General features: G+C 45.0%; 1 protein-coding gene across 1 annotated transcript; it reads left to right on the forward strand.

Moving 5' to 3' along the window:
* Window positions 1–26,758: 26,758 nt before the first annotated feature.
* On the forward strand, window positions 26,759–172,070 carry LIN54 (lin-54 DREAM MuvB core complex component). The gene is made up of 14 exons (XM_082243338.1): window positions 26,759–26,845; window positions 35,738–36,341; window positions 49,417–49,531; window positions 87,966–88,114; window positions 98,854–99,000; window positions 107,898–108,111; window positions 120,035–120,108; window positions 129,954–130,151; window positions 131,615–131,706; window positions 135,625–135,696; window positions 149,378–149,480; window positions 152,056–152,193; window positions 152,697–152,899; window positions 171,375–172,070. The coding sequence occupies exons 2-14, from the start codon at window positions 35,748–35,750 to the stop codon at window positions 171,574–171,576; spliced, it is 2,301 nt and encodes a 766-aa protein (XP_082099464.1). The 5' UTR covers window positions 26,759–26,845; window positions 35,738–35,747; the 3' UTR covers window positions 171,577–172,070.
* Window positions 172,071–204,173: the final 32,103 nt, after the last annotated feature.

Consider the following 204,173-nt stretch of genomic DNA (forward strand, 5'->3'; position numbering starts at 1 on the left):
GACACTGGTGGTGCTGCGTTGATGGGGACTGATGAGGCTGCATGGATGGAAACTGATGAGGCTGCACTGGTGGACACTGATGAGGCTGAAAAAGTGAAAAAATGTGGCGCTCAACAGCTTGATAAAACACAAAATAAATTATTCCAATGTGCAAACGTTCGTGCAAAAAAACAGTTTCTAGTGTCCAAAAAAAAAAAGGGTTAAGCAAACAGCCAATGATGGAAACACAGACTTGATAGGAGTGAATCTCAAAAAAGCCTCCACCTCCACACGATTACCCAGTGAAATGTATAGGTACCGCTTACCAGAACCACTGGACCCCTTAGTTATAGGGGGTCAAACACGCTTATTGATCCACATCAGATCCGACCTTGCACATCCCCCTCTCAAAATACAAAGCAAAAAAAGGGCGCACCAGCCTAGCGCATTATCCTCAGCAAGTTTATTTGGATAAAATTGTTTAAAATCAAATACTCACAAACAAACAAGAAGTTTCAGGCACATCAATTCCATACGCCTGCCTCCTACCAGAGGATCAACGTCTTTACTGGAAGCAGAGGGCTGACGCGTTTCGAGGCTGTGCCTCTTCCTCAGAGCCATCCCCCTCTCACACAGGCGACAGTGTGTAGCCAAATCGATGGAGCATTAAAGAACCAATTCATAGATGGAGAGAAATGACAAACGGGCTCTCATGGTGCAGTATTACTCATCAAAGGATCATTTTCAGTTTGCTGGGGATAGGAGACCCCGCTCCACGCCTGCGTTCCTTAGACCCGGAAGTTTACGGTCTCACGTTCCCAATCTAAGGGTCTAAGGAACGCAGGCGTGGAGCGGCGGCTCCTATCTCGCCTGTGTGAGAGGGGGATGTGCAAGGTCGGATCTGATGTGGATCAATAAGCATGTTTGACCCCCTATAACTAAGGGGTCCAGTGGTTCTGGTAAGCGGTACCTATACATTTCACTGGGTGATCGTGTGGAGGTGGAGGCTTTTTTGAGATTCACTCCTATCAAGTCTGTGTTTCCATCATTGGCTGTTTGCTTAGCCCTTTTTTTTTTGGACACTAGAAACAGTTTTTTTGCATGAACGTTTGCACATTGGAATAATTTACTTTGTGTTTTATCAAACTGTTGAGCGCCACATTTTTTCACTTTTTCATTTGTCACGTTATTCACGTTGATTTTGCAGCTCGCAGAGTGGAAGCAATTTCACCCTAAACACATTTATAGATATGAGTAGTGTTTATTTATTTATACATCACATTCATTTTGCGCAGTTTTTGTTGGGTTCACCAATAATCTTCTTTCACTGATGAGGCTGAGCTGATGGACACTGATCAGGTTGCATTGATGGGCACTGGTGAGGCTGCATTGATGGGCACTGGTGAGGCTGCATTGATGGGAACTGATAAGGCTGCACTGGTGAGGCTGCATTTATGGGCACTGGAGAGGCTGCATTGATGGACACTGGTGAGGCTGCATTGATGGGCACTGGTGAGGCTGAATTGATGGGCACTGGTCAGGTTGCATTGATGGGCACTGATCAGGCTGCATTGATGGGCACTGGTCAGGTTGCATTGATGGGCACTGGTCAGGTTACATTGATGGGCAATGATCAGGATGCCTTGATGGGCACAGGTGAGGCTGCATTAATGGGCACTGATGAGGCTGGACTGATGGGCACTGGTGAGGCTGCATTAATGGGCACTGATGAGGCTGGACTGATGGGCACTGGTGAGGCTGCATTAATGGGCACTGATGAGGCTGGACTGATGGGCACTGGTGAGGCTGCATTGATGCATTATTTTTGTTAAACCTCCTTTGTTGCTATTAACATTAAATTATGTTACCACATTGTATCATATTTGTCTTGCTTTATAACATCAATATCCGTTATAAACCAGGTGGGCATAGATGGTGAGCTCGGTGGTTCAATGGGCCACTTGACTGGACTTGCCCCCCAGGCCCAAGGCTGCCAGTCCTCCCCTGTCCGTGACTATGGATTTAAGACCATCCACCACCCATAATACCATTGGATAGGAACTACCCTTTCAAATGTGTGGCTGAAACACCATCTGGGCTGATCGGTGCCACAACGGTTGGGGGAGTCTGACCCTGTTTTTTGGCTACATACCTCTGACCCCTGTTGGGGTACCTACATCTGGTGAGTGCGGTCCAATTGGGGGAGCACTATTGCACCTATCTGCACGGAGTTATTTTCAGTACTACGAACATTTTTTGCACTTTGCACTACTGGGACTATTGGATTACATAATTTATTTTTGGATGATGATATTGATTTATGATTGGTTCCATGATTTTTATCACTGTTTTTATATATTCATTATTATGATATATTGATTAACACCTTATTTATTTATTTATTGTATGATATTTTTGTATAGGAACATTTGAGCACTATTGAAACTTTTTTTTACACGTTAGGTCATTATATACAGTTTGTTTATATATATATATTTCAAGCATTTCTTAGTTTTATTTTGATGATTATGGCTTACAGCTAGTAAAAACCCAAAATTCGGTATCTCAGAAAATATTAATATTACATAAGACCAATAAAAAAAAAAGTTTTTTTAATAAAGAAATATTGGCTTACTTGTATGTATGTCCAAGTACAGTATAGTATGCACTTAATACTTGGTCGGGGCTCCTTTTGTATGAATTACTTCATCGATGAGGCGTGGAATGGAGGCGATCAGCCAGTGGCACTACAAAGTGGGTTATGGAAGCCCAGGTTGCTTTGAGAGTGGCTTTCAGCTCATCTGCATTGTTGGGTTTGGTGTCTCTCATCTTCCTCTTGACAATACCCCACAGATTCTCTATGGGAATTAGGTCAGGCGAGTTTGTTGGCCAAACATGCACAGAGATACCATGATCATTAAACCAAGTATTGGTACTTTTGGCAGTGTGGGCAGGTGCCAAGTCTGGCTGGAAAATGAAATCAGTATCTCCATAAAGCTGGTCAGCAGAGGAAAGTATGAAGTGCTCTAGAATTTCCTGGTAGAGGACTGCGCTGACTTTGGATCTGATAAAACACAGTGGACCAACACCAGCAGATGACACCAAATCATCACTGACTGTGTAAACTTGACACTAAACCTCATGCAACTTGGATTCTGTGCCTCTCCACTCTTCCGGCAGACTCTGGGACCTTGATTTCCTTTTTTTCCCATAAAATTTTTTATTGAGAATAAAAGTGCAAAACACAAGAACAATAAACATTGACATAGCAAAGGAATTTACCACGTTGTTTTGTCTGTAGTAACACTCTTCTGGTAACAGTAGATATACATGGATAACGTAGTATTACTTAAACAAAGGATTATACTAATAAACAGGGGAGGGTAAAGAATATCAGATTACCTACATAATTGCTCGCTAAAACACATGTCTATAGCTGGTATGGGAGTAGGTTAGGTGTAAGCACAGTGAATCATTGTAATGTCCCCTTGGCAGAAATGGAATCTAGGTTCGGGCTTCCTGTGTGAGATGAGATATGTTAACCTTATAGGGCTGAAATAGGGATAACATGAATCCTCTATATGTGGTAGCCTGAGTATGAGATAAGAAAAGACATAACCGATGGGAGTCTCCCCTCTCATCCCTGGTTAAGGGGGAATGGACCCACACTGACAAAGGCGGGGAAGTGTGTCTGAGCATATGGTAATGCTCTTATGGCCAGGCCGTGAGTATGGACCTTCTAACTTGGGTTTTGGGAATTATCTGGAGCCAACAGTGCAGAGTATGGCCTTGAAGTTTGCAAATGAATCCAGCATGCCCATGTGTTGTAGATTTTGTTGGAGTGTCTCGGGCTATGTGGATGAGTTCCTCCATCTCTGCAATTTTATTTATCTTTTTAAACCATTCCTCCATTGAGGGGACATGACTGGACCCCCAGTGTAGAGGGATACATAGTTTGACCGCATTGATCATATGTATGGGGAGAGTCTTACAGTATGTGTCAGAGTGGTGAAGTAAAAATTGTGCTTGGGTATATTCCAGGGAGTACGAGGACACTTGCGTTGTAATCTGAAGTACCTGGGACCAAAATGGTTGTATATGTGGACAAGACCACCATAAGTGTAGCATAGACCCTGACTCTTGAGAACATCGCCAACATTTATCAGATGTTGTAGGGTTGAATTTGTGAAGTAGCACTTTTTATATATATGTGTGTATATATATATATATACTGTATATATATTGTGACAGGAAGTCAGGTAAATCTGTGGGTGTTGTCACAGACGGGAGATACATATCTGCTTTGTTTAGACAATTCACCAATTACTATCGGGTGTCGGCTGCGAGAGGTAGCCAGAAAGGTGTTAGGACGTTGAAAAGGCTTCAGCTATTCAGGATGAGGCAATTAAGGCCTCTATAAGTTATCCAGAGGATGACTACTGATTGCTGCCTCCTGAAGCTGTGTGCGTGAAGGAGAGCAGTGAGCTGAAAGACTTCTGAAGGTGAGGTGGTGTTGACTTTTTCTGTGTGAAAAGAAAACAAATGGACTATTGGTTTTCTGCTGTATGACCAGCAGTGTCTGCCCAGCAGTAGGTTAGGTCAGACACCATAGGTAGGTTCCTGTGTTGTGAAGGTAGACGCCCACAGTGGCCAGGGTTTATTTTATGTTATTTTGATTTATGCTGTTTGGATGCTTGCACTTGTTTGAAGAAAATTGGAAGAATAAACCATAGACTGTTGTTTTCAACCACTCCTCGGCTATCTCTCTGTGTAACGGACCCCCCAAGGGGTCATCCACACCCGCTACAGAGCTAACCCCTCACAATATATATATATATATACATATATATATATATATATATATATATATATATATATATATATATTATGATATATTAATTAACGCCTTATTTATTTAATTAATTAATGATTTTTGCATAGGGACATTTGAGCACTACTGACACTTTCACGTTAGGTCATTATATACAGTTTATGTAGTTTTACAAATTTGTTTCTTTTGCATATATGACACTTTACCCTCCCCTTCGTTTCACATTGCTTTACCCCTTTGGGGGTATTTGAGGTAGACAGCAGCCTTTATTTTCCTTGAATGTCCTGGCGCGGAATTTATGTAAACTAATTTTTATAGTGGTTATTGCCAATAGAAGGAGATGTATGGGATTACTTTTTTCTCCCCATTTATACTTAGCTGGGTGGATGCAGTATTGGTCCAAAGCTGCATCTGTTCCCCAGAGCCTCTACACTGAGAACCTAGAAATCGAACACTGCCGATCACTAATTTCTGACAGCTTCCCAAGTAGAGAGCTGCTGACTGTCAGTCGCAGCTCTCTGCTCTGCCCCCTCCTCGATCATTGGAGAACTGAGCTGTGGAGGGGTGTGGAGCGGCCAGCTCAGCCTCCCAGCGGCTTGCTGAGAGTCTGAGTCGGTTGTCGGTCCAGGCATCTGGCGGATCTCGACTCCGTGGCGGTGACGCGGTGCCTGGACCGACATCTGTGATGTCAGCAGAGAGCGGACTTCAGACCGCTCTCTGCTGAAAACGGATCACAGGAGTGCAGAACAAACTGCCCTCCTGTGATCCATAGAGCTTTGGCTGTACATCTCCTTTAACCTCTTGCCGACCACCTGCCGCAGATATACTGCGGCAAGGTGGCTCGGCTGTGCAAATCGCTTTACCTTTATGTCGCTCCTCGAAAGCGATCAAGGAGGCATGCACGTGAGGCGATTCGTGAGAGAGGAAGCTGATCTGCGGGGCTAGGGCCATGATTGCCGCCGGGCACCCGGGATCACTCCCTGGGGAGACAGAAACATGGCAGACCGTTGTTCTGTCAGCAATCAACACAGGGCTCCTTAGTTCCTCCTATTTAGGAACACAGGTCCCTGTGTTGATTCCATAAGCCCATGCCCTTCACAGTTCGAAAACACCCCCTAGGCATACATTTAACCCCTAGTGTTAACCCTTTCTCTCCCAGTGTCATTAGTACATTAACGGTGCATATTTTTTAGCACTGATTACTGTAGTAATTTCACTGGTCCTCCAAAACTGTCAGAAATGTCAGTTAGATGTTCGATCTATCCAGCGCAATGTCACAGCCATGCTAAAAATTCCTGATCGCCCCCATTACTAGTAAAAAAAAAAAAAATCTTTCCCCTAGTTTGTAGACGTGATAACTTTTGCGCAAACCAATCAATATACACTTATTGGGATTTTCTTTTAGCAAACATATATGACAGAATACAAATTGGCCTAAAATGATGAAAAAAATTGATTTTTAATTTTTTTTTATTGGAAATGTTTTATAGCAGAAAGAAAAAAATATAGTTTTTTTATTTTCAAAATTATCACTCATTTTTTTTGTTTATAGCGCAATCAAAGAGGTAATCAAATACCACCAAAAGAAAGCTCAATTTGTGGGAAAAAAAGGCCATTCATTTTATTTGGGTACATTGTCGCATGACCACGCAATTGTAAGTTAAAGTAACGCAGTGCCGAATCGCAAAAAACGGCCTGGTCATAAAGGGGGTAAAACCTTCCGGTCCTTAAGTGGTTAACCATAGTATGAAAAGTCATACCAGGCAAAATTTTTTAGCGATTCTAAGGCTTTTTTTTTTTTGGTAAATGTACCATATTACTGAGATGCACAAGGTCAGCATCCCTAGTCTAATCTTCATTTTAGCAAACGTGACAGGTTCTGTTTATTTCAAAATGCAGGAGCAATGACTTTACATGTTTAAAGAGACAACCCATAGTAAGAGCATTGCTATTTTGTCAAATATTTATATTAATATTTCCAGTTTAGAATATTTTGCCATCTGCTGCACATGTGTAAACAATTTGGGGAGAAAAAAATGTCCCCTCCCCCCATTTTTTTTTGGAGTTGATAGAAGTGTTTGTTATGTTAAAATGCTATTTTTTTTTACTCTTTGCTGTACACATTTGTCTATAAGGTATTTTATAGAATGGGATTGGTGCAGCGCTAACACAATTGAATCCACAGTCCATACAAATGTTCAAATGGATCAAATACAAAAGTGCAGTAAACAAAAGTTCATCAGAGAGTGCTCCAATAAAGAAGGGAAACTGTCCACCACTTCAAACTTGGAAAAAGCCCCGAGTGCAGGAACCGCCACCAAGATAATAAATGGCCTCTTACCAAATTGCAATGACCCCCATTACAAGGATCAAAGACAGCCTGTGTGATCAAATCAGTGCCCAGATCGACATGTATCGATTCCCAGTGTTCCCTCAGCAGCTCCGACCGGAACAAGTGAACATAAGGAAAAGAGGGACAACTCCAATAGTGAAGTACGTTCACAGGTTTATTCAGTAAAAGCAGAGTGGCAACTCACGTTTGCATGAAGAAATCACAGCATGTCTCGGAGCTATACTCTCAGAACCTTTGTTTCCAACCAATAAAATGGCCGCCGTGTCTCCTTGCTGGCCTCAGCACGACGAACCGCAGGCTCCTCCTCCGACCGGTTTCATCAACACGTGACTTCGTCAGGGGGTGTGGCCTATGGCAGAACGTCTTTCCTTATATGCTGGGTGAGACAGGGCGGAACTTGCTGCGTCCAATCCGGAGCCAGCAGGAAGAGGTCATCCCAAACCATCAATAGGAAGGAGACCAACGACCCGGAACAGGATGTGTGACCTTTGAATGTCAACATCCGGAGCTAAACCCGGAATTGGAGACCGCAAACAGCGATAAACCGATCAAATATTAACATGATTGCACAAGAGATATATGTGCCTTATATTTCAAAGGACTTCTAGTGCATATTTGATCTTAAGAAAGAAACCTTATTTAAAAGAGCTTCAAAACGGGGGAAACCTATAGGTAACCAGGGGAACAGTGCTCTACTCTAGCCGTGCTAGACTTTGCAGGGAAACACCGCCATCTAGCGGCCAGAAACAAAAATTCCAGAGAGTGCTCCATTACATAACTTACATTGACATGAAGGGAAAATTATAAATGTAACTAAAAATGTGAACTAAATATGATACACAATATGACAGTTTAATAGCATCACAAAAAATATAGAATAAAAACATTTAAAACTATCCCACAAATAAAAACAAAATAAAATTGTTGAGTATTTCTTGGGTCAGAGCACTTTGTTAGGTCTTCAGAGTCAATTCATCTTATCCCTGTTGGATTATGCTATGGCCCATAATTTCTTCTGGTTCAATGGCACTTATTACAGACAAAATAAGGGGGTGGCCATGGGCGCGAAGTTTGCGCCAAGTATGGCCAATCTGTTCATGGCCAAATGGGAGGAGGATGTCATCGGTGACGTTCCGAGACCAGAGATAGTTCTCTGGCGGAGATACATCGATGACATCCTCCTCCTATGGGATGGTGACTCTGAGTCCCTTGAATCATTCATCTCTGCACTGAATGACAATGACAGAGGAATTAGATTGGTGCACGAATGCAGTAGATCTGAAATTCATTTTCTAGATCTTAAAATTAAAGTGGTTGGTAGTTCCCTTGAAACCTCTACTTTCTTCAAGGAGACTGACAGGAACGGATTTATTGACACATCTAGTTGCCACCATGTGTCGTGGCTTAGATCCGTTCCTGTCAGTCAGTTCCTCAGACTCAAGAGGAACTGTTCCAATAGAGCGGACTTCCTGCGGGAGGCTAGCTCCTTGAAGTCCAAGTTTTTGGAGAAGGGGTATAAAGAACAGGATCTTGGACGCAGCGAGTTCCGCCCTGTCTCACCCAGCATATAAGGAAAGACGTTCTGCCATAGGCCACACCCCCTGACGAAGTCACGTGTTGATGAAACCGGTCGGAGGAGGAGCCTGCGGTTCGTCGTGCTGAGGCCAGCAAGGAGACACGGCGGCCATTTTATTGGTTGGAAACAAAGGTTCTGAGAGTATAGCTCCGAGACATGCTGTGATTTCTTCATGCAAACGTGAGTTGCCACTCTGCTTTTACTGAATAAACCTGTGAACGTACTTCACTATTGGAGTTGTCCCTCTTTTCCTTATGTTCACTTGTTCCGGTCGGAGCTGCTGAGGGAACACTGGGAATCGATACATGTCGATCTGGGCACTGATTTGATCACACAGGCTGTCTTTGATCCTTGTAATGGGGGTCATTGCAATTTGGTAAGAGGCCATTTATTATCTTGGTGGCGGTTCCTGCACTCGGGGCTTTTTCCAAGTTTGAAGTGGTGGACAGTTTCCCTTCTTTATTGGAGCACTCTCTGATGAACTTTTGTTTACTGCACTTTTGTATTTGATCCATTTGAACATTTGTATGGACTGTGGATTCAATTGTGTTAGCGCTGCACCAATCCCATTCTATATTGCTATTTAGATCTGGTATTTCTGATTCTAGATCAGGTGCTGGCTGCTTTCATTTGGTCTGTTGACTTTTTATTCATGTATGTTTTTATCTTTACATTTTAGCGCAGCAATATCCCCATTTTTATAAGGTATTTGCCTCTAGACAGTGGAGGAAATCTGACCAATGGGTACACAGGCTTTGATACAGCCCCAGTGATAGGCACAGACTGATTGTCTCAGTGCATTGTCTAGTGTGGTATAAAAGCCAGGCGCACACGTGCTGCGGGGTCTTTGGCTGGTGAGCAGAGTCCCGGAGGGAGGGTGGCAGCTGCCTCTTCCTCTGTAGCAGTGGCACGCTGTCACAGGTAGTCGGCCTGGGGACCAGAAGGAAGGAGCTGAACCCAGAGGTCCATGAGAGCTGACTGAAGGGGTAGAGACACTGGAGACCCTCGAAAAACAGTATCGTGAGTACAGGGGATCATATCTAGGGGCCTGACCTGAGGGGGGCCACCCCGGTGTAGGATAGTCAGAGGACGGGTGTCAGCAGGTCGAGTGAAAGGGGGTACTAGGTGTGTATCCCGAAGATAATTCATCCTGACAATTCATCTACATAAAGGCTTAATCCTAAATTCATCTAAGTGGCAAGGTGAATCAGCAGACTGGCTGCATCTTCAGACAGGAGTCCTCATCTACTGTGACTAGTTCAAGTTGAAGTAGCCCACTCTTCCCTTCTCCCATCCCTAATCTAAATAAAACCACAAAAACAACTACATCCCCTAGACTGTTCATTGACTGAGCCAGAGAGTAAGGAGTTAAATTGTGCCTGCTGCAGTTGCTAACGGTAACCCAGGGGGATCCCAAGGTGAACAATACAGCAGTCCTCAAGGGGGCAGTGCTACACATATATACAGTGCCTTGCCAAAGTATTCGGACCCCTTGAACTTTGCGATCTTTTGCCACATTTTAGGCTTCAAACATAAAGATATAAAACTGTAATTTTTTGTGAAGAAACAACAAGTGGGACACAATCATGAAGTGGAACGAAATTTATTGGATATTTCAAACTTTTTTAACAAATAAAAAACTGAAAAATTGGGCGTGCAAAATTATTCAGCCCCCTTAAGTTAATACTTTGTAGCGCCACCTTTTGCTGCGATTACAGCTGTAAGTCGCTTGGGGTATGTCTCTATCAGTTTTGCACATCGAGAGACTGAAAGCTTGATTACACACAGGTGGATTCTATTTATCATCATTAGTCATTTAGGTCAACATTGGATCATTCAGAGATCCTTACTGAATTTCTGGAGAGAGTTTGCTGCACTGAAAGTAAAGGGGCTGAATAATTTTGCACGCCCAATTTTTCAGTTTTTTATTTGTTAACAAAGTTTGAAATATCCAATAAATTTTGTTCCACTTCATGATTGTATATTGAAAAACTATCAGCGCAAAAACCTTTTGAAGAATTCACATAAAGTGCAATAAATCAATGTGCATAAAAAATCAATATGCATATAAAATACCGGCAGCATACACCAATCGTGTCCACACAATCAAAGAAATATAAATGAAAAACGTGATGCGCCAGATGTGCACAAAATTAATAAATGTCTGTGTAAACAATAAAAATTGTTCATATATACAGTCCAAATAATGCTGTGCTCAAAGTGCAATACAATTAGTGCTGTGCTCAAGTGTCCATATAGCACAAAAAGGGGCCTTGATCCCGTGAGAAATAAATCAAACACCAGTGTGTTAGATCCCTCCACCAGGAAGATTGGCCTCTCACCTCAGCTTAAGACCCAAACGGGCCAGCATTAACCTGTATACAAATTCCAAGGGATGACTCTCCAGCCTCTCACCTCCGGAGGTCGCCGGGACATGCAGTGGGAATATAAGGAAAGAATCTAGTGCTCTCACCTTGCTGCAGGGTTCTGCTCGATCTTTGACTCCATTTCACAATCACATGTGGTGTTTGGCTTCTCTGTTCACCTATCAAGATGGCCCATTTGGGTCTTAGGCCCCTTTCACACATACAGTCCGTTCAGTTCATCAGTTCAGTCACGTCAAATGTATCAGTTTTTCATCCGTTTTTCATCCGTTTTTCATCCGTTTTTCGTCAGTTGTCATCAGTTTTTCATCCGTTTTTCGTCAGTTGTTATCCGTTTTTTATCCGTTTTTCATCAGTTGTTATCCGTTTTTCATCCGTTTTTCATCCGTTGTCGTCCGTTTTTCATCCGTTGTCATCAGTTGACATCAGTTTTTCATCCGTTGTCATCCGTTGTCATCAGTTGACATCCGTTTTTCATCCGTTGTCATCCGTTTTTCGTCCGATCCGTTTTTTTGACGGATGAAAAATAGGGCATTCATCCGTTCAAAAAAACGGACATTGACGGAAGTGGATGAAAACGGATGTTAACTGATGATCATCAGTTGTCATCCGTTTTTACATAGAGAGGCATTGATGTCCGTTTTTCATCCGTCAACGGATGGATGAAAAACGGACAAACGGACAGCATGTGTGAAAGAGGCCTAAAGCTGAGGTGAGAGGCCAATCTTCCTGGTGGAGGGATCTGACACACTGGTGTTTGATTTATTTCTCACGGGATCAAGGCCCCTTTTTGTGCTATATGGACACTTGAGCACAGCACTAATTGTATTGCACTTTGAGCACAGCATTATTTGGACTGTATATATGAACAATTTTTATTGTTTACACGGACATTTATTAATTTTGTGCACATCTGGCGCATCACGTTTTTCACTTCATGATTGTGTCCCACTTGTTGATTCTTCACAAAAAATTACAGATTTATATCTTTATGTTTGAAGCCTGAAATGTGGCAAAAGGTCGAAAAGTTCAAGGGGGCCGAATACTTTCGCAATGCACTGTATATATATATATATATATATATATATATATATATATATATATATATATATATATATATATAACGTAACCCTTACACTCATATAACCCTACAATGTGTGTGTCTGAGAGAAGCGCACAGGATTATTGCTTAGAATGATGCCTTATCGGTGAATGCAGGAGGTGTATGACAAACAGAAAAAGTTTTGAGGACCTCAAATTCAGGACAGGAACATCAGCCCAGTCGTTAGGGAGCATTATACCATAAACCTGTGAATCTATCATAAGGTCATACAAGAAGAATATTTAGAGCCTTGCAAGGAATACATTTTCTCATGATTCATTCACCTAGATGGTGATTACCTGCAATAGGAGTACGCCCAGGGGCAGTGGATGTCATTGGAGCTAATGTAGATCTCTGTTGTGGGGATCTGCACCCTCTGGTAAGCTGCTGCACTTTTGGGTGACTGGTAGAGGCTCTCTTATGCGGTGTCACTTACCGGTGATTTGGTATCATCTATCCATCCATATATTGGATTGATTATTCAGGGGATTCTTCTTGGTGATTGTTTCCTATCTATGCTTTTTGCCGAACCCTATATTTGCATGTGATTGTGTTCTTATTCACTTTATTAATGATTTTTGAACTTTGTCATGAAGTTTGTATTTAATTAGCACTGCACACTATGTATAGTTATATATATATATAAATATGAGTGTGTACAAACTGTAAAACTGCAGGCAAGGGCACTGAAGAAAGCACTGGGGGCAAACTAAGGTCAATTTATTTTATTTAGTAATTTATCAGTGTGTTTGACTTTTTGAATTTGCCCCCGGTTCCAAACCCCTGTGACGCGATGCTTGCAGGGAACGGAAGCCCAGCATCAAGCGGAAGATCCGGCCGCCGTACAATGCTGGAATACATTGCGGGATCCCGGGGACAAGGTAAGTAACCTCTTCCAGGATCCAGCGATTTCTCCCTGGCGGTACCCCGAGTGTGGCTCAGGGTTACTGCTAATAGCACTGAAATTCCACCCCGAGCCACACTCGGGAATACTGCCAGGGAGATTAAATGTGGAGATCAGCTTTAAAAGAACAAGGCACGGCCAGTCAGAAGGGACACTTCCTGCTCTGTAAAACACAGAATTTTACCATGCAAGTAGTGTGAACAAACCATGAAAAGAAGCATTGATTTGTTATAAGGCCTTGTTCACATGGGGCATTTTAATCTGTGCAGGGCTGTGTTTACTGGCATGGGGATGCACAGGTGTTGCATGCATCATCGTGCCTGAAGTCTCATAGCTGTCAATTCCAAAGCCCCAAATGCAACCAGGATGTGTTCGGGTCCATGCACCCTCAAAACATGGCCCTGCACAAGGCACAGATTAACCACATTTGTGGTATTTGTCATATGACATCCTCCTGAAATGTGCCTTGCGCACCCCACATCTGTGTCCACCGCACACAGCCGATGACTGATCGGTGTACTGGCCTGCTGCTGGTACCATGTGGTCGCTGTGACCAATCCCAGAAGATCACATGACAATTGTAAACAATGAATGGCTTTTTTATTCATGCCATTGTGTAGCTAGCTGTGATTGGTTACAATAATCACGTCACAGCCTATCTGTACCATGTGATTAGCTGTGTCTAATCATATCTAATCACAACAATACACACTAATAAAAGTGATTTGATATTCACTGGTATAAACGATCATAATGCGCAAAAAAAAAAACCTGATCACTTACTATGGTAACACTGTATTGCTCTGGTCAGTGTGTTAAAAAAAATGTAAAATAAAAAAAAATTACTTAAAAAGGAAAATAAACCATAATTTTTTTTTTTTTTTTTTTCAGTCACCAGTCAGTGTCCCTGATCACCGCCACACCATTCATTTTATGACAACTTATATGATAAAGTTGGTGACAGTATGTAATAAAATAAAAAAAAATTTGAAAACAAAAACACATTTTTTTTATTTCTTCATTTTCCAAAAAAAGTGAAAAAAATCACAAATTGTAAAAAAAAAATGCACCATCCTTCTTACTAAATACTTTCCAAAGAGGGGTCATTTGTATTCTCCTGGCATTTTAAGGCCTCATGAAATGAGATAGGCTGCCAGTACATCAGGATTGATACATTTTCAGTTATATACAGTGTTGGTCATCTTACTTTAAAAAAGTAATTAGTTACAGTTACAAATTACTTTTCCCAAAAAGTAATTGAGTTACTGACTCAGTTACCACATTGAAAAAGTAATTAGTTACTCAGCAAAGTAACTGTGACTTTTTTTTACTATTCTATAATGCAATTACGTTCTATGAGATCTTTAATAGTGGTGGCGGTGTGGCACACTGTGGGGGTCTGAGTCCTGAGTCCTCCTGACTGTGAGTAACTGTATTTTGTTTTGTTTTTTGGTACCTGCTGTCTGGAGTGGCTGGCTGTTGGTGGTGTGGCACACTGGTGGTGGTGGCGGTGTGGCACACTGGTGGTGGTGGAGGGTGTGGCACACTGGTGGTGGCAGTGTGAAACACTGGTGGTGGCGGTGTGGAACACTGGTGGTGGCGGTGTGGCACACTGGTGGTGGCGGTGAGAAACACTGGTGGTGGCGGTGTGGCACACTGGTGGTGGCGGTGTGGCACACTGGTGGTGGCGGTGTGGAACACTGGTGGTGGCGGTGTGGCACACTGGTGGTGGCGGTGTGAAACACTGGTGGTGGCGGTGTGAAACACTGGTGGTGGCGGTGTGGCACACTGGTGGTGGCGGTGTGAAACACTGGTGGTGGCGGTGTGGCACACTGGTGGTGGCGGTGTGGAACACTGGTGGTGGCGGTGTGGCACACTGGTGGTGGCGGTGTGGCACACTGGTGGTGGCGGTGTGAAACACTGGTGGTGGCAGTGTGGAACACTGGTGGTGGTGGTGTGGAACACTGGTGGTGGCGGTGTGGCACACTGGTGGTGGCGGTGTGGGACACTGGTGGTGTGGCACGCTGCTGGTGGTGTGGTGGCTGGTGGGGGTCTGAGACCTGACTCCTGACTGTCTGTGACTGACTGTGAGTTTTTTTTTTTTTTGGTACCTGCTGTGCTGGACTTGCTGGTGGTGTGGCCTGGGCTGGCACACTGTTGTCCGAGTCCCTCTGGCTCCTCAGGCCTGCCTGTCTGTGCCTCAGCCTCTCTCCTCTTCTTCTGGGCTGTGCGTTGGTGGAGTCAGTGGTGGACTTCTTGCTGATTGTTGAGCAACACAGGTGGTGGCACTGGTGGAGTCCTGGGCTATGTTTTATTTTATATTATATAACAGCCAGGCTGGCAGTGGCACTGATTCTTCTGACTGCAGTGCCTGCCGCCTGGTCGGCTCGCCGATCCGCTGCCCTGCCCTCTATGGCGCGCTTCCTGTTGACCTGTTGCTGTGTCCCCCACGAGAGGATCGTTCGTGACTCACTCCTCCGTTCTGAGTCTCCTCCTCTTCTCTCCAGTACCGCGGACAGCGGTCATAGAGGAGAGGGGGAATACAATGACATCTACTGCCATCTAGTGGCGGTAGATGTAATTGCAGTAACGCAGCCGAAAGTAACGGCAGCGGCATTACAGGGATAGGACGAGTAATCTGATAGATTACTCGTTACCCTGAAAAGTAACTGCGTTAAGTAACGCCGTTTACTTAAACGCAGTTACTTCCAACACTGGTTATATACCATAGTTTGTGGATTCTATAACTTTTCTTCAGATTAAATAATATACACTGATTGGGTTATTTTCACCAAAGAAATGTAGCAGAACACAGTTTGACCAGAATTAACGAATAACAGTTATCTATTTTCTAAATTTTATAACTGAAATAAAGAAAAAATTTTTTTTCCCCCCAAATTATTGGTCTTTTTTCATTTTTTTTAAGCAAAAAACAAAACAACCCAGGGGTGATTACCCACTTGCCTACTGAGCACTTTCACTCCCTTCCTGATCAGGCCAACTTTCATTATTCAGCGCTGTAACACTTTAAATGACAATTGCGCTGTCATGCAACACTGTACCAAAGTGAATTGTTTTTCATTTTTTCCACACAAATAGAGCTTTCTTTTTGTGGTATTTATTCACTACTGGGTTTTTTATGTTTTGCTAAACAAATGAAAAAAGACCAAAAAATACAAACATGATTCCAAAAAAGTTGGGACACTGTACAAAATGTGAATAAAAACATAATGCAATGATGTGGAAGTTTCAAATTTCAATATTGTATTCAGAATACAACATACTGTAGATGACATATCAAATGTTTAAACTGAGAAAATGTATAATTTTAAGGGAAAAATAAGTTGATTTTAACCACTTTACCACCGGAGGATTTTCCTGCTAAAAGACCAGGGGTTATTTTGCGATTTTTTACTGCGTGACTTTAACGGACAATCGCGCGGTCGTGCGACGCTGTACCTAAACGAATTTCACGTCCTTTTTTTCCCACAAACAGAGCTTTCTTTTGGTGGTATTTGATCACCTGTGCGATTTTTTGATCACGCGCTATAAACAAAAAAAGAGCGTAATTTTTGCAAAAACAACAATATTTTTCACTTTTTTCTATATGAAATTCCCCCCAAAAAAAATGTAAAAATCAAAATTTTTTAAAATTTTCGGCCAAGTTTTACGCTACCTATGTTTGGTAAAAAAAATCGCAAAAAGCGTATTTTGATTGGTTTGCGCAAAAGTTATCGCGTTTACTAACAAAGGGAAAGATTTTTGTCATTTTTGGTGTTTTTTTTTTTAACGAGTAATGGCGGCGATCTGCGATTTTTTTTGCGGTACTGCGACATTGCGGCGGACAGATCGGACCCTTGACTGACATTTTTGACACTTTTGGGGGTACCAGTGACATTACTGCAGTAATCAGTGCTATATATATGCACTGTTACTGCAAAAATGACACTGGCAGGGAAGGGGTTAACAGTATTGGACAGGGAGGGGTTAAGTGTGTCCTAGGGGCGTGATTCTAACTGTGCAGGGACAGGTCTACTAGTGTAAAAACAAAGATCAACAGTTCTACATAGTAGAACTGTTTGATCTTCACTTTTACACAGGGAGAACTGACAGGTGGCTTGTTTACACAAGCCGCTCTGTCTTTCTCCCGCTGTACCGGCGATCGTAGTGTGACCGGCGGACATCGGGTCCGCCAGTCACACTCCCGCACTCCTCCGTGAACGAGCCGAGGCGGGCGCGCGCCTCAGCGGGCGCGCGCCCGCCCGCTATTGGCTCTGGAAGGAGTGACAGGTGAGCGACGTAGACCTACGTCACTCTGCCTGGCCGGGGCCGACTGCCGCAGTAAATATACTGTGCGCAGTCGGCAAGCGGTTAAATTTCATGGCATCAACACATCTCAAAAAAGTTGGGACAAGGCCATGTTTACCACTGTGTGGCATCCCCTTTTCTTTTTATAACATTCTGCAAACGTCTGGGGACTGAGGAGACAAGTTGCTCAAGTTTAGGAATAGGAATGTTGTCCCATTCTTGTCTAATACAGGCTTCTAGTTGCTCAACTGTCTTAGGTTTCTTTGTCGCATCTTCCTCTTTATAATGTGCCAAATGTTTTCTATGGGTGAAAGATCTGGACTGCAGGTTGGCCATTTCAGTACCCGAATCCTTCTTCTATGCAGCCATGATGTTGTAATTGATGCAGTATGTGGTCTGGCATTGTCATGTTGGAAAATGCAAGGTCTTCCTTGAAAGAGACGACGTCTGGATGGGAGCATATGTTGTTCTAGAACTTGGATATAACTTTCAGCATTGATGGTGCCTTTCCAGATGTGTAAGCTGCCCATGCCACATGCAACTATCATCAGAGATGCCGGCTTCTGAACTGAGCGCTTATAACAACTTGGGTTTTCCTTGTCCTCTTTAGTCTGGATGACACTTCAAATTTTGATTCCTCTGACCACAGAACAGTTTTCCACTTTGCCTCAGTCCATTTTAAATGAGCCTTGGCCCAGAGAAAACGCCAACGCTTCTGGATTATGTTTAGATATGGCTTCTTTTTTGGCCTATAGAGTTTTAGCCGGCAACGGCTCTTTTTATACCCAATCATGTTGCCAATTGACCTAATAAATTGCAAATTGGTCCTCCAGCTGTTCCATATATGCACATTTAACTTTTCCGGCCTCTTATTGCTACCTGTCCCAACTTGTTTGGAATGTGTAGCTCTCATGAAATCCAAAATGAGCCAATATTTGGCATGACATTTCAAAATGTCTCACTTTCAACATTTGATATGTTATCTATATTATATTGTGAATAAAATATAAGTTTATGAGATTTGTAAATTAATCTATTCCTTTTTTTCTCACAATTTGTAGTGTCCCAACTTTTTTGGAATTGGGTTTGTAAAAAAAAAAAACAGTTCATAGTCGGTTTTAAAATTTAGCAAAATAGATTTTTCTCCTTCACTGATGTGTGCTTTTGAGGCTGCACTGATAGGTGACATTGATGAGGAGGCACTGATTGGCAGCACTGTTGGGACTGCACTGAAAATCAGTGCCAAAGTCTTTTAACTGCAGGTGTTCTGTCAGATTAGCAAACCTGCTAGCGGTGGAACACATGTGCAGTAAGTATTTTTGGTAAATCCACTGACAGAACATCATTTCCGTTAGCTGATCTGACAGGTTTGCTAATCTGACAGAACACCTGCATCTGTTATCTTCCGTGATCAGCTTTCATTGGACACAGCTAATCATGTGGTAAAGGGCCGTTGTGATTGGCCCTTTACCCCGATATATGATCAGCTGAGTCCGCAGGACTTAGCGATCACAGAGCGCGTGATCATGGGGAGACATCCATGTACACCCTCCCGGAAAATTAAACCCGTGCTATATTATATTATTATTATACAGGATTTATATAGCGCCAACAGTTTAGGCAGCTCTTTACAACACGAGGGTAGACAGTACAAATATAATACACTTTATTACAGGAGGAATCTGAGGGCCCTGCTCGTTAGAGCTTACAGTCTAAGAGGGAGGGTCAAGAGATACAAAAAGTAATAACTGTAAGAGATGTGCTGATGGAGAAAATATATGTACAGTTGTTAGGTGGGGGCCACATAGGCTTCTCTGAAGAGATAAGTTTTCAGGGATCATCTGAAAGTAGACAAAGTAGGAGATAGTTGGACAGCTTGGGGTAGAGCATTCCAGAAGATGGGAGAGGCTTGGAAGAAGTCCTGGAGGCAAGCATGGGATAATGTAACAAGGGAGCTAGAGAGCAGGAGGAGCGAAGAGCATGATTTCGTTGGTATTTTGAGAACAGGTTAGAGATGTAGCTGGGGGCAAGGTTGTGGATGGCTTTGTAAGTTACTGTTAGTATCTTGAATTTAATTTGTTAGTTGAGTGGCGGGATTGGCAGAGAGGGGTAGCAGACACTGAGCAGTTGGTAAGGTGGATGAGCCTGGCAGCAGTTCATGATGGACTGAAAGTGGGATAGCCTATTTAGAGGTAAGCCAATGAGAAGAGAGTTGCAGTAGCCGAGGAAGAGATGACCAGGGAGTGGATTAGAAGCTTTCAGCTATAGAGCGGACAAGAAGGGTTTAAATACCAACAAAAGAAAGCTCTATTTGTGTGGCTAAAAAAAAAAATTTCATATGGGTACAGTATTGCTTGACCGTGCAATTAACATTAAAAGTGTGACAGGAAGGGGGTGAAAGTGCGCGATATTGAAGTGGTTAAAATTTCCTGTGTAAATGAGGCCTAAACCTGTAATATCAGGGACCTGTAGCAATCTCAGTCTCCAACAACTCCAATAGCATGTGTGCAGTCTATATTGTCTCCAACAATTCCTATATAGTGAGGGAAAAAAAGTATTTGATCCCCTGCTGATTTTGTACACTTGCTCACTGACAAAGAAATGATCAGACTATAATTTTAGGTAGGTTTATTTGAACAGTGAGAGACAGAATAACAAAAATATCCCAAAAAACGCATTTCAAAAGTTATACATTCATTTGCATTTTAATGAGTGAAATAAGCATTTGACCCCTTTGAAAAACATGACTTAATACTTAGTGGCAAAACTCTTGTTGGCAATCACAGAGATCAGACGTTTCTTGTAGTTGGCCACCAGGTTTGCACACATCTCAGGAGGGATTTTTTTCTCACTCTTTGCAGATCCTCTCCAAGTTAAGGTTTTGAGGCCAACCTTTGGTAACTCGGACCTTCAGCTCCCTCCAAATATTTTCTATGGAATTAAGGTCTGGAGACTGTCTAGGCCACTCCAGGACCTTAATGCTCTTCTTCTTGAGCCACTCCTTTGTTGCCTTGGCCATGTGTTTTCATTTGTCATGCTGAAAAACCCATTTTCAATACCCTGGCTGAGGGAAGGAGATTCTCACCCAGGATTTGATGGTACATGGCCCCATCCATTGTCCCTTTGATGCGGTGAAGTTGTCCTGTTCCCTTAGCAGAAAAACACCCTCAAATTATAATGTTTCCACCTCCATGTTTGATGGTTGGGATGGTGTTCTTTGGGTCCTAGGCAGCATTCCTCCTCCTCCTCCAAACACGGCGAGATGAGTTGATGCCAAAGAGCTTGTATTTGGTCTCATCTGACCACAACACTTTCACCTAGTTCTCCTCTGAATCATTCAGCTTATTAGCATTTCATGTGGGCCTTGTACATGTGCTCTCTTGAGCAGAGGGACCTTGGGGGCGCTGCAGGATTTCAGTCCTTTTGCGGCATAGTGTGTTACCAATTGTTTTCTTGGTAACTATCATCCCAGCTGCCTTGGGATCATTGGCAAGGTTATCCTGAGTAGTTCTGGGCTGTTTCCTCACCGGTCTCATGATCTTTGACATCCCATGAGGTGAGCTCTTGTATGGAGCCCCAGAGGGAGATTGACAGTTTTTTGTTTCTTCAATTTCAATAATCGCAACAACTGTTGTCACCCTCTCACCAAGCTGCTTGGCGATGGTCTTGTATCCCATTCTAGCCTTGTGTAGATCTACAATCTTGTCCCTGACATCCTGGGACAGTTCTATGGTCTTGGCCATGGTGGAGAGTTTGAATCTGACTGATTACTTCTGTGGACAGGTGTCTTTTATAAAGGTAACAAGCCGATATCAGGAGCACACCCTTAAAAAGAGTGCTCCTAATCTCAGCTCATTACCTGTATAGAAGACACATTGGAGCCAGAATCTTGCTAATTGATAGGGGATCAAATACTTATTTCATCCATTAAAATGCATTTATATTTTATTTTAAATGTTTTTTTTTTTATATTATTCAGTCTCTCACTGTTAAAATAAACCTACCATTAAAAATATAGACTGGTCATTTCTTTATCAGTGGGCAAACGTACAAAATCAACAGGGGATCAAATACTTTTTTTTCTTCACTGTAGCATGTGTGCAGCCTATCTCTGGTCTCCAACAACTCTATAGCATGTGTGCAGTCTTTCTCTGGTCTCCAACAACCCTATAGCATGTGTGCAGTCCATCTCTGGTCTCCAACAATCCCGTCTCCAACTCCTATAGCATGTGTGCAGTCTATCTCTTGTCTGCAACAACTCTATAGCATGTGTGCAGACTATCTCTGGTCTGCAACAGCTCTATAGCATGTGTGCAGTCTATCCCTGGTTTCCAACAACTCTATAGCATGTGTGCAGTCTATCCCTTGTCTCCAACTACTCTTATAGTTGTATGTGAAAGATAGCATTAAATCTAACCTAATACAAGTTGGTGAGGCCAACATAGAGTCAGTTTGGGTTACGTTGCAGTTTGCTAATCATGCAGTAACTCGTGTAGGTGTGATATATAGACCACCTGGTCAAGTTAAAGAACTAGATGATCTACTAGTTGAAGAAATAGCTAAAATGACAATGAAAGGAGAAGTTATCATTATGGGAGATTTCAATCTTCCAGATATAAACTGGAAAACCAAAATAGCAAGTTCTACCAGGAGTACAGAGATTCTAAATTCCCTACTGGGGTTGTCTCTGCAACAAGTGGTTGAGGAGCCAACCCGGAGGGAGGCCATTTTGGATTTGGTATTCACAAATGGGGATTCGGTATATGATGTCATTGTAGGCGAAACCTTGGGATCTAGTGATCACCAGTCAGTGTGGTTTAATATAAGTCACACCACACAAAAACAAAAGTTTTAGATTTTAGAAAAACAGACTTTTCAAAAATGAAATTAGTCATAAATGAGTCCTTATCAGATTGGAACGGACTACATGGAGTCCAGGAGAAATGGGACTACTTAAAAGGTGCATTATTGAAGGCAACAGAAAATTGCATTAGACTTGTCAGTAAAAGCAAAAAAAGGAAGAGACCACTGTGGAACTCAGCAGAAGTGGCCCAAATCATTAAAAATAAAAAGCTAGCATTTTGTAATTATAAAAAACCCAGAGCAATGAAGATAAGGAAATCTACAAGATTAGGCAGAAAGAGGCCAAGCAAGTTATAAGAACTTCTAAAGCGCAGGCAGAAGAAAAACTAGCTCAGTCTATGAAAAAGGGGGATAAGACATTCTACAGATATATAAATGAAAAAAGGAAATTAAAACAAGGAATAACTAAATTAAAAACAAAGGACAGAAGGTATGTAGAAGAGAATAAAGGGCTAGCCGACTGCCTTAATGAATACTTCTGTTCAGTTTTTACAGAAGAAAAAGAAGGAGAAGGACCTCCACTTGAAAGGATGACTAATGAATCGTTTGATGCATGTGTCTTTACAGAGGAAGATGTTCTAAGATTGCTGTCTAAAGTGAAGACAAATAAGTCACAGGGTCCTGATGAGATACACCCAAAATTATTAAAAGAGCTTAGTGGTGAGCTGGCAAAACCATTAACAGATTTATTTAACCAATCATTAGTAACAGGAGTCATCCTGGAAGATTGGAAATTGGCAAATGTCGTGCCCATTCACAAGAAAGGTAGTAGGGAGGAATCGAGCAACTATAGACCAGTGAGTCTGACATCAATAGTAGGCAAATTAATGGAAACCCTATTAAAGGATAGGATTGTGGAACATCTTAAATCCCATGGATTGCAAGATGAAAAACAACATGGGTTTACTTCAGGGAGATCATGTCAAACAAATCTTATAGATTTTTTTTGACTGGGTGACTAAAATAATAGACGGTGGAGGTGCAGTAGACATTGCATATCTAGATTTTAGTAAGGCTTTTGACACTGTCCCACATAGAAGACTTATCAATAAACTGCAGTCATTGAGCATGGACTCCCATATTGTTGAGGGGATTAGGCAGTGGCTGAGTGACAGACAACAGAGGGTTGTAGTCAATGGAGAACATTCAGAACAAGGTCATGTTACCAGTGGGGTACCTCAGGGATCTGTACTGGGACCAATTTTGTTTAATATCTTCATAAGTGATATTGCAAAAGGCCTCGATGGTAAGGTTTGTCTTTTTGCTGATGACACAAAGATATGTAACAGGGTTGATGTTCCTGGAGGGAAACGCCAAATGGAAAAGGATTTAGGAAAACTAGAAGAATGGTCAGAACTCTGGCAACTGAAATTTAATGTGGATAAGTGCAAGATAATGCACCTGAGGTGTAAAAACCCAAGGGCAGAATATAGAATATTTGACAGTCCTGACCTCAGTATCTGAGGAAAGGGATTTAGGAGTAATTATTTCAGAAGACTTAAAGGTGGGAAGACAATGTAATAGAGCAGCACGAAATGCCAGCAGAATGCTTGGATGTATAGGGAGAGGTATAAGCAGTAGAAAGAGAGAAGTGCTTATGCCGCTGTACAGAACACTGGTGAGACCTCACTTAGTATTGTGCGCAGTACTGGAGGCCATATCTCCAGAAGGATATAGATACTCTAGAGAGAGTTCAGAGAAGAGCTACTAAACTAGTACATGGATTGCAGGAAAAAACTTACCAGGAAAGGTTAAAGGACCTTAACATGTATAGCTTGGAAGAAAGAAGAGACAGAGGGGATATGATAGAAACTTTTAAATACATAAAGGGAATCAACTCGGTAAAGGAGGAGAGCATATTTAAAAGAAGAAAAACTACCACAAGAGGACACAGTTTTAAATTAGAGGGGCAAAGGTTTAAAAGTAATATGAGGAAGTGTTACTTTACTGAGAGAGTAGTGGATGCATGGAATAACCTTCCTGCAGAAGTGGTAGCTGCAAATACAGTGAAGGAGTTGAAGCATGCATGGGATAGGCATAAGGCTATCCTTCATATAAGATAGGGCCAGGGACTATTCATAGGATTCAGATATATTGGGCAGACTAGATGGGCCAAATGGTTCTTATCTGCCGACACATTCTATGTTTCTATGTTATAGCATGTGTGTAATCTATCCCTGGTCTCCAGCAACTCTTCTAGCATGTGCGCAGACTATCTCTGGTCTGCAACAATTCCATAGCATGTGCGCAGACTATCTCTGGTCTCCAACATCTCTATAGCATGTGTGCAGTCTATCCCAGGTTTCCAACAACTCTATAGTATGTGTGCAGTCTATCCCTGGTTTCCAACACCTCTATAGCATGTGTGCAATCTATCACTGGTTTCCAACAACTCTATAGCATGTGTGCAATCTATCACTGGTTTCCAACAACTCTATAGTATGTGTGCAGTCTATCCCTGGTTTCCAACACCTCTATAGCATGTGTGCAGTCTATCCCTGGTTTCCAACAACTCTATATAGCATGTGTGCAGTCTATCCCTGGTTTCCAACAACTCTATATAGCATGTGTGCAGTCTATCCCTGGTTTCCAACAACTCTATATAGCATGTGTGCAGTCTATCCCTGGTTTCCAACAACTCTATATAGCATGTGTGCAGTCTATCCCTGGTTTCCAACAACTCTATATAGCATGTGTGCAGTCTATCCCTGGTTTCCAACAACTCTATAGCATGTGTGCAGTCTATCTCTGGTTTCCAACAACTCTATAGCATGTGTGCAGTCTATCCCTGGTTTCCAACACCTCTATAGCATGTGTGCAGTCTATCACTGGTTTCCAACAACTCTATAGCATGTGTGCAGTCTATCCCTGGTTTCCAACACCTCTATAGCATGTGTGCAGTCTATCCCTGGTTTCCAACACCTCTATAGCATGTGTGCAGTCTATCCCTGGTTTCCAACACCTCTATAGCATGTGTGCAGTCTATCCCTGGTTTCCAACACCTCTATAGCATGTGTGCAGTCTATCCCTGGTTTCCAACAACTCTATAGCATGTGTGCAGTCTATCCCTGGTTTCCAACAACTCTATAGCATGTGTGCAATCTATCTCTGGTTTCCAACAACTCTATAGCATGTGTGCAGTCTATCCCTGGTTTCCAACAACTCTATAGCATGTGTGCAATCTATCACTGGTTTCCAACAACTCTATAGCATGTGTGCAGTCTATCCCTGGTTTCCAACAACTCTATAGCATGTGTGCAATCTATCACTGGTTTCCAACAACTCTATAGCATGTGTGCAGTCTATCACTGGTTTCCAACACCTCTATAGCATGTGTGCAGTCTATCCCTGGTTTCCAACACCTCTATAGCATGTGTGCAGTCTATCCCTGGTTTCCAACACCTCTATAGCATGTGTGCAGTCTATCCCTGGTTTCCAACAACTCTATAGCATGTGTGCAGTCTATCCCTGGTTTCCAACAACTCTATAGCATGTGTGCAATCTATCTCTGGTTTCCAACAACTCTATAGCATGTGTGCAGTCTATCCCTGGTTTCCAACAACTCTATAGCATGTGTGCAATCTATCACTGGTTTCCAACAACTCTATAGCATGTGTGCAGTCTATCCCTGGTTTCCAACAACTCTATAGCATGTGTGCAATCTATCACTGGTTTCCAACAACTCTATAGCATGTGTGCAGTCTATCACTGGTTTCCAACAACTCTATAGCATGTGTGCAGTCTATCTCTGGTTTCCAACAACTCTATAGCATGTGTGCAGTCTATCCCTGGTTTCCAACAACTCTATAGCATGTGTGCAATCTATCACTGGTTTCCAACAACTCTATAGCATGTGTGCAGTCTATCTCTGGTTTCCAACAACTCTATAGCATGTGTGCAGTCTATCCCTGGTTTCCAACAACTCTATAGCATGTGTGCAATCTATCACTGGTTTCCAACAACTCTATAGCATGTGTGCAGTCTATCCCTGGTTTCCAACAACTCTATATAGCATGTGTGCAGTCTATCCCTGGTTTCCAACAACTCTATAGCATGTGTGCAGTCTATCCCTGGTTTCCAACAACTCTATATAGCATGTGTGCAGTCTATCCCTGGTTTCCAACAACTCTATAGCATGTGTGCAGTCTATCTAGTAACAGTGTTCACGAAGGGAGTCGCACTATCATGACCGTATACGTCTAACAAGTGTATACGAAGCGAACTTCTAAAACCTATTCCTGGAGAGTTGTGGCCTCCCACAAAGGTTACTGCCGCCCTATACACGTCTGAACATCTCGCACCCCACGCTAATATCCCTCTCCACACATATTCTCTGTTCCCCAGACTGCATGCATTCCCTCAGTCAGTAACCCAAAGCCTGCCTGACGTAACAGCCGCCCTCCCAATTACGGAAACCCCGAAAGCCTCGCGAGAAGAGACTTTTTTCCTCCAGGAAGTAGAAGGGGAAGGAGGCGGAGCCTGTTGTCCCGTGATCTGAGCAGAGCCCGGGAAGTCTTCAGTCAGCTCGCAGCTGCTCCACAGCAGGTTTGTCCTGCGGGGGGGCAATTAGTGAGCGGCAGAGTCGGAGTAAAGGGGTAGTAGTGTCGGGGAGTATGTTTATGATAAGAGGGCACAGGTTTGGGGGTAGGTTGGTGATAAGTGGGCAGAGTGTGGGGGCTTGAATGGAATGAGCCGGTAGGGTGTAAGTGTATGCATGGAATAAAAGGGCACATTATTGGCACAGTTTTTGGCAGTGCATTATGTGAGGAAAACTAAGTAGCCATGAATTGTAATGAGGGGGGCATTATGTACACAGCCTGTGGATGCAAAGTAACAGGGGACATGTAAGTCATTAGATGGCACAGGGGGGTTATTTACTAAATCTGGAGAGGGCAAAATCAGGTGCTGCTCTGCACAGAAACCAATCAGCTTATAGGTTTCTTTTTGTCAAAGCTTATTGGAACAAGTTGAAGTTAGAAGCTGATTGGCTCCCATGCACAACTGCGCCAGATTCTGAGTGTTTGTTTTAGTAAATCTCTGCTATAGTGTCTGGGGGAGCAAGCATGTAATGTTGGGGCCATCGCTTTCACTTTTAAACTTGAATTAACCCACCAATTTTTCTGTTTGTGTCTGGTGTACTGATCTGTATATAAAAAAAGGTTTAGTAAACGGAAAAAGTGTTCACTTTAAGTGAACTAGTGCCTTGCCTATGTAAAACAGGCTCACGTAAAGGGGATCTGGTATGAAAACACTAAGCAGGCTGCCAGTGCTAACCTCTGGTTTTGAGAATGCTAGTTCCCTGGCTGATGCTTTGATTTCAATACATACCGACCTGAACAAAGTATACAGATAAGTTCTGACAATCGGTGACTGTCTTGATCCTCAGTCTGCTGTCCATTGAAGTGCACCCCAAGGGTCACAGCAGTGAAAGCATTGATTTTGTTTGAGAGGCCCATATTAGCTGTCATGTTCACATAAGCGTACGCTCGTGTATACTCATGATCTGTTCATCCCTGTGCAGGTGGTCCCATTCATGTCATTTGGGATGTAGCAACTGCACTAACACAGCTGCTGCTCCCAATTTGACATCTGTGCAGATGCACAGCTCCGACTGCGCACTGAATTAACCCTGGTTCACACCAGTGCAGCTTCAACGTTAACTATCAGTGTGATTTCATGTGCGGCTTGCTGACATCTGTGCAGCTTAATTCAGCAGATGTTAATGTGAGTCGTAAAAATTTTGACGGTTCTTTTGCCACAAATGGGGTGCAACTTGTCATGTGACTTTGAACTGTCAAGTTGCATGACAAGCCACACCGGTATGAACCAGGGCTTGGGGGCCATGCACAGATGTCAAATTGGGTGTGGCAGCTGTGTCCATGCAGCCACTGCATCCCAGTTGACATGCATGGGACTGCCTGCTCGGGGATACATAGAACACCTCTGCTTCTCCACGAAAGTAAACATGACTCTTAGAGCTGGTTCACACTACCACTACCAGAAAGTCGCCCCGTGACTTAAAGAGACTTGTTTAGAGACTTGGAAGAGACTTGTGCACTACTTTGAAAAGACAGGCGACTTTGTCTGTGGGGAATGCCTGGGTAATCTCTTTCTTCTTCCTGGAAAGTCTGATAACAAGTCGTGTCAATTAAGATAAGGAGGCAACTCCCATTGAAGTATATGGGACAGTCGGATCACAGGTCGCTTCAAAGTAGTACAGGACCCTTTTCTGAAGTCAGAGCGACTTCAGTAGTGCCAATTAAGACGGCACTGATTGATTAACATTGCTTTTGTTATGTCAAGCTACCTGGGGCAACACAAGTTGCCTCACAAGTCGCGCTAGTGTGAATGGGCTCTTAGAGCCGGTTCACACTGAGGCGACACGACTCCTTACTACTTCGGGGGCGACTTGTGCATTACCATGCACCACGACTTCGGAGCGACTTGCAGGGACTTCACATGGAAGTCTATGCAAGTCGCCCCGAAGTAGTACAGGACCCTTTTTCTAAGTCGGAGGAACTTGTGTCGCTCCTATGAGAACGGGTCCTGTATCGGTCAATGGACCGTGAGGGAGCGCAACTTGTCAGGCTGACAAGTCGCGCTAGTGTGAACCGACTCTTACACGGGTGCATGGTGTAATACACCCATGTGAATAAGGCTCCATGTACACGGGACGCCTGGAAATGGCCGTTTAGGAGCAGTTGGGCGTTTTTTTCAGAAGCCCCTGAACCCATCTACATTTTATCTTATCTATCCATGTACACCAGGTCGTTTACAGTCATTTGCAGGCAGTTGTGTTTAGGGACTGTTTTTAGAACGCAATTATTTGCATTCGAACGTGTGTTTCCCAGCGTTTCAAACGCACAAACGCGTCCGAACGTGATGACCCGCGTTTAGCGTTCGCGTTTTTCCATTTTAAAGGGGAATCCTTTTTTTGACCTCTAGGAACGGTTCTAAACGCGGGTACAAACGCGACCGAACGGACGTTTCAAACGTCCTAAAAATTCCAGCATTCAAAGGGACTTTTAACAACGTCCCGTGTACATGGAGCCTAAGACCTAACAGTTTAATGTAATAGGTACCTAATCTCTGACTGTCTTTTTCAGCATGGTTTTAGTCATCAACCTCTCCTGTAAAACAATTCCTGACCATTTACTAACACCACTTGATCTCCGGAAGGTTTTAGTCCCCTTCATGACCAGGCCATTTTTTGCGATACAGCACTGCGTTATTTTAACTGACAAATGCGACGCTGTACCCCAAAAAAGTGTATGTCCTTTTTTTTCCCCCACAAATAGAGCTTTCTTTCAGTGGTATTTGATCACCTCTGCGGTTTTTATTTTTTGCGCTATAAACAAAAATACTGTCAATTAAAAAAAACACGTTTTATAGTAGAAAGTAAAAAATATATCTCATAAAAAAAATGTAAAGAGGCCAATATGTATTCTGCTACATATTTTTGGTAAAAAAAAAGTCCCAATGATTGATTGGGTTGCGCAAATGTCTACAAATTATAGAATATTTTAATTTATTTTTTTTACTAGTAATGGCGGCTATCAGCGACTTATAGCGGAACTGCGATGAATTGGACACATAAATGACATTTTTTGGGGACCATTGACAATAATACAGGGATCAGTGCTAAAAATATACACTGTCACTGTAGTAATGACACTGGCTGGGAATGGATTAACATCAGGGGAGATCAAAGGGTTAACTGTGCCTACTCATTGTGGGGGAGGTGTTTTGACAAGGGGAAGGCAAAGACCTGTGTTCCTGCTTAGCAGAAACTCAGGATCAAGGCCTTTCCTTCTGACAGAATGACAATCTGCCTTGTTTACATAGGCAGATTGGCAACACAAGAGAACCCTATTTTTCTTCCGTTTTAAAAACAGAACGGATGAAAAACGGATGTCAGCTGATGTCAGCTGATGTCATCCGCTAACGTCCGCTAGCCCATAGACATACATTATGTCCATTTTATGTCCATTTTTCATCCGCAAACGGATGGATGAAAAACGGACATACGGAACGGACCATGCAAAAGTGACATCCGTGTCTGTTTAAAAAAAAAAAAAAAAGTGACTGAACGGAAAAAAAAAAAACCCAGAGCTGACCGTGTGAAAGGACCCTTTCTGTCTGTGTCCTGTGCAATTGGCGGGTGCCAGCGGACATTGAGTCCACGGTACCCATTGCTGTGTGGGGTGGCTCTTGCACCCTAGACCTGGAGGTGTCAGATCACATACTAGGAACATGATCTGGCGCAGAACGGTTGCACTGCCGCAATATATGTGCGGTGGGCAGTTGTTAGGTGTATAATAATGCTGTAAAATCCAAACCAAAAATGTTATGTAATATATTTCTTCTTATCAATCATTAGATGTAGTGGCTGCATTGGTTGGCTTTTTTATTTCCTTCTGTTTTCACCTGGTGACCTGGTTAGTAACCTTCTCCTGTATTAGAGTGTCTCTGCTCTGGATGAAGGAGCACAGGGAGTACCTTTTAGACAGCAGCATTGTCAGTTTGGAGGTAGTGTAAAATGTATTAGGAGATTTAGATACACCAACAAATTAAAGCCAAACTCCAGCTTACACTTTATAATAGGGATGCACCGAAATGAAAATTTTGGACCGAAAATGCAGGATGCCCTTGGCCGAAAACCGAAAATGACTTTTTCCCCCAAATAATTTTAAAATAGATAGAACAGGGGCATACACCAAAAACAGGCAGTGACGTACACCTGTCGCAGCCACCCTGTCACAGTATATGTACTGTGATGGGTTGGCAAGAGGTTAATTTAATTACTAATGCTATTTGTATTATGCAGCATGAGGGGGTTAATGTATTGCCACTGCTGGTCACTCATCTCAGGGCTCGACAAACCCCGGGCGCCAGGTCGCATTGGCGACTAGAATTAGCGACCTGGCGCCTGGGGTGCACTCCAAGAGGTGTCCGGTCCTTTTGCGCCCCCCCCAACCACTCACCGAGTGCACGGACTTCCGCGCCGTCTGAAAATTGAGGCCGCGGCTTTTCGGCCTTCTTCAGTGAGAGAACGGGGAACTGGCGCCCTCTTGTGGTGGCTGGGAGTTTTACAAGCAGTAAACTAATGGCTGTTTCTCCTGCCTGTCCATCTCCTTCCCTAATGCCCCATACACACGTGCAGATTATCTGCAGACTTTTGTCTGCAGACTTACCTTTTCTATGTAGTGCAAGGGCCTGCCGGATTGCATACAAATTGAAAGTATTTAGGTTTGACCTCATATTATATGGTTTTGGTAAGTCTGCAGACAAAAGTCTGCAGATAATCTGCACGTGTGTATGGGGCATAAGTGGAGATGAGAGGGAAGTTTTTGCAGGCTTCATCTCCCTGTCCACTTACCTTTGCTTAAATGATAAGTGGACAGGGAGTGTGGTGGTTATTATTATTATTTTCTTTTTTTAAATTATTAAAAAAATAATAATTTTTCTTTTTCTTTTTTTTTTTAATTATTAAAAAAAACAATATTTTTTCAATTTAAAAAAAAAATATTTTTCTATTTTTTTTTTCAATTATTATAAAAAAAAAAATTATATTATATAATATAATTTTTTTTTTTCCCTCATCGCCATGCCACAGCCACAGCTGAAGGCCCCTTTCACACGGGCTGTCTGATCAGGTCCGCCTGTCAGTTTCTCAGGCAGACCTGATCGGACCTTTCATTCTCCTCTATGGAGCAGTAATCTGCCGCCATCTGATCCTGTCCGCCAAAAACAGACGGATGGTGGTTCTATTTTCTATCCATCCCGTGGATCGGATCAGATGGCATCGGATGGAAACAGACAGACAGTCTGTTTCCATCCGATTGCGCTATAAAGGAGAGTGGGGTTCTAGTCGTCTTTGTGTAAATTTAGTATGTTATTTTTTGAAAATAAAGCTTGGTTGTTTGTTTTAAAAAAAAAAAAAAAAAAAACTGGCTCCTAACTTTTTTAGCCGGCTCCTGGATTTCAGGAAAATTTGTCAAGCCCTGACTCATCTATTAGTGACCGACCAGTGGCAGTTAATTAATCCCTTTGTGCTGCATTAGTGCAACCAGTATCAGTGTTAAATAACACTGGTTGCACTGATACTGGTTGCACTAATGCAGCACAAAGGGGTTAATTAACTGCCACTTGTCGGTCACTAATGCACCAGTGACCAGCAGTGGCAATACATTAACCCCCTCATGCTCCATAATACTAATACCATTGGTAAGCTGCCTCAGCTAAGCCCCCCCCCACTGCCTCAGCGTCCCCCTCTGCCTCAGCGTTCCTCCCCATCCCAACGATTCAATCTCCATACTTCTCACTCTGCTGAGTGCTCCTCGGGTGTACTTCATTCAAAAGAAGCGCCTCCCGGTGATGTCACTACTACTACGATCTGTGCATGAATGAAGTGACACACCGGGCGGGCGAGAGGCCGCTAATATGGTAGCTGTAACTATGTGAGCTTCACTTCACTTCCCTGTCAGCGGGACAATGAGCATGAATGAACGGACACACCGGACGGGAGGGCGGGGGGAGCGGCCGCTAATAGCTATAACTATGTGAGCTTCACTTCCCTGTCAGAGGAGATACCCGCATGACAGGGAAGTGAAGCTCACATAGTTATAGCTATTAGCGGCCGCTCCCCTGCCCTCCCGCCCGGTGTGTCACTTCATTCATACACAGATCATAGTAGTAGGGACATCATTGAGAGGCGGGCGGCCGGCCAGAGGTGGGACTTTTTAAACCTTTCGCCCTTCTACTTTCTCACGGCGGCCATTAATTTTGGCATGTTTAACCCATTATCGGCCGAAATGGGATAGGCCCATTTTCAGCCGATAATTTCGGTGGCCGAAATTGCGGTGCATCCCTACTTTATATATCAGTTACAGCAAACAGTTTTTTTTCCCCCCTTTTGGTATAAAGGTTTTAAATAAATAAAAGTTGTTCTTTGTATGCACCCCTGTCAGTAGTAAATGGTTTGTCTCATCCCTGTAAATGCTACATCTACAAGAGCTTGTTCTTTTGAAAAACAATAGACTTACTGACTAGATCACCAGGTGAAAATAAAGAAAACCTAAAAAAGAATGGGTAAACTGCAATATATTTGCTTTTGGGATTAATACATCTTTTAGTCCATGACCGTTTTCTGTGGCGTTAGATATAAAACATTATATGAGACCCTTTAGAAACACCAGGAGCTACATTTTAGGCGGTGTTCTGGCTATATAATAAAACTGATTTCATATACAGCCCAGCATCAAGAATTTTCAGAAAGAGGCCAACGATGAAAGCTTTGAGTTCACATTTACGAGATGCGGGAACCAGCATAATTCCTGCGCAAGTTTCTACATCGCATGTCTCTCGCAGGCAGTTCATACTGCCCTATGCGAACCAATGCAGATGTCAATACAATACACCCCCAGATTGGTTCGCAGATCGCAGTGCGAACTGTAAAATGGTGCAGGAATTAGATCGCATAGGTGTGAACACCCATGCGATTCGATTCCAGTACGGACCAAAAAAAGGGTGGTGCACCATTTTGGCCAGAATGTGATGCCAATTCACATCGCACAGACATTGCATGTGATCTCCACAGCAATGCGGTGCGAATCGCATGCGATGTCTGACATGGCAATAGTGTGAACCCAGCCTCATTTTTCTCTCAATACGCAGTCACTTTACCTGCTGATATCCCCAAGCTCTGCATGCTTGCCTTTCCTTCAATGCCTACTTGCTCAGTTTGCCCAGTAAGTAAGGTTATATACCTGATCCTTCCTGGTATGGGAGAACATGGAAACCGCTTCTATTCCAGTAATAGCATTTACAATCCTCATCTCTGTGCAAGCTCTGTGTTGTGTTTGCAGGCTCTCTTTGTGTTCTGCTCAGCATTCAGGTGTAAAGCCCCGTACACACGTACCGATCGTCGGCATACAAATGTTCGTCTTTTCTCCCCGGGATGTCGGTGTCTGTTGAAAAGTGCAAAGACAGCACAAGGACAGCACAAGAATTTTGTCTGCAGACTTCAGAAGTGATGTCATGTAATGGTTAACTTTCCCTGTGTTTTTAATTTTCTGAGCATGCCCAGTCTTGCAAATCTGCGGTCTGTCGGCCGAATTCTGTACTGACAGGCGAACAATCGTCCGTTCTGGTGTCCGCAGACAAAAATTTTCATGTTTGCACGAAAGACTTTTGTCCGCGGATTGTGCGCAGACATCTGTCGGAGGCACCATACTAACACGCGTACAATCGGCAGATCTTTCGTCCGCCGACGTTTGTATGCCGACGATCGGTACGTGTGTACGGGCCTTCAGGTAGCCGGTTTGGCAAAAGAAAAAAATCTACTAGGATCAGGGTAGCATAAAGATCTACCAGAATAAATAGAATATAATTGAGTTGCTTAGGCTGGGTAAATGATACAGAATTTTGTATTGTTTTTTTTTTTTTTTTTTAAGATTTTAAAGAGGTGTTTAACCGAAAATATAAAAATAATATATTACCTATTCTTAAACATAGCGGCTTAATTAATTTTCTTTTCTAAGCTTTACTTTCCCCAGGTGATCTAGCCATTAACACACTTCCTGTCTAAGGGTGTCTCCACTCTGGATTTAGAAGCAACAGACATGCTTTTTGGACAGCGGCATTGGCAACAGATTTTTTTCCTTTTAGGATACTGATTTTACATAATTGAATAAAAGCTCACCATTGTAAGCACCCTTGTCCATGGTAAATGGTTTATTTCAACCCTCTAGCTGCCACATTTGCTGAACAGCTTGATCAGTTAAAAGGAAATAAAAAAAATAATACACTACTTTGATCACCAAGTGAAAAAAAAAAAAAAAGCAAAAAAAACGAATTTGTAATGAATTCAGAACAAGACTGAGTATGTATCTCAAGCCTAAGACCCCGTTCACACTGGGGCGACTTGTCAGGCGACCTGGTCGCCTGACAAGTCGCCGTGGGTCGCCTGCCATAGAGTAGCACAGGACCCGTTCTAATAGGAGTGACACAAGTTGCTCCGACTTAGAAAAAGGGTCCTGTATTACTTTGGGGCAACCTGCATTGACTTCAATGATATGAAGTCCGTGCATGCCGCTCCGAGGTCGCGGTGCGAGCTGTGCACCGCGACTTCACAGGTCGCCCCGGGAAGTCGGGTCGCCTGTATGTGAACCGGCTCTAAACCTTTTTTTGTTTTGTTTTGTTTTTGGGGGGGGGGGGGATAGAAAGGGGTAGGGTTAGGTTTCTTCTTTTTTTATTTTGCTGAAGCTGACCATTGTAACTATCCATAATTGCAATAATATGTATTTCACACACAAGATATTGCTGCCCTTTTCTTTTCTTTTTTTTTTTCCATCTATAGTGATAAAGGTATGGTGGGGGTGGAGTTTTGTTTGGCCTAAAGCTTTGGGCACTAAAAATCCTTCTTTCTCATCTTAGAAAGTGAGACATGGATGACGACATCGAAGCCATTACAATTTCCTCTCCCATTGCAGAAGAGGTGCCTATGGAAACCGAACTGGAGGAAATAGTAGAAGTAAATAGCATTGGAGAATGTGTTAGTACGTCTTTTCCTAAGGAAACCGTTCCAACCACTAGTAATCATGCCAGCCATCTGGCCGTAGTAAGCGTTGCTTCAAAACCCAGCCCAGGACCTTCAGCTACAGCTATGAAAACTGTTCTACAAAGTGGCATACATAAACTGGGTACACAGTTGTCTGGACAAATGCTTCTTAATAAGGCTTCTGACGTCACCTCTGGTAATAGATTTGTGAAACAGGAAAAGCTGATCGTAACAACTATAGGGAAGTCAAGCCATCCCATTGTACTGATTCCTCAAAATCAGATGTCGGGTGCCCAGAAAGTCACTCCTCTCCAGCATGTAGATGGCAAGGGGGCACCACAGCAGATCAAGTTGGTTACTATTGGAAGCCGTTCTGATGTCAAGCCTGTACTGGGCATGTCCTCAATAACGTCTGCTCAACTTGTTAGTTCCACTGCCAAGTCTTCTATTCTCCAGACACAACAAGTACAGAATGTACAGGTAAAGTTTATATTAATAATATAAAGTATTTCTTCCTCGTTTATTGGTTATTCTTGTTTATTGAGGAGCAGAGAAAGTCAGATCTTGTTGATTTATACTGCTGCCTACAGGAGTAAAGAAATTCTGGGAAAAGGCTAACAGTTTCTAGTTAGATTTTTCTTAGAAGTTATTTCTCCTCATTCTGGAGACCTTGTTATGTCGATCTTGAGCTGGCCTCTATATGGTAGCTTTCTGGATTGGCCTTTCTTCAGGCTAGCTTTGGAGTATCGTACCTGGACTATGTTGTACTGGATGTTACAGTGCCAGTCTGGAAGTGACCTGTGGGCTCTGGATTCCACTATAGGCACTTTCTAGACTGTTCTGATAACAAGTTAGCCATGAAACCACAAAAAGAAAGAAAGGGCGCACAACTCTTGTGCATTATCCTAAAACCATAATTTTATATATGAAAAGTGGAAAGCATTATACTCCCAAAATCACAATTATTAGCCTATTGGATCTTTACCTCCTGCTGCCCTATATGTTGATGCACTATGGACTGAATAACACACTACCGTGCCCTATATCTTTGATGCTGGACCATGTGATGAGCTATTACTCAATTGTGATTTTGCAAGTATAATACTTTTAATAAATAAAATTCTGGTTTTAGGATAATGCACTAGGTTGGTGCGCCTTTTCTTTCTTCTTTTTATGGTTTCAGAATATTAGACTCCCCAGTGTTTAGGGCAGCAAAACATGGCTTATACTTATAGAACCAAGAGGGTGATGTAACTAGGGATGCACCGAAATGAAAATACTGGGCCGAAACCGAAAATTCAGGATGCCCTTGGCCGAAAACCGAAACCGAAAATGACTTTTTTCCCCAAATGATTTTAAATAAGTTATCTGACACTGACTGACTGACACTCACTGACTGACTGACATTTACTGACTGACACTGACTGAATGACACTGACTCACTAACTCGCACGCTGCAATTAGAAGGGGATGAGCACTAGGCTGTGAATCCATTCTACTACTGACACTTATGCAGGACAAAAGGGGAGAAACTGTTTTTTTTTTCTTTTACAGCACATATCAACATTACCTTCCTCCGCAGCGAACACCACGTGAAGGCACTGAAGGGAGGAGGTGGGTGGAGCATGCAGCAGTCGGCGCGGAGGAGAATGAGATCCTCCTACACTCTGCATTCTGGTCCCTCTCCCCCGGGACCTCGCTGGTTTAGCAAGCTGTAAATCACAATGAAGGCATAGGCATCGGATCGCAGCGGACAGGGAAGTTAATAGCTCACTTTTTGCACGGATCAGCGGCTATACATTTTCGGCATATTTAACCCCCTATCGGCCGAAATGAGAGAGTTGCATTTTCGGCCGAAAATATCGGTGGCTGAAATTTCGGTGCATCCCTAGATGTAACGCACTCACTCTGTGCGGGCTCACTCCCAAGTGCAGGAGAATTTGTGTTTTGTGACTACCCATAGCAAGTTAGCCATGTACTGCTTTCCAGGTCCATAACTACCAACATTACCTCAATGCTTGCCCTGTCTCTGAAGTCTCACTCTGTGAGAAAGCTGGTCAGTCTAAGTAGGAAGAGCTACCTCAGTCTCTGCATCAGTGGACACCTTTTTAAATTTCTTCTACTACCAGTTTTACTATGAAATGGGTTTATGCTTAGGGATTAAACGATGACACTATCTGCTGGGTATGCTCCGTGCTCTCTCTCTGACAGTTTATGCAGCGCTTTGTACTCTATACATTCACATCAGTCCATGCCCTCAAGGAACTTAGTGTCCAAGCTTCCTATCTCACATGCATACAAACACATACTTAGGCCACTTGACACTGCCGTTAATCAACCTACTAGCATGTCTTTGGAGTGTGGGAGGAAACCGAAGTACCTAGAGGAAACCCAAGTACCCAGAGGAAACCCATGCAAAGTACGGGCAGATAGTGCCCTAGGATCCCAGTACTGCAAGGCAGAAGGGCTGACCACAAAGCTTTTGTTGCCTGAATTTGTATCAGAGACCTTGCCTCACCGTAAAGAGGTCGCAGTAGTCTACATCTAGACACACAGGATATGGCCCCTCTACAGTGGCTGATCCCAACCCAAACTCTTCTAATAGTTCCAGTGACATTCTCCTGCATCTTTACTTGCAGAGTCTATCTTTAAACTCCCTGTGGCCCTAGAAGAGGCGAGAGACTAAGCACCATCAGTTTTTCTCCTGCTATTACCTCTGAAGTACAAGAGACTGTTTTGGCCCTTGTTTATGCTGCACGTACTACTCTGCATCTGGAGGATCAGCCTGCTGTCTCCAACCTTGAGTCTTTCCACTTTACTTGCTGTTTGAGGTTTACTTCTACATGGACTGGAAGCACTGTGAAGGGTCCAAGGCCCCACTGAAGCGGGTGTTTAAATTGCTTCCCTTTGATTTGGAACACTACTGTAGGTTGGCCAATGACCCACCTTAACAGGGAAGCCATTGGACCAGTAGAAGGCGTGCTTACATTAAAGAATTTTACAGACCAGCAGTTGGAATCCCTTCTTAACATTCACATTTTATTGGTGGATGCTAAACAGTGGCAGGATAGATGAAATCCCTCAAAAAAAGATCTCTTCACTGCTGCAGTGGACCCCTTTTTCTGGAGCTTTATGCTTTAGTTGTAATGTCTTGCTATATGCAACTAAACTTGCATCCCATATGGGTCTGTTGTCTATACAGATGTCCAGTGCACTTTGGTTAGGGTGCTGGGATGCAGATGCTGTAGGCTCACCTGTCCTGCTTGGCCCTCAAGTGGATGTTAATCGTGTACCTGTTAAACATTTGCCATGCTATGCTATTGGTTTGCTACTGCTAATCTCAAATCCTTTTTTTTTTTTTTTTATATCAAAGAACTTTATTGAGTGTTGTGCATAAACAATACAAAGTCCAGAGCATACGTACGATCATAACCCATATTCATCAGGGTTACAAACCCATTCATTTTAGAACATCAGCGAATCTAAGAGTTCAGAAGCCCAGGCTTGACAATGGAGACACTAATTTTCATCACCCCAAGCCTAGATCAGAAAGGATTCAATGGAACCCTACCCCCTCCCAACTAATATGCGGTCTCAAATCCTTTAATGCTGGTTGTCTAGTTGTCTGGCTTCAGAATTTAGGAAGTCTTTAAGAAAAACGTTTAAATTAAAAGTAACCAACAACTAGCATTTTCAGAAGGGTAGAGCAGCAGTGATGATCTACATTCAGCTCACATTACAGTTTCAATTATTTGGTCCTGCATAGTTATTGGAAGGTTTTTTTATTTTTGCAAACTGAATAACATATACGTGTGTGTGTGTATATATATATATATATATATATATATATATATATATATATATATATATATATATATATAGTCCTCACAGATAATTATTGAGGGACTCCATAATGTCTGCTTTGAGCAGAGAAAATCACCTTTCCTCTTTCGTTCATTGACGGACATAGCTCATGATCTTCATAACCATTGGGTTATATTGCCCCCTACAGGAGTAGGACACTAAGCAGAAAAAGAATCTGGCTATGCCTATGAGCAGTCCCAGGGGGTATACTCCCTCTCTCTGCAATAGGTACTCAGTTTTTTTCTGCCTAGTCAGGAGTAAGGACCTAGTTCATTGCTGGGATCTCTGGTCCTGGCAATTTTTTTCTTTTTAGATAGAACTTTATTCTCCTGGTTTTTCCTGTGAGATCTACAATCAACTGCTGGACTGGGCGACAGTTTGGATAATCCAGTTCCAGTGGTCACCCCAGTCTGACCAGCGCAGACCTCAGCTCTGTGCTATGTCGGTCGCGACATAACCCCACTGAACAGGGGCTGGCCTGCGAGTTAACGTCTCGCGAATTAGCATACGACTGGGTCTCGGCCCGAGTCACAGCGTTCCTTCTGGCTGACAGCCCGCCTATTTCGATGGCGAGGGATTCTGTTTGGAACGGTGCCCACCTGGTTCCTGCTATGGTGAGTAGCTGTCCCCCCTCTCCCCTAGAATGGTTTGGGGTGGAAGTTGGCCCCTCCTTGGGACAGTCGAACCCCCGGGTTCCCCTCCTTCCCATCAGGCACCATTCTTTCATCTGTCCCCCATCCTACCCCCCCCACACCCCCCTTCACATATGCTGGGGCTGTGTGGGTGGTCTGGTCCATCTCCTATGCTGGCGATGGGGACCTGGGGGGGGGGGGGATGCGCAGCCGGTGACCGGATGTTCAACTGTACAGGGGGAAGATTGTACCTTGGGGGCTCCTACCAGGGCCCCCCCCCCGCCCCCGGTCCTGCCTGGGCCGGTCCTTATAGCCCTAGAGGTCCCTAGAGGCCTTGTGGTGCCACGCGGGTCGCCATTGTGTTGTAGCCTGTGTGTTTCTATGCAATGCGGCCATGTTTGTGTTGTCCCTCTGCGATTTTGCAGTGGTTTGCCATTGAAAATAGTGGCGGCCATGACAGTGGAGCCCTGTGGGCGCCCATTTCAGCGGGGTTAGCCCCACCTCATCCCCTGGTGCTTACTCCTGGATCTTTTCACTTCCTGATCACCGCACTTGGAGTGCAGATTATCCTGGTGGCTGCAGGTGCCTGTTTCTTCTGAGTTGTGAGTCTGGTGGGGTTCTCTCCCTCTCTGCTGAGGATCGCTTGGTGCTTGTGCCTGGCGACCGAGTGGTGCTGCCAGATCCCCCTCTCTGAGGCTGCGGGGCCCTCTGGGTCCCAACCATCCATCGATGCAATGCCGGCGGTCCTGGAGTCCTTTGTGTCCCGGGCGGAGGTGGCTTTCGGGTGATGGGCTAGCAAAAAGCACCCCCTGCCTTCCCCTGCCTCATCAGATCCTGAATCTGATTCGGCCGCTGCGGATATGGGTCACCCTGCTAGGTCTGCAACCACGCATCCGGAATCCTCTGATAGTGAGGATGATTTCTTCACATCTACAACTGCGCACAAAAAGACGCTGGTGAAAGCACTGATTGTATCTGTGCGTGAGACCTTGAAGATGGAGGAGACGTAGGTTCCCTTTGGCACTCGCAAGCCATCCAGAGCGGGAAAGGTGTTTCCTTTCCCCGCCTATTTTCACTAAATTGTCGCTAAAGAGTGGGGACGACCAAAGCGTCCCCTTGGGGTCCCTAATCGATTTTCTAGGCATCACTCCTATGAGGAGCCCCTTACTAAGTGGACTATTACACCAGTGGCGGACCCTCCGGTTTCCAGATTGAACAAGGCAACCATGATTCCGGTTGGCCGCAATATGTACACTTTGGCTGGTTCGGCACTAAGCCCGGCATTTACCATTGCCCTGGTGTCGCAAACTCTGACCGAGTGGGCTAAGCTTTTATGCCGTGACTTGGAGGGAGAATAGCTCCCCCCTGCTTTTGCTGAGCTGGTAGACTAGCTGGTCCAGGGGCTGCAGTTTCTCTGTGATGCCTCTTTGGGTGCGACTCCCCTAGTGGCTCGACTTTCTGTTTCGTCAGTGGTCCTTCGGCGTGTCTTTTGGCTCAAATGCTGGTCTGCGGACCAGACTTCTAAAAAGGCCTTGACTGATCTTCCCTTTCAAGGAGATTGCCTGTTTGGAGGTACCTGGGTTGACATCATTAAGGGTCTCACAGGAGGGGGGAAGAGTACCTTTGTTCCGCATGCTACTAAAGGCAAGGAACCTCGTCATAGATGTGGGCCCTCCTTGACTCATAAGAAGTTTTTTTGTCCCTCAGGGTCCACTGACAAGGGTTCGAAGCCTTTCAGGGCCTCCTGGAGGATCCAAATGAACCTGGTCTGGCAATCTGAGAGCGGGCTTCTCCAGATCCGCAGACAAGGCTCCTTCAGCATGAAGGTGCGCCCTCACCAGTATCAGGGGTAGGGGGACATCTTTGCTGCATCCCCGACCTTTGGACTTTCCTGGTACAAGACAAATGGGTCCACAAAGTCATTTGGTCCAGCTACAAGATCGAGTTTTGCTCTTGTCCCCCGACAAGGTTCTTTTCAAGTGGTGATTGCCCCGGTTCCGACTTCTGAACATTTTCAGGGTTTTTACTCAAACCTGTTTACAGTTCCCAGGAAGGAAAGCAGGGTGCGTCTAATCCTGGAACTCAAGTCGCTGAACTGCTTGTGCGGGTACAGAAGTTCAGAATGGAGTCCATTCGCACAGTGGTGGCATCCCTGCGTCAGGGGGATTTTCTTGCATCTATCGACATCAAGGATGCTTACCTTCGCATTCCAATATGTGTCGGTCACCAGCACTTCCTCCACTTAGCCGTGGGAGAGGAGCATTGTCAGTTCGTGGCGTTACCCTTTGGTCTCGCCTCTGCTCTTCGGGTCTTCACAAAAGTGTTAGCCCTGATGCTAGCTTTGTTATGCCAACTGGGGATTGCGGTACTGGGCTACTTGGATGACCACTTTTTGCGAGCGGAGTCTCCTACTGCTCTGGTGGACAACCTGGGTCTGACTCTGGACTCGGCCTTGGCCAGAGTGCTCCTTCCTCTGGACAAACTCCAGAAATTTCAGGCTGCAATTCGTCTCCTGCTGTCCAGCAGATGGTCATCCCTCCGGATTTGCATGTGGGTGCTGAGCCCGATGGTGTCTACCTTCGAGGTGGTTCTGTTTGCAGAGTTCCATACAAGGTCTCTGCAAAGGGAGATTCTGGCCAAATGAGACACGACTCTGCAGTCTCTGGAAGATTGGATCCAGCTTAACCAGGGAACAAAGGAGTCCCTAATATGGCGGCTTTGTTATCCAGCGCTTTGTCTGGGAAAATCCTTCCTCCCCTTGTATTGGACAGTGATCACTACGGATGCCAGCCTGTCCGGCTAAGGAGGCATCCTTGGCAAACATTCTGCTCAGGGGATCTGGACACTGGAAGAGTCCAGACTACCGATCAATGTATTGGAACTCTGAGCGATCAGACTTTGTCTGGACCATTGGACGGATCGTCTTCGGGGATGTCCAGTGAGCATTCAATCGGACAATGCCACGCCCGTTGCTTATGTCAATTACCAGGGGGGGCACATGAAGTGCCCTTGCGGCTCTGGAGGTAGCTGGCATTCTAAGGAAGGCAGAACGGATCGTTCCAGCCCTCCCCGCCGTACACAGTGGAAAACTGGCAGGCGTAATCGCTCAGTTGGCAGGCATGGGACCAAGGGGAGTGGTCCCTTCATCCGGAGGGGTTTCATTAGTTGTGTCTCCGGTGGGGCATCCCCGAGTTGGATCTGTTGGCGTCTCGGCTCATCAGAAAGGTGCAGAGGTTTGTGGCTCGATCACAGGATCCTCAGGCAGATGCCACAAACGCGCTGGTGGCCCCCCATGGGGTCAGTATCGTCTGATTTAAACCTCTCAAGTAGAGCTGCACAATTAATCGTTAAAAAATCGCGATCTCGATTCACCCCCCCTGACGATCTTAAAACTGCAAAAACTGCATGTCCTCAATTCTTACTGAGCCGTTTTCTGCTCTCACAGCTGTAAAAGGAATGAACTTCCGGCTGTAAGGGAGAGCAGTTTAAACTCTTAAAGTATTTTTTGCTAGAAAATTACTTAGTACCCCCAAACATTATATATATTTTTTTTAGCAGAGACTCTAGAGAATAAAATGGCGATCATTGCAATCTTTTATGTCACACGGTATTTGTGCAGAAGTCTTTCAAACGCAGTTTTTTGGGGAAAAAAATACAAGTTAGCCCAATTGTTTTTTTATATAATGTAAAAGATGATGTTGCGCCGAGAATCGTGAAAGAATCGTGATCTTTATTCTAAGCAAAAAAATCGTGATTCTCATTTTAGCCAGAATCGTGCAGCTCTACTCTCAAGCTTCTGCCAAGACATCTACACAGGATCGAGGCAGAATGGTTTCCGGTCATCTTAATGGCTCCGGCTGGCCTCGCCGGGCTTGGTATGCTGATCTGGTGCAGGTGGTCGCCAACGTTCTTTGGAGGTTTCCTCTCAGGGAGGATCTGCTGTCCCAAGGACTAATCCTCCATCCTACTTTACAGTCGCTGGCTTTGACGACTTGGCTGGTGACCGCCAGATGCTGAAGGATAAGCAGTTTATCTAAGTCTGTCTCCCTACACTGTTAAAAGCTAGGAAATCTACTTTAGGAAGATCTACCATCGTACATGGAAGACGTACATTGCGTGGTGTGAGTCTCTTTTGAAGTTCATCCACACTCCTTCTCAGTGGTTTGGATCTTTACCTTCCTTTAACAAGGGTTTGAACAGAAATTGTCCTTTAGTACCATCAAGGGCCAGGTGTCGGCTTTGGCGGTCTACTTCCAGCGACCCTTGGCCACGCACTCCCTGGTGCGTACCATTCTTCAGGGTGTCCTACATTTGGCTCCTCCAGTGCGGACTCCGTTGCTGCCTTGGGACCTCAATTTGGTGCCTTCATTCCTTCAGAAGCCTCCCTTTGAGAACGTTCAGGAGATTCCCTTGCTTACGTTGTCTCAGAAGGTTGTTTTTTGGTGGCTATTACCTCTGCACGCAGGGTGTTGCAACTGGCGGCGTTCTACTGTCTTTCACCTTACCTGGTGATTCACAGAGTTAAGGTGGGTTTTTCGCCCCTGTCCGTCGTTCCTCCCAAAGGTTGTCTCTGATTTTCATTTGAATTAAGACATTGTGTTGCCTTCCCTGTGTCCCAGGCCCAAACATCCAAAGGAAATTGTCTTGCATGCCTTGGATGTGGTCCGGCTAATTAGGGAGTACTTGGCAGCTATTTGTGCTCATGAATGGGCCCCGAAAGGGTTGTCTGCTTCCTCTGCGACCATTTCCAGATGGATCAGACAGATGGTTATTCAGGCCTATTTCATCAGGGGTCAGGTTTCTCCTTTCCCAGTCAAAGCTCACTTTACTCAGGCGCTTAGTGCCTCCTGGACCTTCTGTCATCAGGTGTCAGTGACGCAGGTTTGCAAGGCGGTCACCTGGTCGTCGGTGCACACTTTCGCAAACTTTTATAAATTGGATGTGTTGGCATCTGTGGATGCTTTCTTTGGCCGCAAGGTGCTGCAGGCTGCGGTTAAGAGGATCTGATCCTCTTTGAGGGTGTATTGTTTTTTTCAGGTGGGCTACTGTTGTTTTGGTTGAGCTCCTGTTGCCTGTTTGGCTACTGTTTAGCCTTGAGAATTTTTTTGCTATTCCCACCCCTCATGTTTAACACTGCTTTGGGATGTCCCAATGGGTATGAAGATCAGGAGCTGTGTCTGTCAATGAACGAAAGAGAAAAAGGGTTTTTTGACTTACCATAAAATCTATTTCTCTAATGTTCATTGACGGAGACAGCACCCACCCCTCTGTGGAGTTGTAATTCTTCTGACACTGCTTGTAACTAAATTTAGTACCTATAGCAGAGAGAGGGAGTATACCCCCTGGGACTGCCCATAGGCGTAGCCAGATTCTTTTTCTGCCTGGTGTTTTACTCCTGTACGGAGCAGCATAACCCAATGGTTATAAAGATCAGGAGCTGTGTCCGTCAATGAACATCAGAGAAATGGATTTTACGGTAAGTCAAAAATCCCATTTTCCTGGGCTCTGTAATAGCAGGATTGGGGTCTGAATTCCAGAGGCTTTGAAGAGCTTTGGTAGAGAAAATGCCTCTACCCCTCATGTCCAGGTTTTACCAGAGACCAGCAGGCTGTGTGTGCATGCAGATGTGCAAACCCTTTATAGTCCAATGCAGCAGGGAGTTGCAAAGGTTTAGAGATCTGATTGAGAGGCTCAGCAGTGTGGTGGTATAAGCTGTAGGATCTGACAAAAGGCCCAGGCTTGAGGCCTGAGTAGCAGCAATGCAAGAGCAAACCTGGAAGCTGATGTTTTTTACGTTCGTGTTTGAAGTGATGGTGGAAACCCCTGCAAAGATAACCTTTCATTTGTGGAAAATGTTATTTTTCCTTCTAAATAAAAGTGGGCCAGCAAGCCCTAAGGCTAGGTTCACCCTAGTGCAGGCCATGTGGCCCGCGTTTGTTTTGGGCACAGCAGCCTATTAATTTGAATGGGCTACTGTGCCGTGTGAACCGCACAAAAAAGGGGGGAAAAAACCTTTTTAAAAATGCGTTGCAGAGAAACTGCATTTTTTTTGATCATGCGGTTTCTCTGCAGTTCCCCTATTTGCGATCACACTGCGGGCTGAGATGCATGTGGATGCTCTTCAGAATGAAAGACTTCCCTGCGCATCTCGCAGGAGCAGTGCGATTCACCAGTGGGTCGTTGTGGGTGCGGGAATTAATGCGATTCCCACAACCGAAACGCACAGTGTGGGCTAGTGCAAACCTAGCCTTAATGGTATTTCCTGACCTGGAATGAACTCACTGGAAACACGCTACACTTAAGTAAAACCCTCACTACATACTTGAAAAGCTTTCTCTATTTTTTATGAGGGGGGGGGGGGGGTACAGTGCTTCAGGGAAAATTTTAATGTAAATTAAATAGATAAGTGTATTATAATCATTGTGTATATAAAATCAATATTGAATAAATCAATATACACTGTGATAGTGCTGAATAAATCTAGTGTAGTGTCTTCTCTAAAAAATAATAGTATAGATCTCCAATAAATCTTAAAACTCCTCATTTCCCGAAAATGGATCTATAAATATAAAGTGCAAAGGTGCATATACATTTAATACATAAAGGTGCTTATAGTGTTATCTGTATTTAAACATATTCATAAAAATGGTGACAGTAAAGTGTTCAGTGCACAAAACATCAACAAGTAAATAGTTCTGTGTATTGCACAATATTAACTCACATAAAAACTGAAGTTTCTTAGCCTTTTCCCCGTATACAATCAGCTGTGGGACTTACTTCCGCATTCTATACGTCACTTCCAGTGTTCTGCCCTACGCGTTATGTCACGTCCGCTCACGTGAATTCTTCAGGGGAGGTAATAAGATTGTGACACCTGGAAAAGGAAGAGCACCGTCTTTGTATCTCCTATCTGCTTTGGGACACTCGAGCACCTTCTAAAGATTGGAGCACTTTATTTCTATATTGTGCAATACACAGAACTATTTACTTGTTGATGTTTTGTGCACTGAACACTTCAATGTCATCTTTTTTATGAATATGTTTAAACACTTGGTATTAATACAGATAACACTATAAGCACCTTTATGTATTAAATGTATATGCACCTTTGCACTTTATATTTATAGATTCATTTTCGGGAAATGAGGGGTTTTAAGATTTATTGATTTATTGGAGATCTATACTATTATTTTTTAGAGAAGACATTACACTAGATTTATTCAGCACTATCACAGTGTATATTTATTCATTCAATATTGATTTTATATACACAATGATTATAATACTTATCTTTTTAATTTACATTAAAATTTTCCCTGAAGCGCGGTACTTCCCCCCCCCCCCCCCCCCCACTCATATCTATCTTACAACTGTATGGTTTACAGTAACTGGTACACGCAGCATTAAGGGTATCCTGACTTACAATCCTCAAGACAGCACGAGACTCACACCCATATACATACCAATTTCTGTATTTTGTTTTTTCTACTGAAACCCATATGTACAAGTGCTAACAGTCATCGGTTTGCATCATTGTCCCCTACGTGCCCCAAATCTTGCCAGTAACGCCTTCGCTTCATGTAAGATAATCAGCAAGTTAATTCCTTTTGCCTTTTAGGTAATATCTTAAAAATTGAGGGTGGTAATACAAAATGTTGTGCTTTTTGTTTTTGATGTTTGTATATTGTAGGGTTGAGACATGAATTAAGAGTCATCACCCAAAAATCTAAGTTCTGCCCTAAAATCCTAGTAATTTAAACGTATTTATCTGGTGGTGGAATGTTAAAAAAATGTTTAAAAATCTGCATTCACCTTTTAGACCAGCTTGCCCACCATTAGTGACTGCTTTGCCTAAAGTGACACAACTTAAATTTTAATAATATATTTTATTTAAGTATGTATTCTAACTAAAAAAAAAACCTTCTATGAGAGCTGCACGATTCTGGATAAAATCACAATTTTTTTGCTTAGAATAAAGATCACGATTCTCACAATTCTTGGGGTAACATCATGTTTTACATTATACAAAAAAATTGGGCTAGCTTTACTGTTTAATTTTTTTAAAGTTTTATTAAAGCTTATTTTGTCCCTAAGAAAAACTTCTGCGCAAATACAGTGTGACATAAAAGATAGCAACGATCGCCATTTTATTCTCTAGGGTCTCTGATAAAAAAAAAAAAATAATATATATATATATATATATATATATATATATAAAAATGTGTGTGTATATATATATATATATATAATGTTTGAGGGGTTCTAAGTAATTTTCTAGTAAAAAAAAATACTGATTTTAACTTGTAAGCAACAAGTGTCTCGGGAATCGAGATTTTTTTTTTTTTTAGCGATTAATCGTGCAGCTCTACCTTCTATTGTTCTCGGCTCCCTCCAAATTTCCAAACATTTTTTTTCCGTTACTCTGTTAGAAGGTGGCTGTGTTCTTTATCTATGGTTTCACCATAAGTAAGAGCAAAGATGGACTGTTGACTATGGGATTTGTAGTGTTTGTAAAGAGCAGTGCACATTATTGAAGGTTATGTGCATTGCTTCTTTCAAACAGAGGAAAGTGCGGGGAAACGAAGAGGAGCTCATGGAGGACGTTACAAGGAAGCAGGAAAGTACAGTAAGAAACATAAAAAATAGATTACAGGGCCATTAAGTAGTGGATGTATATGTATAATTTTTGAAAAATAAGAATATTGTTTAGTGTCCCTTTTAGGTAAAGTACATATCATCATTCCATTCATTAAAGGAGGAGAGGGTGGGCTTACTTGCATGTCATTGGGAAGCAGTGTCTGAACCTATAAGAGCCAGCATCATCCTGATGGCGTCACAGGAGAAAATGGCAGCATGGGACTTGAGACATGGCTGCAGGGAAATAGATTTCAGCAGGGCAATTCTGCATCTGCTGAGTGGGTGAGTATCTGAACCATGCAGAACCTAGCATCAGGTAAGCCGTGAATGTAAAAAAATAAATAAATGGGGGAATGGTGAAGTTCCTCTTTAATGTACAATATGACATAGGCTCATATCATAGTCAACTTATTGTTTTTCAGATTGCTAAGAAAGTTCCTGCTTCGTCTTCTGGTGCTGTTATTACAAAACTGATCATTGCAAAACCGTTAAACAGCAAGCCTGGGCAGACTACCCAAGTATCATCTGTGTTTGCAGGTAAAGACCAGTAGCTTTCCCTGCACCTGTTTATGTTGCATTATTTTGTTTTAAAGGAAATCTAGAAGTATATTCTTTTTGGGAGCACACATTTTTAGCTATTATTATTGCATAATTGCAGTAGAGTATAGTTAGAACCTGTTGTTGTTTTTTTTTTTTTTTTACGGGGTGTGTTAGGAGGAAATCTCTTCCAAGTGAGGAAAATCTTCTCTTAGACAGCTGTCACCAGAACTGATGGTGCCTATTGGAAGATTCTCTATACAGTGGGGAAAATAATTATTTGATCCCCTGCAGATTTTGTGGGTTTGCCTACTTACAACCAAAAATCAAGAAAAAAACACATGATACAAATGTTATAAATTGAGTTGCAGTTCAGTAAGTAAAACAGGTGTTTGATCCTCAAACAAAACATGACTTAGTACTTGGTGGAGAAACCCTTGTTGGGAAGCACCAGAGGTAAGACGTTTCTTGTAGTTGGTTACCAGGTTTGCACACATCTCAGGAGGGATTTTGGTCCATTCTTCTTTACAGATCTTCTCTAATTCCCTAAGGATTCTTGGCTGTTGCTTGGCAACTCGAAGTTTCAGCTCCCTTCATAAATATTCTAAAGAAATAAAGTCTGGAGACTGGCTAGGCCACTTCATGACATTAATGTGCTTCTTCTTGAGCCACTCTTTTGTTGCCTTGGTAGAGGGAAGAAGGTTCTCATCCAAGATTTTACCATCCATGGCCCTGTTCGTTGGCCCCTTAACGTGGCAAAGTCAGCCTGTACCTTTACCAGAGAAACAGCCCCAAAGCATAATGTTTCCACCTCCATGCTTGACTGTAGGAAGGGTGTTCTTAGGGTCATAGTCAGCATTTTTATTCCTCCAAACACGGCGAGTTGAGTTAATGCCAAAGAGCTCAATTTTGGTCTCATTTGTCATTTGACCACAGCACTCTCCCAATCCTCTGAATCATTTAGATGTTCACTGGCAAACTTCAGAGACCAAAATTGAGCTTTTTGGCATGCTTTAGGGCTGTTTCTCTGCTAAAGGTACAGGCCGACTTTGCCACGTTGAGGGGCCAATGGACGGGGCCATGTATTGTAAAATATTGGATGAACCTTCTTCCCTCAGCCAGAACACTGAAGATGGGTGGTGGAATGGTCTTCCAGCATGACAATGACTCGAAACATACCACCAAGGCAACAAAGGAGAGGATCAAGCAGAAGCACATGGCCTTAAGACAAGTCAGTCTCCAGGCCTTAATCCTATAGAAAAGGAGTGGCTCAAGAAGGGAAAAAAAATATATATATTTCTCTTTTGTTCATTGACGGACACAGCTCTTTATCTTCTTGACCATTGGGTTATGCTGCCCCTACAGGAGTAGGACACTAGGCAGGAATAAGCTTGACTACACCTATGGGGCAATCCCAGTGGGTATACTCCCAACTCTCAGCCATAGGCATTGTTTTTTTCTGACTAGTCAGGAGTAAGAACTTAGTTCCTTGCTGGGATCTCTGGTCCTGGAAATGTTTTCCTTTTACCTTTTTAAATTGAATTTTTTTACTATCTTTGTGTGGCACTGCCCCCTTGGGAGCTGCTGAGTGTGGATTCCCCTGGGTTACCCATAGCAACAGTCCGTAAAACGTATAACTTCAAGACATGGCTCAGACAATGAACAGTCCAGGGGATTTGTTTTTTTGTGTTTTATTTTAGAACTTAGATGGGAGAAGGGATGAGTGGGATACTCCAACTTGAACTATGCACAATTTCTGAGGACACTAACAGTAATGAGTGCGGCAAGGCCGCTGCTTCAACTTGCCACTGAAGTGAAGTAGTAAATAGGTTCCTGACTGAATTTCTCTTCAGGGTCCTGACTTGGCACCCCCTTTCTCACTTCCCGTACATGCTAGCCCCTTGTCCACTGACTCTCCACTGGAGTGGTCCCCTTCCTTGGCAGACCCCTGGCAAGCTTCCTGGTACTCACGGACACTGTTTTTCCCTGGGTTGCTCTGCCTTCAGCTCCACTTGTCAGTATCCTGGACCTCCCGGCTCAGCATCACACACTTGGTCCACTAGGCTGACTGCCTGTGACCACCTTCCATGCTGACAAGAGGAGAAACAAACCATCACCCTCCTCCTGGGACCTGGATTCCCACCCAAAGACACCCTGCCTCATGTGCTCTTGGCTTTTATATTCTATCCCATGATGCACCTCTCCGTGTGCCAACCCACACCCACTGAGACGGTAACAAAAGCCTGTGTATCATTGGCCTCCCTTTAGGATACAGTGGGGACACTCCCTCAGACCAGATGAATAAACACTGAGCACAATGAGCAGGCCTAACTGCTGATCAGGCTACCCTGATAAGCAGATGGAGCAAACCTATAATTTACCTAGCACCTACCTAGGAGGGTGCTACATTTGTTATTTTGTTTTTGTGAGAATCTACTGTCAACTGCCGGACTGGGTGATGGACTGGATAATCTAGATCCAGAGGGTCTCCCTAGTCTGGCCAGCAAGGCCTCAGCTCCATGTTAGTTTGGCCGCGACATAGCCCCACTAGACAGGGGCTGGCCTGCGAGTTAAACGTCCCATGAGGGCGCATACGATGCAGCGTTCCTCCTTGCCAACAGCTTCCCCTATTCCGATGGAGCGGTGGTCTGTCAGGAGCGGTGCCCACTCTATTCCTGGTATGGTATGTAGCTGTCCCCCCTCTAACCCTGGAGGTTTTTGGGGTGGACGTGGGCCCCTCCCTGGGATGGTCGGACCCCCGGGTTCCCCTTCTTCCCACGCAGCATCCCTCCCTTCTCTGTGGTCCTCTGCGGACTTGTTACCCCCCATTTGCCCACACCCCCCTCCCTCCTATGGGGTGGCTATACCTTTTAGGTCGGTCTGGGGCGTCGAGCTAGCGATTGGGGGGGGGGGGATCGACCTTTGGGAGGGAGCTCTACCTGGTGGGGGCTCCTGCCAGGGCCCTCCTTCCTGCTGAGATTGTGTTCAGTGCTTTTGGGGTCCCCCCTGGCCCCCCGGGATCCGCCATTTTCTTGTAGCCTTTTGTGCTGTAGATCGTCAGCCATGTTCGTGCAGCCTCGGTGCCCATATTCTTGTGGTGTGTATAGTGAATATGATCGGCGCTATTTCAAAGTGGTCAATTTGTAAAAAATATTCAAAATAATAATCTGTGAATCGCTGTGAACAAAATGTATATCTCCAAACTTAAGTTTCCCAAAATCGATAAACAAAATTGTACTGTGTATGGTGAATATGATCAACGCTATTTCAAGGTGATCAAATTGTGAAAACTTATCCAAATGATAATCTGTGAATCACTATGATAAAGATGTATATCTCCAAACATAAATATCCTAAAATAGATGAACAAAATCAATTATGCAGTCAACCGTGAGAAAAATAAATTGAATAAATATCCAAAAAAAAAAACGTTTAAAAAAAATATATATGTACCAAGTCCCAAATCGATGAACAATTCAATCAATGGTGTGGAAAAATATTACTGAAATGAAACTGTGTGATCAAAACAAAAAAGTCCCAAAATACACAGTCCTAAAACGTAGATCCTATTACTGTGAATGAATCTTCAACCAATGTTTAAATCAACCAATCGTGAAGTGTAACATAAAACGTCTGGATACCGATCCAATCTCAGACACAAAGGGTGTGTAGTGGCCGCTTACCTCTAACACACACTATATGCACATGTGTGTAATCTCCAAGTGAAGATTCTTTGCTCCCCTGCAGGCTTCTGACCACAATCCTCTCCAGCGGGACTGTTGTTGCTGTTGACCGCAAACACGCTGATCTCCCGATACGATTTGAATCCTCCGGTGTGTAATACGATCACTCAGAGCAGTTCAGCCTCATGGGGATATAAAATAAAACGCTCATGGTGCAGTATCATCGATACCAATTTAATAGAAAAAAAGGATGCACTTACATATGAATAAAATAAAGCAGACAAACAGAACGCTGAAAGCGATACAACTTCCGGTTACGCCTGTGAACACGGAAGTGACGTCACCCGGCTCCTCCCGACGCGTTGCATCACTACGCACGTGACTTTTTCAAGGGATGTGAGCGTGGGTGACTCGCTGCCGGTATTTATAGCATAGCTGTGGTCATGGAAACGTTCAGCTGGATTTCATTCACCATTTCGCTGCCGATATTTAACACTTTTATATAGAGTATGCATCCACCCTACAAATGGATACACCTCTGAAGTACCATTAAACATCTATGAATATCGTCCGATTTAATTGGCTGAATGAATGAGGTTGCTACAGAATGTCATACCTCACATATTAAAAAAATATATATATATATATCACCAATATGAGATCAGCAGGGGAATCGTGATGAACAAAACATTACATAATTTTATAATAACAATATAAAATCCATGATGGTGTACATAATAAAATAAATAAAATTGAATAGATCACTGGGGTGGCTCCCCGTATGCATCTGCACCTGCCCAGCCGCTTCTTGACACCCGGGGGGCCCTCCGCCTACCTCTGCAGCATTGAGGCCTACCTGCCGGCTGAAGCCGCGGTCTTTCCTGCCGGAGGCCGCGATCCGCGAGTCGGAGCCCCGGCGCATCCACGATCCATCCTGCCTAGGGCTATCCCCTCCGGGTCTCCTGCAGCCCCATCCGCAGCCCGTGGACCATAGGCAGGGAAGGCAGGCCGAATTGCCGATCGGCGGGACCCGCGGCCTAACCGCGAACCGGATCCCCGGACTTGCGCAGGCCGCATCTGTGGGGGGGTGTCCCATCAGGCCCTCGGCCATCCTGAATTCCTCTTTTGTGACCTCCGCAGCACCCCCCCACCGCCACCACTGTGCAGGGAGGACATTTGCCAGCACTCCCAGACAGGGCCCACAGCAGCCGGCTGCCATCTTTACTAGGCCCCAACGCCTTCCATTTCTTCGGGGCTCTCTCTGTGGACTCACTGCACCTAGTACAGCCTCTACCCCCAAACCAGTCAGCATAGACTTCCTCCTCCCCGCTGCCGCACTTAATTCCCAGTCCATTGCTAATGGGCCCTATACTGGATGAACTATCACCTGCCCAGCAACGCTGACTAGTTCCGCTATCACTATCCTTTGAGGGGGCGCATGTGAGGGACTCAGTGAGATTGCCATGTCTGCCTGAGCTCCGCTCTGACGCGTGACACCCCGCCGCCTGCATCGGTGACCAGCCGCCTCGCACCTAACTTGAAAACCCCTCTCAGCCTACCTCAAACACCCTCCACCCCACCATGGTGTCAGGGGGCGCCAAATCTAAGCTCAAAAGCCGTAACATCCGCGATGTCCTGGTGAGGGCCTCCACCAAAATGGCATCACCGTTAGCCTCCAGCTCGGGCTCCGGCACCTCCAGGACTCCCAGGTTTGCCCTACCCCACCCTGACGAAGGTGAGTCTGATACGGACTTTCCGCTTACACAGGGGGTCGGTACCTATGGTCCCCCACAGTCTGAACTCCTCCAACACTTTGAGCACATTCTCCAGAAGGCACTGAAGCACACCTCAGAACAGATCACAGATAAGCTCACTAGGGAGATCAGGGAGCTAGGCCAACGTACCTCGGATCTGGAAATTAAAGCCGACGAACTTGAAGTATGCATCTCTAATCACTCTGAAGACTTGGAAGCCCTACGAGAAGAAAATCAGGCCCTGCAGGCCCAATTGGAGGATCAGGAAAATAGGGCCAGACGCTCTAACATCAGGATCCGGGGGATACCTGAAACCGTGGTGGATCTGCAGTCCACCATCACGGCACTCTTTCAGGAGCTCTCACCCTCTATCCCCATTGAACGCCTGGAAATGGATCGTGTTCACCGAGCCCTGGCCCCACGCAAACCCGAGGGTCCACCCAGGGACATTATAGCAAAACTACACTTCTATAGAACCAAGGAGCAGCTCATGCAGGCCGCCAGACGCAAGGGCGTCCTTCAATTTCAAGGCTATGACTACCAACTTTTCACGGATCTCTGCAAAGACACGATCTCTAAACGCAGAGAATTTAAACCCCTGCTGCAGACCCTCCAGCAGAATCACATCGTATATTCTTGGGGTTTTCCGTTTTCGGTACGAGTTACCCATCAAGATCGCAAGCATACCTGCAAAACTACTGCTGAGCTACGGTGTCTTCTTCAGGAGCTGCACCTGCTTCCACCTTCACCACCATCCACTCCTGCACCCCCTCCGCAGCGCAGACGCTCTGCATCGCGCTCTCCGCAGAAACCTGCCACCTCCACTTCAACTATCCCTAAGAGGAGCCGACTTCTTTCCCCGATACCAACTTCTGCTGACTCTATGGACTGAAAGTCCCACACTGTGCTACCTCTTGGATCCCCTACTCTACCTGCCATGTTCGAGTTTTGCGGGCACTAGCCCCACCTGAGGCTCCTCCTCCTGCTTGCCGAACTTACTTGACTTGTTTTGAGTTAGGCCCTTTTTTACTGCTACCTGCTTGCTATTGAAAGTATCCCCTGGTCACCACCACACATCTTGTCTACTAGCAATATTTAATGGCGGTTGTGTCACCTGTCGGTTGCCACTGCTGCCTCCTTTTCACCTCCGGAACCCTCCCTTTTGGAGACTTCCAGAGGTGGCTCGTCTCCCTCAGTGCGGTCAGTTAATCTCTGCACTGACGGAAAGATTTTGTGTTTTTTTTTTTTTTTTTTGTTTTTGTCTTCCCTCCCCCTGACCTCACTCCTCTCCCTGTCTACTCCAAAGTCTTGTTTGTCCCCTTCCCTTCCCTCCCGGTGCTTCTCCGCGATCCTCTTTCCTCTGTCTTTTCCTTCCCCTCCCTTTGCTCGCCGGGGGGTTCCGACTCCCTTATCCACGTTTTCTGAGTGTGGCTATTCTCTCCCTACTGACCCATGGCCGCCCTGAACATTTTGACCCTTAATGTACAGGGTCTTAATTCCCCACAGAAGCGCCGCAAGGCCTTCCGTTCGCTAGCCTCGCTGGATGTGCATGTTGCCTGTTTGCAGGAAACTCACTTTTCTGCCTCACATACCCCTAACTACCTAACTGCTTCTTTTCCTCAGTTTTTTACAGCCTCTGCCACTGTCAAGAAGAGGGGGGTATTGATAGCGTTTCATCGGACTGCTCCATTCACGCTTCATACATCTATTGCGGACCCTGAGGGTAGGTACCTTATACTAGTTGGCACTTTACTGGACACAGACGTGACCCTGGCATCTTACTATGCACCCAACTCCAAACCAAACTCCTTTCTTTCTCATTTTCTTCAAATTGTTGACCATCATAAGAAAGGTACGACTATTCTTTGTGGGGACTCTAACCAGGTCCTCTATCCTTTTTTGGACCGATCTCCTCTGGCACCCTCTCACTCCCCGCATCGACTCACCTTTCAGCATCTACTCCAAACTCATTCCTTAGTCGATACTTGGCGTGAACACAACCCATCCAGGAGACAATACACTTTTTATTCTAATCCTCACAAAACCTCCTCGCGTATAGACCATATCCTCACTTCCGTGGCGACTTCTCCCTCTCTCTTGGCATCTTCTATTTTACCAATTCCCTGGTCTGACCACCAGGCAGTCGTTTCTTCTTTCGATTCCCTCATCCCTAAACAACATACTTTCTCCTGGTCTTTGAACAATACCCTTCTTACTCACCCTGCCCATCGACTTGAAGTAGCAGCTGCACTAAAAGACTATATCACTCACAATGACACCACTGACGTTACTCCACTCACGATTTGGGAAGCCCACAAATCTGTACTCAGAGGCACCCTCATCAGCTTAGCTTCCCGACGTAAGAAGGAACGCCGCCGAACCTATCAAGTCCTAGACTCCGCTTTTACCCAGGCCCATGACTGCTTCCAAGCTCACCCCACCCCTGAAAATAAGAAAATTCTTGACAAGGCCACTCTGGAACTAGACCTCTTCCTGACTGATTCAGCCGAAAAACAGATCCGACGCTCCCAACATAAGTTTTATACTAAAGCGAATAAACCTGACACCTTCCTTGCCCTTTCTCTTCGCAATGCCACTGTCACCCGAAAACCGATCCGATTGAAAACTTCCCCCACAACCCACACTAGCAACCCCGTCAAAATTCTTGAAACCTTTCGCCAACAACTCACCAAACTATACTCCCAGTCTCAGCCCCCAACTGACTCCCAAGTCTCCGAGTTTTTCTCTGACATTACCCTGCCCACTCTATCTGATTCTCAACGCGAAGCCCTGGAACAGCCTATCACAGATCTGGAAATTAGTAATGCGATCAAAGGCCTTAGGCTTAACAAACGGCCTGGCCCTGATGGTTTCACCGCATCCTACTACAAACATTTTTCTGACCTCCTAACCCCCATGCTCTCTAAGGCTTACAACTCTATACTTAAAGGCCACTCCTTTGGCCTGGATTCCCTCAAAGCAGCCATCTCCATGATACCTAAACCACAAGCTGATGACTCCTCCTGGTCCAATTACCGCCCAATCTCTCTTCTTAACATTGACATAAAAGTGATGACCAAGATACTGTCTACACGCCTTAACCCGATCATAGGATCGCTGATCCATAAAGACCAAACAGGCTTCATCCCTTGCCGGCAAGCTGGAGACAATGTGCGTAGGGCCATACATCTTACCTATCTTGCCCGTCGTCGTAACATCCCTGCATGCTTTGTCTCCCTCGATATCAGAAAGGCATTTGACACTCTGTCTTGGTCTTACTTACAAACTGTACTGCACAGATGGGGTTTTGGTCCTCACTTTCTTTCCTGGATCTCCTCGCTATATTCTTCCCCGTCAGCGTTTGTCCGTTATGCTGGTTTTCAATCTTCTACTTTCCCTATCAAATCCGGTACCAGACAAGGCTGCCCCCTATCCCCTCTCCTCTTTGCACTTGCAATTGAACCACTAGCCCTCAAAATCCGCGCCAATCCTGATATCAAAGGCCTTGAACTGGGTGGTCATCACCACAAACTATGTCTGTTCGCAGACGATATCCTCTTGTTCCTCACGTCCCCTCTCACCTCTGCCCCTAATCTTCTTCGCACCCTGACACAGTTCGCGAAAATCTCGGGCCTAGTTGTTAACCCCACTAAATCAAAAGCGCTCAATGTCTCCTTACCCCCCCCTCTCCTCTCCCACCTACAAACGGTACTCCCCTTTTCCTGGGCGACCGGCTACCTGCCCTATCTAGGAATTAAGTTGACAGCAGACCCCCGGGAGCTTTTTACAGCCAACTATCCACCCATGCTACTTCACCTTACGAAATTGATGAACTCCTGGTCTTCCCTGCCTCTTGCCTGGCTGGGACGCATCACCGTTACCAAAATGGCTATCCTGCCTAAAATCTTGTATCTCTTTCGAGTGCTACCTATTGGTGTCCCCTCTTACTACCTCCGTCAAATCCAACGACGAACTTTCTCCTATGTCTGGGGTAAGACCAGACCTAGAGTTTCACGCCGAATCCTCCATCTTCACAAACTACAAGGCGGTTTGGGTCTCCCACAATACGCCAAGTACTATCAGGCGGCCCAATTAGCTCAGCTGACTAAATGGCATGCTGCTCATGAAATCCCCCTATGGGTGTCCCTCGAAGCGGTCGAATGCGATCCCCTCTCTGTTGCTAATTTATTATGGCTGACACCGTCGGACCGTCGGTCTGTTTCGAATCCTATCCTATGTCATTCCCTGCGTCTTTGGGATACCCTTAAATTTAAGTATCAGCTCCAATCCCCCCATAACCCCCTGCTTTCATTTCTACACAACCCATCCTTCCCCCCAGCCTGGGAAGCCCCATCGGCATTCCGTAATTGGGTGACCGCTGGCCTTCTCAGAGCACATTCCATGATCACGTTCAACTCCTTTAAGCCTTTTCCAATGCTTTGTGAATCTCACAATATACCGAACTCGGAAATCTTTCGCTACCTACAAATTAAGCACTTCCTGGCCAAATGTATCCACACTGACTCTTCCTTACCCAACAAGACTTCTTTTGAACACACTTGCCTCCATGACCCACATGCCCGGGGCCTCATATCCTCGTTATACACCAGACTCACTGACTCCCCCGACCGTACTCCTCCCGCGTATACTACTAAGTGGGAACAGGATCTTGGGTCCGCCATAGATGTTGAAGATTGGTCCAAAATCTGGCAATCAACGAAGACGGCCTCACAAAATATTGTAGCCTCGGAAACAAACTACAAAGTGCTGATGCGGTGGTATTTAGTACCCGCACGCATTGCAAAATTTTCACCCTCCTACTCCGCAACATGCTTTCGAGGTTGCCTGGAGCCAGGCACACACTTGCACATTTGGTGGACTTGCCCATTGGTGCAAAAGTTTTGGCAGGCCATCTTCCATATTCTCTCCACCCTGATGGACGTTCCGATCTCGTCTGACCCTCTACTGGCTCTCTTGAATGTAAAACCGGATAATGTGTCCAAATTTCGCCACAAGCTGTTCCTACAGGTCACAACAGCGGCTAAACAAACCATTGCCAAAGCGTGGAAATCCCCACACCTGCCGTTGACTGAAGTGAAACACCGAATCACCAACGCTATGATCCACGCCAAAATCGATGCTGTTTTGACGGATACAGTCGAGAAATATGATAGAATCTGGCAACCTTGGGTTGACAATTTTCTTCCCCCCCAATTTTGATGGCTCCCTACTGCTGCCCTGAACCAAACCTGGGGACCCAAAACCCCCACTCCTTGTGTACTGGCCCCCCCCCCGGCGATCCTTTTTTCTTCCCCCTCATTCTACCCCTTCCCCTTTTCTCCTTGTCCCCTCTTGTTACCCCCTTCTCCCTGTCCCCCCCACGCCCTGCTTCCTTCCTTCTGCATACATATGTTGTAGCTCCTACAACGTCTGAGTTTGTTCTACCTTGTCATTTTAACTACAGTTTACAGGTTACCCGTTCGACTTGTTCCCTCATTCTGGCTTACTGTAGCCTATGTTTTCCCTGTTTGGTAGATACCCGTGAGGATCCTCTCATCCCCCTGCCTTTTCCCACATGATACGGTAGACTTGGGTACTGTTCCCTTTTAGTTTAACAATTTGTTGGTTTTGCCTCCCCACCTAGGCACAGTGTGATCCCTATATGGGGTGCCGGTGGGTTGGTAATGCCAATCACTACTCTCTCGTGACAACCCATTTACCACCCCTTGTCTACTAACCCTCACGATTTGCTGTAGTTACAGTTATTGGTCATGCTCTGTTACCGAGCTTTGATTACATTACCTTGCATTATTCTGTATGTCAAACGTTGTTACTCACTTGCATTATTTAATAAAATACTTGAAACAGAAAATTGAATAGATAAAATTTCAAAAAGACTAAAATGTAACAATAAAATCTTCCATAAAAAATGAATGTATATAAAATGCATAAATGTGTAGAAATGTATATAAAATCCAGAGAAGGTCACTCATAAAATTTAAAAATCTGAAATAAAACAATTTAAGTCAAATTCGACATTAAGACCTGACGGAATAAAACTCTGAATTTCAAAGATCCATCTGGATTCGGCTTGACTCAAAGTTCTGATCTTGTTGCTGCCCCTCCAGTAGGCTTTATATCTCTTCACCCCCCAGAATTTCAACAGTTTTGGATCTTTGTTGTGTTTTTTAGCAAAATGTTTAGACACACTATGTTTAGGGAATCCCTTTTTAATGTTTTGAGTATGTTCTCTCAAACGCTTCCAGAGGGGTCTTTTTGTGCGCCCTACGTACTGGAATTTACATGGACATTCCAGCATGTATACCGCCCCTTCTGTCCTACAGGATATAAAATCCTTAATTTTATAAGATCTTCCTGTAACTGTAGAGGTAAATTCTTCTCTCTTCTTTCTATTACCTATGGTGTGTTTACAAGCATAACGGGTTTTACAAGGATAAAAGCCTTTTCCTTCAAAGAAGCTTTTTGAGAGAAAGACTGTTGTGTATTAAATTCTTCTTCTTTATTTTCCAACAATTTTTTCCTTTCTAGCTTTCCGACTTCTTTAATTTCTTCTATAATTTGCACATTACTGTACCCTTTTTCTCTGAATCTCAATCCTAGCGTTTTTGCTTGTTCTTCATAACAGCTACATTCACACAGCGGATGTAGCCAGTTTGTTCACTATTATAGATCACGAAGAGGCGATTTTGGCCACAAAATGGGCATTAAGGAATTTTAGCGATTTGAAATATAAGCAAAGAAAATTTATTATGAAATGTTTGGAATATTGTCTCAATCATAGTTATTTTTGGTTCAACTCCCATTACTATAAACAGCTACGCGGTGTTGCGATGGGCGCCAAATTTGCGCCGAGCGTAGCAAATTTATATATGGCCAGATGGGAGGAGTCAGCCATATATGAAAATAGGCCAAAGGAACTATTATTTTACAAACGTTTCATTGATGACGTGATTATCATCTGGTCTGAAAGTCGTGAGAGTTTAATGACATTCAAAAATACCCTGGCAGAAAACGAAAAAAACATCAATTTATCATGGGAAATCACAGAAGATAAAATTTCCTTTTTGGACCTAGAAATCTGGTATGAAGACAATACTCTACAGACGAAAACATACTTCAAACCTGTTGATAGAAACAGTTATTTGCCCATTAACAGTTGCCATCATAAATCGTGGCTGGTCAACATACCAAAAGGCCAACTCATGAGAATAAGAAGAAATTGTTCAAAACAAAGTGATTATGAAGAACAAGCAAAAACACTAGGATTGAGATTCAGAGAAAAGGGGTACAGTAATGTGAAAATTTTATAGAAGAAATTAAAGAAGTCGGAAAGCTAGAAAGGAAAAAATTGTTGGAAAATAAAGAAGACTTTAATACACAACAGTCTTTCTCTCAAAACCCGCTAATGATTTTGGATTTCAATATCCAACATAGAAAAATTGAAACAATCATATGTAAACATTGGAATATACTGACAGCTGATAGAACTATTGCTTCATTTTTATCAGAGCGACCTAAATTTGTGTACAGGAGGGCCCCCACTTTAAGAGACAGAGTAGCTAAAAATATTATTGAAGAACCAAAGAAAAATTTCTTAAGCTTCTTTGAAGGAAAAGGCTTTTATCCTTGTAAAACCTGTTATGCTTGTAAACACACCATAGGTAATAGAAGAGAGAAGAATTTACCTCTACAGTTACAGGAAGATCTTATAAAATTAAGGATTTTATATCCTGTAGGACAGAAGAAGCGGTATACATGCTGGAATGTCCATGTAAATTCCAGTACGTAGGGCGCACAAAAAGACCCCTCTGGAAGCGTTTGAGAGAACATACTCAAAACATTAAAAAGGGATTCCCTAAACATAGTGTGTCTAAACATTTTGCTGAAAAACACAACAAAGATCCAAAACTGTTGAAATTCGGGGGGGGGGGGGGGGTTGGAGAGATTTAAAGCCCACTGGAGGGGCAGCAACAAGATCAGAACTTTGAGTCAAGCCGAATCCAGATGGATCTTTGAAATTGAGTTTTATTCCGTCAGGTCTTAATGTCGAATTTGACTTAAATTGTTTTATTTCAGATTGTTTAATTTTATGAGTGATCTTCTCTGGATTTTATATACATTTCTACACATTTATGCATTTTATATACATTCATTTTATATGGAAGATTTTATTGTTACATTTTAGTCTTTTTGAAATTTTATCTATTACATTTTATTTATTTTATTATGTATACCATCATGGATTTTATATTGTTATTATAAAATTATGTAATGTTTTGTTCATCACGATTCCCCTGCTGATCTCATATTGGTGATTATATATATATTTCTCTATCGCTCATTGACAGACATAGTCTTCTTGATTCTCAAGAGCTGGGTTATGTTGTCTCCGCAGGAGTAGGACTAGGCAGAAAGACAAAACGTTCTGGCTCCACCTTAGGGGCAGTCCCTGAGGGTATATCCTCCCTCTCTCTGCTACAGGGAATCAGTTTTTTTCTGTCTAGTCAGGAGTAAGGACCTAAGTTCCTTGCTGGGATCTTTTGGTCCTGGCAAGACTTTTTTCTTTAAGAAAAAGACATTTTTTAGGTAGTTTTTCTCCAGTGTTTTTCCTGTGAGATCTTCAAGCAAAAATGCCGGACTGGGCGACACTTGTGGTCACCCCAGCCGGCCTACGAGCGCGCGCAGACCATGGCATTGCGCTTGGTCGGCCGCGACACATTCAAGTAAGTATGCAGGGCCGGGCGACGGGCTGGATGTTGAGATCCAGTGGTCACCCCGGTTTCTGCCTACGAGCGCGTGCAGACCAGAGCTCCGCGCTGGGTCGGCCGCGACGGAGTCCCAGTGGAGGGACTGACCTTGCGAGTTAAAAGTCTCGCTTGGACGCCAGGAACCAGAGAGTAGAGGCGTCCGGAGTGGTCCACAAACCCCCACCCCGGTGGAGAGGGTATTGTGAAGAGAGGGTGCCTGTCGGTTCGGTATGGTGAGTAAACGTTCCCTTTTTTTCCTCGTTATGAGGCAGTATGTATTATGGGCCCCTCCATATATGGTCAGTATATATCTGATACTTACAAGTCCCCCTTGTAATACAGCATGTGTTTGTGGGAAGTGGACTTGGTTTAAGAGCTAACACTCTACCCAGCAGACTGTAACATTACAGCAGACATAGGAGGTATAATCCTACCTTATTTGTAGTGTATCTCCTGTAGATCCATATATCGCCTCTTAGCAAGGTGGATGTGCTGGGAAAACGATTTCGGCGGTCCGCCGCCATTTTGCTGTAGACCTAGTGCATGTATGTCCTCAGGTCACGCCGGCCGCCATGTTTTTGGAGTCTTATGTCTCCTCTATGGGGGCGGCCATGTTTTGTGAGCCCAGCTACCTCGTGGAGAGCTGGGAACGCCGGAAGGCGTACACAGGGGGCGGAGCCACGTCCTTCTACCCGGGAAAAAGCAAACAGCTCCTTCCAGTCTGTGTAAGACAGACGCTGACTGCAGTTGGTTGGAAGCTGCACTACATCGGTTGGTGAGCCTTGGGGGTCCCTCTCTCTCTCTCTGTGGGATCGAGAAGCAGGTACTCTGAGGGGCGCTATTGCGCTAGGGGGAGACACACAAAAAAAAAAAAAAAAAAAAAGTTTTTTTGTTTTGCTGGCAAAAGTGTCCTGAATTAACATGGACCCTGCCACTCATGTATCTCCTCCGGATCCCCTCAAGGGGTCTGCGGGATCCTCCAGCACCCCATTGACAATTGAATCATTGTCAGCTATTATGGAAACTTTTGTGTCCCGGGTGGAAGTGGCTTGTCAGGGACAGGGCGCGAGAAAGCGACCCCCGCCTAACCCCATATTATCTGAAACCTCGGATTCAGACTCTGAGCCCATTTCTGCAGTTGCAGGTACTTCATCTGGGATTGGTGTCTCGGGTCCTGTCTCTTCAGACAGTGAGGAGGATGTTTCGGCATCCGCCATAGCCCGAGAGGAAGCGTTGGTAAACGCACTCATTGTATCTGTTCAAGAGACCTTAAGGTTACAGGGTATTCCATCGGAAATAGCTGAAACTGAAATCCCTTTTGGGACTAAAAAACGCATCAAAGTGGCGAAGGTTTTTCCATTGCCCAAATGTTTTGGCAATCCAATCGAAGAAGAATGGCGTCTGCCAAAACGCACTTTCACTATTTCTAAACGCATTGACAGGCGTTATCCGTTTGAGGAAACCCTCATTAAGAAATGGACAGAACCACCTGTGGTGGATTCACCAATTGCTAGATTGAATAAAGCCACGGTTATTCCTCTAGAAGACGCTCCGTCTTTTAAAGATCCAGTGGATCGCAAGATAGAAGCTATGTCTCGCACCATGTTTTCCTTGATTGGATCAGCTTTCAGACCTATAATAGCTATTGGTCTGGTTTCGCAGGCTGTAACTGAATGGACCAAGTGGTTACGCCGGGACTTAGAAGAGGTCCCTCAGGCGGTATCAGATTTGTTGGAACAAATGATACAGGGGTTACAGTTTGTGTTTGATGCGGCGTTAGACGCCACTCCATTATTGGCGCGAGCATCAGTCTCAGCAGTGGTTCTCAGGCGTACACTGTGGCTAAAAGGTTGGTTAGCCGACCAAGGTTCCAAAAAAGCATTGGCTAATATCCCCTTTTCAGGAGAGCGTCTATTTGGAGCCAACTTAGATGAGATCATTAAGGATCTCACGGGTGGAAAGAGCACCTTTTTACCGCAAAATTTTAAAGGTAGAGGAACTCGTCAAAGACGAGGGCCTTCTTTTTCTGCTCACAAGAGGTTTTTTCGTCCCGCGGGTGAAAAAACTAAGTCCTCAAAAGCTCCTGCAGGAGGCGTCAGGGGTCGTTGGTCGGGCAAGCAAAAGCCCGCCCCCTCCAGACCTGAAGATAAACCGTCCAAAGCCTGAAGGTGCGCCCCCACCCATAACTGGGGTGGGGGGACGTCTTCGCCGGTTCCCGGATCCATGGCTTTCCAGAATCCCGGACAAATGGGTTTGCGAAGTCATAAGGTCAGGGTACAAGATCGAGTTTCGATCTCTCCCACCGGCGCGATTCTTCCCTTCCAATATCCGACTATCCTCAGATCGTTTAGAAGATCTGCGGAGAGCAGTCACAGATTTACTACAACAAGGAGTGGTAGTCCACGTTCCTTGGACAGAACGGTTTCAAGGGTTTTATTCAAACCTATTTACAATACCCAGGAAAGAGGGCAAAGTGCGTCCAATTCTGGACTTAAGAGCACTCAATTCCTTTGTCAACATAAGAAGATTCAGAATGGAGTCCATTCGCACAGTAGCAGCCTTCCTGCATCCAGGGGATGTCCTAGTGTCCATAGACATCAAGGACGCCTATCTTCACATTCCCATTCTCGCAGGACATCAGCGGTTTCTACGCTTTTCCGTAGAAGAGAACCACTATCAGTTTGTGGCGTTACCTTTCGGTCTCGCCACGGCTCCGCGGGTCTTCACAAAGGTGTTGGCCCCAATGTTGGCACTTCTGCGCCAAAGAGGCATATCGATCCTTGGTTACCTAGACGATCTTCTGCTTCATGCAGAGTCTCCTCAGACCTTGCTACAAAACATAGAAATTACTATGATTTCTTTACAGGAATTCGGGTGGCTGGTGAACCAGCAAAAGTCATTTCGGGTTCCCACCCAGAGGCTCGAATATCTGGGTCTAATTCTAGACACAGTCAGGACAAGAGTTTTTCTTCCAGTAGGGAAACTCCGAAAGATTCAATCAGCAGTCCAGTTGTTACTGTCCAACAGCTGGTCTTCCCTTCGGACTTGCATGAGGGTTCTGGGGTTGATGGTGGCTTCGTTCGAAGCAGTCCCATTTGCCCAGTCCCATACCCGATTTCTTCAGCAAGAGATTCTTCTCAGATGGAATCGGAATCCGGAATCCCTGGACAATCAGATCTGATTGAGCAAACAGACCAGAGAGTCTCTGGTCTGGTGGCTTCGGTCTCCGATGCTCAGCCAGGGAAAGTCATTTCTGCCAATATATTGGACGATAGTGACCACGGATGCCAGTCTATCCGGATGGGGAGGAATTCTCGGTCAATTATCTGTCCAGGGACTTTGGTCCCTGGAAGAATCCAGGTTACCGATAAATGTATTGGAACTGAGAGCGATCAGACTTTGTCTGATTCACTGGACCGAGCAGCTCCAGGGCAGCCCGGTTCGGATCCAGTCGGACAATGCCACGGCCGTGGCTTATGTCAATCACCAGGGGGGCACCAAGAGTGTCCGAGCGGCCAAAGAAGTGGCTTGCATTCTTCGCTGGGCGGAACGATTTGTTCCAGCAATCTCTGCGGTGTTCATTCCGGGGGTGGAGAATTGGCAGGCAGATTATCTCAGCCGTCAGACTCTGGATCAGGGGGAATGGTCCCTCCATCCAGACGTTTTCCACCAGTTGTGCCTACGGTGGGGCACCCCGGATGTGGATCTGTTGGCATCACGATTCAACAGGAAAGTTCAGAGATTCGTGGCTCGCTCCCGCGATCCTCTAGCAGAAACCGCAGACGCACTGATCTCCCCGTGGGGGCAATACCAGCTAATGTATGCCTTCCCTCCTCTCGCGTTACTGCCAAGACTTCTTCGCAGGATAGAGGAGGAAGGAATTCCAGTAATTCTGGTAGCTCCGGACTGGCCTCGTCGAGCTTGGTACGCCGACGTGGTCAGACTGGTGGCGGATGTCCCGTGGAGACTTCCTCTCAGGGAGGACCTACTGTCTCAGGGACCGATCTTCCATCCTGCTTTACGATCGCTGGCTTTAACGGCCTGGCTATTGAGACCCAGGTGCTGAAGGACAAAGGTTTGTCAGCTTCAGTTATTCCTACTCTAGTTGAAGCAAGGTGTTGAAGCGACTTCCAGAAAGATTTATCATCGCACATGGAAGTCCTACATTGCATGGTGTGAACCGTTGGGGTTCCGTCCTCGGTCTTATTCGATTAGTCGAATATTAGCTTTTCTGCAACAAGGGGTTGAACAGAAACTGGCCTTGAGTACTATCAAGGGTCAGGTCTCAGCGTTAGCTATCTTCTTTCAGAAGCCTTTGGCTACTCATTCCTTGGTGCGGAATTTCATCCAGGGGGTGCGACATCTGGCTCCGCCAGTGCACGCGCCGTTACCCCCCTGGGATCTTAATTTAGTGTTGTCGGTTCTTCAGAAACCTCCCTTTGAAGATATTAGGGAGATTCCTCTACCTACGTTGTCCCAGAAGGTGGCCTTCTTGGTGGCTATTACTTCTGCACGCAGGGTGTCAGAACTGGCCGCATTATCTTGTCGTTCACCATATCTGGTGATTCATAGAGATAAGGTGGTTCTTCGTCCGAATCCATCCTTCCTACCAAAAGTGGTTTCAGAATTTCATCTGAATGAAGAAATTGTATTACCTTCCCTGTGTCCTAAGCCCAGTCATCCTCGGGAGTTTGCTTTACACTCCTTGGATGTGGTCCGGGCGATCAGGGTATACTTGAAAACGACAGACTCGTTTCGCAAGACGGATTCACTTTTTGTGATCCCAGATGGACCCAAAAAGGGGTTGCCTGCATCTGCCGCGACCATTTCCAGATGGATCAGACAGACGGTAGTACAGGCTTATTCTATTAAGGGTCGGGAGCCCCCGTTCCCTGTTAAGGCGCACTCCACTCGGGCACTTAGTGCGTCATGGGCCTTTCGCCATCAGGCGTCAGTGGTCCAGGTGTGCAAGGCGGCTACCTGGTCGTCGGTGCATACCTTTACTACACATTATAAAGTTGATGTAATGGCATCGTCTGATGCCTCGTTTGGCCGCAAGGTTTTGCAGGCCGCAATTTGAGGAGACCAGCGGTCTACCTCGAGGGTTTTTTCCGTTGGAAAATTTTTCTTTAGTCTCATTCTTTGTTTATAATGAGCCTTTAAAATTTCTAGTTTGGCACTGGTTGGGCCTTCTAGATTGGATTTGATTTTGTCAATCCCACCCCTCATTTTTGGCACTACTTCTGGATGTCCCAGCTCTTGAGAATCAAGAAGACTACGTCTGTCAATGAGCGATAGAGAAAAATGGATTTTTGTAAGATCTTACCGTAAAATCCTTTTCTCTTAAGCTCATTGACAGACGTAGTACCCGCCCCTCTATCATTGAGTTGGGTTGGGTTAAATTCTCTGTACTGCTTTAAAACAGAACTGATTCCCTGTAGCAGAGAGAGGGAGGATATACCCTCAGGGACTGCCACTAAGGTGGAGCCAGAACGTTTTGTCTTTCTGCCTAGTCCTACTCCTGCGGAGACAACATAACCCAGCTCTTGAGAATCAAGAAGACTACGTCTGTCAATGAGCTTAAGAGAAAAGGATTTTACGGTAAGATCTTACAAAAATCCATTTTTTTTTTTTTAATATGTGAGGTATGACATTCTGTAGCGACCTCATTCATTCAGCCAATTAAATCGGACGATATTCATAGATGTTTAATAGTACTTCAGAGGTGTATCCATTTGTATGCATACTCTATATAACAAGTGTTAAATATCGGCAGCGAAATGGTGAATGAAATCCAGCTGAACGTTTCCATGACCACAGCTATGCTATAAATACCGGCAGCGAGTCACCCACGCTCACATCCCTTGATAAAGTCACGTGCGTAGTGACGCAAAGCGTCGGGAGTAGCCGGGTGACGTCACTTCCGTGTTCACGGCCGTAACCGGAAGTTCTACATTGTATCGCTTTCAGTGTTCTGTTTGTCTGCTTAATTTTATTCATATGTAAGTGCATCCTTTTTTTCTATTAAATTGGTATCGATGATACTGCACCATGAGCGTTTTATTTTATATCCCCATGAGGCTGAACTGCTCTGAGTGATCGTATTACACACCGGAGGATTCAAATAGTACCGGGAGATCAGCGTGTTTGCGGTCAACAGCAACAACAGTCCCGCTGGAGAGGATCGTGGTCGGAAGCCTGCAGGGGAGCAAAGAATCTTCACTTGGAGATTACACACATGTGCATATAGTGTGTGTTAGATGTAAGCGGCCACTACACACCCTTTGTGTCTGAGATTGGATCGGTATCCAGACGTTTTATGTTACACTTCACGATTGGTTGATTTAAACATTGGTTGAAGATTCATTCACAGTAATAGGATCTACGTTTTAGGACTGTGTATTTTGGAACTTTTTTCGTTTTGATCACACAGTTTCATTTCAGTAATATTTTTCCACACCAATGATTGAATTGTTCATCGATTTGGGACTTGGTACATATATATTTTTTTGAAACGTTTTTTTTTGGATATTTATTCAATTTATTTTTCTCACGGTTGACTGCATAATTGATTTTGTTCATCTATTTTGGGATATTTATGTTTGGAGATATATATCTTGTTCATAGTGATTCACAGATTATCATTTGGATACGTTTTCACAATTTGATCACCTTGAAATAGCGTCGATCATATTCACCATACACAGTACAATTTTGTTTATCGATTTTGGGAAACTTAAGTTTGGAGATATACATTTTGTTCACAGCGATTCACAGATTATTATTTTGAATATTTTTTACAAATTGACCACTTTGAAATAGCGCCAATCATATTCACCATATACAGTACAATTCACGGTGGGGACACCGATTTAGATTGGCAGCTTTTTCACCTACAACTAACATATTTTTCCCTTATCGTCTTTCAGGACAGGCACTTCTGAGAGAACCTGGCTCCTCCCTTCTTAGGAAACACCGCCCCAATTTATTGGATTTAAGCCTCCCTCCAGCTGGCTGCTTCAGTTCTGGTGTTTCCTCCAGCGGGGAGACACCGTCCAAGAGGAGCCTTAGCTGAAGCCAGGAGGCTGAAGTTAGAGGGAGTCAGGTACTCTCAGAAGGCGGCCAAGAAAGACAGCACCGGGGGGGACCCGCTTACCTGTCGGCCGCAGAAAATCTTTATCACCACAGCCTCGCTCAGCGGAGTTTCTTGGCTGGGGGGCCCGCTCACCACGCTCGGGGAGAGCGTCCGCCATGGTGCATTCCGCCCCCCGCTTGCGGCGGTGTGGAGCAGCCGGGCCGGATGACGGGGGATGTCACTTCCGGTAGGGGCGGGCACTTCCGGCGGCAAACCGCGACTTCCGGTTCCGGGTCGCGGCGGTGAGCGCGCCAGATATGAAAGGCTGGTGCGTCCTGCAAGCTGGGGGACAGCTGCCAGGTTAAGAAGAGCCACTCCAGGAAGCATGTCGGAGGCACATACCTCAGTTACCGCTCCGGGAGATAACAGCACCAGCCACCATAAGGTAAGGAGGCCTGGGGTGGTTCTCCCTTACTTCTCCCACTAGCTCCATTTTCTGTTTCCCTTAGAATTAAGGGGAGTAGGGAGGCTGAGGGTCACACTGTGGGATCTTCTTGGTGATGGTCGTCCCTAGCAACACCCTCTGGTGGGGCAAGCTGTGCAGGCTGGGGAGCATTAGGTAGTGGATTTTAAACTATGCCTTTTATATTTGAAATTACAGAAAGCCTCAGAGAAAAAGCCAGCCCATGTTTCCAAGAAGAGATGCCCTTCCTGCAAAGAGAATATGGGGGAAACTTGGACTAAACCCTTATGCAAAGAATGTCTGGAGAGTTTAGTGAAGGAACACACGGAAAGTCAAAACGCAGATTTAGCCACCTCTGTCAAGGAGCTTGCTAGCACTTTCCAATCCTTTAAGGAATTGTTTGCTAACACCCAGCTTCCACAGAATTCCCCCCAGTCGGCACGGCAGGAAAATGCTCCAACACCGCAGTTACTACCCTCTACAAGTGGGGAGGCACCTGCGGGTTCTGTACATCAAGGGGAAGAGTGCGATAGCACACCCCCCAATTCCCCAGGGGAATCTGAGGCAGAGGGGTCGGATGGGGAATCCAAAAGAACCTCTAGATACAAGCTGTCTCTGGAAGAGGTGGAAGGCCTGATAGCGGCTATCCACACCACTCTAGGAATCCAGGAAGAGAAGAAAACATTATCTTTGCATGATCAAATGTACGCAAGTCTGGGCAAACCAAAGAAAAAGGTTTTTCCAGTACACAAAGTCCTAGTAGACACTATAAAGAGCGAGTGGCAGGATCCAGAAAGGAAACCCTTCTTTTCAGGAGCTCTGAAAAGAAGATTTCCTTTTTCTGAGGATGATTCGGCGGTCTGGAACAAATCACCTAAACTGGACGCAGCCTTTTCGCGGGTCTCCAGGCATACGGACTTGGCTTTCGAGGATATGGGATCACTCCCTGATCCCATGGATAAGCGAGCAGACTCCCTCCTGAAGAAAGCCTGGGACTCAGCTCTAGGAAATCTTAAGCCTGCCATGGCAATTACGGTAGTAGCCAGAAACATGGAGTATTGGCTAACTCAGATAAAGGCACATATTGAGGCTGAGACTGGTAAGGAGACCATATTATCCTCATTTCCCATGTTACTACGGGGAGTAGCATACATAGCGGATGCCTCTGCGGAGTCGGTGCGCATGACGGCCAGGTCATCAGCCTTAACCAATTCGGCTAGAAGAGCCCTCTGGTTAAAAACTTGGCAAGGAGACGGGGGCTCTAAAGCCAAATTGTGTGGGATCCCATTTACAGGGGACCGCTTATTTGGTCCAGGATTAGAAACAGTCCTGGATCACACGGCAGACCGAAAGAAATCCTTCCCAATTAAACAGGGGAAAAAGACGGGATTCAATAGAAAGTCCTATCCCCAGAAAAATTTTTTGGCTCCAAAGAAATCTGAAGGACAGAAAAGATCCTGGAATCAAAGAGGGAAGGGCCGCGGGGGGGCTATTTTTCGCCCTCCTGAACAGCCCAAGAAGTCTCAATGACAACCTCACCACTGTGGGAGGAAGACTGGGGACCTTTCTCCCTCGGTGGGAAGAGATCACCTCCAGCCCCTTTATCCTGCAGATAATAAGACAGGGTTATCAGCTGGAGTTCTCAAGCCCCCCTCCTGCCAGAATGTTAATCACCCATCTGCCAAAATGCGAACAGAAGTCCAGGGCCATACTCTCCTCTCTCAAGGAACTAAAAATACAAAACGTCATTCGGAGAGTTTCAGCAAAGGAAGTGGGAGAAGGTTTTTACTCCCACATCTTTGTGGTGATAAAGCCCTCAGGCAGTTACAGGTTAATCTTAAACTTAAAACCCCTGAATCGTTCAATCAGATACAGGAAGTTCAGGATGGACTCTATCTATTCGATAAGAACCATCCTTCCCCCACAGTGCTATATGGCCTCGATAGATCTCAAGGATGCATACCTGCACATTCCCATTGCAGAGAAAAGCCAAAAATTCCTGAGGTTAGCCGTAAAAACAGGGGAGGACATTCAGCACTGGCAATTTCAGGCCCTCCCTTTTGGCCTCTCCTCGTCCCCCCGAATATTAACGAAGGTAATGGCAGAGACCTTGGCTTTTATGCGACTACAGGGTTTGTCGGTAATCGCATACCTAGACGACCTGCTGTTGTTCGCCCACTCCCAAGAACAATTGTCCAGGGATCTCCGGGATGCAACACGGATTCTGGAAGACCTGGGTTGGCTACTAAATTTAGAAAAATCCTCCTTAGTACCAACACAAAGGATATTGTTCTTGGGGTACGAGATAGACTCCAGGGTCCAAAAAATCTTCTTACCCCCGGACAAAAAGCAGAAAATAAACAAGGCAGTAGGACAGTTGCAAGCAAACCAAGCGATCTCAGTCAGACAATCCATGTCTATACTGGGGTTACTAACAGCAACCATCCCAGCAGTTCAGTGGGCAGGCCTGCACTTTCGTCCCCTGCAACTATTCATCCTGGAAGCTTGGGACCGCAGCCAGGATTCCCTGGATACCTTCATACAGATCCCAACCGCAGTGAAAAGATCTCTGTGGTGGTGGAGAAAAGCCGAAAACCTATCACAAGGCCTCTGTTGGGTTCAGATAGCCTCCACCATCATCACCACAGATGCAAGCGGCATAGGCTGGGGGGCCCATCTGGGATCCAAGCTAGCCCAGGGGACCTGGGGACTGGAGGAAGCAAAACAATCCTCCAATTGGAGGGAATTGAGGGCGGTAGAGTTAGCCCTCAGAGCCTTCCAGGAGGACTTGCAGGGACACCGAATTCAGGTACGGTCAGACAATGCCACAGTGGTAGCATATCTAAACCGACAGGGGGGAACCAGAAGCAATCTCCTATGGGGTCTGGCAAAAAAGATCTTGCAATGGGCCGAGGTCCAAGTTCTCTCTCTTTCGGCAGTTCATCTCAAGGGAGAGTTAAATCAACTAGCCGACTTTCTCAGCAGAAAGAAGGTAAGAGAAGGAGACTGGACGTTAAATCAGGAGGTGTTCAATGGAATTACCCAGAGATGGGGAATGCCAAACATCGACCTGTTTGCCTCACGGCAGAACACAAAGACACCTCAATATTTTTCCCTGAGCAGATGGGACGGAGCTCTAGGGGTGGATGCTCTAGCTCAACCCTGGGTGTTCCCCAAATCCTATGCCTTCCCCCCACCAGTGCTAATACCAGCGGTCTTGAGGAAGTTTCAGGAGGAAAGTACGACGCTAATACTTATAGCACCACATTGGCCGAGGAGACCGTGGTTCTCGACCCTAAATCGCTTAGCGGTAGAGCCCCCCTGGTTGCTACCAGTGAGAGAAGATCTCCTCTCCCAGGGCCCAGTACTCTGTCCTCAGACACAACATTGGAACCTTGCAGCTTGGCTACTGAAGAAGAACTGTTAAAGAGCAAGGGTTTCTCGGGCCAACTGGTGCAGACTCTGCTAGGAAGCAGGAAGAAAGAGACACAGAGCATCTACCTAAAAACTTGGAAGTTTTTTAGAAACTGGTGCAAAGCAAGCTCTTTAGACGCAGGAAGTACAGTATCAGTACTCGAGTTCCTACAAGAGGGGGCTAACAAAGGGTTAGCCATCAGCACCCTAAAAGGCCAAATTTCAGCCATTAGCGTATTCCTCGAAATACCTTTAGCAAAAGATCCCTGGGTGATCCGTTTTTTCAAAGCCCTGAATAGGCAAAGACCAACAAGAAATCTCCCATTTCCAATGTGGGATTTGTCTTTAGTTTTGCAGGCTCTCATTAAAGAGCCATTTGAGCCATTGGAGTCTTGTTCGGTGAGAAATTTAACCCTCAAGACAGTTTTTTTAGTGGCAATCACGACCGCCAGGCGGGTTAGTGAGCTAGAGGCCCTTTCGGTTAAAGCACCTTTTTTACAAATTTTTGCAGATCGGGTTATCTTTAAAACCGATCCACCGTTTCTACCCAAGGTAGTCTCAAGGTTCCATAGAGACCAGGAGATAGTGCTACCGACGTTTTGTTCAGAGCCTGTGAGGGAACAGGAAATTCGTTTTCATAGTTTAGATGTCAGAAGATGCATTCTGCAATACCTAAACATCACGAAGGAGTTCAGGAAGTCAGACTCTTTTTTTGTTTTATTTAATAGTTCAAAGAAGGGTACTAAAGCGTCCAGGCGTTCAATAGCCAGATGGCTTAGATTAATCATCTGTGATGCTTATAGGCTTTCCGGCAAGGAGGTCCCTATGGGTATTAAGGCGCACTCTACAAGAGCAATGGCGGCCTCTCAGGCGGAAAGAGCTGGTGCTACCCCGGAGCAGATCTGTCGGGCAGCAACTTGGTCCAGCTACACAACTTTTTCCAAACACTATAGACTGGACCTGCTATCCGCTAAAGATCAGGCTTTTGGGCGAAAAGTCCTGCAAGCGGTAGTCCCACCCTGAAAGTAAGTACTCTCTTATCCTCTCAGAAGTGCCTGTCCTGAAAGACGATAAGGGAAAATTAAAGTTACTTACTGGTAACGTCTTTTCCAGTAGTCTTTCAGGACAGCACTAATACCCACCCGAAGAAGGTCTGAATATAAGATGATCAGAGGATGGAGGTTAGTATGATATATCTTTGTGTCTCCCCAGTGGCCGGAGGTACTTGTAAAGAACTGAAGCAGCCAGCTGGAGGGAGGCTTAAATCCAATAAATTGGGGCGGTGTTTCCTAAGAAGGGAGGAGCCAGGTTCTCTCAGAAGTGCCTGTCCTGAAAGACTACTGGAAAAGACGTTACCAGTAAGTAACTTTAATTTTTTTATCATATCTTTTTCATACAGTTTTTTTCACATTTTTAACTGTTTTTTCTACGTGATATTGAATACCTCAGGTAGCGCATTGATCCTCGTTTTGTATTATTTTTCATATTCTTGTGGCTTTTTTCATTGAAAATAGCGGTGCCTATGTTTTTGAGGCTGTATGACAGTGATTTCGGCAGTGGGAGCCCCTCCTCATCCCCTAGTGCTGACTCTTTTTCTCTTCCTGATTGCCACATGGTGTGCAGTTTGCCCGGTGCTGTAAGTGCCTGATCGGTGTTGGTGAGTCTTTTTGTGGGGTTTTCTCTCTCTTTCTCTCTGCTATAGCAGTGGTAGTGCTCTGTGCTGTACCCCGTTTTACTGCCAGCGTGGTGGGGGTGTCCATAGCGGCGCTATACACCTTTTTTTGTGTGGGTCCCCCTCTTCTCTAATGAAGTCCCTGAAGCACATTTCCCCACCTTATCCCCTCCCGGAGGCTGCGGGTCCCTCTGGGTTCCAGCCATCCATCCATACACTGACGGCGGTCCTGGAGTCCCTTGTGTCCCGAGTGGAGGTGGCTTTTGGTGACGGGCTAGCAAAAAGCGCCCCCTGCCTTCCATCTGTCTCATCAGATCCTGCATCTGATTCGGCCGCTGCGGACATGGGTCACCCTGCTGGGTCTGCAACCACATGCTTGGAATCCTCTGATAGTGAGGATGATTCCTCCACGTCTGCGTCCACGCACAAAAAGGCACTGGTGGATACAATGATTGTATCTGTGCGTGAGACCCTAAAGAGCTGAAGCTGCGACAGTGGCGCAGGTACCCTCTAGCACTCTCAAGCCATCCAGAGCAGTAAAGTGTTTCCTTTCCCTGCCTATTTTGACAGAATTGTCGCTAAAGAGTAGGGGGGACCAAAGCGTCCCCGTGGGGTTCCTATGCGCTTTACTAGGCGTTACCCCTATGAGAAGTCCCTTCCTAAGATGTGGACTGTGCCACCAGTAGTGGACTTTCTGGTTTTCAGATTAAATAAGGCAACCATGATTCCAGTTCATGAGTCCCCGACCTTTAGGGATCCGGCTCACCGGAAGCCGGAGGCTGTGGCCCACAATATGTACACTCTGGCTGGTTCGGCAATAAGGCCGGTATTCACCATTGCTCTAGTGTAGTAAACTCAGTCCGAGTGGGCTAAGCTCTTACGCCATCATCTGGAGAGGGAACAGCCCCCCCCCCCCCCCGGCCTTTGCCGAGCTGGCGGACCAGCTTGTCCAGGGGCGGCAGTTTATCTATGATGCCTCTTTGGCTGCGCCTCCCCTGAGGGCTCGTCTCTCTGTTTTGGCAGTGGCCCTTTGGCGTGTCTTTGGCTTAAGTGCTGGTCTGCGGATCAGACTTCAAAAAAGGCCTTGACTTCTTTTCCTAGGAGATCGCCTGTTTGGAGCTACCCTGGATGACATCATTATAGGTCTCACAGGGGGAAAGAGTACTTTTCTTCCGCAGGCCACTAAGGGCAATAAAACCTCCTCATAGACGTAGGCCCTCCTTCTTAGGGTCGACTGACAAGGGCTCAAAGCCTTTCAGGGCCTCTTCAGGAGGATCCAAATGAACCTGGTCTGGCAAGCCAAGCTCGGGCTTCTCCAGACCAGTGGGCAAGGCTCCTTCTGTATGCAGGTGTGCCCCCACCTGTATCGGGGGTGGGGGAACGTCTTTACTGGTTTCTAGATCTGTGGACGTCCCTGGTGTAGGACAAGTGGGTCCACAAAGTCATTCGGTCCAGCTACAAGACAGAGTTTCGCTCTGGTCTTCCAGCAAGGTTTTTCCCTTCCAACTTGCACCTGTCCCCAGACCGCTTAAGGGCCTGTTTTGGGGCTGTGCTGTGCAAGACCTGTTTCTTCAAGGGGTGATAGTCTGGATCCGACTTCAGAACGCTTTCAGGGTTTTTACTCAAACCTGTTCTCAGTCCCCAAGAAGAAAGGCAAAGTGTGTTCAATCCTGGACCTCAAGGCGCTCAACTGCTTTGTGCAGGAACACATTCCAATATGTCCCAGTCACCAGTGTTTTACTCACTTTGCTGTGGGAGAAGAGCATTATCAGTTTGTGGCGTTATCCCTTACTCGCCTCTGCTCCTCGGGTCTTCACAAAAGTGTTAGCCCCGGTGCTAGCTTTGCTACGCTAATGGGGGATCATGTTACTGGGCTACTATGATGATCTCCTTATGCGAACGGAGTCTCCCTCTGTTCTGGTGGACAACCTGGAGCTCTGAATACGAACTCTGCGAGTTCGGCTGGATTCTGAATTTTCAGAAGTCTGCTCTGGCTCCGTCCACGAAGCTGAACCATCTGTGCCTGACTCTGGACTCGGCCTTAGCCAGAGTGCTTCTACCTCTGGACAAACTTCAGAAATTGCAGGCTGCGATTTGCCTCCTGCTGTCCAACAGATGGTCATCCCTCTGGACTTGTGGGTGCTGGGCCTGATGATGCCTTCCTTATAGGCGGTTCCGTTTGCACAGTTCCATACGAGGTTCTGCAAGGGAGATTCTGACCAAATGGGACAAGACTCCGCAATCTCTGCACAATCAGATTAATATTTTATTATTTCAGGTTCTTGCATAGCGCTGTCAATTTACACAGCGCTTTACATATACATTGTACATTCACATCAGTCCCTGCCCTCAAGAAGCTTATAATCTAAGGTCCCTAACTCACATTCATACATACATAGGAGGGCCAATTTTATACAGGATCCAATTAACTTACCAGCATGTCTTTGGAGTGTAGGAGGAAACCAGAGTACCCGGAGGAACCCCACGCAGGCACAGGGAGAACATGAAAACTCCAGGCAGGTAGTGTCGTGGTTGGGATTCGAACCATGACCCTCTTGCTGCTAGGTGAAAGTGCTAACCACTACACCACTGTGCCGCATACCACTACACCACTGTGCCGCCCTGATCCAGCTGAATCGGGAACGAGGGAGTCCGTGATATGGTGGCTTCATTTTCTGGCGCTTCGGCTGGGAAAATCCTTCCTCCCCTTGTATTGGACAGTGGTCAACACGGATGCAAGCCTGTCCAGATAGGGAGGCGTCCTCAGCAAGCATTCTGCTCAGGGAATCTGAACACTGGAAGAGTCCAGACTACCGATCAATGTCTTGGAACTCCAAGCAATTCGACTGTGTCTGGATCATTGGGCAGATCATCTTTAGGGTTGTCCAGTGCGCATTCAATTGGACAATGCCACGGCCGTGGCTTATTTAAAAAACAAGGGGGGAAAGAAGTGTCCTTGAGGCTCTGGAGGTAGCCCGCATTCTGATGTGGGCAGAACGTTTCGTTTCACCCCTCTCCGCAGTAAACATTCCTGGGGTGGATAATTCGTGGATTCTCAGTCGGCAGGCATTAGACCAAGGGGAGTGGTCCCTTTATCCAGAGATGTTTCATCACTTGTGTCTCCGGTGGGGCACCCCTGAAGTGGATTTGTTGGCTTCTCGGCTCAACAGAAAGGTGCAGAGGTTTGTGACCAAGTTAAGGGATCCTCTAGCGGACGCCACAGTCGTGCTGTTGGCTCCGTGGGGTCAGTATTGGCTGATTTAGGAATAAAAAAGTTTTTCTCCTCAATTTGGGATTTTGTCGGCAAACAAGTACAAAAGTATAAAATTGTAGAGTTTTATTCAAAAAATACACATAGAAAAATTGGTCAAAATAGTTACATATATGGATATAAAATACATGTCATGGAACGCCAAGAATTGCTACCAAACATGAATAATCTAGTGATACATGGGGTGAAAGGCCCCCCCCAAAATGACAGAGTACAAATCCTGATCCAACACGTTTCAAACTTTGTGGAACTAACAGTTCAGTTCTTCATCAGGGAAGAGTAGATTTTACACTCTGAAGAAAGAATGAAAAAATCATAATAAAACAATAAGAAAACAGCCACACAGTCAAAAACAAGCATATCACCCAAAGGGGTGATTACAACATATGTGTAGAGAGGACGAGGAGAAAGGAAGGAAAAAAAAAAAAAACCCAAAAACACCAAACCAAAAAACGCACACAATATCCAGACTGACCATAAGAGGGGAGGAGGGGAAAACGAGCAGATGGAGGTTCGTGAATCATTTCTTTGAAAAAGTGAGCATGGAGTTTGCATCCCAGTCCCTCCTGAAGTGGGTCAATCCCATGTTTTTCCTGTAGGGCCGCAGGCGGAATAAAGAATATTCACCAACCGACCGGCAAAAACACACTGAAAGAATATATATATATATATATATATATATATATATATATATATATATATATATATATATATATATATATATGTGTATGTATCTGTATATAGTAGGTGGGAATAGACAAGGATTGTAAAATAAGGTCATTGTACTGTATCCTAAATATTTCAACGATCTGGATCAAAAAGCAGCTTTTTGAATGGTGCGTCCAAAGAAAAAAAGGGGATGCATCCAAGAGCAAAAAGCTATTACACATATACGGACAAAACCCATCAACCCAATAGAGATCCTATAATAAATAAACTCACATGATATTCCAAGAAGAGTGGGTTCTATGGTGAAGCCACAAGTCCTAGGATCAAAGGTTCTTTCCAAATGAGTAGTAAGTAAAATACATGGAGGCTAAAAAGCAAAAAGAAGCCCCCAATACCAGTGTTGATAGGTCCTCACATCATGGAGCACCCCTTCGGCAAGAGGGCTCCAGAGGACTGACGCCGGTCACGGACCTCGGCGTCCTAAAAAGGGCGCCCGAGCGGGAGAAACCCGCGTCAAAAAGCACCCCCACTTCCGCCTATGGTGACGCCATAAACATGGCGCCAAACCGGAAGTGGCGTCATAACCATGGGGCCGGACCGGAAGTGGCCGGAAATGTCGGAATCGGCGGGCGCCGCACACCGCGGTTACCGCCGATTCCCGCACATCACCATTCAATAGGGCCAATGGCCGCCGGCGCGGGCGCTGGCTGACCCCCAGTCCCAGAGGGAGACAAAGCATTTACCTCCCTACAAAGACTGGGCGATCTGAATCATCTGCCCAACATCACAAGGATGTGGGAGGATGAAATACCAGCCACCCGCGCCGGACAGGAAATTACATGGGACAAAACAACCCCCCCATCCTGATGGGGGGAGAGACGGGGAGCAAGCGCACAAAGCAGGCCGAGGGCAACACTCATAAGAAAAAAAATCAAAAGAAAAAAATCAATGGCAAAAGAAGGGGGGCTGCAACCCCCAAACCCCCTCAAATGGCACAGCTGAAGGAGAAAAAAATCCACTGACAAAATACAAGGAAGAAAAATAAACAAAAATTGTCAAAAAGGTAAACATGAAAAACCATATATATATATTTTTTTTAATCAATAACTTTATTGGTTTTTCATGTTTACCTTTTTGACAATTTTTGTTTATTTTTCTTCCTTGTATTTTGTCAGTGGATTTTTTTCTCCTTCAGCTGTGCCATTTGAGGGGGTTTGGGGGTTGCAGACCCCTTCTTTTGCCATTGATTTTTTTCTTTTGATTTTTTTTCTTATGAGTGTTGCCCTTGGCCTGCTTTGTGTGCTTGCTCCCCGTCTCTCCCCCCATCAGGATGGGGGGGTTGTTTTGTCCCATGTAATTTCCTGTCCGGCGCGGGTGGCTGGTATTTCATCCTCCCACATCTTTGTGATGTTGGGCGGATGATTCAGATCGCCCAGTCTTCGTAGGGAGGTAAATGCTTTGTCTCCCTCTGGGACTGGGGGTCAGCCAGCCCACGTCACTTCCGGTTTGGCGCCATGTTTATGATGTCACCTCCGGCGGAAGTGGGGGTGCTTTTTGGCGCGGATTTCTCCCGCTCGGGCGCCCTTTTTAGGACGCCGAGGTCCGTGACCGGCGTCAGTCCTCTGGAGCCCTCTTGCCGAAGGGGTGCTCCATGATGTGAGGACCTATCAACACTGGTATTGGGGGCTTCTTTTTGCTTTTTAGCCTCCATGTATTTTACTTACTACTCATTTGGAAAGAACCTTTGATCCTAGGACTTGTGGCTTCACCATAGAACCCACTCTTCTTGGAATATCATGTGAGTTTATTTATTATAGGATCTCTATTGGGTTGATGGGTTTTGTCCGTATATGTGTAATAGCTTTTTGCTCTTGGATGCATCCCCTTTTTTTCTTTGGACGCACCATTCAAAAAGCTGCTTTTTGATCCAGATCGTTGAAATATTTAGGATACAGTACAATGACCTTATTTTACAATCCTTGTCTATTCCCACCTACTATATACAGATACATACATATATATACCGTATTTTCTTTCAGTGTGTTTTTGCCGGTCGGTTGGTGAATATTCTTTATTCCGCCTGCGGCCCTACAGGAAAAACATGGGATTGACCCACTTCAGGAGGGACTGGGATGCAAACTCCATGCTCACTTTTTCAAAGAAATGATTCACGAACCTCCATCTGCTTGTTTTCCCCTCCTCCCCTCTTATGGTCAGTCTGGATATTGTGTGCGTTTTTTGGTTTGGTGTTTTTGGGTTTTTTTTTTTTTCCTTTCTCCTCGTCCTCTCTACACATATGTTGTAATCACCCCTTTGGGTGATATGCTTGTTTTTGACTGTGTGGCTGTTTTCTTATTGTTTTATTATGTTTTTTTCATTCTTTCTTCAGAGTGTAAAATCTACTCTTCCCTGATGAAGAACTGAACTGTTAGTTCCACAAAATTTGAAACGCGTTGGATCAGGATTTGTACTCTGTCATTTTGGGGGGGCCTTTCACCCCATGTATCACTAGATTATTCATGTTTGATAGCAATTCTTGGCGTTCCATGACATGTATTTTATATCCATATATGTAACTATTTTGACCAATTTTTCTATGTGTATTTTTTGAATAAAACTCTACAATTTTATACTTTTGTACTTGTTTGCCGACAAAATCCCAAATTGAGGAGAAAAACTTTTTTATTCCTATATGTGACTAGGGATGGTGGCAAACGACACCTATCCCAATCTGAAAAATCTTTTGTAGTATTGGCTGATTTATGCCTTCCCTCCTCTCAAACATCTGCCAAGACTTCTACGTAGAATAGAGGCAGAAGAGATTCTGGTCATCTTAGTGGCTTTGGACTGGCCTTGTCGGGCTTGGTGAGCCGATCTGGTGCAACTGGTCACCGACGTTTCCTTGGAAGCTCCCTCCCAGGGAGGATCTGCTTTCCCAAGGACCGATCTTCCATCCTGCTTTACAGTCGCTGGCTTTGACGGTTTTGCTGTTGAACGCCAGGTGCTGAAGAATAGGGGTTTACCTAAATCGGTAATTCCTACACTGTTGAAAGCTAGAAAATCTACTTCTAGGAAGATCTACCATTGTACGTGGAAGACGTATATTGCATGGTGTGAGTCGCTTAGGGTTCATCCTCGCTCCTTCTCTGTGTCTTCAACAGGGGGGTTGAACTGATGTTACGCTGTCCCAGTAGGTGGCCTTTTTGGTGGCTATCACCTTTGTGCCCAGGGTGTCAGAACTGGCGGCATTATCCTGTCGTTCACCTTAACTGGTGATTCACAGGGATAAGGTTGTCTGTCTTTCATTTGAATGAAAACATTGCGTATTCCAAAGACATGTTGGTAGGTTAATTGGATCCTGTATAAAAAAAAAAAAAATTGGCCCTACTGTGTATGTATGTGAGTTGGGGACCTTAGATTGTAAGCTCCTTGAGGGCAGGGACTGATGTGAATGTACAATGTATATGTAAAAGCACTGCATAAATTGACAGCGCTATAGAAGTACCTGAAATAAATAAATAAATAATTGCGTTGCCTTCCCTGTGTTCCCAGGCCTAAACATTCAAAGGAAATTGCCTTGCATGCCTTGGATGTGGTCTGGGCAATTGGAGTGTACCTGGCAGCTACAGAGTCTTTCAGGAAGTCAGACTCTATTTGTGCTCACAGACGGACCTAGAAAAGGGTTTCCCACTTCCTCTGTGACCATTTCCAGATGGATCAGACAGACTATTCCATCAGGGATCAGGTTCCTCCTTTCCCTGTCAAGGCATACTCTACTAGGGGGCTTAGTGCCTCCTGGGCCTTCCCTCATCAGGCGTCTGTAACGCATGTTTGCAAGGCGGGCCACCTTTTCGTCCATGCACACTTTCATAAAGTTTTATGAGGTGGATGTTTTGGCATCTGCAAATGCTTCTTTTGGCCGCAAGGTTTTGCAGGCTGCTTTTTAGAGGACCTGGCCCTCTTTGAGGGTGTATTGTTTTTTTTAGGTGGGCTCCAGTTGTTTGTGGTTGAGCTCCATGTTACCTGGTTGTCTACGGTTTAGGAAATTTTTCTTGCTGTTCCCACCCCTCATGTTTGACATTGCTTTAGGATGTCCCAATGGTCAAGAAGATAAAGAGCTGTGTCCGTCAATGAGCGAAAGAGAAAATGGGATTTTTGACTTACCGTAAGATCCATTTCTCTGATGTTCATTGACGGACACAGCACCCACCCCTCTATGGAGTTGGCTTTCTTCTGACACTGCTTGTAACAAAACTGAGTGCCTATGGCTGAGAGTGGGAGTATACCCCCTGGGACTGCCCCATAGGCATAGTCAAGCTTTTTCCTGCCTAGTCTCCTCCTCCAGTAGGGGACAGCATAACCCAATGGTCAAGAAGATAAACAGCTGCGTCCATCAATGAATATCAGAGAAATGGATTTTATAGTAAGTCAAAAATCCCATTTTTTTTTTCGTACTGTCACTAGTCAGTGTCCCTGATCACTGCCACATCAGTTATTTGATAACCTTATACTTCACTGGTGACCGTATGTAAAAAAATTTACAACTTCAAAAAACTCACAATGCCTCTTTTTAAATACCTTGGACTGTCTAAGTGGTGATTTGGGGGGTATTTGTACTGTCCTGGCATAAGTCTTAAGAAATTAGATTGTACGTACATCAGGATTGATCAATTCTCACATATATACCATACCTTTCACACAGACTAAATAATATACACTGATTTGGGTTATTTTCACCAAAGAAATGTAGCAGAATACATTTTGACCTAAATTTATGAAGAACAGTTATTCACTTGTAAAATTTTATAACAGAAACAAAGAAAAACTTTTTTTCTCAAAATTTTCAGTCTTTTTTGGCTATTTAGCAAAAAAATAAAAACCTGGTGGTGATTAAATACCAACAAAAGAAAGCCCTAGTTGTGTGGAAAAAAATGTAATTTGGGTACAGTGTTTCATGACCGTGCAATTTTTATTCAAAATGCGACATCGCTGAAAGCTGAAAATTGGCCTGGGCAGGAATACAATTTTTTGCACCTATAAAAATCCTTTTTCTTGGAGTCCTTTCAGGAATGCAGGTCTCACTACTTATTTTTTTTAAATTATGCTCTTGATACTTGTGGGAGGGTTAACTTGCGCCACCCTACAATTTTTTGTTAGCCGGTGTCTGATTTCTCCTGTACGAAGCAGTAAACCTTGAAGTTCAAAGACTTTTTGTGTGCCTCAATAGACTCCCAAAAAAAAAGGATTTTCCGGTGAGTACATAATTGTGGACTATACAGTACATAGAAATAATTTGGATCAGTACATTGATGACCTTTGCATCAAGTTGATGTCATTCACATTGTCTAAATACAAACAACAACAACAACAAAAAAAAAAATGAAAGGGGATTAATTTCCTTTTTCTGGATACTATCTTTTACCTGTGTCTTCATACAGTAATTCATAGGTTGGGTACCGGCTTGCCTGTATTTTTTTCACTCCACAAAAATATATCATGGATACTATTCTGACAAACACAGTAAAGTCTGTAAAGAGTAAAAAAAACCTTATGCTCAAATCATCTTTGCATGTAATTCACTGACATCTGTGTCTCTTTTTTTTCTTTTTTACAATTATTTAAGAAAAAGTGTTTTTGTTTGTCACACAGCAGGAAAAAGTATGGTTGAAAACGCTGTTGAATTGAAAATCACCCATCATGGGGTGTAAAAAAACATAACATAACAGAATCCCAAGTAAATAATTTAGTCCAAATAAACAGTATTCAAGTAAATATGGCGTCCTCAGATAGCAGTACTCTGAGCGCCAAGGAGAAAGGGTTGTTTTACAGGTAAGGAATGTGCCACATCCCAAATATAATGAAGAGATTGTTCGAATTGATCAGGCAAGGACTTTATAGGCACAATTTGTTAGAAAAATCACAATTTATTAAGAAATTATTCAAATCAACAATATGGGTGCATATACCTCATACAAAGAGTACAACAAATAACAGTGAATATCACAATATACACAGAATATATATTTATAAAGGTAATATCCTGCTACATCACAAAGTGGGCTTTGTGATCGGTGACAGGAAAGATAACTGTCGTCCGTCAGGGTCCCATGATGTTACATTCGAGTGGTAGATGGTAGATAGTTACAATGCTCAACATGTTTCGCTTTTATATAAAGCTTCGTCGGGAGCTTAAATCATGTTTCTGTGTAAAAAAATGAACAAGAAATCATTCAGCCATAGTGATACATATGAGTAGATGTATCCAAATAATTAGCTGACCAGTATTGATACCGAAACAGTTGTCAAACATACACTTTTTTGTTGTTTTGATTTTTTAACAAATTGTGCCTATAAAGTCCTTGCCTGATCAATTCGAACATATAAACAGTATAAAGGCTGTATCAATAAATTTATGTTTTTAGGCTACATTCACACCTGAGCGTAGCGTTTTTCGCGGGTTTTTTACCGCGATTTTTGCGGCGTTTTTACCGCGATTTTACCGCGATTTTTACCGCGATTTTTGTGCAGGCGTTTTTAGATTGAATAGAGATCAATGGAAAACGCCTGTAATCTGCCCAAAAAGAAGCTCATGTACTTTTTTGAGCGTTGGGCGTTTTGTATACAGCGTCAAAACGCTCAGATGTGAACAGGGGCCATTGAAATGAATAGGATTTGTCTTGTTGGGCGTTTTGAGAGCTGATCCTAGAGCAGAAAAACGCCCCAAAAACGCCCCAAAACGCCTAGATGTGAACGGAGCCTTAGAAGTATGGTCTCTCCCACAATAAAGGTGATGCAACCAGTCACCCTGCACAGCAAATAACCTCACAGGTGACCTTATGCATACATCAGTTATAAGGTTGTGCACATCTGTGCCTCTTTAAAATGTCTGAACGGTTATTGTCTTTTAGGCTGGATTCACACTGTAGTGGTGCATTAGTCCATGCATGTTAACCCACATTACTCAATGGAATAACTTTTGTTGTGGCACTCATTAAAGTGGTTCTAAAGCCTAAACCTTTTTTTCTTAACAAATTCCCTGCATAAGGTAAAAATGTTTAAAAAGTAATTTTGCCTCCCCTCTTATACTTACCCGAGCCCTTACTCGATCCACTGTTGAGCCTCTCTGTAGTGTCTCCCTGCTCTCACAGGCTTTGCTGAGCAAGTAACAGCCATTGGTCAGTGAAATCCTGTAACAAAGGAGCGGGGGTGGGCCAAGCTGCGCTGGCTGTGTCTATGTTTATGGACACAGTCAGCATGGTTCGGGATCAAGCCTGCAGGTGTGCCAAAATAAGAAGTGGCTTCCTATGGTGGCACACCAAGAAGAGGAGTCAGGGTGGGGGACCCCAGAAAAGGAGGATCAGGGCTGCTCTTTGCAATTCTATTGCACATATCAGGTAAGTATAACATGTTTGTTATTAAATAAATAAATAAATAAACATTACAATCACATTAAAGTGTGTTGCATTAAGGCAGGTTATTAGTTTGAATTGGGGTGCCTAATGCATGCATTATTAGTAATGATTTACTATGTGTTGTGGCACATTGCAATGCAGTGCATTGGCAAGGTGTGTTGGGGTGCCATTTGGAAAGAATTGCACTGTACTGCACCAACTGCAGCACAGCAGTCTGAATCAAGCCTTTCAAGATGTTTCCTTTCTTTCATAGGCAAGGTGCTTTCTCATGTTAATTCTGCATCTCAGTCCAAGCCAATTACTATCACTGAAAGTGGAGCAGTCACTGGGACATCCCTGGAGTCCACAACACAGACGTCCAATAAAATTGCCATATCCCCTCTAAAGTCTCCCCCTACCAAGGTACTTTTTTTTTTAATAGAAAGATTGACTTTTATTCTACTGGGTGCTTATGACTTTGTATACACAGCGTAAAAATTCCTGTTATTCCTGAAATGATGATGGGTCTACTGTAAAGCAGATTGTGCCTTGCTCATGCAGGACAAAGCAACAAGTTCATTTTAAGGGCAGCCTGGTTAGCAGCAAATAAATGCCTCCCCTACTTTTTCAGTTGCTGGGAGAAAAATGGGGTGGATTTGATTTAAATCCATTCGATTTAAATAATTTTTAAAGAGCAACTGTTATCCCTGTCCTGCAGCGGCTCCTCCTCTGACCCACTCCACTGTTGACTCACTGACAGTCCCATTCACTTTAATGGGACAGCTGGTGATGCGGCAGTGACACAACAAGGTGAGGGACATGGCAGCAGCAGGTGAGTCGATGCCCGCTAACAGGCGCTGCCTTGATGGATCTGAAATGACAGGTGCTCTTTCTCGCTGGTAGTTGGTGTGAAATTGTGTAAATGCATCAATGCAGTGCAGGTTATCTCAGCTTGCAGAGCTTGGATTCATTGAATGAGTTTACCAAAAATATAAATATTGCAGAATATACAGCCTTATGCTACATAACTAAGCTCCATTTCATGCGGAATAAACTAAATTGTTAATGTATGTTTCTCCCGTTTGTTTTGATTGAAATTGTGTCGTTTTTCTATTGCCTCTGCGCACCCTGCATGGTAGACTTTTTCCACATCTGAAAAAACTGGTTTGATCTAAAAACATTACTGTTTTTTTAGGAGGATCTGGAATACTTTTGACCAATCTATTTTTCAGGGTGTGTTGGCGGGCAAATATGAACTGAGGGTGTTTGGGGAGGATTTTTTTCTAATTTTGGATCACTACGTAATATGGGCCAGTGCTTTTTAAAATAATTTTTTAATGGCTTTATATTGTCACCACACATATAACGTCACCACATTGAGGTGTGTGGTATAGTTGGGAGATTCCATATGCATTCCAGCACTTTTTTTGATATGCACTTTTAGATTTGCACTATTATTATATTCATTATATCTGTTTTATTTTTGATTCTTCCAAAGATTCTCATCGAATCACATTTATATGCACTTGTCACTGTATATGTTAAACACTTCTGCATATTGAGTTTTTATCACTGATATTCTATTGCACTATATATATTTCTTAGCATTTTCTAATTTTAGGCAGCGCCACCACCCTACCTTCCTTATTCTATTTTTAGTCTTCGGACTAATATCAAGGGAGGCTGTAGCCTATATCTCATATCTTTTTTACATCTTCTTCACACATTATATATCATATCTTACACTACTTTTACATATTTCCCATTTGCACATATATTTTTGTACACATCTTTTTGCCTTATATCCAGATAGACCATTAGTGCGGAGTTCTATACCTTTCATCATCTGTATTTGGTGTGACAGTGTGAGGAGAAAAAAAAGGCAGATCGCCGATGCTGTCAGAGGGACATCGGTCCCGAAGAGGAGAGGGGCATCTTTGCCCACCAGCGCCACCTACCAATGCCCACTAGTGCCACCTATCAGTGCCAATCAGTGCCCCATCATGGGTGCTGCCCATAAGTGTCACCTAACATTGCCCATCAGTGCCACCTGTTAGTGCCCATGAGTGCCGCCTATTATTGCCCTTCAGTTGCACCTACCAGTGCCCTTTAGTGCCGCCTTAGGCCAGTGCAGCCTATCGGTGCCCATCAGTGTAGCCTATCCGTGCCCATCAGTGCAGCCTATCAGGGCCCATCAATGCCGCCTCATCAGCGCACATCAATGAAGGAGAAAAATTACCTGTTTGCAAAATTTTATAACAAACTATAAAAACTGATTTTTTTTTTTCTTTTTTTTTTGTTTCTAAATTTTCGGTCTTTTTTTGTTTGTTCAGCAAAAAAAAAAAAAAAACTCCAGTAGTGATTAAATACCACCAAAAGAAAGCTCTATTTGTTTGAAAAAAATTATAAAAATGTAATTTGGGTACAGTGTTGCATGACCGCGCAATTTACATTCAAAGTGCGACAGGGCTGAAAGCTGAGAACTGGCCTGGGCAGGAAGGGGCTCAAAGTGCCCAGTAGGCAAGTGGTTAATATCAGAACATGCAGTTAAAAGGTAGCGTCATGGTAATATAGGTTTCCATTTCCATGCTTCTATCCACTATGCATCTTAATAATGAGGTATTCGTATATACAGTGCCTTGCGAAAGTATTCGGCCCCCTTGAACTTTGCGACCTTTTGCCACATTTCAGGCTTCAAACATAAAGATATAAAACTGTAATTTTTTGTGAAGAATCAACAAGTGGGACACAATCATAAAGTGGAACGAAATTTATTGGATATTTCAAACTTTTTTAACAAATGAAAAACTGAAAAATTAGGCGTGCAAAATTATTCAGCCCCCTTAAGTTAATACTTTGTAGCGCCACCTTTTGCTGCGATTACAGCTGTAAGTCGCTTGGGGTATGTCTCTATCAGTTTTGCACATCGAGAGACTGAAAGTTTTGCCCATTCCTCCTTGCAAAACAGCTCGAGCTCAATGAGGTTGGATGGAGAGCGTTTGTGAACAGCAGTTTTCAGTTCTTTCCACAGATTCTCGATTGGATTCAGGTCTGGACTTTGACTTGGCCATTCTAACACCCGGATATGTTTATTTGTGAACCATTCCATTGTAGATTTTGCTTTTATGTTTTGGATCATTGTCTTGTTGGAAGAAAAATCTCCATCCCAGTCTCAGGACTTTTGCAGACTCCATCAGGTTTTCTTCCAGAATGGTCCTGTATTTGGCTCCATCCATCTTCCCATCAATTTTAACCATCTTCCCTGTCCCTGCTGAAGAAAAGCAGGCCCAAACCATGATGCTGCCACCACCATGTTTGACAGTGGGGATGGCGTGTTCAGGGTGATGAGCTGTGTTGCTTTTACGCCAAACATAACGTTTTGCATTGTTGCCAAAAAGTTCGATTTTTGGTTTCATTTGATCAGAGCACCTTCTTCCACATGTTTGGTGTGTCTCCCAGTTGGCTTGTGGCAAACTTTAAACGACACTTTCTCTGTCGCTCATTGACAGACGTAGTCCTCTTTGATTCACATCAATTGGGTTATGCTGCCTCCGCAGGAGTAGGACTAGGCAGAAAGAAAAAATGTTCTGGCTCCACCCTAGGGGCAGTCCCAGAGGGTATATCCTCTTCCTGTCTGCTACAGAGAATCAGTTTTTTTCTGTCTAGTCAGGAGTAAGGACCTAAGTTCCTTGCTGGGATCTCTGGTCCTGGCAAGATTTTTTAGAAAAATTTTTTCTTTTAGGTAGTTTTTTTGTCTCCAGTTTTCCTGTGAGATCTTCAAGCAAATCACGCCGGATCTGGGCGACGGGCTGGATGTTGAGATCCAGTGGTCACCCCAGCCGGCCTACGAGCACGTGCAGACCATTGCATCGCGCTTGGTCGGCCGCGACACATTTAAGTAATTATGCGGGACCGGGCGACGGGCTGGATGTTGAGATCCAGTGGTCACCCCGGTTCAGCCTACGAGCGCGTGCAGACCAGAGCTCCGCGCTGGGTCGGCCGCGACATAGTCCCATTGGACGGGGACTGACCCTGCGAGTTAAACGTCTCGCTTGGACGCCAAGAACCAGAGAGTCAAGGCGTCCGTATTGGTCAACAACCCCCCACTTCGGTGGAGAGGGTATTGTGAAGAGAGGGTGCCTGTCGGTTCGGTATGGTGAGTAAATGTTCCCCCCTGTGGGGTCTTTGGAATACGGGCCCCTCTGTGTATGGTCGGATCCTTTCTGACATTAAAGTTCCCCCTTGTAGCCTATGACATGTTCACATATCCCTTGTGATAGTGTGATCTGGTTTGGGAGCTGACACTCCAGCAGGCTTGGTTTGGGAGCTAACACTTTAAACAAACCTCGGTTTGGGAGCTGACACTCTAGCATCCTTGGTTTAGGAGCTGACACTCCAGCAGGCTTGGTTTGGGAGCTGATACTTCAGCAAGTCTTGGGTTCTCTAGCAAGGAAGCCGAGTTCGATTTGCTGTAGTAAACACATAGGAGGTATAGCCTACCTTAGATCGCCATACTCCCGCAGGCCGACAGGCCGCCATCAGCTGTTTTCTAAGCATGCAGGCCGCTGTACTGGAGGAGCCACGCTAGATCGGCAGTCCGCCGCCATTTTGTTGTAGACCGCATGTCTGCATTGTCTACACAAGCCGCCCGCAGGTCACGCAGGCCGCCATTTTTTCGTAGCCTATTGTCTCCTGCATGGGGGCGGCCATGTTTGATGTGCCCAGCAAACCTCGAGGAGCAGCTGGGAACGCCGGAAGGCGTACACAGGGGGCGGAGCCACTTCCTTTCACCCGGGAAATCTAGTGCAAGACTTCCAGTCTGCACAAGACAACGCTGACAGCAGTTTTAATAAGAAACTTCTTTGCATCTGGTGATGAGCCCTTGGGGTCTCTCTCTCTCTCTGGGGGTCCTAAACAGGTACGCTGAGGGGCGCTATTGCGCTGGTGAATTAAAAGAGGTATTTTTTTATTTTTTTTCTTTTTTACCGGCAAAGTGTCCTGGATTAACATGGACCCTGCCACATGTATCTCCACCTGATCCCCTCGAAGTGGCTGCAGGACCCTCCAGTTCCCCACTTAATAGTGAGTCATTGTCAGCAGTTTTTGGTCTATCCCGGGTGGAATTGGCTTGTCAGGGACAGGGCGCAAGGAAGCGACCCCCGCCCCATTTTCATCTGAAACTTCAGTCTGAGCCTATTCCTGCAGTTGCAGGTACCTCATCTGGGGTTGGTGACTCGGGTACTGTCTCTTCAGACAGTGAGGAAGATGTTTCGGCATCTACCATAGCCCGGGAGGAAGCGTTAGTAAACGCACTAATTGTATCTGTTCGGAGGTTACACCATCAAAAGTAGCTGATACTGAGATCCCATTTGGTACTAAGAAACGCACCAAGATGGCGAAAGTATTTTCCTTACCCAAGTGTTTCGGTAATGTAACTAAGGAGGTATGGGGTTATCTAGGACGAGCCACTACTATTTCCTAAACGCATTAATAGGCGTTATCCGTTCGAGGAATCACTCCTCAAGAGATGGATAGTACCATCTGTGGTGGATTTTCCAATCTCCAGATTGAACAAAGCTACGGTTATCCTATTGGTGGATGCTCCGTCCTTTAAAGATGATCGTAAGGTGGAAACTGTGTCTCGCGCCATCCTTTCCCTAATTGGGTCAGCTTTCAGACCAGTAATTGCTACTGGTCTAGAATGGACCAAGTGGCTTAGAGGGGAGAGATATCCCCCAGGCGGTATCAGATCTGGTGGAACAGATGATACAAGAGTTACAGTTTGTCTGCGACATTGCACTAGACGCCACTCCACTATTGGGGCGAGCATCAGTTTTCAGCAGTGGTCCTCAGGCATACACTGTGACTAAAATATTGGTCGGCAGACCAAGGCTCCAAGGTAGCTTTGGTTAAATCTCCCTTTTCAGGGTGTGCGCCTATCTTGGGGCCAATTTAGATGAGATTATTAAGGATCTCACTAGAGGAAAGAGCACTTTCTTGCCACCAAGTACTAAGGGTAAAAGATCCCGTCAGAGACGGGGGCCTTCTTTTTCCGCTCATAAAAAGTTTTTTCAGCCCAAGGGCGAAAAAAGCAAAGTCCGCCAAAACTCCTTTGGGAGGTTTTTTTAAGGGGCGCTGGTCAGGCAAGCAAAAGCCCGGCTCTTTCAGACCTGAAGATAAGACTACTAAAGCCTGAAGGTGCACCCCTGCCCATAGCTGGGGCAGGGGGACGTCTTCGCCGGTTTCCGCAATATTCGACTATCCCCGGATCGCTTAAGAGCTTACGGGGGGCAGTCACGGATTTAATGCAACAAGGAGTGGTGGTCCACGTTCCTTGGACAGAGCATTTCAAGGGTTCTATTCGAACCTTTTCACAATACCCAGAAAAGAGGGCAAAGTGCGTCCAATTCTGGACTTAAGAGCACTTAATCTTTTTTGTCAGGGTACAAAAATTCAAGATGGAGTCCATTCGCACAGTAGCGGCCTCCCTGCATCAGGGGGATTTTCTGGCGTCCATAGACATCTAGGATGCCTATCTTCACTTTCTTATTTATGCAGGACATCAGCGTTTCCTGCGTTTTTCCGTAGAAAGAGTACCATTTTCAGTTTCTGGCGTTACTCCTTGGTCTCGCCTCGACTCTCCGGGTCTTCACAAAGGTGTGGGCCCCAGTCTTGACGTTGTTACGACAACGAGACATATCGATTCTAGGTCACCTAGACGATCTTCTGCTCCATGTGGAGTCTCCGCAGACTCTATTACTAAACTTAGAGATCACCATGACCTCTTTGCAAGAGTTCGGGTGGCTGGTGAACCTGCAGAAGTTATCTTTGGTTCCCACCAGAAGGCTGGAATATTTGGGTCTAATTTTAGACACATCCAGGCTTGCATGAGGGTACTGGGTTTGATGGTGGCTTTCTTTGAAGCAGTACCAGTTGCCCAGTCCCATACCCGAATCCTTCAAGGAGAGATTCTTCTCAAGTGTAACCGAAATCCAGATTCCCTGGACAATCGGATCCGGCTGAGCGAGCGGACCAGGGAAGTCCCTGGTCTGGTGGTTTCGGTCTCCGATGCTCAGCCAGGGGAAGTCATTCCTACCAATATTTGGACGCTTATCACCACGGATGCCAGTCTATCCGGGTGAGGAGAAATTCTCGGCTCAGGGGCTTTGGTCCCTGGAAGAGTCCAGGTTACCGATAAATGTATTGAAACTGAGAGCGATCAGACTTTGTCTGATTCACTGGACCGAGCAGCTCCAGGGCAGCCCGGTTCAGATCCAGTCGGACAATGCCACAGCAGTGGCTTATGTCAATCATCAAAGGGGCACCAGGAGTGTCCTGGCGGCCATAGAAGTGGCCAGCATTCTTCGTTGGGCGGAACAAATGTTCCAGCTCATTCTGCGGTATTCATTCCGGGGGTGAATTGGCAAGCAGATTATCTCAGCCGTCAGATTCTGGATCAAGGGGTATGATCTCTTCATCCAGGGATATTCCACCAACTGTGCCTCCGTTGGGGCACTCCGAATGGGAGCTGTTGGCATCTCAGCTCAACAGGAAAGTGCGGAGGTTTGTGGTTCGTTCCCACGATCTTCTAGCAGACACCGCAGACATGCTGATCGCCCCATGGGGGCAGTATCAGCTACTTCCCTCCTCTCAAGTTACTGCCGAAGCTTCTTCGCAGGATAGAGGTGGAGGGAATTCCAATTATCCTGGTAGATCAGGACTGGCCTAGTCGGCCTGGTACGCCGACCTGGTCAGGCTGGTCACAGACGTTCCTTGGCGACTTCCTCTTACGGAGGATCTGCTGTCGCAGGGACCGATCTTCCATCCTGCTTTACGTTCGCTGGCTTTAACGGCCTGGTTATTGAGACCCAGGTGCTGAAGGACAAGGGATTGTCAGCTTCAGTTATTCCTACTCTAGTTAAAGCAAGGAAAGCGACTTCCAGAAAGATTTGTCATCGTACATGGAAGTCTTGTATTGCGTGGTGTGAATTCCTTGGGTTCCCTCCACGTCTTTATTCGGTAGCCCGAATATTGGCTTTTCTGCAACAGGGAGTTGAGCAGAAGCTGGCCTTGAGTGTTATCAAGGGTCTGTTTTCAGCATTAGCTATCTTCTTTCAGAAGGTTTTGGCTACTCATTCCTTGGTGCGGAATTTCATCCAGGGGGTGCGACACCTGGCTCCGCCAGTGCACGCGCCGTTACCATCCTGGGATCTTAATTTGGTGCTGTCGGTTCTTCAGACACCTCCCTTTGAAAATATCAGGGAGATTCCCTTGCTTACTTTATCCCAGAAGGTGGCCTTCTTGGTGGCTATCACTTCTGCACGCAGGGTGTCAGAACTGGTTGCATTATCCTGTTGTTCCCCAGATCTGGTGGTTCATAGGGATAAGGTTGTTCTTCATCCGAATCCATCCTTCCTTCCTAGGGTGGTTTCAAAGTTTCATTTGAATGAGGACATTGTATTGTCTTTCCTATGTCCTAAGCCCTATCATCCTCGAGAATTGCGTTGCATTCCTTGGATGTAGTTCAGGCGATTAGGATATATTTGAATACTACGGATTCATTTTGTAAGACGGATTCACTGTTTGTGATCACGGATGGCCCTAAGAAGGGGTTGCCTGTTTCTGCCGCGACCATCTTTAGATGGATCAGACAGACGGTGGTATAGGCTTATTCTATCTAAGGGTCGGGATCCCCCGTTCCCTGTTAAGGCGCATTCTACTCGGGCGCTTAGTGTTTCCTGGACCTTCCGCCATCAGGCGTCAGTGGTTCAGGTTTTCAAGGCGACTACCTAGTCGTCGGTTCATACCTTTACAAGATTGTATAAGGTTTATGTGAGGGCATCGTCAGATGCCTCTTCTGGCCACAAGGTTCCTGCAGGCCGCTGTTTGAGGAGACTGTTGGTCTACCTCGAGGGTTTTTTCGGGTAGGTCTCATCTGTGTGCTCGATGAGTCCCTTGATACTTCTGGTTGGCTCCGGTTGGGCCTTCTAGATTGGATTTTGATTTCTGTCAATCCCACCCCTCATTTGTGGCACTGCTTCTGGATGTCCCAATTGATGTGAATCAAAGAGGACTACGTCTGTCAATGAGCGACAGAGAAAATTGGATTTTTGTAAGATCTTACCGTAAAATCCTTTTCTCTTAGCTCATTGACAGACGTAGTACCCGCCCCTCTATCATTGAGTTGGGTTGGGTTAAATTCTCTGACACTGCTTCGTAACAGAACTGATTCTCTGTAGCAGACAGGAAGAGGATATACCCTCTGGGACTGCCCCTAGGGTGGAGCCAGAACGTTTTTTCTTTCTGCCTAGTCCTACTCCTGCGGAGGCAGCATAACCCAATTGATGTGAATCAAAGAGGACTACGTCTGTCAATGAGCTAAGAGAAAAGGATTTTACGGTAAGATCTTACAAAAATCCAATTTTTTATGGATATCTTTAAGAAATGGCTTTCTTCTTGCCACTCTTCCTTAAAGGCCAGATTTGTGCAGTATACGACTGATTGTTGTCCTATGGACAGAGTCTCCCACCTCAGCTGTAGATCTCTGCAGTTCATCCAGAGTGATCATGGGCCTCTTGGCTGCATCTCTGATCAGTCTTCTCCTTGTATGAGCTGAAAGTTTAGAGGGACGGCCAGGTCTTCGTAGATTTGCAGTGGTCTGATACTCCTTCCATTTCAATATTATCGCTTGCACAGTGCTCCTTGGGATGTTTAAAGCTTGGGAAATCTTTTTATATCCAAATCCGGCTTTAAACTTCTCCACAACAGTATCTCGGACCTGCCTGGTGTGTTCCTTGTTCTTCATGATGCTCTCTGCGCTTTAAACGGACCTCTGAGACTATCACAGTGCAGGTGCATTTATACGGAGACTTGATTACACACAGGTGGATTCTATTTATCATCATTAGTCATTTAGGTCAACATTGGATCATTCAGAGATCCTCACTGAACTTCTGGAGAGAGTTTGCTGCACTGAAAGTAAAGGGGCTGAAAAATTTTGCACGCCCAATTTTTCAGTTTTTTATTTGTTAACAAAGTTTGAAATATCCAATGAATTTTGTTCCACTTCATGATTGTGTCCCACTTGTTGTTGATTCTTCACAAAAAATTAGTTTTATATCTTTATGTTTAGTTTTATATCTTTATCTTTGAAGCCTGAAACATGGCAAAAGGTTGCAAAGTTCAAGGGGGCCGAATAACTTCGCAAGGCACTGTACACCATCACCCAAAACTTCATAGAATTGGATGTTTACACCTATATATATTTTGAGTTTTTCTTGGATTGTTTGGTTATAACACATATTGAGTAGAGCACAGACAGTGCTGGTATCTCACACTAAGTTTTAAATTGTGCATTTGTGCAAAACCGTGAAAATCAAAGGTACGCAATATTGTAAATAAGCAACTTACTTTAAAAATCTGAAAGTTGGCTTCACACCTATGCCTTCTGGCCGTGCGTGCACTGTATTGGTGTGGGCTGCGATAAAAAGATCCAGGCATATATTTTATCACAATCCAGCACGTTACACACGGTGCAAGATGTTTCAGAATGGTGCTGTGCTTGGTTGAATTAATGGAATTTATTTTTAAATTAAAAATAAAAATAAATACCGGTAAATAAATCAAGTGCCGCAATGTGTTTGAGTTTTTCTTGGATTGTTTGGTTAGAACCCATATTGAGAAGAGCACAGACAGCACTGGGATCTCACACTTCTAATTTTCAAAGGACATCACACCTTTTACCTGGCAGCAGTCTAATTACAAATTTAACCCCTACTTAGCACAGAGCGCGGGAACATTACTAAATAATTTAAAACTCATCTATATTTGCAATTTATTAACGACACAGATTATCTTTTACATTTAGATGGAATGTTGTAAGCTATGTTGTGTTTTTTGTGTGCTAATAATGATTTTAGGGTATATTTATGGAAAATACAGTTTTGATAGACATTTGTAACTATTTTGGGATGTACAAAATCAGGATCACCATCTTCTTTTTTTTTTTTTTTTTCTAGCCTCCTGTGTTTTCATAAAATGTATGATTTACAAATAAAAATCGTGACCTGGCAGTAATTGGGTTAATGTAAAGATTATTTTGCCTTTTTTTTTTTCCTCTCCATTTCAGCATTTTTAAATCTATCTTGTAATATACTCCTCAGGTCACAGTGGTATCGGTTGCATCCCAGCCCACCAGCTCTCCTCAGAAGACAGTTAGTGTGCCCATAAGTATGGCCCAACTTCTGAGTGTTCAGACATCCACTTCCTCTTCTCCTGCAAAGGCTGTTACTAATAGTACAACTGCTCAGGTAATCCCTGTGGTTTCACTTCTGCCAGTTTTTCACTTCTTACTTTTGATTTTTACTTCTTTCTTTTTAATTTTTCAAAAAAGATAAGATGAGACCAGAAGTAAGTGATTTTTGTTTTGGTTCAACATTTAATTTCAATATTTATGAGTTGGAGAATAATACAGTAAATTCAGGGACACTGGAAGGCCTGTACTGTATTGCTAGGTAATTCTGCAACCCACAGGTGGACTGAACACTGGCAAACAGAAAAATTGAGGGCCACCTTAGGATAAACCCCTCCTGCTCCCAGCATGCCTATTTTTTTTCTAGTGTCCTAGGAGGATGGACATGTTTGCTCTGCTGCAAAAGGTTAAACTTTTTTGCTAGCTACTGTTTTCTTCAATCAAGATTGCTGCCACATTGCTGCTACGTTTTATACAGCTATCAGGATCGGCCTTTTCTAAGCCTCAGTTAAAGTGCTATACCTGCACCCTGCTGCACTGGATGTGGGGATCTAGCCAGCATTGTGGCTCTTTCCAGCTACCTCGAGACTAGGAACTCTTGACCCCTGTAAGTTTCCCGCTATTGCTGGGTGGCTTTTAAGTTTCTCACCATGAAAGAGGAACTGGACGCTAACACCGTCTGATGAATGAAGTGTGGTGGGCTATGTACGCTTTTCTGCCATTTAGCGTATAGGAAGCACCATCCAATTATAGTATTGATTAAAGAGACATTGAACTGGATCCTCATTTTGTGTCAGGCTCTCAACTTATCGTGACCTGGACACATTCGGCCAGCTGACTCTAAACCTGCTACCCAGGCAGCTGAGTTTGTGAATATCTGGGGCCTAGCCATATACCCTAAACTTTGCTTTCTTCTGCTTTGCAGTCCAGCATGTTTGATTGTAGACAAAGGGAACAATGTCACTGTACAGGGTTCTTTCAGCTCATGTTCTAATAGTTTTGGTGATGCCTTCATTGTGCCCCTTGAGAATCCCGACTTTTAGCTGCCTAGATTTTTGCCCTCCTTTATAGTGCCCCGTTACTTCATTGTAGTCGTGTAAGATTGTTTGAACCAAATGGCACTACAGTAGTGATTGCTGACTATGACTACAGAAGCCAAAGCATGCTTCTGTGTCTTCCCCTGCATATTCTTTTATAGACCTATGTATAAAAAGTGCATGGTACAAGGTACCAATATGCCTGCATGTCCTAAATAATCAGCATTTCCTTAGCTTTGCTGCAGGTCTTCTGCAATTTGTTGCCTTTTTTTTCTGTACCTCGGGCATTTATCAAGGTGCTGACCCCAGTCAGTCTTACCCTGCTTTCTGGGCATCCCTTGTGGGATATCTTGACAACCTTTTGCTGAGGGGGAACAATCACCTTTTGTTCTGGCTGACTCCTTTTTAACCACTTGCTGACCGCCGCAAGTACATATACTGCGGCGGTCAGCCCCTCACAGGCAAAGTGATGTACCGGTACGTCACTAGCCTGTGAGGCTCTGGGGAGCGAGCGCACGCCGCCGGAGGAGCGCTCACGGACCCCCCCCCCCCGCGCGTGTGACAGGCGGACCCGATGTCCGCTGGTCACTCGGCGATCGTCGGTGGAGAGGGAGAAAGGCAGGCGGCTAGTGTAAACAAGCCGCCTGTCATTCTTCCCTGTGTAGAAACAGTGATTATACGGTTCTACTATGTATTGATCACTGTTCCTACAGCTCAAGCCACAGCCAATCACAGTTAGAATCACGCCCCTAGGGACACACACCACCCCTCCCTCTCAAAAAAAGTTACCCCTTCACTACCAGTGTCATTTTACAGTAACATTGCATATATATAGCACTGATTACTGTAGAAATGTCACTGGTAACCCCAAAAGTGTCAAAAATGTCAGTCAAGGGTCCGATCTGTCCGTCCCAATGTAGCAGTCCCGCAAAAAAAATTGCAGATCGCCGCCATTACGCGTTAAAAAAAAAAAAATACAACAAAAATGACAAAAATCTTTCCATTTGTTAGTAAACGCGATAACTTTTGCGCAAACCAATCAAAATACGCTTTTTGCGATTTTTTTTTTTTACCAAACATATGTAGCATAAAACAAATTGGCCGAAAATGTTAAAAAATTTTGATTTTTACATTTTTTCTGGGGAATTTCATATAAAAAAATATTGTTATTTTTGCAAAATTGTTGCTCTTTTTTTGTTTATAGCGCATGATCAAAAAATCGCACAGGTGATCAAATATCACCAAAAGAAAGCTCTGTTTGTGGGAAAAAAAGGACGTCAAATTCGTTTAGGTACAGCGTCGCACGACCGCGCAATTGTCCGTTAAAGTCACGCAGTGCCGAATCGCAAAATACCCCCTGGTCAGGAAGGGGGTAAAATCTTCCGGGGCTTAAGTGGTTAAAGAAGTTTGGCTGCTCCTAAATCTTCAAAAATCAGTGCTGGAGAACTGACTCATCGTTTGAAAAATCTATGTCTGATCTAAAACGTCAAACTCTCGGCTCTCGATTTCTTGCCTGATTCTTCACTTCCGAAAAAAAAACAAAACTAAAGCAAGTCCTGGGAGTGGACAACTCGCTAAATGTCAAACCCTTTCAGGGGAAGTGCATCCAATAGCCAATCTAGTAGAAAAAGAACCCCACCAGGATAGAGCACCTCAAAGGCTAATAATAGCGATAAAAAAATATATTTATTGGACATCAAAAATACAACCTACAAAAGCCATACAACAAGTGTGTCAGTTACCCAAGGAGAGGGAACCCCAAACCCAACTTGCCTCCCACCCGCAAACCCCCCCCCCCCATCCCATCATCCCCCAACCCAAAAGGGCCCCCCTCCCCCAGCGTCCCAAAGTATGCTGAATAACCTAACCACCTTCACAATCCCAAACCTCTCTTCTACCAGCAGATAGTGTCCTCCAATGTCGCTGTTTAAAAGCAAATTCCCAACGTATTTCTTATTGGGCTGAAAAAAAATGTGTAAATCCCTGCGATGTACTGAGCACAAGGATCGATGCAGATAGGGGCCTAGTCCATAGAGAGTAAATGTTCGTTTATAGACTGTCCGATATCACCCGTTTTTTTCAACCTGATTAGGATTACGCTAAGCAATTGCCTTTTACTCTGATCTATGCTTTTTCTCCCCGATACTACTTCTTTATCCGATTTGCAGGATCGAGATGACCAATTTTCTATCCTGCTTCATGGCTCTAGTCTTAAACCAAGGTTAAACCAAGGCTTTTTTTTTTTTTTAAATATATTTTTATTGAACATATGAAACAATTACAAGGCCTGTGTTGCATACAAATAACACATTTCTTTAAACAGCAAAAATTATGTATGCAGACAGAGAGTTCTTGCATTTTATAATAACAGTATCACACATATTATACTCAAGGGTATTAGTGAACAAAACATGAAAGATACTGTGAGAGGGGGGATTTGGAGGGAGTAAGGATAGGAAAAAGAGATTGACACTCTCGCATGGGACGTGAAGAGAACGTCAATCATGTAAGCTAAGTACAGAAAAAGGTGACTCTTACTGGCTGAACTATACACATAGTCTACTAGCATTATGACAGTATGTTTAGATATGGGGGGGGGGGGAAGAAGGGGGGTGAAGAGGAATAGAGGTATCCATGAGATCCAGCTTGAGGCAGTCAATGAGTAGGCGATGGGTACGGTCCTGTAAAGGAGGGAACATGAAGGGTGTTGCCTTAAATTCTCAGCCTGCCTAATGTATCGGAAATGGAAGCCTTTAAATACCATTCCGTGAATTGGAAGGGAACCATCCAAACTTTCAGTTCGTCTGCGTTAAAGGTGTATTGCAGGAAAGAGCGCCATCTGGAGAAAAACGTTTCCATAGACGAGAATTTATCAATATCCGGATTTCCTTTTTCCATGTGAAGAAGTGCTTTAAGATCATTGCAAACCATGGAAATCGACGGGGGAGTGTTGGAAGTCCAAGTCTTTAGAATTGCTTTTTTGGCCGCCAAGGTACATAAATGGGTCCAAGGGGGTAGCCATTTACCCTTCCGATTTGGAGCAGTTGAGGACTGTGATGGCTCTTCGTAGCCGAATAAGAACAAGTGGGGGGATTTTTCCAGCCTGATTCCCAGAACCTCCTGTATAAAAGTCAACACCTCGTCTTGTTTCTGGGACGAGGTGTTGACTTTTATACAGGAGGTTCTGGGAATCAGGCTGGAAACCAAGGCTTTTAAAACCAAGATTCTGAGGGACAGGGCCCATTTTTGAATAAGTAATTCCAACATTGTTAAAAGTTAGTCTACTTCTCACAAGGTCTAACACCTTATGTGGAAGGCATCCTTTGCATGGTAAAAAATGCAAGGCCTTAATTAGATGATTCTCCAAGGTTATGGTCTCAAGGTCGGGTTATTGCCTTTCCTGACAAGGCACAATCGACGCTTACTACTGTGAGTGCTTCTTAAACTCTGACATCAGGCTACTGTTTCCCAGATTTGCATAGCTGCCACATAGTCTTTTGTTAACAGGTTTTCTAAGTTTTAAGTAAAGCAAAAAAGTCCTGGATGGCCGTACTCCAGATGCAACACCTTTTTATTGTGTATAAAAAAACTCATACAGCAACATGGAGATCAAGTACAGCAAGCAGCAATAACAGCTGACGCATTTCACACCATAGTCTGGTGCTTAATCATAGCTGACTTCATAAATGGACAGGAAGTTATATATATATATTCAGCATAAATGCATAGCAATTTAGCTAATTGGTTACAAATGATATACACCTGTTACAAACCACATGTGAATGTTAAGCGCAAAAACCAACAAATGAGGATGATGAAGTGGGGAAAGAGACCGGGGTAGAGCTGCATTAACTCAGTCTCAGATATAATAAAATGAAACAGTCATTCACCTACAATTTCACCGAATACATTCTCAGCATGGGTATAAATCCATGAAAAGAGCAAATAAAAAATATGATATAATAAAAACATCAAACTAGTGTACAGAATATATAAACAAAAATAAAGACAGGGATTAAAAAAAACAGTAAATATAAGTCCAAAGACCAAAATTCTAAGTCTCCATTCACACTGGTACGACTTGTCAGGCGACTTGGTCAGCCTGACAAGTCACGCACCGTCGCGTCCCATAGTGTAGTACAGGACCGGTTCTAATAGGAGCGACACAAGTCGCTCTGACAAGGGTCCTGTACTACTTCGGAGCGACTTGCATACACATTCATTTTATGAAGTCTGTGCAAGTCGTGCCGAAGTCGCGGTGCACGCGACTTCACAGGTCGCCCCCGAAGTCGGATCGCCATAGTGTGAAGACTAAATACCATCAAAACATATCATTTACATTTACTGCAGCATACAAAGACAAATACAGATGTAGCACCCTCCTAGGTAGGTGCTAGGAAAAAGCAAATATGTGGCCCTGTCTGCTTATCAGGGGGGCCTGATCATTTAGTTGGGCTGTCACATATTTCCAGGTGTGATCTGTTGAGCCTGGGGAGTCTCCCCACTGTTTCCAATGAGGGCTATTATTGGACAGTGGAGAAAACCTAGCCAATAGCACACCAGGGCTTATAGCTGTCTCAGTGGGCGGAGTTTTCCACAATGCACCCTGGGATAAGTTATAAGTCTGAGGGGAGCATGTGACAGGGGTCTTTGGCGGGAAGCAGAGTCCCAGGAGGAGGCTGACTGCTGTCTCTCCTCCTGTAAGATCTTGAGAAGGCCTCCTGGGCAGTCGGCCTAGAGGACGAAGGTTGAGCTGGGCTGCAGAGAGGGATCCAGAGTGCTGTGGGCCGAGTGGAGCTGCTGGGCAGAAGTTTCGGGAAAAAACAGTGTCTTGAGTTCTTGAAACCACCCAGGGGTCTGCCTAGGAGAGGGGACCAGTCCAGAAGGTCAAAGGGATCTGGGAGCCAGCTAACCAGTAGAGGAGGCTTAGGAAAGGGGGTTCCAGTGTCTAAGCCCTGAAGATAAGAGAGTGAAAGGGGGCGCCGGTGTGGGCCCTGAAGTGTTCGGCAGTGAGTATACATGTAGCTACCTCAGCAAGGAGTGCTTAAGGAAGTTTAAAGTTGACTTCTTCATTCAGGAAAGCAGTCAGAAGTCAGTTCAGCATTAACAGGCAGCAGGCCAGCGTTAACCATCGTTAATCGGCATTGACCGGCATCCAGCCAGCGTCAAATCTGTGCCAAACAGCATTTTTCATTTGTCCCCTTTGCAATTTGTGTATAGTTGAGCCAAAGGAGTATCCCACTCATCCCTTCTCCCATCCAAGTTACCAAATAAATACAAAAACCAAAAGATACTGGACTGGTCATTGTCTCAGTGCTCACACTTGGAGAAACCTGCCTAAATGTGCTGTTGTTGCTAGCGATTACCCAGGGGGACCCATATCCAGCAAAACAGCTGGGAATTGTGCTACACAAATATATCCACACAGATCAGTATATCCATTAATTTATCATTAAATACTAGTGGGAACTATGTCTTTGTCCCCAGATGAACTCAAATGGTACAAACAAAGAAAGATCATTCTGATCCACAACACGCATATAAAGCTGTCTAATAGTACACAATGAAATGGATAAGGAGAAAAGGGTAAGATGTTAAAATGGTAGTATACTCCACTTTTTACCTTTTACCTACTGGTAAGCCTATAATAAGGCTTACCTGTAGGTATAATTAATATCTCCTAAACCTGCAAGGTTTAGGAGATATTCGTCCTGCATGCGGACCTTCAGAGCTCTTTGCCGGATCCTTGCCGCAAAGTAACTCCCGCCCGCATGCGTGGGAGTGACGTCATCGCGGCTCTGGCCACTCACAGCGCCAGAGCCGCCGAACCAGGAAGAGACGCCAAGGGAACATGACGGCTCCCTCAGAGGTGATCGGGTGACCGTGTCGGGGCTTCGTTTTAAGGTAAGTATTTCATAATGAGCTAGTATGCGATGCATACTAGCTCATTATGCCTTTCTCCTGCAGGGTTTGTTTTTTTTTTTTTTTTTTTGTTTTTTTTTTTAGGTGAGTATACAACCACTGTAATCATAAAAATGGTAAACATCCCATTCAAAGTTCAAGCCTACTAGTTTTCTGGTATTTAAATAAAAAACCCAGAAAACTTATTTTTTACAAAGCATTCTAAATTTATCACCTCCTCAGTGGGCGGCAAGATCTTTTCTATACCCTGAATTTCAAGACTAGATACATCTTTGGAGTGAAAATCACCCCAGTGTTTAGCTACATTGATAGCATGATCTTTTTCAATATCATAAAGATGGTCACTTAGGCGATCTCTTAATCTGTGTGTTGTACTGCCCACATACTGAACGTGGCACAATCTACATGTAATGACATAGATAACATATTTCATATTACAATTAATAAATGATCCTATTTTAAATGTTTTGCCAGTAGAGGTAGATCGAGCCAAATCTCCTTTTTTAATGTGCTGACACACATGCACTAAACCACATTTAAATTGCAGCCAATGTGCATTGGATCTACTATTGGTATAAAGGCTGGGGGATAAAGTATTGCCCAAAGTGGGTGCTCTATGGGATTCCATTTTTATCCTGTCAGATAAGATCTTAGCATAAGTGGGATCATTAGTTAATACCGGAAGATACTTGAGGATAATTTTCTCATATTTTGTACTGAACGCAGTAGAAAATATAGGAACATTCACCTGATGGGAAACTTCAACCAAAGTGCGTTTTCGTGTGTTTTTATTTTTATTATGTGCGGTTTTATTATTATGCGTGTTCTTTTTCCTTTCTCTTAATTGTGACGTGGAGTATGCCCTTTAATAGCTCTCTTAAGAATGCTATTGGAGTATCCTCTTTCCATAAAGCGATGTGTCATAAGTGTAACTACCTCCTTAAAATCTGCGTCCTCACTACAAATGCGTCTCAGTCTGAGAAATTGACCAACAGGTATTCCTTTTCTTTATTTTACCAGGTTCAATAGTCATTTTATTTTACCAGGTTCAATTATCCAATGCCAGCTTCTAGCATAAGGTCCTTCAAGAAGCTCTTTTACCTGCAGGCTGTCTATTTTTGTTTTGTTTAGGGCTCCTGTTGGCATTTGCTTGTTGTTGCCCACCCCTCATTTGACTGCTTTTGGAAGTCCTCAAGATTAAAGCGGGATTCTACCCAAAAGTGGAACTTCCGCACATTTGCTTCCTCTCCCCCTCCGGTGCCACATTTTGCACCTTTCAGGGGGAGAAGGGAACAGGTACCCTTCCCCACTTTCGGAAGACAGCGCCGTGGCACCGTCCTCCGGAAAATCCGTTCTCCTCCTCCTTCCCCCGCCACCGAGCCTATGAGAATGCGCAGCGCGCTTCGCGCAGTAGGGAACCAGCTGTGAAGCCGAAAGGCTTCATTGCCAGCTTCCATTAGAAAGAATGGCGGTGGCAGCACCCAGCAGCCGTATCGGAAATTTGGCTGGGGTGCTGACATTGCAGGCTCCCAGGTAAGTGCCTATATATTAAAACTTACAGTATTTGTAGCTGCTGACTTTTATTTATTTTTTTCTCCAGGCAAAACTCCTCCTTAAACTCTCTGTGTCACTCAATGGATGAGAAAGAGAACAGGGTTTTTTGCTCTCCGTTAAAGTCTGAAGTCTGTTGAGAGATACAAGTCACACCCATCTTTTTTTTTTTTATACTCTCAGTACTGCTTAGATACAAAACTGCTGCATGCTAATAGTAAGAGAGCTTATCTTGGGCTGGCTTACATTTTTTTTTTTTTTATTTGCCATTGTTCAATCCTGAGCACTGTAAAACCCAAATATCTTCCTGTGTCCCTCAATGGACTCAAGAAAAGAATTGTACAGCGGGTCAATCATTTTTTAAAAATAAAAAGGTGTGTTTATACTATTAAACTCTAAATTACATGTAATTTGCCTCTGTTTTTTTTTTTTTTTTTTTCTTCAGACTGTAAAACCAGCAGTTCAGACAATAACAGTTGGTGGTGTTAATGCAACACCACAGTTCAAAACAATCATACCGCTTGCAGCAGCTCCAAATGTACAGCAGATTCAAGTCCCTGGAAGCAAGTTTCATTATGTAAGGCTTGTTACTGCATCAACAGCAAGCAGCTCCACATCTAGTCAGAACCCAAGCACCAGCACTCAGCCTCTCCAGCAAGGTATGCTTTTCTTTATCTAGCTTATATTTATATGTATATTTATTTGGCCAGGTATAATATAATGCATGTGTACTGTGTTGGTTTTTTAATTTTCGGACAGTGACCAGGTAGTGTTGATACACGCTCTAATCCGCTTTTTAATCCCTCTCCAAGCTATATATCTACACTGGATATTCATGTGCAGGTGATGTGTGCAGCCTAGAATCTCTGTGCCCTCTGCTCCTCGGGTCTGGGCCATCTTCTGAGTTCATCCTAGCTTTGTTGCTAATGGTCAACTTCTCTACTCTGTTTAGGGAGGTTTATTCGTCAGTCATGCATGACTTAATTGGCCAAATGGCATATATGTATGATGCTGAATCTTTCCGGCCTTTCTGAATGAACCTGCCTATGAGGAAATGTGTTCTTCTACCATCACTCCCAAACGTTGAGACCGTTTTGGTTTTGATGTCCCCCCTGTCTAGGATCCTTTAAAATTCTTAAGACTGCCAAGACCTTTCTGGTGCACCCACTGTTCTATGTCTTCCTTTATGAAGACTGGAAATATTCTGACAAAATATTTGTACCTCTCAAGCACCTGTTAGCCCTGTGCCGTTTTTAGGAGGACTTTGTCAAAAGTGGCCTTCCCTCTTTGTGGATCTGACAGTGTCATGTCTTAACAAAGCATCCACTATTTCAGTGGAGCATGAACCTGTCCTTAAGGACTCATCAACAAGAGTCTAGAAGTTTTTTTTCTACAACTTTGTCCTTTCTGGCAGGCCTTGCTTTGCATTCTGCTTTTGTTGTGACCATGATCTGTCAAACCTTGACTGACAGGTCTAAGGTTATTAGAGCTCTGATCACTATGGTCTTTGATCCATAATGATTGGATCAAATGGCTGTAGCTTTGAACTACAACGTTCGTTGGCCACTGGAGGTTTCCTGTCATGTTTCACGCATGAGTCTCATGTCAGCTCGCATGTAGAGAACACTTTGGACTGTGAAAGCCAAATCTAAGAAGTGCTTGCTCCGTATGGTCTGTGAGAAATAACAGCTTGAGGTATGTTCTGGGGTATGCTACTGATGGTATCCACACCCACCTTCTTCAGCCAAAGAGGTCTAAAGGCCATTACACACGATAAGAAAATCTGTAGGGAAAATTCGTCCGACGACCGATCTGCCGATTTTCGGATTGTTAGTATGGTGCTTTCGACAGCCAACTCCGACTTTTCGGCTGACAAAATCCTGATGTGCAGGCTATAAATTTTTTGTCAAGATAGAAAAAAGATAACACTATACTAGTGTATCTCCCCGTGCCTCGGAAACACGATAAGAAAATCTGTAGGGAAAATTCGTCCGACGACCGATCTGCCGATTTTCGGATTGTTAGTATGGTGCTTTCGACAGCCAACTCCGACTTTTCGGCTGACAAAATCCTGATGTGCAGGCTATAAATTTTTTGTCAAGATAGAAAAAAGTTAACACTATACTAGTGTATCTTCCCGTGCCTCAGAAAAGGTTTTGATTAAATATAACGTCCACGTCACGAAAGTCACAAACTTTTATTTATTGAGCATGAAGCACTGTGCACCTGATCACCACTTGATAAGACTTTATTTATTGAATTTTACATTTATTTTATTCACATCTATTGATCACCACCGGAAAAGACTTATTTATCTATTTATCAATTTCTTGGAACTTTTTATTCATTTTCATATGTTCAATTGATTTGTATTTTCACTTATACTGTAAAGATAAGTTTTCAACATTGTTCACATACATTAAGATAATTGTTTTTTTTTTGCGGCAAGCGCTGTATATAGCCTAGGCTATTTTTCTATCATATAAAACTTTTGTCGTCCGTAATACAATGTCCGATTTTCCTCTCATTAGTACAGATTTCGACGGAAAAAATCTTAAGAGCAAGACTAGGCATGCTCAGAGACGAAAGAACACATACAAAGCAGTCCAACACATGACATCACTTCTGAATTAGAATTCTGTCATACGGGAAAATTCGTATGAAAATAACCTCTTCACTTTCCACATCAGACTAGCATGCCACAAATAACGGACGACAGATCGTTCGATAATCTTATCGTGTGTACGGGCCTTTAGTCTCCGTCTATGAAGACTCATCTGTTGAAAGTCAAGAAAAGTCTCTCTTGTTACTTTTCAGACTCAATCTCTTAAAAGTGGAGCTCCATCTATAAAAAAAAATGTAAAAATTAACAGCTACAAATACTGTAACACACACTTATCTGTCCTGGATCCAGCAATGTTCTACCTGACCCAGGTCTTTGCCGGTCTTTGGGTGCAAAGGCCGGCATCTTAACTGTGGGCAACCAACTGTGACTCCTTGCGGCTTCACAGCTAGCTGCCCACTGTGCATGTGCGATCTGCGCTCTTTGATTGGTCCCACAGTCTTCTGGGACGTGTGATGTGTCACAAGAGACTGCGGGGGAAGGCCGAACTTCCACAAACAAATGGAGACATCCACCCATCTTGGATCAAAAGGTATTTGGGCTCAGAAAGTTTGCATAGACTTTACCATGTCTCTCAGCCTTCTTGCAAAATAGAGATTTTCTGGTGTCTGTGAACATCAAGAACGTGTAGCTACATGTCCCAATCTTTTCAGCGCATCATGAATTTTCATGATGTTCACCAAGGTGCAGGCCTCTGTACTAGCCTTACTATGCTCTTAAGGCATTCCTTGTGGGATATCTCGTTGAAATAACTGATGAGGAAACAGATGGCACATCATAATTTTGACTGTCCAGACCCTGCAGAGGTTCGATTCGATTTTGAACCTTCAAAAATCCGCACTGGTACTCATTGCTTTGAACATCTGGATCTAGTTTTAGACCAAACTCAAACCAGAGTTTTTACAACATCATTTGACTGATATAGTTTTCTCTATGATTCATCGACAGACGCAGCTCTGCTTAATCATAGACTATAGGGTTATGCTCCTCCCACTAGGGATAGGCACTAGGCGGATGAAAGGCTTGTCCACACCTATAGGGGCTGTCCGAGCAAGCATAACCCCTCAGGCTCTGCTATACTCAAACAGTTTGTTCTTCCTAGTGACAGGGATAGGACCTAGTTCCCTGCTGGGACTTCGGTCTTAGCTGTAACAGGGAAAGTTTGTGATTTTTTTTTATTTTTCTAGTTAGTTCCTGAGGACCAAGATCCAGAGGAACTACAAGCAACAGCCGGCTGTGGTTTTCACACTGGATATTATAGATCCTTAAGGTCTCTCAGCCTGGCCATCGAGCGTGAGCAGGTTATAGGTCCACTACTAGGCCTCATCACGACAGTGCCCCGATGGATAGGGACGAACCTGCGAGTGGATCATCTCGCCGGGAATCAGACGACCTGGAACGCCGTGAGTCAGAGCCTCCCCTTGGATAACAGCACCCTCATCCCAGGTGGGAGGGGATCTGTTTCGGAGTGGTGCCCGCCTGGTACCGCGGTATGGTGAGTAACACGTCCCCCCACTTCCCTGGAGGTTGCGGGGTGAGCGCGGCCCCTCCCTGGAGTGGTTGGACCTTAGGAGCTCCCTTGTTTCCCTGGCACCCCGGAAGCCTAACTGGCATACCGCATGGGGGCCGCAATTTTGCCGTAGTTCATGACCTCTGTGTTCCCATTAGTTTGTATGGGCAGCCATTTTCTGAAATTCCCCTTTGAGAATGTACGTTTGTGTTCAAAATTATTCAACCCCCACTGAAATTGATTGTTTTGGCCAGTTTGACATTGATTTTGATCATTCAGTCATCCTGCTTACAATTAAATCTAAAGAGGCACGTGTAGGTCACACAAATATAACATAAAATTTATAATGAAATAACCACAAATGTCTTTTCTGTGCTCACATCATTCTCAGTTTTATTCAACCCCCAAGTGACATTCAATCTTAGTACTTAGTACAACATCCTTTTACAGTTATAACAGCTTTAAACGTGAAGCATAGCTTGACACAAGTGTCTTGCAGCGATCTACGGGTATCTTCGCCCATTCGTCATGGGCAAAAGCCTCCAGTTCAGTCACATTCTTAGGCTTGTGCACTGCAACTGCTTTCTTTAAGTCCCACCAGAGGTTCTCAATCGGATTTAAGTCTGGTGTCTGTGATGGCCACTCCAAAATGTTCCAGCCTTTAATCTGCAACCATGCTCTAGTGGACTTGGAGGTATGCTTGAGATCATTGTCCTGTTGAAAGGTCCAACGTCTCCCAAGCCTCAGGTTTGTGACGGACTGCATCACATTGTCATCCAATATCTCCTGGTACTGAAGAGAATTCATGGTACCTTGCACATGCTGAAGCTTCCCTGTACCTGCAGAAGCAAAACAGCCCCAAAGCATGATTCACCCCCTGCCATGCTTCACAGTAGGCAAGGTGTTCTTTTCTTCATAGGCCTTGTTCTTCCTCCTCCAAATATAGCGTTGATCCATGAGCCCAAACAGTTCTAATTTTGTTTCATCAGTCCACAGAACACTATCCCAAAACTTCTGTGGTTTGTCCACATGACTTTTGGCATACTGCAGTCGACTCTTCTTATTCTTTGGAGACAGCAAGGGGGTGCGCCTGGGAGTTCTGGCACGGAGGCCTTCATTACGCAGTGTGCGCCGTATTGTCTGAGCAGAAACTTCAGTACCCACATCTGACAAATCTTTTCTCAGTTCCTCAGCAGTCACACGGGGACTTTTCTCCACTCTACGCTTCAGGTAGCTCACAGCAGTCGAAGTCAGCATCTTCTTTCTGCCACGACCAGGTAGCGTTTCAACAGTGCCCTTTGCCTTGAATTTGCGAATGATGCTTCCTATGGTGTCTCTTGGTATGTTTAACATCTTTGCAATCTTCTTATAGCCATTGCCCTTCCTGTGAAGAGTAACTACCTCTTCTCTTGTCTTCCTGGACCATTCTCTTGACTTCACCATGCTTGTAACCACACCAGTAAATGTCTAGAAGGAGCTGAGTATCACAGTCATTTTAAAGCTGCCTAATTGGTGCATATTAGGCTTTATTGCTGCTCCCTGACATCCACAGGTGTTTTCAATACCTGATTGAAAACACTTCAATGAACCTCTGTTCTTCAGAGTGGTAGTCTTTAAGGGGTTGAATAATTGTGTCAATGAAGAATTCACAAAATAAACATTTACTACTGTATTACAAAACCAATTGATGTCATTTTAGTTTTATATGGTTCTTTAAGAAGTCCTTGTAGGATTTCATTCTGAATACAATTACAAATGTACACTAAATTCCCTAAACTCTTTACAGCATTGGGGGATTGAATAATTTTGAACACAACTGTATAGCAGCCATTTTCTTGTGGTCCGGAGGCAGAACTGGCATGCAGCACGTTTTTTTTCCTTTGCTTTCTCTTCCTGTTTCTTATGTGTTACTTTCGTTTTGACACTGACCAAGAAAGTTGCTGACAAGTCTTCTTCAGCGTGAAGGGGGGCCCTCACCTGTCACCAGGGGGGACGGCTGCGCTTCTTTCAGGAACCCTGGACTTACTTCATTCAGGACGATTGGGTTCGCAACCTGATTTGCTCCGGGTACAAGATCAAATTCTGGTCCTGGCCAGGGGACAGGTTCTTTCAGTCAAATTCTTACCTGTCTCTAGAGCGTTTGAAAGATTTGCGGGAGGCTGTGCGAGATCTCCTGGCTCAAGGGGTGATTGTGCCGGTTCCTCCGCAGGAACGCTCTCAAGGTTTCTATTCAAACCTGTTCACGGTGCCCAGAAAGGAGGGCAAGGTGCGTCCAATCCTGGACCTCAAGGCTCTGAACTGTTTTGTGCAGGTGCAGAAGTTTCGAATGGAGTGTATTCGGTCCATGGTGGCATCATTGAATCAGGGGGATTTTCTGGCCTCCATCTATCTCAAGGATGCGTATCTCCACGTCCCCCTATTCGAGGGACATCAGCGATTCCTCCGCGTTGCGGTGGCAGAGGAGCACTTTCAATTTGTGGTGCTACCCTTTGGTCTCGCCTTGGCTTCCAGAGTTTTTACCAAGGTCCTAGCCCCTGTGCTGGCCTTGTTGTGTCAATGAGGTATCTCCATTGTGGGATATCTGGACGATCTCCTGTTGCGAGCAGTCTCCCATTCTGATCTGCTGGACAACGTCTCTATCACCATTCAGACCCTTCAAGAATTCTGGTGGACGATCAATTTAAAAAAATCTGCCCTGACACCGTCCGTGCGGGTCACTTATCTGGGGCTTATCCTCGACTGCTCTGGCTAGGGTCTTCCTTCCCATGGACAAACTTTAGAAGTTGCAAAGGCTGGTCCGGTTGCTGATGAAGACCGATCAGTCCTCCTTGAGGGGCCTGCACGAGGGCTCTGGGTCTAATGGTTTCGACCTTCGAAGCAGTCCCGTTTGTTCATTCTCACACGAGACAGTTGCAGAAGGAGATTCTGACAAAATGGAACAGGGATCCTCGGTCGTTGAACCTGAAGATTCGGTTGAGCCATCTCACAAAGTTGGCTCTCTTGGTGGCTCCAGGCACCTGTCCTGTGCCAGGGCAAGTCCATCCTGCTGGTGTTTTGGAGTGTGGTCACCACTGATGCCGGCCTGTCAGGCTGGGTTGGAGTGCTGGGAAAGCTCTGTGCCAAGGGGACTTGGACGACGGCAGAGTCTTCCTTGCCGATCAAGGAGCTGAGAGCGATCAAGCTCTGCCTGCTTCACTGGACGGGATCGGCTAGGCGGCTCTCCGTTTTGGGTCCAGTCGGACAATGCCATGGCTGGGGCTTGCATAAATCATCAGGGGGGCACCAGGAGTGCCCCGACAGCCAAGGAGGTGGCCGAGATTCTAGTGTGGGCGGAAAACAATGTTCCGGCTCTCTCCACAGTCCACATTCCGAGAGTGGAGAATTGGCAGGCAGATTGCCCAAGTCGTCAGGTGTTTGATCAAGGGGAAAGGTCCCTTCATCCAGAGGTGTTTCGTCTCTTGTGTGCCCAGTGGGGGACTCCGGAGGTGGATCTGTTCGCGTCTCGCCTCAGCAGGACAGTTCAGAAGTTTGTGGCCAGGTCTCAGGATCCTCTGGCCGATGCTCTGGTGGCTCCTTGGAGTCCATATCGCCTGATCTATGCCTTCCCTCTTCTCGTTCTCCTGCCGAGGTTTCTTTGCCGGGTGGCGATGAAAAGCATTCTGGTCGTTCTGGTGGCACCAGACTGGCCTCGGCAGTCCTGGTACACAGAGCTGGTACAAATGGTTGTGGATCCTCCATGGCGTCTTCCTCTGTGGGAAGATCTACTGTCTCAAGGACCGATCTTCCATCCTGCTTTAAGGTCGCTGGCTTTAACGGCTTGGCTGTTGAAAGCAAGGTTTTGAGGGATAGAGGTCTCTCTGATTCGGTGATTCCTACCATTTTGAAGGCCAGGAAGTCGACCTCTAGGAAGATCTATCATCGTACGTGGAAATATTACATTTCATGGTGTGAATCGCTGCAGCTGCACCCTCACTTGTTTTCTATAGCTAGGGTTTTGGCCTTTTTACAAAAAGGGGTTGAGCAGTGCTTGGCGTTAAACACTATCAAGGGCTAGGTTTCGGCCTTGGCTTTTTACTTCCAACGTCCGTTGGCTACTCATAGTCTGATTAGCACTTTCATTCATGGGGAGCGTCATCTGGCTCCTCCGAGGAGATCAATCTTACCTCTGTGGGATCTTAATCTGGTTTTGTCTTCTTCAAAAGCCTCCTTTTGAGAATATTAGGGAGATTTCTCTGCATTCTTTGTCACAGAGGATTGCCTTCCTAGTTGCTCTACTGATCGCAGAGTCTCTGAGTTGGCGGCACTTTCCTCTCCGCCTCATTTGGTGGTCCACCTGGATAAAGTGGTCCTCCGAACTAATCCGTCTGTTCTTCCTAAAGGTGGTGTCGGATTTTCACCTAAATGAAGACATTGCGTTGCCTTCCTTATGTCCTAAGCCTAAGGATCCCAAGGAAGTTGCCTTGCACTCTCTGGATGTGGTTCGGGCGATAAGGGTTTACTGAGTAGTTCAGGAAGTCGGACTCTCTTTGTCCTTTGCGGACGGTCCTCGCAATGGTTTTGGCTGCATCCGCTGCTACCATTTCGAGAGGGATCAGTCAGACAGTTGTTCAGGCTTATTCAATCAAGGGCCGGGTTCCTCCTTTCCCTTTGAAAGCACATTCTACTAGAGCGCTGAGTGCCTCTTGGTCTTTTCGCCACCAGGCCTCTGTTATACAAGTTTGTAAGGCAGCGACTTGGCCGTCTGTGCACACCTTTACAACATTTTTACAAGGTGGATTTGTTGACTTCTTTAGATGCCTCTTTTGGCCGCAAGGTTTTGCAGGCTGCTGTTTCATAAGAGCATGTTTTTTTATTATTCTCTTAGTGGTTTTTATGTCTGGGTGAGCTCCTGTTGTTTGGTTAAGCTCCATATTGCCCGGTTGGCTAGGCTTAGCCTTTTGGAGTTGACGTTACTGTCTGGTTGCGTTTTTTCCACCCTTCGTGCTTATACTGCTTTGGGATGTTCCACTCAGCTCATGAAGATGAGGCTGCGTCTGTCGATGGACGATAGAGAAAATACGATTTTTGTAAGATCTTAACGTAAAATCTTTTTTCTCTGATGTCCATCGACAGACGCAGCACCCGCCCCTCTGATTGGGGATGGTTATTTTGTCTTCACTGCTTGCAACTAAACTGATGTGCTAGGCTGTGGCAGTGGGGGTTATGCCTGGAGGGACAGCCCCGTGGTCATGGATATGTTAAATGATTTGTACTAACGTACTGCCTAGACCACTCCTGCAGGTGGCAGCATACCCAGTCAGCTCATGAAGATGAGGCTGTGTCTGTCGATGGACATCAGAGAAAAGTTTTTACGGTTAGATATTACTAAAATCTTATGTTTCCAAAGACAACCTCTGGATTTGACGCTGAGCACGTGCACTCAACTGCTTTGGTCGACCATTGCGAGGCCTGTTCTGAGTGGAACCTGTCCTGTTAAACCTCTGTATGATCTTGGCCACCGTGCTGCAGCTCAGTTTCAGGGACGTGGCAATCGTCTTATAGCCTAGGCCATTTTTATTTAGAGCAACAATTATTTTTTTTCAGATCTTTGCCATGAGGTGCCACGTTGAACTTCCAGTGACCAGTATGAGAGAGCGAGATCGATTAACACCAAATTTAACACCCCTGCTCCCCATTCACACCTGAGACCTTGTAACACTAACAAGTCACATGACACCGGGGAAGGAAAATGGCTAATTGGGCCCAATTTGGACATTTTCACTTTGGGGTGTTTAAACATTAATGGCTGTGTTGAGTTATTTTCAGGGGACAGCAAATTTACACTGTTATACAGGCTGTACACTTACTACTTTACATTGTAGCAAAGTGTAATTTCTTCAGTGTTGTCATATGAAAAGATAGAATAAAATATTTACAAAAATGTGAGGGGTGTACTCACTTTTGTGAGATACTGTATTGATGAGATCACGGACTGTATGTTAAATCATCCCCTTTTCTTATCACGGATTGTACAAAAAGACTATCACCTTTTTTATTTGTTTATATGTTATGAACTTTTGTATGTATATGAATAGGCACTTTCAATGATTTTTGTCACACCGTATTTATGAATAGCGCCTCATTATTATCCATATATATTACCAATCAGTAAACATTTTGCATTCTTTCAGAAATCCCAAAGCATTTTCAGAATGGCGCCCATGCTGAGCAGCTGACCTCCTGTTTTCTCAATGCATCAGGATGGCTGCTCAGCACAGGACATGGAAGCAAGCGGAGATCACTGAAGTAGCGGTGTCTGTTCAGTGATTTTTCAGCTTTCAGGGTTTTCACCCAGGTATGGTGAATACATAGTTACATTGTTCCAGGCTGTAAAAAATATACCTTGCCTGGATTTCTTCATAAGGCAATTCTTATTGCAAATGCAGGCTATTGAGGTCAAGAGTCCTTATGGTGCCAATTAAATACTGCCTCACGTACATTTACTGTACGTGATTTTTTACAAAGGCTCGAGGGGCGCGCATGCACTGCTGGAGCCATGCTCCCACTGTAATTGGACACAGTGGGAGCAAATCAGCGGATCCCCACCCGCGATAGTTTAGAGGAATGACAGAAAGGTGGTCTGCCCATTTAAACAAGGCAGACTGTTGTTCAGTCAGACAGGAAGAGAGAGATCTTGTGTTCCTACTCATCAGGAACACAGATCTCTCTCTTCCTGCAGTCAGTCCATCCCCCACACAGTTAGAAAGCACTCCCTAAGTACACAAACCTTTGTTCGCCCCTGATGTTAACCCCTTTCCTGCCAGTATCATTTATACAGTGACAGTGCATTTTTTAGCACTGATCACTGTATTGGCGTCACTGGTCCCCAAAAAGTGTCACTTGGACTGGGTTCACTAGAATCTGGTTCCCGCATCGCATCTCCCTTGCAGGCAGTTCACACTGCCACCTCCGAACCGCTGTGGTTGTCAATACAAATTTAATGACACCCCCTGATCGATTCGCAGAACACAGTACGAACTGTGAATTCAGACAGGAATCGGATCACATGCGATCCGATTTCAGTGCGGGTAAAAAAATGGTTCCTGCACCTTTTTCATGAGACTACTGTATGGCTGAATTCACATTACTCAGACATCGCATGTGATCTGCACCGCAATGCGGTGCAAATCACATGCGATGTCTGACATCGCAGCAGTGTGAATCCAGGCTTAGTGTCAGATTTGTCCGCCCCAATGTCGCAGTCCCGCTAAAAATCACTGATCGCTGCCATTACTAATAAAAACATAAAAAATAAATAAAAAGTCCATAAATCTATCCCATAGTTTGTAGACGCTATACTTTTGCGCAAACCAGCCAATATATGCTTTTTGGGATTTTTTTTTTACCAAAAATATGTTGCAGAATACAACTTGGCCTGATTAAGAAATTAGATTTTTTACATTCTTTTTATTGGATATGCTTTATAGCAGAAAGTAAAAATATTGTTTTTTTATATTTCCACATTTGTCGATATTTTTTTGTTTATAGCGCAAGGGATCAAATACCACCAAAGGAAAGTTCTATGTGTGGGAAAAAAAGGACATCAATTTTATTTGGGTACAACATCGCACGACCGTGCAATTGTCAGTTAACCTCCCTGGCGGTATGATTATGTCAGGAATTATGTACCAAAAACGGTACAATTTTTTGCATGGAAATTTGGCGTTATGTATTATAGGCCTACAATTCTTAGTAATTACTGACTTAAACCTGACCAAAACAAGAGTCTAGTAGACATCCCAGATGTGATAAATTTTAAACACAAACGCATGAATTCTAATCTAATCAATAATATAATTTTAATATATATATATATATATATATATATATATATATAAGGGAGGTGATACAATGTAATCTGAAACTATATACAATAAATTTATATTATATATAAAAATATAAATAATATAAATGTATTATATATTATGTGTTTGTGTTGGTGCAACTTTTGAATTTCCCTCCCAGTTCCGCTCCCATGCACCATTGCTGCTGCAGGGAACGGAAACAGGAAGTCATCAGAGCGACGGACGAGCGGCGGGGATCTCGGCGGCCATCACAGCAATGGGAGATCATCGCTGGATCACCAGAAGAAGGTAAGGAACACATCGCTGCACGCTCTGCACATCTACCCCGAGCGTGACTCGGGGATACCGATCCTAGCATGAAAAATCCACCCCGAGTCACGCTCGGGGATACCGCTAAGGGAGGTAAAGCAACACAGTGACGTATCGCAAAAAATAGCCTTGTCAGGAAGGGGTTAAAACCTTTCCGGAGCTGAAGTGAATAATATGGATTGGCAGTGCTTTTCATTGTCCGGTGTTGTTGAAAAGATGTGGACAACATGTGAAACACAGAAATATTTTTTAATAATTTAGTAAAGTAATACAAGAAATTTCGTTTTTTCTTCCAGCCAAACCAGTGGTGGTAAATGCCACTCCAGTGCGGATGTCTGTTCCTATAGTTCCAGCACAGGCTGTTAAACAAGTAAGTGCAATTTTCTTGATATTTGAATCTCTAAGAAATAGTTGGCAAATCAATTCACAGGTACCTACAAAAAACAAACATAATCGTTTTGGATGGCATTCACTTTAATGCGTTTTTAAAAGTGTTTTGTAATAATAACTGAAATAAATTACTTTCAGTTAATTTTTACTCACAGCTGAGGTCTTCCATAACTCCTATTAATTGTATTTCCCTTCTCTGAACTTTCTCTACTTCTACAACATTCTGTTTAGCATCTGGGGCCCAAAACGGGTGGGCTCTTACTAATGCTTTGTTCAAAGGCAAGTTTATATCTTTCTCTACTAGTTAGACATAGATATTAAAGTGTTACTAAACCACTAAATCACTGTATCTGGTCTACCACAGTACACAGAACATGGAAATTCAATTATTTTAGTAAATAAAAACTGCTAAATACCTTTCTCTTTCGTTCATTGAAGGACACAGCTCCTGATCTTCTTAACCATTGGGTTATACTGCCCCCTATAGGAATTGGACAAAAAAAAGTCTGGCTAGGGCTATTGGCAGTCCCAGGGGGTATACTCACTCTCTCTGCTATAGGTACTCTGTTTGTTTCTGCCAAGTAAGGACCTCATTACTTGCTGGGATCTCTGGTCCTGGCAATTTTTTCTTTTTAGATAGAATTTTTTACTTGGATTTTTTCCTGTGAGATATACAATCAACTGGACAGCAAGTGCGCGCAGACCTCAGCTCCTTGCTAGTTCGGCCACAACATGGCCCCACCGGACGGGGGCTGGCCTGCAAATTAAATGACTTTCGAGTGCATACGACTGTGTCTTGGTCCGAGTCGCAGCGTTCCTCCCGCCTGACAGCCCCCCATCTCGATACTGAGGAGGTTCTGTCTGGAGCGGTGCCCGCCTGGTTCCTGGTATGTTAAGTAATTGTCCCCCCTCTCCCCCTGGAGGGTTTTGGGGTGACGTGGGCCCCTCCATGGTACGGTTGGACCCCTGGGTTGCCCTCCTTCATCGGCACCCCCGGTCTGGTGGTCCCTGTGGGTCATACCGACCCCCCCCTTCTTACCCCACCTTTTTTTACTGACGCTGGGGCTGTGGGGTGGCCTGATGGGGTGGGGGCAGGGTGTTTTGCTGGCGGGGGAGGGGGGGTTTGCGCCGCCCGTGACTGGGCAAACGGCTGTGGGGTGGGGGGCTGTACCTGGTGGTGACTCCTGCCGTGGGCTCCCTTTCCTGCCTGTCGCATTTTCTGAGGCCTAGGGATCCCCATGGTGCCGCCATTTTGCTGTAGCCTGTGCACGACGGTGTTTGTGTAGTTCGGCTGCCATTTTGTGGTGGTTTGCCAATGAAAATAGCGGCAGCCATGACAGTGGAGCCCTGTGGGTGGCCTTTTTTGGCAGTGGAAGCCCCTCTGCTTCCCTTGGTGCTGACTCCTGGATCTTTTCACTTCCTGTTGCCACACACACACATGGAATGCAGATTATCCTGGTGGCAGCAGGTGCCTGTTTCTGCTGGGTGGTTATTCTTGTTAGGTTCTCTCCCTCTCTGCTGAGAATTGATTAGGTACTCTGTTACTGGTGACCGTGTGGTGCTGCCGTAGTGGTGGGGGTGTCCCTTAGCAGTGTTTTTTACATCTTTTCTTGTGGGGTCCCCCCCATGGAGTCTTTGGAGCACATTTCTCTACCTGATCCCCTCTCAAAGGCTGCGGAGCCCTCCAGGTCCCATCCATCCATCAATGCACTGACGGCAGTCCTGGAGTCCTTTTCGTCCTGGATGGAGGTGGTTTTTGGGTGACGGACTAACAAAAAGTGCCCCTGCCTCATCTGTCTCCTTAGATCCTGAATCTGATTCGGCCGCCATGGACGTGAGACACTCTGCTGGGTCTGTGAACACGTGCCCTGAGTTCTCAGATAGTGAGGATGATTCCTCCACTTCTGCAACTGCGCACGAAAAAGTGCTGGTAGATGTACTGATTGTATCTGTGCATTGGACCTTAATAATGGAGGACACAGCTGAAGCTGCAACAGAGGCATTGGTTCCCTTTGGCACTCACAAGCCATCCAGCGCGGCGAAGGTGTTTCCTTTTTCCCATCTATTTTGACAGAATTGTCGCTAAAGAGTGGGAACGGCCAAAGTGTCCCCTTGTGGTCCGACCCTAAGCGATTGCTATGCGGTACCCCTATGAGGAGTCTCTCTTTTTAAAAAGAGAACTGTTCCACGGGTGGTAGACCCTCTGGTCTCCAGATTGAACAAAGCAACCATGTTTCCTGTTGAAGAGTCCCCAGCCTTTAAAGACCTGGTTGACAGGAAGGCGGAGGCTGTAGCCCGTAATATGTACACCCTGGCTGGTTCGGCACTGAGGCCGGTATTTAACATTGCACTGGTGTTGCAAACTCTGAATGAGTGGGCTAAGCTTTTGCGCCGTGACCTGGAGGGGGAGCAGCTCCCCCCTGCCTTTACTGAGCTGGCAGACCAGTTGGTCCAGGGGCTACAGTTTATCTGTGATGCCTCTTTGGATGTGGCTCCCCTTGTCGCTAGGCTCTCTGTTTCAGCAGTGGTCCTTCTACGTATTTTTTGGCTCAAATGCTGATCTGCGGACCAGACTTCTAAGAAAGCCTTGACTGATCTTCCTTTTCAAGGAGATCGCCTGTTTGGAGCTACTTTGGATGACCTCATTAAGAGTCTCACAGAGGAGAGGGTAAGAGTACCTTTCTTCTGCGGGCTACTAAGGGCAAGGACCCTTGTTGCAGACGTGGGCCATCCTTCTCGGCTCTTAAGAAGTTTTTTCGTCCTTCAGAGGCGACTGACAAGGGATCAAGGCCAGTCAGGGCCTCCTCTGGTGAATCCAAGCAAACTTGGTCTAGCAAGTCGAGAGCGAGCTTATCCAGACCCGCGGACAAGGCTCCTTCAGCATGAAGGTGCGCCCTCACCCATATGGGGGGGGGGGGGACCTCTTCGCTGTTTCCTGGACCCATGGACTTCCCTGGTACAAAACAAGTGGGTCCACAAAGTCGTATGGTCCAGCTACTAGATCGAGTTTCGCTTCTACCCCCCAAGGCAAGGTTCTTTCCTTCAAATTTGCCTGTCCCCGGACCGCTTACAGGGTCTGTTCGGGGCAGTACAAGACCTGTTAATTGAAGGGGTGATTGTCCTGGTTCCAACATCGGTATAAAAGGAAGAGGAGTGGGACTTTAAATTAGATTGCAAGAAAATGCATCTCCATCCCTGTATTCGGAAGACAAGAGGAAGGTTTGGGACTTTAAATGAGGTGTGTGATCAAGGATGACCATAATGACAAAAAGAGTATGAAAAGTATGCGCAAAATTACACAATACACCTAAGATAAAATCAAAATGTGGACTGTTTTAATGTTATGCAAAAGATGGTAAAAAATATTAAAAAGACAGTGAATTGCATAAGTGTTGTTCAAAAATGACCAACACATGTTAGGAGATATACAATAATGAACACAAATGTAAAGACAAAATTTCTTGTAAATCATTATACAAATACATAATTCGTAGAGATTGCATCCATATATGCTCTATGCGTTTCGTGTTGAATACACTTCTTCAGGAGCTGGTGCAACAGGTAATCTACAGAAAATATATATATGAATGTAACAGTACATATATATATACGCCGAAAATGGGCAATGTCAACCACAATTCATGAATTGCTTACAAAACAGTCCAAGCTGTTGCCTCATGAAACACGTGACGGGGGGTCCATCTAGACCCGGGATCTGAGGAAGCCATGCCGGGCGCACATGAAGTAGAAGAATGAAAATACAGTGTGGGTCATTTTTGAACCACACTTTTGCAATTACTTGGTCTTTTTAATATTTTTTACCATCTTTTGCATAACATTAAAACAGTCCACATTTTGATTTTATCTTAGGTGTATTGTTTAATTATGCGCATACTTTTCATACTCTTTTTGTCATTATGGTCATCCTTGGTCACACACCTCATTTAAAGTCCCAAACCTTCCTTTTGGTTCCAAAAGGAACGTTTTCATGGTTTTTACTCAAACCTGTTTTTACATTTCCCAGGAAGGAAGGCAAGGTGCGTCCAGTCCTGGATCTCAAGTTGCTTAACTGCTTTGTGCATGTGCAGAAGTTCAGAATGGAGTCCATTCGCACAGTGGTGGCATCCCTGTGTCAGAGGGATTTTCTTGCCTCTATCGACATCAAGGATGCTTACCTTCACATTCCAATATGTGCCGGTCACCAGCGCTTCCTCCGCTTTGCCTTGGGAGAGGAGCATTATCAGTTTGTGGAATTACCCTTTGGTCTCCCCTCTGCTCCTCGGGTCTTCACAAAAGCGTTAGCCCTGGTGCTAGCATTGTTACGCCAACAGGGGATCGCGATACTGGGCTACTTAGACAACCTCCTTCTGCAAGCGTCCCCTACTGCTCTGGTGGAAAACCTGGAAATCACTATACAAACTCTGAGGGAGTTCGGCTGGATTCTGAATTTTCAGAAGTCTGCTCTGTTTCCGGCCACCAAGCTGGACTATATCTGGGTTTGACTCTTGATTCGGTCTTAGCCAGATTGCTCCTTCCTCTGGACAAACTCCAGAAACTGCAGACTGCGATTCATCTCCTGCTGTCCAGCAGATGGTCACCCCTCCGGACTTGCATGCGGGTTCTGGGCCTGATGGTGTCTACCTAATAGGCGGTTCCGTTTGCACAGTTCCATACTAAGCCCCTGCAAAGGGAGATTCTGGCCAAATGGGACAAGACTCCGCAGTCTCTGGAATATCTGATCCGGGTCAGCCAGGGACCAAAAGAGTCGAAGATATGGTGGCTTCGGTCTCCGGAGCTTTGCCTGGGCAAATCCTCCTCCCCTTGTATTGGACAGTGATCACCACGGATGCCAGCCTGTCCGGCTGGGGAGATGTCCTCTTCAAAAATTCTGATCAGGGGATCTGGAGACTGAGAGTCCAAACTACTGATCAATGAACTCCGAGCGATCAGACTGTACCTGGAACATTGGACGGATCATCTTCAGGGATGTCCAGTGCACATTCAATTGGACAATGCCACAGCTGTGGCTTATGTCAATCACCAGGGGGGCACAAGAAGTGTCCTGGCGGCTCAGAAGGTAGCCAGCATTCTAAGGTGAGCAGAACGGTTTGTTCCAGACCTCTCCGCCATATCCATTCCAAGGGTGGAAAACTGGCAGGCGGATTACCTGGCGTTGGACCAAGGGGAGTGGTCCCTTCATCCGGAGGTGTTTCATCAGTTGTGTCTCCGATGGGGCATTCCCAAGGTGGATCTGTTGGCGTTCCAGCTAAACAGAAAGGTGCAGAGATATGTGGCTCGGTCTCTGGATTCTCTGGCCGACGCCACTGACGCGCTGGTGGCCTCGTGGGGTCAGTATCGTCTGATTTACGCCTTTCCTCCTCTCAAGCTTCTGCCAAGACTTCTACGTAGGATTCCAGTCATCTTAGTGGCCCCGGACTGACTTCACCAGGCTTGGTAGGCCAATCTGGTGCGGTTGGTTGCCGACATTCCTTGGAAGCTTCCTCTCAGGAGGATCTGCTGCCCCAAGGACCAATCTTCCATCCTGCTTTGACGGCTTGGCTGTCTAACACCAGGTGCTGATGGATAGAGGTTTGTCTGAGTCGGTGAGTCCAACACTGTTAAAAGCTAGGAAATCTACTTCTAGGAAGATCTACCATCGTACGTGGAAGACGTACATTGCATGGTGTGAGTCTCTTGTGGTTCATACTTGTTCTTTTTCGGTGGCTCGGATCTTGACCTTCCTTCAACAGGAACTGGCCTTAAGTACTGTCAAGGGCCAGGTGTCGGCCTTAGCGATCTTCTTTCAACGGCCCTTGGCCACACTCTCCCTGGTGCGTACTTTTCTTCAGGGAGTTTGGCACTAGGCTTCTCCAGTGCAGTGTTGGGACCTCAATTTTGTGAGCTCAGGCCTCCAGAAGCCTGCCTTTGAAAATCTTCGGGAGATTCCCGTGCTTATGCTGTCCCACAATGTGGCCTTTTTGATAGCGATCACCTCTGCACGCAGAGTGTCGTAATTGGCGGTGTTATCCTGTCGTCCATCCTACTTGGTAGTTCACAGAGATAAGGTGGTTCTTTGCCCCTGTCTGTCTTTTCTTCCTGTCTCTTATTTTCATTTGAATGAAGACATTGTGTTGCCTTCCCTGTATCCCAGACCAAAACATTCACAGTAAATTGCTTTGCATGCCCTGGAGGTGGTGCGGGCGATTAGGGTGTACCTGGCAGCTATGGAGTCTTTTAGGAAATCAGACTCACTATTTGTGCTCACGGATGGGCCTCAGGAAAGGGTTGTCCGCTTCCTCTGCAACCATTTCCAGATGGATCAGACAGACGGTGGTTCAGGCCTATTCCATCAAGGGTCAGGTTCCTCCTTTCCCTGTCAAAGTGCATTCTACTCGGGCAATCAGTGCCTCCTGGGCCTTCCGTCATCAGGCGTCAGTGACGCAGGTTTGCAATACGGCCATCTGGTCATCGGTGCACACTTTCACAAAGTTCTTTAAAGTGGATGTGTTGGCATCTGCAGATGCTTCCTTTGGCCACAAGGTTTTGCAGGCTGCTGTTTAGAAGATCTGGTCCTCTTTGAGGATGTATTGTTTTTTTTTTTTTTTTTTTTTTTCAGATGAGCTCCAGTTGTTTGGTTGAGCTTTTGGTTACCTGGTTGGCCCTCATGTTTAACACTGCTTTGGGAAGTCCCAATGGTTAAGAAGATTAGGAGCTGTGTCTGTCAATGAACCAAGGAGAAAATGGGATTTTTGACTTGACATAAAATCCATTTCTCTGATGTTCATTGACGGACACAGCACCCACTCCTCTGTGGAGTTGTAATTCTTCTGACACTGCTTGTAACAAAACTGAGTACCTATTGCAGAGAGAGGGAGTATACTCCCTGGGACTGCCCAGAGGCGTAGACAGACTTATTTTCTGCCTAGTGTCCTACTCCTGTAGGGGGCAGTATAACCCAATGGTTAAGAAGATCAGGAGCTGTGTCCATCAATGAACATAAGAGAAATGGATTTTACGGTAAATCAAAAATCCAATTTTTTTTCATCAGCAGTATATAGCAGTCTTTTGACTTCTATCAGTGTCTAGTTTATCGCTTGTAGGAGGAGTTTCATTCTCCTCTGAATGTCCTATGAGGCTGCAGGACCCCTGACACTCTGTGCTGATTGGCCCTGTGCTGATCGCGTGCACCCCCCTAGCAACTCTAGCAATACACACCAAACTGAGCATGTGCAGAGTGTCTCCTAGATAGATTTGGGACATTGGAAGAAGGGGAGGATCCGAGAAGACAGGATAAAACAGCCTTTTTAGACAATTCAGAGGATTAACCCCTTAGGTTCCACAGTGAGTATAAAAAAAGAATGCTTTAATGCATATACAGACTAATTTTACTGTTGTGGGTTTAGTAACTTTAACTATAGGCTCACATTATGGATCTGATCTAAGTTTGCAGCAACTAATGAGCCTTCCATGGTTGTAAAGCCACTTTGTTGACATTTACCTATAGGTAAGCCTATATTAAGGCTTACCTATAGGTGCTATAAATATCTCCTAAACATGCACCGTTTAGGAGATATTTACAGTGCATGCAGCAGATGACGTCATCGGCGCATGCGCTCTGAAGGAACGGCCACCCGTGCGTTCCTTCAGAGCCCAGTGCTGTGAACGGCGGCTCCAGCGCGCATGCGCGGGAATTATGTAATCGCGCCTCCGGCCAATCAGATGGCCGGAGGACGCGATGCAGGACGGCCGGACATGTCAGCCGTCCTGTCGGCAGTGCGGCGGCTTCGGTTTTAGGTAAGTACTTCGTAATGAGCTAGTATGCGATTCATACTAGCTCATTATGCCTTTGTCTTTACAGGTTTTTTTTTTTTCACATTTTATTTTCAGCGCCTTTACTTCCTCTTTAAGGTCTTTGCAAATAACAAGGGCACAAAGAGATTTAACCCCTAAATACAGAAGGGGTTCTTTACAGAGCTGTGAAAATGCAAAAGAAACATTCACCGTAGCTAGTTCTAGCCAACTCTGTAGATTGTAAAAAAAAAAAAATACTGAATGGGTTTTAAATGCAGAAACAATACCCGCCTACAATATTATAAAACAAAATACCATTCTGGATTAGTGATTCATTGAGTGATTGTCTTAGTAGATTCAGAAGGACTTTTTCACTGCTAGAAAAAAAAATATACCATGATATAGTTCATTAGTAGGTTTAGGGTTTCTAGGATGCAAATTGTTTGTTTATATTTTCCTTCATTTGAACTCAATGGACGTGTGCCTTTAGTGCCGGTTCACACTTGTGCGGTTTGCGAGATCGCATGTAATTCAGAGCACACTGCTCCTTCATTACATGCGATCTCAGGTGCGGATGCGAATTCAGCCATACACTTTGTATGGCTGAATTTGCAGCGCATCCGCAGCAAACTCGCACATGAGGCTTTTTTTGAGCCGCATCAGAATCAGATCACACAGTGGTTCATACTTGTGCGATCCGATTCTGTGCGAACTTGCAGATTGCACTGCGATATGCGATCGCAACTGGGGGTGTCGTTAACTTTTAATTGACACCCCCTGCGTATCGCATATGGCAGTGTGAACTGCCAGATGTGCGGATGCGATGGGGGAACACGCTACATATTCGCAGCGTTCCCGCATCGCACAAGTGTGAACCGGCACTCAATCAGTTTGAGGCTTGGTTCACACCTATACGTTTGATGTGGCCCGCATTTGCACTTGAATGGGCTGCTGTACCTGCGAGACACGCAAAAAAAGGTCATTAGCACCTTTTTAAAACTGCAGCAGCAAGAAAACCACATGGTATAAAAGCCAAGAATTTCCTGCAAACGCACTGTGTGCTTAGATGTGTGGGAGCCCCCATTAAGAATGAATGGCAGCCCTGCGTGTCTGTAAAAGCAGGTGTGATCCCTGCACCCGCAACCACCTGCACAAGTGTGAACCTAGCCTAACTTTGTAACACACCTCTTGCACTATAGCTATATGGACACCATCATGAATGGCAGCCCTGCGTGTCTGTAAAAGCGTTTTGGTTTTGTGTGCCCAGAAACAGGTGTGATCCCTGCACCCGCAGCCACCTGCACAAGTGTGAACCTAGCCTAACTTTGTAACACACCTCTTGCACTATAGCTATATGGACACCATCATTACTATTTAAACATATATATGTGCAGTTGCCCTTGAAAGAGCTTTGCTGGAATTCTGAAATGCGAAAAATAATTTACAAATAAAACCTATATCAGGAACAGGTTAAACCCCAACCTGCAGTTGGGGGCCACATGAGGCCCTTAGACATTTTTTGGGTGTCCCTTAGAGCCCCTGCAGACACTAATTTGTGTTTTCCTATTGATCTGTTATAGTAGTGATTTCTAGCAGCCTCATGCAATATGTCTCCAGTCTATGATTGTCTCTTGAAGCATGTCCCCGATCTCCAACAACTATGGCATGTTTACAGTCTCTGACAGTCTCCTGCAGCATGTCCGCAATCTCTGACCATGTCCTATGTTATGTCCACAGTCTCTGACATTTTCCTGCATCACATCTGCAATCTGTGACCATCTCTTGTATCATGCCCATAGTTTTTTTTTTTTTAAAACCATATCCGTTGTGTTTGCTGATTTCTGATATTGAATGTTTACTTAATTTTATGTGTGGCCCTTTGGTGGTATTGTGGGCTGCACTTGAGGTCCCCTGAGTCAAGAAAGTTGACCACTACTGGACCACTTAAACATTTGACAAAGACTTTGCATCAAAATTTTCCACCTAAAATTATTAGTGGTGTATATGTTCTTTTTAATGGCTTTCTCTTTTCAGGTAGCCCCAAAACCGATAAATGCACCTTCACAGATAGTGACCACCAGTCAACCACAGCAGCGACTTCTCATGCCTGCTACACCATTGGCACAAATTCAGCCCAACCTCACTAATCTTCCTCCAGGTACTGTTTTGACACCTGCTCCAGGAACTGGAAACGTTGGCTATGCCGTCCTACCCGCTCAGTATGTGACTCAGGTTAGTTATTAGGAAACAATTTCTCCTACCTCTCCCAATCTAGGCCACAACTCCTGTTCAGTCCTTAAAAAATACCATATTTTTAGGGCTATAATGTACTTTTGTCTCCACTGTCTATAGAAAATTCAATCTTTTTGTGGGGTTACTATGTATAAATACAACAACACAAATATTGCTGTATTAAATAAGCACCGACATGTGAAACGCGTTTATTAGCTGTCCTGGAGCTGTGTGTTTTTGTCCTTTTTACCTGTATGAATTTAATCAATCAAGAAGCCAGTTTATGTACGTTGGAGTGCCGCCACTTCTTGCCTTCTATTCTTATAGGTGAACCCTTACTTTGTAAAATAACCCATTCAATTTAAAATAGAAATGAAAGGCAAAATGTGTGTGTGTGTGTGTGTATGTGTGTGTGTATATATGTGTATGTATGCGAGTGTGTGTATATATACAGTATCTCACAGAAGTGAGTACACCCCTTCATATTTTTGTAAATATTTTATATCTTCATGTGACAACACTGAAGAAATGAAACTTTGCTACAATGTAAAGTAGTGAGTGTACAGCTTGTATAACAGTGTAAATTTGCTGTCTGCTCAAAAAAACTCAACACACAGCCATTAATGTATAAACCACTGGCAACAATAGTGAGTAGTACACCCCTAAGTGAAATGTCCAAATTGGGCCCAAAGTGTCAATATTTTGTGTGGCCACCATTATTTTCCAGCACTACCTTAACCCTCTTGGTCATGGGAGTTCACCAGAGCTTCTCAGGTTGCCACTGGAGTCCTCTTCCACTTCTCCATGACGACATCACGGAGCTGGAGGATGTTAGAGACTTTGCGCTTCTCAACCTTCCGTTTGAGGATGCCCCACAGATGCTCAATAGGGTTTAGGTCTGGAGACATGCTTGGCTAGTCCATCACCTTTACCCTCAGCTTCTTTAGCAAGGCAGTGATCGTCTTGGATGTGTGTTTGGGGTTGTTCTCATGTTGGAATACTGCCCTGCAGCCCGGTCTCCCAAAGGAAGGGTATCATACTCTGCTCATTATGTCACAGTACATGTTGGAATTCATGGTTCCAACACTTCCTGTTGACAGGATGTCAACAGGAAGTGAGGGGGAATTTCTTTAATTGGGTTGTAAACAGAGTTTGAAACCGGACAAGATTAGGATTGAGATTGATTTCCACAGCATCTGCAAAAGTGTTACAATGACCAATTATATGACTGGTATAGATTCAAAGTTGGGCATTGGATTTCTCATTGCTTATGTGGTTTCAGTAACCACATAACCGCTTATGTGGTTTTAGGATTTTTCTGTAACAGCCTGTTTGTTTTCATTGACCAATGTTTGTCAGTTAGTTTGCATTGCTCAGCTGCATAATTTACTAATCTGTTAATTATAGATTTTGAAACTTTTGCTTATTCATATCGGTTAACTTATTTTATGTTGCCTGTACAGTTGCAGCAGTCTTCATATGTTTCAATAGCAAGCAATGCAGGATTATCTAGTACTCAGAGCTCACAGAATCAGCCCCGTGGACCACTAAATGGGTGAATATCATTTTTTGTTTTGTCTTTTTAAAACTGATATATTTTTAAGGGATTGGACATTCTATAAGCAAGCTTTTATGATATAAAATAAGTAGCATATACACTTGTATGTTTTTATGAATGTTTTGCTGTTAATAAAATATCCAAATACGTAATGCTAAACTTGAACCTTTTATTTATGTTAAAGTTGCTAAATTGGTAACAGTTATGTAAAGCACTCGAAGGTGCCTGCATATATGTTTGTACTGTTGTATCTGCCGGATAGTGCTTTTTCTATACCCTAATATAGATATGTGGCATTGTTGTTGGGGTTAGGGGGAGACCCACATTGAGCAACATCATTTCTGCTTTCCATCCCAGAGGATAGCTGTTTAAAAACAATTTTAATGAATAGATTATCCTTCACAGTCAGTGGTAATGATGTAGCTTTGGAAGATCTTATGTGAAACAATGGACAAATAACAAAAATTGGTTTAGCCACGTGTATTTACTTTTATATCCTTGAATGCTTAAATTGCTTAAAAGAGAAGTAAGGCCAAAGCTCTTTTGGCTATATTTCTCTTGTGGATCACAAGAGTGCACTTACTTGTGCTCTCCCGTGACCCAGAAACAGCCAACAGCAGGCTAAAGCCTTTTGTCAGCTGACATAATAAGAGCCTTTACAGACTCTGGAGGGATCCCAACAATAATGTCAGGATCGACCCAGATTCCTGACTGGCATCTGGTTCCACCTCTTAGTGCTCTGCAGAGAGCCTGAGCCAGCTGCTGCCACCCTCTCTCCTGCCCAGGGCGCCAGTGGGCGATGGAGGGACAGAGTAGTGACTGACAGTCACTGTTCTTTGCTCAGAGCAGACCTGAGAACTGAGCAGTTAGCGGTCATGTGATGATTCTTGGGCTTAGAGCTGGTGAGGGATCTGTTGGGGGCTGCATCATCGAAACCCAGTTGGTAGGTATGTATGTTTTTTTTTTTTTTTTTAAATAGGATTTCCGCACTTCTTTAACCACTTAAGCCACCCCCGGACAATTTTGACACTTTTCACATATATGTAAAAAATCTACATTCTTTTGCTAGAAAATTACTTGGAACCCCCAAACATTATATATTTTTTAAGCAGAGGCCCTAGAGCATAAAATGGTAGGTGTTGCAATTTTTTATGTCATGCGGTATATGCACAGTGGTTTCTCTATCATCCACTGACAGATGCAGCTCTTATGCTTTTTATACCGTAGGGTAGGGTTATGCTGCCCCCTGCGGAGTAGTACCAGGCAGAAATAATTCACTGACATGCCTACAGGGGCTGGTCTTCACGGCATTAGTTTTCTTTTTTTAGGCTTTCTCCCCCTCTGTTTTCACCTGATGATCTGGCCAGTGACGCATCTCCTTTATTAGTGAGACACAACACTGGAGTAATGACAACAGGAAGCAGATGACAGCATTTTCAGTCTGGGGTGGGTGGGTGGGTAGTGTTAAATGTACTAGCAGATTTAGAATTACTAACAAATCGAAGCCAAACTCCAGCTCGCACTCTATATGCAGTTACAGCAAACAGTTTTTGAAATTTGCGATAAAGGTTTTACACGAATAAATAAAAGCTGATAATTTTAATCACCCCTGCTAGTGTTTAGTGATTTGTCTCTTCCATATAAACTGATACATTCTGCTGGGGAGCTTTTCTGTTGAAAAACAGACTTGCTGACTGGATCACTAGAGGAAAACAGAAGAAAGCCTAAAAAAGTTAACTAATGCAGCAATAATCACATCTTAGGCTTCATGTACACTAGCCTACACTGGCAGCTCCTAAAATTGACTTTAGGAGCTTTTTGCATTTTTTTGTCAAAGCTCCTAAACTCAACTCCATAAAAGCCTATCTTAAATTTGCTAGTGATTCTAAATTTGCTAATACATCTAACACAGGTGTGATTGCCAGATTACTGTTTACCTATTCGTCCGGGCCTAATGCGTGTGTTCACTTTTGCATGGGGACAGCGGCACTTTAAAAAAAGATTTTATTATTTAATATTTTTATTTTTACACACTTTTTTTTTTTTTATTTCCACATTGCCATCACAAGGGATGAACAACATTCATGGTCATGATATCATTGGCATTGACAGGTACTCTCTACTGAGAAATCTGGGGTCCCCAGATTAGACCCTAGATCTCTCCTCTGCCCAAGATCGGTTTTACCTGATGCTTTCACAGGCTGGTAATGGCCTGTTTACATTAAGGCCTCATGCACACTGGACGTTTTTGGAGCTGCTGTTAGCGTCAGACGTTTTTTTTTTTTGCACCTGCAGAACGCCCATCCATGTTATTCTATGGCCTCATGCACACATAGAGCTTTTAGGAGCTCCAAGTGGCATAGGCATTTTACAGCTCCAAAAAAAACCCAGGAACTGTGCGTTCTGGAGCTGCAGCGTCAAACTGTAAAAACGTCTGACGCTGCTAAAGGCTGAATAACATTGCTTAACGTGCGATAAGCCACGTTATACGGTTTTTTTCCTCCATTCAAAATCAATGGTTCCCTATGTGAGCCTATATATTTGAATGGAAGTCGCACCGCAAGTCGGATCAGGATGATCCGACTTGCGGTGCGACTTGCGCTGTGAGAATATTGAGGGAGAACTCCACGCCAAAATGGGGAAAAAAAACGGCATAGGGTTCCCCCCCCCCAGGTTCCAAACCAGGCCCTTCAGAGCCCACGCCGAAAAAATGGCGTGGGCTCTCCCCCAAAATCCATACCAGACCCTTATCCGAGCATGCAGCCCGGCAGGCAAGGAAAGGGGAGGGGGCGAGTGAGCGCCCCCACCCCCCCTGGACCATACCAGGCCACATGCCCTCAACATGGGGGGTGTGGGTGCTTTGGGGCAGGGGGGGCTCTGCACCCCCACCTCAAAGCACCTTGCCCCCATGTTGATGAGGACAAAGGCCTCATCCCCACAACCCTGGCCGGTGGTTGTGGGGGTCTGCAGGCAGGGGGCTCATCGGAATCTGGAAGCCCCCTTTAACAAGGGTGGCCCCCCCAGATCCCGGACCCACTCCCATGTTGAGGGCATGTGGCCTGGTATGGTCCAGGGGGGGTGGGGGCGCTCACTCGCCCCCTCCCCTTTCCTTGCCTGCCGGGCTGCATGCTCGGATAAGGGTCTGGTATGGATTTTGGGGGAGAGCCCACGCCATTTTTTCGGCGTGGGCTCTGAAGGGCCTGGTTTGGAACCTGGGGGGGGGAACCCTATGCCGTTTTTTTTTCCCCATTTTGGCGTGGAGTTCCCCCTCAAGATTCTCACAGCGCAAGTCGGATCATCCTGATCCGACTTGCGATGCGATTTCCATTCAAATCAATAGGCTCACATAGGGAACCATTGATTTTGAATGGAGGCAGAAAAAACGCTGCTAAAAGCTATGTGGCCAAACGTGCAATAACGCAAATGGAAAAAGCTACTGAAAGCACGTTTTTACAGCTGCTTTTTCCTGGCGTCAAGAAACAGCTTTGGAGCTCGTTTTTATGACGCCCAGTGTGCATGGAGCCTAAATCAAATGCGGAAGTGACAAAATACCCATCACTTCCAGTTTCTTAGACCCTAGAGATAATTGAGGACGTTCCGATCATCGCTCATCTCTATGGTCAGCTGGCAGAACCGGGAAGGAGTGGAGGGGCATTCCACCTCCTGTAAAAGCAATCCAGTGACTTATGAGATGCCAAGATTGCTTTTACATGAAAGAGCAACGCCAGCTGAAAAAAATGATACTAGGATGATGAATCAATTTGGAAGATTTTGTGTGAAAACAATGATATAGAAGTTTAAATTCCCATTGCACAGGGAGGGATTTGAAGATAAATATATTTTTGCTGTTTAGTTTAAAAGCAGGGAAATAAATAGTATATTATTTGTCATTTTTCTTGCTTTTCACCTTCATAGCATAATTTCTTCGGAGTCAACAAGTCGCCCAAGAAAGCCGTGTAATTGTACAAAATCATTGTGCCTGAAACTGTGAGTAGTTTATTCTTTGTACTCGTTTAGAAGCTGCTGATTTTCATATATTGCACATTTATGCAAACAAGATATGTATATCCTATTTTATCAAAAATAAAGTAAAAACAGGAGGGTCTGTTTATAAGGCAGAGCGTTATGCTTTACAAATGTGCTTAGTCCTTTATTTAATTTAGGATTCCAAAGGAAGTATTCAAATGGATAAAGAAATCTGTGAGGAGGTGATTCAAGTCATATGATCTGTCAGTAATGTGACTGACCTCTCAACCTATCAGATTGCTTTGCAACTTTCTGCAGAGAATATTTCAAGGGACACCTCAGTCTGTATTATATGAATGAGTCATAAATGCAAGTGCAGTGTGGATTAAACATTGCGATGTGTTATGAGATGGCAATATCCCCTCTACATTATAAATGGGGTTCAGAGTGAAATACATTTTTTTACCCTGCTGTCTCTTTAGCTAAACTGCAAAGCTCTTGGAATTGTCCTGTATTAACTGTTTGAAAAACAAAGATTATAGAGTGTGTATAAAACAGTTAGGCCCCTTTCACACGATCGAATGATACATTGCCCTCTATGGAGTGGTGGATGTAAACGGAAATGTGCCTGTTAACACCTGCCTCCATCTGATCCAATCCTCCAAAAACAGATGGATAGGGGATTTGTTCCCCTTTTGCCTAGCGGATCCGATCGGATGACAGTCGGATGTAAACAGACAGGTGGTCCCTTTACATCCAACCGCCTATAGAGGACAGAGGCTGTGTAGTTGTCCACTTTGCCTAAGCGAAGCAGAAACAGACCTGTCATCCGCCTGCTCAGCGGGGATCAGCGGACTGGGTGAAAGGGGTCCTATAGTTTTCCTATAATGATTTTCAGTTAATACACTATTGGAATAAATGCTGATCTTTTATGTCTGCCTGGAATTAAAGATTAAGTTTAAGTTTAGCTAAAAAATAAAAACATGTTTGATGGTGGGGTTTTTTTTATAGCTAAATTTAGGCTTTAAACTGAAAATCACAAACGTATCTAGATTTCTGTGTGTCAGATTAACAATTTTTCAGCAGTTATATAGTTAGAGTATCTATTCAAGTTAAGGTTAAAAGGGTAGTTTGTCCCTTAACATAGTTATTGGTAAACTTTGTTGATCTGAAAATTTGTGGCCTGCTTTTCAGAACAATTGCTTGAAAGGTGCATAGGTAAATACTTTGTTCTGGAGCCATTGGAATGTGTATGATCGCCCCATTGATAATAATGATAATAAAATGGAACTTAGCCCTTAAAATATTTTTTGTGCAGGAAGGATTTTTATTGAAAAAGGGATATACGGTCTATGTATAAGAGCCGGTTCACACTAAGGTGACACTACTCCTTACTACTTCGGGGGCGACTTGTGCATTACATTGCACCACGACTTCGGAGCGACTTGCAGGGACTTCACATAATGGAAGTCTATGCAAGTCGCTCCGAGGTCGCCCGAAGTAGTACAGGACCCTTTTTCTAAGTCGGAGCGACTTGTGTCGCTCCTATTAGAACGGGTCCTGTAGCAGTCAATGGACCGCGAGGGAGCGCGACTTGTCAGGCTGACAAGTCGCCTGACAAGTCGCGCTAATGTGAACCGGCTCTTAAACATTAGTTTTGCAGATGTGACAAACGTGACAAAAATTGCCATACTTCTATTATGTGTGGTTCTATATCATTTTTGCCATCTAGTGGCCAAAATATGCTTTTGTTTCCTGATTGAGGAAAAGCACTAGATGGTGCTGATGATAAAGGAACTAGAAATAATACAGAAAATGCAAATTTGTGTGGATGTTTGTCATATGGCACAACAAATGTTTTATACATAAACCCCTAGGCGTTTTTTCTGTATAGAATTCTTACCTTCCTTCTTGCAAGATAAATGTACACTTTTGGTATGTACACTGAGCTATACATGCAAAATAGATTTCTTAATCATATATCACAGGGCACTTTATTATTGTGAGCACTTGGGTTGTGCTGCTGCTTTCAGGTGAATGAACACTTGCCAAACAAGGCCCCACCCAACCATAACTCCTCCCAGACTAGCTAAACCTAATTGTTCTTAGGTGATGTATGTGTCTTCAGATGGACTGTTCTAATCACCCCTGCTGGAGCAGAGATGGGCTTTATCTGAACAGTAGCCTACTGCCTGCAGGTCAAGAGGGGGTGGCCTGTAATGTTGCCGGTTGGCACTGGATCCTTTGAACACAATTTCCAGGGTACAATCTGCCATGTGTCCTTGTTGTCAGAGAGCTTTACTGGTTTGGGGCAGTGATCCTCCTGAGGGGGAGTCGAGTTCCCAAGGCAAAGAAGGGCTCACCCGCCATTGGGTGAAGATCGGGCTGTCTGGCCCTGCAGCTAGACTAGAAAGTTCCTCTGATGGTGGAATATGTGGCAGTTTTCTCTTACAGTGTTCTTTGTGTTTAGGGCAACATAGGCTTAGATTTCTATGGGAAGCACTACACAGCATTAGCCGTGTTCAAATGGGACAGATTGGCATTGTGCATGTGGGTGATGATGTCACCATGTGCGACTGCACTTCTGTACAGTAGAGCTCCAGAGGTTCAACTGCTCTCAGCCTAATCCTGAGCACAGTTGTAACAGGCTACAGCACAGTGGCATAGCAAGAATTGGCACTTTTGTCTGTATTGGTGTCACTTTCCACTTAGGAGTTCTGGCTTGGTCTGACACTCCTTTTAGCTGAGAGGCAACTCCTCTGTAGGGTATTATAAACCAATGAAACCTCAGCAGACAATGTCCTTGCATAGACAAATAGATTTTGGGCTAAGGAAAATTGGGTGGGCTTCCTAATCCCTTCTATCAGGTAGGGAGGACCCCCTAAACCGTTCTCCCTGTAACGGATTCTCTAGGGGTTAGATTAGCTCTGAATACCTGCCCTTATCTGGTTCTCACTGGTTTGGAGTGCTTTGGATGCAAGCGGGAGGATGAGGCATCAGAGGATCCACAGAAAGAGTAGGAAGCTGTAGAGGATCAGGTATACTCTGTAGATGAATCTTCCTAGGAGGGATTTCAAGGTGTGAGTATGTCTCTGACAGAGATTACCACAGTGGACCTCCTGGTGGATGTGGTGCATACTAATTTGATGTTTCCACTTCTGGACTCTTTACTTTATGGTAGAGATGGTACAGGTCCTGAAAAGTTTCAATTTAGTGTTGACCCTTAGAAGTCGACTTTGGTTCCAAGACAACATCTGGAGTATTTGGGCTTGTTCCTCAAAACAGCAGTTTGGGCCTGTATGGAGGTACTGGTAGAAAGACGGTAACTGCTTTCAATTCCATCTATTCCCAGTTTTACTTCTAAGTTCTTCAACTCTGTATACTGTCAGTATAGGATAAACAACAGGAGTCCTTTGGACCTGCCCATACTCCCAAGAGCAGGTTGGCTCTGTAATGGTGAATATGCACACAGATGCTGGACAGGGAAAAGTCTTTCCTTACAATAAATTGGAAGGTCTTGGTGATAGATGCCAACCTGTTCGGCTGGGGTGGTGATGCAGAGAACCTCTTCGTTTGGACAGTATAAGTGTCAGAGTAGTGGATTTTGCCAATGAACATCCTGGAATTTCGGGTAGTTGAGTTGACTCTCTTAAACTAATCTGTCTAGCCTCAGATCTCCCTGTCAGGGTGCAGTCAGACAATGCCATGAATGTGGCTTGCATCAACCATTAAGGAAGGACAACAGGTCATGCTGCTCAGGAAGAAACAGACCTGCTGTTTTCTTGGACGAAACATGTTTCATCTGCCCCTTTGAAAAATGTCAGGTGGTCTTTCTCAAATGTCAGCAGCTGAAGCCAGGAGAATAGGTCTCCCAAGGTGTTTTCAGAGATTTGTCTGCAGTGGGGGATGCAAGATGTGGATCTCTTGGCATCCAGATTCAATGACAAACTGGACACATTTGTGTTCAGAACCTGGGTTCGTCAGCTTCTTCCTTGCTTTCTGTGCAGGATAAAGGTGGGCTGCATTCCAGTGATTCTGATCACCCCTGTTTGGCCATAAAGAACAAGTATGTTTAAATCTATTGGCAAACGAGCAGCAGGCTCTTCCAGAATGGCCAGCTTTGCTGTTGCAGGATCCGATCTTTTATCCTACTCAACGGGTGCTGGCTTTGATGGCATGATTGTTGAAGCTCAGGTCCTGAGTGATAGAGGTGTTTCACTATGAGATTTGTTTTCTGCATTCTGCAAAAAAAAAAAAAACTGTTTATCCTGCTGCTCTCTATCGCCACCTTCTGTTCATGTCCCCAACACAGCAATGAATTTTGCAGCTGTGGTGGCAACTCTGCACATGCTCAGTTTTCAGTAAGTTCATATGCTGAGCATTTTCTCCCGATCACATCTTAGCAGCTCCTGTGACTTTAGAGTCACACATGTGGGCGTATACACAGTGGTAAATGACAGCCCACTCCCTCCCTCCTCCTCCATGCCCACTAACCAGTTAAATACAATGGGGGCAGGATATTACATGTAGATTAATGGAGGCTTCACCTCTGTTATTGTAAGACACAGACTTGAGGGGCTTGAAACAGCCCGTGACTGGCAGAAACTCGCTAACACCATGTTATTTTCACAAAATAATAAATATTTAATTTCAAGAATATATTTGTATAACAATTTATTGATATTTATTATTATTTATTTTTACTCTGTATTCCAAAGGCTGTTTTTCTCTTTCGTTCATTGACGGACACAGCTCCAGAATCTTCTTGACCATTGGGTTATGCTGCCCTATACAGGAGGAGGACACTAGGCAGAAAAAAAACTTTATCACTCTTTTAGGGCAGTCCCAGGGGGTATACTCCCACTTCCTGCTATAGGCATCTATTTTTTTTTCTGCCTAGCCAGGAGTGAGGACCTAGTTTCTTTTTTTCCCTCTTTTATTTTTTTCTGTTCCTGTGAGAATTACAATCAACTGCTGGACTGGTCGACGGACTGGATATTCTAGATCCTTTTGGTCTCCCCAGTCCGGCCAGCAAGCGCGACCTGACCTCAACTCTGCGCTAGTTTGGCCGGGACATAGCCCCAGTGGACGGGGGCTGGCCGGCGAGTTAAACGTCTCGCGAGGATGCACACAACCTTATCACGGCCTGAGTAGCAGGGTGCCTCTGGCCCGCAGCACCCCCATTCCGATGGTGTGGTGGTCTTCCTGGAGTGGTGTCCACCCTGTTCCACAGTATGGTAAGTAGTGTCCCCCCTCCCCCCCTTGTGGGTTTTGGGGTGGGCGGTGGGACCCTCAGGTACCCCTCCTTCTCCCCAGCCCCTCTAGGGTCACCGTAGGTCTTCCGTACCCACTCACCCCCCCCCCCCCCCCCCTCTGGGTTGCTCTGGGTTGTTGTGTTGGGCTGGTAGGTCGCGGCTTTGCAGCCTACCGGCCGGCCAAGTGGATACCTGCAGGGAGGGGATTGGGGGGGGGGTGTCAGTGAGTGTCCTGTTGCCACCCACCTCCCCTTGGATGGGATCTGTGCAGCTGGACCTCCACCAAAAATTTAGGGGGGGGCGCTGCGCTGTGGGGTTGGTCACCTTTGTTGGATGACAGCATTCTGCCATTTTTTGTGGTGCCTCTCTGATTGCGGGGCTCCCCTGGTTTCTAGGCTGTCCGTGAAAGCAGTGGTCCTTCGGCACCTATGGCTGAAATGCTGGTCTGCGGATTAGTCTTCCAAGACAGCCTTATCTGTTCTACCCTTTTTGGGGGAATCGCCTGTTTGGATCTGACTGGATGATATCCTTAGGGGCTTACAGGGGGAAAGAGTAATCTTTTTCCACAGGCTGCCAGGAGCGAGGAGTCCCGCCACAAAGGGCGGGTACTTCCAGACCGGCAGACAAGCCCTCTTCTGCCTGTAGGGTCACCCTTACAGGTGTCTGATGTGGGGGGACATCTTCGCTTCTTTACGGACCCATGGACCTTCCTGAATGAAGACAGGTGGGTCCACAAGCTGATCTGGTCTGGCTACAAGATCGTGTTTTTGGTCTTACCCTCCAGCGAGGTCCCAGACCGCCTGCGGGTTCTCTTTGGGGTGGTACAAGTCTTTCTACCACAAGAGGTGACTGTTCCGGTTCCAAAATCGGAATGTTTTCAAGGTTTCTAGTCAAATCTGTTTACAGGAAGGAAGGCAAGGTATGTCCAATCCTGGACCTCAAGGCTTTGAATCACTTGTGCGGGTACAGAAGTCCTGATTGGGGTCCATTCGTACAGTTGTGGCATATGGTACCATCATATTACATAACATGTCAGTCATCAGCGTTTCCTTCCGCTTGCCGTGAGTGAGGAGCATCCTCGATTCATGACGTTACCTTTTGGTCTCGCTTCAGCTCCTCGGGTGTTCACTAAATTGTTGGCCCCGGTGCTAGCATTGTTGCGACAGCGGGGGATTGCGATGCTGGGGTACCTGGATGATCTTCTTCTGCGAGCAGGGTCTCTGACTGCTCTACAGGACAACCTGGAATTAACTGTGCGTACTCTGCAGGAGTTTGGTTGGTTTTTAAACTTCCAGAAGTCTGCACTGGTTCCGTCCACCAAGTTGGACTATCTGGGTCTGACTCTGGACTCGGCCTCAGCCAGGGTGTTTTCTTCTGCTGGACAAGCTCCAAAAGCTGCAGGATGCTCATCGACTTCTGTTGTCCAGCAGTCGATTGTCTCTCAGGACTTGCATGCGGGTGCTGGGCCTGATGGTGTCTACCTTCGAGGCAGTTCCGTTTACACAGTTCCACACTAGACCTCTGCAGAGGGAGAGTCTTGCCAAATGGGACAAGAGTCTCTGGACCAGCCTGGGCAAATCCTCTGGGTGGGAGGTATTTTGGGCACGAATTGTGCTCAGGGGGTCTGGACTCTGGAGGAGTCCTGACTATTAATCAACGTACTGGAACTTCGGGCGATTAGACTTTGTCTTCAGGGGTATCCGGTACGGTTTCAATCAGACAATGCCCCGGCCATGGCATATGTCGATCACCAAAGGGGCACAAAAAGTGTCCTTGCGGCTCGAGAAGTAGCCGGCATTCTAAAATGGGTGGATCGTTTCGTTCCAGCTCTCTGCCGTGCATATTCTGGGGGTGAAAAATTGGCAGGTGGATTACCTCAGTCGATAGGCCTTGAACCACGGGGAGTGGTCTCTTCATCCGGAATTGTTTCACAAGGTGTATCTCCGGTGGGGAACTTCCAAGGTGAATCTGTTTGCCTCTCGTCTCAACAGGAAGTTGCAGAGATTCGTGACAAGGTCTCAAGATCATCTAACCATGGACGCACTGGTGGCTCCTTGGGGCCAGTACCATCTGATATACGCCTTTTTCCCCTCACAAACGTCTGCCGAGACTTCTAAGGAGGATCAAGCCAGAAGGAATTCTGATCATCCTTGTGGCCTCAGACTGACCTTGTCAGTCTTGGTACGCGAATCTAGTATGGCTGGTCGCCGATGTCCCTTGGCGACTCCCTCTCAGAGAAGACCTGTTGGCCCAAGGACTGATCTTCCATCCTGCTTTACAGTCGCTGGCTTTAACAGCATGGCTGTTGAAAGCCAGGTGCTGAAGGGTAGGGGGTTGTCGGACTCTGTGAATCCAACGCTGTTAAAGGCTAGGAAATCTATCTCAAGGAAGATTTACCATTGCGTTTGGAAAGCATACATTGCTTGCTGTGAGTCTCTGGGGGTTTTCTCCCCATTCTTTTTTGGTGACTTGCATTTTGGCGTTCCTCCAAAGAGGTGTGGAACAGCGCCTGGCCCAGGGTACCATCAAGGACCAATTGGCAACGCATTCCTTGGTTGGCTTCTTTGTTCAGGGGGTTCGCCACTTGGCTCCACCTGTGCATTCTCCGTTGTCTCCGTGGGATCACAATTTGGTACTGTCGGTTCCTCAGAAACCGCCTTTTGAAAATGTTCGCAAGATTCCTCTGCTCACATTGTCCCAGAAGGTAGTCTTCTTGGTGACCATTACTTCTGCATGCAGGGTGTCCGAGCTAGCAGCCTTGTCTTGTCGTTCACCTTCTCTGGTGGTTCACAGAGATTTGGTGGTGCTTTGCCCTTGTCAGTCGTTCCTTCTTAAGGTTGTCTCTGGTTTCCATCTGAATGAAGACATTGTGTTGCCTTCCCTGTGTCCTAAGCCTAAGCATCCTAAGGAGCTTGCCTTGCATTCCCTGGAAGTGGTTCGGGAGATCAGGGTGTACCTGGCGGCAACCGAGTCATTTAGAAAAGTAATTCAGACTCACTTTTGCCCTTACAGATGGACCTTGCAAAGGGTTGGCTGCATCTGCCACGTCCATTTCCAGATGGATCAGCCAGACTGTAGTGCAGGCCTATTCGATCAAGGGTCAGGTTCCTCCTTTCCCTGGTAAGGCGCATTCTATGCAGGCGCTTAGTGCTTCCTGTTTTCGCCATCGTGTGTCAGTGATGCAGGTTTGCAAGGCGGCCACCTGGTCGTCTGTGCACACTTTCACAAAATTCTACAAAGTAGATGTGTTGGCATCTGTGGATACTGCTTTTGGCCACAAGGTTTTGCAGGCCGCTGTTTGAGAGGACTTGGTCCTCTTTGAGGGTGTGGTGTTTTTTTTTCAGGTGAGCTCCATGTTACCTGGTTGGCTAGTTTTAGCCTTTGGGAATTTTTTCTGCTGTTTTTTTTCACATCCCTCATTTTGACACTGCTTTGGGAGGTTCCCAATGGTCAAGAAGATTCTTGAGCTGTGTCGATGAACGAAAGACAAAATTGGATTTCTGTCTTACCGTAAAATCCTTTTCTCTGATGTTCATTGACGGACACAGCACCCACCCCTCTATTGAGTTGGGTTATTTTTCTTTTGACACTGCTTGCAACAAAACAATGCCTATAGCAGGAAGTGGGAGTATACCCCCTGGGGCTGCCCCATAGGCGTGGTAAAGCTTTTTCCTGCCTAGTGTCCTACTCCTATAAGGGGCAGCATAACCCAATGGTCAAGAAGATTCTGGAGCTGTGTCAGTCTATGAACATCAGAGAAATGGATTTTACGGCAAGACAAAAATCCAATTTTCTTTTTTTTTTTTTTAAACGTGATCAGCATCATGTTTCCCTGTAGACAGGCTGGGAAAGAGCGGGGTCACGTGACAGCTGTATATCAATTAGGCAAAAGGTACTTTGACTTTTTTTTTTTTTTCATTGAAATAACTCTAGTGCCATCATCCACATACAAAAATAGAAGGGACCGTGTAAATTAAACAGTATGTGCTTTGTATCACTTTCAAGTGGATCTTAAGTCTCAAGGTTTTTGAGCTTCATGCATTCTATGCATGAAGGTTGAAAACCTTCCCTGTGCAGCAGCCCCCACCCCCCCCCCCCCCCCAATACTTACCTGAGCCTGATCTTTCTCCAGTGATGTGCATTGGAGCCTTGACTCTGCTGGGTCTCTCCCTCCTCATTGGCTGAGATACCAGCGGAACCCTTTGGCTCCCTCCGCTGTCATTCACAGCCAATGAAGAGAGCGAGGCAGCTGGGGCCGAGTGTGAATGAACACGAAGAGCAGCGGATCGGGAACACGCCTGCTCAGGTGCCCCCATTGCAAGTGCCTTGCTCTGGGGGCGCTTGGCAGGAGGGAGGAGCCAGGAGCGCCGGCGAGGAACCCAAGAAGGGGAAGACCGGGGCTGCTCTGTGCAAAACAACTGCACAGAGCAGGTAAGTATGACATGTTTGTTATTTAAAAAACAAATCTTGCCTTTATCATCACTTTAAGTACCATTAAGGGGCAGGTTTCAGGCTTGTCACGTGGGATTTTTTTTTATCTTTGTGGCCTCCTTTGTCCCGCAAGACCTTAATTTACTCTTGTCTTTTTTTGCAGACTTCTCCTTTTGAGCCTCTCCAGGAAATTTCCTTGTTGTTTCTTACACACAAGGTTTTCCTTTTGATTGCATTGAAATTTCACTTAGGGTTGCACTGATACCGGTATCTACATCAGTGCCAACACAGAGTATTTGCAGGAGTACTTGTGCAAATTCTCCAATACCTGAAACCGATGCAATGCATTTTGAGCCCCTACAAAATGAATCGGCTCAAATCGCACTGCAAAGAATTGCATGCGATTTGAACAGGAATGCAGTGCGCTTCCTGTCTGAATTGCATGCAATTTATGGCATTTCTTCTGTGTGAACCCAGTATAGAAAGACAGGGAAGCTCCATTGAAATGCAGCAATAGGCAAACAGTCTATTAAAAAAATGTTATAACCACTCACATGTAAAAAGTAAATTCTTGTAATATGCCAAATCCAAATTTGCACGGTCTTAGTGTCCACCAATGATGGGAAAACCATGGCTGTGTGTGGTGCTATGGGGGCTGGAGGAGATGTAGGAAGTTTCGGGACCCCTGTAAACAAGCTTGGAGTACACAAGTGGGTATAGGGCTGAAGTGATGTCAGCTTGAAAGCAGACTGCCTACACATTTCCTCCAACCCTGTGAGCACCTCAAGTGGCTGTGGTTTTCCATCATCAGGGACATTATGACAGTGCAGATTGGGATTTGACATGCAAGATATGTACTTTTTGTACATACAGTATCTCACAAAAGTGAGTACACCCCTCACATTTTAGTAAATATTTTATTATATCTTTTCATGGGACAACACTGAAGAAATGACACTTTGCTACAATGTAAAGTAGTGAGTGTACAGCTTGTATAACAGTGTAAATGTGCTGTCCCCTCAAAATAACTCAACAGGAGTCGAAACAATTGGCAACAAAAGTGAGTACACCCCTAAGTGAAAATTTCCAAATTGGGCCCCATGTGTCAATATTGTGTATTGCCACCATTTTTTTCCAGCACTACCTTAACCCTCTTGGGCATGGAGTTCCCCAGAGCTTCACAGGTTGCCACTGGAGTCCTCTTCTACTCCTCCATAAGGACATCATGAAGCTGGTGGATGTCCCCACAGATGCTCAATAGGGTTTAGGTCTGGAGACATGCTTGGCAAGTCCATCACCTTTACCCTCAGCTTCTTTAGCAAGGCAGTGGTTGTCTTGGAGGTGTGTTTGGGGTCATTATCATGTTGGAACACTGCCCTGCGGCCCAGTCTCTGAAGGGAGGGGATTATGCTCTACTTCAGTATGTCACAGTACATGTTGCCATTCATGGTTCCCTCAATGAACTGTAGCTCCCCAGTGCCGGCAGCACTCATAGAGCTACAGACCATGACACTCTCACCACCATGCTTGACTGTAGGCAAGACACACTTCTTTGTACTCCTCACCTGGTTGCCACCACACACTCTTAACCCCATCTGAACCAAATAAGTTTATCTTGGTCTCATCAGACCACAGGACATGGTTCCAGTAATCCATGTCCTTAGTCTGCTTGTCTTCAGAAAACGGTTTGTGGGCTTTCTTTTGCATCATCTTTAGAAGAGTCTTCCTTTTGGGACGACAACCATGCAGATCAATTTGATGCAGTGTGCGGCGTATGGTCTGAGCACTGACATGCTGATCTCCTACCCCTTCAACCTCTTTAGCAATGCTGTCATACGTCTATTTTCCCAAAACAACGTCTGAAAATGACACGTGCACTTAACTTCTTTGGTCGACCATGGCGAGGCCTGTTCTGAGTGGAACCTGTCCTGGTAAACCGCTGTATGGTATTAGCCACCGTGCTGCAGCTTATTTTCAGGGTCTTGGCAATCTTCTTATAGCTTAGGCCATCTTTATGTAGAGCAACAATTCTTTTTTTCAGATCTTCAGAGAGTTCATGAGGTGACATGTTGAACTTCCAGTGACACCAGTATGAGAGAATGAGAGTGATAACACCAAATTTAACACATCTGCTCCCCATTCACACCTTGTGTAACACTAACGAGTCACATGACACCAGGGAGGGAAAATGGCTAATTGGGCCCAATTTGGACATTTTCACTTAGGGGTGTACTCCCTTTTGTTGCCTGCGGTTTAGACATTAATGGCTGTGTGTTGAGTTAGTCTGAGGGGACAGCACATTTACACTGTTGTACAAGCTGTACACTCACTACTGTACATTGTAGCAAAGTGTCATTTCTTCAGTGCTGTCACATGAAAAGATAAAATAAAATATTTACAAAATTGTGAGGGGTGTACTCACTTTTGTGAGATACTGTATATCATTTTTAATGAACTGCCCTTGCTGCAATTAGATGGTGCTTCTGTGTCTTTCTTCACTGGGTTCACACAAGAGCAATGGGAGGAAACTGCATGCAATTTGGACAGGAGTCACACTGCATTTCTGTTCAAATTGCATGTGATTCTTTGCAGTGCGATTTGAGCCCATTCATTTTGTATGGGCTCATATTTCACTGCAAAGGTATCTAGTACTCTGTATCAGCGAGCACTTGACCAAAAGTATGGCTATTCGTACTTGGCAGTAAAGAACCGATCTCAGTGCAACCCTACTCCCACTCATACGGTATCAGAATTGACTGCGCTTTTCTGTTAGGAACCTGGTTCTTCCCCAGGATAAGGTAGCATTGAGCCTTGGTCCTCTTTTTTTTTACCTAAGTTGGTTTCTTTGTTCTACCTGAAGCAGGACATTGTGTCCTACTTTTGTTGTAATCTTAAGCATCCTGAGAAGGTGCTTCGCTCTTTGGATGTATTTCAAGCTATTTGAATTAATCTAACTATACAGCTTTGTTTTAGCAGTCTGAGTCCCCGTTTGTTCTTAGCCCCGGTTCACACTTATGCGAGTTCGGGGTTCGCATGTAATGTCGGAGCGCACTGCTCCTTCATTACATGCGATTGGCTGTGCGGTGCGAGTTTAGCCATACACTTTGTATGGCTAAATTCGCACCGCACCCGCAGCAAACACGCACAGGACCCTTTTTTGCAGCCGCATCAGGATCGGATCGCACAGCGGTTCACACTTGTGTGATCCGATCCTGTGCGAACTGTAAGATCGCACTGCGATATGCGATCAAACTGGGGGTGTCGTTAAGATTACATTGACACCCCCAGTGTATCGCATATGGCAGTGTGAACTGCCGGGGGTGCGTGTGCGATGCGGGAACAGGCTGCGGATTCGCAGCCTTCCCGCATCGCATAAGTGTGAACCGGACCTTAAGGTCCTCACAAGGGTTAGGCTCCCTCTCAATCTACTATTTCTGGGTGGATTCATCATCTTTTTTTTCAGGCCTATTATTATTATTATTATGGTATTATGGGCAAGATTCCCCCTTTTCCTGCAAAAACTCATTACACCAGGAGTGTCAGTGCTTCCTGGGAAATGCAGCATAAAGCTTCTGTTGTTCAGGTTTGTTAAGTTTATACCTGTTGTTCCGTTCACTCATTTACAAGTTCTACTAGATTGATGATCATGCTTTTGCCAATGCTACCGCAGTTTTGAGTGAAAGATCTTGTAGGCAGCTTTATAGTGGTGTTCTCCCCTATACTGTTTTTGGCATGTTGGCCTTGTTGCAGTATTGTTCACCCCTCATGTTGAGTGCTTTGGGACATCCCAAGTAGTCATGAATATGAAACGTCCTTTTTCCTGTGATGTACAATTAAGAAGTGGGGATTTTTGGTAACTAACAGGATGACCAATCACATGTGGGGATTGTTTGATGCAGGACACAACTGTGCTAGTTTTTCAGCATGCATTGCACGTTTTGTGATCTTTTGGGGATAAAGTACAATTAAATAACATTTAGACTTTGGATTTTTTAATTCATTTTTATATATTTTAGCTATTGTGACTGCTTTGCAAATGGAGAGTTTTGCAACAACTGCAACTGTACAAATTGCTACAATAACCTAGAACATGAAAATGAAAGACAAAAAGCAATCAAGGTGAGAACAGTGGAATTTGTTAGTTATTTTAGATGTATGGATAAATAATCTTTTTTGTATTGATTTAAAACAAAAGAGGCATGGTGTAACTTTAAGGCTCCATGCACACAGGGCGTCATAAAAACGTGCTCCAAAGCTGTTTACTTGACGCCGGGAAACAGCAGCTGTAAAAACGTGCTTTCAGTAGCTTTTTCAATTAGCATTATTGCACGTTTGGCCACAGTGGCTGTTAGCAGCGTTTTTTCTGCCTCCATTCAAAATCAATGGTTCCCTATGGGAGCCTATTGATTTGAATGGAAGTCGCACCGCAGGTCGGATCCTGGTGATCCGACTTGCGGCGCAACTTGCGCTGTGAGAATCTTGAGGGGGAACTCCACACCAAAATGGGGAAAAAAAACGGCGTGGGGTTCCCCCCAGGTTCCAGACCAGGCCCTTCGGGTCTGGTATGGAATTTGAGGGTAGCCCCACGCCGAAAAAACGGCGTGGGGTCCCCCCCAAAATCCATACCAGACCCTTATCCAAGCATGCAGCCCGGCACACCAGGAAAGGGAAGGGGACGAGCGAGCGGCCCCACCCCCCCTGGATCATACCAGGCCACACGCCCTCAACATGGGGGGGTGTGGGTGCTTTGGGGCAGGGGGGGCTCTGCACCCCCCACCTCAAAGCACCTTGCCCCCATGTTGATGAGGACAAGGGCCTCATCCCCACAACCCTGGCCAGTGGTTGTGGGGGTCTGCGGGCAGGGGGCTCATCGGAATCTGGAAGCCCCCTTTAACAAGGGGGCCCCCCAGATCCCGGACCCCCTCCCTATGGGTATGGGGTACACTGTACCCCTACTCATTCACCACATAAAAGGCAGTGTATGGAAATAACGACAGGAGACGTTTTGGAAAGTTTATTAAAAATCTTCATCCGGCTCTTCGGGGTCTTCTCCTCTCCGGGGGGCTTCTGCTCTTTTGCTGTCCGCCCTTCTGCTGTCCTCTCTTCTTGTCTTCTCCTCTCCGGGGGTCTTCTGCTGTTTGCTCCTCTCCGGGGTCTTCTGCTCTTTTGCTGTCCGCCCTTCTGCTGTCCTCTCTTCTTGTCTTCTCCTCTCCGGTCTTCTGCTCTTTTGCTGTCGGCTGTCGGCTCTTCTTCTTCCTCCGGTCCTCCTCCGACGACGTCTCCGGCGATTATGCTGGTCTCTGGTCTCTGCAGCTTATTAAATAGCCATTAGGGGCGTGGCCGCCAGATGACGTCATCGGAGACCACGCCCCCTTGTGTCACATGTGACGTCAGCAGAAGGGCGGACAGCAAAAGAGCAGAAGACCCCGGAGAGGAGCGGACAGCAGAAGACCCCCGGAGAGGAGAAGACAAGCAGAGAGGACAGCAGAAGGGCGGACAGCAAAAGAGCAGAAGACCCCGGAGAGGAGCGGACAGCAGAAGACCCCCGGAGAGGAGAAGACCCCGAAGAGTCGGATGAAGATTTTTAATAAACTTTCCAAAATGTCTCCTGTCGTTATTTCCATACACTGCCTTTTATGTGGGGAATGAGTAGGGGTACAGTGTACCCCATACCCATTCACATAGGGAGGGGGTCCGGGATCTGGGGGGCCCCCTTGTTAAAGGGGGCTTCCAGATTCCGATGAGCCCCCTGCCCGCAGACCCCCACAACCACCGGCCAGGGTTGTGGGGATGAGGCCCTTGTGCTCATCAACATGGGGGCAAGGTGCTTTGAGGTGGGGGTGCAGAGCCCCCCCCCCTGCCCCAAAGCACCCACACCCCCCCATGTTGAGGGCGTGTGGCCTGGTATGATCCGGGGGGGGGTGGGGCCGCTCGCTCGTCCCCTCCCCTTTCCTGGTGTGCCGGGCTGCATGCTTGGATAAGGGTCTGGTATGGATTTTGGGGGGGACCCCACGCCGTTTTTTCGGCATGGGGCTACCCTCAAATTCCATACCAGACCCGAAGGGCCTGGTTTGGAACCTGGGGGGGAACCCCACGCCGTTTTTTTTCCCCATTTTGGCGTGGAGTTCCCCCTCAAGATTCTCGCAGCGCAAGTCGCGCCGCAAGTCGGATCACCCTGATCCGACCTGCGGTGCGACTTCCATTCAAATCAATAGGCTCCCATAGGGAACCATTGATTTTGAATTGAAGAAAAAAAAAACGTATAATGTGGCTTAACGCACGTTAAGCCACGTTATTCAGCCTTTAGCAGCGTCAGACGTTTTTACAGCCTGACGCTGCAGCCCCCGAACGCACAGTTCCTGGGTTTTTTTTGGAGCTGTAAAACGCCTATGCCACTTGCAGCTCCTAAAAGCTCTATGTGTGCATGAGGCCATAGAATAACATGGATGGGCGTTCTGCAGCTGCAAAAAAAAACGTCTGACGCTGCTAACAGCAGCTCCAAAAACGTCCAGTGTGCATGAGGCCTAAGGCAGCAGCATTGCTGATAAATGTTTTGCATATTATTATTTTTGATTTATTGCACCCTTATGTTTTTCTTTATATGTATATATATATATATATATATATATATATATATTTATATTTATTTCTCATGCCTTTTACAGCCTCTTTCCATTTCCCACTCTGTTTCTAGGCCTGTCTAGATAGAAATCCTGAAGCTTTCAAACCAAAAATTGGTAAAGGAAAGGAAGGAGAGTCTGATAGAAGACACAGCAAAGGATGCAACTGTAAACGTTCTGGTTGTTTAAAAAACTACTGTGAATGCTACGAGGTAAGGTTGATTTCCTGAATATAGGGAGTAATCTGAACTAAGATTACGGCCTTGAAGATCTAGTTTAGATCTAAAACATACAAACTGTATTTTTGCAGTGTGTAGGTTTCCTTCTATTGGGATGTGGGGAGCGGCCGAGATTCCAACCATGTATAGGCAGGCTGATTGTAACCAAGTTGATTGGTCAGCATGACAGCCGGGTGACTTTTATTTGAAAAATGAGAAGTCTGCATTGGCAACCTCCATGTTTTCCTCAGAAAGGTTTACTTTAATTGTTGTTTCAATTATACTTAACATTAGCCACAGCTCTTTTACTAAAATATGTTATCGTTCAGGATTGTAGAAGTTAATAGAATTACATTGCCCTTCTGCTGTTGGAAATTCCTTTCCCAGTGCATTTATTTAAATTTTAATTTAATGATTTTAACACTTCAGTAATTCAATGACTGATTCAATTGCTGTTTACTTGCTATCTCTCTTATGTCTGTTCATTTTTCCCACAGGCTAAAATCATGTGCTCCTCAATATGTAAGTGCATAGGTTGCAAAAATTTTGAAGAGAGCCCAGAACGCAAGACATTAATGCATCTGGCAGATGCAGCAGAAGTGAGAGTACAGCAGCAAACTGCAGCCAAAACGAAGCTCTCCTCACAGATCTCTGATTTGCTCACAAGGCCTGCACCATCACTGACAAGTGGTGGGGGAAAGTACGTGGATTATTTTACCATTTATATCTTTTGAATTTCAAGATTATATGGCGCATGTAAAATAAAATCACAGTGGTTTTAAAATTCCGTTGCACATGCAGTGATATGTACAGTCCTTAGATGTAAACTGTTCTAAGGATTTTGAAAAAAATGTGCACGAAATAGACTGGAATGCAATGTGTATACACATCTGGCGTAGAGAGTTGGCAGGCAGATTTCCTCAGCTGGCAGTGCCTGGACCTAGAGGTGTTTCAAGGCCTATGTCCTGGGTGAGGGACACAAACTGTGGACCTTCTAGCCTGCAGGTTCAACAGCAAACCTGGTCAGGTTTGTCTTCAGGTAAAGGGATCTTCAAACAGAAGCAGAGGATGCCCTGGTGTCTCTATAGGATCAGTACAGCCTGATCTGTGTATTAAGATGTTAGGAATTCTGGTGATCCTTATTGTCCTGGACTGGCCCAAGCAGTTGTGGGTACAGCAGCTTGGTAAGACCAGACCATCTGTGGGCACTGAGAGATTGGCAGGATCTTCTGTCCCTAGGGGTTTTGCCATTCTCCTTTGTCGCTGGCTTTATTAGGGTTGCTGTTGAAGCCCAGGTTCTGAAGGACAGGGCTTCACTGAATCTGTGATTCCTACAACGCTCGAAAGCTAAGAAGTCTAGTTTCTAGAATAAAATCATGCAACTTACTGCTCCTTTGAAACACATACTCAGGCTCTATCCATATTTCAGCATTGTGGACAACGGTAATGTGTAAACTTAGTAAGACCAATGAAAACATTTGCACTCCTCTTCCTCTTTAAACTCTACGTATAAATAAAAGTCCTGCTATTGTGTACCAGAAATATGGGATGATACACAAAAGTCTAAAGTCAATTCTCCAGATATACAAAGGTTACACTATGTATGGACTCTGTAACCTGCAGTTAACACTGCTGTATGGAGTTTACAAAAAGTCTCACATAAGTGTCATCCACAAGTATCAAATAGTCTATTTATTCCAGCAGTGTATGGATTAGGCAATACCTTCAAACAGCCTTTCCAGTTATATTGGAGGAACTACAAATCTCAGGGAGTTCAGAAACTGATCAGCCAATGCAGAATGTATATCTTCAGCGCTCAACAGGCACTCTAAAACCCGTATTTAATACTGCTACTTTGGAATTCACAATATGAAACTAACATAAGTGTCCTCCAAACCTATCAACCAGTCTATTCATGTATTAAGCATTAGTACTCTAAAACAGCATTCCCAGTCTCTGCATTCCTTGCTGGGATTTGTAGTTCCTCCAATTTACCTTAACTGCCAACACAGAATGTGCACTCTTAGCATCACGCAAGTCCATAGGCATTCTGGCTTTCCTCAGTGCCACCAACATTAAAAGGGAAAGGCACCTCTCTTGAAGATGGATTCCTTTTTTTTTTAATCCCCGATGGACCCTTAAATGTGGCACTGGCTTTTCGTTCCATCTTCTGTAGGTGGCTCAAACAGACCATTATTTAAGCATATGGTCTTAAGGATCGGGTTCCACCTTTTCCTGTCAAGGTGCTCTCTATTGGATATTTGAACTCTTGTTGGGTTTTTTTTGGCATCAAGCAACTCTTTTCCAGATTTGCAAGGCTGCCACCTATCTTCTGATCTCCAAGTTCAACCGGGTGGATGGTTCAGCCCCATCTGATGCCAGCTTCAGGGGTGCAGTCCTTTTAGGTTGCTCTTTTGAGCTGCAAGCTGTCCCCAGTGACCTGTTTATCATTTCATTGCTGTGTTGCCCATCCCTCAGTTGGACTGCTTTCTGACGTGCCGAAGGTTAAAAAATTCATGTGACCCACAGTGAAGAAGAAAGAAAATAGTACTTTTGTACTAACAATAAAATCCTGTACTTGGAGTGCATGGAGGTCCCAGCTGTCTGTGTTTTTGATCATGCTCCTGGTATTTCTTCACAACAAAACTGAGGTATTCCGGTAATAGAAGGGGTTATCATGGGCTGGCTTACAGTTTCTGTTTACAAGTGTCTAAAGCTCCTGTAGGTGTCAGTAAAATTTAAAAAAAAAGTTTAAAGACTTCCTGTGTCCCTCAATAGACTCCAAGAAAAGGATGTTACTTTGAATACAAAACTTATCTCTCTTTCGTTCATTGACGGACACAGCTCCTAATCTTCTTAACCATTGGGTTATACTGCCCCTACAGGAGTAGAACACTAGGCAGAAAAAAAGTTTGGCTACCCATATAGGCAGTCCCAGGGGGTATACTCCCTCTCTCTGCTATAGGTACTCAATTTTATTACAAGCAGTGTCAGAAGAATTACAACTCCACAGAGGGTTGGGTGCGGTGTCCGTCTTTGAACATCAGTTTTTTTCTGCCTAGTCAGGAGTAAGGACCTAGTTCCTTGCTGGGATCTCTGATGGTGGCAATTGTTCTTTTTAGATAGAATTTTTTTTCCCTGTGAGATCTACAGTCAACTTCTGGACTAGGCAACGGCTGGATAATCTGAATCCAGTGGTCACACCAGTCTGGGCAGCGTGCGTGCGCAGACCTCAGCTCTGCGCTAGGTCGGCTGTGAGATAGCCCCTCACGGGGCTGGCCTGTGAGTTAAACGCCTCGCGAGGTTGCATACGACAGGGTCTCGGCCCAAGTTGCAGCGTTCCTCCTGGCCCACAGCCCCCCCATTTCAATGGAGAGGGGTTCTGTCTGGAACGGTGCCCATCTGGTCCCTGGTATGATGAGTAGCTGTCCCCTCCTTGGGACGATTGGACCCCTGGGTTCCCCTCCTTTCCGTCAGGCACCTCCCTCATGTGGTGTCCCCCTCCCCCCCCCCCCCCCACTTATGCTGGGGCTGTGTGGTGGTCTGGTCCACCTCTTGGCGTGGAGGCAGGGCGCTATGCTGGCAATGGGGGTATGTGCTGCTGGCGACCAGGTGATCGGCTGGGGGGGGGGCTGTACCTGTGTACCTGGTGGGGGCTCCTGCCTGGGCCTGTTATTGAGGCCTTGGAATCCCTCCTGGTGCCGTGCAGGGCTGACATTTTGTTGTAGCCTTGTGCTGCAATACACAGCGGCCATGTTTGTGTAGTCTGGCGGATGGCGGTGGTTTGCCATAGAAAACAGCGACGGCCACGTCTGTTGAGCCTTCTGGGTGGCATTTTCGGCAGTAGGAGCCCCTCCTCATCCCCTGGTGCTGTCTCCTGGATCCTTTCGTTTCCTTAACGCTGCTCGTGCAATGCAGATTATCCTGGTGGCTGCGGTGTCTGATTTCTGCGGGGTGGTGAGTCAGATAAGGTTCTCTCCCTCTCTGCTGAGGATCGATTGGTGCTCTGTGACTGGCAACCGGGTGGTGCTGCCAGAGTGATGCGGGGGTGTCCCTTACCAGTGTTTTACACTTTTTTGTGGGGTCACCCTGGGGACTTGGGAAGTCTTTGGAGCACATCTCCCCACCTGATCCCCTCTCTGAGGCTGTGGGGCCCTCTGGGTCCCATCCATCCATCGATGCACTGACGGCGGTCCTGGAGTCCTTTGTGTGCCAGGTGGAGGTGGCTTTTGGGCGACGCGCTGGCAAAAAGCGCCCCCCGCCTTCCCCTACCTCATCTGTCTCATCAGATTCTGAATCTGATTCGGCCTCCACAGACATGGGTCACCTTTCTGGGTCTGCGACCATGTACCCTGAATCCTCAGATAATGAGGAGGATTCCGCCACATCTGCAACCACACACGAAAAGGCTCTGGTGGACGCACTGATTGTATCTGTGCTTGAGACCTTATAGATGGAGGACGCAGCTGTGACAAAGGTGCAGGTTCCTTTTTTCACTCACAAGCCATTCGGAGCGGCAAAGGTGTTCTCTTTTCCCTCCTATTTTTACAGAAGTTACTAAAGAGTGGGGAAGACTAAAGCATCCCCTTGGGGTCCCTAAGCGATTTTCTAGGCGATACCCCTATGAGGAGTCCCTCCTTAAGAAGTGGACTTTTCCGCCGGTGGTGGACTCTCCGGTTTCCAGATTAAATAAGGGAACCATGATTCCGGTTAAAAAGTCCCTGGGCCTTTAAGGACCCAGCTGACAGGAAGGCGGAGGCTTTGGCCCGCAATATGTACACCCTGGCTTGTTCATGACTGAAGCCGATATTCACCATTGCCCTGGTATCACAGACTCTGACCGAATGGGCTAAACTTTTGCGCTGTGACCTGGAGGGGGAGTAGCTCCACCCTGCCTTTGCTGAGCTGGCGGACCATCTGGTCCAGGGGTTGCAGTTTATCTGTGATGTCTCTTCGGATGCTGCTCCCCTAGTGGCTCAAGTCTTTGTTTTGGCAGTGGTCCTTTGGCGTGTCTTTTGGCTCAAATGCTGGTCTGCTGACTGATCTTCCCTTTCAAGGAGATCGCTTGTTTGGTGCTACCCCGGATGACATCATTAAAGGTCTCACAGGGGGGAAGAATAACTTTCTTCTGCAGGCTACTAAGGGCAAGGACCCTCCTTCTTGGCTCATAAGAAGTTTTTTCATCCCTCAGGTGTCGAATGACAGGGGATCAAAGCCTTTTGGGGCCTCCTCTGGAGGATCCAAGCAAACTTGGTCTGGCAAGTCAAGAGTGTGCTTCTCCAGACGCGCAGCCAAGGCCCCTTCAGCATTAAGGTGCACCCTCACCCGTATCTGGGTGGGTGTCAGGACTCTGGAGGCGAGCCTGACGTGCAGAGGGTAGCCTCTAGCTCACCGAGGGATGGAGCACAGACGAGTCACCCAGGCAGTAGACGCAGGCTAACCCGAGGTGCGGAATCTAAGTGCCAACCGGTCTTCACCAGAGCCTCAGATGGTGAGGTTGGATTTTGCTGCGTGTATAGCACCAGGTCGCGGTTCTCGGGGTTGCCCTGCCAGGAGGTGAACAGGTCCGGATCTGGTGGCAGATAAACAGACAAGGATAAGGCAAAAGAGAGGTCACAAACAAGCCGAGGTGAGGGACAAGCCAGGAGGTCAAACAGGAATCAAACTGGATACAACAGGTTTCAGGTTCAGGAACACAGGAGAAGCTTCAGATCAGACAGCAAAGACACTGTGCTTCTGAGGTGCTTAAATAAGGCAGCCTATTGCCAATTAATGAAATTAGTCTGAGCTAGGTTAACCCTTAGGTGGCAGATTCATGACAGCACTTTAGTGTGCACAGGGAGCGTTCCTGACATTGCCCCCCCTTAAGGGCAACCTCCGGGTGCCCAATAGGTTTCACTTTTGTGGGTGACTGCGAAAGAAAGCCTGGATAAGTTCCATAGCGTGGATGTTTCGTTCAGGCTCCCAAGAGTTTTCTTCTGGACCATAACCCTTCCACTTGACAAGGTACTGTAACAGGTTTCCTCTCTTCCGGCAGTCCACAATAGCTTCTACTTCATATTCCACATCTCCATCAACGATTACAGGTTCGGGTGGCTCTGAACTCCTACCAGGGAAGGTATTGGGAACTGCAGGCTTTAACAAGGAGACGTGAAATACTGGGTGAATGCGGAGTGAATTGGGTAAAAATAACTCATAGGAAACTTCATTAAGTTTCCTCTTGACCGGAAAGGGTCCAATAAACCTGGGAGCCAATTTTTTAGATGGACAGGCTAAATGGAGGTTAGTTGTGGACAACCAAACCTGGTCACCTGGTTGAAGAATTAATTCTCCCCTTCTTCTTCTATCAAAGATCTTCTTAGATGCCGTTTGTGCCTTAAGTATGGCTTCTTGCAGTAATTTGCTGTTGCGAGCAAAGAAATTAATAGTGTCCTGTACTGCAGGGACTCCAGAGTCAGACGGGATATCGGGCAAGAAGGATGGGTGGAAGCCGTAGTTTGAGAAGAATGGAGATTGTCCAGTAACAGAATGTTTAGCATTATTATAGGCAAACTCTGCGAATGGCAGCAAGGCCACCCAATCGTCTTGAACAAAGGTGGTAAAACACCGAATGTACTGTTCCAAGGTCTGGTTGGTCCTCTCGGTCTGCCCATTAGTCTGTGGGTGGTAAGCAGAAGACAAGGATAATTCAATCTTCAACAGACTGCATAATGCTTTCCAGAAGCGTGAGGTGAACTGCACCCCTCTGTCAGAGACAATATTAGCAGGTACCCGTGAAGCCTAACAATCTCTCTTTTATGAAGACTTCTGCGGTTTCCTTGACAGAGGGAGTACCCCTGAGGGGCAAAAATTGGGGCATTTTAGACAATCGATCCACAACAACAAAAATGGCAGAGCATCCCTTAGAAGGAGGAAGTTCCACAATAAAATCCATGGCAATCATCCTCCACGGTCTATCAGGAACTGGAAGTGGTCTAAGGAGACCCCATGACTTACTTCTCGCGGGCTTGCTTCGGGAACACACAGCACAGGAAGACACGTAGTTCCTACAACTTTTTTCCAGGTCAGGCCACCAGAATGTACTCTGCAGCAAGTCAAGGGTCTTACGGACTCCAAAGTGACCTGCCAAGGGATGGTCATGACAAGAACCCAGAACCGACATTCGGACATCTTCTGGAACGAAGATCTTGTCCCCAAACCATAGCAAACCGTCCTTAGGTACCAGAGAAATTTCAGGAAGACAGGGAATACTCACAGAAGCCTGTTTAATATGAGCCATCAGATTAGTTAATGGAATAAGAAAGTTACCTTCAGACAGGATGGTGTCAGGTACAGGAATTTCCTTCGGGTCATCGAACATGCGGGAGAGTGCGTCCGGTTTGACGTTCTTGGAACCAGGTCGGTAAGTAATATGAAATGCGAACCTTGAAAAGAACAGAGCCCACCGTGCCTGGCGTGGTCTCAGCCGTTTAGCAGATCTCAAGTATTCAAGGTTCTTGTGGTCGGTGAAGATAAGGATGGGATGTGCTGCCACTTCGAGTAAATATCGCCACTCCTCGAGTGCCACCTTGATGGCCAAAAGTTCACGATCGCCCACATCATAGTTTCTCTCCGCTGGAGAGAGTTTGCGGGAAAAGAAGGCTACAGGGTGTACCAAGTCTTTAACTCCCTGTCTTTGGGAGATAACAGCCCCTACAGCCACTTCTGAGGCGTCTACCTCAAGGAGGTAAGGTAAGGTGGGATCAGGGTGTCTCAGGATGGGAGCAGTAGTAAACAGATTTTTCAGGACTGAGAAGGCGGTCTGGGCTTCAGGGGACCAATGGAAGCGAATGTTCTGCTTGGTAAGCTGTGTGATAGGGAAGATGATGGTAGAGAACCCCTTAATGAATCTCCTGTAAAAATTTGCACATCCAACAAAGCGCTGCACCCCCTTTTTGTCAGATGGAGCCGGCCAATCCAGGATAGCTGAAACTTTTTGAGGATCCATCCTAACTCCTTCGGTGGATATGATCAGGCCCAAGAACTGGATGCTTTGCTGTTCAAATTCACATTTCTCGGCCTTAGCATAGAGTCCATGTTGGCGGAGGCGGCCGAGAACGTTCCTGACGTGCTCCCGATGCTGGTCCAGAGATGCAGAAAAGATTAATATATCGTCTAAATAGACAATTACGAAGGTGTCAAGCCAGTCTCTGAAGATGTCGTTTACAAAATGCTGGAATGTAGCCGGGGCGTTGCAGAGACCGAAGGGCATCACCAGGTACTCGAAATGCCCAAACCTGGTACGGAACGCCGTTTTCTACTCGTCCCCTTCGCGGATACGAACCAAATTGTAGGCCCCACGTAAGTCTAATTTGGTAAACAAGACAGCAGACCTTAATCTCTGAAAGAGTTCTGGAACCAAGGGGAGAGGATATCGGTTTTCAACCGTGACTTTATTCAACTCTCGGTAATCCACACAAGGACGGAGAGAGTGATCCTTTTTTTCTACAAAAAAGATTCCTGCTCCTGCTGGTGAAGTAGATGGACGGATGAAACCCTTCTTTAAGCTTTCGTCCACGTATTCCTTAAGAACCTCCAACTCCCGTTCGGATAGTGGGTAGATACGACCAAACGGAATCTCGGCCCCTGGAAGCAGCTCTATAGGGCAGTCATAAGGACGATGAGGGGGAAGGGTCTCAGCCCCACGTTTGCTGAAAACGTCCAGAAAATTATGATAAGCCTCAGGCACAACAGAGCATAAATCTGGATCAGATTCTAGGCACAGCAAGGCTCTGGAGGAGCTGAGTGAGTCAGGCAGGCAGGAATTCAAGCAGTAGGTAGACGGGAACTTGAGGACTCCAGAGGTCCAGTCGATTTGGGGGTTGTGTGCCTTCAACCAAGGTAGCCCCAAGATGACTGGAAACAAGGGGGACGCAATAGCGTCTAGGCTTATTAGTTCCTTATGGTCACAAGAGGAGATCATGAGGAGAGGAGGAGTCTCCTGGGTTACAGGTCCGGAACTGATGTGGGAACCATCAGCCAGGAAGATGGTAAGTCCTTGGGTCTTGGGTTGAAGTGGAATACCCCGTTGAACAGCGAATGACAGGTCGATAAAGCAACTACATGCTCCGGAGTCAATAATCGCGGTTACTGATATGCTACCTCCTGGAAGCTGAAACGAGACAGGGAAGGCTAGGTGAGAAGCACTGGAAGCGGATGCTGGACCACTGGATGGGGAGATGGAAAGGCACTTACGTAGCTTCACAGGGCAGGAGCGCACGTAGTGACCGGCTTCTCCACAGTACAGGCAGAGATTGTTCTGTCGCCGGCGATGCCTTTCTTCAGTAGACAGGGCAGGTCTCTTAACCCCAAGCTGCATGGGTTCCGGGACATCCGTAGCAAGGTTTGCAGGAGCAGAGCTGGTAGGAATCGGATTAAAGGAAGGGACGTTTACCGGGGCCGCGAACCGCGGCATCATCCAGGCTGGACGAGGCTGCTGGGTGGAACGTTCTGCACGGCGTTCCCTGAGCCGGCGGTCTATCTGGATAGCCAGATTTATTAGAGTCTCTAGGGTGTCAGGAACCCCAACCCGGGCTAGCTCATCCTTCAGCCCTTCAGAGAGACCTAAACGAAACTGATACCGTAATGCAGCGTCATTCCACTGGGTGTCGGAACTCCAACGCCTAAAGTCTGTTACATAGTCTTCCACATCTCTTTGACCCTGCTGAAGCGCATGCAGAGCAGCTTCAGCGGTGGAGGTTCGCTGAGGGTCGTCATACAGCTGAGCCATGGCACTGAAGAAAGACAATAAGTACTTTAGATGAGGACTGCGCTCTTCAATAAGCCGATGAGCCCAAGACTGCGGTTCATCCAGGAGCAGGGAGATGACAAAGCCCACTTTGGTAGCCTCCAATGAAAAAGTCTGAGGTTGCAGAGAGAAATATAATTCACATGCGTTGCGAAACGCCCTGAACTTGCCTCTGTCCCCTGAGAACTTTTCGGGTGTAGGGACCCGGGGTTCAGGTGGCAACATCACTACTGTGGGACCTGGAGTAGGTTCTGCTGGTACAGAGGAAGAAGAATCTGTCATCACAGGGGGGTTCCCAGGTGCAGAACGCATCCGTTCCTCCAGATGCATGTAGCCCTCCTGAAATGTCTTTACGGCTTGAGATAAAGTTGTGAGATGCTGGCAGATCTCATCCAATGGTGAGGCCCCTCTTGCAGGCTGCGACATGGCTGTCTGATACTGTCAGGACTCTGGAGGCGAGCCTGACGTGCAGAGGGTAGCCTCTAGCTCACCGAGGGATGGAGCGCAGACGAGTCACCCAGGCAGTAGACGCAGGCTAACCCGAGGTGCGGAATCTAAGTGCCAACCGGTCTTCACCAGAGCCTCAGATGGTGAGGTTGGATTTTGCTGCGTGTATAGCACCAGGTCGCGGTCCTCGGGGTTGCCCTGCCAGGAGGTGAACAGGTCCGGATCTGGTGGCAGATAAACAGACAAGGATAAGGCAAAAGAGTGGTCACAAACAAGCCGAGGTCAGGGCGGGCAGCAGACAAGCGAGGTGAGGGACAAGCCAGGAGGTCAAACAGGAATCAAACTGGATACAACAGGTTTCAGGTTCAGGAACACAGGAGAAGCTTCAGATCAGACAGCAAAGACACTGTACTTCTGAGGTGCTTAAATAAGGCAGCCTATTGCCAATTAATGAAATTAGTCTGAGCTAGGTTAACCCTTAGGTGGCAGATTCATGACAGCACTTTAGTGTGCACAGGGAGCGTTCCTGACAGTGGGGGGACGTCTTTGCTGGTTCCCTGACATGTGGACTTCTCTGGTACAAGACAGTGAAGAAGTCATATAGTCCGGTTTAAAGATTGAGTTTCATTCTTACCCTGCTGTAAGGTTCTTCCTTCCAACGCACGACTGTCCCCGGTCCACTTACAGGCTCTTTTTGGGGTGGTGCAAGACCTTTTACTTCAAAGGGTGATTGTCCTGGTTCCGACTTTGGAACGTTTTCAGGGAGTTTTACTCAAACCTATTTACAGTCCCCAGGAAGGAAGGCAAGGTGCATCCTATTTTGGACCTCAAACTGCTTTGTGTGGGTGCAGAAGTTCAGAATTGAGTCCATTCGCACAGTGGTGGCTTCCCTGCATCAGGGGGATTTTCTTGCTTCCATCGACATCAAGGACGCTTACCTTCACATTCCAATATGTGTCGGTCACCAGCGCTTCCTCCGATTTGCCGTGGGAGAGGAGCATTATCAGTTTGGGGCGTTACCCTTTGGTCTCGCCTCCACTCCTTGGATCTTCAGGAAAGTGTTGGCCCTGGTGCTAGCATTATTTTGTCAGCGGGGGAATCACGGTCCTGGGCTACTTGGACGACCTTCTTCTGCAAGCAGAGTCTCCTAATGCTCTGGTGGAAAACCAGGAAATCACCATACGGACCCTGAAGGAGTTCGGCTGGATTCTGCATCTTTAGAAGTCTGCCTTGGTTCCTTCCACGAAGCTAGACTAAGACTCTGCCTTATTAATGGAACAGAGGTGACCAACGCTATGGAGTTTGTGGACAATAATGTAAAATGGGTATTTATAAAAGCCGCTCCAGCAGACGTCCTCTGACGAAACGTGTAGGGTGGAGTCTATTACGTCATACGTCACTTCCGGTCTTTGGAGCTCGGGCCGTGGAACGCGGAAGCTTCCCGGCTAGCATGCTGATCTACAGCAGCCTATACTGTGAGTCACTACGTGTCCTTGGTTTATTGACTACACTTATACCTTGCATCATGGGGCTTCCTCTTTTTCGCTTGAGCATTTAGATAACCCGCACTTTGCTCATCTGGACTGGAGGGAACCCTGGATATTTTTCCAGCTTTACTACATCGTCAATCCTAACAAAACAGGTCGTATATAAGGTGCGACACCTAGTGGTTACACAGGTGAATGCACTCTTTCTATCTTCATTGGAACTTTATTTCCATTTATATTTTATTAACAGTTCCTTCACTATTTTGCACGCAGCACCTTCAGGAAGAATCCTTTATTTATTTTCACCTTTCTATATCAAATATATATTTTGGGAACTCCGGTGAGCACCATACCCTCACTTGAACCTGCACTGTATATTATTTTTTATTTGGAATAAAATTTATCACCGTTTTTGTTTATTTATCGCACTTAGCACTTCATTTACTTATGGTACATTGTCTGGTTCAGGACAAGAATTGTAGTACCTTACCCAGTTTGCAGTGGGACGATTCTATCACTTGTGCACTTTATATTTATAATTAGACAATTTTTTTGTTTCTACTTTGTCACTTGTGCACTTTATATTTATAACCATACAATTTCTGGTTTCACTTTTGGTCTGGTACACCATTCTTTTTAGCACTTCATTATTAATAGGTAGCGCCTTTATCAACCTTCTTGTTTTTTTATAAGACTCTGCCTTCGCTAGAGTACTCCTTCCTCTGGACAAACTCCAGAAACTGCAAGCTGCAATTCCCCTCCTGTTGTCCAGCAGATGGTCATCCCTCAGGACTTGCATGCGGGTGCTGGGCCTGAAGGTGTCGGCCTTCGAGGCAGTCCCGTTTGCACAGTTCCTTACAAAATCCCTGCAAAGGGACAAGAATCTCTAGTCTCTGGACAACCAAATCTAGCTGAGCTGGGGTAAAAAAGGGTCCCTGATCTGGTGGCAGCGTTCTCAGGGCAAATCCTTCCTCCTATTGGACAGCGGTCACCACGGATTGTCTCCAAGGATGTCCAGTGTGCATTCTATCAGACAATGCCACAGCCGCGGCTTATGTCAATCACCAAGGGGGCACAAGAAGTGTCATGGCGGCTCTGGAGGTAGCTGGCATTTTTAGGTGGGCAGAATGTTTCGTTCCAGCCCTTTCTCTGCCGTACACATTCCCGGAGTGGAAAACTGGCGGGCGGATTACCTCAGTCGGCAGGCGTTGGACCAGGGGGAATGGCCTCTTTATCTGGAGGTATTTAATCAGTTGCGTCTCCGGTGGTTCACCCCCGAGGTCGATCTATTGGTGTCTCGGCTCAACAGTTACAGTGGTGATCGAAAGTTCGGGCACCCGAGGTGCATAAAGAAGCCAAGGAAAGATGGAAAAATCCCCAAAAGGCATCAAATGACAGATTAGACATTCTTCTAATATGTCAACAAAAGTTAGATTTTATTTCCATCATTTACACTTTCAAAATAACAGAAAACAAAAAAAACGGCGTCTGCAAAAGTTTGAGCACCCTGCAGAGTTAATATCTTGTACTGCCCCCTTTGGCAAGTATTACAGCTTGTAAACGCTTTTTGTAGCCAGCCAATAGTCTTTCAATTCTTGTTTGAGGTATCTTTGCCCATTCTTCCTTACAAAAGTCTTCCAGTTCTTTGAGATTTCTGGGCTGTCTGTCACGCACTGCTCTTTTAAGGTCTATCCATAGATTTTCAATTATGTTGAGGTCAGGAGATTGTGAAGGCTTTGGCAAAACCTTCAGTTTACGCCTCTTGATGTAATCCCCCGTGGATTTCTAGGTTTGTTTAGGATCATTATCCATTTGTATAAGCCATCCTCTCTTTAACTTAAGCTTTTTCACAGATGGCATCAAGTTACCATCCAAAATTTGCTGATATTTTATTGAATCCATTTTTCCTTCTATTCGTGAGATGTTCCCTGTGCCACTGGCTGCAATACAACCCCAAAGCATGATTGATCCCCCCATGCTAAACAGTTGGACAGAGGTTCTTTTCATTAAATTCTGTGCCCCTTCTTCTCCAAACGTACCTTTGCTCATTCCGGCCAAAAAGGTAAATTTTAACCTCATCGGTCCACAGAACTTGTTTTCAAAATGCATCAGGCTTGTCTATATGTTAATTTGCAAAGTTCAAACGCTGATTTTTGTGATGAGGACGTAGAAGAGGTTTTCTTCTGATGACTCTTCCATGAAGACCATATTTGTACAAGTATCTCTTTATAGTGGAATAGTGTACCACAACTCCAGTGTCTGCCAGATCTTTCTGGAGGGATCGTGCAGTCAAACGTGGGTTTTGAATTGTTTTTCTCACAATCCTGTGAGCTGTTCTGTCTGATATTTTTCTTGGTCTTCCAAATCTTGCTTTAACTTCCACTGTTCCTAATGACTGCCATTTCTTAATTACATTCCGAACAGAGGATATTGACATCTGAAAACGCTTTGCTATCTTCTTATAGCCGTCTCCAGCTTTGTGAGCGTCAACTTTTTTCCGTTTCACTTTTCTAGACAATTGCTTAGAAGATCCCATGGTGCTGATTGTTGGGGCAAGGTCAGATGAGTCTGGGCATTTAAAACCTTTGAGATTGACATCACCTGGTCTTCCCAGACGATGATTGAGAACAATCCATGACACTGGCAGGTCCCAGCCTTGCAAAGGGGGCAGTGCATGCTATAAATTCTGCAGGGTGCCCAAACTTTTGCAGACACCATTTTTTTGTTTTCTGTAATTTTGAAAGTGTCAATGATGGAAATAAAATCTAACTTTTGTTGACATTATAAGAATGTCTAATCTGTAATTTGATGCCTTTTGGAAATTTTTCCATCTTTCCTTGGCTTCTTTATGCACATGAATACAAATTTTTACCTGGGGTGCCCAAACTTTCGATCACCACTGTAGCTACAGAGGTTCGTGGCACGGTCATGGGATCCTCTGGCGGACACCACAGATGCGCCGGTGGCCCTGTGGGGTCAGTATCATCTGATTTACATGCCTAGTGTCCTACTCCTGTAGGGGGCAGTATAACCCAATGGTTAAGAAGATCAGGAGCTGGGTCCGTTAATAAACATCAGAGAAATTGATTTTACAGTAAGTAAAAAATCTCTATCGTTCAATTAGGGACACAGCTGTTTATCTATTAGACATTTGGGTTCATACCACAGTCTGCAGGAGAAGAAAGCTAGAAAGCTAAAAGCTTTAAAAAAAGCAACCTTAGGGACCAGCACCATCTGATGGTTAATCCCCACCAACTACTAGTGTCCAGGATGAAGGACAGTCCCCTACCCAGCAACTGAGATCCATATTTGTGGGCTTTAACTTTTTTTTTCCATTTTGCATAATCAAAGTCAGCTAAGCCCACTGAAAAGTTCTGCTCTGCATTAAGGTTTCTACTGCCTGCATCTTCATTGTTCATTTCGTGACTCGGGGCTGCGAGGTGTTAGCTACAGGGTACAATTTTGAGACTTTTCCTCCAGAACATAATTTTCCCTGGAATCTTCACCAGACCCTGCATAGACTGACGGATCTATGGTTGCCAGTATGGGTCTGCTGTCGCAGGGTGTAATCATACCAGTTCTTTCTATAGAGGGATGCAGAAGGCTTTGTTTAATGCTGAAGTTTAGCTTAACAACAATAATTACCTGTAATGAAGGAAGATTTGGGTTGTGCAGGCAGCTGAATCATTGAGAAATCTTCATTGCCTATTCTCTTTCTGTCTTTGAACTTTTGGTGCTGTAGTGGTTAAGAGCTTCTGGTCCTCGGACAGAACAGCAGTACAGATGGTCTAACAAGCCCCCTATTTGATAGCGTGGTGCAGTTGACAGGTCCTCTTAATGGAGACACCAGGGGTCTTTTAGACCTCTAATATCACTTCTGTCCTCTATTGCAGCTAATCAAGCACAGATAGTGTAGTACAGTAGACAGGGTTTGACAGCTTTGAAACCCAAAGTGAAGAACCTCCAGGCTTATTCATTGCAGAGACCAGTAAATGGATGTTCCTCAGTCTCCTCCCGCTTACCATCCTGCGGTAGTTTGCCACCATCCCTGGCTCCCCATAGGAACAGGAGAGGCCGGAAACCAGGGTGGGTGACACTTTCCTAGTATCCAAATCACTTTTTCATGACAGCTGATCAGCAGCTGGAAAAAAAAAAATACCAAGCTCATGGCTGCAGCAAAAGTCATGAGCTTGTTTTAATCGGTTGAATGCCAGGGTGTATATAAACATACTTTAACAGAACAAGGGTTTAAGGCTCGTAACCTGGAAATCGAATAGTTTGAGTCCCGCAGAGACCTTCATTTGAGAAGAACAGAGAGATTCCCCTACAGACTTTGTCACAGAAAGTGGCTTTTCTGGTGGCCATTACATCAGCTAGGAGGGTCTCGAAGTTGGCAACTTTCTTGTGCAAGCCTCTGTTCTAAATATTCTAAGAAGCAGCACATTAAAAGTTTTTTTTTTTTTTTTTTTTTTACCTTAAATACAGAGAATGCCACATCTAAAGACTATTAAGCTTCAATATACTCGTGTAAGAGTGTGTGTATCCAAACTGCGCTAAACAAATTGGATAAGCTGCTGACACCACAACTGACATATGTTGTATGGAAGTAAATAAAAAATACAGTGCAATGCTAAACGTGACACAACAAAAATGCCACAATCATAAATTGTGATCCTGAGACCATAGATAATAGATGCGAGTAGCTGTCAGACATTGTTGCATATACATGAGCTGGAACTCTGAAGCGTCATTGCTGTCTGGCTGGCCACTAGACATGCAGCACCATTTTAAAAGCTCCTGAGCTCTGGATATTTTAATTAACTTCTACCTTCCAACAAAGCCGAAAACACGCCACCCTGAGCTCTCCTGATATCCCCTAAGATTTGTAAACTCCTTGACCATGGGGACATACGAGCAGGCTTTACAGTGTCCACAATAAAAAGATCCCTTCAGTTTATCACCTGTAAATAGGATTTCCAGGCAACCTCATTGGAGAACTGTGTGGATTCCTGCCTTGGTTCATCCGGTGATCCAGCCACGTTGGGGGTCATTTACAGTGGCTGGTGTTCAAAATTTGGGGGGGGGGCGCAAAAAGAAAAATGTAATAGGTATTGCTTTGCGGCAAAAAACGCGGTAAAAAATTGCGTGACTTTGAGGTGATGGTATAGGCATGGCACAGGTGATGGTATAGGCATGGCACAGATGATGGTATAGGCATGGCACAGATGATGGTATAGGCATGGCACAGGTGATGGTACAGGCATGTCACAGGTCATGGTACAGGAGATGGTATAGGCATGGCACAGGTCATGGTAAGGGCATGGCACAGGTCATGGTACAGATGATGGTATAGGCATGGCACAGGTCATGGTACATGCATGGCACAGGTCATGGTACAGGCATGTCACAGGTCATGGTAAGGGCATGGCACAGGTGATGGTACAGGCATGTCACAGGTGATGGTACAGGCATGTCACAGGTGATGGTACAGGCATGTCATAGGTGATGGTACAGGCATGTCACAGGTGATGGTATAGGCATATCACAGGTGATGGTAAGGGCATGGCACAGGTCATGACACAGGCATGGCACAGGTCATGGTACAGGTCATAGTAAGGGCATGGCACAGGTCATGGTACAGGTCATAGTAAGGGCATGGCACAGGTGATGGCACAGGTGATGGTACAGGCTTGTCACAGGTGATTATACAGGCATGTCACAGGTGATGGTAAGGGCATGGCACAGGTGATGGTACAGGCATGTCACAGGTCGTGGTAAGGGCATGGCACAGGTGATGGTACAGGCATGTCACAGGTCATTGTAAGGGCATGGCACAGGTGATGGTACAGGCATGGCACAGGTGATGGTATAGGCATGTCACAGGTCATGGTAAGGGCATGTCACAGGTCATGGTACAGGCATGTCACAGGTGATGGTACAGGCATGTCACAGGTGATGGTACAGGCATGTCACAGGTGATGGTACAGGCATGTCACAGGTCATGGTAAGGGCATGGCACAGGTGATGGTACAGGCATGTCACAGGTCATGGTAAGGGCATGGCACAGGTGATGGTACAGGCATGTCACAGGTGATGGTATAGGCATGTCACAGGTCATGGTAAGGGCATGTCACAGGTGATGGTACAGGCATGTCACAGATCATGGTACAGGCATGTCACAGGTAAGGGCATGGCACAGGTCATGGTAAGGGCATGGCACAGGTCATGGTAAGGGCATGGCACAGGCATGTCACAGGTCATGGTAAGGGCATGGCACAGGTCATGGTAAGGGCATGGCACATGGTAAGGGCATGAGCAGGATACATCCAAACAGTGAGGCAGTACCTGTTGTAGGAGCCAGGGGGGTGGATGGAAACGTCTCTCCAGTCTCTCAGATGGCTCGGGGCAGCCGCACAAGAGGAGTAGCGGAGAGGGGGATGCGCCGCCTGAAGGTGGTGGGGGAAAGGCACAACCCCCATAGACCGAACCAGCCGCAGGTCCGCAGCAAGTCGGCGTCTCCTCGCTTCAGCTGTCCTGAGCGGCGCCGGCATATGACGTCATCGGCGGATGACGATTGGCTCCCGAGAGTTCGTTCCTGGCTGCAATGCCGAGGGTGAAGGCAGCCTTACAGGGATGTAGCACACAGCGGTCGCTTCCAGGAGATGGGGGGAAGATAAAACACCGCAAAGGGGGCCGGGGGGGTTGTGGAGATGAAGGAGATCGGGCGGTGACGGTGCGTGACTGACGCACGCACTGGCACCGCCCCCAACGACCTCAGGATGTCCTGAATGATGATTGGTCCAGGCTGGAGTCTGGACCAATCCCAGCCAGGACATCACAAAAGTGGGGAGTATGGGGGTGCATTGCTCTGCACCCTGGTGACCCCCAGGAGGCCGCCGATCGGCGCCTCTGCATGCTGCACGTGGGGTGGAAACACCCCCCACCATAGCCACCACTAAGTCCGGCGCCCCTAGTGGGCTAAAAATTGAATTTTTTTTTTATCTTTTTTTTTTTTTTGGGGGGGGGGGGGGGGGCCCTATAGACAGGCCGCCACTGGTCATTTATGTGATTCAGCTTGTTTGACCCATTCACTATACTGTAATTTGGGTTCATACATTCTGGTGAGTGCATTCATTTTATGTTGGTGTGGGGATCTTCTGAATTCCCTATCGCCCTATAATGTCTATAGATACTTCATTTTCACCTGGGACTCTGTTTTATATGCACTAATGTGTATTTCACTGGACTCACGTCTTTGTTTTTATTGATTCAATTTTTTTAAATTATATCTTATAATTTATGATTGTGGCATTTTTGTTGTGTCACGCTTAGCGCTGCACTGTATTTTTTCTTTATTAAGCTTCAATATATTGCATTTTTCAGCTTGCTTGGTTTTCTTTTGTTTTTAATGTTGTAAAATATATGACTTATATGTGGTATCAATTATTTTTAAGGCTGCCGTTTACATTTGTCACAAGAGAAGTTGCAGAAGCCACGTGCGAATGCCTTCTCGCCCAGGCGGAGCAGGGAGAGAAGCTCTCAAAATCCCAAGCTGCAACGGAGAGGATGATCCTAGAAGAGTTTGGACGTTGCCTCATGAGGGTCATCAACTCTGCAGGAAAAGCAAAAAGCGACCCTTGTCCGATGACTTGTTAAGCGTGGCTGACTGGGAGACTAGCATGAGTGATCAGAAATTGTGACTGCATGGGAGAGAGGTCTATAAGATAATGTACAAAGAATACACTGCTACACAATTCTGAAGTCTTCATTTACCATCCATATATGTGCCAGAATTCTTGTGTGTTTTGTATGTGGCAAGATTCAGTGTGTTTTCAAACAAAATTTAGATTTTATGGTAAACCATTTGTTTTAAATCTTGCACCCATTTCTCATCCCTAAATTATTGACGACACCCAGTGGTGAATCCTTTTTAGTGTAATCCGCAAACTCATGTACCAATTCTAATTTTTCTAGTTTGAACAATGTGTTTTTTTTTTTTTTTAATTCAAATGTGTGTACCTGGAAGCAGTTTTTGGTCTGATAAGATGGAAATATGGAGTGGATTGCTGTGAACTTTGTAATCAGGTTGTAGAATACAAAAATCAAGACTGGTGGAAAGCGTCGGGAATGAGATGTTTGATTAGGTAGAGAATTGCAAGGATGTAGATAACTGTACCAGGCTCTGTTTTCATTTGAAGTGTACTGAGGTTGAACTGAACAGAGGAATGGATATAACTCTCGCCCCTATCTAGTGTTTGCTTAATCTGGTGCCAGGAACAATAGAATACTATCCTTCAGAATATATTGTTTTTGTAATATATGCATTGTGCCTTCTGCACTCTTAATATTACATAATGCTTGTTATATTTTCATATTTATTTTTGGATTATGTAAGCTGTAATACATTATGGGATTATAGGAGCATGATTTAGGGCTTCATGACTTCAAGTTGTAGTCCCCAATTATTTTCCTGTATCATTTGAGTAGAAATGCATCTAAATCATGAGCATTAACCTAAGAATAATATTTCATTTCCATGGTAACATATCAGTGTTTAACACTGAATGGACATATTACTATTTTTTATACCCCAAGTATAAGCTTTAGAAAGCGGCTAGGTGAAGGCATGTTGGGGCTGATTATTAAAACTGGAGAGAGCAAAATCAGCTTCTAACTTTAGCTTGTTCAATTAAGCTGTGACAAAAAAAAAAAAACTGGAAGCTGATGGGTTCTATGCATCATGGCTTGCATTTTCCACTTTCAGTAAATCAACGCCATTGTGTTTAAACCTCAATGGTTTACCCTGGTGGTGAGACTGATTGTTTCAAAGCTAAGATACAGCATTTTTTGTTGGGGCATGTCCTATGGAAGCATTCATCCCGTGGTGATTTGGGTTTGGTTAATGTCCTAAGAAAACTCATAAAGCCTATACAATGTGCAGTAAGTGTGAATCGTTGTCAGCACTGTGTAAAGTTAGTAATAGATATCACATAAACATTTACCCAATTCAAAAGTTCTTGGACAGCCATTTAAAATGTGAAAGGGTCCCTTCCCTACCACAGATTACTTCCCCACAATTGCCGCCATTACGAAAAAAGCTGTATGATTAGAAATGTACAGACCGGTAGCTTATCTTCTCTTGTTCTATGCAGAGATACCGACCATTTGGGTAGACCGCTGATATATGCATTATTTTTTCATATATCTATGTGACTATTGATGTGTGGGTTAATCAATTTTTGAGATTGGATCCTCTCTTAACATCCAAATTGGATCTCCCCCTCTATAAAGCTACCTTATTTTGTTTTCCTCCCTGAATTTATTTTAAGACTGTGATTATCACATATACAGACTGTATTAAATGGTATCCATTTTACCGCAACAACACAGTTCTTTTATCTCTACACTGTTTTGGAGGGATTATCATGTTATCTTTTACAATGTGATGAGCTGCACTGAGACTGGATATCTTGGTAAAGCAGCCATCTATTAGACATGACTTTGTTTTAAGTCGTTGACTCCAAATTTAACAGGGCCTTTGCTTCAGAATATTTTGAAATAGCAACATAGAGGTTTTCTTAAGTAATCTTTTCCATTTAGTTCAATAGTGCTATCATGCTTTTTGAGTTTAAAGAAAAGTATGGTGTTTACAAAAAAAAAAAAAATACTCACCTAGGTGGATGCAGCATCGATCCAAAGCTGCATCTCTCCCTTGTTTCCTCTGCTGTGAGAACTAAACGATCAAACACTGTTGATCACTCAGTTCTCCCCTCTAAACAGAAAACCGTCAGTCACGGGCTCTCTGCTCTGTCCCTCCAGCACTCACTGGAGTGCTGGGCTAGGGAGGGGAGGGAGTGATAGAGTTGAGAGACTGAGCCAGCTGCTGGTCTGGATGGATCCCGACTGTAATGTGGACCGGCAGTGTGACGTTAGCTGACAGTGGGCCTTAGCTCACTGTCGGCTGAAAACAGGTCACAGGTGTGCAGAACGAAATGCACTCATGTGATCCATAGGAGAAGTAGAGCCAAAAAAGCCTTACTTCCACTTTAATATACTCAGTTGTAAAGATAATGTAAACCATTTTTTTTTCTTTAGGAGTGGTGGCCTGATGAAGAAACTACATGTAGTATAACTCCATCTAAAATGTATTTTTTTTTTTTGTTCATTTTGGGATAGAGTAGGAGGGAAGGTTAGAACCCTTGTTTTGCTGTATGGTTTCTTGTAGAACTGTCCTAGTGACAGCAGCTGGTAGGATTATCTTTCCAGTCGAGACAGCAGCCAGAAGTAGAACTTTGAAAAAGGTCCTAACTTTTAAACATTTCCATATGTGCCCCTATTAGAGAGATCCACTTTTAGCTTCTTTTTTGGTAACCACTGCCTTTTGTTCAGAAAGTGAGGTAAGTTCTACCCCAATGTGAACACAAAGAGCAATAAAAACCAAAGACCCTATCCACACCCACCTTTTTCTATGCTAAAATTTAAAAAAAAAAAAAAGGTTTGGGTTTGGTTTTCATTTAAAGTTCAATTTTTTTTATTGTATCTAGGTAAAGAGTACGTTTTTACTCTTTACTTGCCTCCACTCCAGCGATGCATTGTCCGTAAGCCCACTTACCACTGCAGACATTTTCACCTGATCTTCTGTTTTGCTATCTTCGGCCATCTTCATTGGATGGCCTGGAATGACATAACTCCCGTGCATGCACACCAGGATTAATTCAACCCAGCACTATGAAATGCAGTGATTGTGCACAGTGAGCTGCACATGCAAGGCTCAGTATACAATGATGCAGGCAGATAAGAGGATTTTAATGCAGGAGACACATCTAAAGTCTCTTCTGCAAAAAAAAAAAAAAAAGGCTTTGCTGGTAGCATTTTTTGTAAGGTAAAGTTCCCTTTGTTCTATGATTTGTACACTAAAGGTTGTGTGTACATTTTATGACAATTTTAAAAAACAGATTAAAAAAAAAAAAAAAAAAAACGCATTAAAGGATAAGTTTACTTAAAATAAATAAATGCACATTTTGTGCAGGTAAAAAAAAAAAAAATAATATGCATTTATTATTATTGTTTTTGGAGCCTGTAAAGCATTGCACCAAGGATCAGCTATCTACCACAGCACCGTGGTAGTTCATTAAAAACAGCAAGCCGATAGAGCGGCATGATTAATCGTTAAAATTTGTAATCTCGATTTAACCCCCCTCATGATTTTAATCCAGCATTTCCACGATTCATGTAAACAGTGCAGGGCAGTTCCTGCTCACAGCTGTCAAAAAAAAAAAAGAATTAAGCAATGTTTATCCGCAACATTGCTGAACACTAAAGAGAGCTAAAAGAAACATTGTATCCTTCTGTACTTTTAGAGATCAAAGGGATGAACATTTGGTCTGTAAATGAGGTCAGTTTAATCACTTAAAGACTAAGCCTTGTTGCTTACATGTTAAATCAATATTTTTTGCTAGAAAAATTACTTAAAACCCCCAAACATACAGTGGATATAAAAAGGCTACACACCCCTGTTCAAATGTCCGGTTTCTGTAATGTTAAAAAAAAACGAGACACAGATAAATCATGTCAGAACCTTTTCCACCTTTAATGTGACTTATAAACTGTACAACTCAGTTCAACAAAAATTGAGTTGAGTAAAAATAAAATAATATGGTTGCATAAGTGTGCACGCCCTTAGACTAATACTTTGTTGAAGCACCTTTTGATTTTATAACACCACTCAGTCTTTTTGGGTTGTGCACTTATGCAACCACGTTATTTTATTTTTTTTTATTTTATACTTCCCCCCCCCCCCCCCCCCCTAAAGGGTTTAAGTTTGTTTTTCAACTGAGTTGTACAGTTTATAGGTCACATTAAAGTGGAGTTCCGGCCACTATGCTCATCAACAATTGTGCATTTTCATTTTTTTTCGGGGGTCCCTTACCTTATTTTCAGGGCATTTTTGATTGTACTTCCTCCTTCTCCCCCCTCTGTGGCCACGGCCACCGACTTCACTTCCGCCTTTGCATTGCATCCTGGGAGCTGTTTGTCATCACTCCCAGGAGGCTGGAATCAGGAAGAACTCCCAGAACACTCCCTGGAATCAGGAAGAAGGACACAGCAGATTACACTGCGGCTTCAGATGCCCACATCCAAGATGGCCGCACCCAGACAGCGTTTTTAAAAGTAAGATTTTGACTAAAATCCAATACTGTACACCTTGTAAGTATGAGAATAGCGGTTCTGTAAAGGGCGATGGATTAGTATTATAGGGGTATTTTTAGTTAAAAGTATTTGAGGCCGGAACTTCGCTTTAAAGGGAGAAAAAGTTCTGAAAGGATTGATCTTCGTCTCATTTTTTTTTTACATCACAGAAAACTGACATTTTAACGGGTGTGTAGACTTTTTATATCCACTGTATATATATTTTTTAGCAGAGACTCTAGGGAATAAAATGGCGATATATGTATGCAAAAATTGAGACATGACCCTGAATATAGAGGTGCCACATCCAATAAATGTGAAAGAAGCAAAAAAGGGGGAAAGAGAGGTCCCCCAAGAGTAATAGGACTTTAAAGGCACCCACTGTTAATCTCATAAAGAAATGTACACTCCTAAATGAATAAAAACATACAAAATTTATTGTGATAACATAGTAAAAAATAATTAAATAAAATGACGATCATTGCAATATTTTATGTCGCACTGTATTTGCGCAGCGGTCTTTTAAACGCAATTTTTTGGGGAAAAAATACACTTCAATGAACTTAAAAAAAAAGAATGTAAAGTTAGCCCATTTTTTTGTATAATGTGAAAGATGATGTAACGCCAACAATCGTGATCATTATTCTAAGCAAAAAAATTGTGATTCTCATTTTATCCAGAATCCTGCAGCTCTTCAAGCCAACATTCGCAAAGGATGTTGGGATATGTAGTTCATTCATTCACAGAACGCCATCGGTCGCACTGATTTAAAAAACTGAAAGCTAATGCAGGGAACTTCTCCCCGTACTGCTGTCACTGGAAGAGGGGGGGGGGATCGGGCCGTGGCTGCGGCTGCAACATTGGGAACATGTTACATGTTCCACCCTAAATATCGCAAACCCAAAGGTGAACTTATCCTTTAAAACTGAACCTTCTGTTTAAATCAAAAAAATACTTTTCAAGTGCATCAAAACAAAAGGTGTTCAATATCCTACAGTTTTTCTTTCCAAAGCAGTCTCAGTAGAAAAGCTGGTCCTCTGCTAGCAGCTGTAAGGGGGGATGCTGCTCTGTGGGAAGTAGTGAGATCGTTGCAAAGGTCCAAAACATCCACTACTGAGTCACACCTTTAGCTCTCCAATAGGCTTGTGACGGTATCAGATTTTCATGCTGCGATTAATTGATTAAGGTTTTGCCACGGTATACGGTATTATCACGGTATTCTATTATTAAATTTAAATTATTAAATTTCCACCTCACTTCAATTTCATTGCTGAATTTAGGGGCTTTGGTTCACTTATGCACATTATTATATAGTCAGTCAGTACAGACTCTGTGAACCAGGCCTAAAATAGGTCATCAAGCAGTGTCTGGCCTAACTGGTGATAACTGGTCCTGGCGCTCGGCTCCGATCCGATGGCCTGGTCATTAAGAGGGCAAATCCTTGTGGTCAAGAAGTGGTTAAACCTGAAGGAGGTGTTGTTTATAAATGACTTTACTATTGCTTTAGGCCTGGTTCACATGTATGCGGGTTGGTGGTTCACATGTATGCGGGTTGGTGGTTCACATGTATGCGGGTTGGCGGTTCACATGTATGCGGGTTGGCGGCCCACATTTGCACAGGCATAGCAGCCCATTGATTTGAACGGGCTGCTATGCCCTCATTTTCCGCAGAAAAAAGGTGCATGCAGCATTTTTTTAAAATTCAGTGGCCTTGAAATCCATCCTGCTTTTGCACCATGCGACTAACCTGCAGTTCCTGCTCTGGCAAGCTTTCTGCATTTTTTGTATACGTGGGCACGGCATTTAAAAACAGTTTGCGAGTGCAGCAACGGCAGGTAAGTCGCATGGTGCAAAAGAAGGATGGATTTCATGGCCACTGCATTTTTTTAAATTCTGCATGCACCTTTTTTCAGCTGAAAACGCAGGCATAGCAGCTCAAGCCCATTCACATCAATGGGCTGCTATGCCTGTGCAAATGTGGGCCCCCAACCCGCATACATGTGAACCAGGCCTAAAGCAATAGTAAAGTCATTAATTGGTTAAACCTGCAGGAGGACCGGTGTTCTTATCTATTAATGACTTTACTATTGCTTTAGGCCTGGTTCACATGTATGCGGGTTGGGGGCCCACATTTGCACAGGCATAGCAGCCCATTGATGTGAATGGGCTTGAGCTGCTATGCCTGCGTTTTCAGCTGAAAAAAGGTGCATGCAGAATTTAAAAAAAATGCAGTGGCCATGAAATCCATCCTTCTTTTGCGCCATGCGACTTACCTGCCGTTGCTGCACACGCAAACTGTTTATTTTTAAATGCCGTGCCCACGTATACAAAAAATGCAGAAAGCTTGCCAGAGCAGGAACTGCAGGTTAGTCGCATGGTGCAAAAGCAGGATGGATTTCAAGGCCACTGAATTTTAAAAAAATGCTGCATGCACCTTTTTTCTGCGGAAAATGAGGGCATAGCAGCCCGTTCAAATCAATGGGCTGCTATGCCTGTGCAAATGTGGGCCGCCAACCCGCATACATGTGAACCACCAACCCGCATACATGTGAACCACCAACCCGCATACATGTGAACCACCAACCCGCATACATGTGAACCACCAACCCGCATACATGTGAACCAGGCCTAAAGCAATAGTAAAGTCATTAATAGATAAAAACACCGGTCCTCCTGCAGGTTTAACCACTTCTGGATCGCAAGGATTTGCCCCTTTAAAAGACCAGGCCATCGGATCAGAGCGCCAGGACCAGTCATCACCAGGTAGGCCAGACACTGCTTGATGGCTATATAATAATGTAATGTGGGCTGCTATGCGTGTGTGTGTGTGTGTGTGTGTATGTATATATATATATATATATATATATATATATATATATATATATATATATTTATTAGAGCTGCACGATTCTGGCCAAAATGAGAATCACGATTTTTTAGCTTGGAATAAAGATCACGATTCTCTCACGATTCTCTGTGTAACAAAAAAAAAAAAATTGGGATAACTTTACTGTTATGTTTTTTTTTTTTTATTCATTAAAGTCTAATCATTGCGTTTGAAAGACTGCTGCGCAAATACAGTGTGACATAAAATATTACAACAATCGCCATTTTATTCTGTAGGGTCTCTGCTAAAAAAATATATAAAATGTTTGGGGGTTCTAAGTACTTTTCTAGCAAAAAAAAAACTGATTTTAACTTGCAAGCAACAAGTGTCAGAAAAAGATTCAGTCTTTAAGAGGTTAAACTTCCTTTCTCCCTGGCAGAGGGAAGGAAAAGATACAAATGTAATCATTTTTGTTTATAGTTAGGAGACTTAATGCTGAAAGGGGTTAGCTGTGTGAGTGAATGAGTCATCCAGCTCACTGAAATGTATCAATTCACAAGTCAGGCAGACTTGACAGAGAAACTCGGTATTTTAAAAATGCCACAATAACAATACCGTGGCTATGCAATACCGCGATATATCGAATTACCGAAAACCGGCATATGTCTACTCTCCAATCATCAAAGTCTGAATGACACCTCCCCCCCGACTTAATACTCCTAATTGAGAATTTCTAGTGCATTTAGAAATGGAAGCAGCTCACCTATGTCTGTCCTATAATTTTAGTGATGTCCTAATGATAACCATTGTATTACAGCGTGAAGTATAACTGCAATTATTATTTTTTCCCCCTAACATCTTTAGGTGTATCTCAGCTGACTAATCGCAGATTTTTACTTTTCAAATTATAAATATTCACATTGATATGAATGATCATGCAACAGTAATTTTTGTTTACAATTGAAATGTAGAGCCTTCGTTTTGTTTTTACTGTTTTGCAGGGGTTTTTTCCCCCAAAAAAGTAAGCACTTAACATATTTCTGCCAAAAAAAAAAAAAGATATTCTTCTGTTCACAAAAGTCATCAACTCTGTCCTTCTGCTTCTAATCTCAAAACCAACTTCATGAGACGAAAAAGGGAACTGACCTGACCGGTGGAAGTAAATGATCTTTCTGTGAAATAACTATGTGTTCATAGCATTAACTCCGTGACTGTCCACATTCGGTCAAGTAACTATGTATAAATGTAAATTTAGGTTGTGTAGATTGCAAGAGATTTCACTATTTGTGTATGTGTTTTTTGTAGAGCAAGAAATATTAGTGTTGTAAATAGTGTAGTGCTTAAACCCAGTATGGCTCCTTTTTGTGATGTGTATTTATACGTGTAAGAAAATGTGAATTTTAAATGACACTTGTAGATATTATGTATAAAGAGTCTTTCACCTATAAATTTAAGGTGAAATCAATACTTCCCGTAGGTTTTAAACAATCCTAATTTTACTTTTACAATGCCAGTGTTTCATAGAGTGGAACTAAATGCAGCAGATTAAAGATTTTGGTAATAGGCTTTATCATCACTCTCATGACTATATTATTCTAGTTGGTACAAAACAAGACAAAGTATGGGACTGCTCAGTCTTCACAAAAGTTAGCAGTATATGGCCAAACCTGTCAAATGTTAGGACCCCAGAGACCTTTTGTAAGGATGCACAGTGATTTGGTGTTATGCTCGCCCTGCACAAGATGATTAACAAAGTTGGGTCTAACTGTGACCTATTTTAGGCAATAATTGACTAGTATATGGTTAGGTTTACTCTTAGTTGCTTTAAGAGGATCTGAAGCCTTGCTTCTCTTCTAGTTACAAGAATAAAATATCTTTTAATCAGTATATGTAAGACTAGAACTCAAAACCTAAACCAAAACCTTTTCATATTTGTTTGCATTCTTGATAAAGCATGGAAGGGTTAAAACCTTGTTCAAGCTGGCCATAGAGAGTTAGAATGCTTGCCAGTTCAGTGGGGACCGCCAGAGATTTGAACCATGTATGGGGCAGACTGATTGTACCAAAAGTTGATCCATTGATCAATTTGGGTACAACCAGCATGTCGGATTTTTAGGATGCGATTATTGCCGGCAGCTATAGCCGCTAGCAGTAATCACTGTGTTCTCCCGGTGGGGACAGCTCACCGTGCCCCCTGCCGGGGGAACACAAAAGCTCCCTGGTAGAGATTCCCCCATCAACACTTGACTGTGTTTATGGCGGAATTGAAACCATATAATCTATGCCATGCCTTAAGGTTTTATTAGCCATCTGCATCCCTGTTTAGGAAGATTTCTCAATTCCTGCCTTGAGGGAAGTGGTCAGTAAGACAGGAGATGTGCCAGGTTTGTATTGATCGATCCTGTTGGGGAAAATTTTGTCAGTGATGGCAGTTGTCCCTGTGACACAAAGTGGAGGAAATATCTCCAAAGGTGATCAAAATGAAAATGCTTTTTCTGTATTTGAAAACTCAGCTGAATCCATCTTACTATCATTGTGATGGAGTCAGGCTGCCTACAGATTTAAAGCCTGTTAGCTTTTTTTTTTACCTTTAAATTTTAGGTTCACATTTGTGTGGGAATGCGTGTAATCGCAGAGCCGCATAGAGGTGAACTTAGCCTAAGTGCTGCAGGCTATGCTAAAATCTCTTCACCAGCAGCACACTGAATATTCAGACCCCTTTTTTCACACACAGCACAGTAATCTGGATCTCCAGCTGCCGCCAGACATTGCTCCAATTATCAAAACTCCCGATCCATGAGCAAAAATGGCAATTAGGTGTTCAATTGGGCTTTAAGATCAAGATGGTAAAGAACATTAGTTTATTTTCAATATGATATAGTTCCTCGTCCTGTATGGTGTCTTCCCAACCAAACCAATGTTCTACGGAGCAGATAGGTTTTTAGACTACCTAATGGTCTCTTTTATTCCTCTGGTGGTGAGATCTGTTCTTGAGTTCTCAAGCGTACACACCTACCAAGGCCATTATGGTGGTTGGGGAGCACTACTTTTCTACCTGAATTTATAAATTGTATATTTTGGAGAATGTAATAGGAGGAATGGTATTCTAAGGCCGGCCATAGATGGTTTAGATCTCTTCTGGTTCAGTAGAACCCGGACAAGATTTGAACCATGTGTGGGCAGTCTAAATGTACCAAGTTGATTGACTGATTGATCAACTTGGGTACAACAGGCTGCTGGATTCACTTGCGATTATCGCTAGTGGCTGCTATAGCCGATCACAATATTCACTGTCTTCTGGGGGGGGGGCTTCCTCTTCCCCCGCCGGGAGCAGACAATTGCTCGGTAGGAGGGATTCCTTTGTCAGCACTGACTGTGTTGATGAGGGAATCATGCAAATTTCTTTCCTGCAACCCATGGTTGCAGGAAAGAAATTTGCACCGTCTATGGCCAGCCTAAGGTAGCACAAGAGAGGCAGATGTTGTATAGTGTTAAAAACAAATATAGCAGGAGTAGACTTAAATTACTTGTGGGTGATCTAAGCTTAAAAATGTAATCTTGTGTTTTGCATCTAGTTCCACTTTAATTTTGTACTCAGGACATTGCTCCCAAAGGTATAGTTTAAAATCTGCAAGGGGAGTATAAAGTCAATGATGTGTGATTTAATTAAATTATCTGCAGTCACAACTTCTGGTGCGTCCTATGTTCATGAGATCATCAGATATGTGCTGAAAGTCTGGTTGGTTTCTGAAATTACATATTAACATGTAATGGCTGTATGTCCATGATTTCCTTAATAGCTAGAAACTGAAAAAATCCAAAAGGGTTATTTTATGAAGAGTTGAGTGTAAAGTGGTAAGATATGGTGGTGACTGGGCAACCGCTCCACTCTTTAATTTTTCATAAACTGCCCCCAAAACATTGCAGAGTGATGGATTTTGAAGTTGTTAAACTTGATCTCACTATACTCTTTTGTACCCTTACCTAAAAACTTCCGAACAAATTTGATGGCAATGTGTATTCTGCTTATATTTAACGACCCCCTTGTCTTTTTCTAGTTCTGTGTACATCTGAAGGTAGAATAACAGACAAAGTTTATATTTACTAGGACTATTCAAAAAATAACTTTATATATTGTACAAAGAAATCACAGAAAAAAATAAACATTTATACTATTCTGTATTGCTTTTTTTGGTGTCAGTTTGTATTTCTATCCTGCTTTGTCCATTTGTTTATGGGGGAAAAAAACAAAACAAAAAGACTGTGGCACTGCAGATGGCTTAACCACTTAAGCCCCGGAAGATTTTACCCCCATTCCGACCAGGGGGTATTTTGCGATTCGGCACTGCGTGACTTTAACGGACAATTGCGCGGTCGTGCGACGCTGTACCTAAACGAATTTGGCGTCCTTTTTTTCCCACAAACAGAGCTTTCTTTTGGTGGTATTTGACCACCTGTGCGATTTTTTTGATCACGCGCTATAAACAAAAAAAGAGCGTCAATTTTGCAAAAATAACAATATTTTTCACATTTTTTTATATGAAATTCCCCCCAAAAAAAATGTAAAAATCAAAATTTTTTAACATTTTCGGCCAATTTGTTTTATGCTACCTATGTTTGGTAAAAAAAATCACAAAAAGCGTATTTTGATTGGTTTGCGCAAAAGTTATCGCGTTTACTAACAAAGGGAAAGATTTTTGTCATTTTTGTTGTTTTTTTTTAAACGCGTAATGGCGGCGATCTGCGATTTTTTTTTTTGCGGTACTGCGACATTGCGGCGGACAGATCGGACCCTTGACTGACATTTTTGACACTTTTGGGGTTACCAGTGACATTTCTACAGTAATCAGTGCTATATATATGCACTGTTACTGTAAAAATACACTGGTAGTGAAGGGGTTAACTTTATTTGGGAGGGAGGGGCTGTGTGTGTCCCTAGGGGCGTGCTTTCTACTGTGATTGGCTGTGGCTTCAGCTGTAAGGACACTGATCAACGGATCTACATTGTAGATCCATGTGATCAGTGTCTTTGCAGCGAGGAGAATGACAGGCAGCTTGTTTACACAAGCTGCCTGACATTCTCCCTCTCCCCCGCCGATCGCCGAGTGGCCGGCGGACATCGGGTCCGCTGGTCACACGCGCGGGGGGGTCCGTGACCACGCGGGAGCGCGCCTCCGGGGGCGCGCGCTCGCTCCCTAGACCCTCACAAGCAAGCAACGTAGCCCTACGTTAGTTTGCCTGTGAGGGGCTGACCGCCGACGTAGATAGTCGTGCGGCGGTCGGCAAGTGGTTAATACAGAAGCCTAAGCCAGCAGAAATTTAAGTGCGCTCAGTAATGCTGTAAGTCTCCCCAGGATCAGGTTTGTATAAGCCTTCTGCAACATCAGTGACACACAAAAGCAAGAAAGGATGGCAAAAAAATAACCTGGTAAAGGTTGTAGCACATCCCCACTCTACTAATACAAAAGCCTTTACTCGTACGTCCTCTGACAGTCACCGCCCGATGGTATTAGCCTTCACTAATGGGTAATGACGCACTCTGCAGGAGCAGGCTAGGCAGATAATTGATTATCAGGTTAATACAAAAAAACATTTGTACCTCAGCACGCCACTAGGGGGCTAATCTGATATTACTTCAGTTTCAAGCTGCCTAGCATCAGGAGCAGAGCTTTAGGTCTTTTCCTGCTAAAGACCTAGCGTCTTGGCTTTATTTATTTTTTTCTGAATTTAAGTGTTTTCTCTTTACACACTAGAATTTTGTTTCTTCTCACTATCACTAGTTAGTCAGGGATTCCTTTCCTGGAGGACTACAAGTGACTGCAGAGCTGGGCCTCGGACTAGGTATCATATATCCTTATGGAGTCCCAACCTGCCAACGAGTGTCGCAGGTTACTGGTACGCCCAGGCCTGGCAACGACAGTGCCCCTCCATATGGGGACGAGCCGGCGGAGCTGCGCTTCGCAGAGGATGTCTCAACCCGGATCGCCTGCGTGTTGCCAGCGCCTCTCCTTGGCTGACGGCACCGCCACTTAGTGTGGGAGGTCTCCCGTTTTTGAGCGGTGCCCGCTGCTGGACTGGTGAGTACTGGACCCCCTTGTCCCTGGGGACGTTTGGGGAGTTGTGGGCCCACTCCTTGGGGATAGCAGGGGCGATCTCTGTAGGATCCCTTTTCTGGCTGGGTTGGGGTTTTCCCTCCCCTCCCTGCCCCCGCTTGGGGCGCTGCATGGAAATGCTGTGGGGGTCCCTGCTAATAGCCAGAAATGTGTTTGGTGCATTTATTTTGCAGCCGTTTGGAGCGGCCGCCACTTAAGTGGTTTGCAGATTCTAAGCTCTGTGTAATACAGCAGCCATGTGAGAATTCTGCTTGGGCTCCCGTTGGGGCGCCATCTTGGATGTGGGCAACATGCCTAGTAAGGGCAAGGGGCCATTTTCCCTGTGACTTTTGTCATTGACTTTCAATAGGCACCTTTTCTTTGGGCTCGAGGGCTGGCCTCTAGCGATGTGAGGTCACTTCCTCCTTCTCTATTTTTTTTATCCTGTGTAACATGGGCTGACAGGCTGGGGATTTTTGCTGATATCTCGGCCATTATTCGACCAAATCAAATTCTTTTTTTATTTTTGCTAGTGTGTTTTCTCAATGGGCTCTTTCAGTTGGTGCAGAACCGCCGATTTAAAGGGCCAGCGTCCTTTTTTCATTTAAGGCAAAAATGGTCTCCCGTGATAATAAATCCCCCGCAGACCTGGTGGGGACTTCGGGTACACCTGAATCCTCTCCCCTGGCACCCATATCTGCTGCTCTGGTGACTTTGGCGTCCCAGGTGAATCTGCTGATGTCGGCACGCTCCTCCATAAAAAAACGGCCTGTGCCCTCCCAGTCCTCTGACTCTGAGCTCGAATTGGTTGCCATGGACGATGGTCCCCCTGAGGGGTCCCGGTCCTCCACGTTGAGGGAGAGGAGGAGGGGGAATCTTCCTCGGTAGCGTGGGAACGCGCTACGATGGATGCTCTTATGGGGGTCATAACAGAAACTCTCTATCTTAACGATGAGCCAGCTCAGTCAAGTGAGCGGTCTGTTTTGCTCGGGTTCCACAGACCCCAGACTGTCGGGTCAGGCATTTTTACAGCCCGGTGGATTTTCACAAGATTGTGAATGGCCAGTGGCGGTGCATTTAGCTCATGTTGGTGGTGTCTAAGCATTTTTCCACCCGCTCTTCGTTTTTCGGAGGCGGTAGACGAACGTTGCTCCGTGTCCCCAAGCAGGTGTGGACACTGTGTCTAGGCTGAATAAGTCCACCTTGCTGCCGGTAGGGGATTCCCGGTATCGATAGGCGTGTGGAAGTGCTTGCCCACCACATTTATCTAGTGGCGGGTTCCCTGTTGCAACCTGTTTTTTGCCTCAGTGTTGGCCTCTCAGGCGCTCATGACATGGTGCAAGGGGCTTCGCAGCAGGATCAACTCATCCACACTGCGAGCTTCCTTTGGCTTTGGACGTGGCTCCGTTGGTTGCCTGGTTGTCGGTGGTGGGGATTGCAATCCACCGCATTACCTGGTTAAAGTGCTGGTCGGTTGACCATGCGTCCTAAAAGACAGTGTCTGAGGTCCCCTATGAGGGGGGTCGTCTTTTTGGGGTAACTCTAGATGAGTTGATTACGGGGCTCACGGGAGGTAAGAGTACTCATCTGCCCCAGGTCACCAAGGGAGAGCTCCCCCTAATGCGGAGGGGGCCCTCCTTCAAGACTCAACATAATTGCCTTCATGCCTTTGGGACGCAGGAGAAGGGTAAACCCTTCCGCCTTCCCGGTGGCCACTAAGAGCCGTGGTTGGGTAAGCCAAACGCCAGTCAGTCTGGTTCGGCGGCCCAGTCCACCTCTCCCTAAAAGGGAAGCCCTCCCCGTTGTCAGGGTGGGGGGACGTCTGCTTTCTTTTCAGGAACCCTGGTTGTCCGGCATTCAGGACAGGTGGGTTCACGAACCAGTTCGTTCAGAGCACAAGATCGAATTGATCTCGCCCCACAGACAGGTTCCTCCTGTCCATGCTTCAGCTGTCCCCTGATTGTCTCAGAGATCTCATGGGGGCTGTGCACGGTTGGCTTGCACACGGAGTCATTGTACCCGTTCTTTTTCGGAAAAAGTTTTCGTGGTTTTGACTCCAACCTGTTCACGGTGCCCAGGAAAGAGGGCACGGTGTGTCCTATTCTGGACCGGTAGTCACTGAACCGCTTTGTGTGGGACGTTCAGGATGGGATCCATCTGGTTGGTGATGGCCTCGTTGAGGCCCGGGGAATTACTGCACGCCTTGCAAGATGCGTATCTCTACATCCCTATTTTCGAGGGTCATCCGAGCCGCTTCGGCTTCGCGGTGGCTGGGGAGCATTACCAGTTCGTGGCGTTGCCTTTCGGTTTTGCTTCGGCTCCCAGGGTTTTCACCAAGGTGTTGGCTCCGGTCTAGCCTTGCTGCATTTACGGGGCATTGCGGTCCTCGGTTGCCTGGACGACCTCTTGTAAGGTCGAACTCATGTGTAGAATGATGTGGGTAAGGAACTACAGAACAGATCCTAAAGAATGGCTGCAATAAGGGATGCTCACACCCGCGTAATTCAAAAATGCAAAAACTTTATTGAAAAATATAACATACAAGAAGTAAAATGACCCCTTAATGAAGGGGGAAGAATGTGAAGCATGGAATGGAATCAATTGCGGTGACACATAATATATACAACATAAAAACAATGACTCACACACACATGGCCGGCCACACACACACCGGAAAGGAAGATACACTGACACAGTGACCTGCAGTATATATCTCAAAGCGAGCTTGTGAATGCTGTCAAGGTACCTGTACGTGTATCAGCATGCCACATTAGCAAATTTTCACAATGGTGAATAGTACCCAATACAACACCTATATTCAAATATGTCAGACTGAGTGGAATAATGATCCTTCAACCTCATGTGACAAAACATACATGTATAAACTTGAGACAGTGTCTGCACCTGACATGAGCTGCGATCTAGTTTTAAACCTGGTCAATAGACCACTCAATTTGTGCAATAATTGCCGGTATCAGGGCTATTGGTTGATCAGGGCATCCTCATGTGTTGGTGGACTGCAGTAGTATGAGGTCAACACTGGATACATGGATTCACAGTAGATGAAATGCCAACATGAAGGGGAATTGTAGGGTAGATGTAGATTGTCTGTCCTCAATTGAGGAGGGATGGCCAGTCCTGAATATGGTATAGTTAATGGCAATAATGGTAGCCAGGTTGTAATGATGGGCAATTTTGGACCATGATGGTCATCCAGAGACAAAGATGTGCAGACTTATAGTATTAATCCGGTTTAAGCTGGGAGCAGGGGAGAGACGCAGGTCAACTTAAGGACTGCGCGGGCTCACACCGGTATCTGACAATGGTGGATAGTGATATTGAACACTGCAAGATATATCATGTATGGGAATATCGGCTAGATAGCCTTCTGCTGCATCAAAAAGTCCATCCTATTACTAGATATACTGGGTGCTCATAGCCTTTTCTCGATCCCCGTGAAACTCTCAATGCTCACCGTGCATCCTGGTATGGATGGCTGACTTTGGATGGTAAGTACATCGATCCGTCTCCTGGTGTAGTGGCCGCTTGTTTAGATCAGCTTCTGCTGCACGCCTAAAGTCGGCGGCATCCTCCGCACATGGCGGTTCGTGAGGCCGAACGGCTGGATCACCTGGTTGCTGACTCTTCCGGTGGGTGCGTGGCTGGCGTGTGATGTCAACGCGTTTCACATCACTTAAATTTTTGACTCAAATCACATATTTATATTTTTATTTATTTGATGTAATGACATGATGATTATTTTATGATTAACACTGTATGTAATTTAATAGATGTAGATTCATGGTCATGAGACTATTATAAGTGTAAACGGGAAGTAATACCATAGCACCATGCGAACACAATTATTTATATTGATTAATTTGGTGCCATCAATTAATTTATTCCATATCAAAAAGTTGCTCAGATAGGCAGCTTTAACTTCAATATTTGATTAGATAAGCATAACCATCAACCGGATATACCAATAACCCCGGATATTATCATGATCCGAGCGGGATATAAATAGGTTGACCGTGCCCAGAAATGATGTCTTTTGAAAACGCCCACATGTCGGGTGAAACGCGTTGACGTAATTTCCGGCGTACAACCACGCATCGTCACATCCGGTTTTGCTTCCTGGAATTGGTGGAACGCACGCCATTGCGGCGTTCCTCATTGATCTGATCTATGCAAATTCACCTATCTTCTTTGTAAGTACAATTCATACTTTGGGGGAATAAAATTATCCAAAACGTATTACACTATTGGCCCCTTTCTTTTTTCCTCATATCTGGATAAAACGGACACTTGTTTGGAGCGATCCCATCAAGGCTTTCCTTACCCCTTGGAAATATCAACACTGGAGCTCGGTGGCCATAGCTGTATTTGATCCTTCCAGGTGCTGATTAATCATATTTGTGGTGAGTAGGGGACCTGGAGGGTCGGGTCACTCACTGGAGCACCATTTGATCGGATCGTTTTCTGCACCTGAGCACTTTATATATATATATATATATTTTTATTTCACCAAGGAATAAGGACTTTTTTACAAGAATTATTTATTCATTATTCATGCCGATAAATTGATTGATTATATTGATTCACTGTCTTCAGCTATTTTTCACAGATCACCTTGCACTTTATAATATATATATTTATTTACTATATTTGTTTTTATAAGATGCTAGCGCTGTTTTAAATTTTTCTTTCACATATAATGGATATAATCAATCGTGTATAGTGAAATGCATATTTCACCTTTATGATGCATACCTTATGCCTTATGTATATATATGTTACTGCTCAGGGGCGTAACTACAGGGGTTGCAATCGCTACCGGGCCCCATGCTCCAGGGGGCCCGGTAGCAAACCAATGGGTGAACTTCCAGGATCGCAAAGGTCACACTTGCGACCGGACCCTGGCATTGCACCACTGTGGGGAGGCCCCAAGATTGCAGGAAGTGGGCCCACAAGATTGCAGGAAGGGGGCCCACTGCAGAACTTGTGAAAGAATCCTGCTGCGGGACCGTAATAGAAGGCCATGCAACGAGTGTAAAGAGCCCCAGGATTAGTGGGAAGAGCCCTGGGCTTGAAGGTAAGGGCCCCGGCCAGGGGTCTGGGGGGCCCTTCATGGTTTCTTGCATCAGGGCCCTGAAGGTTCTAGTTACGCCTCTGTTACTGCTCTGATTTGATATTCTACCTTACTCAAAATAGCTGCTAGATCACCCCTCCCTTCATGGAATCCAAGATGGCGCATCCAGAGAGACTACACCCAAAATAGAGGTCGTTATGTCATGGAAGAAAATCATAGATACATCCAATCATAAGCTTATACGTGTTAAAAATGAGTATTTCCTGGAATAAATTTCTTGAGGCTTTATAAGCTTAACCACTTGCCGACCGCCGCAAGTACATTTACAGCGGTGGTCAGCCCCTCCTGGGCAAAGTGACGTAGTATTACGTCGCTCGCCCAGGAGCCTGTAGGGGGCGAGCGTGCGCCGCCGGAGGCACGCTCCCGCCCCCGCTCGTTCACTGAGGTCCCCGTGCGAGTGACCGGCGGCTCCGATGTCCGGCGGCCACTCACGATCTCCCGCTGGAGAGAGGGAGAAAGGCAATCTTTCTTCCTGGTGTACCAGCAGAGATCATATGATCCTGCTATGTAGGATCGTATGTCTCTGTGGTTACATCAAAAGCCACGCCCATCTACAGTTAGAAGCACGCCCCTAGGGACACACTTAACCCCTTGATCTCTAATAAAGTTAACCCCTTCCCTGCCAGTGTCATTTTTACAGTAACAGTGCATATGTATAGCACTGATTACTGTAGTAATTTCACTGGTACTCCCAAAAGTGTCAAAAATGTTAGTCAGGGGTCTGATCTGTCCGCCGCAATGTCGCAGTCCTGCAAAAAAAATCGCAGATCGCCGCCATTACTAGTTAAAAAAAAACAATAAAATGACATAAATCTTTCCCTTAGTAAACGCAATAAATTTTGCGCAAACCAATCAAAATACGCCCATTGCGATTTTTTTACCAAAAATATGTAGCAGTAAACAAATTGGCCTACAATGTTAAAAAATTTAGATTTTTACATTTTTTTGGGTGGAATTTCATATAAAAAAATGTGAAAAATATTGTTACTTTTTCAACATTAACGCTCTTTTTTGGTTAATAGCACAAAAAGTAAAAATGCTTGGAACAAAAGGACGTCAATTTCATTTGGGTACAGCGTCGCACGACCGTGCAATTGTCCGTTAAAGTCACGCAGTGCCGAATCGCAAAAATAGGCCCTGGTCTTTGAGCAGGAAAAGTGGTTAAAAGCGGAACAAAATAAAAGCAGAACTATTCTGACAAGTGTGTCGGCATATGATTCCTTCTCTGTGTGCACACACCGAATCTGAAATTAGGCCAGGGGCAGATATAATCCCTGACTGTTTTGGTCCTGATCCAAAACATTTGGCATCCCAGATGGGACCTTGTGTTCTGTCCAACGGTAGCCGATAAAGAGGAAGCTGAGAGAAATCAACACAGACGAGGGGCAGAGACTGATCACCTCTGAATATACAGTAAGATATTGTAAAATCGTACCTGTATACCATGTCTCTGTGATTGGTTATCTCTGTCCGCATCGGCTGCCTGCGGTCAGCAAAGACAGGTAACGTAACTTGCCCAAGGTCTATTAACAAGGAACCTGTATAATTTATATCTGCCGACTGTTTTATGTTATATGTGTGCTGGCTTGTGGTGGGGTGACGAGACGGTCAGAAGGGAAATACTGTCACAGACTAAATAAACTCCCCTCGGAGCCATGTGTTAGTGCGTGTTTGCACGAATGCTCGGGGGAGGGACCCCTCTCGCATAGGCCACGTTAGTGCAGGCAGATGTTGCTGCATGGGGAGCCCGGGAGGAGGGAAAACGCGCTTGACGCTGGGATTCTGCGGCAGGGTTCATTCTGACGGTTTCGTCTCTCTATATGAGTCAGTAATGTCACGTTTTGTCAAAGCTGAACGTTTTATTGCCCAATTAGGTTTGCTGCAGGCAAATGATAAAAGTACAATTAGGACACGTACATGGCACCTGACATGCTATATTGAATTTAAGCTATGTTGCTAGACAGAATTACTTCCTGTTTTCTGTGCGACAGCACAAAGCTAACAAGACTCACGCAGGTGGGTGTGGAGCTAAGATTCCCAGCATTCACACACATATACAATTATCTCTGTAAAATTCAATTGTTTTGCCATAAACTTGTGCCAATCTTCTATGATGGTGAGATGAGTAGGAGTGGATAAAAACACTGTTTTATCAGGAAAAACATAAATTGGCATAGTCGGCAGGATACTCTGAGGTTATTTTTTATAAAATTATAGCTAATGAGAAATAATATTTTGCCCGTGGTTCCCTATGCGCAGGAGACTCCTGGTGCAAAGTTTTGAAAATTGGCTACTTGCCGGGGGGGGGGGGGGGTTCAAATGTAAATATCTTTGTTCCTTTGACAGTTATAGAATTCATTTTTGGACATTAAGGGTTACAGCAATTAACGTGACCATTGAACCCTATTGACCCTGAGCCAAAAGTAAATTAACTTTTTATCTGATTATAGCATTTAAGTGGTATTTAAGGGGCACCCTCCATAACCGAAGGGGAACCTCTGGTAAGGTTTTTTTTTAAAACTAACATGAAGCCAAAAGTTTCAAATTAAGTTAACCCTTTGTAGCACCACCCCCGCAGGAGCTGCTGATTATATTATTGGGTCTACACCCTGCCTAACAACCCAATCAAATTGGCTCGATCCCTCCTCAGGCACAACTGACCCAGAATAGGACTGGACTATCAAATGGATACCCAGATTGCAATACAATACTTCACTATGCAACAATACCTTGGTACCTTCTTGAATGGTAGTCCTTCTGGGTGACACAATGGAACAACGCACAGGATTGTAATTAACCAAACTTAGTTTACTATATATCAAATTGAATAGGGGAGATACAATACAATACAAGTCCATAAAAGGTTATTTAAAACAGCTTTAAAAAAGGTAAAAGAATACCCCCACACTCCTCCTGCATTAAGGCTAGACACAGTACCAGGTAGGTAGGCCTATCTGAGTCCCTCCCCCAGAGTTCTCTTCTTTCTTGTTGATCTTCGCTAGCAAGGTTATTGAATAGAGCTCATTTGTAATCCAAATTAGGAATAAAGATCAAGAGAGAGAAAAACAACGAGCTGTTAGTTGTCACCGCAGGGTGTCTGCGTAACTGAGCAATAACTTCTGCGAGAGAGATAAGCCTCTGGCGACTCCTTTACAGACCTTATTGTTTGTCTATGAGTCTCCTAAGAAAGTATGCTGATAAAACCCGGGGTTTTATCACCTCCTGTTGCGCTACCGCTATCTGTAGATAAAACTATCTCTTCGGCAGATAAAGTCAGTTATTGGGCATGTGCCCTCTCACCAACAGAAGTTTCTCCTTCGCGCGCTTCCACTGCGGTCTCAGTCCTGTGGCTATATGCCAGCCGCGCGAGGTCCTTCTGGCGGATGACTTCCGGTCTCTGCAAACAGCAGTATGACCTCCAGGAATGTGCCTCGTGCTTGAGATGGGACGGTTCCACGTCGTCCCTCCAGGCTAAGAGGCTCTGGCCCAATATCCAGTGTCAGTCCTTCACTCTCGCTCGCTGGTTCCTCAGAGTCCAGCGCAGAAAGGCGCCCCCTTCGCGCGCTTCTCTCTTCCTTTAAATAACTTCCCCCATAGTGCCGTGCGGTGCAGCCGTGCACCCTGGATCTTGCAAAGCAGCCTGGGAGATGTAGTTTCTTCATCTTGTGAAAAGGAAGTCACAGCCCGGGAAATTCCATGCAGCTACCACTAGAGGGAGCCTAGTTCCTTCCCACATATCAAACAGTGTCTTTAGGCATGTTTAACCCCGCTACACACTCCCCCCACTTGAGAAACTTTGGTCCCCAAAGAGGTCAACAGTATGTACCCTAGTGCATAGGTTGGCATTATACAACAAAAACATTAACATTTTGCTGAAATAAGTCAATCTGAATATATCCAATTTTGTATTCTAATAGCGGTGCAACAGTAAAACGATAAAGTGCAATTAATAAGCAAATAAGTGATTTCTACAGTGTTAATATAGTGCTGATTTCTAGTGCTTTTATATAGTGCTCCTTTAAAAAGCACATGTGCCTTTGCAATTTCTTAAACACTTACATCTTAAAGTTTGTGTTGTTAAAAAAAAAAACATCAAAAGGTGAGAAAGAGAAAAAAAACATATAGTGAGGTCAGAGCAACAAAATGTGCACAAACATTAACTCACAAAGTAAACCAAATTGTGAACATCAAAAACTGTGCTTATTATAATGGCCAAACCCAATATCCTTATGTACAAACTTAAATGCAAACGTCTTCTACTTCAATACTTTGTTCTCATGATCTCTCACAGCCCCCCCGAAACTTGGGTGGCTTATACAGTTGTGCCTGGGGGTGAGCTAGGGTTGTCCCCCACCAGATCTACAGTGGAGGAGCTAGGCTGGTCAGGAGATCTTTTGGAGGTAAAAACAGCTTCTTCCGAACATTCACCCAATTGATCATAGGTCAGTCTCTTAGGTGGGTGAATGACTCTCCTTTCCCTCTGTTCCCGTGGAGGCATGCTCTCAGAGGTACTAGGATCAGGCACTTCTGAGGATTCTTCCATGTCCCCCTCCTCATGTTCCAACACAGAGGCACCTGATGGTTCAAGAGAGGTCAGTTCTTCTTCAGAGAAGGGTGCAACCTCCTCCTCAGGATCTTCATCCTCAGCTGCTTCTTCTGGAAGCATATGAAAGGGTATGAATTCAGGGGCTTCTGCCCGAAGGGCTCCTCTATCAGCCAAATCAGATGAAGACAGGGAGGCAAGTGTGGGTTCTGGCAACTGAGATGACCACAACCAGTTGGGTACCTCCTCTTCATCTTCCAAATCTTCAGATAGAGAACTTCCCTCTCCCTCATCTGGGAGCGTCGTCTGAGATCTGGTAACTGGTCTGGACCGGCGAGAAGTCGAAGGGGCCGCTGACAAGTCTTCCACAGGGGGCATACGAACCGCTTCAGAGAGAGGCAGCAAATGGTTCCGATGCCAAGCCTTCAATGGACCCACACTTCCCTCAGGCCGAATTTGGTACACAGGAAGGTTTGGCAGTTGCTTACAGATAACATAAGGTTGGGACTTCCAGCGGTCTGCCAACTTGTGTCTTCCCGGGACACCCAAGTTTCTCAACAAAACCCTGTCCCCTGGCTGCAGGTCATGGATCCGAACTTTTAGGTCGAAATTTTTTTTATTCCGCAGTCCACGTTGATCAGATGTGGCCTGAGCCTTGTCATAGGCCGCTTTCAGACTCTTCCGCAGTCGGTCCACATATCCTCTATGCGATGCTGAAGAGGTATGATCAGGCGAAATGCCAAAGGCCAAATCCACTGGCAACCGAGCCTCCCTTCCAAACATCAGCCGATAAGGGGAATATCCAGTAGCATCACTGACAGTGCTGTTGTAGGCATGCACAATGGCAGCTACGTGCTTGCCCCAATGCTGTTTCTTCTCTGAGCTCAAAGTCCCCAACATATCCAAAAGAGTCCTGTTAAATCGTTCAGGCTGGGCATCCCCCTGTGGATGGTAGGGAGTGGTTCTAGTCTTTTGAATGCCTAACATATCTAACAGTCTCTTGATCAGTCTGCTTTCAAAGTCCCTTCCCTGATCAGAATGGAGGCGTTGTGGTAACCCATAATGTACAAAGAACTTCTCTACAAGAACTTTGGCTACCGTTGAGGCCTTCTGATCCCTTGTTGGGAATGCTTGAGCATATCTGGTAAAATGGTCTGTTACCACAAGGACATTCCCCTGGCCACTCAGATCAGGCTCTAAGCAAAGGAAATCAATGCACACCAGCTCCATGGGTCCCTGACTCTGTAGATGGCCCATTGGGGCTGCTTGACGTGGCAGAGTCTTCCTCTGTATACACCGGACACAAGAATGACAGTATCCTTCAACTTCGGCCCTCATACAAGGCCAGTAGAACCTGTCCCTGACAAGCTGAAAGGTTCTTTCGGGCCCCAGATGGCCATGATTATCATGAAGAGCGGCCAGAACTCCCTCTCTGTATTTAGCTGGTAAGAACAGTTGCCACTTCTCCTCCAGATCTTCAGATGGACCTCTCCGGTAGGCCACTCCTTCTCTGATCTGTAACCGGGTCCACTCTCTATGTAACAGACGGGCCCCCTGAGGGGAGTCAGTTAGAAGCAACTCAGGGCTCTGGATCTCCAAGGCTTCCAAGAGAAGTTTTCCCAAAGGGTCTTCCAACTGCTCCTTCCGCAAGTCCCTTTTGGACAGCCGGGGCAAACCCTCCCCTTCAACCTGGGTCACCTGGCAGTAGCATTTGGGTACTCCGATAGCCGAAACCCCAATCTCTTCTGCTCTTGACCCTCCTCGGGATCGAAATTCAGTTCCCTGATATAGGGCACGCACCCCTTCTGGAGCCAAATGAGTCCATTCTTCCGCAGGTTCCTGTGGAACATGCAACCTTCTGGATAGGGCATCTGCATCCCTATTTCCGATTCCTGGCCAATACTTCAGGCTAAAATTGAAGCTAGAGAGGGCAGCCAACCATCGATGTCCTGTTGCATCCAGCTTGGCCGTAGTCAACAGATAGGTGAGGGGATTATTATCTGTCTTGACAATGAATTCAGCTCCGTACAGGCAGTCTTTCAATTTGTCAACCACTGCCCACTTCAAGGCCAAGAATTCAAGTTTGTGAGTAGGATAATTCCTTTCAGCAGGCAGTAGGCTTCTGCTCACATAGGCAACAGGTCGCAGATGACCCTCCTGCTCCTGATAAAGTACCCCCCCAGCCCATCTCGGCTGGCATCAACATGCAGTTCATATGGTTTTGCGGGGTCCGCATAGGCCAACACAGGGGCAGTGGTTAGGGTTTCCTTCAGCTGGACAAAGGCCCCTTCGCATTCCGGGGTCCACTGATCCTGGATGGATTCCTTAGCCCTCCGGGGTCCCATGGTGGACTTCACCGGCTTTACCAACTCAGGGACATCATCTTCTTCATTCTTCAGGAGCTCATTTAAGGGTCGGGCAATCTGGGCGAACCCCTCCACAAACCTCCTGTAATAGGAGCAAAAGCCCAGGAATGACCGGAGTTCGGTCACATTTGTGGGTCTCGGCCAGGAAGCAACAGCATCCAGCTTGTCCGGGTCAGTGGCCACCCCTTCTTCAGACACGATATGGCCCAGGTAATGGACCGAGGACTGATAGAATTGGCACTTCTCAGGAGAAAGTTTCAGACCTTCTTCATGTAGCCTCTTCAAGACCTTTTCCAACCTCTCCTCATGTTCTTCCAAAGTTCTGCCAAACACGATAACATCCAAGTATACCAGTACCTCTATCAAATTCATATCTCCAACGGTCCTCTCCATCAGCCTTTGGAAGGTAGCAGGGGCCCCGGACAACCCCTGAGGCATGCGATTGAACTCAAAGAACCCCACAGGGGTGATGAAGGCTGTTTTCTCCCGATCTTCAGGGTGCATGGGGATCTGATAATACCCACTCTTTAAGTCCATCACACTGAACCACTTCGCCCCTGACAGACTCTGTAGGGCATCTTCGATTCGAGGAGTGGTATACTGGTCTGGGATGGTTCTTCTGTTCAGCGTTCGGTAGTCGATACAAAGCCTCAAAGATCCATTTTTCTTCCGGACTACCACTATCGGGGAAGCATACGGGCTCCTGGATTCTCGGATAATCCCGATCTTTTTGAGCTCTGCCAGCTGTTGACGTAGATCTTCTAAGTCACCTAAGGGGACTCGCCGGACTCTCTCCCTGAAAGGCTTGTCCTCACTCAGGCGGATCTTATGAGTGGCGCTCCTGGCACATCCCACGTCAAACTCGTCCTTAGAGAATATTTCCCTCCATCGAGCAAGTTGTGCCTTGGGCCTCTTCACCCATTCCGGCGGGAGGGCAGCGTTTCCAGAGCAGAGCTCCTCTATAACCGCTTCACCCTGTTCCTTTTCTTTGAAATCAATGGGGGCAACTGGGGTAGCCAGGTTGACTTGGCCCAGGAGCACTCTGGCCGGTACCTTCACCGGTGTAATAGAGGTGTTTCTGACACTCACTAAAACCCTTCCACGGTTTTCCTGTAACACCTTCAAAGGGATCACCTCAGGGATCACTTCTATCCCTCTCTGTCTCTCCTTTTGACCTGATTCAAAGATAATGAAAGGACCCGGCTGTTGCCATGTGAGTTTAACAGAAGCCTTAAAACAGGCCACCTCTCCTGGCTGTAAGACCTTTTCCGCTCTGTCCAGCTTCCAGAGTCGTCCAACTCCTTCTGCGGGGGTCTCTTGCTCCAACACTAATCGTTGGTAGGCCTGCCGTAGCATGGGATGGATCCTTGGCGCCTGAGCATCTTGTCCCTGGACCAGTTGTATCAGAAGGCGCCTTACCAGGTCAGTGTTTGTTCCTACGATGAGAGAGCTTTTGTTGGCCCCTGGTGGACGAGGACAGACCACCGCTAAGGTGTCGAAGGTTTCCGCTTCACCAGCCACTGATGGATCAAAGGTCAACTTGATTGGCAGATACCCGTCATAGGGAAAACTTTGGGTCCCGATACCCCATATCTCCAGATCTTCCAACTTCTGCAAAGGTAGATGGGTAAGGTATTTATCATAGAAGTCTCTATACAAAAGAGTCACCTGGGCCCCTGTGTCAAGGAGGGCTCTTGTGTAAATTCCTTCCACCTGAACCGAGACCACTGGGGAGGGCCCGACCAAGTTAGTTGGGAATTCTCTTGATGTAGCCTTGTTGTCTGATTCAGCCCTCTGTACCCTGGCCCTCTTCTCCTTTTTCTTCCTTGATCTGGGCCCCCGCTGAACCCGGCGTGCATTGATTTTCCTTCCCTCAGTAACCCGGAGTCTAGAACTGGGGATGTTGTATTTGGGCCTGACCCCCTGACTCTGTTTCCCTGATCCTGCACCACTCCTGGAGTCCGTTAAAACTGGCGGACACCCGGTTGACTCCTTCACCGGTGTCCTCTGAAGTTTCCCGCTGGCTCGCGAGGTTTCGTGGCAACCTTTCCTGAGCTGGGACATACCCTTCTAACATGTCCAACTCCCCCGCAGTTGAAACAAGTTAACAATCTTGCAGGCCGTGGCTCTGGATCTGTGCTGAGACTAACAGGTTCATCTGGCCTCTCCGATATACTCCCCTTGGGTAGAGTGGATACCTGACCAGTCAGGATGGACACCATTTCTATCAACTGAGACACTTGGGTCTTTAGGAGTTCAACTTGAGAGTCACCCTCTTCCATACTTATCACTCCAACCCGGGCAGTTGAGTCAAACTGCCGACTTTTCTTCTTGTTGTCCAACATGACCTCTTCCTCTCTGACCATTCGAATCAGGTCGGGGTATTCTAGAATGCCGCCATCTCGACGAGTTCGTAACAGTATGGCAATGGGATCTAAAGGTTGAGCCCCTTTCAGAACCTGTCGTGCACGAGTCTCATCTATTTTCCGGGGGTCTATTCCTTTCTTTAACAGAATCTGGTGGATAATCCTATCCAGGCGTTTAATGAATTCGGACAACTTCTCCCCCTCTTCTTTTTTTTTTTTTTTTTTTTTTTTTTTTTTTTTTTTTTTTTTCTTTCTTTTTTTTTTTTTCACACCAGAAAAAGGATTTATTGAAAAATAAAGTTTCCTTAGATTTTCTTTTCTACAACAATGAAAAGTGAAAGCTTTATGATCCATATTAGAGATACAGAATCGGACATTTACAACCGCTTGGATGTGTACACTTGTGTTTGTACATCTCAATGTTTTAGCAACACTATCACTTACAATCTCTACTTTGTGAAAAGTGGGCTGCTGGAACACGTGATAAAAGAACATGACAAATCTCCAGAAAAAAATAAATAAAACCGCTATTGAGGTGGGAGATGCTGGATAACGCACACAAATATAACAGCTTGCCTGCATGTTTTCTTTTCGCTAAGGAGCCTCTTAAAATTGGTCAGGTCCTCCCTCGACAAACTAACAAATAACTCTCCTTAACTATTCTATTACTGTTACCCATCAACAGGAATTATACAACTTCAAACACAGGATCTCAGTCCAGTACACTACGGAATGAAAGATCTAGGGTGTTCTCATGTCTTCAGAGACTGCTGGAAGTAAGAAAAATGCAAGCTAGAATGGGAAATCCTAGAACCTGTTAATATAGGAAAGGTCACTGAAATGACAAAGTTGAAGCTCCAGGCTGCTATGCTCATTCCTGCTTACTAGTTAGTGATTTACGCAGAACTAGTATATAAATTAGGAGTCCCACCTTCACTGACTCCATACTAGATCCCATTCTGTGATACCCAGATAGCAAACTAAGTTTGTGGAGGACAAACTCCAAACTTCGCTTTATCACGAATCTGCAACTACCACTCCCCTTTATGAATCATACCGTGCACACCATATCTGGTTTGTTCAAAAAGGCAATTCACAGGGTAAGAGAAGAAATGCACAAATCCACTTGTATTTAACTGAATGGCCACTAGGAGGCACTAATATACCACCTAATCCTGTTTATATTGTTAGAAGGGAAGCCCATGAGCAATCAGAATAAGGCTTAACTTTCGATCCTAAAGGGCCTTCAAACAAAAGAAAAAAAGGTGAACTTAAGGTTGGTTTGAGGATTTGAGGCTGAGGTCAGATTTGCTGAAGGTTTGGAGTTTTAGGAGATGAGGTTACGATTTGGGTTAAGAGTTGGGATGAGGCTTAAAGGTTGGGGTTAGAACCTTTAAGGGTCCTTTCGCACTAGTACGCATTTTGCATTCAAGCATGCACCTTTCCATTCAAGCATGCACCATTCCAGCACAACAAAAATATTCCCACCTAAATCTTAAAGTGACACTTCGCTCTGTGTTTTCAAAAGTCCTGCATGCTGCATCTTTAGTGTGATTTTTAAAAGCTCGCATTCCATTGGAAGTCAAAGGAAACGCACCAAAAATGCGCTGAGGGTGCGTTTTCAGGTTCATGTGACACTTTCTAAAAAGTTCTGGTTAAGGAGCGGACACCTGTACCTCCATAATGGTCACCCCTAGTTACTCCCTGCTCAGTCTCTTCAATGTTCAGTCTGGCTGCCCCCCCCCCCCCTCCCCTCTGATTCACAGTACTGCCCAGTTTTCCCAGCTCCTCCCTCCTCCGTGTCCTGTGTAAATGTCCAATTCTAATGATGGGGGGCTCAGCTCTGTGACAACACTGCCAGCTGGATTGACTCCTGCACAAGAGACTGAGCAGAGAGAAGCTGGGGCCACCATGGAGGTAGAGGGGAGGGGGCATTGTATATGTACAGTAGCTATAAACTGGTTGATAAAGATGCCAGCTACCCAATCAGTGAATAGAGTCAGGGAATAACTGGTGTCCCCAACAACCAGTGAATAGCTGGTTCAGGAGCCAGCGTCCTTAACCAGCTATTCACCACATATGCGTTGCATTGAATTTTAATGAAACGTATTAAAAACGCACTGCTTTTTAAACAATGCAATGCCCGTTTATAAAGAGCGCCAGTACGAAAGAGCCTTGACTGGGGGTTAGGAACTGAAGTTATGAGATGGAGTTAGGTTGAGGCATAAAAATTGAATTTGGGTAAAAGTTTGTAGGTTTTGGTAAAGTTGGGTTTAAAAAGATAAAAAAATTCAGATTTACTTGAAGGTTAAAGGTAAGAAGCTTTGGTTTTTCAGGTGCACTAAATGAGTGCCAGACATGTAGAAGTGTCAGGTTACTATGTATGGACTACAAGAGTTTACTTATAATTTCTCAGTGACGGAAATGTGCCCAGGATGTTGTGCTATTATCCCAGCAGCAAAGAAAAAACATTTTCAACAGCTGCATGAGTGTCTCTACAAAATATGCTCAGGGTATAGAAATGGAAACTATTAAAAAAGTAGAACTAAAACCTCCCATCGTTTTCAGCCAAGGAAGCTGCCATCTTAACTTCTGTTGGATCTGCAACTGCCATGATGCTGCACATGTAATCAGTTATGACTCCAGCCATTTTTAGGCATTTATACAAATGTGACAGCATTTCTGGCAGGCCGAGAATGTAACCATTTTCTGAAACCTAGTGATTGTAAAGGCTTTTTTTTTTTTTTTTAGCATGTCATACTTACCTCCTCTGTGCAGTTGGTTTTGCACAGAGCTGCCCGGATCCTCCTCTTTCGGAGGACCCTCCCTCCTATCGATTGCCCCCACAGCAAGCAGCTTGCTATGGGGGCACCTGAGCCGACCTGCAGCTGTGTGTGCATTTAGACATGGAGCTGCTATTCTGCCCTGCCCCCTCCCGATTGGCTCACTGACTGACAGCCGCAGGAACCAACGGCACCGAGGCTGTATCTCAGTCAACCAGGAGGGAGAGTCCCAGGACGGCCAAGGTGAAACCAATGATTCACATGCTGTGGCCTCTCAGTACATACTTGTGTTTCCATGTTATTCCTTTCACTTAAACTTTCGTTTTTCTTGTGGTCGCTAAAATTTCTCTATAACAATGTACTGAAAGGAAACCACTGATGCCAGGGAAATGCCTTTAGTTCATGTAGCTAGAAGGGCAAGGGCCACAAGATAAAGCTCAACACAAATCCGTAATTTACTACAGAAGAGAACCGAATATCTCTAATGACTTTCACTAGCATCATAAATATAAAATAAAATGCCAACATGAGCAGGCAAATACACTATCCTTCTATAGTTGGCTAGATATGTGATCAATTTAATGTTAGTAAAGGTTTAAAAAATGTTTATTGGACGGCTATATGGGTTTATTACCTATGCAGTTCTACACTGACAGCTTCACTGCCCCACTATCCCACATCTAGTGTGTTGGTCAAGTAAACATCCGAATTATAGCCGGGTTATAATTTATATAATCTAAAACTTTTACATGCCAACTACATAAACGGATATTGGTATGGTCAAGCAAAATTAGAACCACATACTGGCTTCCTTAATCGGTTGTTGGCTCCAACTATAAAATCCCCAGCTTTATCCACAGCCAAACAAATGCCATGACCCTTTATGATGGAACCTCCATAAGGTGGAACAAAAATAGGGAACTGCAGCCGTCCCATTCCTTAACCTCTAAAATGAAGGGAAAAATGCATACCCTTCTTTAATGTGTACTTGCCTTAATACAAAGGACCTAGCATGATTTCTGCCTGCTCTGTCATTCAATCTGCTTGTGCCACTTGACATTCTATATGCTGACACAAGACCATCTCGGAAGATGGTCCTGACTCCCCTCCAGCACACAGCAGGTGATTGACAGCCTTAGCTGTGCATGATTCCCCTATGAGACTGGGGGTGCCCTCTCTCTGCAATCAGATCTCATATTACACTTAGCTCTCTGCTATGCAGTGTGTGACATCAGATCTCTGCCCACTGTCTGCTGGAGCAGAACAATGTGTCAATGATCTGGACATTGAAAGGCTGTAGAGAAGAGAAGGCTGAAAATAACCAGGAACAACTTGTGTAGGAGGATTGGTTTCATCTCTATATAACTTAAGCCAGTCACTGGGTTATGGCAGGGTTTACAATCACTTTAAAAAGATAAGCTCACCTTTGGAATAGGTTACATGTTGCACCCGTTTTTAGGGTAGAACGTGTAACATGTTTCGGGATCTACAGCAACCCACTCCTGTCTGATCCCCTCTCCATGTGAGAGTAGGTGAGGGATCTTCTCCCCACACCCACTATCGCAATTTGAAAAAAGCGCAGCCATGCCGGGCTCCACTAACACTATTCATTCTCAGTTTTCTGTGAATGTCTACAAGTAACACCAGCCATTGTAGCTGACAGCTTGTAGTTCTCAAACTACGAGAGCGCTGTTGAGCACTCTTGTAAACCCATTGATCTTCCCACTCTCAGGTTACTGCCTGACCATATGAGGTATGGGCAGACATCTACAAAGAGTCTGCAGGAGCCTGAGTTTGCACCCTCGATTTGCTGATCACGGGTGCCATTCTCTGTAGGCTCCATAGAAAAAGAATAAATGCACATGTTTTTACCTGCAAAAAAAATTGTGCATTTTTTTTTCCAAAAAGGTGAACTTATCCTTTAAGGGAGGGGGT

Source organism: Pelophylax lessonae, assembly GCF_965119305.1.
Source record: "Pelophylax lessonae genome assembly, chromosome: 1".
Classification (NCBI taxonomy): domain Eukaryota; kingdom Metazoa; phylum Chordata; class Amphibia; order Anura; family Ranidae; genus Pelophylax; species Pelophylax lessonae.

What these genes read in the sequence shown, in the direction of transcription:
- LIN54 (XM_082243338.1), top strand. Translation starts at nt 35,748, where the DNA reads ATGGATGACGACATCGAAGCCATTACAATTTCCTCTCCCATTGCAGAA. An exon ending in AACAAGTACAGAATGTACAG is followed by an intron (nt 36,342 to 49,416) that starts GTAAAGTTTATA and finishes ATTGTTTTTCAG; the next exon opens with ATTGCTAAGAAAGTTCCTGC. An exon ending in AGTATCATCTGTGTTTGCAG is followed by an intron (nt 49,532 to 87,965) that starts GTAAAGACCAGT and finishes TTTCTTTCATAG; the next exon opens with GCAAGGTGCTTTCTCATGTT.